General features: G+C 35.9%; 1 protein-coding gene and 1 long non-coding RNA gene across 12 annotated transcripts; both read left to right on the top strand.

Moving 5' to 3' along the window:
- Nucleotides 1-42,273: 42,273 nt before the first annotated feature.
- On the top strand, nt 42,274-217,878 carry LOC149798465 (uncharacterized). 2 transcript variants are annotated; one of them, XM_089963657.1, is made up of 30 exons: nt 42,274-42,379; nt 61,983-62,167; nt 138,106-138,264; nt 138,638-138,820; nt 144,261-144,452; nt 144,897-145,127; nt 148,346-148,546; nt 149,402-149,539; nt 159,308-159,445; nt 162,890-163,027; nt 170,875-171,012; nt 171,759-171,899; nt 176,554-176,680; nt 186,696-186,796; nt 187,388-187,614; nt 188,892-188,979; nt 189,805-189,878; nt 190,317-190,353; nt 191,003-191,100; nt 191,602-191,727; nt 200,761-200,903; nt 201,422-201,557; nt 201,990-202,139; nt 202,827-202,983; nt 203,867-203,940; nt 204,207-204,344; nt 205,712-205,831; nt 208,308-208,462; nt 209,128-209,263; nt 209,596-217,878. In XM_089963657.1, the coding sequence occupies exons 2-30, from the start codon at nt 62,107-62,109 to the stop codon at nt 209,674-209,676; spliced, it is 3,888 nt and encodes a 1,295-aa protein (XP_089819783.1). In that variant the 5' UTR covers nt 42,274-42,379; nt 61,983-62,106; the 3' UTR covers nt 209,677-217,878. The 2 variants fall into 2 exon arrangements, with proteins under 2 accessions (XP_089819783.1, XP_089819785.1); XM_089963659.1 differs by lacking the exon at nt 42,274-42,379 and adding an exon at nt 56,085-56,104.
- Nucleotides 105,658-127,264, top strand: LOC149798466 (uncharacterized). Of its 10 annotated transcripts, none has more exons than XR_016422025.1 (9): nt 105,658-106,064; nt 106,573-106,694; nt 110,975-111,044; nt 113,778-113,892; nt 124,132-124,257; nt 124,602-125,741; nt 126,242-126,399; nt 126,595-126,701; nt 127,154-127,264. It is a non-coding gene; the product is annotated as an uncharacterized LOC149798466 (long non-coding RNA). The 10 variants fall into 10 exon arrangements; XR_016422021.1 differs by having other exon boundaries at nt 110,975-111,181; XR_016422019.1 differs by having other exon boundaries at nt 110,975-111,186.
- Nucleotides 217,879-227,738: the final 9,860 nt, after the last annotated feature.

The following is a 227,738-nucleotide window of genomic DNA, read 5'->3' as shown; positions in this document are numbered from 1 at the left end:
GCTCCTTGCGTAGAAAATATATACTATAGCAAAGCCATTAGTAACGACGTTCTAGTTAGACCTACTTAGCATCTTCATAGGATTAAATGGACACGTAAGATCCGTCTTCACTTGCCGTAGTTATACATATCAAATATTTGTATAGTTTACTGCTATGGTTAATAATACTAACATGATACGTTTGATTTTAATTTAAAAGAAAGTTCAGGGTAGGCCTACTTGCTGGTCATAATAACTACTCCTCGAAACTGTATAAAAGAAGTGAGTGCACATTTAGTAACAGAGCACATAAAGCTATCATCAAAATATTGTATGGTTTTCTCTGTGCATGTACTACCGGTTTAGCCATTTTCAACTTCTTAAATAGACAGAATGTTCCGAATAGAGGATAGTTCGGAGGTTAAAGTTTTCCAGATGCAACCTTTTACTGGATTCGTGTAATCATACCTAACCGAAGGTTTGTCCCGAATTTTGTTCTGCCATTGTCACAATTTGAGTCATAGCACTATATCCTTTAAATCTGCATGGTAGTATAATTGGGTGTACAAAGGTTATGACCATCTTAAACCCCATACACCCATTGTCTTCAAAGCAGGCTTTAGGCTTCAAGACCTTTATAGCACTCTTTAAGTAGGATGAATAAAGATCAAGAAGGTCATTGATTCCGTTCACCCCTGTAAACTGAAGTTAATGAATACGCTTACCTAAATCGTACTCTTTTTACCAAAATTTCATTGTTATTCTCGTTTAAAATCTGTAAGCTGCTATTGTGGTCGGTGTTCACAATCAATAGCGACGTCTTTTTACAGTTACCTCCCTTACGATGAAAAAACTCATGTGAAATAGCGTTGTGTATTTAAATCAAGGTTTCGCTTGTGGGGGCGAGAAGAGACATTCTCACTGTTTAATACAGCACACAAAACATCGTTTCTCACATTTTGGTCATAAATTAGATATTTGCATTACAACGTTTGAAATAAGATTTGGCAATTTCGTCTATCCAAGGACATATTGCCAACCGTGTTGTAGCTGTTGCATAATCTAGTTATGACTTTAATGGAGACACTGTTTAACAGAAATACTGGACAACATAACCTGATAAATGACCAATGAATTTTCTTACATTTTGTTTGAGAGGTAATGAACAGTCTTTCTGTAAACTTTGTTATTGATCAATTACATAATTCACTTCAAATAAAATGTTCCTTGTCTTAATCTGCAATACCATAATCTTGGGGAAGTTTATTTCATATTAGGGTCTGAATATGGACATATATTTGTGCTTTAAACCCAATCCATTATTATACTGGGGCAATTTTGACTTGAATTCATACAGGTAATATTGTGAAATACTTTACAATATGTCATATCATACTATAATATAGATTAAATTATTGACACACACATGTCGTTTATATTATCTGCAATATGATTTCATTAGGAAGACCGCGGTGTCTGTCAACAATATTTACTTCAGAAATGTTATTATAAAGTTTGAAATCATTGGATAATAACAACAAAAATAATGATAGCAGTAACAATAATAACATAGATGTTATTAATAATATAAGTAGTATATTTATTTCGTTGCAGAGAAGAGCGGCAAATATATGATGATGGTGATAATAAGTGATTACACATCCTGAAGATCATTTCATTTGGTAGTTCATCTCTGTTGCATAATCTTTTTAAATGCATTAATTTAAATTGTGTAAAGATTTGACAACACTATGACAGACTCTTGTTAAAAGAGTTCATATATGTGTTGTGCAAGTTGTGCCTAAAGAAAAGTCCAATATGTTTGTTGTTCCTCTGTGTCTAAAGATGTCAATACTAGATGTGTTTCATTGCATAGGAAAGTTCATCTTAAAGAGAATTACTGCGTGACTGAATTTACAGGATATATCATGTTATATAATCTTCATGCTGTATATCTGGATAGAATTGTATCGAATAATAATAATAATAATAGTAATAATAATAATAATAATAATAGCAATAATAATAATAACAATACTAAGATAATATTATTTCAGTCCACCAACACATCAAGTACATAAAAAGCAATGGAGGTCATACAGTGCATCAGTGCAAGAATTGCTTCAACTGTCAGTTGCGTGATGACCGCATGAATAAGAAATAAAGTTTTTAATTTTGATAGTGATTTTATAATATTTCACTGAAGAAGAATTCTCGTAGACACATGCGGCTACTATTTTGTTCATTAATAGCTGTGCATCATAATGTGAGAAGTTACATATATATATATATATATATATATATATATATATATATATATATATATATATATATATATATATATATATATATATATATATATATATATGTATATGATTACTTTAATGGATGATGATCGAAAAAGTTTGTACTGCTGGTCTACCTGCAGAGCTGCAAAGGTGACCGTACGTCAAGGCTAGGTCTTAACGCTGTGTGGATTTTAAAATCATTGTACGTTCAATGATTTAGTTCTGCACGAAATTATACACATACATTGCATATGTTTCATTCTAGGTTTAGGACATTAAAATCTGAATTATTTTACCAAGGGTAGTTTATGTGACATGTATTTATTATACTCCTGTATGTACATTTTAAATATCGTTTAATTTCCCTTTCTATCAATAAATGTATATCTTCTTTATTCCTAATTCGTTTGAACTGATGTTTAACGGCACTGCAACACAAATAGGTTATTTAGTGACCGGCTTTTTTGATTAAATTCTTGACATGTCATTCGAATTAAATACATGAAACTGCTGTTGATTGTACGCACACATTTCTTTTAAAGTTGTATCAAAGATTTCGTACCTAAATATAGGGTGCAAATGAAATGATGTTTTACTGATAGAAGCCTTTATATGTAACATTTCCATTATTCAAGAAATTATTATTCAAGAAACGATATCTGCCTCTTTTACATTATACATTATATTTTAGTTTTCAAAACAGTTGAGACTGGTTTCGCAACTTATCACATATTCTATTGTTGTGACATCGAATTCAAATTACGTGGATATAACGTCAATATTTTGACAGGTAAATAGATAAAGAGATGTCACATATATTTAATTAAGAAGAGCCTTTCCCACGAAGAAACATTTTATTGCAGCACTACGTTTTTCATCATCGGAATTGCAAGACTTGCGACAATATATGCAAGACAACCATAAAATGGTGTGTGCATTCCATGTACCTTTGCAGTATATGACTTCCTCATTTAATGATTTGATTAGTTTGAAATACAGATCATGCATAAGATTGCATTGATAACGCATATTATAAACACTCCAGTCACGAACCTCCACACTCGTACATTCCTTGCCTTCCAATTTAACTAGATTTTAGTGCTAGCCCAAATGCTCATACTGTTCAAAAACAACGGCCTATGTTGCAAAGGATATTTATATTCATAATGTCATCATAAGTTAGTTTTACACAGAATGCGACCTTGGTATCAAGAAACCGTTTAAAACGTTATTCACGTTTCCGGTACAACAACACACAGTGATACAAAACATATCGACAGCATGCTTTGAATTGTCAAGAAAATAGTGCAAGCGACCTGGTAAATAGGCTGTGATAGTAGTGTAAAGCTAAAGTTTGCCTTTCCTTTTATAAGCGTCACAACATAATTACACTGCTAAACCGTTTGCAAGCATGCATAAATCTCCCCATCCAGTGGAGACCTACAGCAATTGATCCATTGATTCACTTGTATCTGGCATTTTATACACACATGTACTATCATAAATCACTATTGCCCCTTTACATTACACCTGGAACATCAGTTCATAGTGGGTGTTACACCTAACCTCACTGACGTCTGTTTACGTTAGGTGCACACAGGATGAAACCTGGGGATCAGGAAACCATTTTAAACGCTCTTCAGGTTTCCTATATCACAATACACAGCGATACAAAACACCGCAATAGCGGGCTTTGAATTGCCAAATGTATATTTTTTGAGACCTAGGAAGTAGGCTGTGATAGTAGTGTAATATTATGTTGCATGTATTTGATTTAATTTGATTTAATTTATATCTGATTTAAGTTGCGTTTGATTTTATTTGATTATTTGTGGGTTTTGGATTCTTTTTTCTCCGTTATATGTCAAAGTAATCAAATTTTGCTTTCACGTCATCCTCTATTTCGCAATTAGGCATTTCCGAAATTGCCAAATACTTAGTATTAATAGTGATGTTTAGAGAGAGAGATTTCAAAGTCCGGGCCTTTTAACACTTCATGTCAAGTTGTTTTCTTCTGTTGTGACCAGTGTTAAAGTATTGAAAATTTTGAGTTTTTGAATTATATGTTAATTGTTCTTGAAATTATTTTTACTCTGAAAGATTACTTCGTTTCTCTGGAAATATTATTGTATTCATATAGAACTTTTGAACAAGGACTTTTCTTGACAATTTTATTTGGATTTCCAAAACCGGAGGATAAATTATTGTGCTTGCACAAGGAACTGTAGACTTCAACACAGTACAGGCTACAGCATACGTCATCGCTTTCCATCTTGGATTTTTCGTCAGGACTGGAACTTGGAATCATTAGAACATTTCAATATTAGGACTTCAAAAATTGTATTCGTGGATTATTCTTGTATTATTTTTTTAATTTGATTCTGGAAACCGTAATAAATTATTTGTTATATTTTTCAAAGCTTGCTGTTTTCAATCTTTCTTGTGTTACTGTTTAGTCGAGCATAAACACGTAACATAAGAATTCAGGTGTGTCTATACCTATAAAAGCGTCACAACAATGTACAAGGATAAACTGTTTGCAAGTGCGATACTTATCCCCATCCACTGGGGATCCGCGGAACTGCTATTTTTATTAACGTTTATCTGGCCATGTATACATACATTCACTCTCATAAATCTGTATTATCTCTGTTCACCACATCTGGAAAAACAGTTGATAAGGGGTGTTACACCTGCCCTCAGAAATGTAGGTATAGATGAGGACTTCATTTCGATTAAATTAGCTATGCTTAATAGAATATACTTTTATGCTTTTCTATACTTGCATTCTTTGTATTGATATTAGGAGAGAACGTTTAAGTAAAAGTATTAAGATGGAAATTTTCTCTAAATTGTATTAAAATTAATTTTTCATTAATTTATATTGAAAGCGATTTTCCACTAAAATATATTGAGACGAATTTTATATATTTGTGTAATATTACTGTATACTATTTTATAAAGCCGCGCTTTACGAGCAGGTGCAAATCCATAAAATACATTTCGCTCGTAACTAAATGTCAAGAATTGTCTACACAAAATACATTTCACTCGTATCTAAATGTCAACAATTGTCAGCATAGAATACATTTCGCTCGTATCTAAATGTTAGCAAATTACATTTAGGGGTAAGCTGCTGAACATACAAATTATTATATCATTAATGGATGCGTTACGCAGATGGTTCACACGATCGCCATGGGAAAATTCAAGAGTCTTGTTCTGACTGGATTGAACGAAACCAAAAACTGTATAAATAGAGAAGCGGGCTTACGAAGAGTTAGTTCGTTCCTCGAGTCAGAAAGCTTTGAGTTTTCCTTACAGATAAGACTCGTCTTTGTTCCCAAACTTGTTTCCAGAATGGGCACTCTTTAATATTTGAGATTTTAACGGTAAAATTCATATTTTCCAACATTTTTGTGAGTTCTTTATATTTTATAATATAATAGAATGTTTAATTGTATCTGTGGTAGAACCCGAGGAAACACCGGTGCACAGCATATGGACATTATAACAGGCAGACCTGGGGAACACATGTATACTACTAACGGATTCGCATGGTTCGCTTTACAATAATATCATCATACATGCAAAGAAAATTACATCATTAAATATAAAAGCAAAGTCTTTTCCAAAATTGTTTACTCTTTGTTTGAGGTCAGGCTCTATTGTCTCTATTCCAGGGCTTTGAAACGAAGAGAAAAGAGAGTCTGCATCCTTTAAAAAAAGATCGAGCCCCATAGAACAAAAACGAGAGAGGACACGTAGATACTATATATGAGTATTTTTAAATCTCTCATTGACCAATGCCCTGGAAATTTTAAAGACTCCATACATCGCGCAAGGCGGCTCACAAGGCTATATCCACATATACAGAGCAGCATGACAACTGATAAATAAAAGAAATACTGCTCTTTTTATTGGGCTAGGCCTAGCGTCCCTTTGGAAATTTCATGCTGAAACGGTTATTTGAGATAAAATACAACCAAGTTATGTAAACAAAACAAAGATGCACAGGTAGGCTTTCTTTTAATTTTAGTTTATTACGTTTTGGAAATAGTACTACATGAATCTAAAAGATGTGGAAATGTTGATGGACCAGGCCATGTTACCTCGACCAGTACCAAACAAGAAAGATTAATTCTAAATTCTAAAATAGTATCTAAATCATTTTTTAAATTAAATTTATTTTTGATTTTGAATTTGAAAATGAATACCAAAGAACTTCTGGGGTGTCACGAATATATACAATCCATTATAAGTTTCGGCAACATGGGGGACACCTAAATGGGTACCAGCTGCAATTGCTGGGAGTTAACAAGGGGCCCGCATATAAAGTTCTCCTTCTAACTCTCTATCCCTAGCTAATATTAGTTATATTTTTCCGTGGTGTCTGTCCACTGTTGGCTAACTCAGAAATGTAGTGTGTCTGCCACCAAAGACGAATAAACTCTGTTGATAAATCGAGTAATGTTGGTCATACTGGAATACCATCTAAATAAGGATGTTATAAATTGCCACTTCATAGATTTTATTAAGTATCATATTCTATGCCTTTGTAATACATTTCATTTGCGTCAGTGTATGCGTTCGTATATATTCCCTTGATATTCTCAGCTTGTAGCAAATACCTAATCTACGAATACTGATAGCACACAAAGAAATGGTCAGTTTAGTATAAGTTTTCCTGGCAGGTTTGGGGCTAAAGCTATTAGCACTTGCGAATGGCATTGTTCTTATACTAGAATAAATTACAGCCATGTAGTTATCAGATGACGGTTGAGTATTTTAAAATAAAGAAAACAAATTATATTTTATCCTATGGGTAGACATAACGAATTTAACGTTAATCTGTACAAATTCTTTTGAGATGAGCATATATGACACGTCTTCCGTTTCTCCTTCTACGACGTTCTCAAATGACCCTCATTGCTAGGAAAAATCAACAGCAACCAGGTGTTGCCGAGGTGAACCGACGTGGCAACTTCAAGATATAATTATCTCGTCATCAATCTGAAATTATGCCAGTGAATCATTATGTTTATTTCTACTTCAAAATGCCACTTCATAAAATTACTTTGTGAATGGTGTGTTATATGAACTCGCGCGTAGGAGACACTCTCGCATTAGGTCGTCGTGCGAGTGTCTGCTACACACGAATGCGTATAACACCGATTAAGTAGCATCATATGTTGGTGATGTAAGCTTGTTCGTGAGGAAATATGGGCTCGTGTGTGGAGGCAAGGCGATGGGTGTCGTTTACCCGTGGACCTTCGTTAGAATCTCCATAGAGTACGAATTAAAAAATTCCTAAAGGATAGAACTATTTGTAAGATATATATATATATATATATATATATATATATATATATATATATATATATATATATATATATATATATATATATATATATATATATATATATATGCATACATAATTTATATGTTAATCAAAAGTATATTTCAAGGAAAACTCATAGTTAAATTCTTGTTTTAGGTCATCCGCGAAGGTAGTATTTCCTCTTTGTTCATTGCACTGTTGTCCACTTAGCAATGGTATTGGATGTTAAGATTTTAATATTGAATGAATGCTAAAATTAATTAAAATAGTTTGAGGATAATCTCAAAACTAGATAAAGAATTGCATTATTCAAAGAAATGACACCCCTCCTCCACCACCACCAGATAATTGTAGTATAAAGAAATCAAGCGTATAGTAGTAAACTTCATGGTCTATATACTAATTACATGTTATTAATTTAAATAAAATCTCACGCGGAAAATAAATAAGAAGATTAGGGAGAAAGTGGAAAATACCTTTGAAAATTTCATTTATTAATAAAGACAAAAAATGAAAACAGAATAATTTGACCCAAATTGACAAGATTCACATTCAAAATGTAATACAATCAAATTATATTACAGCAGCATACACCCTTACACTTAGTTCGTTGCCTCATACTGCTGTCGGGCAGTGTCTGTTTACCTTAGCCGCGTTCTCGATACACTTTTAGCATAAGAGAGAAGGCAAAAGCAATTGACATCAAACAAGATAACGCGGGTTAATGCATTTTTTTGCTGATCGCAAATGTGTATGTCTTATGTATGTGTGCAAAAGACAATGATGGACAATTATATATATAACCGAACAGCCTTATAGCTATGTTAATATACTCCAATGTTTCTACTTTGAGAGAAAGCCAATTAAATTGAATATAACATATAATTAGTAGTGTAAGTAAGCCAGTTCGACCAGGTACGCCGTACCATAGAGCTATTTGTTTAGTGCGACTAGTTCTTTTTGTGTTTATCCCAAGGAAAGAGTCGTGTCATTTTTGCCGTTTTGCCCCTCTTTGCCTGTTTGAGTCGTAATAATCGTCAAAGCCTCTATACCCCATGAATTGTACCCATATCGGCAAGCAAGCTAAACACTATGTGAAAACTGTGGATTATTAATCCATGTAAATAAGATTCGTTCAGTCGAATCCTCAACCTCACGGCTCCTTATCTGTAATCAGAGTTGTCGGTGCTTTTCCATTACAACTAGCACTGTGTTGAATTATTTTATCATCGATTGATACAGAGTACAGTTTACTGATCGAGTTGAGACTAATTTGTGCCGCTGCAGAGTTATGAATAAATGCTATTGTGTCTAAATTAATTTGTTAGAACCAACAGAACCCGGTTACTGTCGATATTTCCCAAAATTAATTCCGATTGATGCATCAAAGCTGATTGCTGTGTTTGCGACTCCTACCAGGCCAGGACCAACAAATGTAGCCGTCTCAAGACAACAAATAGCATCTACGACCAAACATGCGCGTTTGTCTTTCAAGATCAACGCGGTTCTCTTAGTGATTTCATATCAAAGCTGGTGCTCCACTTCGTATAGTCTTTCACGTCGGTAACATTGTGGGGTCATCATAGTTCTTCTATTAATAACCAAATCGCATAGCAGAACTGCGTGACAGACCTACAACGGACTCATCACGTCAAAGTGCTATACGCTCACGAACATCTAACCAATTACTCTTTTTTACGGGCACATTTTTCATACAATTATAGAAAATCTCTTCTTGTGGAATAATTAAATTTCCGGAAATTGTGCCTTCTGGTGACGCAGCACACGTCTCATTATGAACACACCAATTACGCCTGCACCTTTTACATCTATCAATCGTCTTTGCCCTATAACGGTTATTCATTAATTGCGTTCTAATTGAAGAACAGTCAATATTATTTTTTTCGCATATGAGTGAAAGTGACCGCTCTGGTGGCTTAAGTGGTTAGAGCGTCCGCTTCGGGTGCAGAAGATCACAGGTTCGAACCCAAGCCGAGTTATACCACAGACTTATAAAAATGACAATAGCAGCTTCCGCGCTTGAAACTCGGGATGAAGAGGTTAGTGATAGGACTAGTCGAGCTGGTTTCAAGATAATGTGACTGGATGGGACTAGATGATACATGACTGTGGCAAGATGCGGCTGTGCTAGACATCATTATAAACTGCCACACTGCAGACATCGAAGCGATATTACTGAAAATGATTATAGCTACGTCAAAAATACAAATCAAACACACATACACAGACACACAAAGTGAAAGTAATCGGGGTAGATACAGCGGTGAATTCCGCTTCGCCATTGTAGAAACAATCACGGAATTTTTCACACCTGGTAGAACAGTGAACGTTTGGACGTCTTCACGCGACGATTCCATGCTGATCTCGAGTTGGTATTGGTACATGAGGATGGTTCCAACGGCCTCTTTCTAATTGAAGCTTATCAAAATTATATGTCAGTTAATACGACAGTTTGGTAACAGCACTTTGAAGAAGATACCCATAGACGAATGGAACAAAATTGTTACCAATATTAGCATCGGCTGCCGGTGGGTCCAACACCCAGTCGATATAATCCGGAACATCATCACCGGGATCAAAATCCATTACGTATATAATACAACTAATATTAATCACAAACACAAAATTCGGTTAACAATCCGTCCGGATTAACTTTGAGTGCTTCGAACCGAATGCAAATGACGAAGGTAATATGGCATGTGTACAAAATTCACCAGCGTCCTTTTTGTGATCCGTGTTATTCTTGGTTCTAGACCAAGATCAATATGCCACTTATCATTTCTCAACATTAAAATTCGACCCCACGTACCATTACTTCCAGTTATTGTAAACTAGTATGACCCAGACTCGCGCACCTTTAAGATATGACTTAAGATCATATGATATGATTTAAGATCTATCAAAGCCATTTTCTGTAGAATCTAAAATAAGCAGACCATTTTCTAAGGTTGTGTCATATTGTTCCTCTCCTTCTCTGATTAATATTGTCATAATTAAGGTCCATAAAGTTATTACGCATGATGGTATGGCCACGTTAGCGAGTCGTTCATGAATTTCTTGGTTTGTTGCAGCATTAGTATCATCAACAAACTCCCTGATATCGGCAATCTACATTTCAGCATCACTGATTCCACCTTGTTCATTGACTTCAACCAGTTTGTCATGCAACAGCGCCATTTAATGGAACAATGTAATATATTGAAATATCAACATTAGACTGTTTTATTTTTTTTCAGTTTCGTCTTCAAAATCACAAACCAACACTAGCAACTGCACGACTAGTGAATTCAATCAAATAGTCTTTGCTGACATATCTGCTCAGATCCACATCAGCACTGTGGCTTCGACCTAAATAACTTGAAATGTACATTTTGTATAATATTAAAGGTTCAACAACAAAATAAAAACTGGTTGTCCTTCACTGTTCTTCGCTAAATAGTTAACAACTTCTACTGGTGGTGCAAGTCCATACAGGTATAAATACAAACAATATTGAGGTATCACCATATGTGCAGCCCAATGAGTGCTAGGTCATGTTTCACGGGTGTGTGGCAACATCGATGCAATATCATTTCGCATAAAAACACAATAAGAAGGTTTGACCGATCTCGCCATCGCAAGCACATCAAGATGGTCAATTGGCCTTTTGCGTGTTTGCCGGGTAGAACTACCCGATAGGCGGCCACTAACCGCTTTTCTCAGCGCCATTCCTGATGAAGTTTCAACAGGCCCTAACGCCGCAATTTGTGCTACAACTGGAGCCGCTGATGCTAACAACGCTTGAATTGCAGCAAGGAATGGAATATTCCACCGGTCTTTTGTATTCGTGGCAGCTCCTACTTCGATAACTTTATTGCTACTGAGGTACTGCGTTGTTTGCTCGTTTTAAACTGAGCTAGCTGTGTATGGGTCAACCACAAGGGACATTTACAGCTGATTAAAATTATATGTGACCCCACCATTGCTTTTTATCGTAGTGTTTATTTTCCCAGCTGATTTTAACCAAGATGAACCTTTATTTCGTTCTAGGACATCATTATTTAACAACGTAACATGTTCAATTATTTATTTTCTAAAGGTACATAGAGGACCCTCATTCGGTCACCAACACCCTCCAACAACATAGCCTTGTCCGATAGAATCCCATCATAACATCTGTAATTAGCATTGCGATAACAAAACCGAGTGTGGGTCAGTCATTGGCACATATAGAAGTTTTAGATGCTTTGCCGGTTATGAAAGTGATTCTTTGTTAAATATGTTCATTGGAATTTAATATTATGCCATGTGGCACCAGTGTCTGCTGAAAGCCTAAATATCTTTGTTTGCTGGCTGAGCACTGTAATAAACTCACAGCGGGGCTAGTGCGATTTCAAATGTGTTTGATTCACCAGCAGTAGCAGATGTAGAAAAAAACCACACTGAATTTCATTTTTGTTGATGGGATTTTGATCATCGACGTAACACTTTGGACTGCATTTACAACAACCTGATGCATCACAGCAAAGATTTCGCATAGGACACGCATCATAGCGATCGTTTCATTACTCACCATCGGTGTCGTAGTAATATACATTATTGATACATTACTGATATCTTCAACAAGTTCATGCATTAACGCGCAAAATGTTTTTCTGATCAAAGTATCATCGGTGAACAGTCACTTTCAAATCGATGCAGCTTCATTAATGACTTCTGGATACCGGCAAGAATTGATCTCACTGTGTTTCTAATCGATCATCAAAATTGTCAGAGTCACATAATCCATCAAGATAGTTTCTCTGTTTTCTTGTTGCTGTAACCTTTTTGTTTTTCATTTTTCGATTTGTTCTGTGTATGAAAGTTAGGTGGAGTTTGTTTCATATTTTTTTTTTGAAAAAGTATTATTCTTCTTCCTGTGTGAGTGTTTGTTTTGGTTGTTGTTTATGATTTTCTGGAGTTTTTTTTTGTTTTCCGTGTAATTGTTACTGATGGAGACAGATGTGATATTAATTTTGACTGAGATGCGGCTGCTTCATCCAAATATTTTTCTATCTCAGTTTCAGGAGTTGTTTCCTTTCTGTAAAGGGGTCTCAGAAAAGGATTCATCTCATACCTTGTTTGAGTATTTTTACCAGCTTTAGCCAAAGCAAGTTATTTATATTGCTAAAACGTCTCACAAGAGGCTTCTTTTAGAACCATAAATTTCCCTCTATTTTAAATATTATTATGAATTAAATATTGGTCTTTATCTGACCCTGACAAAATCTGAAGATATTTTACTTATACCGTCTGAAAAATATTCGGTTAGCTTCTTATGCAAATGACAGATTGCTTTCTGAATGACAAATGGATTGCTTTTGTCACCCATGTAATTTATTAGGGTTGGTGACAATTGCTCTTCAACTGTTTCTAGTTAAATAGTTTATTGTTTAAACACTGTTGGCAATGCGAATAGCTGCAAATATATGGAATAATTATTTGCATTGTCTAATAATAATTGGACGATATGTTAATTCTAGGATGAATAAGTTAATTGTTGTAGTTAAAGTTCAATGAAAACGGATATATCGAGCGAATATGTTCATTATGTTCAATATGTTAATTACTCAAGCTCTTGCATATGTCTCGCCAGACTGTGTTAATCTACGTTTTGGGGACTGCAACAAAACATGTGACACATGTCTTCGGTAGAAATGCGACAAACTGGCAGGACACTGCTTTGGGAAGCGTATTTGATACTAATTCTAGATCGCTAATTATGACTCGACATGAGACTTTTCATCGATATGAACTGAATTATGGCATCCTAGAAAACAAATTACAAAATGAATAACAACGAATATAATGATTTTTAAGAATATAATTTAAGCTATCTCAATATCGTTTCTTAAATAATGTTTTGTAAATCCTTTTCATTCTATTAATGAAATTTTCATATAATTTTAATTAGATGCTTGTTTTGTTTGTGTTTTATAACATATACATTTACAAGTAATGGAGTAAAAGTTCCAAGAATAAATAAAAAGCTAAAAAATTCGCATACAATTTATTTTTAAAAACCCCACACAAAACCAGTATGAAATTTAATGCATCGATTATTATGTTAGGGTAAAACATTTGATTTTGAATTGAGAAAATATGAAATATGATTAGTTAGTTTTAATATTGTTAAATGCAATTACGTTATTTGGAATAATAATAATTTCGACCTACGAGTTATCTCTCTTATTTTTTTTCTGACATTCTGTATTCGCACATACACACAAACAGACACACACACACTGACATACATATCGTTTGACTTTTTCTAATAAAACATCAAATTTAGGATAATGAATAGAACAATTTAACCACTTACCACAGATAAAGAACGCAGTCTCCATTGCTCTTAAATTGCTGCAATGATTTTCCAGCCATCGAAATGCATCCAGATGGACCAGACTTGGCTTGCATAATACTTAGTAATTTGACTACGTCCTCAGCTTATGATATTGGTTCTCTGTAAAATTATCATGAAATCACATTTATCGTCAGTATCTCTATGTAAATATAAAACATATTTTTTTCAAGCTTCGATTTAATGCTATGGGACTTACGGTGTTGCGTTCTAAAGCTAGCAGTGATTAATTACATTTGCTGATATTACAGTTTCGAATAATCTACATGGTATTATAGTGACACTTGAATAGCTCTGTTCACGTATATCAAACATCGAGTAATTGGCATGACTTTAGCCGCGTCCAGGGTCAGTCGGACATGACACTGACGAACTTTTACCGCCTGGATATAAACGTTCCTTTTATTGTCATGGACGTCTTTTTCTTGGGAAATCCCTTCTTGATGGAAATGAAAGCCTTTGCCACAGCGATGCGAAAATCGTGCCAGTTTTCTTCTTCACCCACAAACTTTCTAATACAAGCCACTCCTAATCCATTCGCTAAATGATGGGCTTTGTAGGAAGTGCTTGGATACCAGTTGGTCTTTTAGTAAAGAACTTCACACACACGCCCACCACTCATCTATAAGTTTTGATAGCTCTTGTTCTGTTTCTTTTTCACCGAGTACAGCTACAAAGACATTTCTTTGTCAGGTTTTTCCTTTGGTGGCACAAAAGTTTGTTCCACAGGTGCTTAGGTCCCCCACAGTTAGTGACTCAAATCCATGCCTATCCATGATGTTGCCAATTGTTTTAAGGAACAACCTCCCACATGAGGCCGTACCCACTTGGTTATCTGGTGATCTCGCGGCACAAGAGCTTCTGCCAGTTTAGAGCGTTTGGGAGACAGGCGCATGTCACCCTCCAACTGTTGTAAATCATTCTAGTTTATGGGAGGGCCTGCGGCTGATGCGGACATACAAGTATCGGGCTAAATCGGTGGCACAAGGTACTGCAAGTCGATCCAGTGAGGGAGTTAATGGGTCTCGTATCACAGTACTGGCTAGGCGCTGTGAACGAGTTCGACGAAGCGATGCAGGCATCATGTGGACCAGGCATTGTTGGGGATTCCTCTGAAGTATAGAAGAGCACCAGGTTGGGCAACAGTACATGCATAGTAGCATTGCGTCTGCTTTGAAAGGAGACGTTACCCGGCTTACTGGGAAAGGTTTGTTGACCAGATGTCCGAGATACCTGAGGAATGCCATGGAAATCCATTCAGGCTGTCACACGATGTGCGGGCCACCTTGTGGTACGTGTACGTGCCTGGAGAGCAAGTGAGGGAGACCCATCACAACATCGACCTCTTTCAATACATAAGCCCTGTTTGACACATTCAGCACCAAGAGATAGCCCAGTATTTATTACCTTAATGCACAGAGGCTTTGTCAGCGAGCAGTTGCAGGCTGCGCATCATAGCCACCTCCTGCTCAATCCAGTTTCTTGTGTCCAGCGAGGATAGACTCATCTTGTTATTCCTTAAAAACACATTACTGGTATCTGTAGCAATGATGGACATGACATGCCAAGTAACGTTTTCCTCGTAGAGTCTATTGATGTAAGTCTATTATCGAAGGACTGTCCGATCTGTGGCCCACAATATTCGCTTAGGGTCATTCTATTCTGTGACTTTCTGCAAGATCATAATTTACTGCAGGCCCATTAACTCTTAGAGCCGATATACTCTTCATTAAACTTGCAGAAGTCCTTCTTGTTTTCGGCTTTTTGGAGGTGTGATACTCAAGGTTATCACTTGTGTCGCCTTTTCAGCCATGTCCAGATAAGCGTCATCCATTTACACTGATAGTAGTCCCCATTTACCTGATTGTAGTAAAAATCGAACATCAGCAGCTGCACGAGGTCATGGTTTGCCTATGCATATCGGTCTGTTAAGCTTTAGTACGGCCCTCGTGGAGTGAACCGCATGCAGATTTACATTCGAAAGTCTTCCCGGTTACGGCTGCCATGTCGGCCATATTGCTTCAAAGCCTGTCTTCCTCGTTCTTGATCAGCACCAGGACGACAGGCCTGCACTGACGCAGTTTCTCCATAGTTTCGCATCTTACATAACTATTCATGAGCGCCGGTAGACTTTATCATACTTATTATTTTTGTTTACTCGCAGATCAGTGTTGGGTTAAATTTAAGGTGCCATCGATTGGCGCTAGTTGCTCGTAATTCTCAGAACTATGCATAGCTTTAGGTTCCGTTAGTGTATCCGGTATAAGTTTCACATGCGCAGAGTGATCACCACCTTTATGCTGCAAGTATATTTACCGCAAAGCTTGTCAGCAAGGTCACTCTGCCACTCTTCTGGAATGGTCATAGCTTATGAATTCCGCGTCTGGTCACTTTGGCGGTAAAGGAGTTCCACCTGGAATATATAGCCATTCGCAGCGTAAACAATGGCACTTAGAGAAGACCGCATATAGGTAGGATTTACATCATGGACCACTCCTACACGTTGATGGCAAAGGAACAGGTATTGCAGCTGGTAGGTCTGCAGGGGTTGTACATGTGGCACATTTATTTCGTCTTCCTGCAGGCAATTCAACAGCACTCGATGAATAGTTGCATGTCAACGTGGGTCAAGAGCTATACGTTTACGCCCGTGGTCTTATTGAGAACATCTCATTTCATCCAGGTGAAGCTGATATAATGGATGGTTCCTGGAGTATTTTCTGCGCTGAGTACTCGTAGATATAGACCCATAAGGTGAGAAGATCGCGGTTTTTCTTTGCCTATTTTCTAGTGATATGCAATCCCCTTTTGTATGTCGGCCGCCGCTTTCTCCAAGCTGCTTTGAAGGAACTGCAGATTGAGGAACTGCAGATTTTCCAGGAACTGTTACTGGCCCATGGAGAATATAATGCAGGTCTCCTTGTTGTTCTGAATGGAGCAAATAGTGATATTAAATAGATCACGATGGTCACCATGAATAGATGGCAGTCGTAGACAGGTACATCGTAGAACACGAGTTGCACCTTAATTCTCTCCAAAACGAGCCGTAGCTGAAGGACCTCCGTGCTGATTACTTGGAACTCAGGACGGTGCTGAAGATCTTGGCCGCCTGAACGATCCTTGTTACACTGGTTAGACATTATGTGCATGATCCGAATATCTCACCGCACCATAAGTAGGATTAAAATTTGTCTAGCTGCGTACCTGGCGTTTTGCGGACGGCAAGCTTTGCTCATATAGAGCTTGTCGCAATCCGCCCCCACTAAGTCTTCCTTGTTGGATAGTCGCATTTTATACCATCCAAAAAATGTCTTTGAATGCCTCTACTTTGAAAAATGAAGCAGAGGTGTAGAGCCTCTTATATAAGGGCTCAAGTTTGTCCGACGTCGGCACTCCAGACCAGGGGTTTTGTTCAACCCCTCACCATTGCATGCGCTCTCTCCTGCCTTTTCGCTCCCTAGCCACTAACGGTTATCCACAACATAATCCTAGCGCCCACTATTGTTTGCGCTTTGTGTTTTTGCTGGACTCAAACCGCCATTTCATTTCACAATCGACGATACGCTCTGTTTACTATGCTTATATAGTAATATAAAAGGCAATGATATTTCTGCAACATTACTACCTTGAGCTAAACATATCTAGGCAAGTGCTTTGACTCTAGTGGTACAGACTAACCATCATAATCAACTGAACTACTGTCACTAGGAATTAACCGTGAGTATTGCGTCTCTTGCTTTGGTGCATGTTTCTCCACATCTTGCAGCTTTTTAGTGAAGCTCTGCCTATGAAAACAAGAACATATTCTGCTAATACCGTTGATGTTTTTATTCGTTTGAATAATTTGTCTGCAAATCATTAAATAGTGTATGAAAGGTATATTGAATGTTTTAAAGCACTGTCATTTGATCATTAATGTTTTGTCGAAAATTATTTCAAATGTAGTAGGCATCACCTTATCATATTGTCTTTGCAAATACTAAATTTGTTTTAGTGTGCGGAACAGTGGATGCTATTAAACATAATTTAAATAGTTGAAACAATTAGTCATAACTAACGTTACTGTTCAACGTTTTACACTTTTTCCCAAAGCACGATCTGCTTTGCTAATATCTGAACTATTATAATGGATACAGCGTAACATGCTTTGATAATGGTAATTCTATATGATGTTTAATAGTATACAAATTCGTAGTACATGCAAATATAAATATACACAATTTCACAGTTGACAAATAATCTCCAAAATTGTATCGTACAATTTGGACCTGATCCTTCGATTCACCATAATATTCTTTTTGTCATTTCTTTTGGTCTAGAATGTGTAAGGTATTACTATGGAAGTAAATGAGACAAGTGATGTGTTAACTGCAAGACTGGAGACAGAATTACAGGCAGATGTCACTCTTGTGATGCTGGAAAACACGGTGATTTCTATCAAAAAGGTAATGTTAAGAATTCCGTCAAATTGGTAAGAAAGACAATATTTGAAGACTTTCAAATCTTACATACTTAAAATCATGCATGCGCACACAAAGAGGATATATAAACATGAAAATAGAACGATAAGTATTGTTGGATGGATAGATGCTGCATATAATATGGAACACTTTTATATATCCGCATCAAATCGCTGTACGATTAGAGTTTACAATACATGTCACCGTTAAAAGAATGCCAGTTATTCAAATCTCCCTTCGATCAAAGAAATTTTATATAAGACTAGAACCATGGGGAATTAACTGAATTATATAGCAAGGCTTGACTAATTGAAAAGAAGAAAAATCAATGAAAAATACCATGTGACCATAGTTACAAGAACGTTATCTTTTCTGGATCATCAACAATTCTCTATTGATATTGGCCAGAAAAGATAACGTTTCTTTCTATTTATGCTGATTGTGATAACAACATTAAACAATGTTTGAAATGCATACATCTATAATATGATCATGTGGCTTATTTCGACTGTTTTATGGCAATAATTGTTCCCATGAATGTGGTAAAGGTCTTAATTTAGATTAGTGTGATAAAGTTGATAGAGACTGTCCCAAGAGCCTTCAAGAATGGATGGAAGGGAACAAGATGTTTTTTGTGTCAGTTTCACTTTTATATAAATGCAAATTATTACAAAAATGTAAACTTGTAAAATCATTGTAGAGTGATTTTAGGCAACAAATAACCTTTTGTACTGTATAAACCTGGTTATCTCAAATACGGCTTGCTTGCTGGAGATGTTTAAAATGTCCTTTAATAGATAAGTCATGCGAACGCTCTTACATAATTTAATTGCAGCTTATTGAGAACGGAATTATACAAGTTGCCAAAATAAGAGACCCTTTAGCACCCTGCTTATTTACACACGTAAGTGAACGTCTTGCAATATAACTAAAACTGAACACGAATATTACATGCATTTTCTATAATGAAATGGAGTTCATATTAAGGGTGTACGCTGATGATGCTTTGTATTAGTAGACGGTTCTCCTTTGTCTTTGAAGACAACCATGAAGATATTAAACGACTTTGCTTCGGCATCAGGTCTGCGTCACAATGTTTTTAAATCTAAAGTTATTTGGTTTGGAAATTAAAAAATTCAGATGAAACAAGTGTCCTGAAATTGATATCAATTGGTCAGTTGCAAATTTTTTAGATTAATCTGAGTCGATTTCTCTTTGAATTTGGAGGAGATGGTTGAAGTTATTTATTTGAGAAAGTTGAAGGAAGTAAAGAAATTGCTTTGCTTGTTGAGTAGAAGGAATGTGTCCCTTATTGGAAAATTTATTTTGATAAAATCCTTGAGTTTGCCAGTTTATTCATCGTTTTGCTGCTCTATTAAGTCCTCCACCCGATGTAGAAAATGAAATGAATACATTATTTTTCAGGTGTATCTGGGGTGGCAAAAGCGACAGGGTAGAAACAGACACTCTTATAGGTCCCTTTAAGGAAGTGGGTTTAAATATGATTCACTTACTCTCATTTGCGTTATATAAAACTTTCCTGGATTAGGCGCCTTATACTAAATGAAGATGGTTTATGGCAAAAACTTGTTTCCGACCAAGTATTTATATAATTTACTTTTATCCATAATACAATAAACAATATTTTTAATTTCCATTTTAAAGAATGATCAAAATAGTCCTAATTGCTGAACATTCTACGATCCCTTTGAAACCGTAGAAATAGGTGTGTACATATGTATTACCGATGATAGAAGTATATCCAAAGAACTTAATACGATTTTCTATGTTTATACCGAAGAGTCAGGCATATGATGAGTCTTAGCTAAGTAGACTTTTCCGAATCGAAGAAGGTTTTTGGAATTCAAAGTTTTTACTAGACCATCCATTGAGCATTCTTAGTTGGTAAATATTGCAGAGACAACCTGTATATTTAGCATGTAACTAGTACGTTATGTGCTTTAATGCTATTGATCGCAAGATGAAATAAAGATTAATTATTATACTGTATTTGTGTGGACCGACGGAAATAATCTTTTTAATCACAGCTGACCAAAGGTTTTACCGACGTTTTCTTCCGCTTTTATTAATATTGGAGTCTTAAATTTATGTTTCTACAGTATCGGTTAACTACCTGAGCTAGGTGCAGAACTTGAAGACTACCCTGAACCTCATACACATTTCGTACTCATAGCAGACTTTATATGCTTCATATCTTTTATAATATTCCTTGCTCAAGGTGAATTGAGTTTTATACGGTCATAGCTTTCGGTTCACCCATGTTAACTAAAATGTAGTGCACCTTAGTACCTCATCAACGTTATTCTTTGTACCAAATTGTCATCGTTTGTGTGCGTTGAAGATCTATTAGCTGTTATTTTAATAGTGTTCACAGATGTTAGCGGCGCACTTGTAGTTACTGCCCTTGCACTAAAATGATCATGTCGTAATTCTGGAGAATTAGTGTTGTCTGTTTAAATCTAACCTTTATTTTTGGTTTTGGTTGGGAGGATGTAAATGTCAAATGATTAATAAAGCGCACAATATGATTGTTTCATATATTTCTATCATAAATTAAATGTTTGCATTTCCTCGTTTGAATCTATGCTTTCTCGCCATTTAGTAAAGCCAAGTGCATGTTACACAGCGTCTTTTGTCTTACTTACATGCCATTTGTACGCTGCATAATATAGTTAGGACTTTATTGGATTTTGTATACCTGCTGAGACAACGTTTAACAGAAATGCTGGATATCATAACCGCATAACTGACAAATCATAAATTTTATTTAACAGGTAATTAACAATCTTTCTCTGAACTACATGTTTCCTCAATCTCTTAATTTTGCTCCAGTACAAGTGATGCTTGTCATAATATGCAACATTATAATCTTGTGGAGGTTATTTACAAAGTTATGTCTGAATATGGACATATATTTGTCTTTTAAAGACTATCCATTATGTATTGGAATAATTTTAACTTGAAGTCACATAGTATTTTCCAATGAAATGCTTTAACATATTCTCATATGACAACAAAATATGAACTAAATGATTGTTTCTATCATTCACAGTAAGATTAAATGAGGATGGCCACCGTGTATCTCAACAATGTTTGCTACGACAATTCTATTATAAAGATTGAAATATTGGAAAATAATATAAAAAAATGACAATAATTGGAATAAGAGTATCAATTTTATCAATAATAGTTGCAATAGTTATTTCGTTGCGGAGATGATATACAAATATGTATTGATGGTGATAAGTAGTTTGAAGTATTATTGCAAGCAAACTTAACTGAAGAAAATGGAATATTTGCTTACTATTTTATTCATTAATAGCTTGCCATAAAGCAAAGGACCTAGCTATAATTCATTAATTGAAAGATTCGCATTACCTTTATGGATGATGATTTAAAATGTCACTACTGCTAGTCATTCTGGAGGGGTCACACAAGTTTCAAGACTAAGACCGTATTCTGAATGAATTTTACTCATGCGATATATTTGCTTTTTTGTGTATTTATCTTAAAAATAGTTCATGTTTTGTCATTTTCAATTATCAATAAATCTTCTGTCTTCTGCATTCATTGGAACTGCAAGAAAACAAGTTTATTTAGTGACGGGTTATTTTGAGTAAAGTGCCTTTCCAAAGATATAACCGTTTGGCTAACCCGAGCTGATGTTGTAGGATTCGCATTCTCACCCATTTTGCCGAGATTCGGGATGCTAAGATCATTATACCGCCACAGCTACTTTCTCCAACGGAAACACACCTTTGACATTTCTATCTGAAGTATGTTTTATGTGTTGACTAAATCCTTCGGCTTGATCATTAAGAGTCGCAAGTGTTGAACAATGCCAGCACATACCACATGCTTCAAGGTATAAATTAGTTGTTTGTTTTGGTGCGTGAGTCTAATAGTAATATATTTGGCGCTTGTGAGATGGTATATTGTATTTTCTACTGTTAGATACCTTACCAATTTCTTAATTTGAAATGTTGTACAACATAACTATTTTCGTTTCACTGTCTTCAATGTATAAATTACCTTCATTTTAATTAGCTGAGCTGCTCCAACATGACTATATTTTAAGTTAATGTCTACACATAAAGCCACTTACAATGAGGCATTTATAGTTCTATGTCTCTGCTATGTGTGCTAGTCATTGCCATGGTATAACTAATGTTGGACTCAGTACTTATGAAATTATCATGTCATAATGGACACTGTAATTTTAAGACTAATACTACACTATTTTTGTTTAATGTCTTAATTGTTTCGATGAATAGGTTCACATAAAGCCATCAATGTATATTGCATACACTGCATCATCAATTATGACAATAAGACCTGAATAAGTTTATCATTTGCATTATGCGTTGCCTCTATATACTACATGCCGCGAACTATTTGTTTTCTCTATGTATATTTAAAACAAAGCGGAATATTTATTCATGTCAGTTTCGGTAAATCTTTATGTTTTACGACATAACCTACCCCATTCAGAGTAAAGTGCCTTGTCAAGGATATGCCCATTTAGGCGACCCGGGACTGTTTGATGGAAGTATTTGCACCCTCGCCTCTTCAGAACCCTTTAATTCCTTATTATATGCGTAAGTACACGGTGTATTTATATATTATAAATCAACTTGCTCAATTCCCGGGACAAGCTAAAATTTCTTAAATTTAACTCAGGCAAGCTCAAATTTTCAAGTTACTTGTTCATGGGTGAGCCGAATCATTTTAGTTGGGGATTCTTGGTGTTCCGTTGTAATGCCGCAATATATGTTGCCATCATGTAGTCAATGCCAAAGTCACTCTCATCTTATCGCACATGCGTGATAATGTGATACCCGACGTTGAGGTCCCTAACTGCCTCTAACAGTTTGTTAGCTGGCCGAGTCTGAAGTTTGCTTTGATGCATGTCGCCGTCTTTAGGTGAGTTCATAATATAACTTGTGAGATTTCATTGACATGTGTGTGGAAATAAAAGGTCAGTAAGGATTAGCCACCAGGATTTCATTCAACGCATGATTGATGAACCGAAAATGTAACACCCACAATCTCTGTCTACAATTTGTTGTTTATATTGTAATTAAACGTAGACCGATACATAAATACTGCTTTGAAAACAATTCAATAATTAACAAAAATAAGTGCTATCAATCTCAAAAGTCGGTTATAAAATATTGTGATGCATGTCGGTGACAAAATGATGAATAGTGATAATTATGAAGTACATTGATAATATCAGTGTTCACAAATCTTTCATCGACTAGTATAAATTAAACAATGCAAAGTGTCTGTAGCTGATTTAATGGGTCCTTTATCCTAGTTAATCAGGAAAATCAAGCTTGATGAAGTCTCTAGATCTAAAACAAACTGTTTTACAGAAAAATGATTTCGTTCGCAGCTCAAATATAGGATCTACAATGCATTCTTTCTCAATATCTCTCTCTCTCTCTCTCACACACACACACACACACACACACATATACATACACGCAATCTAGCTATTTCGAAAGCATTTTCTATCTAGCCATCTGTGAGGCAAGCTCAATTTTCCCTAGGTAAAGTCCGCTTGTTCGGGGCAATATTGTGCAAGCCCCTGACCGATAACCTTTGGAAGTAAAGACAAATTACAAAAATCTCGATTTTCAATTGACGAGGAAAAGAGAGAGAGAGAGAGAGAGAGAGAGAGAGAGAGAGAGAGAACGAGAGAGAATACATTCGGAGAGAAAAATATTTGTAGAGTCTGAAATTGAGTTGTCACACAAATTCACTATTGCTTCAAATTCACTCATATAAAGTGCTAACTTCACCCTGTAAGGATAGTTCAATATGACAACGCCTTGCTGGTCGTCCTTGCGTCCTGACATACTAGTAAAGACAATTGTCAGCCATGGTGACTTAAATACATGATACAGGGTTTTTCTCCTTTGAAACTCAATAGAGTCAGCCTTCTTTAAGAATCAAAAGAGAGACAACATTAACAGCATAAATCACTTGCAGATAATAAATACGTAAATATAACGTTAATGAAATGGTTACCTATGCTAATGTGGTTATGAAGAATTCGTCTGTAAAGCTGGGTCATTTACTTTTTTTTTTGACGTCCTCGGTTGTAAATAGAAGTTCAGATATTGATTATATGAAGAGATTTATCCCAGAATAATGTATAAACATGATCGGTAACAAGGTCCCCATTGACACACTTATTCTGCTTTTGGAGTGGAATTTTCTCCACAAAACAAACTGGATACACACGCAGGAAGCCATCTCCTTAATTGCTCATTGCAAAACTTGTACTAATATGTTTGCTATCACAAGACAGGTTTCCAAAAACATTATATCCCATTAGATCCAAATATCAAGAACCAATAACTTAGTTAAACTAGTATAAGAAAATAGTGTGCATACAACGGTCCTTGTATTTTTATTGATAAGTCACACATGTACGTCAACAGTGATATGAAACGCAACACACAATCTTTGTGTTCCTGTCAAATGCAAGCAAACAAATCGCAACACGTCATTCGAATGACACATGAAACTGCTATTGAAAGAACGCACAAATTTCTTTGAAAGCTAGATCATATTTATCGTACTCAAATGTATGATCAAAATGCTGTGTATTTTACTCCTTTAAAGCTTTTGAATATATGCCTTTATTATGTAACATATTTACTTTTCATTAATTATATCTGCCTCTTTTACGTCTTATTTAGTGTTTAAAACAAGATAGAATGGTTTCGCATGTCCTCACAGATGTTGTTGTAGTAACAACAAATTAAAATTACGTGCATGTAACTTATATAGACTGGCAGATAGATACATAAGTCAAAGATCTATAAATAAGACCAGAACTCCGAATAAGAAACATTTAATTGAATATGTATGTAATAATCGCAATCCCAAAACTTGCGACAATATATGCAAACGAACCACGAACAAGTGTATGCATTTACTGTGCTTTGGCAGCATAGTATTTCTCAGTGATTTATGTGCTTGGAATGCAGATCATGCATTAAGATTGCATTACTAGTTCTATGGTGAAGGGGTTTCATTTAAAAACTAAACACGTTATAAACACATCAATCACTAACCTCTCTACTTGTAGTTTTTTTTGCCTTCCGATTTAAAAAGGATTTTAGTACTAGCCTAAATGCTCATATTGTTCTACGAGAACATTCTATGCTGCATAGGACATTCCTATTCATAATGAATGTTTTAGTTAGTTTTACGCCGAATGCGAACCATGGATAAGGAAGCCGTTTAAAACTTTCTTCACGTTTCCGGTTCAACAATACACCTCCGCAGCTTGCTTTGGAGCGTCAAATATATAATCTAAGCGACGTGGGAACTAGGATGTGATAGTAGCTTAACGTTAAAGTGTTTCTTTCCCATTATAAGCGGCACAACAATGTAAAAGGATAAAACGTTTTCAAGTAAAATAATTATCCCTATCCACTGGGGACCTAGAGCAACTGCTCTATTTGATTAGTTGTTATCTTATCACATACATGCACTATCATAGATCAGTATTTGCCCTGTACATCACATCAAGAAAAGAAAAAAAAAACAATTTATAAAAAGGTGACATACCTGCTCTCAGTGATGTAAGCATACATTAGGACTGTAGTTCAATTAAATGATCTATGCTTAATATATAATTTTATGCTTTTCTATACATGTGTTCTTTGTATTGAGATTAATATAAAACACCTCAAAAGAGAAAAAACAATGCTGTGTGCATCATCTATTTATTCAGCTTCGGCGGCTTGGAAAAGACAAAATCCCTAGCAGAGAGTTTGTGATGCAAAATGTTTTGCTTAAACTTTCAACATTTAATTGCAAGAGAGAGAGAGAGAGAGAGAGAGAGAGAGAGAGAGAGAGAGAGAGAGATGGGCTGATGGACGTATTATACAAAAAACACATTATTCGTTCCGGTAAAAAAGCTAAAAATTGATTATCAGGTCAGTTTCCTGCCATAAACCCTCAAATTCATCTTACTGGCATGATCTCAAGGGTGATGCACTAAATGTGTTACGTTGCACTACAATCGGTAAGTCAATAAATCAGGCACGCAATCACAATAACAAATATTTAAAGAACAATGTAACTGTCACAAAGTCCTGAGGACAGTTGCAGGTCAAACTCTTGTTGAGGTTACAGTTACATAATGCTAGTACGTATGACAAAGCGAACATATCTAAAAGTATTTAAATTCATTCGTTTTCATTAAAAAAGTTAAAACTTTATATAGTCAATGAACGTGATGTTCTTCTTCAAATCAAATTGTTATATAAAACAAATAGACCAAAATTGGTCTGAATATTTTTATAGTGGGAATGGGTTGCTATGGCACAATTAAACTCTAAAGGCTTTTATTTATTTTTAAAAACATTTTCAATTGCCAACATTATCACTAGATATTTCCAGAAGTTCAGACACCATGTTGGGGGTGGTTTTGGGTTTCATACCATGTGAATTACACCACAATGGGTAACGGAAAAAATAGGATCCAAGTTGCTCAATAAGAACCTTATCAAGGTTTAATGACTTGTCGTTATATTAAATTGGGATGCCTAGATTATCACCCCTTTCATCTTATATATCGTCTTGTCGTCACTAGTTATATCAGTGTGCCTATTTAATTATGTATAATGTTGGAAAATATTATATAGGTATAGAACTGTAGCGAACGGCCTCCTTCAATCAGTGGCTAGCGTCCTAAGGTGCGTGTTCAAATCCTTCTATTACATTATCCTGGATTGGCCACAGTAGTGTATCCTTCAGCACGGCATTCAATCTAATTACCTCGGCACTAAATATCCAAAATGAGTACTTCTGCCATAGAACATCGAACTAACATAAACCAACATCAATTTAAATAACACAGTAGCCGTATGATATATGTAAAGCAAATATGAAACATATTTACATAGATTTGGTGAGGTTTTTTTCCGATGCCTGACGCGTCTGTTAAACGACACGATGTGACGTAAAACTGATGAAACAGATCATAGTTGCTGAACGCACTTTTATTGTTATTAAGGTCTAACTGAAGTTTAATATAAACGCCTTTCATGACAAGAATTGCCCCTGGCATCATTATAAGAGCTGTTTATACTAAACTATTTGGAACGGAAGATGCACGAACAGTTTTAATCACTTTCTATTCGATATAAAACATTTTTGCTATCACCATATGTTAAAAAGGAGATAGAGGCTCCTTTAGTCTGCTTATCCTATGCGACTTTCTACCTATTCAGTCTATGGTTAACTACTACTACTACTACTACTACTACTACTACTACTAATAATAATAATAATATTCAGAAGACGAAGAATGTCATATAGTAATCAGTGAATCATAGGAAATGTTTGAAATTTGCACCCGCATCGTTGCAACTCCAACATCCATTTCCCCTTACACAGGCTGATCGAAACACGTGTCTTAGGTTTCGACATCTCAGTTTATAGAAAAGGCCAGGTATACACGATATTTATATGTATCTATAATCTAACCCAATGTTGCTTCCCCGTGTTTCGTGGTTAATGTTAACCGTAAAGGAGATCATAGTTTCAAGACATAAAACACGCTCCTTCTTGCTCTCCATCCGTAAGTAATATTATTCATATTTTGTTCCCATAATGTGTATATTCCCTTTTGGCTAAATTTAGTGTATCCTCCACCAGAGAATCGTAAACTCCATGAACGAATCGAGTACAGATGATCAGATTTAAGTACTGTCTAAATATAGATGTTGCAAATTTTATTTTGAACTACCACTCTTAATGCCACTTTTTAAAATATATTTATGATCTTACGTGCCATACCATCAAATAATCAATTATGTATCATAAACGTGTATCACCCATCTTACGGCGAACGGCGATTGACTGTGAAAACGCAATATCAGAATGCATAAGACGATATTTTATTATGTTTTTAATTTTGTTGTCAATATTGTTGTTTCGAAGTAAATGGCCGTTCCCTTTACTGTCACCCGAGCTCACATCAAAGTACTTCATTGCTGTCTATAATAAGGGGATTTTATAACTTTTCGTGGGTATCAAATTCTATGATATTGTACTACAATACATTTCCGTCAGTGTATATGTTTGTGCGTATGCCTCTGATTGTGATCGCCTGCTGTTATCTTGGATCTTTATATTCTCTTTTATGATAATCTCAGATGACCCTTTTCATAACAGCGACCATGTGTTGCCGTGGTTAACCGACGTGGCAACTTCAAAAGATATGATTAAGACTTATAAGATTTCTGTGACAACCAGAACGTAATTACCGATAACACAAGTCGCCTCTACGAAGTTTTTCTTATTCTCCAGATGTCATGCAGAAATTATTAAGGTCCTGCCAAAATGTGATTGTAGCCTACAAACCTTTGGTCATTGAGAAAGGGCACAAATGTCGTAAGACACGTATCAGCATCATTTTCCCACAATATTGACAGACTATAATTACGTCTGGAGTGACGAGCTGTATGACCATAGTTCATCGTCAGTAATTATATTGATTATCCAACGTATCTGACATGCAAGCGTCCAATCTTTTAATATGCACTCATTCGCGTGCATAATGCACATTTTACCTGATGAGAGTGACAGATTATGATGTAAATATATCATCATTAAGTTTGAAATTATGCCATTGAATCATTTTCTACTTAAACTGCACTGTCATAAATATACTTATGTGTTAGTATGTATTTACCGTGAAGAAAGCTATGTCGTCAATAGCTGAACAGAAATATAATTATGATAGTAAACCGTAGATGTAGGCCACAGTGACCTTTGATTGAAGGTGTTGTACTACCAGAGATACACCAATCTTTATAACTATGAAATAAACAGTACACGCAAAACTTTAAACACAATCTCGGCAGTCAACAAAATCAGGAAATATAGGTTAAAGAGATTTCTTTTGCATTACGAGTTAAGCATTTATGTATATGCTTATCTTCATCAAGATTCTTGAGTATAGGTAGGACAGTTTGCATATACCATGCCTAAACTCGTGTGATCAACACATACACACAGCAATGCAACTAAAAACAGTAAACGGTGAAATATAGGTCACAGTGATTTTCACCTGTCGTAAGGTTGGTACAAACATAGCTGCATGGAAACATGATTGTTTCTTGTTTTACATCTTGCTTTACCTTGTAGCAAACAAGCGGTAACAAGATAATCAGGTTGTGGTCGGATTATAACAGTGAACACTAATGATGGTAAAACATACACTGTTTATTTATGAATGACTGAATGAACAAGACTATGTTTAATTCGTGTGCCAAGAAAATCCAAATATTGGATACTTAACAAAATATGCACGATCCTGATAATCTATTGCGATATGAATAAAATGTGAATTGATATGCAAGACAAAAACCTTAACTAGTAAAAGGAAACATTGATTAACGATTCAAACTGATTCCACACAAACAATGAAAACAATGATTCACGTAAACATTGACAATTTCCACATAAATAGTAATAAATGATATAGTTCATTCAAGTAATGAAATATGACGACTATTTTAGCATGCTTCCAGTGAAACTGTGCCATAATATTTACTTGAATGACATCCTAAACAGAATTGTTGCAAAATACTAAACCGTTGTTACATATTATGCAGAAACGCAATACATATTTAACACATGATTTCAATAAACGCTATCATGTAAATATATCATGAAAAAGAATTAAGTCATGTGTCATCGTTACATTCTTTATTTTGTTCTTTAGTTTGAAATAGAGCAAATCATATTACGTTTCAGTGTTGAATGCTAAACCCAATACCAGGATCCTGGTTATATAATGCATCTGATTCGTGCAAAAGCGGTCGAATATCTTTGATATTTCAAAACTTGCTCGACTTGAGTAACATTCCTAGAATGACAACCTCACACAACAGCCTTCGACGAGAAACGCTAAATCATTGATATATATATATTTTGTACCAATGCAATACATATATGACTTACAATAACAATTCTAATTGAGGATTCGGGTTCTTATAAATATATTTTGATAAACATTATCGTCATAAAATGTAAGACATTGGTAAAGACAAATGATGCTCTGGTGAAAGAAACAAGCAAGAGAACAAAATATAAATAAAATCAAATTAATCCTTCATATTTTCGTTGGCAGCATTACAAGCAGTAGACTGATTGGTCTTGCCTCATTAAATGTCACGTTTGCAATAGTGTTGGGCCTTTTTACACATGATAGCATCTAAATTACACAAAGAAAGAATTATGTGCTGGCATGGCTTGTATTAATTATAATATATAGCTATACACCTCAGTAAAACCAATACAACGACATAATGGACACAATATTCAAAATTTGACCCGGATCGACAAGCAAGACGAAGGAACCTATGGCAATATGGTGGCAATATTCTATGTCAGATTAGCACCATTCTGGACGAACTAAATATGATGACTAAGTCTCTTTGTGAAAGTCCTATGCGGATATGATCATTAATTTAAGATGAGTTACATATAATAACATTTATAAATGGTTGCTCTGCTGGACCCTAATAGATGCCATTCAGAATCAAATAGACGGCATTAGTGACATAATAAGTCTTTTGGTGAAAATCGCATGCCAGTCTGACTTCCCTTTCAGAAGGTGTATGAAAGCAAATTTTCCACGGTGGTCTTTCTTGCTGTCATTTTGTATGCTCAAAAAGGACCATTTGTCTTTTGGGACCAATTAAACGTTGGGATGAATATGTCTGAATCGTTTTATGGCAGAGCTGCAAGTAGTTTAGAAGCATTTATAACAGACAACCGGACGGACAACATACCATATTATATGCCCTGCAATAACTTAAGTAGTCAAATTGTTACGAGCCTAATTTTAGTCTAATTCAAAATTCAACCTGATCAATAATCGTAATATTACGAAAAACAATGACTGCATTATACAGTTATATTGATTTTTATAACATAACAGACCTACATATATACGGAAAGCTTGGTTAATAACTTAGTACATTACCAAAAACATTTACCCCAATTTGCATACATATAACCCAACGGACAAGCAATTTTACTTGTGTCAAACCAATGGATAACTACATATTAGACATTTAGAAAGTATGCATGCATACATGTGCAGATATAAATATATAATATCTCAAATGAAATAAACGTGCATATATATATATATATATATATATATATATATATATATATATATATATATATACTTATTAAGAAAAGAAATTAATATCTCTTGTCATATAGGAGGATGCGTGACAATACGAATTGACACTATATACGGAGAAAGTGCATTATCTTACAGGGTCGAATGTGTTTGAATTCGTCCCCTACTGAAATCCGATTTAGCAGGATGCAGCGTTTACCGTCTTGTCTGCTGGAACCAATCTCCACACCCTTTGTCGTCGGTATAGCCATTCTAATGTAACTGACATAATCGCATCTCACCCCCTTTGATTTAATGTCATATAATACACGGATACACCGGATTCCCCTTGACAGAAATCATGCCAAACATAAGTCAGTACACGATAGCAACAAATACACACCAGATCTGAATGTGCGAATCCCTTATCATACACAAGCATACATGATAAGATCAAGCAGAAGTAGGCATCGGAAAAGTGTATTATCATGATGGTTAAATAATTTGTAATTCGTTCCCTACGGATATTCGAGACTCGGTCGGCGGGTTACTCCACACCAACCCACATGCCCACCATCTTGGCTACATCCATTTGTGCGCAGCTGAAACACTCATATATCAACCCAGTAATACATTGTCATCTAATATACAGTCACCCTTGATTCCTTTGACATAAATAGAGGCATATAGATGTTAATATAGAATTTAATATAAAAGTTAATATAGATAGTTGCAAATATACGCACGACAGAGCAGTACGTGCTAACCCCACATCCTACAAGGGGATGCTTGATCAGATATTTTGTAAAATTTGGAAGATGAAGAGTATTATCCTACAGGTTAGGGAATTAAGGAATTCAATCCCTACTGAATCCTGACTCCGGGTTATGTCATCGATTCGTTTTGCATGCAATGACCTATTAAAATACCATCCTTCGTGGTTTAGGGTCATCAGGTCCTATGTAGCTGACACAATTGCGTGCAAACATCATAATCAACTGTCATCTAATACCCAGTCACTCCCAATTCCTTTGACAGACGTAAAGGCATATAGAAGTGCAACTATACAAGTGATACACCCGGTCCCTGCAGGAGGATGTGCAATAATATGAATTATACATGGAGAAGGATACACGCTAGATCATTTGTATTTTGTTAGTGAAGAATTGTCTAACACACACACACACACACATGTGTCATTGGACCACGTGTTATCTTCAGTCGAAAATCCAATTCGCATCAAGAAGGAACGATCATGCTTTAAATAAAGAAAGTGATGTTCATAAAGTGTACAAAAATATATCACCTTTACAATATAAATGCGTATGAAAATTTGATTTCTAAATGTAAATATGAAGACCCTTCCATGACCTTATGGAACATGTAATCCAGAAAGACCTATTTAATATTTAACTTTCAGAATTACATAAATAAATGAATTATTTAAAAGATAGAACTATTTGCCTCAGAACGATACTGAATCTTAATCCAAGTTTCTAAGTTTGCAAGATGTTGTCCTACACCTACTTGATTGTCTCCTATCCAACTTGTCAACTTTCCGGTCGAACGGATTCCCAAGAACTTGCCACCGGCAAATTGTCTGTTTTCTAAATAATTTTATAAATTTGTGTTCCCATAGACGAAACGTTGTAAACACCTCGTTGTTGTTTCTCTTTAAAATACTAGCTTATTGTTTTAAAAATTTTTGAACGTTTACTAAGTTTTGTACAAGATCGGTTTAGGTTGATTTATATCTCTTGCCATTTATTGGGATTGTTATATTAAATTTTGTAAAACCATCTATAAACCTGACCTAGTTCCTCGGCTTAAATGTTGACAGAAAGAGTCCGAAGTTGTGCATTTCATTTCTATAGCCCGAGGCATAATTATACGCTAAATGCCCTGATTTTTCCGTTAATACATTAGCCATGCGTAGTGTTTATTTGATAAGGCATATTCTATCTACTGAATACATAAGTAAATTAATAACCAATTGTTAACAATGATGGTGATAACAGGATTGTAGTGGTGAAAAAACGTATTTGATTAAAACTGTGCATAGCTTTGAAAATATATAATATTTATGCATCGGGCTATAGAAAGGAAATGCACAACTTTGGACTCTTTCTGTCAGCATTTTAGCCGAGGAACTAGGTTATGTTCGTTAGAATTGATGTCATTTCATTGAAGGATTTTTATTCTTTAATTTAAGGTAGAGCAACTTTATTGCTCGTCTACATTTTGATTAGAAACACTGTTGAAAATATACTTACAAGTGAGTTTAGGGTGAAAGAATTTGAATTGGGGATGGCACAAGACAGTCAAATTGCAGCAAATGTTAGTCATTAATAGCTACATTACACAACCTAAAGCCTACTTTAGTTTTCAGAATATGTGTCTTGCTTTGTAAATAATATGGGTAACAATTAAGCATTTGAACAGTGTTCATCTGTTGTGTATCTATCTTGAGTACAAAGCAGCATCACGTGTATGCAATTCAATATAGCAATAATGGAAAAGAGTCTGTCGGAGGGACTGGCGCTCTACTGGGCGAAAATCATTTCCATGAATTCAATGTTCGACCTTTCCTTCCGTTTAATTGTTGAATGTTGAAACTACCTCTGATACTCTTCAAAAATAAAAATTTCAAATCGGCTGCGACTTGTTAAGATGATATGGATATTACCGAGTCTTTGTTGTTGTAGGGTTTAACGCCATTTTTCAGCACACGATAGGCTGTACATGGCGGCCAGTATTAATGGTGGAGGAAGAACCCGGGAAAACCCCGGAAAGAACCACCGACTCACGAGAAGCTACTGGCAAGCTTTCTCACATACCCACATTAGCCGAATCCTAGACTCGAACCCACGCAGACAGAGGTGAGATGGCAGTGATCCGTAACGGAGAGCGCTTTAGACCACTCGGTCACTCGGGGTCTTTTGTCGAACACCCCCTTGTCATAATGTTTATCCATTCAATGAGAGTGACAGGAAGAATTTTAAGACAAATTTTGTCTTGCTCTGGGTGACATTTTCGCCGAAAATTTATTGGATTGGATAATCATCGCCCTGAGATATATAAGTGACACAATGATAAAACCTTTTGATAGAAAATGCATAAAAGTTGTACTTAAGAAAAATTAAAACACGAATGCATACAAACTGAAAACTAAGATAATGTATCACCATGACAGAAATAACGCAAGGAACTGTTTAGTTACTAAAGATGAATTCAAGTGAATTTTAATCACATTCATCATATATTTAGTTAACGTTTGATAACAGAAGAGAAAATCTCAGACACATAACAAATGGTTACAGTGTCAAAATATGGCTAAGAATTGAACACAAAGTGTTTTTGTTACATGTAATTAGAACTCCATATTAGCTGAAAACAAAATATATGTTAAGGCATCATTTTGTATTGCACAAGGTGATACATAGTTCAAAACCAAAATGAGTAGCATCATAAACTGGTTGAAAAATCAGGCAAAACATGTATGTTGTTTTATGATAATGTGCAATATTTCCTTAAAAACAATCATTAATAAGCCAAACATCAAATCCAGTCAAAACATTATCAGATAAAACAATTTGTTAGGCACAGGGCGATGCACCCTTCTAACAAAAATCGGCTTCAAACAGACCAAAATATATAAAACAATGTCTTGCTCAGGGAAGACCAACTTTCTATACAAATTCATACAATTGGCTGAAAAACAAGCAATAGACACAATATCACTTTGTATAGCTTACAGCAAAACATCAAACCGAAACTAAAATTATAAGGCAAAAACAACGATTCGCATGGTAGAGGACTATACACTCTAACAATACAAAAGTTTACAAGCTAGCCAAACATCAACATGAAACCAAATAATAGACACAGCACTGATTCTTGTGGCACATGGCGATATACCCTTCTAATACAAACGCTAATAGGCTAGCCAAACATCATGAAACCGAACAATAGCCACAACACTGATTTGTATGGCACAAGGCAATACACCCTTCCAATACTAATATTGCAATTTTATGTAGGTATACTATATATAATGATAGCAACACTTCCACATATTGAGATGTGTTTACTGATGGTATGAATGGCGATATTGTACGCTAATTCGAGTATATGGAATACCTTGATAGAGACTTGAATATGGCAAAGAAGATCAATATATATTATGCCTTTTTGCCAAAAAAACCCCACATTTTTAGAAATAACGGATTAAATTGGTGCATGCTGATAGTCGAACTGATTTTGATGTGAATGCTGAATTATCGTTATATAATAATGGCTGGGGTTTATTTTGGTCAGCGTTCTATCTAATAGAAGACAAAGGTTTAGAAAATGTTTCACTATATTTACCACAAGGCTCTTTTTAGTCTCTTTTCACATAATTTTAATCAATCATCAGCTTCAATGATGTTTTTGTTTCGGGATACAAATATCTGCTCCACTAGAATTGTAGATTCCTGACAGGTAACAACATAGTATATAGGATAGAACAGGATCAATTTTCTGGAATTCATTTAATGCTGGTATAAACTCCCCATATTATAATTTAGGTTTGTCAAACGGTGCAGAAGAGTAACTTGAGATATAAGAGTAGGATTGATGTTCCCATTAATTTCAATATTTGGTTATTGTAGAGCTATATATACTATAAATACAGGTGTTAATTAGTCACTGATATTGAACAATGCCTAGAATACTAAATATGTGTTGAGGGATAATGCCACGCCGTAGAAGGTGGTTTCGAGTCAATGAGATATTATTGAAAACGTTCACTTTAGAGCAATAATTGAGCACTGTGATGGATTTAGGAAACAAATTAGACTCTAATTTTAACAATAAATTATATTTTTACTAGCAAAAATATAGTAACGACGTTTCATCAAATACACGGAGAATAACTACACATATAATCGAATAATTTCCAAAACTCGCCTTTGCTGCTTCGCACGCAGTAACTAGATCTAACAAACGCTTAGAAGATTGACCTTTTGACGTTCGATAAGTCATAAGTCAGTATATGATTTGCTCATTTCACCTTATCGTTACGTCTCAAGGCTTTAAACAGAAATCCGCCAAACAAACAAGTATATTTCCCTAGAATACAAAGTGAACATTCAAAGAAAACTTACTCTATTGCGAATTAAATCTCAAATACTCATATATATTCTATGACAAGTCCAAAAGTATATAATGTTTGAAATTAATTCTAATAATTTTGAATGTCCAAATGTACAAAGTATCGAGGTCCTGATTTATAATGATGTATAATGGTATAATGAGGAATGTCTTTGAATGACTTCTCAATAATCTGAAAAAAGTGTTTTGGTCAAAAATCTAAAGGAACGCTTTGTAATTGCAATGAATAATTTAAACAAATAATTAGTTTCCTATTATTTCTGAAAACAATTGCAAACGTTTATCATAGATTCTAAAGATGGATATGAACATGAATGAATACTTGTTTATCAATTATACTTTATATACAAATACGACTTGACATGTGTCGCATTATATTATTCTGAAAAAACAGTCCTCCTAATATAGTTACTGGGCCTAGTCTTATTGCAGTTAAGTCTAATATTGAACTCTGCTGTTTAAATATCTTGTTTACTTAAATACATGACAAAAGTCAGGTAGGCTTTAACTCTATTCATTGCCCTCGATGATGTTCATGATAAATGGCAGGGATACAATATGAATTGTAGATACGTAACACTTATACATTCTTTTATCCCGTTGACTGCACTTGAGTGGTATTTAAATCGAGTCCCAACGGTTAATTTCGAACCATAGGGTGTACTTGCATATCGTTTTGTTCAGTTTTCCAACATAAGATAGGTTAAAGAAAGCGCGTTGATCACATAAAAATTGGAACCAAATTAGCATCAATACAAGCAATCACTTATGGAGAGGAACGCAGATATTATGTTGGCATAGCAAACTCCACTAAAGAGCAATCACTTTATGTACCACTATCCTTCTTGACTTCCATCCCTGCAGTATTATTGGTATCCCACCAACGCATATCAAGTAACTAACGTCTTTAATTGACATTCACACCTCTGAGAGATAAATGGATATTGGCCATGGATGGTGTCCGACAATGAGAGAAGAGAGAGAGAGAGAGAGACAGAGACAGAGACAGAGAGGGGTAGGGGGGAGTGAGGGGAAGATAAAGAGACAAAGAGGCAGAGAGAGAGAGAGAGAGAGAGAGAGAGAGAGAGAGTTGCTATATGTTTATACGTAATATCTTACCTTTAATAATGTTGTGGGTGAGAAAGTATGCCTCCCGAATATATATTATATACATAATGAATTTTTGTCTTAAGGTGTATAAAAGTGGTTAAAGATTCTAGAAGAGATTTGATTTTACTTATTGAATAACCATCTACAGCATGTCTATATGTTCACTTCTACAGTGAATGATTTTCATGAATACATTCGTTTCTTTGTTTCTATCTCAGTTGAACCATTAAATAACCGTGTAATTCGTATTTATGAGCTCAATTTCACATTGAACAATTGTCTTAAATGCATTTCCTTTGTTGATTTTATCCACGTTGACAAAGTTATAAGTGTGCAATACACCATATTGTTTTATTTCAAAACGTATTTGGGTCGATTGCTACGTTTTTATATGTGTATAAATTGTAAAGGAGTTTATATTCTCTATACCTTTGTGAGAAAAAAGTTGTAAAACTATAACATTTCGAGGATAATTAGAAGGATGAATCACTGAGCCGCCTGTAATTTGAAAATCGTCTTATTTAAACCAGTCTAAAATTAATCATATTGTAGGCAAACATCATACTTTAAGATGTGGGTGTGTACAAGAGAGAAAGAGAGAGAGAAAACATCATTTAGGACTTTGGTATTTAGTGTATGTTTCCGGTGGGCGGCAAATTTTTACTCCGTTATATGTTTCATATAGACATTATGTTATATAGCTTTGCTTCTTGTGAACACATTTGCTGATATTGGATTAAGGGAATGCACTTTCTCTCTTTGGTGTAGAGCAGTTTGATTGATATAAAGTATCTGATTGTATTAAAATCTTTCCATAATTATTTTGCAACTGTTCAAACGGGTTTTCTTGTCTGTATAAAGGTACTTTAAGATACATGGAGGGTGAATGAATACTTGTGAATGCATACAGTAGAAGTCTTACGATTTACGATCAGTGCCTTGTTTCTTTAAATAAAACTCGTTGTTCCTGGTGGGCTTGAAGTAGTAGAAAACTTATAATTTTGGTTCACGGGTTAATTGTTGCATGTCGTATTATGCTTAAAAGGGACTGGAACGTCTACTGGAGTCATCAAAACGAATCAACCACTATGAATTTCATACCAACATGGCGGCAACAGCCGCGCTAGCAAAAGGTCATCGATCCACGTCGACCTACGTAACATATTACTAGCCACAGTGGTGTTTTTTTTTCCTCTTGGAAATGAAACGTTACTATATATAACAAGCTAACGCAATTGAATAATCAAGCTTCTTACTCAGCTGTTAGGTTTTCAATATGGTGTTTTCCATGATATTCTTGTACTTCGATTGGAAAGGAAACGCGTGTGAAAGGTTAAAACTGGTGACAAATACACAAGACATGTGTCCTTATTTACCGAGGCTATTTTCATCTAACTCGGTAGGTAAATATAACCATTAATCCGATCGCACCCATTTCGATAGTGTCGTGGTGCAAAAAATTACTCCACTACAAACACAACGAAAACATTCTTCACAGTAAACCTATGCAAACATCATTTGCGCATAGCGGCACTTTTAAAATCCCTTGCCCCGGATACCAGAGTGACAGCTGAATAAAACGGTAGGCAAACGGTTACCAATTAAGTTTCAATGTGACAACAAAAATAATATAGTGTTCACTTTTTATTAGATTGTAAATAACATAATATATATGAATACACAGCGAATAATTAGTGTGTGATTTCGACTTTTCAGTATTAATACATGTAGCACTTTTTGTTATAACCAAATCGATACAACTGTATATAACTTGAAAAATAACAAAATTGCAGGCGATGCATCTTGCTTTTTATATTCACAATTATTACTCATGTACAATATTTAGTTGTGGTGCTTTCGGTCAGCTTAATAACAGTAGTGAATATTTTATATGTCCTTTTCTAATAGCGTAATTGTTTCCTTGACATCTTTAAGTACCGCTTTAAAATGTAGACAGCCGAGAATGTAGCACACCTCCGCTGTTTTAGCAATTTGTTTCAATGATTCAGGATTTATTCAAGTTTTTCAAATCTTGCAGCTGCAACCGCTATTCGCATTTTGCCTTCACTAAAATGTCTTTGAACATCATTAAGCACAATAAATTATCAATAGGTGTATGCTGTTTGAAAGTTACATTAATATTCATCATAGGCTGTTTTACCTTCGACTATCATTTTCTTTTCTCCAGGAATGTGAGAAAAATAATTAATTTATTATGAATAGATATAGTAAATAGAAACTCCATTCTCTGGATCAGAATTCCGACCTGCTGGTGGAGGTATCCTATCGTGCATTGATGCATACAAAGGATTTTTGTTCATGTCTTGTTTAACATTGACATTTTTCTCCCTTAATGCAACCAGGGCAGGCGTGACTGTGGCTTTGAAATGATGTGTGAGTATACTTCAGCGACACTTCCCCGCTCCCTTCGACTCAGATGATGTCCGAGAAAAAAGAACACAGTACTAACGAAAACGTATTCTTTATAATGTTTATATATGCCAATTCATTTAAAAATTCTGATTCGTGTTTACTTAGCAAGACTTTGTTATGGGTGTGGGGATGGTCTACCTTCTTTTGAACTACAAGAGATAACAAGTTCAATCTTTGGACCGGGGTGGGGGTGGGCGGGGCAAAATGCATTTAGTACATGGCCCCCAAAATGTTGAATCATATATCATTACAACTGTGTGTCTGTCCTTTTTGTCTCCGATGACATTATATGTATGTATGTATGTATGTATGTATGTATGTATGTATTCATGCATGCATGATAAATAGATAGATAGATGTATGTATGTATGGGTGTGTGTGTGCTTGCGTGCGTGCGTGCGTATGTATGAATGTATGTATGCATGTATGTATGTATGTATTCATGCATGCATGATAGATAGATAGATAGATAGATATATAGATAGATAGGTAGATATATTGATTGATAGATGGATGGATGGATGGATGGATGATGGATTAACGGACGGACGGACGAACAGATAGATGGATAGATGGATAGATAGATAAATAGATTGATCTGTTGGTGGAGGAAGAGAAAGAGACATAGATATTATAATTTCATACAAAAGTACAAAATGAACCCATCAGCATTGCAATGCGAACTGAAAAAAAGAGAACTCTTCATTGCTTACGTAGCCGGAACGATCACATGGATTGTATTACATTGAACGTTTGTCTTACAATACACACGATAAAGGTAGGCACATGACTACTTTCTGCTCGGTTAAGTGACGAAGCGAGCAGTTGTGTCGTTGATATATATTGTTGTCGTTATTCAGACATATTATAATTCACACACAATTAGAGATAGTAACGCATTCTTATCTACATACACTGTTTAGGAAAAAAAAGGAAGAATAATAATTCTGCTTCTTGCAGTTATCTACGGCTTTGCCATGCATTCAAGTCAAGGTATGTGTACATATATGCATTTAATACTGGTTGTAACACATTACTACATTTGAATGGGTTTTAAGGTTCGTGTATCTATGTCCATGTTACTAGCGTAATGATTTTCCACCAAGATAAATTTTTCACGAAAATGTGACATTTTGTGTTGAACATATTTGTCACGAAGATCGTCTAGCCAATATTATTCAAATGTTCATGGCTATGTGACCACTTGTAATATGAATTACGCAAAACCTTTTGAACTACAAGAGGTAACAAGTTCAATCTTTGGACTGGGGTGGGAGTGGGCGGGGCAAAATGCATCTAGTACATGGCCCCCAAAATGTTGAATCATATATCATTACAACTGTGTGTCTGTCCTTTTTGTCTCCGTGACATTATACTTATGTATGTATGTATGTATGTATGTATGTATGTATGTATGTATGTATGTATGTGTGTGTGTGTGTGTGTGCGTGCGTGTGTGTGTCCGTGGTGCGTGCGTGCGTATGTATGTATGTATGTATTCATGCATGCATGACAAATATATAGATAGATATTTAGATAGATAGATGGATGGATGATGGATTAACGGACTGACGGACGGACGGACAGATGGATAGATAGATAGATAGATAGATAGATAGATAGATCTGTTTTTGGAGGAAGAGAAAGAGACATAGATATTATAATTTCATACAAAAGTACAAAATGAACCCATCAGCATTGCAATGCGAATTGAAAAAAAGAGAACTCTTCATTGCTTACGTAGCCGGAACGATCGCATGGATTGTGTTATATTGAACGTTTGTCTTACACTACACACGATAAAGGTAGGCGCATATTTACTTCCTGTAAGGTTAAGTGACGAAGCGAGCAGTTGTGTCGATGATATATATTGTTGTCGTTATTCAGACATATTATTCACACACAACCAGCAATAGTAACGCACTTGTATCTACATACACTGTTTAGGGGAGAAAAAAAGGAAGAATAATACTTCTGCTTCTTGCAGTTATCTACGGCTTTGCATGTGTTCGAGTCAAGGTATGTATACATATATGCATTTAATACTGGTTGTAACACATTACTACATTTGAATCGGTTTTAATGTTCGCGTATCTATGTCCATGTTACTGGCGTAATGATTTTCCACCATGATAAATTTTTCACGAAAATGTGACATTTTGTGTTGAACATATTTGTCACGACGATCTTCTAGCCAATATTATTCAAATGTTCATGGCTATGTGACCACTTGTAATATGAATTACGCAAAACCTTTTGAATTACAAGAGATAACAAGTTCAATCTTTGGACTCGGGTGGGGGTGGGCGGGGCAAAATGCTTCTAGTACATGGCCCCCAAAATGTTGAATCATATATCATTACAATTGTGTGTCTGTCCTTTTTGTCTCCGATGACATTATATGTACGTATGTATGTATGTACGTATGTATGTGTGTGTGTGTGTCTGCGTGCGTGCGTGGTGCGTGCGTGCGTGCGTGCATATGTATGTATGTATGTATGTATTCATGCATGCATGACATATATATATATATAGATAGATCGATAGATAGATGGATGGATGGATGGATGATGGATTAACGGACGGACGGACAGATAGATATATAGATGGATAGATAGATAGATAGATAGATCTGTTGGTGGAGGAAGAGAAAGAGACATAGATATTATAATTTCATACAAAAGTACAAAATGAACCCATCAGCATTGCAATGCGAATTGAAAAAAAGAGAACTCTTCATTGCTTACGTAGCCGGAACGATCACATGGATTGTAATATATTGAACGTTTGTCTTACAATACACACGATAAAGGTAGGCGCATATTTACTTCCTGTAAGGTTAAGTGACGAAGCGAGCAGTTGTGTCGATGATATATATTGTTGTCGTTATTCAGACATATTATTCACACACAACTAGAAATAGTAGCGTACTCTTATCTACATACACTGTTTAGGGGAAAAAAAAAGGAAGAATAATACTTCTGCTTCTTGCAGTTATCTACGGCTTTGCCATGCATTCGAGTCAAGGTATGTGTACATATATGCATTTAATACTGGTTGTAACACATTACTACATTTGAATGGGTTTTAATGTTCGCGTATCTATGTCCATGTTACTAGCGTAATGATTTTCCACCAAGATAAATTTTTCAAGAAAATGTGACATTTTGTGTTGAACATATTTGTCACGAAGATCGTCTAGCCAATATTATTCAAATGTTCATGGCTATGTGACCACTTGTAATATGAATTACGCAAAACCTTTTGAACTACAAGAGATAACAAGTTCAATCTTTGGACTGGGGTGGGAGTGGGCGGGGCAAAATGCATTTAGTACATGGCCCCCAAAATGTTGAATCATATATCATTACAACTGTGTGTCTGTCCTTTTTGTCTCCGATGACATTATATGTATGTATGTATGTGTGTGTGTGTGTGTGTGTGTGTGCATGCGTGCGTGCGTGCGTGCGTATGTATGTTTGTATGTATGTATGTATTCATGGTTGCATGTCAAATAGATAGATAGATAGATAGATAGATAGATGGATGGATGGATGGATGGATGGATGATGGATTAACGGACGGACGGACGGACATATAGATATATAGATGGATAAGTAGATGGATAGATAGATAGATAGATAGATAGATAGATAGATAGATAGATAGATAGATAGATCTGGTGGTGGAGGAAGAGAAAGAGACATAGATATTATAATTTCATACAAAAGTACAAAATGAATCCATCAGCATTGCAATGCGAATTGAAAGAAATAGAACTCTTCATTGCTTACGTAGCCGGAACGATCACATTGATTGTATTATATTGAACGTTTGTCTTACAATACACACGATAAAGGTAGGCGCATATTTACTTCCTGTAAGGTAAAGTGACGAAGCGAGCAGTTGTGTCGATGATATATATTGTTGTCGTTATTCAGACATATTATTCACACACAACTAGAAATAGTAACGCACTCTTATCTACATACACTGTTTAGGGGAGAAAAAGGAAGAATAATACTTCTGCTTCTTTCAGTTATCTACGGCTTTGCCATGCATTCAAGTCAATGTATGTGTACATATATGCATTTAATACTGGTTGTAACACATTACTTCATTTGAATGGGTTTTAATGTTCGCGTATCTATGTCCATGTTACTAGCGTAATGATTTTCCACCAAGATAAATTTTTCACGAAAATGTGACATTTTGTGTTGAACATATTTGTCACGACGATCTTCTAGCCAATATTATTCAAATGTTCATGGCTATGTGACCACTTGTAATATGAATTACGCAAAACCTTTTGAATTACAAGAGATAACAAGTTCAATCTTTGGACTCGGGTGGGGGTGGGCGGGGCAAAATACATCTAGTACATGGCCCCCAAAATGTTGAATCATATATCATTACAACTGTGTGTCTGTCCTTTTTGTCTCCGATGACATTATATGTATGTATGGCTGGCTGGCTGGATGGATGGATGGATGCATTCATGCATGCATGGATGTGTAAGTATGTATGCATGTATGTATGTATCGATGCATGCATGCATGCTAGATGGATGGATGGATGGATGGATGGATAGATAGATATATAGATTATAGATCTGTTGGTGGAGGAAGAGGATTAGACATTGTGGTGGATATTGTAATTTCATACAAAATTACAAAATGCCCCCATCAGCATTGCAATGCGAATTGGAAAAAAAAGAGAACTATTCAATGCTTACGTACCTGGAACGATCACATTTATTTTATTTTAATAAAGTATGCCTTACAATACACATGATAGAGGTACGCGCATGTTTAATTCCTGTTCAGTTAAGGGACGAAGCGAGCAGTTGTGTCGATGATATATAGTGTTGTTGCTATTCAGACATATTATACTTCACACACAACTAGAGATAGTAACACACCCTCGGTTTATAAAAGTCGCAAAAGAATGTTTGCTATTATTGAGTTAGACAATTATACATCCTTACCTCCGTCGGACCAATGACAGATAATCACAGGTTAGGCAGGTTACATCATTAACTGATTGATCGAAATCAGGGTTTAAGAATTATAGATTCCATTATACACATTATTTTTCTTATATAGTCCCTATATTCTCATTCCAGTAATTAACTTTCCAGTTATTTCCCAATCCCAATTATTCATATACTAACGAAAAGTATATTTTATACTCAAATTAACAGTCAGATTCTAGCTGTAGATTATGCGGTATAGCATCAATACATCATAGCTAACTAGTCACTATAGCCAAATACACAATCACATCAAACACCTCGCTTTCTAAAGAAGAATTTCCTTTAATCAATACCAAAAGGGGTTATATCAAACCAAGGTTTGCCACACCCAAAGTAAGAAGAATAGGAGAAAAATAATTGTGATCTTAGTCTGTGTGCCTCATGTATGGGTACTAAAATAGTGATGGATTATTATAGTCAAACAGTCCACGTATCTTTTGTTATTCGATATATATGGTCCTACGGTTGGAAAGTCTTTAAAAGCTAATGAGCTTAGAGAATAATCTAATAGCAAGACATTACGTGGATATAGATTGAAAAATTAAAAAGAAATGTAAGCTTAAAAAGAGAGATGATTACTTAAGTGGGCGATATCTCAAGTTTAATCGATTGAAATATATGACATGCAATTATTTCTCCGTGTTCTGTGTGTTGCATTTCTTCGTAGTTTTACTTCACATTTACGTATCTCACATAGTGAAATTTGTAAAGAAATGGTGAATTCTGCTAAATGGCCAATGGAATCGTTTGTCATTTTATATGGAGTTATATTTCAAGTATTCGGTAATACTTATTTCGGCGTCCATCAATTTTATGTTAGCATTCACAATGTACCAGATGGGACGAGTACAGTGCAGGATATAATTACCACGGGGTTAGAATGCGAATGTATACTCTCAGATTGACTTAGTAATACAAATGTACACCAACATTTTCCAATTCCATTAAAAAATGCAGCCGGTAACAATGTTTTCCTATTGTGTCCAAAGAAACAAAAATTGCATAAATTCCCATATGCTCCTTAGCAAGGGAGTAAAAACTGAAATTGAGCAGTTTGGGGCTAGTGAAAGGATTCTATTGTTGCTTAGATTTGTTTAGTAAAAGTCATATACCTAAATAGTGTAGATGTAATCTTAAAATTGGCAGGTGTCATCATTGAGGCACGGACTAAAATATTCTATGAAACATAAGATATGTGCTTTCTGCGATCTTTGATAATTTATTCTAAGAGTTCAGCAATTAATTATTTAGTTATGGGAAGCCACTGTTCAGAAAATATTTCTTGAACCGAATAATAAGTCCGTTTTGATGCGCAGACGTCACCCTATACGGTATTCAAGAAACTAAAATAAACCATCCCAAATTTCATAATATAACGAATTCTCGATGTATTTTTATGTGCACATATTTAGTAATTAGATACAGGAATGTTTTGTTTTGGTATCAGGTGATTGGGTCATGTTTGGTGGTGCATGGCGTGGAGCGTTGATATTTAGTTTGGAAAGGCTTACTGATGAATCATACAAATGTAAAGCAAGAGAAAACACTCAAATGGATTATTACAATCTAATGAATGTGAGGTTGTTTATTGCTTATATGCATGTTACTTGTAGTATCTGCACATTTAAGTAACCGTCAGTGAACAAGGTCTCTGAGATTTTTGGAAATAGGGAAACATCGATCACATGTCAGACACACGCAGTTACTGTTTGTTTCGATCCGTAGTGAGATCCCACCCCTTCTTCAATATGTAACGGGTTTACATGGGGAAAGTATAGTCATCACTTGAGGTTAGCAGTATACCAATATATCAGGGTATTTGTTTCTGGTTGTACGTAGTACAAAAATTTTTCACTGTACCGGTACCTCGGTTCTACTTGTCTGAAAGGATGTACGGAAATTGCCGATTAGTCTTGTTAGATATTTAATGATAATAACAGCATGTTTCATTTTTCATGGAAAATAATTGAAAATTATTTTTTTGTTTAAGAAAGTTGTGCTTTGTCATCCATTAATTTTTAATGCTTCAAATTTTAGTCTTGAACGTTTAATCACATGTTCGACACGTGCCACGTATGCGACTGTGATGGCCAAATGGGATATGGTGAATTACACACAGGGACATTTCTAACTTCTGTAAAATCAAACAAAAATAAATCATTTTTTTCTTTTTTACTAGTATATGTTATTGTGGTAAGGACTTTACTAGACAAACAATCATCGAACTTTTTCACGACAGTAGTTTTTTTCCGTCTGAATTCCTCAAGTCCAATAAATATTTTTCATTTCTTGAGTAAGTGCGCTTTATGTTTACATACTGATAATACAATGTCATTTCTTTTTGAAGGCCCTCTCTAATAAATATTTTGCCCCAGTGCTGGCATCCCTCTCAAAGTTTACCTGTTTATTATAATTATGGCGTAGCTAGTAAATTGTAGACTTCAGTGTCAACACTTCCTATTTATATCAACATGTTCTTTAACGCCAACAATATCTTGTACAGGATGTCAACTATTGTGAAATCTTAATCATGCCACTTTCTTACAGCTTGTTTTTTTGGTGTAACATATATCATATTTAATATATACATATCATATTCATGTTATTATTGGGTAATGACCATTAATTTTCGTAGGTGGAGGGGTAGATTTATTATTGGTATTTATTGGTAATTAATTGATTTTAAATTCTAAAATGGATTTTAATATGATGATATTTTGTTATAAATCAGAGTAATAACTTTGTCCAATTACTGAACGAAGGAATTTGCTTTTAAAAATAAGTGCCAGACCCCAACCCCAAAACATGACATTACTGGTCCCGAATATAAATGCGGAATTCTGCTCACAATGTGGACACATCATAATCCCTTCCATACAGCCACATCAACAATAGCATGGATTTGTCCATGAACAGTTACAAGTTATTCCTGAGAATACACAATTACCGCCATTATGGATTCGCTAGCAAATCAAAGCACTAGCTCAACAGAGTTATCTAGGGGTGGGGGTGGGAACTTGCACCCCGACGTCGATACTTTCAAAACCTAATTGGTTATTGTTGTTACCGTTATTGGGAATTTAAATCTATTTCTCATCGCAGCGATATCGTTTAGTATGGCTCTGCGTTAGCGATGGGAACTATACATTTTATTCTGAACAATTATCTCTGTCCGACCTCGAGAAAATCGATGATCGTCGCTCCTCGTTGTTCGTTCATCGTATCTTCAATGCAAATATCATCTTGCTTTATACTGAATGTTGACCTCACATCCGTTGCATCATCGTCGCTGAACTTCTTGACCTTACGGATATGAGTCAGTAATCGATTAGATCGATGGACCGTTTGCAGTCTCGTTATTGGGCAATATGTCGAGATCTAACCTGGGTCTCAAAGGTTTGATCGCAAATAGTCTTGCAAACTCCTTCATTATATAATTAAGGCAAACATATCTTTTAATTAAACGTCAGCCTAGATTAGTATATAATGACTTTACGAGCAAAAACTAGTTGCAAATAGTTGATGATTGGATCAACATCCCCGTGTTCGAAACCTTGTTTCTCCGATTTGTATTGGTATCATCGACATAGTGTTTAGCGCATTAGTTTAGGGCCAAAGCCGTGTGTGAAATGTGGAAGTGGTATGAGAGGCCAAACAATTTTGCGTAGCGTGCGATGGCAGAAAATACAGAGAATTGAAACGGTATTATGATACAAAATGATCTCCCGGCTACTAATGGTGAGATCGCTGGCGATCCGGCTGCTAGCAGTAGACCCATGAGAGATAGCAGTAGCACTAGTCCAATAAAGACGCTAGAAATTATCTCAATAGATTTTCTAAGAAAGGGAATGGTAAGCATTTTGTCATAGTAATAGTAAAGTATAATTTAGACAAATGATCTATACTATACAATTGGAGAAAGGAAATGACGGTAATGAATTCAGAATGCATCCCATCATTAAGAATTATGAGGCCTTGGCGAGCTGGTGTGATTAGGCACCGTTAAAGAAGAACCAGGTTAAATTAATAACGTCTGTTATCTTATGACAGGTACTGGGGGGGGGGATTATCACTAGCACATATGTATGTATGAGCATGTTAATGGCTTGATCAACGACAGTAATGTCAAACCTTGATCGTAATTTACGTAATAATTTTTTATGCAATCTTGAAGCTATTACACACAGCCAAAATTGTAGGAGGGGCTAAACATGGAGAAACAATAAAGAACCACGACCAGTTATATCTGCGAATCCAAAGACAGGTACAGAACGATTATTTCAATCAATAAATGCAGCTGGGAGATATATTTTTAATATGCCCTTCTCCAGAATGACGCGTTGCGGATTGCATAATTATGACGTATTTACGCAGTGGAAACTGTCCAACGGAGACTGATTTCGTGTGTGTGTGTGTGTGTGTGTGTGTCCTTGCGGTTTCATTAAACCAAAAAAAGAGGGTTGGACAATTGGACTGTTTACTGTCGAATCCTTAGCGATTTAGGTCTGCGTTTAAAACTAGTATGATTCGTTCGTTCCCAGTGATCTACAAGGAAGTGATATTCGTGTATCTGTTTGGCGGCTCGGAGCCCACCAATCAAAATCTCTAGTCGATCATGGTCGGCAAGAACGTTACTGGGGCAGAGTTTGTCGTGAATCTTGGAGGGATTTGTGTTTTATGAAGCTGAGATAACCAACGATTGGCAAGACCACATCCCGTTGTTTATTTTTTCCTCATTACGAGGTGTTCTAAATGGCGATTTTTCGGACGATAATAGCTTATCTCCAAGTCATGATGCTGTTTTAACTTGTTCGACTTGTTTCTCGAAAGCTTTAAATTTATTCTTATGCTCACCAGCGATTTTAATAATACCAAGGGACTTTCTAAATACAAAAGGAACAAAACATTTTCCTAAAGCAATAGCTGTGCTTGGAACTAACAGTTAATCTAGATGTGAATATCCAAATGGTGCAACCACTTTAGTTCTCTATCTAAGAAGTTAGCTATCTTCTTCGGTAAATCGGGCTGGTGGTTTTGTCAATAGCCTAAAATACTTGTGGTATTTATTCTTGTAATTGTGGTTGATCAGCAGCTATTTTAGCTGCCAGTACTCGTATAATCTTTTAAGTAGCCTTGGTTGTTTCTGCGATTTTTACCAGTAGTGGAAGAAGACCTTTAGTAACCTCCGTGACTGGTTCAAAGAACTGTTCTGAACTTTTTGAAAATCCCTCTCTGGCCTCGTGGGTTGTTGCAGTTGCTCTTTGACAGAGATATTTCTCAATTTGACAGAGATATTTCTCAATTGGCTCTGGTAGTTGTCGAGCTAATTCAGCTGTACAAGATTCCATGGTTAGCGCATAATCACTCATTATTATTATTACAACGACGATTCAATTACAGACCTGTCGCTGGCAGCTACCATTGTTTCGCTCGTGGTCCAGAACCCGGCTGAAAAAACCCACTGTAAACAGCGGCGCAGGTAATCAACGACGATCTATAACCGTTCGTGTCCTGATCATCTACATCAGCAGGGAGGAACATCATGCTGGTCTATGAGATTTCGGACACGTCAGAGACCTAGATTTATCCGTCTGGACCTTGTATTTCCACTGTTGCCTCGTTTTCTAATTGGGTTCTCTAATTCTTAGACTTAATGGTCTGTCCAGCCTCACTGCTGTTCCATTAAATTCTGTTTACAGATACATAAATATGGTGGTATATAAGCCAATCGCGGTATCATATGTACACGCACTGTAACACAGCGACCATATACATAATTTCCTTATTTTAATTACAGGATTTTCATTAGTTCCTACTTCGCTTTTTTCTTCCTATCTACCTTTTTATGTTCTTCTTTATTTTCTGTTTCCGTCTTTAAAACGTAAAGCAGGATAAACTCTTAACTAATGCAGATGACGATTACATACCTGCAGTCATGGATATACATTCAAATATGAGGCATGACATGCTCTTAATGAATGAAATTATCTTGTGTTGATTAAATAACACATAAATAAATAAACAAATAAATAATAAGAAATATAAATAATCGTACTGGGAATTTCAAGATTGTTGACATTTAACAAATGTACTAATTACAATACTGACAACCGTTACATAATCCCCAAACCAAAACATGAATGACGATACAATTGCATGATTTCAGAACATAAATATACTGCCTTTATTCCCGGAATATAATTCGATACTCAAATAAATTGATTTATACAATAAAAGATAGGTAAAAGTTAGATTCATCTTATTGACTGTATTCGACCTCCTTTTCCTTATCTATTTTGTTCACACAATGTTGTTTACGGAAAGGACCAATTCTTATATAAAACTACATCTTGAACCGACATTTGTGTGTACCGACTCCAGCTCCATCTAATGGATACAACAATATCCAAATATGTTTATTTTCTATAAACGTTTCTATTTTCAAAAAAGTAATGTAATTTACTAATTATACATGATTAGCGCTGAAATAACATTTCAGAAATCAGAACAGCGCATATACATGTAGATGCATGCACATGGGATACGCTACATTTTTCTTTTTATATTAATGCATCATGTTTAGTTAGACTAATACAAATATATTTAATGTACCAAACCAAAGCATAAACATTGATAAACACTGTATTTTGGATGAAAAGAAATGGGGGATAATAAAATGTAACTATGTCCAGATATTATTATTTTCAACATATGTACGGTATTTGAGTACTGCTCACTTAATCTTCAGAAGCTATTTTCCCTGAATGAAATAAAACATCAACGTATTAGTAGTGGTCAGAATATTAACGTAAGATGCTAAAATATGTAAAAAATAGTTTAACACTTAATAAATTCAATTTAGAAACCTCTGACTGTAAATAAGTTTTATAATGTATACACTATTCCCTTTGATTAATCTAATCAAATTTTGATATTTTACTTGCTTTCTATAGGATGAATTCATTAAAAATATGAAAAGGGATCAGTGTGAAATACGAATCTTACAAAAGCACAAACTGAATTGTCTGTCAAAGTGAATATAATGCAAAACCAGTTGGCTAGGCTAGCAAATTCTTGAATAAGAAATCACAAGTTACTCTGATTTTCAAAAGCCTTGCAGGCAACTGAAAGTGTCTTGTTCTATGAAGTAAAAAAAATAGTTGTTTAACATTTGATTGATATTGGGACAATTTTAAGGTGGTTCAAGGAGAGTAATAAAGTCACGATATTAAATAAACATAACAGATAATTTTCTGCTGATCTTTTTCAATGTTGAAAGTCAAATTAGTCTTCACAAAAATGCCTATTTCGACTACATTTTCAGGATGAAGTCATTGGGACAAATATTGCAGAAGGCACATACGTTAAGACATTTGTCAATTTTAGTGTAAGGAAACATCGCAAAGAAGGAAAAAGGAAATAGAATATTGTATAGTTTTTAATGAAGATTTTATATTGCCAGTTCCGTAAGGAAATGACAGAAATGATCAAGTGCGACTTATTTTAAAGATTAAAAATTTCCTGATTTAATGGCTTCTTGAAGATTCATTTCCATTCACAAATCTTTCATCTCTCTCACAGCTCTCAGTATGCTTGTCATTAAGTCTGATATCACCAATTGCTAATTAATTGTATATTATTATCTCATGATCCTTTCACTTTTCTACCAACCTTTGGCCATTAATTCTTGCTATCACTCTGCTTTAGCTACTTTCTTGACGTATGGGTTTGAAAGTTACGGTCCAAGGGAAAAACACAATGCATAAAAAGTGAATCGCAAGCATTTCATGTATCTTGAAATATAATACCATTTCTTTTCAATTTTCATTACTATGAGTGCATTTAAACTCTCAGTGCATGCTTAAATTAGGTATGAAATATTCATGGTTACAAATCAGAAATATGCCAAACATTTCAATATGAGGTAGGAAATCTTAAATGTTTGTCAAGACATGGGAACAAAATAGACAATGTGCATCTCGACACCGTCTATCATTGATCTAATCCTCTTTGTTGTTATAATTTTAGCGTTTCAATGTGTAGTTGAAACAAATGCATTTGGTCATGCGAACTTGTAAACATTTGCATTTCTTCTTTTCGTTGTTTAATTCCATCCATTCGTCCAAAATAGAGTAATTTATCGAACTATTGATTGCTCCAATGCATCATGTAATGTCGTATTTTCTTTTCTTCTCCCCGTGTATAAGAATAGTCATATTCATAACTCGTTAATCATGTGCTTCAGAGAGTGAAAAAATGTAAACTTCGCAGACGCGGAGCACTACATCAACGATAAAGGTAGGAATTCGATAGTTTTTATAAAATCTTTTTTTATTACAATTTCTTCCCCAGCTCTTGTATACATTACTAGGCTGTTTAAGTAGGTGTGAACACTAGATTACTTAAAAATAATAATGATTTGAAAACCATATAATTAGATAAATGGTGTCTTTGAATGAAAGTATTTGTCGATTTTTAGAGTCTAGGTTTTATATTACATGTGTACATTATCCCTATGTTTACAATGAGAATTAATATCATAATTTGGGAGGCTTTACTACGTTTATTTTCAGTTGCTTTTATGTGTGAGATCAAATGAAATGACATTCATGACACTGCATGTTTTAACGCCAGTAATCATCCATACAACTACATAAGTACATTTTACGGAGTATCACATGGTTGATACGATTTACATCCATTATTGTTGAGGCTTATTATTTTTGAAATATCAACACTTTTACATATCTCTTCCCGTAAATTTGATTGATCTTGATAAGTCCATGAGATATTTGCGTAGTATTCTAATTACTGAATGGCTACGACCTTGCGAATATTTCTTGCTCCGCCTTTGGCGATCAGTTTATTTTACCTTCAATATCAACGTTATGGCGAAAGTCCTTCCAGTTAGTAACCAAATGGATACTGGGGTAAAACACACATCAGTATCTAGGTAGGTTGGAATTTGACTCATTTGCTCTGCACATAATACTCTGATAGCCAACTAAACTAGCACATGAGTAAACGTTTGGAGTTAACAGTGACTTTGCGGGAATCTAGAAAATCCTTCATTCTGTCCTAGCGAAGATGTCACGTCTATTTAGAGACGAACAAGCCAGCATATTGTAATGCAGAATGTCACCTTTACGTTACTACTACCATACAATATTGTTCATTGACGCCATCCGCATGACAAGCGTGGTTAAAGGTTCAGACTTGAGAAGTAAAAACAAAATATCTTAAGAAGAAAAATTTAATATATACTAGTTTGAACAGTTCAAAGGTTATTTAACAAAATTGTTGTTCCAAAACCAAATATCCAACAACATTGATGCTATTTATTCTGATATATACAATACAGCATATGCGGTTAAAGAACATGGAGGGATATACACATTTATAGATGGAAGCGTTGTAAAAATTCCCATTGAAACCAATGTATTTTGTGCCACAACTACTCCACCTAACATGAGCGGATGTATTTTGTGACGACAGACAGGAATGTTGATCTGGTACTACAAAGTGATGTCCATTACACCTTTTGTAATGCTTCGATGGACAGTTGCTCTTTGAAATGCAATTTTTAACTACAAATCTCCTTCTTAAATGTTATATTCTGACTATATAATTGATGCCATGAACAAGATCATTAACGATAGCAGATGCTCATGTAATACCCATTGTGGAATCAATAAATGTTCCATCGCCATCAATCTTAAATATTGAAAAAAAACATGAGACGCACCATCGTTGATAAGTTCGTTCTTGGCAAACAGTCAAAATCTGATTTGGCGATGAGCTATGGCTCAATAGCAGATAACCTTGTAAACTCATTTTGTGTTGCTTCCTGTGATCTGATATAATATTTGATAAGATTTCAATCTGTTTTTGATTTTGTTAATGTGATTTTATTCCCGGTGAGATCTTGATACTTTTGCTGCAGTAATATATAATCGTCCCATCGGCCCATGCTATATGAAAACTTTACTTTAATGTACATAGTAATATTCCTCTAATTAGACTTTCATCTAATGTTACTATTACTAATATTACTAATACAACCAAGCACATCACATTTGCAAGTGATTGATGATGGTGTCGTCTACACCTTGTGGAAACTAATGTCACCTTGATTATTGTGCGCTTCATTTACAGACTGTTTTGACGTGTAAGTACCAGACCAAAACCTTGTTTGGTTTGTGGTGTTAGTGTTAAGGAAAATACCACAATTGTGTGTATCTTGTGGTGGGGAGAAAATATCTTTATTTGAAAAAATCATTCAAGATAGCAAATGCTTCAGATGCTGTTAAAAGCATCAAGATTACATTGGCCGCTATTAAAACAATAACACTGATCAAATTAATGAGAATCTTGTTGAACAAACTGGTGAAGAATCGTCCGTCGCCCCTTATGTTGTTCATATTCTGACTAAACATTTCAAATACAATGGCACATGAAAACATAATAATATGTCACATATAGTGTATGTTAATGCTTATTGGTTATTCAAACGGTTCGATGCATTTTTTTACGTCATTTTGTCACCCATGTCAGGTCGATCCGAGTTCTCTACTACTTAAGTAAAAAAAAAAGATTTATTTTGAAAGCCCTATTACAATCAACATATATTGTAATAATGTTTGAATATTGAATACATTTATTCAAACAGGAAACGCTGGTATTTATTTCAGATCTATCAGCTACGACAGGTATGTTCTACATTCGCAATATAATTTTCTAACTTTGTTATTACGATTAATGTGTTATGTACATTTAATTAAATTGTTTGGTAGTTAGTTGTTTTATAAATTTTGTTTTTCATTTTATGCGATTGGTAATGGATAATTGTAGTTTGTAGAATTTACATCATCCAAAATCAAGTTTATTTTCTACTTGCCCTAATATCATTGATCTTGTTCAATTCTGTAAACACCTATTGGATAGCTAAACAATTTTCTTTATGAGTAAGGATAACTGTTAGGATTATAATCTCTGCCTGAGTCAAGAACATTGTGTTCACCACATTTAATATTATAATTTTAGTGATAGACTTCGTAATTGTAACTGAGAATTTATTTAGCAAACATTATGAACCTTCCGGAAAGTTAATACTTCCTATTTGAAAAAATGCTAATAGCTACCTAAAATCAACTTGAAGTCTACAAAATATTGTTTCATATCTATAATGTGTTCGCTCGTACTATAAGCTCTAAGCATAATCAGTTGTATTAAATTGTGTCAAGAAATTCATTTTGGGGTGGAACTTTATTTATTCGAATTATTAATCAACTGGAAATAAAAGGTGCTCATCAACAATAACATTCTTGAATACAAAGACTTGAATTTATACTGACATTCCAAATAAGTATATATTCGTGGATTGTATTAATTTGATTAAAGAAAAGAATGTCAACAATAAACGGGCTACCACAGGCACATTAACACTTTCAGTGTTGAATTTAATTTGGATTTCGAATAAGGCATATTCAAACCTTGAACCATTAGGACTGTGTCCGTAATTGTGGGATTGTTTGAGTTTTAATTTGCAATGTTGTAAGTTCACTTATTATAGCTTCGCATTTGTATTTTAGGGAAATAAATTATTTGTTGAATTTGACAAACCTTTTTGCTTCTCTCTTTTCTATTACTTACTTCAAGATCATAAATTCGGAAAAGAAAATTGACGCTCGTCCTTGCGATACGAAGTTTTGTAAAATATTTCAGAAAATATTGCTTTTGATTTTTAAATTCACCTTATTTTGGTATTTTCTAAGTCCCATGTATTATTTCCTATTTTAGAAATCTTTACTGAAAACAACAAACTTTTCAAACGCCATCTAATGTGGAAAAAGTTATTTCAAAATACGACCCAGGAACGGTTAGATTCCTGAAAAAGGATAAATTGATCCATATTGTCAGAAAATATTATCTTTTCGAAGCAAATGTTTCTTTAACGAAGCAAGAAATACATGTTTTGGTTCATTACTTGGTACAAACGAATGTTTTGGATAAAAGTGCTTTAAAATGGATTAGTGCGTCTTCATCTGGTTCTAAGTTAAACGTTATGGAATTGAAATTAAAATTCAAGAATGAAATAAATTATAGACGTTTTGACTTAAGCAAGAAGAAAGACAAATGCAATCAGATATAAAGGAAAGATAGAGGAAATGCAGTTGCAGAAAGAAGAGAGAGAGAGAGAGAGAGAGAGAGAGAGAGAGAAATAAGAAACGGAATTTCAACTGAGATTAAAGGAATTAGAACCAGCAAGTGAAATGCATGTCCCCACTTTAGACAAAAATTTAAGCTTTGCTGTTACTAAAACTATTTGTGTAGTACCCTCTTTTAAATAAAAAGAACTATATACAGATTTTCCTCATTTTGAAAACATTGCTGAAAATGTGAAACGCCAAAGCGGGCATTGGACTGTTATTGCAAATGTACATTTTTTGGCTCATCTCGTGACATCTACACTTCCCTGTCAGTACTGCAAAGTGATGATTATGATCTGGATAATGTGTGTATTTTAGAGGGTTATGAAATGGTACCTGGTGATTATCAGGAATAGTTACGGAACTATAAAAAAGAATCTGGTCCCACCAATGTCGAAAGTGCAAGAGAAAAACAGCAACTATTTAAAAGGTTGTACATAGACAAAAAAGTTGGTTAAGCTAACGAAATTCATAGAGACCTCGTATTAGATGAAGTGTTTAAGAATTGCATCCATAGTGACGTTAAGAATAACATTAATGAACACAAAGTCGAAACTTTCGAAAATGCTGCTCGTGCATGAGGGCTGAAGTTACTTTTGTCCGTAAGTTTTTTATTGAGCAGTCTTGTGGTTAAAAAAGACTATTTCAGCCTAATACGAACACTTCCGATTCTCAATCTGGCACAACGTTTTGACATCAAGATTCTGATAAAACTGATCAGAATTCCTTATATCTTTCTATGTATATCAATGTCAAGAGGAAAGGATACTTTAGTTCTGATTACTACAAATTGAAAACAAAGCAACAAAATCAAGCCAGATGTATTGCCATATGCTCATATTTCGAAGAGGTCTAGACCACTGTCATGTATTGAAAGCAATGCATTTGTTAGGTCAAACAGACTCCATTCTGATTTTATTATGGTAAAGTTTGAACCATTCGTGTCAAATGGTTCTATTTCAAGCACGAATGGTTCTGCGAATCTTATCCCTATTAAACGTTTAAGGGGCACAGAACTTCTCAGATGCTTTTATTATCAGGTAATTTGCATTTTTCTGATAGGCCTTCTAATGAAAGGGAGTAGAGTACGGCTTTCTAAATATTATTCTCCAATGTGTAATTTTCGTCATCAGACTTAGTCTCAGGACCCATAAGAGTCGGAACAGTGTAATCATTACCCATTGTGGGTAATAATTTAGTTCTAGGCAATTTCTTAGCTGGAAATAAGGTTGTGGTTAATGCAGTTTAACTGACAAGCCATGTTTGGATCTGAACGTCGTTTATATTGAAAACAAAATCCCTGATTTATACACATATTGTGCATTTATTAGAGCTGTGGCAATGAAAGCTCCTGAGAATGATGTTGATCAGAACATAACATTGTTTCTTAGATGACACATGTCTTGGTCAGGCTTTTAATCAGGTACATTTTGCTCGCCGTCTGGATCAATGAAAAGATTTAATCACAGATATTCTCTTTTTACTGCTCATTCTTCTTATTATAACCAGGTGACAAACGGCAATCATATGTCGTCGAACAGGAAACGGATACTAAGGATCTGTTTAGTTCAGCAAAAAATGAGAAAAATGGGGTCCTTGTGAGAAAATGAAGACTACCTGAGGTATTTGCTGGTGACGAGTGGTCGGTGACCTATCAAACTGTATTTCCAACGTCATGCAGACAGGACATGTATGGCCTTTGCTATGAAACTCATAGCAAGTGATTTAGGTATCAGAACGACTTATTACAGATACTGAATAATGTTTACTGGCCAAAACGTAGAAGTAATTTTTTTAAATATTGTAAACCTTGTCACGCTTGTCAAATGGTGGGAAAACTCATTCAGAAGATGACAAAAGCAGTATCACTTGAATATGAGTTCTAATTTCCTAGCTGTTCCTGCACGAACAAATAAAATTTACTATGACCTTGAAATTGTAGATTCCACACCTATATGATCACACCGTTACAGGACGAACCCTTTCAAACATAATTGCTTGAAGAAAGAAACAGTATTTGCTCGAAAAATGATTCTGTAGAACCTCTTAAAAGTCAGCGAAGTTCACCATGTATACTTATACTGAATCCAGATAATACTTTCCGCATGTGCACAGACCATAGGAACGTGAACAGTGTGGCCAAAACTGATTTAATTTTATTGCCAAGAATCGATGACTGCATTGAAAGAATGGGAAATACAAAATATGTAACCAAATCTGACCGTTTGAAAGGATTTTGACAAATTCCACTGACACAAAGGGGAGTGGAATTTCGGCTTTCGGTACTCCTGGTGGACTTATAAATATAAACTGATACCGTTTATGATGAAATATTTGTCTCGTACACTTTAATGTTTAATGAACATGATTACATCTGGTCTAGATTACTGTGATGCTTACATCGATGGTGTCATCATTTAGAACGAGATCTGGAAAGATCATTTATAAACAATTCGGAAACTCTTCAGAGACTGACGGATGCAAATTTAACAATTAATTTATCCAAACGTGAGTTTTATCGTGCTTGTTTTACATTTCCAGGACATATCGTGGGACACGGACAAATTAAACATATATATGTTTAGATCGCTGTTCACTCTCTTCACTCTCTATACCCTGTTCCTGTCACACAAAAGCAACTCATACGAACTTTTGGTATGGATGGTTGCTATCGGAAAGTTTGTTTCCATGTTTCTGTAATTCCTGAACCTCTGACAAATTTATTGAGTAAGAAAACTAAGATTCATTGATCTGAAAAAATGTCACCAGCCTTTTGATAAGTTAAATACCGTACTTGAGAGTACAACAATTCTTTCAGCTCAAAATTTTAGTCAGTCATTTAAAATGTTTTGATTCAAGAAAACAAAGATGGTTGCGTTACAACTAATCAATATCTTTTCGGTAATTATGCTTTGATGATACGAAAACGTTGCTGTGATGTATGTTTGTAATAATGTAAGATACCCGAAAGTTCTGTTTCTTGATATTGAAACACAGCAATTGCATATTGCTAAACTGTGTTGAAAGAAAAATGACATCAATGCTTTATAATTTCGTGTATATAGTTGATTAAGTGTCTCCCTCCCAAGAATTGTGAAACGCAGAATTATGAGGCACCGAATTCATTATTGTTTTGACAATGTATTGCAATGTACTGTTGCAGCATTTGTAAAGTGAGAAATATTAGAAACGTTTGTGCTTAGCATGCAGAGACTGATTTGTGAGAATTATGTTCGAAGATAATGTGGCAATTACTTTGCAAGAACTAGAGTCCTTCGTCATATAATAACAAACCCCTAATCAAGATATGGTCGGTACTCATCAATACAATGATTATTATTGTATTTGTCTTAGTTTATTTTGTGTACAAGAGTGTATGTTATTTATAGTACGGTGCTATTTCTCTCTTATAACGGTACCTTTTTTAAAGTGATATTTATTCAATATTTTCTTCATAAATATTCTCAAATATATTTGTTTCTATCGCACATTTTTCAAACAGTTACTAAACATGTATTTCGTGTAAACTGTCAAGGTCTCAAAGGAATAAAAAAATGCTTGCTTGCAGTTTGATATCATAAAACAATAAGCACCAATATTAAAAATACGTTACAACTACGACGAATCTATCACTTGAAACCTTGCTTTGACAAAGTCTCTCACTTTGTGATTTAGCATTATGGAGCATAAAGTCCATTATGGGGTGTAAACTGCTCCTGTGTGCCACGTTTGTGTTTACAAGAGATCAATGGATCCTGTATTTAGTGAAAGAGACAAGAAACAGGGTATTGTTTCTAAGACTATGAGTTATCTATCCCAGCATAACCTATCCAGTTTGTTCTAGGCCGTACAACTTTCGTGGGTATGTCACTAACATTCAGTTGTTTGATATCCATAACTGCATATGAAGGACTCCATGGTCGTGTTGCAGTTCAGGTAGACAAAACACGTAAAACATATTTATAAACTGGTTTGTCAAATTGACCTATTTTTGTTCAGGTTAAAAATGTGGTCAATGTTTTGTCCGCTTATTGTAAATAGCGGGTGTAACTCATATATATAGCGGCTGTAAGAATTGAAAAATTACATTCAACATTGTCAGTTGTGGTCGTGTTCTTCAGATTAAGATGCCTATGATTTTGCATGGGAGTGAAATTTCTCACAGAGAACATTAATATTGCTTAATATTCGCATGTGTATGTATGGCTTGTCGTGTGGCTGGATGCATTCATAGGCATACATATGAATGAATGTATGAATGAATGAATGATGAAAGCGTTAATGACTATTTGCATGGATGGACACACAGTGAGTAACATACATCTTTCTGAAGAAACATATATCACCATAATACGTGCTGTATATTTTTACTTCCTAGTCGGATAACAGAGGGATCTCATATGAGCCTATACGTATTAATGTAACTATCCTGTCCTGACAAAGGATTTTAGAGTACAGCAACGTTAGGGCATGAAATTCTGAAGAGATCATCAGTGTGGAAAATGAGGAGGACAATATTATTTCTCATCTTAGGCTGCATCTTCCACATGTCCTACGCACAAGGTAAGTGCATAACTGTGCTTTCAGCGCATCTGATTGAACTTGACAAAGCATCGGAAACCGAACTGTACAGACCATTATCAGCTTTTGTATCATAAGGTCAATGTCCTTAACATGCATTTTCAAATTTATTCTATTGATAACAGCCGTAATATGTATGCAGTTTAAATTAACTCTTAATCAATGCTATAATGTATACTTATCAATCTAAACCAAGCGCACGTATATACAAAGGATAGTCACCAATGATTTTCATGCAGGTGTACACGCACCTCCATCTCTTTCTTGCTTATGTATATGTATATATATATATATATATATATATATATATATATATATATATATATATATATATATATATATATATATATATATATATATATATATATACTATTATTTAAGGTGGGTCGTGGGCAGTTTTGTCGTCCTCAGACGGTTTCGTGGGCAGATAAAAGTTCGTGGGCAGATTTCCATCTGCCCACGAAGCACGTCGTCCTTTTCTGCACTCTTGCCACAAATATCAATAAAATAAATGCATATTTACGCTGCTGAATGTTAAATATTCGATAAATATTCATCTGCAAAATAAATAATTGCCTTTTTACCTATTTATTTCCATTTTTTCATTAATGAATTGAATTGAATAGCACAACTTGAGTTACCTCCCATTATGTACTAGTATATATTGCACCTTAAAAATAGATTGACCCGGAAGTAGTATGTTTCAAATTTACTGCCCATGATGACAGGGGGTCGTTACAAAGAAAATCAAGGGATGGGGTTCTAACCTGTAACAATATAATATGTTAATAGTGTTACAGGTTAGAACCCAAATCTGTTGATTTTCTTTGTAACGAGCCAATGTGCCCGTGATTATTATTGTGAGAGATCAAAACTGCCCGGGAACCAGGATGTGGAGTGAATAATCTGCCAATGTCGCCAACAAGCACTATACATATATACTATTTATTTTGATATCTAAGAAGTTTTCAATAATGCTAATTAGTAACATTATAATGAGTGAACTGTTATATGTCTTTCGAAATACCTCTATTCACTATTGCTGGTCTTGAGCCCAAACTAAGAGGATTGTGGCTGTCATTAGAAATACAAGTGATACCATTTATTTAAATCCAGGCTTAGTAAGTTCATAACTTCACTTAAGTTCATATTATATGCTGCTGCATTTTCTTCTCTCAGTCTGCCATTAACAACGACAACAAAAGAAAAATGGTGTTTACTCAGAATTTGTTCCTATATTTATCAAAAAATTTGTTTTGGAACAGATATTTTGTTGGAAAAGCTGAAAGAAGAAAATTGGGGGAAAATCATGATGGAATAATAATACAATTGTTTACTTATAATAAAAGAATACTAGATTTAGTGTACAACATCCTTGCAATAATTAAATGGCATTGTGAATATGCAGAACCCCAATTCTTTAATGTACATGTACTGTTTAAGGTACAAAACTGTTTTGCATACTTCATAACTTATTTCTCTAATAGTGCAAATAATAGGAGACAGAAGACATTTAGAAAGAATTAATTTGTCAAAATAAGTTAAATATCAAGATTAATTTAATGGACGTTTGAAAATTTACTATTAAAGTAAAATTGCCTATTTTTGAGAGAAAAATCCTAATAGTAATACACGTAATTTTATTTAAATTAGCAGTAATGTAGAGGATGCTGATTTATTTATGAAATATACCATAAACGTGTGTTTCATGTTCATTACCCCAAAGTAAAATACCCAAGAACCACCTCAGAAAATCAGTAATGACATATTCACGTAAAACACAAAACACAATTCTAAAAAAGTGATGGAGATGCAGTTATCAGCTGTGAGTCACATAGCTAACACATGCTGAGTAGCAGACTGGATGATTGGTATGGAACGAATTGTATTTGCCTTGTCAGAATAGTTGGTAAAGATTTTAAGAGGACTTCCTGGTTGGAAAAAAGTGAATTGGAGAAATGTATTATTTTTTTCATCGTATGTGTCCTTGTTTCACTTCATTAATAATAATGATATGACTTTTGACAAATCTTTTTGTCCGAGTGACTCAATGCTGATAAGTGTAAAAAAATGTCGAGGCTGCGACAGATGTGTCCTCTGTAGAAATGGGTGTTTATTAAACTAGGTCAAAATTAGGTAGTGTAAAAATAGGAAGTGGAACAATACACAATATGGAAAACGCTCGCTGTGGAAGACATTGGGCGGACATACAGACACATCAAGATGTATTTAATAAGATTCATACACATATTATATACTGTTGTATAGCTCTCCTTGTATGCTTCAGATTTATACTATAAACATTGAAGTTTGTGATACCGAGACAAACGGCAATGGAAGATCCACGTATCAAGGTTATGAAGATTGTTAAATTCACAAGCGATACAGAGTCAAATAACCAAAACTTTCATATTGCATTTTCTTACATTTCTACTATCACAGATCGATTTAGACTGATGCGAAACCTATCAATTTATATCAAATTTGTCAAAATCGTGGTTTATTTACTATTGTTATGAGTTATTCACCTGTATGGAAAACGATCGTATAGGAAGACATTAGGCGAAATGACAGACAAAGGAAGATATACTTAATAAGATACATACACATACTATTTACAGTTGTACGGCTTTAATTATATGCTTTAGATATATAGCAATAGCATCGAAATGTGTAGTACGGCAATGGTAGATTCACGTAGCAAGGATATGCAGATCGGTAAAGTCGCACCCGATATTCAGTAAAAAGAACAAAACCTTCTATTTTGCATTTTCACACATGTCTATTGGCACAGATCGATTTAGTATGATTAGAAACATATCAGTTAAAATCAAATTTGTCATCTGATATCAAATGTGTCAAAACCGTTGTTTTTGCGATTGTTATGACTTATTCGCCCATATGAAAAACTTTCGTATAGGTCGGATCCAGGCGCACGGACAGACAAATAAAGACGTGCTTATTAAGATATATACACACATTTTATAATATTGTATAGTTTTAATTCTATACTTCAGATCTCTAATATTAGCATCGAAGTAGGTGCTACAATCACAAAACGGGAAGGGTGTATTAAAGTAGCAAGCATATGAAGATCGGTAAAGTCGCACCCGATATTCCGTAAAAAGTGGAACTTTTTTATTTTGTATTTTCACACACGTCTATTGGCACAAATCGATTTAGGCAGATGAGAACCTATATATTAATATGAAAGTTGTCAAAAGCTGTGTTTGTTTACTATTGGTATAAATTATTCACCTATATAGAAACCGTTCGGATAGGAAGGCATCGGGTGCACAAACAGACATATGAAACCGTACTTAATAAGATACATACACATATTATTTAATGTTGTACATCTTAAATTATATGCTTCAAATCTATAGTATTAGCATCCAAGTATGTGCTACTATCGCAAAACGGGAAGGGTAGATGCACATATCAAGGATATGAAGATCGGTAAAGTCGCAAGCAATAATGAGTCATAAATACCAACTTTTTTATTATTAATTTTCTCGACTTTTTTTGGCACAGATCGATTTAAACTGATGAGAAACCTAAACATTGATATTATATATGTCGAAATATATGGTTGTTTAAGATTGGTACAACTAATTTACCTATATGGAAAATCTTTGTGTTGGAAGGTATTTGGCGCACGGAAAGACAAATGAAGACGTACTTAATAATATATGTAAACATGTTATATGCTGTTGTTTAGCTTTAATTTTATGCTTGAAATCAGTAGTATTAGCATCGAAGTATGTTGTAACCCCCCTCCCCTTAGTACGCTACTGCAAGCAGACTTTGTCAAATGCTAAGAGACACTAATTGCTCGAAAATTATAATTTAAAAAATATTTATGTATTTATGGACTCGTATATTATAACCTTATAATGCGCCTTCATTTTCCATCAGGTAGGTCTCCAGGTCGAGTTGTCATGAAAAACAGGAACCAGTATCGTACATTCTTTACTAAGCGACTTCTCCGATGGTGCAATGTGTCTATAGAGCGTCCGCCTCGGATGCGAGGGGTCGCGTATTCAAACCCCGGCCGAATCATACTAAAGACATAAAAATGGTACTAGCAGCTGCCTCTTTTGGTGCCGATCATTAAGAGGTTAGTGTTCGGATTAGTCGGCCTGGTGTCAGGATAGTGTGACTGGGTGGGACAAGTTTGTCTTATGTCCGCTAAAATGCAAAAGTCTACTGAACCAAGTCGAACAGGTTACGTATTATACAACTTATTTTCGAGGTTTCAGCGCCCCCCCCCCTCCTTAAATGCGTACATATATTATCAGTATACCTCCATGCTCAAGCCTATGCATTTGGGTTACCCCCCCCCCTCACCCCTCTATGCGTACATACTAAATGGACGGCCCCTAACCATTCATGAGATGGTATTGATTCAAATTTACGAGTGCGATTGTGATGTACGCATTTCCCTACACAAACACGGGATGGTATTATTCAACCGTACATGTCCACAAAACTATATATATTTATAGATATATGTATACAACCATGGTACATCAATTAGGTATCTAATTACATAATGACAGTGTAGTGGTTAGCAAATTTGACTTTTTTATTCAGACACCATGCCAAAAGGAAAGAACTAACTTACAGTTTACGCTGAACTAAATTAAATTTACTATTTTTGTTTCCAGCATGGTCGGAATATGTTTACATGTTTCATATTAGGAAACAATTTGCATTATGGCTAAGTATATCTAAGAAGGAAATAAGATGTTCTTACAAACTCTTATTTTGTTGGTGTATTGGTTACCTCTCAACATATGAACCATTCTTTGCCATCTCACGATTATAATCCGTATGTACTTAAGCGTTGTCTCATTTGTAGTGTTAATTTTTAAATGTATACTTTGCTTGTAAAATGATCCCACTTTATATAAATGTACAAACACCGCAATCGTGATGTGCTTACAGGAATACATTCTTCTGAGTTCTACTAAAGTCAGTTATTCAGTATAATTTGTAAAACGATATGGACTGATTGATAAAAGTGACTGTTTTCTTTACTTTGGTTTGTCGCAATATTTTTCTAACACAGTACTAATATACACTGGTCACATATGACGCCCCAAAGAAGCAGTTGTAGTTAATTCTTTTTTACCTGTAGTAATGGGATTTTTACAATATATGGCTGTGGCAGATGTACGTCGATTATCAGACAATGGTCGGCTTTTGCACTATTCGCTTATTTCCCTACTTCGAGTGCGGACTGATTGACCGTTAAGCAAAATCTCAATTAATCTCTGCGATTTATGTGCAACGTACGATATTGTCCCCAGTGTTTATTTAATTCCATCATCGTTTAACAAAACTTCTTTTCTTATCCTCTCTAAATCAACTTTTGTTGACCAAAGACAATACATTTTATAAGCAAGGCAGAACGCAAAATCACATTACCCATCCACGAGTACAATAAAAATATGTAAACAAAAATAGTTAATAAAATTCCAAGGTATGTATAATATTGTAATATATTTTGGAGTATGCGCATTTGTTTACCGCTCTCCATTTTAAGGATTCCTTATATACTTGCTTGAATATGGGAAGTCGGTGCTGGGATTATAGTCTTTAGACCAAAATAATTAGCCAATTACTAGGGGCAAACGTTACGGAGTGAAGTGTAAGTGAGTTTCAAGATGACATGGTTTACTTTTGGTGAATTCAGGTAAGAGCCGCATGAGTATCCCTGTCACTCAGTAGTCCCTATTCAAATCTAATTGCGTGAATTGATCGTGTGACTCCAGGTGCAGTATTTATGACTGGAGATTGGTAAATTATACAATGGAATCAACAGAAAAGGACTGTTCCGCCGTCGGCGGGCGCCATTTATTGTTGCTGTGGTGGTAAATATGTTACAAAGTTACAGGCCAAATGAAGCTAAAAATCATGATTTAAAAGGCCTAAGGTGGCGTAGTAAAAACGGTTCCCTGTATTAGGTTGTTGAGTTGTATAGTTTCACGGCGTGAAATACTGGCGGTAAGTTACGGAAAGTTAACGAAGAGAAGCTTTGCAGTTGTGACATTGACATACAATTGGGAAGTTGGGATTTGTGGTCATGTATTAATTAGAGTAACATTACTGATAGATTGGACGCGTTGGACTTTCCAGTTTGCAGAAGTAGTTGTACAGGATTCCTTTGAATCGGGGAAACCTATGACTCGTAGCGGGATTCGCGCAAGGGCTTGACATCGCTCGGTCAAGAAACCCATTTGGTTGATACAATATTTCTTGCGTGAGCATAATGCAAATATGTATACTGGCTTGCACTGTTTTCAGCTATGATGTACGATGTTAAGATCTCAGTCGGTCAGGATATTCTTTAACAACGGTATCTTTTATCCTAACACGTCTTTCAATACGGTACCATTTACCCCTTGCAATAAAGTATATCAGTTGGAGGTTGAGGATGAACTAATCGATATTGAATTTCTCTAAGTACTGTTTGGTCAATGTTCGGATCTCATTATCTTGTTATTGCAAAAAATATATATTGGTTATAATCAATTACACCTTTAGTTTTATGATTATTTAGACATTCTATATAAATCCAGCATGGTATCAGTTAATATTTCGACGATATTGTTATATGTGACCAGTACATTTGAACATGTATGATTATAAACAGCAAAATTAGGCATTTAAACTGTAGGAAGAAAAATTCTACTGAAAAATGTTTCATCAGCATAAAAAACTAAGGATTGTCAAATCCGAGACTAGCAATATATTATAGTACCTATATTTGCTCTTTTCAGGCCAAGTTCTCACGTAATGGCTTGTTTTAGTAGATTGCTTGTTTTTGTGTGGGTTTGTTTTGTGCTCCCACACAAAATGCTCATGCGCGGAATTTATTTTCCGTTGCCATGACGTATAAAAGTTACCGGCCATGCACCAACATTTTTCTTTATACATCAGATTTGCATAACATGATTAAAAGTAGTTATACTTGAACAAAAAGAACCAAAAAAAACCTATAAAGTGTACAGAAAAAATAATTTAATTTCTCGAAATAAAAGTATACATCACTGTTGCTTAGATACGATTCTCCACCTATAGAGGACGCCAGCAGGAAATGACGTACATTTATCCCCACAAGACGAAGTACTGGGGGGGGGGGGCCGGCACCAGACAGACCCCCCACCCCACTTTTCCAAAAAATTATAGTGTTTTATGTATATTTATCCCCCCCCCGTGTTGTATGTTTTATATTATGCAAAAGAATTTAGGTCAAAAAAATTTAATTCTCCTTTTTAACGGGGTATTTCTTTTAAAACCTAGTTTTATCTATAGGGTTGTTTTTCCGAATAGGTTTCCATCTTTCCATCACCTGACTTGAAATCCCTTCCCTATACTCTTGGTTGACCTTGGCTAGAGGTCGCCTATATCCCGTGTGTGCTATATATATATATATATATATATATATATATATATATATATATATATATATATATATATATATATATATATGCTATAGTTGGTGTATGCTATATTTTGCTTCCATGTTGGGATAGCCTTTATTTTTTCCCAAATCTCCCCAGTAATCTTAGGACCTTATAATCGGATCAAGAAAAGGTTTATTTTTATTTATTTAATATATTTTTGAATTTTGGCTAAGTAAGGGTGTATTATAATTTAATTAAGAAAAAAAAACTTAATGTGTTCTGTGTGCAAATATATTGTGTCATTATTCACATATTGGATTTGTAAATTCAAATCCGCTGTACTCGAGTTGGAGTCCATACACTTTTTTATTTGTTTGTATTTCTCCCACCTAGAGTTAGGCCGTCTCAAATTATTTATTGGATTTCTGCCAAAATCTCTAAAAATGGTTGTTCTTCCCACACACACACACACACACACACAGTGGGGATTTACCGTGCAGTGTGAGAGCTGCACATTTTGAGCAAATATAATTAGAAGAGAGACTTATTAGATCCTTTGTTTTCGTGTATGTATGTAAAGTTTCCTATATGAGGTGTTTTTCCCGACTCTTTCATAGCCCCATGACGTCATTATCTCGTACTTTTCCCATATAGTTTCTCTGTCCCGATAATTAGGATTTGTGATAGTTTACGTAATATAATTAAAGTCTATTTAATTATTTAATTTTAATTGTAATGGATAATAAAAAGAAACTGAAGCTGTTTAGGAAAATTTATAAGAAATTAAAAGGGTGGCGGCTACAGCAGATTCCAATCCGGGGTGGGGGTATGAGGGCAAGGGTTCACTTTGTGATGGTCCCCTTTAAGGGGAGATTATCCATTGCCCCATCTTCCTCCCCTTCTTTTCACCCTTTGCAGCCCCGTCCCTCCCATTCACAAATCTTCCTAGAAGTTCTTTTTTCTAATTAATTTGAAAGGATTACAAAAAAATTTGCCTATTCATTTTTTTTATGTTTATGACTTGGTCACACGCCATCATGGTTTTAGTTATGTTATCTGTTATTTTTCCTATTAAAGTTTTGTTAAAGTTGCCGTCTTGATATAAAACTTGGTTTCTTCTGTATTTTTATTTCTTGGATATCTCCATAATTAATTGTATCCTGTCTTGTTTCCTAAACTCGCACTGTGCCATCGCATGATATTTTGTGAAGTTCGCACATTTGCACATGAGATATTTTACATGTATGCATATGTCGTGTAGATATTTGAATATCAAGCTTTGTATTTTTGGAGAGCCGATGTTGGTCCAGTACCTCCAAGGTCTGTCCCAATTAACCGAGATATTTCCTCCTCTACTTTATTTTTAATTTTAGAGGTTAAATTTTCCCTTATCCAATTATATGTTTCCTTAGTTTCAATTCCCCAAAGTTCCTCATTTTCCCTATATTTACATAAAAGTTCCTTTATACTTCTAAAGGTCCTTGTTGTTTCTAGTCTTTTTACCAGTTTATTATTTTTGTAGATGTCACTTATGTTTTTCATGCTAAAACCAAACCAGTAAATGTATAAAGCTTCCTAAGGGGTTTTGGGTTGGATATTTACTTCTTTTACATTATAAATTAAATACTAGAGAGGAGGCCTAACTCGAATCGGGAGAAACACAAATAAATAAAGAAAGAAAGTGCGGACCCTGACTCGAATACAGCCTACCTCATTTTGAAAATAGACTTTAATGTGAGAAACGCCACACCATAGTCAATCATATAAAACAAAAGGTTTTATTTTAATTTCAAATGGTAGTATACCGTTCATCTCGCCGGAATTCTAAATTGCAAATTAATTCAAAAGCAACTAAATTTATACCAGGACAAACAAATAAATTTGAAAAGTCCATAGAAAAGTATATATTAAGACAACAGAGACAAATTTGACATAGTATTGCTGTCCCTACACACAGACTATATAGCATACACACACCATAGCATTGATACACATAGCATACACGGAACATAGAAAATTCTTGACAAAGATCACTAAAAATCAAGGATATGAAATCTGAAAATGGGAATAAGACCCATGTTTCAGACTACTACACTTTAGAAAACACTAGGACTAATTATAAACTAAAAGTTTGATCAAAATTCCTTTTTTAAACTTTAAACAAGCACACACATCTTGGGGTATACAAGAGTACATGAAAACACTTTATTTTTTTTGGGGGGGGTCATCTGTCTGGTGCCCTCCCCCCCCCATGATACTTTCGTAACTCATACTAGCGAAAGATTATCATTTGCACTCACATTGTATGTTCTTTAAAATAATGATTTCTTTTTTTATTTGCGAGATATCGTCGTATAGTTAACCTGGATACAATATAATCTTGGTCCGTTTGCACCTTGAAACTTGTCATGCGTGAATGGTAGGCGCCTTCAAGCAATCTGGTGATATTTTCGTCTCTTTTGCGATATTTTTTTTTATCTGACATTAGCGATACACCCACAGTAAGGATGCATACGCATGTCGGCATCCGCTACATTTACGGAGTTTGTTGATATATTTTGTTCTGTAAATTTCGCATGATGAAAAAAGAAGGAATACATTATAACAATGCAAGGTTAGTTTCTTTTATTTTATTTTCAATCAAGTGTTTGTTTATTGTACCGTGCCGGGGCGGGGTGGGATGGGGGGGGGGGGCACAAATTCAACACAAAATTAGTTCCTTTCTTATCTGCATGGAATAATGGAGCAAATATGATTGACGATATTGACTAGTAATAACAAGCTTTCAATTTACGCGCGCACACACGAAGACAACTTGAAAAATAGAAACAAACAATAAAATTAACTGGTAACTTCGCACTTGCTCAAGGCTTTGTAGTTACAATGGGGGGGTCTGTGCTACTATCTGGTTAGGCATGACTATTTCGCAGAAATACAAACAAATCTTTTGAGATGAGCATAAAATACAATTATTTCTTTTCCTCCATACATTTACAATGCTCTCAAAGGACCCACATATTTAGGTAAAAGTATGACCGTTACCAGGCGTTACCGAGCTGAAAATATGCCGAGTAAACTTACGAATTACGCCACGTACAATGTATAAACAACACTTGGCAACTTTTAATGATAAAAGATGGTGTTTTTATTTATTTACTTATTTATTTAGTTATCAGAACTCTTTCAGAATAACAATGTAACTGCCGATTATACAGCTCGCCTCTAAGAAGATTTTCGTAGTTTCCAACTGCCATGCATAAAATAAGTTTATGCCAAAGTGATCGTGACCTACAAAATGTTGGCCATTGTCACAGGGCATAAAATTCATAAAACAATAAAGAACATTCCTTTTTGTTCTACCAAAGCAGCGGAACCATAATGAGTTGATAAAACACAAGGATATTTGTTGTTATTTTGCAAACCATTGCTAATAAAATCAGCTTCAGAAACTATTATTATTGTCCGCCCTAGAGGAAAGATTTTACAAGGTGGAAATCACTGACTGTCAGTATCCCTGGAATGACAACCAGTATGACAACTATAACTAGTTTGTGCATCAGTAAATAATCTTGAGTAGCCACTGCACCTGAAATGCGTGCAGTCCATTCATCGAATACCTCCTATTCATTCATTGTATAATACACATTTTACTTACTAAGAATACCCTATCACAGTATAAATGTTTAGTCATAAATCGGGAAAGTTTACAACTGTATATGCATATTTATTTCTATTTTAACCTTACTGTCATAAAAGTACTTCTGTGGAGGCTAGTGTGTATATGTCATGATGAAAGCTTATGTCATTAACAGTTTTCTTTCTTTGCTCTTTACAAAAAATCAAAATAATAAGACTTTCGTTCATCTTTTGTTAGATTTCATATTTTCTTGAGAATTTTTTTAAAAATGTATCTGTAAAGTAAACATAAAAAATACGATAATTTAAAAAATGAAATTTGGGTCTCCATCTAAAGAATTTATATATTCTTAGTTACTACTCAGTAATTTTTAATTATTCACAAATGATTGTAAGATAAATTAGTTTTACAATGTAAAAGTGCGAATTTGCTCCATTTACAGAAGGGTTTACTTGCTATTCTCTTTGTATAATTCTCCCAGCTTTAAACTACAGATACAGAACATTACATAAGACAGCGAATTTCAGTCTTAACCTAAAGCTCGAGGCTGGAGAAGAGGTCACTAAATTACCGTTTCCATAGTTACACACTGGTCAGATAGAGCAGTCTCCCGCAGGTATCATTCCCTATAGATGAATTAGAGGCCAAGTAAACTGCCTTCATTTCATGAGCTATACTAGTGTAGTATAGATGAAATAAGTTTTAAATTGCAAAAGTTGTCTCTTTTGTAACCAAAGTGCAAATCAATAAAGAAATATAATGACATGTAAAATTACATGAACAGCAATGAAGGATCTTTTCACGAGAGTCGCAAAAGATTGAAACTATTTAACGAATTTCATAAATTTCATTTTAAATAATCTTAAATGTAAGATTATGTTATGTGTATCACATGACATAAATGATATTCAATAAAAAGCATAAAAATAGGTTACATAATTGACTTTAAATTACATTCGTCATTACACCTTCAATTCATATGTCGTCATGCCGGCATTTGCTGAGTTATTGGGTGTTATTAAACGTATCATATAGTTACGTATGATACTGGAAAATATCATATGGGTATATTAATCTTAAGAGGAGCAACATTGGCTCAGTGGTTAGCGTCTCAGACCTGCGACCGAAAGGATGCAGGTTCAACCCCTGCCATCGGATCAAATCCTCGACCTTATTGGAAAATAATGAGATAACAAGTACATTCTACAAAGACATGGAACCTATTACCTCCACTGAAACGTACGAAATGATCATCTAAATTTGCAACAAGTGATCAGGAGAAGTGCGACCTGTTGAACTCGGAAGTTTGATATGTTACACGTTTAAAAAATTATGATAAACAGTTACCGCATTTTGAAGTTAGAAATGAAACTTTTATTTCTGCCATCATTATATATAAACAAGAAATTATAGATGTAGTAACTAGTCTTGACCTAAACAAAACCGCTGGAACCAATCCAATAAGTAATAAACTTGTACAAGTATAGTTGAAGAAATGTATGTTCCATTGCAAATACATTTAAATAAATCACTCCCAGCCAGCGTGTTCCTAACACAGTGCAAGCTAGCGTATGACATACCGATGTATAAGAAAGGAGATAAAACACTACCGTCTAAATGCAGACTAATTGTTGACTTCAGCTAAATTATAAACACTATTCATAAGTCCAACCTTAGAATATACTTCTGGAGTCTGGGATAATTGTTCTATTGAAGATTCGGAAAGATCAGAATAAAGGGGGGGGGGGGAATCAGATGGAAGATGCACGGATCGTTCCAGATCTATACCCATTAATTCTTCTAGATAGTCTCTTTATGCGGAAACTGCTTGGTTTGCACAACGAAGGAAAAGGAAGAGATCATGCATTATGTATTCGATTATAAATACTCATGTACCTAACTATTTAAACGAACTTCTTCCACAAAGGAGATATGAGGCATCTAATTATCGTCTACGTTACTCTCAAAGTATCACACCAATCTCAACTAAACTTTATATTTTCACACGACCTTTTACCATATACGATTCGTCTTTAGAACTCTCTGCCTGATGATATCCGAAATCCTCCAAATCTTTCTATTTTTAAGAAACGTTTCTCTAATTTAACTAACGTGTCATCACACAAGCAGAAAGACATCTTATTGTAGGTGAGTAGTCACGTCACTTTTCAATGATAAATCTAGACTTAACCAAGAAGTGTATTGAAAGGTAGAGCGAAAGAGCTGGGATCTTTGGCATTAGGTAAGGGGCAATAGACAAAGTGTTCAACTTCTTCATTATCATAAGCACATGCACACGTGAAAGAGTTAACTAAATTCACCATGTAAAGGTCGGATTTCAGGAGACTACCTGCTTGTCTAAGTTTAGTATGTAGGATATTAAGGTGACATTTGTCAGTAGCGTAATTTTAGCGTGATGACCCGTTAGTTGAATTAGAAAAACGTTTCTTAAAAACAGAAAGATTTGGAGGATGAGAAACCTATAAACTGATATCAAATGTGTTAACATCGGTGGTTCTTTACAATTGGCATGACTTATTTGGTTATATACAAACCATTAAAAAACGGCAAGGGTGGAAGCGGGTAGCAAAGATATGAAGATCGGTAAGTCGCAAGCAATACCGAGACAAAAAAGGCAACTTTCAAGGTAGCATTTTCACACATTTATATTGACACGGGTCGTTTTAGACTAATGAGAAACCAATAACTGGATATCAAATAGGTCCAAATCTTTGTAGCTTTTTTTACGATTAACATATTTAGCCTTATAGAAAACGATCATGTTGCAAGGATATAGGCGCACGGACAGAGAAATGAAGATGTACTTAATAAGATACATACACATAATTTTTACTGTTTTATTGCTTAAGTATATGCTTCATATCACTAGTATCAGCATCGAGGTATGTGATACCATCGCAAAACAGCAATACTAGAGGCACGTAACAAGGATATGAAGATTGGTAATGGTAAAGTCGCAAAGGATACTGGGTAAAATATATAAACTTTTCTAGGTTGCATTTTCACACATTTCTGTAGGCATAGATCAATTTAGACTGATGAGAAACCTACCAAATAATACCAGATTTGTCAAAATCTGTGTGTGCTTACGATTGGTATGACTTATTCGACTCTAAGATAAACGTTCGTGTTGTAAAGATCTAGGAGCACTAACATTCAAATGATTATCATCGAATTATATGGTACCATCTCAAAGCGGCAAGGGTAGAGGCACATAGGTAGAATATAGAAAATGATGATCCGTTGATGATCCGTAATATCGCAAGCGACACCAAGTAAAAAATATCAACTTTTTTTCTTGCATTTTCACACATTTATATATTTCACAGATCAATTTAGACTGATGAGAAACCTATCAATTGATATCAAATTCGTCTAAATCGCGTTTTTAAAAAATTACTAATGTTATAACTTATTTGCCTATATGGAAAACGCTCATTGAGGAAGACATTGAGCGGACATACAGACACACAAAGATGTCCTTTATAAGATGCATACACATATTATATATTGTTGTATAGCTTTCCTTATATGTTTGAGATCTATAATATTAAAATTGAAATATGTGGTACCGTGGCAAACTGCAATGGTAGAGGCACGTATCAAGGATATGAAGATCGTTAAAGTCGCAACCGATATCGAGTCAAAAATACAAACTATTTTATTTTCATTTTCACACATTTCTGTTGGCACAGATCGATTTAGACTGACGAGAAACCTAACAATTGATATCAAATTTTGCTAAATCGGTGTTTATTACTATTGTAATGACTTATTCACCTGTTTGTTAAACGATCGTATAGAAGACATTAGGAGAAAAGACAGACAAATGAAGACGTACTTAATAAGATACACACACATATTATTTACTGTTGTACAGCTTTAATTATATTCTTCAAATTTATAGTATTAGCATCGAAATATGTGGTACAATCGCAAAACGGCAATGGTAGTTTCACGTACCAAGGATATGAAGATCGGTAATGTCGCACCCGATATTCAGTAAAAAGAACAATCTTTTTTATTTTGCATTTTCACACATGTCTATTGGCAAAGATCGACTTAGAATCATGAGAAACGTATCAATTGATATCAAACTTGTCAACATCGTTGGTTGTTTGCGATTGGTATGACTTATTCGCCTATATGGAAAATATTCGGTTAGGAAGGCACTAAACGCAAGGACGTACAAATGAAGACGTACTTCATAAGACGCATACACATTATTTACCGTTGAACAGCTTTTATTATATGTGTCAGGTTTATAGAATTAGCATCGAAAAAATGTGATACGATCGCAAAACGGGAATGGCAGATGGACGTAGCAAGGATACGATGATCGGTAACGTTGCAAGCGATACTGAGTGAAAAATACCAACTTTTCTATTTTGCATTTTCACCCATTTATATTGGCACAGATCTATTTAGACTGAAAAAAATTTATCAACTGATATCAAACGTGTCAAAATCGTTCTTTGCGATTGGTATGACTTATTCGCCCATATGGAAAACTTTCGTATAGGTCAGATGTAGGCACACGGAAAGACAGATAAAGACGTGCTTAATAAGATACATACACATATTTTATAATTATGTACAGCTTTAATTCTATGCTTCAGATCTATAGTATTAGCATGGAAGTATGTGCTACCATCGCAGAACGGGAACGGTATATGAACGTAGCAAGGATATGAAGATCAGTAAGTCGAACCCAATATTCAGTAAAAAGTACACTTTTTTTGTATTCTGCATGTTCACACATGTCTGTTGGCACAGATCGAGTTAGACAGATGAGAAACCTATATATTAATATGAAATTTGTCAAAATCGGTGTTTATTTACTATTGGTATGACTTATTCGTGTATATCGAAACCGTTCGTAGAGGAAGGCATTGGGCGCACGAACATACATTATGAAGACGTACTTAATAAGAAGATACATAAACATATTATTTACTGTTGTACAGCTTTAATTATATGCTTCAAATCTATAGTATTAGCATCCAAGTAGGTTCTACCATCCCTAAACGGGAAGGATGGAAGCATCAAGGATACGAAGATCGGTAAAGTCGCAAGCGACAATGAGTCACAAATAGCAACTTTTTTATTATTCATTTTCACACATTTTTTTAAATAATTTTTTTTTTTTTTTTTTTTTGCACAGATCGATTTAAACTGATGAGAAACCTATAAATTGATATCATATATGTCGAAATCGGTGGTTGTTTACGATTGGTACAACTTATTTACCTATATGGAACATGTTCGTGTAGGAAGGCATTTTGGCGCACGGAAAGACAAATGAAGACGTATTTAATAAGATATATAAACATGTTATGCTGTTGTTTAGTTTTAATTTTATGCTTCAAATCAGTAGTCAGCATCGAAGTATGTTGTAAACTCCCCCTCCCCTTAGTATGCAACTGCAAGCACACTTTGTCAAATGCTAAAAGGCACTAACTTTCTTGAAAATTATAATAATCAAAAAAATTCCGGATTCGTATATTATAACGTTATAATGCGCTTTCATTTTCCGTCAGGTAGGTCTCCAGGTCGAGTTGTTATGAACAACAGGAAACAGTATCGTACATTCTTTGCTAAGCGATCGCTCAGGTGGTGCAGTGTCTGTACAGAGCGTCCGCCTTGGATGCGAGAGGTCGCGGATTCAAACCCCTGCCGAATCATACTAAAGACATAAAAATGGTACTAGCAGTTGCCTCTTTTGGCGCCCATCATTAAAATATTGGTGTGAGGATAATGTGATTGGGTGGGACAAAATGCTGTATGTTTGTGGCATGATGCCACATTGCTAGACATCATTATAAACTGTCACAATGCAGACATGGTAGCGATATGATTGCATTTTTTTTTAAAGCTACGTTAAAAATTACACACACACACACACACACACACACACACACACACACACACTTTGCTTGGTTATTTGCTATTTGAAGAGATGGAATATTGTTCATATTTCAACCGCTTTTTATTAATGATCATCGATGTGACCAACATATACGATAATAATACTCCCGATGATGATGATGATGGTTGTTGTTCTGATTTCTGTATTACTACTGCTCCATGGGTATATTATATATCGAACTTGAAAACAGAAGCACTACCAGCAATAAAGCAGCTTTGAAAACAAATCGCACTTAATCGATATCAATATATATTGACATCAAAATGAACGTCAAATGCTCTGTGCAACTGTATCGAAATGAACTATTACATGCTGGTTTTTTTTCTTTTTTTTTTTGGACAGTTTTAGACCGAAAAAAGTAGTACTTCAAGGCTCTGTCTATGGTATAAATATGTTCATGTACACTTTCCATTGTAACTTTAAGTGTATAGACTGTAAATACGATGAAGCACAAATCGAGGACGTCGAGTGTTAGCATTGGAACAATGTTACTACTTCGGTCGAGAAGGATAACGACCTATATATGTATTCCTGCCCACTACCATGTAGGATGTATCAAACTGTATATTACTCAAGCGCTCTTTGTCGAGCGTGCTGGTGTGTGTGTACAAAAAAAAAATGGAATATAATAACTTTAACTGAAACATATACAATTAAATTCAATATAAAAGTGATGCGGCACCTGGGAGTAAAGCAAAAATGGAAGAAACAAATTTCCAGATCGCTACTATCAACAGCAATGGAATAGACAAAGCGAAAGCAGACAAAGTAGCCAAAGAAACAAACTTTGATGTAATAATGATACAAGAAACACACTATAGAATTAAGCCAGAGTTCAAAATTTTAGTAGAAGACAAACTTAACGCAATAAAGATATGCAACAATTTTGCAAATAATGATATCAGAGTTGGTTGCAACAATAATATTTTGAAAAAGCTGGGAAAGGTTTGAGGAGGGGGGAATTTTTTAAGGGACGGTTGCTACGTGTTAAAATGTTTAATTGGCATATTATAAATGTGTACATGCCAGCTAATAGAAATAAGAAACTAATTTTAAAGAAAACTTATATACCTACCTACAACAATATTCGATGGAAAATCTAATCATAGGGGGAGATTTCAACTGGGTAACTATAAATTAAACCAGTCTAGCAGGATTGATAAATTTTACGGAAATTTTTATGATCCATTAATATATATTAACACTGCAATAACCAACCAAAAGCTATCAGACCATTTCATGCTCACTATTGACCTAAAAATGAAAAAAATAGAAAAATGTGGGCCAGGACTATGGAAACTAAATAATAAGATTTTAAATGACAAAGAATATGTCGAAATAATAATTAAAAAAAGAAATTGAAACCGTCAAAAATGAAGAAAATATTAATATAATAATTGATTGGGATGTTTTAAAAAACAAAATAAAAGGAATAAATATTCAGTACTCAAATAGAGGGCGGAAAAACCCCAGAAAAAAAAAGACAAACACGAACTCAAATTAGAACTAAGCAAAACAACAAACGACGATGGAGAAAGAAAAAAAAAAACGATTGACAGACAAAATTAAAATCGTTGAAGAAGACGAAAATCAGGGGAGAATAATAAGGGCGGGAAAATTTACAGAGATCTACAACGAGGCAAAAAACGTATATAAGCGAGAAGAATTTAGAAAAGGGGATGATACAATTTTAAACAATATCAAAATAAACAATGTAACCCATACTGTAAAAGAAGATATCCTAAATAATATTTCCAAATATTATAAAGAACTATACACCACACACCACACAGAACATATACTTCAGCACAATCGACAGCTACTTAAAAAATGTCGACTGTGAGATGACATCAGCAGTACATAGAGACCAATGTGATGATGTCATCTCAGATGAAGAAATCACAAAAAGTATATCAACACTCACAAAAGTCACCAGGGAAAGATGGACTCATCGTGAGTAGTGAAAGGGGGCACTTTACGGACAATGGGAATTAGCATTACAGGGACCCCTGGGGCACTTTACGGACAATGGAAATTTAACATGGCGAAAAATCGTGGGGCACTTTACGGACAAGGGGAATTAACATGGGAATAAATCGTGGGTCACTCTACGGACAAGGGGAATTTAACATGGGGAATAGAGTTTGGGCTTGTTTAGGGACAAGGGGAATTTAACATGGGATTTTTTTAAAAATATTTTTAAAAAAGGGGTAGGCAATTCAAAGGCTATCTCTTTTCGAGATATATGGCTGGCCCTGAAAAGGGCCTTTGGTTTATGTTAATATGCCCTTAACATAAAGGGCATTTGCGACATCTTCTTGTCCTCAAACTTCGTCTTACAGCAGGGCCATACATCAGAGTCCTCTTGAGGCAACCTTGTCTCTCTATATAGACTCTTCTTATCCACAGGCTGCTGTTGGTCCTGTGGACAACGGTCCACTTGGATCGGACATACATGAGCATGTCCGTCCTGAACATCATCGTTGACACAAGGGTTGAAGATTCAACGTCTGTCCACATGTTGAGGCTCCGACAATAGGTGAATCAATGCAGTGAACTGCGCTTATTTATAGGGACAGAAAGGATTGAAACGGATTGAGTTCATTCACCAATCCGAACACGCGTTACAGAATTCAGTCAGCCCGCATCCAATCCGAAGAGAGCAGTCTGTGACGTCACGTAGTCTATATAGATTCGCTAGCGCTTGTGTGCAGTCAATCTATGCGACAGTGATTCAACATGACGGAAACTCAGAAAACGATCCAATGGGGTGCACCAGCAGGGGAGACCGCCCAAGGGAACCCGGACTTACTTTCAGAAGAGGTGAATTGGGATTTTGTGGATTTTCTCTCCTCGCAAAAATTTGTTCCGGAACCTTCGTTACCTTCTTCATTACCGCAAGTGGAAAATTTTAGACAGAGACAGAAAGAAGAATTGGAGAAATTTATACAACGACAAAAGGAAGTGGAACAGGCTTTTCTCCTACAGCAACAGCAACAAGAAGAAGAGGTAAGAAAAAAACAACAGCAGCAACAGCAAGAAGAAGTAGCAGCAAAGAAACAAGAGGGTGAGAATCAAACGGTCACGGTACTGTTGGACATTTTAGCGGAGTTAAGAAGTCTGAAACAAATGTATCAGACTTCTTTATCACGACCGAAGAGAATACGACCTTCCCGAGCTAAACACGTCAACCCTGTGACTAAGCCTACCGTACCACCCTTAGTGATTTCAACCCAATCATTATCATCATCATCAACATTACGCAGTCCAGAAGTAGGCCTTGGCCGTGGCAAAGGCATAAGGCAGTTAAAGTTGATTGCTTAAACTCACCCCTACACCAAAAAAGGCCCTTTTCAGGGCCACCCACATTTCTCGAAAAGAAATACAATTTCAATTTGCCAATAACTCAAAAAAAACCCACCCATTTTACCTTATAGTACGTGTCTGTGTATGAGTGCGTGAGTGTAGCTTCTTATTTTAAAATCAAAACTCAAAGACACTTACCTTATATCATTCATTTATTCTTTTCTCCATTTTTTACAATCCAATTCACAATTCACAACACAACACTTTAATCAAAAGTTCATTGATCCCTTTTTCCTCCTTGTTTAGTCTCTCGGTTTTTTGAATTTCTTCACCGTCACACTCTTTTCCTCTTCTTCTTCCTCCTTGCTTTCTTCCCTTCTTCTTTTTTGCTCCTGTTTCTTTTTCTTCACCTGTCTTCTTTCTTCCTCAGAAGAATCCCTCTCTTCTTCTGAAGAATTCCTCTTTTCTTCTGACTCCTCTTGTTTCTTTTTTGGGCAATCTGGAGACCAATGTTTTTTTTCTTGACAATAATAACAGGTATCTTGACTTTTGTCTTTTTTATCCCCTGTTTTTTTTCTTTTTTGACGGTCTGGACACTCTGAAGACCAATGTCCTTTCTTCTGACAGATATAGCAAGTATCTTGACTTTTATCTCTAAAGGAAGGAGAGTAGTCCGTAGGCTGGTCTGAAGAGAATTTTCTAATGACCCCTCGCAAAGCTCTGACGAAACGTTCCATCTGGTTAGTCTCTTCCATCGTTGTGCTCGGCTTGAGAGTGAAATGAATAGTGAAAGGACAAGACACACACCCTTTTATATACGCTGGTCTGCTATGACTATAAAGTAGTTTATGGTGTTTGAACTTGAGTCATTTGACTTTTTGCTTTCAAGATGAAACGATCCCATTCATTCGAGAAGAAAGAAGAAGAAGAAAGTAAGAGGCAGAAACGTGATCTATCGCCTCGTACCAGGGCTGAAATCTTGGCACAAATTCATGCTAGTGATTTTGAAGAGGACATGAGTGAACCAGAATCCCAACCCTCTAAACCAAGTTCACCACCCTTAGTCAACCCTGAAAAGTACTATTCCATTCGAGAGACGGAAAAGCGCTCCTCTAGAAAATTTAGAACCACGGCTTACAAATACACGGTGAAGTTTAAAGATTTCAAGGCTGAAGTGCCGTTAGAGAAAGCAGAAGTGTTCATCACCGAGGTGTGGGATTCTTTGCTCACTGCACTCAAGCGACAATGTCAACCCAAAGAAGACGATCGCTTGAGACTTTCCATACAACACGACGGTTTGAAATCCCCTGTTTGGATCGAGTTTAGCACCCCTGCAGAATTGACTGCTTCCAAAGTCATGGACAAGATTCAACACGTACAACAATCTAATGATCAGTTTGACATCACCGATGGTAAAGCCACACTGGACATGACCCACGTCTCTCCTCCTCAAGGGACAGGACGCAAAAAGATGTTATTGGTGGACGACCTTCGCAACACCAAAAAGAGTCTCGTCCGAATTAACAACCCTCATGACCAGATGTGTTTAGCCCGTGCCATCGTGGTGGGACGAACCTATGCCAACAAGAACGACACGGTAGAATGGAAAAGAACCTGGGACACTATTCAACGTTCCGACCGAGCCAAACAACGAAACGAAGCAGAACTCCTGTTACAACAAGCCGGACTGCCCAAAGACACACCCTGTGGCATTCCTGAGATGCAAAAATTGCAAGATGCCCTAGCTCCACGCTACACCTTGAAAGTGCACCCTCAAGAAGTGCGCGGACCTCTTTTGTTTCGAGGCCAAGATTTTAAGGACCGAAAATACATTCACCTTTATCATCACGATGACCATTTCGATACCATTACCAGTATCACTGGATTCCTGAGATATGCTTATTATTGTGAGAAATGTGACTATGGTTATAATAATCGAGAGCAACACAAACATTGTGGATGGAAATGCTCAGGATGTTTGGCCTCTCCACCCTGTCTGAGCGAAGAACCAGTGCCTTGTTCCACTTGTCTGCGCACGTTTGTCAGCCCTACCTGTTACCAACAACATTTGAAGACGCAAGGTTCACAGAAGAAATGCGCTTGTCAACTCCTGAGATTGTGCCCTACGTGTGGACAAGGCATACGTACCAATAATACCAAGGCACACGTATGTTCAGGAAAGAAAAAATGTCACATTTGTCACCACATCGTGGACTTGGAACACGAATGTTACGTGCAAAAATACCAACCCCCACCAGAGAAAGAGGACGGTCACAAGAAGAAAGGCAATTTCATCTTTTTCGATTTCGAATGCATGCAAGAGACCGGCATTCACATTCCTAATTTTTGCGTGGCTCATCGAGCGTGCGAGAAGTGCATTCAAGAACCTATCTTCAGTCATTGCCCTCACTGTAGCAAGATTCCCGGAGGGCGTGAAAAAATCTTTCGGGGACCCAACACGTTAGCCGATTTTGCCCAATGGGTCTTAGACCCCGTCGACAAGACGTGGAGCCAAGAGGACATCGAACGTTACCGAGATTGTCATCGCCATGCCACAGTGATGGCTCACAATTTCTCCGGATACGATGGACAGTTTCTTCTCAGATACTATACGGAACAAGGCACCGAGCGTCCTAAAGTCACTTTGAACGGAGCCAAAATCATTTTCATGCAAGTGGGACAAGTGCAGTTTAAAGATTCGATGAGCTATTTGGCCATGCCTTTGAGTCGAATGCCTAAAACGTTTGGAATGACAGAAATGGCTAAAGGGTACTTTCCACACTTTTTCAATACGGAAGCCAATCAACACGCCGTTCTACCCCATTTGCCTGAGGCTCACTATTACGACCCCGACAACATGCGTACCGAACAACGAGAAGCTTTCTACGCTTGGTACCAGGCTCACGAATCGGACCCTTTCGACTTTCAGGAAGAAATGCTAAAGTATTGTCGTTCCGACGTGGACATTTTACGGCGTTGCTGTGGAAAATTTCGAGAACTGTTCATGGAACACGGAGGGGTGGATCCTTTGAAAGAAGCTTGCACCATTGCCAAAGCGTGTTCCCTAGTGTATCGACAACGATTCATGCCTGAAAACACCGTGGCTGTCATCAGCCCTCAAACGACCCACTTTGTCAAGCTTCAATACTCGGTCAAAGCCCTACGTTGGTTACATTACTTGTGCGACAAGGAAGACAAGTGGATTCAGCATGCCCGCAACGGAGGGGGCGAAAAGACCATCGGAACGTATTCGGTCGATGGCTGGGACTTAGAAAACCCCAAGATCGTGTACGAGTTTAACGGTTGCTTATTTCACGGATGTCCCGTCTGTTACCCTGACCATGGCACTAAAAATCAGTTTTTGCAACGAACCATGGAAGACTTGTACCAGGACACTTGTCAGCGACGCCTAAAGTTAGAACAGCAAGGATACCAAGTGGTGGAAATGTGGGAACACGAGTACGATCAACGTATGAAAACCGATCCCGAGTTTAAACGCCTCGTGGAAAGTTACCAGTTCATGGACCCGCTGAACCCGAGGGATAGTTTGTACGGAGGAAGGACCAATGCCACCTGTTTGCTGTACCAAGCCGACGAAGAGAAAGGAGAAGAAATCAAATACTTGGACGTGTGTTCGCTGTATCCCTACGTGTGCAAATATTGTCGCTTTCCCGTAGGGCACCCGCAATTGTTCACGGAACACATCGACCTGAAAAACATTCGACAATACGAAGGCTTGATCAAGTGTAAAGTTTTACCTCCCACGAACCTATACCATCCCGTCTTACCTCACCATTGTCAAGGCAAACTGATGTTTCCCTTGTGCCGTACTTGTGCCGAAACGTGCAACCAAGACCAAGCTTGTCAGCACAGCCAGGAAGAACGGGCCTTGACGGGAACCTGGGTCAGCGTAGAATTGTTCAAAGCTTTGGACATGGGATACCAACTGTTAGAAGTGTACGAAATTTGCCACTTTCCCAAGACACAACAATACCGCAAGGGTGACCCTACTCAGAAAGGCATTTTCGCCGACTACGTGGATGCCTTTTTGAAACTGAAGCAAGAAGCCAGCGGCTATCCTTCCTGGTGTCACACTCCCGAAGACCAAATACAATTCAAAGAGAAATATTACGAACAAGAAGGCATCACTTTAGACCACATCGAAAAAAACGAAGGTAGGAGATCGTTTGCCAAAGTGATGTTAAATTGCTTGTGGGGCAAAATGGCACAACGACCGTGTTTACCCAAGACGGAATATTTGACAGAACCTTCCCGCTACTTCCAGATGATTCACGACAAAACCAAATACATGAAACACGTGGACGTCGTTCGAGAGAATTTGATCTTGGTCAATTACGAAGAAGATCTGGACTTTGTACAAGACGACCCTTTTGGAAATGTCATCATTGCGGCTTACGTGACAGCCCATGCTCGCTTAAAATTGTACGAAGCTTTAGAACTTTTAGAAGAACGTGTCCTGTACTTTGACACGGACAGTTGCATTTACATCCATCACCCGATTCAACATCACCCTAACATCGAAGGAGACCGTTTAGGAGCCTGGACAGACGAGCATCCCGACGACAAGATTCTAAGTTTCGTCAGTGGCGGTCCCAAAAATTACGGCTACGAATACCGGGACAAACAAGGAGAAGTGCACACGACGTGCAAAGTGAAAGGACTGACTCTGAATTATCGTACCAGTCGAGTGGTCAACTTTGGGGTATTGAAAGAAGCCTTGCAATCGGGAGAGGATGGAAACTTTAAAGTGACCACCTATCAACCGAACAAGATTGTACGTTTACCCACTCACCACATCGTCAGTCGACCCTTGGAAAAAGTCTATCAAATCGTGTACCAGAAGCGAGTGCGACTTCCCAATCATTTCACCTTACCGTACGGTCACGTCGGTATTGGTCTGTATATAAAAAGGAACCCTAGGCAAGATCGATAGTTCATTGGGACTACCAAGACCGAGCGAACAAGATGAATACTTTGAAAAAGACATCGTTCCAGTTTGGGGATTGTAAAAAAGTTGTATCTTCCTCTAGTGTGACTAATATTGGATGGATAAGACCCAGGCATTGCGACGGAAAATGTCCGGAAGGAAACTGCGATTGTCCATGTGGTTACCATTGTAATTGCGTAACGGAGTTTGCAGACGAGTGCGATTGTGAGCCTTGCGATGGATACGATGCTGTACGTTGTGACCTGAGCGATGCCGTAAAGCATCATGGGAACTTTGTTCTCACTGCCCCTGTCATGGAAAGTGATGCTGTGCGTGTCAAACCTGAGGGATGCGAAAGTGATGCCGCTCGTCCTCTTAGACATTTTACCGGGTTTAAAGGGGAATGTTCACCTTCACGTCTACCCCCCTACGGATGTCATCCAGCCTTGAGCAAACTCCTACCCATGTCACTCAACCCTCATCGAAACGAACCTGTGAAAAACGAATATTCGTTTCCTGTGCGTTTGTCGGAATACTGCGACTTTGAAAATCGTCTTCAATCGTTCAAAGGAAAATGGCGAAAGTATCTGGGAGGACCGACCCCCGAAGAATTAGCCAGAGCCGGATATTTCTACTTGGGCGAAGGAGATAAAGTCAGGTGCTTCAGTTGCGATGTGACACTTCACCACTGGGAACCGCAAGATTCGGCCTACGTAGAACATGCTCGATGGTCACCGAATTGTCATTACTTACCCTTAGTGGGACCGAGACATTGAAGTAACTTCTTACCATAATAATAATCTGTTCATGGATACTTTACAAGAGAACATTCGTGCTTTGCCTGTGGAGTTGAGAGAACGCATTTACCGAGAGCTGGTCAAAATACAAGTGAAACGTAAAGAACAATTGCATCCGTTACGTCACCGGTGTTTGAACCACTGGTACCTGAAGGCTATACAAGGATTGATTCAATTGAAAGTGTTCCATCGGACAGACATTGATCAACGATCCTCTAGTTTTAAAAAGGATTGGTTTGGTATGGACGATTGCAGTTACATCATTGTAAACGTACTGCATCGAATTCCAGAGGAAGAGTTAACGAATTACCAACATCTTGAACACAATGTCAACTTAGTGAAAGAGGAAACTTCTGAACGAATTGTAATGTGTAGATTAGTGACTCAACGATTTAAATTCGACACTGAAGTGAAACCATGTTTGTGCAAAGAGTACATTTCTTGTGTCAGACCAAAGAGGATTTAGTATGACCTATTCATGGATACTTTACAAGAGAACATTCGTGCTTTGCCTGTGGAGTTGAGAGAACGCATTTACCGAGAGCTGGTGAAAATACAAGTCAAACGTAAAGAACAATTGCATCCGTTACGTCACCAGATCTTTAACCACTGGTACCTGAATGGTATAAGAGAACTGATTCGTCAGAAATTGTTTCAGTGGTCAGACCTTGTTCAACACTTTGAGTTAGTGAATGATCGAAATGTTCATTATTTTGGTTACTTCGAGATTCACCTACAGCAATACATTGAGGAAGACAAGTTAAAGGATTATCAACATATTTTACGTGGAATCTACTTAGAGGAAGAGGAAACTTCTAAACGAACTCTGAAGTTTCGGTTACAGTATGCAAGATTTAGATTCCCTACTGGAGAACGAAGATCTCTGGCTAGAAAGTACGTGTATTGTTTCCGAAACAAAGAGACTATAAAAACAGGCTGCCATGCCACGACTTATGTCACATGTCATCCAACAGATTCCGTGGAAGGAACTCAATGACCATATTCAAACCGTGGATCATTACCATCGATTATTACAAGAACTGTATCCATTCAATTTGGGACGACAAGTGGTGTGTGTCTTAGTGACTTGTTTTTTGGGATTTCGTTTACCAGCCGATTCTTTGTGGACTCTTTACGATCAGTACTTACCACCTCCATGGCCTTAAATGGTCACGAAAAACTCCTTTTGCTCAAAGCCTTGCGGTTTCATCTGGATACTTCTCGACCTCAACAGGAAAAAAAGATTCGTCAACTTTTAGCTACCCAAGACGTGTATGACGATGTGTGTGTAGCTTGTGACTTACACCCTCATTGGACAGATGTTCGTGACTGGAAAAAGGGGGGTTTTGAGGCTTGGACCCAAGAAGTGGCCCAGTATGCACAAGAGTTGTTCAAGGAAAAAAGTTACTTTTCAACCTGTGTTAGTGACGGTGCCAGAAGAACCCGTCACCGAGAACAACCACTCGCTTCAGGACAGGACTGTCATGGACATTCCTGAAAGGTCATTCCGGGAGGACACTTGTGTGACAATACCTCATGTAGAGACTGTAAGAACATTACACACTGTCCCTAGGACATCTTGGTTACCCAAAACATGTTGTACAGACACTTGTTTATATTCCACTTTGATCGCTTTGCTGTGTTTTATATTCCTGTACATCACTATTTGGGTTGTATGTATTTTTGTCTTTCGCGTTCATATTTGAAACATTCAATAAACGTGTTCTGAAAAAGTATATAAACTCTTGTCTTGTTTGTTTTTCGTGTCACAAGTGACATTCCTCACACCATGGCTACCTCTGCTGTCTCTGCTCCCTCTTCCTCTACTGTCAAAGTCATCGACGAACACTTAGATCGTGCCAGTTGGGAGGCTTTGTATCTTCGCCATCCCTTTAACATGCTCATTGCTGGACCTAGCGGTTCAGGCAAAACCGAATTCGTCAAACGTTTGATCGAACATAAACATCATTTGATCGATCGGCCCCCTCAACGGATCGTGTGGTGTTACAAAGAGTGGCAATCGGCGTACAGCCTCTTGCGAGAAAGTCAAGGCGATTCCATCGTGTTTGTGGAAGGCATTCCTAAAGAAGACGACGGCATCGTCTCTGACTCCCGTCAAACCCATTTGGTCATTTTCGACGACATGTTAGGAGAAGACGAAGAAGAAATTAAATTGTGGTTCACGCGCAAAGGGCATCACCGTAATGCCAGTGTCGTTTACATCACCCAAAATTTGTTTCAACAAAGTAAAGCCCATCGCACCATCAGTCTCAATGCGCATTACGTGGTCTTGTTTAAAAGCCCTCGAGATAAATCGCAAGTGCAAGTCTTAGCCAAACAGTTAGGAACGCCTTGGCTGACTCAGGCGTACGACGATGCCACTCAAACGCCACACGCCTATTTGCTCGTCGATTTGAAACCTACGACCCCCGAGGATTTGCGATTTCGTACCCACTTGTTTCACCACTGGTGCCAAGACGGAGGGCCTGTCCTGTACACGTCTCCGTCCTCGACTTCATTTCACTCCCCATGAAAAAAATCTATAAAAACCTCAGGCCCTTTTTCGTCTGTCTCACACAGTGCGAACATGACGTCCCTTCAGTCGCATCTTCCCGTCAAATTGATTCGTGCCTTGTATGGCATCAGTCGAGAAAAAGATCCACAAACACGAGCCCGTGTCTTAGAAGCTAGTCTCAAAGAAGTCTTACGATGGTTCACGGTGACGGCACGTCAATTACTCCAAGGAATCATTCAGATTCCTCATCAAACCCAACGCTTTTTCGATCGAAACAAAGTCGCTTTGGTCCAACTGGCCGATCCCCGCATCGACACTCAAACCAAAAAACAAATCATTTTGAAACCTGGAGGGAGCGGTACTCTTGGAGGGGTCATCATTCGCTCACTCTTAAGATGGGATCCTAATGCCCCCAAAGTTATCCCCAAGACAAAAGTCCAACGAAGCCCCAAGGAGAAAAAGACCAGGTCCCCAAAGAGAAGAACTTCTCCAGTGGCGGGACCCTCCTCTTACCAGACACCACCCCGAAAAAAGAAAAGAAGCCCCCAGAAAAAGAAACAGAGAAAAAGTCCCCAGAAAAAGAAAAGTCCAGAGAAGAAAACTAGTCGCAAGAGAGGCACTGCGGCCAGGACGCAACCTTACACTCGCAAACCACGACCTGCCACAGCAGTGACTGCGTCTCCGGCATCCTCACGTTCATCCACTTCTCCGTTAATGTCACCAGGAACTGAAGAGTACTTGGAGACGTTGATCACACCAAGAACATCTCCGTTGATGACCCCCAAAAGAACTTCCCCAGTGGCAGGACCCTCCAATTTAGTGGCGGTGGCTGCTGCTCACAAAGTACCTTCTCCCAAAATCAAAGTCCAAGAAAGATCGGGCATGTTACAAAGTTTACTGGATTTGTCCAAGCAAGAACTGGCTCGATTTAGTCCGTTGCGTACCCCTGCACGACGTGTCATGCCTGTCCTCAAACTGATAAAACGTAAAGACAATCAGTGGCGACGCGTTCCAGTATAAAAAAGGCCTGTGACCAAGTAGGGTATCAGTGTTCTTTTGGTGCTCCTAAAGACTCAAAGATGTCACCCTCCAGAAAACCCCAAGGAAAGAAAAGGAAAGGACTGCCACCACGTTTAGCCAAACATGGGGACATGTTATCTGTCCTGTCCAAAGCTTCTCCACCCCTACGAAAAAAACTCATTCAAACGGCCTCCAAAGAGGTCATCGATACCGTGTGCGAATGTTGTTTGAACGTTTTGAAAGGCACGATCCCTTTGTCCAAACACCAGAAACAATGCTTAGGCAAACATCGTCACGTTCTTCGCCAAATGGTTCAAAAGAAAATTCCCATTCGTCAAAAAAAGAAGATGTTGGTTCAACGTGGAGGTATTTTGCCTCTCTTGTTAGGCCCCATACTGAAAGGAGTCTTGGGAACCATGTTGGGAGGACTGATGGGAGCAAGATAAAAAGGCCTTCGAAAGTCCCAAGATCTCAGAATCGACCCCTGACAACCCCATGGAAGGACGAAAACTAGCTTTAGTGCCTTACAAACGATGGATGGAATACCATCGGTGGCAAGAACAACGCACCCCGCATTTACCTCCCAATCCCAATTTGAGCGAGATGTCCCAGTTACAACACGAATTGCAGTCCTTGATGGATCGCCAAGATTTGTCCGAAACAGAAAAATCGCAAAAGTACGGTCAACTCTTGCAACGACTGCAACTCTTTCACCAGAAAGCTTTAGACGAAACAGCTTTACCCACTCTGAAAGATTTTAAGACCTTGATGAAAAGTCCAGCACCATCATCATCATTACCACCACCACTACCATCCCCAAGGGTCACCAGAGATGCTACCCCACAAAGACCTGAGGAAGAAGAGATGCGCGAAGTGTTTCAAACACCGTCAGCAGCTCCCATTTCGAGTAAGATTGCAGCATCCTTGTTGACCCCGTCCCCCACACCCCAACGAGAAGAAATGAAAGCTTGGGTTAAAAAGATGATGTCCACGCCTCCTTCGACAGAAGTGAAAAAGAAAGAAGGGAAACCAGAAGTGAAAAAAGAAAAGAAAACCAAAGCCATTCCATTGCCACCTCCACCACCACCACTACCTTCGACTTCTACTCCCGTAGCCCATCGGACACGTAAATCTGTTTCCAAACCACCCTTTCGTCCCACCCAAAGTAGCATCACCGAAGAGTGGGTGACTTATTAACACACCAACACAAAATAAAAAAATGGAAAAAGTCTTAGCCAGCATTTACTACGATCCCTCGCATCCTGCAGGTTACGCAGGAGTTCAAAAATTGTATCGTGCTGCCAAAACGCGACTGAAAAGTCTCCGTTTACCTCAAGTGCATCGATGGTTACAAGAACAAGCTACCTACACTTTACACAAACCCATTCGACGCAAGTTTGCCAGAAGTCGCACCCGAGTGGAAGGCATCGATCATCAATGGCAAGCCGATTTAGCCGATGTCTCTCATTTGGCCAACTACAATCGTGGCTACAAATATCTGTTTTGTGTCATCGACGTCTTTTCCAATTTTGCCTGGGTCGTGCCCTTGACTTCCAAATCCAGCAGCGAGTTAGTGCGAGCCCTGCAACGAGTGTTGAAACAAAGTGGCCGTCACCCTCTTCGATGGCAAACGGACAAAGGCACCGAATTTCTGAACCAAGCTTTCCAAAAAGAATTAAAGAAACGTGACATTCATTTTTTTACCACCGAGAATCCCGAAACCAAAGCCAGCATCGTGGAACGTTTTCAACGCACTTTGAAAGAACGCATGTGGAAATAGTTTACGCATCACCACACTCTGAAGTACATCGACATCTTACCGCATCTGGTGCAAGCGTACAACCAATCTTACCATCGAAGCAGCGGACGTGCCCCGCAAGACGTGACTCCCGACAACGAAGTGCTGGTGTTCGAGCGCCTGTTCGGTACGTCCCCGACGAGGGCTGTCCCCAAGAAAAGTGGAGAATTGGCCGTAGGAGATTGGGTGCGCATTGGCAAAATCAAACGCACTTTCGACAAAGGTTACTTACCTAACTGGACGACCGAATTGTTTCGTGTCACTGGACGAGTGCATGGCCGTCATCCTGCCGTCTATAAATTGGAAGACATGAACGGAGAAGTACTCAAAGGAACGTTTTATTTGCCCGAGTTACAACGTGTCACCAAAAAAGAAGACGACGTGTACGACATCGAAAGCATTCTCGAACGCAGAACCCGTAAAGTGGGCAAACGACGTGTCAAAGAAGTCAAAGTACGTTGGAAAGGATATCCACCCAGTTTCGATTCTTGGATCGACGCTTCGCAAGTCATCGACTATAAAAAGAAGAAGTGACCATCATGCCCTTTCACACAGCTGACGCAGCTACGTCGACCACTCCTCCTTCTTCACCTAGTTCTTCTGTGCAAGATTTACAAAAACAACCCTTGTGGGTGTGGTGTGGAGAACGTGTGCCTAAAACGCAAATCGTCTTTTTCTGCCAAATCTTCGTGGTGTATTGTGTCATCGGGGCAGCCATCGCCAATTTGAGTTTGCAACAAGGAGACAAACAATTGTGGACCATTTTATTGAGCAGTTGCATCGGTTACCTGCTTCCCAATCCCTCCCTGAAATTCTCCTCGAACGGGAACGTTGTGTCTAGTGCCAGTGCCAGTCACCACTCCAACAACAACCACAACCAGAACCCCATTTTGGGCGGAGACACGCCTCTGACGTCCAGTAACCCCTCGGACAACCACAGAACTCTGGAATTATGAGTCACCAAAACCAATTTTACTTAACCTTACCCAGTGACAGTTCCATGGAGGTGTTTCCCAAGAACACGTTGTGCTGTTACACGGCCAAATTACCTCAGGCCATCCCCTTAGATCACGAAGCCCATTGGGAAGTGGCTTTAGTGGAAATGATTCACCCGACCCAAGTCCTCAATGTCCTTCCCAATCAAAATACATTTGATGTGGAAGTTCATGACGAGCAATTGAAAAAGCACTTGAATAATGTCAAATATGACAATAAAACCTATAATGAAAAAACTCAAACGTGGACCTACCACTTGTTGATTAACCCAGGCTATTATTTTAGTGGTCAACATTTGGTCAGCACCATAAGCTCCAGGTTTAATGTCGTGTTTCTGAAAGCTTTGGAGCTTGCCCAAAAAAAGGTCACCATGGAGTACCACAAAGCAGCTCGTCGCTTCTTGATGAAAATTGAGCCGAGTAAAATCGTGTCCATTATATTTTGTCCTGAATTGTTTGACATGTTGGGCGGGAACATGGAGATGAGGAAGAAAGTAGAAGAAAAAAACGAATTACCAGTCATTTCTGACAACGATTCTTTTGCCAGGTATTTTCGTTCCCCGGTAGAACTGAACCAAGGACTGAATTTGATGTTTGTGTACTCCGATGTGGTGGAGTACAACGTGGTGGGACACACCTCCGTACCGTTACTGCGTGTCATTCCTTTCAAAGTGGATTCTGCCACAAACGCTGACGAGGAAGGTGGAAACACTTATCACGTCCACCGCGAATTTGTCCATCCTCACTATTTGCCTGTCAGCAAGTCGTATTTGGACACGGTCAACATTACTATAAAAGGAGATTTGGGACAAAATATTCCATTCACCAAAGGAAAAGTCACGGTGAAACTCCATTTTCGAAAACGGTTCTCTCACGACTCGTAAGTAAGTCATGTATCCAGTGTACCGAGGAGTTGCTCGACAGCGAGGACACGGTTTAGGAGATATGTTAAAATCGGCCTTTCGTTCGGTGGCCCCGGTGTTGAAACCGATGGTGACACGCGGATTGCACGCTTTGAAAGATGCGGCACTGACACAAGGCAAAGAATTTCTCCAAAATGTCATCATCGACAAACAAAACCCTAAAGAAGCTTTCATGAGGGCAGGCAAAAATGTCTTGCTGCAAACGGGCAAACACATTTTGGGTCGCCGAGACACACCTATAAATGCCCTGCACGCTACCGAGTCAGGCATTCAGCAAGGACAAGGCAGAAAGAGACGACGAAGAAAACACCCTTTCACCAGACTTCAAGCTAGAAAAGCCAAAAAAAGAAGAACCGTTCGAGACTTAGACGTTTTCGATTATTGAGACACAGAAAAAAAATGATGCACCGAGAGTCATGTGCTTGTTCCAAGACGGAACTGGATATGTTTGCCATGCCCCCCACCATGATGACGATGCAAGAATCCCAGTGGGTGGAATTTCATCCCGTCTCCTCTTTGACGGATTCCGCTCCCATCGAGTTCGAAATCAAAGGACAACCCGAAGATTACATCGATCTGAATAGCAGTTACCTGTATTTGAAAGTCAAAGTGATCAAAACTGACAACACCAATCCTGGAGCCAATGATAGGGTAGCGCCCGTCAACAATTTCATGCATTCCTTGTTCAGCGAAGTGGACTTGTACTTGAATAACAAACTGGTCAGCAGCAGCATGGATACTTACCCATATCGTGCCTACTTGGAAAATCTCTTGACGTACGGAAAAGAAGCCAAGAATACTCATCTGGATGCTTGCGTGGTATGGAAACCTGACACGGCAGGTGCAGGCACGTTTAGCGACACAGCCCTGACAGAAGATGAGAATCCTCACAACGTGGGGTTTAACACACGTAGAACTAAAATTCTGCAAGGACGTAGTTTAGAACTGATGGATCGTTTGCATTTGGACATGTGGTTACAAGAAAAGTATTTGCTGAACGGAGTGGATATCCGCCTGAGACTGAATCGCAGTAGTGCTGCTTTCCATTTGATGGCTAATGATGCCACTTACAAAACCATCATTCAAGAAGCCAGGCTCTACGTGCGTCGCGTAGAAGTGTTACCTAAAGTAGGTAACGACATCAGTCAGACGTTGAGCAGAACAACCGCCAAGTATCCGATACGACGCGTAGAAGTGAAAACGTTCACCATTCCTGTTGGACAGCGATCCATGATCGAAGATCATCTGTTCCAAGGGCAGTTACCCAAGCGTTTGATCGTTGGTATCGTCAGGAATTCAGCTTTCAATGGACTTCACAACGAAAATCCTTTTGAGTTTCGACACTCTAGCGTGTCCAAAATCGAAGTCAGTCGCGACGGCAAGACCTTGTGTACACGACCCTTTGAGCCTAACTTTGCCCAGAACAATTACTTGAGATCGTACTTGTCCCTATACGAAGCCACGGAACAGTTAGGGACCAACACCAGTCACGGGATTACGTACGACGATTATGCAGGAGGCTATGCTTTGTGGGCTTTCGATTTCACTCCAGACCAAGGCAGCGACGAGGGACATTTCCACCCTATAAAATCAGGCCAGATTCGTGTGGAAATTCAGTTTGCAAACCGAGACCCTGCTGATCCAACGTTGAACGTCATCCTGTATGCAGAATTTGACAATACGATAGAAATCAACAGTTTGAGAGAAGTCATTCTAGACTATTAGAAAGCCATGGAAGACTGTTATCCCTCTTTACCTAGTGGAGAAACTTTGGACATGAAATGTAAGGAGACTGTGGAAGAAGAAGTGATCATGATGAAGTCAAGATGGCCAGAACAAGAAGCCCATTTAGTCTCCTGTTTTGCCAAACACTTGGTCGACAAAATGACGGAATTGATCAAGAAAAATTGCTATGGATGTCAAAACGATCATCCCAGTCAAATTCAACACGATAAATGCCTGATGTTAAGTCAAGAAGAAAAATTGGACGAGTATCTGGACGAAGCTTGGAGTCTCATCTCGAACAAAGACGTGTTGCACCAGTGGTATAAAGACTTGCGTGAACATTCTTGTCCACCATTAACCACTCAAGAGATCCATCGTATCGAAGCTCTCCTGAATCAGAGTGAGGAAACAGAACGAATAACCGTTTATTCGTCAGACATTTTCAAGCAAAAAGTCAGAATCGAATTGACGACTTATTATTACCTGTGAAGAAGAAAAAAACACAAATCAATGGATACCTGGGAACTTTATTACCTTTTGAACCACAGTTCGTATACGGCTTCTTGGAATCCTGTCGTCTGTGCTAAAGATGAACTCCCTCATCGCAAACCTAAAGACCATCAAGCTTACGTGATCAACACGGACGACAGTCATCTCCCAGGAACCCACTGGGTAGCCGTCTACTTTCCTCAAGAAGGATGTGTGGAATATTTCGATTCGTACGGATTGCCCCCTTTGGAAGACGATATCATCGACTTTATGAGAAGAAATGCTCAAACCACCCGATTCAATAATGTGAAATTACAAGGCACAGATTCCTTGGTGTGTGGACAGTACTGTGTGTATTTTCTGCATCATCGCAGCCTGGGCTATTCCTTAGAACATTTAGTGACTCATTTCGATCCTCGTTCTTCTGCTAGAAACGATGTGAAAGTAGATCGATGGTTTTGTGACCATTATGCTTATCTTTTGTCTCAAGCTAGGAAACGTAGTGTCCATCAATGGCCTAATGATTTCCAACAGTGGAAATCACAATTTCATTCACAACGTTGTCAGCCCTGTTCAAAGTAGATGGTCTATTGAGAAAAAAATGTTTGTGTTTTGAAAAAAATTGTTTGATGTTATAGTGTTGGATTATTGTTAAAAAATGTTAGAAATGTTATTGTTTAGTGTTAAGTGATTTTTGAATAAAAAATGTTGTGTTTTGAAAAAATGCTTTTGTGGTTTGTTTAGCTATAAGAATGTTGGATTGATGCTCTTTCATTTCTTACTATCCCTCTCATGAACGTTGCGGCTCGAAAAAACCGTGTGGGGGATGTTTTCCTTCACGTCCGCGCTTTGACTTTAAGAACCGGTTTGTTCCCAGTCTAACCATCCATTGTCGACTCATCCTCCTAAGAAGATGTGCTCCAAACTAGCTAAGCTCAACGAAGCCTACGTGAATTTGCATAGGGTCAGACACAGTCTGATACCGAAGCCAGAAGAAATAGAGAATGTGAGAATGTTAAAAGTCACTGAAGACCTGATAGAAGAGCTCTTCAGAGAAGAAATGAACAGGGAAAAAGAAGAATGGACAGAGAAGTACAGACTTCAGAGACAGCAGCAACAGCAGCAACAACAACAACAGCAGCAGCAGCAACCTGAACCTGACAGAGGCTTTGTCGATTGTCGTATCGACACCAAAGAGTTCTTCTTCTCTTTCCGAAGAAGCAGACCTATCGCCAGAAAGTCTATCCTCAGAGGACATCGCATTCTTAGAAACTAAAAAAAGAATGCCATAGCAAAACAAAAAAACAGCCCTTTTCAGGGCTACCCAATACTCTAGAAAAGAAATAACGATCAATTTGCCAATGAGTGTAGGTAGAGTAGTGTGAAAATAAACACTAACTCTTTATTAAAAAATGTGAGGGAATGTGTTTGTGTATAGGATTGTGTGTTTGTGTGTTAGTAAGTAATCAAGTAAGTTGGTATGCATAGTAGATTAAAATGATGTTTGTTTTTTTGGCTGTTAGAGGTGTATATTTGGGGTTAGATTGGATTGATTTTGGTATGTGGATAGTCTATTGAAGTGATTTATAAAACATTTTACAATAGTGATGGGTAGCATAAAAAAGTGAGTGAGTGTTTCTTTTAGGTCCGCGCGTTGTTGTTTTTTGGTCATGATCTAGGTAAGATGAATTTTATGTTATTAGGGGGATGTTTTCCATCACGTCCGCGCTTTCAGTATAAATTGAAACTCGTTCGGCAGCCCAGCTACCCTTGTTGATTGATCAACACCAAAAAATGAACACGAGACTTGAGAAACTGTTGGAGCTTCATGTGCATCTGGAATATGCCAGGCGCATATTAAATGAACTGGCCGCGGAAGCCATTGTCGAGGAGGGAAGGATAAGAGAGGAGGAAAGAAGAAACAAAGAAGAGGAGGAGAGAAGATATAAAGAAGAAGAAGAGGAAAGAAGATACAAAGAAGAGGAGAAGGAAAAGGAGAGAAGAAATTTCAAAATCCCAGAGAGCGAAAATTGGGATTCTGAAGCGACATATCCTGCCTCTGCTCTCTCCCCCCAAAAGGTAAAAAGTAACTGGGGGATAAGATGCGTATGTGGCGCCAGGCCTGGAAGGTGCCACCATTAACCAGGTGCCCATGAAGTTCCAAACAAAACAGCCCTTTTCAGGGCTACCCAATACTCTAGAAAAGAAATAACGATCGATTTGCCAATGTGTGTAGGTAGAGTAGTGTGACAATAAACACTAACTCTTTATTAGTAGTGGAAGTGTAAGTGTTTGTGTGTTTGTGTTAGTAAATGTTGAAGTAAGTTTGTGTGTTTGTGTTTGTAAATGTTGAAGTAAGTTTGTGTGTTTGTGTTTGTAAATGTTGAAGTAAGTTTGTGTGTTTGTGTTTGTGTTTGTAAGAGCTCAGGTATGTTTGTGTGAATAGTAGATTATGGGTTTCTTTATTGTTTCTTAGAGTATGTGGAGAGTATAGTTTGGGTTTGATTATATGAAATGAGAAAAGTGGGGATGTTTTCCTTCACGTCCGCACGTTGTTTGGTTATGATCTAGGTAAGATCAATTTTATGTTTTTAGGGGGATGTTTTCCATCACGTCCGTGCTTTTTGTATAAGAACCCACAGTATTCGTGGTTCAAACCATTCTGCAAAGAATAAAAAAGAAGATGGCTTCAAACCACCTTAACAAAATGGAAAAATTGCAAAACGTGATGGACAATTTAGGAATGTTTGAGCAAATGTTGGTTAACCTAAACGAGGATCACTATTCATATAGTCCCCATAGAGTGAAGATGGAGATAAACAATTTACGAAAAATGAAGGTAATCATCAGTGATCTGTTGAAAGAAATAAAGGAGGAGAAGGAGGATGAAGAGGAAAGGATAAGGATGAGAGAATGGAATGAAAAAATTGAAAAAGAAGAAGAAAATGAAAAGAGGAAGAAAGAAGAGGAGGAAGAGAAGAAAGAAGAGGAGGAGAAGAAAAAAAAGAAAGAGAAGAAGAGTGTAGGAGATAAGATAAGAACTTGGTGGAGGAAAAGAAGAAATTAGAAGAAGAAAACCCAAAGGCCCTTTTCAGGGCCAGCCATATTTCTCGAAAAGAGATAGTCTTTGAATTGCCTACCCCTTTTTTTTAAATTTAAATTTAAATTTTTAAATTTAAAAAATTTTTAAAAAAAAAAATCCCATGTTAAATTCCCCTTGTCCCTAAACAAGCCCAAACTCTATTCCCCATGTTAAATTCCCCTTGTCCGTAGAGTGACCCACGATTTATTCCCATGTTAATTCCCCTTGTCCGTAAAGTGCCCCACGATTTTTCGCCATGTTAAATTTCCATTGTCCGTAAAGTGCCCCAGGGGTCCCTGTAATGCTAATTCCCATTGTCCGTAAAGTGCCCCCTTTCACTACTATCGTGGAATTCTACCAAAAGTTCCACGGTGAACTGACGCCGATCTTAAACGCTTTGTATAATAATATAGTTTTAAGTAAAAATAAAATGACTAAATCTATGAGGGAGGGAGTTATCACAATTATATACAAAGGGAAAAGGAATAGAGACGAGATTAAAAACTGGAGGCCTATATCACTTTTAAACACGGACTATAAGATTTTAAGTAGGATTTTAACAAATACAGTAAAGGGTAGGATAAACAAGATAATTAATGTAAATCAAACTTGTGGGGGAGGGATATACAAAACAATATTTTAAACATTAAAACTACAATTAACTACATAAATGAAACTGGTATGATGAGTGCTATGGTACTCTTCGACCAGGAGAAAGCTTTCGACTGATTTGAACAAAACTGTATAAAGAATGTTTTTAAAAAATTTGGTTTCGGACCCAATTTCCAAAATGGACCAAAATCCTACACACTGGGATAATTAAACGGGAAATGCACGAAAGAATTTGTAATACAACGATCAGTGATACAAGGATGTCCACTATCAATGCTAGAATACGTAATGGCAATATAAATCCTACGTCACACGATAAGAAACAACCCAGATATACAAGCAGGGGCGTATTAACCATTAAGCAGACTAAGCACGTGCATAGGACACCAGGGCCAAAGGGGGCACCACAAAGTTGAGAAAAGGGTGAAAAGAAAGAAAGAAAAAATAATGAAGATTTGTAAAAAAAACTGATACAACTAGTGCAAATTGATCATGATGTTCTGTTTCTTGATCATGGTACACCCTAGGGTTATCTTCTCAGGTGTACGTGGAAAAGAGGGGGGCACCAAGATTTGTCAGTGCTTAGGGCACCAGTGAGCCTTAATCCGCCCCTGATTATACAAGGCATACAAATACCAAACCTAAAAAAGAATTAAAAAATGCTCTAACATGCATATGATTGCAACATCTTTATAAGAGAGGGGAAATGCTATAAGCGTCGGGTTCCAAAATAAACCACAACAAGCACGAAATCTTAAAAATAGTTAACTGGAGGGGCAACCACCCTGGATTATCGCCCCCCCACACACACACACACTTACTGAGAGACACTGTAAAGGCTCTAGGGGTTTACTTTGGTAATAAAAAAATGAAGCTGTAGAAAATTATGAACATATTATCAATAAAATAAGAGAAAATGTGAAAATCTGGCCATGGCCCCATTACCTATCATGGAGCGGGCCCAAGTGGCCAAGACTTATTTATACTCAGATATTAACTACATAATTAAATCCATAGATATGGATAATACAATTTTAAACAAAGCAGACAACGAAATAATAGATTATATATGGAATCATAAAATGCATCATGTAAAAAAAGAGACATTATATAGGGCCAAAAGTAGAGGGGGCTTGGGGTTGCCGAGCCCTCTACTACTATAATTAACTAACATAATCAATAGATTAAAAAAAAAAATGCACTCAGACCCGGCTACAGCGTGAGAAGCACCGTACATCTACTGGTTCGGCTTCACCTTGAGAAACCGACCAGAGATATACAAAAATAACAAATTAATATAAAAAAATCGAAGTGCCACGCAAACATATGAGAACTAATTTTAAAATATAGAGACAAAACAGATTTATGCAAAATTTAATAAGTAAAAGTCACGCTTGGATTAGGGAGGAGGTAACCAAAAATATAAAATGTAGAGTAGAGCAGGACAACTGAGGGGGTAAATTGGACAAAAAATTGGAAAAATTGGGGAAAATAAGATCTGTCAAAACACAAAGTATAATTTTTAAATACCTGCACAACACCTGGCTAACAGGCGAAGAAACAATCAAACATCGTATGCTGAGGATAATGCCGAAATGCCCTTTATGTAAAACAGCGAACTTCACCAAACTACATACGATTGTCCAATGTGATAAAACTAAACATAATAGGATAAAGTTAATAATGAAAATTTGCAAAAAATATAAGTATAACAAAAATAACATTTTATTCATAGATTTAGACTACGAAAACAAAATCGTTCTAAAATGTATAGACTATATAGTAACTACGATGATATCCTGTGGACAGGTGATAAAGATTTTTAAATAAGATACGTGGTAAAAATAAGAATATTAACCACAACAAGAACTCAATACGTCTTACGACGAATAGATACTTACCGTCAGGTTGATATAACGCAATTGATTTTGGAATTGGGGGAGAGAGGGGGAGGGAGGAATAGGTATTACAGACCGAAGGGTCGCGTAGCGCAATTGCGAGCTGATGCCATACCCATACCCCCTCCTCGCACCCCACAACAGCCATATTTCAAAGAAAATTTCAAATTCTATTTCAAATATTTCAAAGAAACCCATATAACTTTTTTTTTTAAAAGAGAAAAGGGAAGAAAGGAAGAAAGAAAAAAACAAAAGAATTTTGTAATTTAATTTTTTTTCTTCTTTCTCTGAAAGAAAATTCTAAAGACATATATAGGAAGGGATACAGGGAAAATATAAGGGGGAAGTAAATGGCGATGACATCATGGGGCTAAGTCACAGGGCTCAGTGAAGTGCACAGGCCCATCATGAGTCTTTGAAAACACCCAATGTAGAACATAAACAGACAAAATAAAGACACAAATACATACTGTATAACACTTAGTTTAAAACCCTACTAACTTCTCCCGCACTGCATGGTTGACCACTATAGAATAATGTGGTCTCATAAATACGTTTGGATCTTTCAATAAAGCATAATCAGATAAACTAAATAAAGGAGGCCTAACGCGACCCAGGAAAAACACATAGAGAATAAAGAAGCGTGAACCTTGGATCGAGCGTAACCTACCTATCAACATCTTTAAAGACTATTATGAGGAACGACACATATTATCACTCGAATAATAAAATAGGAAATTGTTTTTTTTAAACAAAATTTAAATAGTACACCATTCCATCGTCAAAATTAGAAAACCATAAAACAAATTAAAAGATACAATATAACATCATAAAGGAAGAAATACAACTGGGAAAGATATTTGATCTATACTTGCTGTCTCAAACATAAAGAAAATATAGCATACACACAATATAACACCATTACATATAGCAAACACTGAGACCTAGGCGACATATAGCAAAGGTTACAAAACATTTCAAGGGAAGGAACTTCGAGCAAGGTGAGGGAAACCAGACTCGGACGAACAACCCTTTAGATAACACTATGGAAACATAAATACCCCATCAAAAATTCTAAAAACTAAATTTTTTATATAAAATTTTGTTTTAATAAAACGTAGAACACATCTGAGGGGGAAATACACAAATATAAAATACTTTTTATTTTTTTTGGGAAATGGGGGCATCTGTCCGTTGCCCCTACCCCACTCCCAAAAAAGTGTGTGTGTGTGTGTGTGTGTTATTATACCCATTACATTACTTGCAAAATATATACAGTGCTGACATTTTCGGCAAGAGGGAGACCTACCGATATTCTGCATATAATTATTTTAATGTTTTTCAGAGCGAGAGTATTGGGGCCTGATCTGTTCAATATATTTCTCAACTGATACAGCAGGTATAATCAGAGGCGTAGCTTGGGGGGGGGGGGGAAGGGGAGTACATATGTCCCCGGGCGCCAAGGTACAGGGGCGCCAAAATGAGGCTTACAACGTTACATTATAATAAGTAAACAAGGGTAATATTCAAAAATGTGATTAAACGGCGAGGGGGCTGGGGCGCCAATTTTATAGTTCGTCCCCGGGCGCAAAATATCATAGCTACGCCTCTGGGCATAATAGAGACCCCCCCCCCCCCCCCCCGAGTTTGCCACAGAGCGCTCGTGTAATATACGGTTTAATACAAAATACATGATTGTGGGCAGGAATATACAAATTTTCGTCGATATACATGATCGTTGGTATCTATTCAAACGAGGGCCATGAAATACATTAGCAAATTCCTACAGTATTTTAAGGCAGGCGATTACGAATTATTTAAACCACGTTTTTCATCTGTCACAGATTTTATAATCATTTTGAAGTGGCTGCTTTATCTCGAGGAAAACGAGCGGTAAGTGTTATACAAAACAAAATCTTAATAGCAATTTGATCACTTTTGCGTCATTTGACAGTAAGAGTAGTAATAAATAGAGGATAATTTCTTTTCCTACGTTAGGCCTAATACCTGGTATGTTTTTTAGTGTGGTACACACACAAAAAACAACCCCAAAACAACACTAACAACATTTTAAAAAACCCACAAAAACGAGTGCCGTGCCGAAGCCACGGGCTAAAATGCTTTATTATCATTTTTTTTTATTTATAGCATCAATCACAAATTGAAATATATACAGTATTAGCGTTGGAAAAGAAAGTTTTCTTTTTGTTATATTTTTTTTTCTCACCCTAGCGAAACACTTTCTGCAAATGACCTTAATAAAGAAAAATAATAAATTAACCTAAACCACTTTGAATGTCGACCGTATCTTTTATTTACACGGCATCATGCGCGGAAGAAAATATCAACTGAACCGGGATTTCAGACAGCAGATGAATTGAAGTTGATTCATTGAACATCATTAGCAATTGTACAATCAAACAGATGCAACAATGAAAAGTGGAACTATGAAAAATCGAGAATGTTAGATTTGCGAAGGATTTATTCCGAATCATTGTCTGCTAATAGAGAATTCATGTCAGTTGCTGTGTCGGCGATGCTCAGACAGCGCGCCGTCCAAATGTGAAGTTGCGTTTTGCTGACAGACATAACACTGTGCCATAATTTATCTGATGGCATGTAAAGAAGCTGCTTAAATTATAGTATTTAAAAGTTTCTTCATTTTGTAAGAGCTCAAGAAATTAATTCTGGTTTGAAAGACAAGATGACGGTAAAACTCAGAAGACGTAGCTGTACAGTACCGTTGGTGTTGGAGACATCATAATAAAGGTAACTGCGTTAACTTCGCTTTTTGTTTGGTAATTTGTTGGATATTATCTTTTGCTGATCTTCTTTGAGCTTGGAGTAAATTTTACATTCTGAACATTTTTATTTGCACTTATCTGCTTAATATGTATTGCTGGGATATCATATAGAATATGAAGTCAGTATAATGGTACTATATTTTACATATTTGAATGATAAAAGACTGGTAAATGATATAATGATAAACTACAAAATAAATAATTTGCCCATTATCCCAAATATGTTAATTAAAACAAACATTGAATGTAAATTCAGATATAATGAGCAGTTGTAAGAAGTAAGAAATAACATTTTATCCATTGAACCTGTTATGTGTTATCATCATCAGTTTTAAAATAAACACATGGAGACAAGTTTGCTTAAATTCTAAAATTAACACACACACACACACACACACACATATGGTATTTTAATCAAATACAGAAATGGTGACATTGATATATGCAGACCAATAGTTTTTTTTCTTCTACAGATATAAATTAAAAAGCCTAATTCTGAGAGTTTCACCTACAACATTCATGATGGGAAAGGGCCACTAATTAAGAGCTGACATATGTGGAAGAAAAATACCATCCATGTTGAAAAGGGCTAGAGGTAATGTGAGAAAACATAATTTATCAATCTTATTTAACATATTGTTGATATTTTATCTCAACTGGTCAAAAGGCTAAGTGGGTTTATGTAATGGTCCAGAGTGTGTTATTTATTTCACATCCCCTTCTGTCTTTCAACAGTAAGAAATTAGCTACTTTGAAGTCCATAGTTCTGATCAATTTGTTTATATAAAACTTGGTTTTGGGCTTAAATCAACATCTTGGATAAATCTAATAATGAGCAAAATCCAAGTATATACATGTGATCATGTATAAGATTAGTTGAGTTTTTTAACCAGCCTAAAAGCCATACTTCCACAATATAGGCTAAAATCATTAAGTTGTCCTTGAAGTTTGATGAGTGTTAACCATTATTAATAATAAGGTGATCTTTCATCTGAGTATGTTACCACCGCATGCAATATTTATACATGTAGTGCAGTTTTTGCTAAACTTAGAATACATGCTTATATAAATGAGATCTAGATTGAAGAAGTGAAGATGCATACAAATACATGAGGTTATAACCACTACTGCTGATTCAAGTTTGATCATGCTTGGCCATTGGGCTTATATAGTCAAGTTTCACAATGATGCTTATTATGAGTGTGATAAAGGTATGGTAGTGAAGTGACCTTGCATCTGATTGGCAGAGTTTCTTATGATTTGCACAAGAGTGTTTATGATCCAATTTAGATCTGACTTGTTTAATTATTTGCCTGTATGTCTGAGGCTATAAGCAAAATCTATGCATATAATGTGGTGGTTCTACATCTCGCTAGCCATTCTTGCTACTGCTCTTAAAACTATTTCTCATTAATTTTATCAGACTTGGTGAATAGATTTATCTCATCAAGATATAGCAAAAGAGCAATTTTGTAAAAAAAAAATATTCATTCATATTAAACTCAAATTCTGCATCTGATTGGTTGACCATGCAAATACTATAAGGGCTCTATTTCTGACAAAAAGATTATTTTGATCTAATGTAGCAGAAATGCTTATATGATCAAAACATTGAACATATTTGATGACAAATAAGAAATAGTTTTTCATGCAAATTTGATAAACATTGATAAATCGGTTCATATCATTAAAAGCTTGGAAGAGTTTGATTACATGCGAGACCATCACATATTAATCATTCTTTATTTAGAGAATTATTTTTGTCAGGATTTAGTAAAATATGTAAAATCAATATGGACTGGTTTTGTTATGTACAGCAACACTAGTTGTTTACTGAGTACTGAGGGAATTGGAGTAAGGCAAGGGTACATTGCAGTAGGTAACCTGGTTGACTTGATAACAGGATTTTAACACAAACATTTTTATCAGGAGTCTAGCATACTAACCATTGATTCACTGCAGATCCTGCCCCCATTAGTTACCTTTTAATACATAAAGCATTTGGGTTTTTTATGTCACAAATCCCATAGGGATTAAAATTAACATCATAGGTCTCACTGGATAGTTTCGTATTTTGACATCCCTCTAATTTTTAAGGTAGAAGGCATGAACCTAATTATCACAAGCCTAGCATTTATAAATTTACACATAAGCTAAATCTATAATGTGGTTCAGATTTACTTTGAGTTAGGCATGGAAATAGGTTGGCTTGTTGGTGACTGCCTGTCACAGTTAGATGAGCACTGGAGATCATATGCGTAACTTAGTCTGCAAATGAGCTGCCGACTTTTATTTGTGTCTGCTACAGAGGTAAATATAAAAAAATCTTGATGGTAGAGGGGTGATGAAAAGTATGCTAATTTGTTATAGTACTAGTGAACTTTATTCATGCATAAGGCACATACTGATTCTTTTAGTTGCCTTGTCACAGAAAAATATTGAAAATAGCTATTTCTAGTAAAAAATGAATGTAAAATGTACCTGCATCCTTTGACCCTACCAGAACCAAACTAAAAGCTCAAATTTGTGCAGCTGCTTTTGCTCATCACAAACATAATTGGGAGTATAACTGCTAACCCTACCCTCTAGCACACATTTAAGATCTTTAGAGTTTTTAAATACAGCCAGGAATTACATCACAATTAATACTTCCAGTTCAGTACCCACGAATGTAGTTCTAGTCTATTTTTAGAACATTTTTTCCTCTCTCATTTTGGTGGTGATAGAAGAGTTTTATTTATGCATTTTTGGTAGGGATTTAAAGGTAACTGTTTATTCTTGATAATATGAGCTCAGGGTGTTGTTGTCTGTATGTATTTTGGCGACAGTGCACAGTGAGTAATAAGGCCTTGGTGATGATCCGGAAGTGAAATACGTGTTCTGGTTACATGCTGTTATGTTGACAGTCAATGATCTAAAAAAAGAGCACGTCAACCTTTGACAAGAACTTCACCGTGAAGTCATCTTTGAAGGTATTTAAGATTAACATATGATTTGCATTGATTGTCACACAGTGGAAAGGTCAGTACTGAGAAACAAGTGTAGAGAAAATATAGTAAAATTAATTGTGTACTATGTCCTGTCAGGGCAGTATTGGAGCAAAGTTTAAATTGGTATAAAATCTTTATTATTAACGATAGACACATGAAATTTTAATATGTCATGTATATTGACTTTTAAAATATAAAAATGAAATTAAAAGTAAAAATTAATTTTTATTTTAAAAATTTTAATAAAATTTAAAAAAAAATAAAAAAAATAATTAAAAAATCCCTCAAATGCACATATATAATATTTTGGGGAATCATATTAAATGTTATCAGCATGTATGTATTCCTACACCATATAAAAGCTCCAATGTTGGATTTTTGTCACATTTTGTCAGAGAAAATATCTTTGTAGTCAAAATGAGACCTTCATTAAAAATACATGAAGACAAAATTATAATTTGTATTGGCCATTCAGACTATTTATTAGGGGTCCAATCAGTTAATTTATGTGTTTACGATGGGGTCACTTCCTGAGTAATAAACATCTGCTTGTATAGCCTTCAGTAATTCTTTATAAACATAGTTATAAGGTATTTAGTGAGAGGACAGCGATGAAAACTTTATACTAGAACCTACTCAAGTTCTGTACTAAATCATTTTAAGCTGTCTGAGAATGAAATACAGGTCAAAGGGATAAAATATGCTTCCCCCAGGTATATTTACCCTTGGATGTAAGAAAAAAGCAAAATGATGTAAGTTGAATACAAAATGCATTCCATTTCATTGTTCAGTTAGGTTAAGATATTATTGGTGTAGTGCGGCATTGTGGCCTATATCATGTTATGGGAATTCTAATGATCCATCTTGCTTTATGCATTATTAATTACTAATACTATTTGTTAACTGACACTCTAAAGATTACATAAGAAGCATTCAAACAAATTATTTGAATTTAACTTTGTACATGGTTACATATCCCACATGTACAAATATCCATCCATTTTAGAATGTTTGGGATCAAAAGTTCACATTCAGTACATCATATAGGCTGACATTGTACGTATAGTGAACCTGTAAAGCACATTTATGGCTATGTGCACTGAAAATATCCCAAAATGTTATTTTCATCATGAATATGCCTATGTATGGTAACATATTTCAATTTAGTACTTTGACAGAGTGCGGTATTGAAACATCAGCTGATATCTGATTCCACTCAATCAATGAGCTTAATAATTGGTAACCAACACTCTTCAAAATACCATATAAATGTTCAAATAGATCATTTGAATTATGTTTGCACATTTGATCTTAACAAGTACATTGTATATGTCCCACATATGCAAATTTCCATCCTTGTTTACAAGTTTTGGGGATGAGAATTTCACATTTAGCTGATGATATAGGATTTATTGGTGCTTATAGTTGATTTGTATGACCACATTTGGCTGTATTCACTTGCAATATCCAAAATTGTTATTTCCCTCATGAATAAGAATGCTTATAGTAACACATTCTAATTTAGTACATTGTCACTTGACTTTCCTGTATACTGGTATGTAATAATGTTTACACCAATGATCAAACCTCACCACCCCAACATTGCCTTAAACTTTATGATACATAGTCTACCTGATTAGTTATTTAACTTGTAAATGGCTAAATGTGCTTCTAGAAACCTCATATACTTTTAGGATGAATTTAACACTTTAATACATGGCCATTGCTTCACATTTCTGAGTGTCACTCTGTCAAGTTAAATATTTTCCCCCATGCTTGCAACCTTAATGTTAATTTGAAATCACCATATCTAACACATTTTAACTTCATTTACATAGATCTTACTGTTTTCTAGAATTAAGTGAAACATATTGTATCTTTTCAGGTCTAGCCTGGTATCTGGAACAAAGTGTTAGAGTTGGATCAGCTTGGAAGCTCTCCTGAGTAGTCTGGTGGTAATAGCATGGTTTCATAAGGGCATGTGCAGTGTACTGCCATAAGTGACCAAGATTAGTTCATATCACCACACTGATATATGGCACCTCAAAGACATGGCTTAGGTTTTCATGAGAGAGATCAGCACCATTTTTCAGTAAGGTAGAACCTCCCTAGAAACTATTTTCCTATCCCATTGCCACCTTTTGTTGTTATCGACATTGAAATGGAATGCATTTTTGCTATAAAACATGGTAGTGGTCCCATTAGAACTTTAAATCTGAATGTGCTATTAGTTATGGAAACAACTGCCTAAGTACCTGACACAATAAATGTGGAACATAGCACCTGTCAGTGTTTCTTTAGCGTGTACACCTATATGCATCTGGACAGGCATATTGCGGTTTGCTGCCAAAATCACTATGAGCTATGATACTTCACTACCCCTGGGGAAAATGTTATCAGTTATACAGACCCAAACTACCATTTGTTTTAAATATCATTCATTAGTCAACTTTTCTGTCTAAAATTTGTCAAACTGTGTTTTAAAACTTGTATGAAAATTTAAGTTTTCAATAAAATTTAGTTTTTAAAATTTAAATGTTTATTTAATTTGCCATTAAAACTGAATTTATCAACATTTGTAACTTTCAAACATATTTTCAGACAGGGCTTATCTTGTATCACAATTAGGTTTTTACTGCATTGAAAAATTCCTATAATTAAGGAAGATATAGCAAATTTAGTTTTGGTTTCTCAAGAGCACTTGGACCAGAACTTGCACCCTGTGGAACACCAGCACTACATACTTTCTGACAGGTGTCACATGTTTTCCTTGCAAGGAAATTCAAAAAGACTTCATGTATAAAGCTGAAATAGGTATAGCATGCAAATATAAAAGTTTGACTAAAATTGGCGTAAAACATGGAGCCTGTCAGGAATTACATCACAATTAATACTTCCAGTTCAGTACCCACGAATGTAGTTCTAGTCTATTTTTAGAACATTTTTTTCCTCTCTCATTTTGGTGGTGATAGAAGAGTTTTATTTATGCATTTTTGGTAGGGATTTAAAGGTAACTGTTTGTTCTTGATAATATGAGCTCAGGGTGTTGTTGTCTGTATGTATTTTGGCGACAGTGCACAGTGAGTAATAAGGCCTTGGTGATGATCCGGAAGTGAAATACGTGTTCTGGTTACATGCTGTTATGTTGACAGTCAATGATCTAAAAAAAGAGCACGTCAACCTTTGACAAGAACTTCACCGTGAAGTCATCTTTGAAGGTATTTTAGATTAACATATGATTTGCATTGATTGTCACACAGTGGAAAGGTCAGTACTGAGAAACAAATGTAGAGAACATATAGTAAAATTAATTGTGTACTATGTCCAGCCTTCTAATTATACAAGTTTCATTACATTGGTCAATAATTAGTCACATGTGATGACACTTGTAACTAATCAAACCACAGCAACAGAGAGCAGACTAAGCACTGATATTTATATGGTACAGTGGCAATATACAGTCTGTCTGCTGCAATACATGAAACAAACTGGACAAATCTGAAAGCCTTGAATTTGACTTTATTTATCTGTATGGTAGAACAGAACCTGAGTTGAAAAGCTTTTAAAGAAAGACCTTGATATCAAACCTAATAATAACTGCAGGAGTTATATTATGGATAATTAACCATTCTCTCAGTTTCAAACTGGGCATTCTATCCCATGGGGTTCTAAATGTAAACCAAGTGTAACTGATATCCTAATGAACTGTAAAGACCATAGCAGCACAACAGCAGGGGACCAGATATGTCCAGATCCAGAAATCATAGACCAGTTTCAAACTGATGATGAACCACATAAAAATTACACATCTGCTAGAACTTATGTTATGAAGATAACTTAAATTGCATTATTATTAATCCTCCTCCTCACATTCATCATAATTGAGATGCATCATATATGTTTTATTGTAAAATAGTTTATGCAACATAATTCAGTGAAGACCTTTGCTGCCAATTTACCAGTGAACCATTTGTTTCAGTGAACATATTTTATGTTGTAACAAGGAGCATCATTTAAACATTATGATACATTTATCATACCTGTATATGAAATCTTAATACTAACACTTATACTTGCAATACTACTACTAATAAAAACACCTGCATTGATAATTTGATTATGTTCAATTGGACTTGTATCTAAATGATCACCAGCTGTATGAAAAGACATATTTTAATATATAGATATTGGATGGAATACTAGTTACCACAATTGAATAGTCATATGATAAATGATATATTATTTTAAACAATTTATATTTGCAGTGAAACATACTTTTACATAATTTTCCCTTAAATTTCATTTATAGAGCAGTATACTCTGCATTCATTAAATTACTGAAATGGTTAATAATACAACAACAAATACTGCAACTTCCAGAATCACAAAAATCAAAAGATATAAACAGAAACTTCCCTACATGTATCAACAGTTGTCACTTAATAGACAGAACTATGAAGATTTAGAATAGGATGTTAACAAATTAGGTATTCAAGTTAAAAAGAAAAAAATACCAAGTAAGCTTACTACCAAAAAATCAAACAATAACAGTGAATTCTAGTACATTCCCAGGAAACAGAATATATGATTTTTCTTAACTTGATCTGATACATCTTAAATCTATAGAAAATGATTCATATTGTATGACTAAAATATTATGTAAACAAAAATTCCATCACTTTTTTCAGATGCAACATGCATACCCCAACCCATCCTTCTTGATCATAAAGTATACCAGCATTCCACTATAAGATGGGGAGCTGTAGTGGCTCAGTGGTTAGCTTTCTGGACCTGTGAAATAAGGTAGGTTCAAATTCTACCATCAGACCAACCTGGGTTAGCTATCATGGTGTGTCCTTGGGCAAGGCACTATACTTAAAGTGCCTTGGCACTAAATAACTTACTTGTGTTGGTTTACCATAAAAGGCCAAACCAAACACAAAAAAACAACAACTTTAAAATATGAGTTTTGTCAATACTAAGTAAAGGAAAATCATACTGAAGAAATGTTTTTGTTAATACAGTTTAATGGATCTAAAAAATCTCTTTCTTCTGCAGGAGTTTAAAATGTTAAATTAAAAAGGTCATGGTACACATTGCTTTGTTCGTACACATCAGGCTCCGTAACCCATATCCAACTAAAAATTTTAGTAGAGTCTGAATAAAACATATTTTAATCTGGATGATAATATTCTTTCTCCATTCATATATTACACCACCAAGATTGATCCAAATAAGATTACATTTTACTATAACACTGAGGATGAGTATGCCTCTTAACAACTGACAAATGTGGAGAGAATGGAGTTAAACTGAACTTTGATTTCTTTTCAACCATAGCACAAGATGATCATTTATTATGAAAAAACCTGAATAAAGTTGGAGTTCATAACCATGACAGTCTTGATATAATATAAATTCAATATATTATTGTTGTCTTGAGGTATAGTTCTGTATATTACAATCTCACACAAGATCAGGGTATATTTTAGTACCATACAGTTAATTCGGGATTGTATTAATACCTATTCTGGTGAATGAACATTAAATAAGATTTACTATTTTGGAACCAGTTGCAATAAAGTTTACTAAACAAGAGAAAATATGACTTTACTATAATATCTAAAATGTAAAATCTGCAAACAGAATACTTGCTTGACTTTACACTTCAATTATTTATTTGAAATGAATTTATACAAAGGGCATTAAATTGGGTTTCAGGCTGGTAATGACAATGGTAGTAGTGAATAGGGACAGTCTAGGGACTAGGGAACTTCCATGTTAAAAAGGGTATATCCACTCTGGGGACTATGTAATTTAACATGGGAGAAAAAAAAATATCCATTCTAGGGACAAGGGGAATTTAACATGGGAGAAAGAAAAAATACTATTCACTCTAGGGACAAGGGAAATTGAACATGGGGAATAAATCGTGGGACTGTCTTGGGACTAGGGGAAATGGAACAGGGTCGGGACCCTATTTTAATAAGGTCCTGACCTGATGGGTCTATGAAAATGGAACAGGCGAAAATTGAAACAGGGAGGGGTCTCTATTTTTTTATTATTTTTTTAAACAAAAAAGTAAAAAAAGGGGTAGGCAATTGAAAGTCAAGATCTTTTCGAGAGATAGGAATGGCCCTGAAAAGGGCCTTTGGTTTTATGTTAATATACCCCTAACATAAAGGGCATCTGTGACATCTTCTTCTTGACCTGAGGCTGCGTCTGACTGCAAGACCATAGATTAAGACTCTTTTGAGGCATCCTTGATGCTCCACATAAGATTCTTCGCATCCACAGGCTGGTGTCTGTCCTGTGGATAACTGTCCAGTTGGATCGGACATACATTGGTATGTCCATCCGGAACATCATCGAAGACACAAGCGTTGAAGATTGTACGTCGGTCCACATGTTGGGGTGCTGAGTAACAGGTGAAGGAATGCAGTGAACTGTACTTATTTATAGGGAGAGGAAGGATTGAAACGGATTGAGTTTGTTGACCAATCCAAACACGCGTTACAAAATTCAGTCAGCCCACGTCCAATCCGAAGAGAGCAGTCTGTGACGTCACATAGTCTATATAGATTCGCTAGCGCCTGTGCGCAGTCAATCTAAGCGACAGTTTTTTAACATGACGGAAACTCAGAAAACGATCAATTGGGGTGCACTGATGGTGGAGACTACCCAAGGGAACCCAGACTTACTTTCAGAAGAGGTGAATTGGGATTTTGTGGATTTTTTTACCTTGCAAGAATTTGTTCCTGAACCTTCGTCACCTTCTCCTTCATTACCGCACATGGAAAATTTTAGACAGAGACAGAAAGAAGAATTGGAGAAATTTATACAACAGCAAAAGGAAGCGGAACAAGCTTTTCTCCTACAGCAACAGCAGCAAGAAGAAGAGGTAAGAAAAAAACAACAACAAGAAGAAGCAGCAGCAAAGAAACAAGGGTGTCAAAATCAAACGGTCACGGTACTGTTAGACATTTTAGCGGAGTTAAGAAGTCTGAAACAAATGTATCAGACTTCTTTATTACGGCTGAAGAGAATACGACCTTCCCAAGCTAAACACTCCAACCCTGTGACTATGCCTACCGCACCACCCTTAGTGATTTCAACGAAATCATCATCAACAGTACGCAGTTCAGAATTAGGCCTTGGCCGTGGCAAAGGCTTAAGACAGTTAAAGTTGATTGTTTAAACTCACCCCTTACACCAAAAAAGGCCCTTTTCAGGGCCATCCACGTCTCTCGAAAAGAGATAGACTTTCAATTGCCAATAACTAAAAAAAATCATTTTACCCAATAGTACCTGTCTGTGTATGAGTGTGCGTGAGTGTAGGTTCTTATTTTAAAATCAAAACCCAAAGACACTTACCTTTTATAATTAATTTATTCTTTTATAAATATTCACAATTCACAACAGAGCACTTTAAAAAGTTCATAGACTTATTCTGTCTCATTGTTCACTCTCTGTTTTTTTTAATTTCTTCACCGTCATAGTCTTTTCCTCCTCTTCCTCCTCACTTTCTTCCCTTCTTTTCTTCTTCTGTTTCTTTTTCTTCACCTGTCTGTTTTCTTCCTCTTCTTCTTCCTCTTCCTCTGAAGAATCCCTCTCTTCTTCTGACTCCTCTTGTTTCTTTTTTGGGCAGTCTGGTGACCAATGTCCTTTTTCTTGACAATAATAACAGGTATCTTGACTTTTGTCTCTTCTAACCCCTTTTTTTTCTTTTTTGACGGTCTGGACACTCTGAAGACCAATGCCCTTTCTTCTGACAGATATAGCAAGTATCTTGACTTTTATCTTGAAAGGAAGGAGAGTAGTCCCTCGGCTGGTCTGAAGAGAATTTTCTAATGACCCCTCGCAAAGCTCTGATGAAACGTTCGATCTTGGTAGTCTCTTCCATCGTTGTGCTCAGTTTGAGAGTGAAATGAATAGTGAAAGGACAAGACACATACCCTTTATATACGCTGGTCTGCTATGACTATAAAGTAGTCCATGGTGTTTAAACTTTAGTCATTTGACTTTTTGCTATCGAGATGAAATGATCCAATTCATTTGAGAAGAAAGAAGAAGAAAGTAAGAGGCAGAAACGTGATCTATCGCCTCGTACCAGGGCTGAAGTCTTGGCACAAATTCATGCCAGTGATTTTGAAGAGGACATGAGTGAACCAGAATCCAAACCCTCTAAACAAAGTTTACCACCCTTAGTCAACCCTGAATAGTACTATGACATTCGAGAGACGGAAAAGCGTCCCTCTAGAAAATTTAGAACTACGGCTTACAAATACACAGTGAAGTTTAAAGATTTCAAGTCTGAAGTACTGTTAGAGAAAGCAGAAGGGTTCATCACCGACATGTGGGATTCTTTGCTCACCACACTCAAGCGACAATGTCAACCCAAAGAAGATGATCGCTTGAGACTTTCCATACAACATGACGGCTTGAAATCCCCTGTTTGGATCGAGTTTAGCAGCCCTGCAGAATTGACCACTTCCAAAGTCATGGACAAGATTCAACACGTGCAACAATCTAATGACCAGTTTGACATCACTGATGGAAAAGCCACACTGGACATGACCCACGTCGCTCCTCCTCAAGGGACCGGACAATGCAGAAAGACCTTATTGGTCAACAACCTTCGCATTACCAAAGCAAGTCTTGTCCAAATTAACAATTTTCAAGACCACATGTGTTTAGCCCGAGCCATCGTGGTGGGATGAACCTATGCCGACAAGAACGACACAGTAGAATGGAAAAGAGCCTGGGAGAACATTCGAAAATCGAACCGAGCCAAACAACGAAATGAAGCAGAACTTCTGTTACAACAAGCATGCCTGTCCAAAGACACATCCTGTGGCATTCCTGAGATGCAAAAATTGCAAGATGCCCTAGCGCCACGATACACCTTGAAAGTGCACCCTCAAGAAGTGCGCGGGTCTCTGTTGTTTCGAGGGAAAGACTTTAAGGATGGAAAATACATTCATCTCTATCATCACAATGACCATTTCGATACCATTACCACTATCACTGGATTCCTGGGATACAAATATTACTGTGAGAAATGTGACTTATGATGGTTATAATAATCGAGAGCAACACAAACATTGTGGATCGAAATGCTCAGGATGTTTGGCCTCTCAACCCTGTCTGAGCGAAGGGCAAGAACCAGTGCATTGTCCTGCTTGTCTGCGCACATTTGTCAGCCCTGCCTGTTACCAACAACATCTGAAGATGCAAGGTTCACAGAAGAAATGTGCTTGTCAGCTCCTGAGATTGTGCCCAATGTGTGGACAAGGTCTATGTATCAACAGTACCAAGGCACACGTATGTTCAGGAAAGAAAAAAATGTCACATTTGTCACTGCATCGTGGACTTGGAACACCAATGCTACATGCAAAAATACCAATCCCAACCAGGGAAAGAGGATGGTCACAAGAAGAAGAAAGGCAATTTCATCTTTTTCGATTTCGAATGCATGCAAGAGACCGGTATTCACATTCCTAATTTCTGCGTGGCTCATCGAGCGTGCGAGAAGTGATTCAAGAACCTATCTTGAGTTATTGCCCTCACTGCAGTAAGATTCCTGGAGGGCGTGAAAAAATCTTTCAAGGACCGAACACACTAGCCGATTTCACACAATGGGTCTTAGACCCCATCGACAAGACGTGGAGCCAAGAGGACATTGAACATTATTATGGAGAATGTCATCACCATGCCACGGTGATGACTCATAATTTCTCCGGATATGATGGACAGTTTCTTTTGAGATGCTATACGGAACGTGGCACCGAGCGTCCTAAAGTCACTTTGAACGGAGCCAAAATCATTTTCTTGCAAGTGGGACAAGTGCAGTTTAAAGATTCGATGAGCTACTTAGCCATGCCTTTGAGTCGAATGCCTAAAATGTTTGGAATGACAGAAATGGCTAAAGGGTACTTTCCACACTTTTTCAATACAGAAGCCAATCAACACGCTGTTCTACCCCATTTGCCTCAGGCTCACTATTACGACCCTGACAACATGCGTACCGAACGAGAAACTTTCTACGCTTGGTACCAGGCTCACGCCTCGGACCCTTTCGACTTTCAGGAAGAAATGCTAAAGTATCGTCATTCCGACGTGGACATTTTACGGCGATGCTGTGGAAAATTTCGAGAACTGTTCATGGAACACGGAGGAGTTGATCCTTTGAAAGAAGCTACCACCATTGCCAAAGCGTGTTCCTTAGTCTACCGACAACGATTCATGCTTGAAAACACTGTGGCTGTCATCAGTCCTCAAACGACCAACTATGTCAAACGTCAATACTCGGTCAAAGCCCCATGCTGGTTGCATTACTTGTGCGACAAGGAAGACAAATGGATTCAGCATACCCGCAACGGACACGGCGAAAAGATCATCGGAATGCATTCGGTCGATGGCTGGGACTTAGAAAACCCCAAGATCATGTACGAGTTTAACGGTTGCTTATTTCACGGATGTCCCGTCTGTTACCCTGACCGCGGCACTAAAAATCAGTTCTTACAACGAACCATGGAAGACTTGTACCAGGCCATTTGTCAGCGACGCCTAAAGTTAGAACAGGAAGGATACCAAGTGGTGGAAATGTGGGAACACAAATACGATCACCGTTTGAACACCGATCCCGAGTTTAAACGCCTCATGGAAAGTTACCAGTTCATGGACCCCCTGAACCCGAGGGATAGTTTGTACGGAGGAAGGACCAATGCCACCTGTTTGCTGTACCAAGCTGATGAAGAGAAAGGAGAAGAAATCAAATACTTGGACGTGTGTTCACTGTATCCCTACGTGTGCAAATATTGTTGCTTTCCTGCAGGGCACCCACAATTGTTCACCGAACACATCAGCCTAAAAAACATTCGACACTACGAAGGCTTGATCAAGTGCAAAGTTTTGCCTCCCACGAACCTATACCATCCCGTCTTACCTCGCCATTGCCAAGGCAAACTTATGTTTCCTTTGTGCCGTACTTGTGCTGAAACGTGCAACCAAGATCAACCTTGTCATCACACCCAGGAAGAATGGGCCTTGACGGGGACATGGGTCAGCGTAGAATTGTTCAAAGCTCTGAACATGGGATACCAACTGTTAGAAGTGTACGAAATTTGCCACTTTCCCAAGACACAATAATTCCACAAGGGTGACCCCACGCAGAAAGGCATTTTCGCAGACTACGTGGATGCCTTTTTGAAACTGAAGCAAGAAGCCAGTGGCTATCTGTCCTGGTGTCACACTCCCGAAGACCAAAAGACATTCAGAAAGAAATTCTGGGCACAAGAAGGCATTACTTTAGATCACATTGAGAAAAACGAAGGCAGGCGATCGTTTGCCAAAGTGATGTTAAATTGCTTGTGGGGTAAAATGGCACAATGACCGTGTTTACCCAAGACGGAGTATTTGACCGAACCTTCCCGCTACTTTCAGATGATTCACAACAAAGCCAAATTCATGAAACATGGACGTCGTTCGTGAGGATTTGATCTTGGTGAATTACGAAGAAGATCTGAACTTTGTAGAAGATGACCCCTTTGGAAATGTCATCATTGCAGCTTACATGACAGCTCATGCTCGCTTAAAATTGCACGAAGCTTTAGAACTGTTAGGAGAACGTGTCTTGTACTTTGACGTGGACAGTTGCATTTATTTCGATCACCCGAGTCAACAGCACCCTGACATCGAAGGAGACCGTTTAGGAGCCTGGACAGACGAGCACCCCAATGACAAGATTCTAAGTTTCGTCAGTGGTGGTCCCAAAAATTACGGCTACGAATACTGGGACAAACAAGAAGTGCACACGAAGTGTAAAGTGAAAGGACTTACTCTGAATTATCGTACCAGTCGAGTGGTCAACTTTGGCGTATTGAAAGAAGCCTTGCAGTCTAGAGAAAGTGACCACCTATCAACCCAACAAGATTGTACGTTTACCCACACACCACATCGTCAGTCGACCCTTGGAAAAAGTCTATCAAATCGTGTAGCAGAAGCGAGTGCGGCTTCCCACCCACTTTACTTTGCCGTATGGACATGTCGGTATAAAACATTGGTTGTAAGAGGATAGCCACCCACCAGAAGGATGACTTCGCCACAGCAAGAATCGAGTGAGAAATCCAGCAAGAACTCCAAGTTCAAACCCTACCATTTTCCAGTCTTCTTACCTGACTATTGTGATTGTGCCCGTCGATTGGACATGTTTCAAAAATGGCCTACGGATAGGGAAGGATTACCTTCTTCGTATGTTTTAGCTAGAACAGGATTTGTCTACTTCGGACCTGAGTCAGGATTGGGATACGAAGTACAGTGTTTCGCTTGCGGACTGAAGTTACGAATTGATCTATGTATCTACAAAGATTCAGCTATTCTGGAACATACTCGATGGTCTCCGCACTGCCCTTACCTTTCAATGGCCTTTCCACCCATTAAACTACGGTACAATTATGACGGTACCTTAGAGACGGTACCTTCCAAAACTAGACGTAAACACATTGCGTCCTATTTCATTGTTGTTTCTTTTCCACATAATAGCTTATTTTTTATAAAATGTTAAACTTTACTAATCTTTTTTCAAGATCACTTTAGTTTGCAAAAATATATCTTGTCATTTATTGGCATTCTACATTGAATTTTGTAAACTAGCTATAAACCTGAACTAATTACTCAACTGCTGACAGAAACAGTCTACAGTAAATGTATTTCATTTCTATAGCTCGATGGATAAACATTACATCTTTTAAAGCTGTGCACAGAATAGGCCGACATATCACGAGTCAGGAAAACATGGGGGTGGTATCCCCTGTGTCCAAAATTAATATCATTTTCAATAGAATATTCTAGTGACAATTGCCTTTTTTCAAATGGTAAGCATTGCTTTTTTTTATTTTCGTCAATCTGTCAAATTTGGTATGCATTTTGCTTTAATATTTGAGATGGAAACCTTAGGTGCATAGAAATGTCAGACAGCATTGTACATCATGGATGGTGTCCAACATACTTTTATGATCATAAAACAAAATCCCATTGTTTTAGTTATGGCCACTGATTTAAAAAATATTCATCCAAGCTAAATATAATAATAATAATAATGAGGACTTTGTATAGCGCCTAATCTTTAGAAGCTCTAAGCGCTTTGCAACATTAGACAACATAAAAACATACACAATGATATGATTACAAAAACAAACACCATGAAATTAGAAAACATAAAAAACATGCTGAGAATATATAAGGTAGTTAACATTATTAAGTCATTAAGTTTGTTTTTGCAGTCAGAATAAGTAGTTTTGAGAGCACTCTTGAATGGGATCACTGCGTCTTTGTGTCTAAGTTCAGTGGGCAATTCATTCCATGTTGCTGGGCCCTGGTATGCAAAAGAATGCTGTCCATGTGACTCTGTTTTCATAGTGAGAATAATGAGTATATGATTGTCGGAAGAGGAGTGTAAGTATCTTGCTTGTGTGTACACATAGGTGAGGTCGGATAGGTATGTTGGACTAGAGTCTGTCAGTGAAACGTAGCACAGAGAACTAATGTTGTGTTTGATTCTGGATCGAATGGATAGCCAGTGTTGGGTACAGAGCAGCGGGGAGGTGTGCTCTGATTGTGGTACTCTAAGTATGATCCAAGCAGCTATGTTTTGAACTTTTTGAAGTCTCTGCAGTAGATATTAAGATGAACCAGACAGAATTGAGTTACCATAGTCCAGTCTTGAAAGTAGTAATGAACACACAAGTGTTTTAGTGGCATCAACTGAAAGATATCTGAGAATGGAGCTGATGCGTCTCAGCTCAAGATATGCAGCCTTGCATATGTTCATGACATGTTGGTGCAATGTGAGAGTACTGTCCAGAGTAACACCTAGGTTTTGTACTGATTGTGTGAATTTAATGTTGGTGTTGCTGATATTTATTGTGTGAGGTAAAGGATGTGAATGAGAAAGTCTTTGTGTTGTAATCAGAATGGCCTCAGTTTTATCATCATTCATCTGCAGCTTGTTACAAGTCATCCATGATTTCACATCAGAAATGCACATCTCTGCACCTTGGATGGTAGCATCAACTTCAGTTGGGTGGCTAGATTTGTATATTTGGGTGTCATCAGTGTACAATTGGTGAGACACTGGATGATGATCTATGACACTTGAGAGCAGCTGAGTGTATAGAGTGTAGAGAACAGGTCCAAGAACAGACCCCTGTGCAACACCACAACATAGATCAACTGGGCTGGAGTGTAATCTATTTGCAGACACAATTTGTGTCCTGTGGCAAGGGCGATATGCAGATTGTACATTGCTAAAAAGACTGTTTGAATTCAGACAAGATGCAAGCTGGGATTGAACAACCTTTTGTAAGATTTTTTATATGAATTGGAGATTAGAAACCGGGCAGTAGTTCTTTAAATCCTTATGGTGTAGTGTTAGTTTCTTCAGCAGAGGTTTTACAATGGGAGTTTTGAAAAATGATGGAAATTATGCTGATGAGAGAGAGGTATTAATAACATCAGTTAGTGAAGGCAATACTGGATCTAAGCACTCAAGCAGCAGTAATGTTGGAATTGGATCAAGTTCACATGACTTTGGTGCACTCTAGGATGATTACTTAAAAATGCATTTATTGGTGGTGAGAGACTAAATACATGACTTGATACTTGTGTTTAGCATTAATTGGAAAGCTGAAGATTAGTAATCTTTTGACATACATATCTTAATTGTACCATTTAATTTACAAAATTCAATGTAATTTGCATTGGTAAAATGTGTAGCACAAGAAAAGTCATTATGAATCAGAGATAAATCATATCTTTGTTTTGTCTGGAGCTTGACTAATTTATTGCACATTTCTGTACACTATTTTGTGTTTAATCCAGGATTATTCACTGCATTCGGATGCATTTCATGGTGAAAATTCACCAGCTGGATTTAAAAGTGATGAATATTGCTAGCAATTGTTCTGCAAACCCTGTATGTCACAAGGAGTCAGTGTATTCAAGGACTCATACAGTATTTACAAGTTCTCATTGACATTTCAGATGAAAATGAAGAACTGAAAAAAGATGAAAATCTCAAGTGGAAACCTTTCTGGTCAGCCATCTCATCCAAAACCTCCTGAAATGGAGAGTATTTTGCAGACTCCAAGATTTCCTCTTATCCTGCTGGTATGTTCTATTTAGTTTATCTGGTCTCTTTTTATTTTTATCAATTGCTTTTATACCATGCCACAATTGGAAATTCTTTATCAAAAGTATGTATAAATTTCATCATTTTTCTTTCTGTTTAATAAGATGTGTTTAAGAGTACTTACTTACTCTTGATGCTGTATATATGAGATTAGATGTTTTGTTAAAAAAGAATGCATTTTGTGATATATTGTATCACTGCTTTATATACAGTGGTCATTGCAACCAGTATGCATTTTGTTTACATGCCAAAAAATCCAGTCTGATTTCTTTGTTTCTTTTTTACTGCAATTAAGGAGTAGTGATAATCTTTATACTCTTAGCTGCATCCAGAAGGACAACACCATCACCATCCCCATCCACTCTGGAGTGGAGAATATAAAGATTTCTCTCTGCCAGTTCCTCTGCAAGTAGTAAGTATTGAGGATGGAAAAAAAATGTACATTATAGAATAATGAAACAAATACTACAGGTGTTGACTTTTATATAATCTCTTATTTCATTTACAGCTCTCTAAATACGAGTAGGTCAATTATACACTGTATTTATGAATTTAATTCTCATCTAAGGTAGTAGAACTGTTTTATGTTTGACAAAATGTTGGGTAATTTGTGGCCATACACTAAAAACACATTTTGTAGCATTTAAAAATGCTTATGTTCAATGCACGTAAAACTCATTGGTTTGTTGTCACTTCAGTTGATAATAGTCTTGTCATCTTGTAGACATTTTGAATGTTAGTGTTCAATGCTAAGGTCATATACATTGATTCAACATCAAAATTTGTTTGCAAAATGGAAGATTATGACATGAAAGCACAAGCTCTTGTAGCTTAGATACTGTTATTTCAGAACGTTGTGAGATGTTAATTAATTAAATTATAGGTCATAAAACATACTGTTCAAGACTTATTTGTGCAAATAAACAATGAATTGTTTTTCATTGATGTGTCGACTGTTCATCATTCCATTGTTTTTTTTTTATTTTTCTTTCTGATGTATACCATTGTCTTGTGTAAGTCAGACGCCTAAACCATCTACATTGAATGCAGACTTTACAGACACCAGCAGTGAAACAACATATCCAGGGAATAAAAAAATAAAGGATTATGGGAAACGTTTTCATATAAACTGTACAAAAACCATGTATTTCATTCCATAAATATATTTCATTGTTAAACCCATGTTCACTGTACAGATCTTTTTAAGGAGTTTATAATAATGATCTTGATCTTTCAAAACTAATTTCATCACAAATCTGTTACAGATTTCCAGTTCAATGTACTTATGAAACTGGACGCAAATATTGAGAATTTGTTGGAGCAGCTGGCCCTCCAAGTTCATACACAAGGCCCAGACACAGAATATAGAGAAGAAATTCTTGCAATGCCATGTGATTCAGTGGAGGAACTAGAGGGCCTTTGCCAGAGGTTGGAGGAGAATCCCAAACTCTTCAAGAAGATGGTAAATTGGGGCTTTATTTTCTATTTAAAAAAACTGTTATAACCTTTATTTGCTGTTGTGAACCTCAATATGCATTATGCAAGTTCTGCAGTGCCTGTATAATTATTTTTGGGGGTGGGGTGAACATGTAGTGGTCAGCTGTTTTGTCTTACGGATGTAGGCCAAAACATGTTTAGAGATGAACATGTAACAGGTATTTTACTACATATACACTATTACATATTATGTGGCTACTTTAATTCAATCCTTGAGTGAATGTCATTTATGAAGTTAATAGATTCACGGTGGTTAATTTGGTTTATAATTGCTATTAGTACATTGTGTTGCATAGTTAATGTTATCAAATTTTTTTCAAGTTAGAGAAATTAAATTTGCTTGCAAAACCATGGCAAAAAATAACTATATACAAGCATATTTTGTCACATCGATCATGAAATACTACTACTAATAATAATATCAAAATCAAAAAATAGTAATATTATTATTATTATTATTTTCAGATATGCTACTTGAGCTCCCTTGGCAGGTTTACAATTGGGGATAGTGTCTGCAGGATGATGAAAAAGCTTAAAACAAAAAGACTGGCCAGAGTATAGTCCAAAGGGACGTAAAGGGAAAAAAGCATTTCAAGAGCTTGTGATATGTCAGGTTTTGATAAGTAAGTATGGCTTGATTTAAATTGTGTTTTTCATGTGACTTGCCAGAGATTTTTAAATGAATTGATAAAGTAACTTGAGACCACATTTCAAAGTACATGTTTTAAAAATATTCCATTGATTATTGCTGGCATTTAGAAAAATGCAATGCATCCTTTGTTGTGAAACTTTTTTAAAACATTGTATTACTCTTGCAGAAGCCTGCTTGAAAACTAATGGCAAAGCAAAGGCAAATGGAATGGAAGAGACCATATCAGAGACCCTCAAATATGCACCCAACCAACGCAGAATGATAAAAAACGAGGTAATCCAAATGACTCTTATTTCATCAATATTGGATTCAGTTTCGTCTTTTAAAGCATAGTATTTGCAAAGCGGATGCATTTCTAAACTGATAACAAAATCAGCTTATCCTATTGCCCAGGACTATCAAAGCTAGAGTCCAGCTAACTACAATATGCATATATCTTGTCTGATCGGACAAGTGCCTCCATTTGGAATTTTTATTCACATGAAATATTTGGATGAAATAAATTCATCTTTGTGCAAATTGATTGCACCATCCACTTGCCAGAAATGATAAGTAAGTGCAAAGTTATCTTGTATCATGGCTTAACGATAGTAAGGGAAGCACAAGTGCAGTGAAGAAAATTTCATACATTTTTATAATGCTGATTAACATGACTTCTGCATATGTAACTAGTGCTGAGATGATATGACTTTATTTAAGCATTACAATTTTGTTTTAATTTGCAGGTGCCTGAGCAGAAGAAGTAATAGATAAACTTTACAGTGGAGTTGGAGACTGATTCTGATTCATAATCTTAATTAAATCTAGAAAATAAACATTAAAGTCATATTAAAATATCTGTTGTATTGTTTCCTTCTTTCATTTTTCTCTTAAAAACAAATGTCTGAACCTTTTGTCTGTAAATTCAATGGATTCCTTATCAGCCCATCTACTTTTACTTTACACCATGCTACTTTAAAAAAAAAATGAATTATCCCCATTGGGGTAGGTCCCCCCAACCCCCCACCCTACTTTGTCAACTTACCTGCCACATTTAAATCTAATGGAAGGCCCTGTTGTAAAGCCTGTTAGTAAAACTACCCAACAAGAGGATTTCATACATTTGCAACTCCTAGGTGGATGGTAATGTTTTCATTTTTGTAATGTAGATTTGGACATTCTTGCCACCAGTATGGAATATGTGTTTCAGAAACACAAGCAGCTTTCATCAGATTTGCATATAGGTTTTATATGTTGTGAGTATGTTGTAGGAAGTTTTTTTAAATAACATCATATGAGATGATGCCAGTGGAAATGGCAGAAAAGTGTCTGTATTGTTCACCAACTACACCTTGTTCTTACAAAATGTGGCTGTTACACATTCCCATGATGATGTCACTGACAGCCATCAGTGAGGAATGCCCCAACAAGCATAATACAAATTGCTTCCATTGTAATTGTTACAATTCCATTCTGACCACTCCGGTGTCCTAGTGGTTAGAGCGTCCGCCTCAGAAGCGGGAGGTCATGGGTTCAAACCCCAGCCAAGTCATACCAAAGACTTACAAAAATGGTATTAACAGCTACCTTGCTAGACGCTCAGCATTAAGAGGTTAGTATTAGGACTGATTGGCCTGGTGTCAGGATAATGTGACTGGGTGCAACATCATACTACATGTTTGCAGCATGATGCCCCAGTGCTATACATCACTATAAACTGCCACACTGCAGACATCGTAGCAATATGACTGAAAAATTATTCAAGCTACGTTAAAAATCCAATCACACACACACAATTCCATTCTACGATCCAGAACCAACACTAATTCCGTACTACAGTTCTTGCATTTCAATCCAATTTTGCTTTTGAAATGTAGTGCCACTCAATTCATAATGAACCCATTCATTTCAAACACTCGCAAATACATATTATTCCTGTCTACAACTGAAAAATATCTACATAAAAAAACGTGTAACTGTGTTTTATGCAAGGGCATGGAGATGCACAAAAACTTGCACCTGAAGCTTGAATAAATCCCCGACTGTGGATAAGACTTTACCCATCGATTACCCCACCTTGGGGATAAATTCCGACCGTGGCGATTTATTATATATCCTATGACTGCTCCAGCTTGAGGGCAAAATCCAAGTACATCCCTAAAAAGATAACAAGTATAGCGGCTCTTTACCTTCTGTAAATGCCACTTGAGCTTCCTGATGCTGTTGTATCTGCCATTTGACAGAATCACGAATGTGGATATATTTCTTAATTGCCTCTAGTTGTTGAGTTAGTTTAGCTGTATGAAATTCCTTTGTGCAGACTCACTCATTATTAATATTACAACAGTGATTTAATTACACATTACCTGTCAGCACACCGATGATAAGTCAGTTATTTTATAACACACCAACAAGCTTGCCCCTTGCACCCACCCCCCTTTTTTTTAATTTGGGCACCTGTGGACATGAATCTGCAAGGCTCAAATTGTCATTTTTAATATAAGATCTCAACATTTTTAAGGCCTTAATTTTAAAGACATCCTTAAAACCCCCAAAAGGTTATCAACTGGATCACCAGCCTTCATTTAGAGTAACAGCAAGTATATATATATATTTAGGTCTAAGGAAACACAATAAAAATGTTTGATTTAACAATGACATATTTGCCTCAGGTCTGTGATCCTGAAGTGAATATTAACTGTCCATTTATTTTCTTGGCTTTTCTTTACTAGGAAATTGATTATAGAGATTTCTGCGATGGTGAAGGCAATGTAAAAATTGGTTACTATAACATACTTTTTACGCCATGTTTGAAAAAAAAAATCCAATGGAAAGGTTATAGTCTGAAAATCTTCATTAAATTAAGTTAATATAGGGGAAAAAAACTTTCAGAGTTCATAAATATTTTTCAGTGCTGAATAAAGATATAACAACACTTTCTGCTGTGATTTTAATAGTTTCTGAGAGCATGAAAAATTTCTAGAACTATAATGTATAAATGTTTTCAAAAGATTATATTAATATGAGGGAAAAATCTGTTATGAAATAAACCGACAAGATCTTGTATGAATTCATGTTATCTTTAAATATGATATTTGTGTGAAAATATCTGGAAGAAAAAACAAGATGGTGCCACTCACACATACAATGTGGTTGCCACAGTAGCCATATTAAGAAACTTTTTATCGCTACTTCTGAATGGATAATTGTGTCAGCGTGTCAACATGTGTACAAAATACTTATGTTGATGTCTAGCAGGTCCTGAATGAGAATTATGGTGCTGTACAGACATCCTATAAGGCCACCAATGTGGCCATCCTGAAAATCTTGTTATAACTACTTCTCCTGAATGAATCGTCATATCAATGAAAGACTTCTTATGTCTAGTTGGACGTAAATGAAAATAGTGCCAATCTAACCTCCAATATGGCTGTTTTAATGGGCATCTGGAAAACCCCTTCCTTGCTACTTCTCCTAGATGGCTGGTCATTTTGACATTGTGCTTTCACTAGATGACCTATTTGATGTCTGGTTGGCCGTAAATGGAACTATGCATATGGTTTTGATGTCTAGTTGGTCCTAAATGTGGTTTTTGCTGCTCATAAACTTCTAATGGTATTATAGTTGGTTCCTTAATGAAACTGCTGTACAAAATTAAAAGGCCTTCTGACTTTCTATCAAGTTGGATACAATTATCTTTACCAGCTAGGATTTCTTGATCCTCTTTTTTATACATCAACCCTTCGCATATGTAGTTAGCTAAAACAGTATTTTGAACAATTAATTGCCCTCTTGCAAATAAAATCCCAATTGCATGCTTTTACCAGTGTGAGAGCTCCTTATATAAGTAGCTAAGTATTCAGTAACTGAATTTCCACATCCACATGCATCAACTCAGAATTAAAAGTTGCAAAACATATACAAATTTGAAAATCTTGAGACGTGTCACTTTGCATGGTGGGTGTTATGATTTAAATGCAACAAGGAAATTGAATTAGGGTTAATTTCTTTAAGCTGTATTCAATCATGGGGCCCTGGATTATAGAATGGTCTAGGCATACACATCACTAATCAACTCTCTCTAGTCCAACCAATGTGTGTATATGGGAAAGCTTGCCAGTAGCGTTATGTGTGTTGATTTCCTCCAATAAATATGTTGGCTGCCATGTAAAGTCTATGATGTCCTGAAAAATGGTGTTAAGCTCCATACAAGCAAGCTAAACAATCAATGATATAATGGAACAGTAGACACCATTTTAGCTAAATATGCCAAGAATTGATTTAGAGACTTGGTTAGTGATGATGACTTAAAATTGGCAAGGGATTAAAAAGATAAAAGAAATGACCTTTCATGGCACTGTAATATAACAAATGAGGAAAAACAAAAGTTTATTGCATTTGAACCTTTTGTTTTTTCACAGTTTCAATTTAAGTCATAAGGCCCCTTATTTTGCCTTACCAAACATATAGCAAGTTATTACCTCAAACCCTAGCACTAATAATGCCTCACAAGTAAGCAGTCTTTTATGAAGTCTCAGGTCTGAGTATATGTCTAGCAATACTTATGTCCAGTTTGTTTATAAAATTCTTTCTCACATGGTACAGTTTTCAGAGAGACACGATAAATTCAACAAGTGTGGTAATGAAGGGACAGGCATTCTTTATTTATGCACACATCCCAAAGGGACATTGCTATGTTTGAATCAACACTGAACTGAAGAATGGAGCATCAGTTGCATCAATTAAAATATTGTGGCCCACACAAAATACTGCAAGGACTATAATCAATTTATGAGTGCAATGGGCATGAATTACTGTAGCAGACTGGAGGAAGTAATCCGAATTTATTAATATCTTGAAGCTAAATATAGTAAAGTTTTCATCTATAATCTGTGGAATCGTTTTTGCACACAGTTTGCAGGATTTGTCTTTGGGTCATCGTTTTTCTTTTTCTTCGTCTTTCTAGCTTATGGTATCTTGATAAGTCTTATGGTGCCGTGCAACTGCACTTGATGATTACCACAACCAGTGACATTGTATCAAATCTTCTGGGATCAGATGATTCAATGCAAATTCCACATAACCTATCACCATCCTCATGTTTGCCATCTGACTTACTAAGTTATTTTGCCTAAATAATAATAAAAACAATCTGGTCTGATGTATTGATAGCGTTCTGAATGACCATAATATATTCTCTGTATCTACCCTAGAAAATCCTGAGTGGATCGCTGTTTGGTTTTAATAAACCAAAGTAATCCAATGAAAGGCATTTTACAGACACAAGTGTCTGTTTCCTGTATGCAGTGATTAAATGATAGTATTATGTCTTTATTTTTTTAAAACTGATGATACATATGATCACCTTCAATGTGCAATATTAGTTATGTTAATTAACGAGTGGGCAATATTTGAATTTCAAAGATAAAAGTGTATGCCATGATCACTTTAGTAGGATGATTTGTCAAGTGAGGTTATCTTTTCTGTTTGAATAAATATTGTTAACTAAACTATTTTCGCAAGTTATGACATAAGAATGATTCAAAGAAAGAAAATTCATTAAATTGAACATATAAAATGTAATACTGCAACAGAGTCTAGATGAACTATTTCTTCAGAGACACAATCCAGACTCTGTGGCAGCAAAATTATCAAATAGGACACAACTAAGAGACAATCACATTTTCAGTCACAATGGTTTGACAATTATCAATGGCTTGAATTCATTGACTGTGAAGGCAAAGTGATTTGCAGTTACTGCAAAAAAAGTTCCCAAACTGTCACAGATTTTAAATTCTACCAGTGGACTTGTAAGTGTAACTGACAAATTCAGGATTTAATCAAGCAAGTCTCATGATAGTATTATACCTAATAAAGCAAAATGTAGCACAGTATATTCATGACACTTAGGCCAGCATGTACAAAATATTCCTCAAGTTACAGTTGCTAGCACTCCACTAAGAAATGTCATTTTATAATAAATAAAAATGTAATGGAAAAAAAAATCGATAAAGTGATTGCACTCTTTAACATAGCCTACTACCTAACTCAATAATGAAAATGATTTGGTTCATTATATCTTTGTGTTTTATGGAATAAATGCATACATCTGATTGAAATTTAGGCAAGAGACTGAACTTTTGGGTTAAGTTAAAATGTATGTGGAACAAATGCATTTTCTAAAACTACTTGTATCAGTGTGCATTGTGACTTTTCTTTAAGATAACTCTAAATGGTACTGGGTATATATCATTTTCTTCAACTGCACACTGTTGTCTTCCATTTGATTTGATGACTTACAGCTATACTGTCTACACAGTAGGCCTCAGTATCAGGAAAAATTCTGTATACTTAAGTTACAGCTGAAATAAGTTTTGCATTAGTGCCTGAATCAGACAAAAAAGGTTGTGTTCTGGTGTGTGAATAGAAATGGCTAAAAGTAATATAGACAAAAGCCATAAGAGTACACAAGTTACATATGAAAACCACCAATTCACTTGCATGTGTGGCATACAAGTTCAAAGATTTGCTTCATGTTTATTTGTGTACACACATTGTTCAACTCCTAAGATATTTTAAGAGCTATTTCTCTATTGTATGCATAATTCATTTACAAATGTGATTAGTGGGCCACACCGAAGGCCATACTATTAGTTCACTTGGCAATATGGTAACGTCAGCTGAAAAGCATAATCATCCATTAAAAGAGCATTATGATATGAACATTAGGTATTTAGAACATATAGATTTTTCTTTTCCAAATGGAGTCCAAGTAATTATTGCCCAATCCAGGTATAATTTTGTACACAAGTAAAGAACAAAATAAGATAAATCTTCATTTATTTGCAATTGACAATACACTTCTTAATGAATATACACTTTTACATTTATTTTGTATCACTTGAATAAACAATATTTCTTTCAGTTCATTTTAAACTTTTATTTTATATCACTTGAGTAAACAATATCTCTTTCGTTTCATTTAACACTTAGAAACAGGTTCTTCAAGTTACAATAATCAACTCTGGAAACAATAAACAAACTGGGACTTTTGACCTAATTATATTACATTTACTAGGGTTAAAACAATAAATTCCTTAACATAATAAATTAACAGTTCCAGTTAATCAAACACAAAATCATCTTTTATACAGGGTGTGAACTGTTAATATTTACAGGATAAAGCTTATAGTTTCCAAATTGATTGAAGCTTACATGTTGCAGTTGCTGGCACATATCTATTTCCAGCATGGTTTGCATACATTCCACCTTTAATAATTTTGTTACTTCCCTACCCCACCCCATTCAGTAACAAGTATCAAAAATCAGGCTCATTCTAAGGCAAAGTCTGTAACTTGTGTACCACAGTCATCAGAGTGACAAAGATGCAAAACTTTATGATGCCTGTCAAAGGAAGAAAACAGTTTGTTGTTTACCCAAGTTTTGAACCAGTTAACTTGAATTCTCAGACCATCACTTGCTACAGCCCCACTAATTACAATTGTTAGGGAATAATGAGAACTCACCTTCAGTTATCTGTGTATATATATATAATTTTAATAACCAAGAATACCGGATGTCTGGGAACATTTTAGCATTCAATGGTAACGTCAGAACTGAGATGAGAGAATTAAACAAGCATAGTACATGACATAATATATCCATAAACTATTGACTGGGAAAAATACTACAGAACACCATTTCTGCTGGCAGTAAGATGTTGAACCTATATGTCATAAATATCAGGTTGGACATCTAGGACCAGTAATATTCATAATGGGCAGTACCCACCCCCCACCCCCCAAGTGAGAAGGGCCTGATTTGTAATCTAAGCCACCCAACCTATCACAGCCTTTATAGTACTTGAAACAAATATTGAGTAATAGTAAAACAAACTCTGAAAGTTATTAAAACCAATTTGTTATATTTCCATAACTCTGCATAGTTAACTGTGCAAGCAGACTTAAACATATCAGTGTATGACAGTTAAATTGAGCTATAGCATCGATTAACAGAAGCTACGAATCCATCAACAAGCAGTGAACAATCATCTTCACAATAAATGTCAAACATTAGCATCCATAAGCTGTCAAGACAAGTTGTTACACTGGATATATAATCATCCATTTATTTCAAACAAGCTGTGAAAACGAACCTCACGTCCGCTATATGTACGCTGGCCATTGCAAAGGATGCTTTAATAGATTAATGTTTATCGTCGTGTCTTGACAACCATTTTGCGCGCGCACACCGGAAAGTCATGCTATATATTTGTTACTTGTGAACGTATTCGTGGGCAGTACGCTATATATTGTTCCCGGGGCCGTATTCACGGGCAGAATGCTATATGTTTGTTCTTCGTGAACGTATTTTTGGGCAGTTACTTTGTCATCTTCAACCTAAAGGTCAAAACTGCCCATGAAATTTATATATCTGCCCACGAACCGAAAACATGAATAGGACTATAACATAAGTGTATATACTTATTTTCAACATATACATAATTACTATGTAAGAAATACAACCTATGTATATGTATTTTGATTTGAAATGTAAACTATATCATGTCCTTCCCGTAAACCCACTTTCGGGATGACTGCCCACAACGCACCTAAAACGTGTATATATATATGTATATATATATATATATATATATATATATATATATATATATATATATATATATATATATATATATATATATATAACCTGGATACATATTTATCACATAGAAGGCCCAGCAACCTAAAGTACCCACCTTTACTGATCACTGTAATCTCACCAACATCTGCGTGGGTTCGAGTCAAGGGTACGGCCTGTGTGTGTCTGTGAGAAAACTTGATTTGAGCTTCCCTCGACTTGGTGGTTCTTACTAGGGTTTCCATAGTTTGCCCTCCACGAGCTATACTGAACAACATGTATAGCTTTACCTGCTCTGATCATTGGCGTTAAACCCCATATATGTATGTATGTATGTATGTATGTATGTATGTATGTATGTATGTATGTATGTATGTATGTATGTATGTATGTATGCATGCATGCATGCATGCATGCATGTATGTATGTATGTATGTATCTATTTATGTATGTTTGTATCTATATATGTATGCATGCATGCATGTATATATGTATGTATGTATGTATGTATGTGTGCGTGCGTGCGTGCGTGTGTGTGTGTGTATGTATGTATGTATTTATGTATGCATGTATGTATATATGTATGTATCTCTCTATTATGTATATATATATATATATATATATATATATATATATATATATATATATATATATATATATATATATATATATATCCTAGAGTGAGGGATTATGAAGATTCGAGGTTACAAACAGCGCATTGCTTTCAGTAATTACTTTGGTTGGTCTCTAAAAATTAATTGCGCCGAAGAACTAACACATCATTATTTATTGATTCAATACTATCATTTATCTGGTTGTTGATGGATGGGATGGTAAGTGGCTGAGATGTCATTTGTGCATGGACAATTGTCATGTGACGGTGAGTTAATAACAATGTATCATAAATAATGGATGCAGTTTGACATTAGAGTAAAATGTAAGGTCTTCGTTTCCTTCTTTCGTTCATTCATGCAATATTCCGTGGATCTATGCAAATGCTCCTCTTTAACTGAGGTTGATCCTTGAAGCATCTTTTGGTGCAGGTACAAACCTAATTATCGATCCAACACGTATCTAATTTAAAGTACACCTGTTTTGCACCTGATAGATGTCAAGTCTTGTGCAAAGATGTAACTATAAGGTGAAATAGACGATAAGTACCCAAAACAAAGGGATACGCTCTAGATGAATCGGAGATCGTCGGACATGTAATTCATGTGTATGGTTCGATATCGCCCAGGCCAGTGGTGGTTGGCTACTTTGGAAAAGGCATTTGAATCCTATCTCCTTAGCATTATCTTATGTTAAGTTCTTCGGCCCTAATAAACAATAACAAAAGAAGTGAAAACATCAAGCTTTGACAAATGTGACAAATAATTTATTTACCTGGAAAGAATCCAAGAATAATCCACGAACTAAATTTTAGAAGTCCTGGAAATGAAATGTTCAAAATTAATTTATGTTCGAGTCCCGATGAAATATCCAAAATGGAAGGTGATGATATATACTGTAGTCACTATAGTTCTGATGTGTTTACAGTTGTTTTGTAAACCACAGACAATGATATTTCTGTTTCTGAGTTCCGAATAAAACACGTATTGTATTCCAACATTTCTTGGAGAAAAAAATACCTATTAAAACTGAACCACGATTTGGGCTTTTTTTTCTCAGAACTTTAAAATCTGACCAAAAGCAAATCCTATGAGGTAAACTATTCTGGCCTGATTAACTTTCTTACTAAGACAAGTATGGTACTGTGAATTCTTAAACAGCATATGCTTTAATAATACACAAACGTATCTTCGGTTCTTAATATATGAATCTAAAACATTGATAAGAGATAATTACGTTTACATAGATCTGATCAAAAATGTAATTGAAATCTTAGTTTTGTTTTTTCTTTAAACTATCTTCATTGTTTGTTTTTCTATACCCTTATGTTCCATGCGACCATGGAAGACGTTTAAAGATATATATTTAGTATTGAAGCCGTTGTCGATTGTGCATCTATATGCTGTTATTTTATATATTTTTCTTGAAACAGGTATTTTGTTCATAACTCACATAATACCAGTTTTAGCTACAGGTTGCATACAGCTCTAGTTCTGATCTCTGATAACTCATCGATTTTCCTTTTTAACTGTAAACTCTCATCACCAAAACCACCATGTTTCAAAAGTAAGAGCTTTTTACAGTAGTACAATTGTACATTGCCCTTCATATTCTGTACGCAACAATGAAATTATGGTATATTTTAATGTGCGATATGTATAATGATTTCAAATAAAACCTTATCCAGTCACTGACAAAATATTACCTTTCTGATACATTAACCTTTCGGAAGTTATTCACCATTATTTTCAACATGATGTTTGTTGCACTGGCATATAGTCTAACCCAGCTTTTTGCAAACTTATGCTGCATCACAAAGGTTACTAAATGACGGATTTCGTGCAGTGAATGTGTTGATTTTATCAGCTGAGGTTGCTTATGGATTGTTAGTAGACGCGGTGGGTGGAACTCGTGCATGTCATTACTTTGTAGTCGGTTCGTAGATGACAGCAGGGTATCAGTACTGAAGTCGGCTCTCTATTTTTCTATCATTGTTATAACAAGCAAGTAAACAATGCGCATTCACTTGTACGTTTAATGTGAATTTGTCTCTAAGTCCTTTTAAACGTTATGTGATCATCTTCAGGGACAATATTCTCACTGCTTGTAATAGAGAATTCTTTATCTCGTCACAACGCAAGATAAACAGAGAATTCATTTCACTTTTCAGATGTTTATGACAACTGTTTTCAATTACATTTTCCATGCATTATTGCATAAGTTGGTTAAATGTATTCCTCTTGTAGAAATCACCTTGCAAGGAATTAAGTTGTGAATCATAATGTATGCAATCCAGTTTGGCTTGATTATCTGTTGATATTAAAGTTCTATAATAGCATTTTATAGTAGAAATACCTTGCAGTATTCAAGAATTTTCAGTCGAATATCTCCGTATGGCCATTTATTGCCATTTGTTTACTTGTTAACATGCACGTACACTTTTCAGCTCATACTTGTTTAAGAGGGCCTCATAGTCTTGCCCGTTTTGGTTCCTCTTGTGAATACCTATGTCATTGTAGCGGACAACAATGTGACATAAATACTGGTGAATGTCCTAATAACATGGAATGTGATCCTGGTTGGATGGGATCCGGTTGCCAGTATGGTAAGTGTGAATTTTGTTTTGTTCTGGTAATTATGAGAGCAATGTGCAACCAACATGGGGACACCAAGCGAAATATGATTAAATATTAGTATGATTTTAAGTCTGGCGTGGATTTCGCATTCACTCAATGGATAAATCCTTTTTTAATTGCCGCCTGCAGAAACTATAATTTTTCATCGTTTTTTTGTTAGACAAAATCATTATTTTCCTTTAGCATTTGCACAAATATCTTTTAACTATTAAATCGCATCTTAGTCCTTGTGCTCGTGAATCTAAGTGTAGAGTATAAAAGAAAATTTGTGATGCAACTGACCTCACGGAAGTCACACTATAGCTTTCACTGAGTACGATTTTGTCTGTTGTGCCTTTTCAGTTAACATCGCTTACAATGCATCGGTTAAAAGCAATCACTGGGGTGATGGACATACCATTGTAGACGGCAAAAACTCTACCTGTGCTAATTCCACCAGTATAAACAGAGATGTTGCATATTTTGTACTTGATTTGGAACGAGAAATGCGAATTACAGAGGTTCATCTTGTATTTATTAAGACAGGTACATTCATAAAATTACTTTCATTTATCACATGTCGTAAATTTCAAGTATTGATTCGCATGTGCTTATACTATATTCATTAGAATATGACTTTCAGTTCCGAATGTTTATGCAAACATTCAATATTGCGTTAGCATTTTTTCACGAGAATAAGCAAATATTATTCTGCTTGTAATATGTTTTGCATCCAAAAAAGGTCACATCATACTCAAATGTGTTTCTCTAATGGACTGAAGTCCCTTACAAAGAAATAACTTAAGAACAGGATTTCATTAATACTAGTATTTATGTCTGTTCGCCAATCACTTACGCTTACCTGTGATCTTTATAAATGACTCCTTCCATACAGTTACGAGTTTAACATTTATGAAGATTAACATTTGCCATCTTCAACACGTACACATTTAATTAATAATGTTCGAGTAAAACGGTGCAAAATCAATGTTGACTAGTTCTCTCACTCAGGGACCAATACTATTGCTCACATGCTCCATTTAGTAGGATTCCTCCCCGTACACGATGTTTGTGGGCAAGAACTGTGAAGACCACGATTGTGCACACAAAGTATGATGCATTACGATGTGCATGTATTAAAGTGTCCAATACTAATATACATTATATATTATATTAATCTGTATCCCTCTGCAGTGTTTTAACCTTTAGTTCGTATGGCTATGATCTAAGGGATAAATATATTTTTTGAGCTGATAACAGTTCATGGAACGTCACGATTATAATTTTTCAGTTACATAAAATCATTAGGCTTTTTCGTTAATAAGCAAGGATAACTAATCCTTTCTTATTTTCTTTTCCTGTAATTGCTTTAAAGTTTTCTCCGATTTTCCGATCAATTTTAATTCACTACATTACTCCTTTCTGAACACCGTTTGCTGAAGAACGTATACTTACCTACACTTGTACTGGTTTGAGATCATTGATATTAGAACAACAAAGAATTGTGTAAATGTTCTAAATAATGTGTGTGCGCGTTAATGTGATGTGATTATAAATAGCTCAAATGCAAGTTACGTTCTTATAATTCAAATGCAAATTATGTATTGTTTACTCTTATTATTAGTATTATATATATATATATATATATATATATATATATATATATATATATATATATATATATATATATATATATATATATATATATATACAAAGTGAATTGTTCGGCCCTACATGTGGTTTAGGAGAATTCACTTTTTGGAATAAACAGAGGAGAACTGTAAAATGGAAAGGTTATTTATTTTTATTAGATACAACGTCTGCAATTCGTTCATTCTGCTTCCACCTCGTATATATTTTCGTCATCATTCAACTTTACATTTATGAACGCCAGTTATATATAACATATTTTAATTAATTTCAACATTGAGGGAGATTAAAAATGTGTTAGTTTTTTGGCCACGACAAATCAGTGATGAATACGATTACATGCCTGTTCAATCGACAATTAGTTCTTGAAGAAATTCCATACCAAGATAGTTTCACAACCATCTTCTTCTTATTGATAAAACCTTTTCTTCAGTTTGAGAAATAATCTGTCAGGATAGTGACATTACGAACCAAGAAAATCGTTATCTAATATCGTGGAAAACTCTGTGCGCTTCAGGAACAGATCAACTGGTCGGCAAATTGTAGGAATTAAGTGGTCCTGAATTACTTAATGAACTGAATGCAAAAATTAACCATGTCAAAATATTTCATCCGCTGAAACATATGATGTATTTTTTCTAATACAGAAAGGGTCGTACAGTCCGTTTGTCAAATGTGTTTTAAATAATAATGATTTGGCTGTCTAAGTTATACGCATACCTAGACACAATTACTATACTGATCACTCTAGACAACATTTTGGCAGAGAGGCTAAATAAACTCACGATCGTTGAGTAGAATTCTTAGAGGGTTGAACTCTCAATGAAGGATGGTAGACAATATTGGAACGTTTTTTGGGCGACATCGGAAACAAATACAGGATACAATACATACTCTCCGTTTTTCTCGCATGCAGAAAATGCGGTATTCCACTTTGTTACAGTTTTTTGGGGAAAGGGTAATTTTGTTGACTGCTTTTAGGAAGTGCAGAAGACTGACACTGCTGTAATAATAATTTAATTATCTTCAGTAGCCATGCAAATGACTCAAAATGTTCAAATTTCCCACTTTTTGGACAAACTTGGTAATTTTTACGTTCTCCAAAATAAAACCGCTACAAAGCAGTATAAATTGGCATTATCTACTTCGTTTAGAAGGCTACTACATTCCTATCGTCTACTACATTGATATCGTCTGTAAACTTCAGGAACGTTTGTAGAGTAAATGCCTTGTTAGTTTGAAGCTAAATGCAAAGTGTGTACTTATGCTTTAATTATGAAAAGGAAATTCGTCTGAAAAATATATTTACTTGGCTTATGGTACATGAAATGCATGGTCATTAAAGATGCAAAGATCGTAAAAGACGAGAAAAATGTTCCGAAAAGTAACGTTAATGAATAATTGTAGATTTGAAGATGTACTATTACAGCTGAAAATATGTCACACATTGTTTTGTGAATAATCTACTTAAATTACCTGTTTCTAAGGATGCTTTTGGACAATTGGTTACAACTGATAGAAATATATGAATTTCGTCCCTTAAAAGTTCTCATATGGCTTCATTGTTTGTCCATTACACTCGTCTCACAAAGCTGACCTCTCCTGTTCTTGGCGTGCTGATCAAATAACTTATCTATTCATTTCAATAACGCAAACGAAGGATGGTGTTTATGTTTCTGTCGGTGATGATTTCATTTATAGGATTAAATAAAGCAAGCATGACTAGTAATCTTGCGTGGACCGTACATTTAGGTGAGAACAACATACAACAATAATTGTGCTTTTATTCTCCTCTGCATATACAACAATCTTGCTAATAATAATTCTAATACTTTTACAGATAATAATAAAGATCATGATGGTAGTTGTTCAAAACCCATTTTTGAAAGGTGAATCTGTGTACAACGCCACCTATGTACAAACCCCAATTTGCTTTTCCCCGTGAATGACCGCTAACGACAGGTTTAGTTGTATACGCAATTTATATTTCAGTTATAGGTACCATGTTTTATTTCACTCAATATACAACCGTGAAAGTTATTTTTTTACAAGACTTCCTTGCAATAAGTGGATTAATATTAACAAAGGGTTACAACTCTGACTCAAAATTTGGTAACCGTGGCTTGCCACTACGTGGAAGATGGTGATTATAACATTCTCTAAAATTCATAGGAAACAATTAAATATTCTAAAAGAAGTTGAATTAACAAGATTTTGTGACAGTCGGATGGACAGGAGGAATTGAGGATAGGGTACACAACATATTTATATTATATGAGAAAGTAGAAAATGGAATAAATACACTCTAAAAGACCTTGAAATAATGTCAATTTTGTTCATTTCCATAACGTTTTACCAGATGAAATCGATCTGTAAATAACCAAGGTATGCACATGCACATGCACATGCAGTCTAAAACTTAGAAAGATGTTTATTCACTTTAATAACAATAGCATATAGATATGACATTGTAAAATAAAAAGAACTAGAGTAAAATTAGGAAGACATTGATAATCTGTATTAAGTCACCAACGTTTTGAGAATGATATAATATCAAAATGAAAATTATGTCAAGATTATGAAAAGAAACTAATCAGATTAAATGACCCAATGCATGAATGGTGTATGCTAGATTGACTACTGCGATATATAGGAAGTATGTAAAACATAATAACGTTCATAGTAATCTAGTCAGCTGAATAAATGTTCTTAAATTTTCTGAAGTTCAGAACTAATATATATATATATATATATATATATATATATATATATATATATATATATATATATATATATATATATATATAATTTTACGAAGCCTAAAAATGGCAACACGATTAAGCACTATAGTATACTGATCTAGTGACCCATTATATCCAGTCCCTCAACTTACAGATCGAACATGTAAAAAAGAATGTTGGCATTATAATTGTGTGTCAGTCAAAACGACAGTGTGAAAATGTATTGTTTATTTTCAAGCATAAGGATTGAAAAAATATATCATATTTTGTCCTTTTTTAAAAAACTTGAACTGGGCTGATGGTCCTGACCACCCCACACAAACGTACGGTAGAATGGTTGTACTCTTTCTATCTTCTTGTAGATAATTATCTCGTTGACTTTGAATGTATGTGGTTGTTTATCAAGAAACACGCGGAGTTCTTGCATGAGGGCTATGTATGTATGTATCTATGTACCTGTCTGCCTGTCTATATTCGTGTATGCATGCATGTATATCTTCCTGCTGTCTGTCTGTCTTTCAGTCTTATTATATGTATGTATGTATTTATGTATGTATGTATGTATGTATGTATGTATGTATGTACGCAAGCACGCGCGCACGTACGTATGTATGTATGTAGGTATGTAGGTATATATGTATGTATGTAGGCATGCTGTTGGGTAGGTAGGTAAGTAGGTAGGTAGTTCTGTCTCTGGAAATCAAAGTGATTTCAAATTTATCAAACAGTATTTGATAAGAAAATGAAACGTTGACCAGTAAGTTGTATAAATGCATGCTATGGTATATTCGCTTCAGCCAATGTACAATTTTATGTAATATATGACTTTTAATGATACTATCGTTTTCCTGTACACTATATTTACTTCGTTCGGGAATAGGTTCTCGTTCTGAATAGAGTACTGTGTTCTAACCGCATATGCTTAACTGTTTTATATCTTTTTTGGTTACTATATCGTAAGAGGAATTATCAACAGAAATTTTCATGACATCAATACAGAATCAAAATCTAAGTCTCTTTACATAATATCTGCTTGATAGTTTTATTCAACGACTCAGTGGTCTGTGACTTTGCTATATCTATGTTTTTATTGAATAATTAAAGCCAATACAAGGTGAACAGGACTGACTGCACGTAGGATAGGCCATGGTTACATAAGATATATGTCATGTATATATTTTAACGAATAACCTACGTAACTTTGACACATGAAAGTTACAGGGAAAATACGCATTCAAATATTTAGTATTGGGAGTTTCGTTAGTTGTTTTGTTACCAGTGCTTATCTTAGTCTTTTCTTTTTCTTATTGTGATAAATAAAGTAAATGTTACGAACGGCTTCATTATGACTAAGTAATTAAAGTATATTAAAGTTTATATTTAGTAACATTTTAATCGATTTTGAAAACCAATATTCTGAGTGCACTAAAATGACAAGATTATTACAATGTGTTTTAGAGTAGACACCAAAGACTTGCAATGGAAATGGACGCACTTTGGAACAATTTTAGAACATGAACATATTTTCCATTTACCCCTTGGATGCAGCAATTATTTGTCAGCAATTGTACTTACAATGCTTTCTTTAAATTTAGTATCAGAGCCATCCTTTAATGTCAGCGTCATCGGTCGCAATGACACAAAGCCATGTAGTTCAGTTTCCGATGCACATGTAAATGAAGAATATATTGTGGTGTGTGGACTTCCACTTTATGCACAGAAAATTAACATTACATTTCAAGGACCAGATACAGGATCAGCTCTGTGTGAAGTACAAGTAGCAGCGGGTAATAAATTTAGAACATCCGATTCAACGGCGTAGGCTTACATTTGTAAATGTAAAGATTATACAGTTACATTCTTAATCATTGCTTTCCTCATTATTAAATATTTGTATATTTTAAGTTTGTAACTTGAGCTACGGTATTAAAAATGAGAAAAGTATGGCCAAATGTATGCAATTCAAAGATAAGTCAGGGAACGTAGCTATTGAAAAAGTATGAAACGCAAACATATACTGAGTTTTGAGAAGCAGATTAATAAAAAACTACAGCTTTAAATGTGAGCCATCTAATATATTTATTTCTGCCTGGACATCACTGTTACACTTGCTGCTGACGCTAAAGTTGACGCCATGAATGGATAAATTTATAATAAACAATACTGAAACACTATTCTTCTCCTTCTCCTGTCTCGTCTTATTTCGGTTATTATTATTATTATTATTAAAGGAAGAAATCTGGCATATGGCAAACCCACTAATCAGTCAACCACACATGAAACATACTACTCATATCGAGCCGTTGACGGTGACTGGAAGTCTGGCAACTATACATTGGCCTTGAGTACCTGTACCCATACAAATGTGTCCATCGATCCCTGGTGGATACTGGACCTTGAAACATCAGTGATGATACAGTGGTTTCGTATTTACGACAGAGACAATGAGGGAAACATAGACCGTAAGGATGTATTTCTTGATAATAGCTTTTTATTATATTATAGTAGGTTTAATATATCTCAGTCATGAATGAAGACAAGCTGTAATATGGCGATCTTCATTAAGATAGTTGTATTATTATATTCGCATCTAGAAATCACGTCAGGGATCAAACTAGAGTTCATTATGGCTAACCTGATGTCGAATAATAAAAAAAATAGCTGTAGTATGACAAGAAAGGAGAAATGGCTGGTGCCTCCATAAGCAATCCCTTTGTGATAAGGGTCGTCCACAGCCTCGTGTGTGCAATAATTTCCCGCAACACGAGGACGAACTTTGAATACAAGGCGGTAAACTCTTCCCCAGCGCTCAGTTAAGATTTTTGTAAGCAAGAAATATCGTTTTACTGTTTTTTTTTATTTATGAATCATTGAATAGATACGCACTATCTATCATATACTACATGTTTACCGTATAGAGTTTTCACACAGGAAAATATTCCTCAAGCAGCGGCTGAAATTTTGATTATTAGTATGGCTTAAAGTTGTAATGCGTCTAGGTAAATTTACTGACACAGATATCACAGAATCTCAGAGGTTTGGAGAACTCTAAAACTATTAGCATTTTACGCAATTTTTTAACCGTTCTTCCTTAGTTCTCTGCCTGATTCTCTGCAACTATGAAACATATCATAAATATTGTAAGGCCGATGCTATATATTACTCCATAAACTCCAATTGTTTATACGAAACAGACACAATAGTACATATAACAGTGACATGAAAATGCATGATAAAACAATGTTTTTGTTTTTAATTTTGAAAAGCCTTGAAACGAAAAATATTTAACGTTTCAATCATGAAAAATATTGAATTCACTTTGATCATCTATTAGATGGAGTGCAGATCTATAATAAATGTTTAAATACTCTTCGGAGAGATATCGATGGAGAGAGACACAGAGAGACACAAACACATATACTTAAACATAATAACCCCAAAATAATGTAAGTTGGTAGAACTGTTAAAGATTCTTCTAAAAATAGGCATTCATGTCAAATATACTGATATCCTAAAAATGATCTAGACGAGCATAACAGTATTTCCGTGTTGTGCACTGTTGATCAATGAGAGTAGAAAAGCATTTAGAACATTTATGCAATGTAATTGAACTAAAACACTCAACTTAAAGTAAGTACCAGTTCAAAAGCAAAATATGCAAAAAATGTGTTGATCACAAGCCCCTACCCCTACCTACACCCCGTACAAAACTTCTAAAGGAATTGTTTATAATAGTAGGCAGTGAATATTACAAAACATGATAATGAGCTTTCATAATCACTTTGTAGAGTGTATGCACCAATAAGCATCGTATTTGGTATTTATGGTTTATGCTAAATTTGCGTAGATTATTAACCATACTGTTGGTTTAAATGGTGTGATTTCCCTACCTCATTTTCACATGTAACGTTTGTTTTTTAGCTTTATTCAGTCTCTTTCTAAAAGAGAATATAAACATGATAGTGTAGTTAGTCATTTTAATAACCGATCTAAGTAACTTATTTATATTCGTTCATTATAAAGCAGACATTCCAATTTCTTCGCTTTATGGAAATACATTCCGTAAACAGCTTTATCGTCCATTTGATTGCTAAATGTCTTATGCACTTCTTTCGTTGATTATTATTGTCATTGTAAGAAAAGAAGGGGTGTGAAGGAACAACGTCTTTGCATTTTAACAAGGAACTATTTTATTTTCAAACCTTACAGAGAAGGGAGCAGTGAGTAGCAAGATTCAAAGCTGCAGAGTATAGCACAAGTGATATACATTAAATGTATATATATATATATATATATATATATATATATATATATATATATATATATATATATATATATATATATATATATATGTTTAATGTATATCAATGTATATATATATATGTATATGTATATGTATGTATATATATATATATATATATATATATATATATATATATATATATATATATATATATATATATGTGTGTGTGTGTGTGTGTGTGTGTGTGTGTGTGTGTGTGTGTGTTAATAATAATAATAATAATAAATCAGGCACATGCACTCCAAACACTTAGATACAAATAATAAAATATCAAAATAAACTGTTCACTGTGGTACAAATGTTTTTGATAATTGTGTTAGCGTCTCTTTGACATTATATTCCTTTATGCAATAAAAGAATAAATTGCAAATGCTCGCAGTTTGAATTCTAAATAATTAAATCGAGCATAAAATAGATCCCGCAAATTTGTGTTCATTGTTATAACCAAATAAATGTGTTTCTATCACTTTATTTGTAATCTTCAACTATTATGCAAGTTTTCAATATCCATCAGGTTTTCTTATATGTGTGCATACTCAGACTGTCAAATGTAGGGTCTATGTTGTATTTGCTGAACTATACAGTTGCGAATACTTAAGCCGTTCTTTTACAACAAGTATTAACACTGATGTACAGCATCTGAAGCAAATAGGAGTTATCATAGCCGCTTCTGCGAGAAATTTATAAACAACAACACCATTACAGTTTCTCATTAATATATATACAGTAATAAAGAAATATTCCCTCAAAACAAAGCTGCCAGTAGCTGTCGACCCTGTTCCAATATGATCATCCACTGTAATGGCCATACCTCCACGCTGCTTTTCGACTCCTGTGTTTGAAGCTACTATAATTTACCCTCTGAATCTAAATTGAGAACATTTGTACAACATGACATTATCTTATGACTGACATGTAATTTCCGTTAATCTCCATTTGAAAAAACGAAAAAGAAGACAACATTAGCCCCTTTTCCACCCATCAGTATTTGGAGACAATTTTTGAAGAAAAAAGAACTTTCACATAATTTAATCTTTACATTATGTACTTTCGTACGTTTATATATTTTAAAGATGTTGTGACTTTCAGTCTTAATAATTTAACCACCAAATTAAGCAAAAACCCGCAGGAAGGTGTTATTCCATGAGATTATCAAATGAACCCAATTATGATGCGAAATGTCTTAGTTTTGGGTCCGTCGACATGCAAAGGGGATGCAACAAACATATACATAAGTACAATTTTGCATTTTGCTTTAACGTACATTGTCACTACTTTAAGAAAAGAGGTAAATGAAGTTTAAAGATTTATTGTCTGACAGTTTCAGCACATCACGTTAAAATGTTATCTTTAATCTATTTATCTATTATCTTTCAGTAATATATAGATTACAGAATTTCCGGATTTTTCTCAGCGAAGACAATACAAATTTCAATTTAGTCTACCAGGATCAGAACGTCCAACCCCTCCTGGTCACGGAGCCAAACCTAAATCAAGAACAGTTGGCTCGATTTGTTAAGATCGACCTGAATGGGACAGCTCGAATACTGACTCTTTGTGAAGTACAAGTATTTGGTGGTTAGTGTTTTTTAAAAAATCCATTTCATACTTCTTTATGTTTTGCGGGTGGGGCCTACTTATTTGTGTTCTCTTTTAGATCAAACTATCATGCTGCATGCTGAATGCTGTTTTAGTGATGCTAAGGTATCTACCTAATTTTAGTTAATATGTGGACATTGAAAGAACTTGCATTGATTTCATATATATAGCTTCTACCTTTCTTCAAGAAATTGCATTGAACTGCACTTCTTAAGAAACCTAATATATTTTATAATGGTAACAAAACGCACAAGATTTAGTATGATATTTGTTTTGACTAATAATGGCTCCTTTCCTACCATTAAAGCTATTACAATGATAATAAGGATAATGTTGGCCATTTCGATGATGTTATTAATCATATCAAACTATTTATACAAATACGCCTGTATAATATTTGAAAATATAGAGATTAGCTTGAGATAAAATGATTTAATGTATACTGTGAGGAAGAATCTCATTTGAATTTCATTTACGTGTACCGTGTATAAAGAATTAACAATTAGCGGCAAGAAATGTTGATTTTAAATCAACTGTCACCCATTGGACATTGCGTTTCATTTCATACTTTATTAAAATAAATACTACACGCAAGCCATTGTCTGATAATGTGTTCATACATATAACAATCACTATAACCATGAACACCCACATGACCATAAAGGATTAAACATTATTTTAACTACACGTATTTGGTCAAAACAATATGCTTTCGGGGGAGAAAGATGACGACAAAGTTCAGTTTAATACTGAATTGTGATTTCAAAACGCGCGAACTTGTGAATTGAGCAAATATGAATTTATACTGATTTTGTTTGGATTTTCTTCGTTTAGAGTGTAAGACTCCCTTCTACGGTAACTGCTCTAAAACATGCGGTCACTGTGCCAATGGACGGCAGTGCAACAAAGTATCTGGGTATTGTGACATGGGTGGCTGTGCAGACGGCTGGCAGACAATCATGTGCGACACGCGTAAGCGAATTTCTTACATCATAAAATTACCTTTATGTACACCATTTATTTGATACCACTGGAATATATATCGATATGTGCACTTTCTGGATATGTAAGCAATTGAATCAGAAAACAATTGCGCATATATTCACATATACATTCACATTGTCCGTATATATATATATATATATATATATATATATATATATATATATATATATATATATATATAATTCTTTTAGCACCGCGCCGGTGGCATAGTGGTTAGGTCGTTCGCCTCGGATGAGGGAAGTCACGGGTTCGAACCCAAGTCGAGTCATACTAAACAATTATAAAACTGGTAGTAAATCATGCCCCGCTAGGTGCTCCGCATTAAGAGCTTACTGTCAGGAATGGTTGGTCTTGTATCAGGGGAATGTTACTGGGTGGGACATGATGCGACGTGTCTGCGGCATGATGCCCCAGTGCTAGACATAACTGTAAAATGTTACACTGCAGACATCGTAGCGAAATGACGTTAAAAAGCCAGTTAACACACACACACACACTCGTTTAAATGGTAATTTTGGTTTACTTTTTCTGTAACTTCCACATGCTCTTATGCCCATCTACACCTAGAACTATTTAACTGTTATATTTTTAAATTAACCTGAAAAATGAAGATTATTATTCAATTAAATAAAAGACTTCCTCGGTCTTTCATGACATTCTAATGTTTTCAATTCCTTCTACGAACTACACATGTTTATGGAAACATATGGAACTATTAAATAGTTGCCAAGGTTATACATCATCGTAACTATTTGTATATGAGAGAAAACGTAATACAATTGGCCAGAACTGTATCCTATCTATAACAACAATGGAAAGCTAATGTCTATTCAGAGGGATCCCATGGTATCTGGTTAGCATTCGCCGGGGCTTGAGTGGGCCTGGTGCAGGTCTATTTGAAATAAAACTTGAAACGGCAAGGAACGGTGAGTGGGTCGATCCACGTTTTTCGTTCCTTACCCTTCTCTCAATTGATCTAGAAACAGAGATAGGCCCTCTAAAGGGATATAGTGTCCTTCAAAATGCAATGCGAATCAAACTTATCTTGCAGTGTAGCAGTGCGTTTTTCTCTTTGATATTTCATTCAACATCGAGGTCAGCATTAAACTAATGGCTCGCATAGGCTCTGGAGGTGTATTCAAAACCGGAAATATCGTGATTTCTTACCCGTGTAAGGGATGTAAATACAGAGTAATATTTAATAATGCCAAAGATCTCAGTTCACTAAAGTAAAAGACAAGCAATGCAACTCGAATATGTGTTGCAAAATAATCGTGACTGACAGTTAAGTTCAAATTTGAAGCTGGAATCAAGGAGCTTTACAGAAAGCTACAAAGTTGTCTATACCATGTTGGATATGTGAGGTGGGGTGCAATGTAAGGTCATTGTGTAATCGATGTGGAGTAAATTGTGGGTGGCATGATGGTAGAGATATATGCTAGGAAGCAACTTAAGCTATTGTTGGCAGAAATAAACGGCTTTCAAGTTTCAAATCACACATAAATAATGTTAACAACCAGCTCAGACTTCACATACTAACATTTTAGAAAACATGCTCGTCCTGGTCAGCCTCCTCCTGTTGCCGACGAGAGAGTTGTGCTGGAGTTTTGACTACGTAAGTTCCGGCTGTCATGTATTTCTATTGACAGTCACTGGAACATGTTCTAAAACTTTAGACTGAGAGATGATATATCACTATGAACAGACTAATGTTTGTAATTCTGTATAAAGGTCACGTTTAGGTTGAGGAAAGGGACGTCTAGGTCTTTGATCATTTATATGCCAATGAATTTGCCCAGGTAGAGGGGTCGCAACTTGAAACCACTCATACCGCAAGCGAGAATAGGCCTTGTGACAGGAACATAGAAGCGACGTTAATCCCAGTCGACGTTACCAACGAGTATGAAACCCACTCGGCGCCTGTTTAGCAAACATATGACTAAATTGATTTCGATTAGGTAAAATCACTACACGCTATGTACGTCAATTAAATGTTTATGGTAATAAAGTATGATTGGATCTATGAAACCAAATACGAATAGAACAATAAAATGGAAATTATAATGAAAAACAATTACAAAATCACTAACATACACAAAACGTTATTGTTTTATAACGAGCTCAAATCAGCTTGCTATGGAAAGACAACGAGACGCAGTTCACTTCCCGGCCATGTGGAGCTCTGATGAAAACCACGTACATTAACCACAAAGTTTCGGAAATTAATTATTATTGCCGATTCGCTTTCTCCTTAATCTCCAAACAATGCATGAAGGATGACTTTCAGACCTCAGAAAAACTGACTGGGTGGACATTCTCGGGAAACTAGTCTTTGAATATAAAGGCTATTGGCACCGAGCCATCGGGTTGACGCCTACCAACGTTGTCGGTAAAGACATGAAGGGATATGAGTAAACTAACGGGCATGTGAATTGTGTGTGCTGTTTCATATTGAGAAGGTTTCTTATTACGCTGGCGTCATCAGCATGACAAGCATTTACTGACACTCTACACATCAATCTGGGTAGGGTTTACAAAAGTAAATACCCAACGATGGTCGGTTGACTTTTATGAGATCGCAGTCAATATGGGCTCTTTCATTTTGAAAGGCGTGTCAACTACCATTAAGGATTACGAACTGCAAGCTGTGCCCGCGATAGCAGTACAAGAACAATCATCACGCGTCTAGAGGACAAGAACAAAGCCAGAGGAAAAATAAGCAAAATCGACGTGGCAAAAGCTGACGTCTTGAAAGCCTTCCTTGTGACGTTTTCTCAATAGCATAAACAATAATATCCTCTACACAAACAGGCAAAATGTTTATAATTTTGCTCTAAACTCACGGTTGAAAGAATTGGTATATTTGAAGACAGCGTAGATGAGATCGGCGAGTCCCTATGGTAAAGATCATATTATATTAGCTGTTTAACTGTGGTCGTGTACAAGTCAGAATGTTTGAGGACTTTGCAAATCTGAGGCTCTTCCTCTGTTGGAACGTCGGTCACCAGCTAGTTCTCTCGCATTTCGGCATCGATATCCTTTTTAAATCTATACGGCATGATTCTACTTGCACTGCCTCTCATGTTTATAACATAAACATTCTGTGTGATTGACGAAGAACGTAGCCTGTGCAGATTTCAAGTCGTCCATAGATCTATCGTGGTGAGTTAATTCTGTACCTGCATTTTTTCAAGCTTAGTACAAAAAGAAACATTCGCTTGATCCATTGATTACACATGTTTTGACGACTACCTTTACTATATATATATGAATGAAATAAACGTTTTCAGTCAACGTATTCTGCATTTGGAGACTCAGCACTCAATACTATGACCATTACCATTTTACTATGTTCAGGTTTGAATCGGTCCAAGATGTCCGGTTGATCTAGATTGTTTTAGTAATCGTAGAGTACCCACTACTTATCCGATTACGGCTTCGTGGTAAATAAAGATTCATTGATCGCTAATGCACGATGATAGAGTGATCTTGCATCCTTTCTAAATGTTCAGTGATAGTTGTACTAGCTCGCGCACACACTGATATTCAATCTGAAATGAGTCAGGATTATGTCTAATAGATGTTGCGTGTATTTGTGGTATTAGTCGTTGCGTCGGATTCAAAAACGTTACTGTATGTGCTGCTCGTACATGTAGTTACATTACTGCTACATGCGCGCCACATGAGATGTAAATGAGACCGTCTATCAAGGTCATATCGCTCCAGAGAATATAAGATAGCATCACCTCCTGCTGCTTCACGGGAGATATTGTTTGAGGTTTTCATCTCAGTCCATCGTTGTTTCATTATGCCGGGAAGTAATGTACCAAAAAGTCCACTAAGGGTTTTAATATGTGTGACTTGTCTCACTTCCTGTGTTTGTTGCACAGTAGAATGTGCTGTCACTTTCTATTGTCCGCTCTTTAAGGTATTGTTGTTTTTCTTAACATTATTACGCCTATATGAAAACCATGTCAGATGTAATGGATTCTAATATATCTCCGTACTGATGATATTCGAGAATGAAGTCTACATAAATGGATCCTTCTCCAGATCACTCGCAACACATGTGGGGTTATATATGCGCTAAAAGTGGCATAAACTGGGTGGGAGTGGACGTCGATGCGCCTGTCGCTACCGACAACCTGTTCGTTTCGTGTTCTAGAGTTGTAATCCTATATAGTGTCGCTCCAAAATTCATGTCACTAACATCAACAACTATGGTTCTCGCAAAATTTGTGAGATTTTTCGTTGAGTGCTTAACTCTTATAAACTTAAAGATAGGGTAGACTAAGGTCCCCCATTTAAGATGCGACTAGTATATTACAACATATGAAGCTGCATTACACTAACGCATAAGTGGGGATGACAAACCGGTGAAACACCGATGGGTCCATTTGTCCGTGCGCATGAGTGTTTTGCCAACATTCTCCTCTCTAAGAAATTCATAGGCCTCTGGTCACCTAGCTGGTTTGTCGATGTTGTCTGCATCCACCGATTCCCTAAATCCATGTAAATGAGAGGTTACTAACGAATCTGCTCGTGAAAAACAACGCTGTCATGCTGAGATATTACCAATAAACGTATACCAAAACATGTGCTGACGAGTAGACACGAAATGACCATGTTGTACTGTGCCGGCACGAAGACTTATGTGTATGCACTTTAACACTCATGTCTCCATCACCATTTTCAATGTCTCCAGTGTTGTCTTAAGCGTTTTCCCTGCGACATCCTGGTTCGTTCATTGTGTGCTCTTCCTTCGCATACATTTCAAGGATGTGGGCAAATATGTTTTAGTAAAACGTTCGTGTCTTAGGGCTTTCTCCCAGTGCTGGCAAAACATATGCCACAAGGCATAGCTCTTGTTTCAGATGCCCTCGATTGTCATCAGTACCTTGTAAATATGGCTTGCGAACATGCATTACGGCGTGACTCAGCTATCTATCTTTGTCTCATCCGAGAAGAGCCAACGTAATCGTTCATGCTTTACCTCCGTCCTTATGTTAATGTTCCATACAGGGTGCTGCTCTTTTCAACACCATCTGGGGAAGGCGAAACACAATATGTACTGCTGTCAGATCCATTTGTGAGTTCGAGCTCTAGAGAAATGCAAATATTATAGCTGCCTCCTTATTTCTGTTCTGGATAAACCTTACTATTATACTATAAAAAGCAAATAAACGTAAGAGGCCGTGTGAAAGGCCGAACTGGTATTATAGCATATGATAATTTAGCAGCTCAAATTGAAGCCGCACATATAAGTTGTTTCTAAATGCGACATCCGAAAATGGATTGAGTTGGGTATCGATGGTCAGTGCATACTAGTATTGCAGCAGCGTTTTTCATACTCTGATGGGATATGTTTGCTCGCACTTTGAGAGTGAAATATGGGCATCTTCGAGACACTCTTTATCCCCTCGAGCTTTCTTCAGATTTTGCGAAGACGGTTCGAGTTTTATCATGATGGTACTTTTACCGTCTGACAGTGTTGCGAATGCCAAACTAGTTGTGTATAGCACAATCACACTGTTGCCAATGATGGTTCGAACTTCCGACAAGCAGCTGGCTTTGCTCTATGGTGCTCGAGTAATTATTTACCTTATCCCTAACATTCAGAAAAGAGGTCCACATGGGTCACCTTTGTTCCTGTATTACAAAATGCTCAAAAGTGGTGCAATCAGCAGTCGAGTGTCCTTCTGTTAACATGTTCAAATGTTTTATTGTGTGGCATTATTACTTATTAAAATATAGCTGATGACTTTGAAATGACCAGCCTTGGTGGTGCTGAAGGCAATGTGTTGCCAGAAGAGAAAACCGCTTTGACACCGAAACTAGTGACGCAGAAAAATTGTGGACGAAACACCGTCTTTGTTCGCACAATCAATGGTAGCCCAAGGGTTCACGTAACCATTGCCAAGAGGAGAGACCTAGCATGGCTGACAAAATCGTTGACACTGGTATCGCGTTAAAAGTTGTGTAGATGATGGTATGTAGTGTCAGGTCGGCACACGGAATTACCGCAACAAATGCATCTGGTTACTATCATTTTGTTTAAAGGCTTTTATTTTATAATGTTGGTGGCCTTATCATCAACCAACAAAATGACACTTTCACCGTCCCTGGTGAAGGTTAACGTTTAATTAGCTTCTATGTTAATCATATTAAAGAAACATGGGCAATTCATTCAATTCATGTACTCTGTCTCGTACAGGCTCATGAGGATACCAGTTATTAGATTATCGTTCCCGCGGAACCACTAGTGTCTCATACGAAAGCTTCACACATAGTCTGCGTCTATGTTTGCCTCTGAAGACACGATCCAGTGTGATGGCGTTACCAAGAGCTCTCACGAATTAGAAATTTAAGCCACTCTGATCATCTTCGTATTTCACAATTTAAATTAGCATTTTAGTTACATTAGAGGCGATAAAAGAAATCCATTCATCGATCAGACATAAGCAAGTAGGACGAATGAGTGACATGTTATGTGATCCACCAGCAATACGGAGTGTTGGTGCAGCTCGCTGACAATGTGTAAGATATAGGCGAAGAATATACAGCACTGTTGTTAGAGTATGTATTGAACATTGTGGTTGATGCTTACCGGTTCAGATTTGAATTGAATGATGATTAAAAGAAATGGACATCAAGCAATGGGGATCACCGAATATCCAAAGCAGATCTGCAAACGGATGAGTTTAATTGCGATTTTGTAATCACAATATCGGGCGAACAGACTATCATCAGGGAGTCTGGGAACCAACTGCCTCCACAATAAAACCCCTTGGCAATAAACTTTCATTCTAGGTAAGAGAATACCTCGATCACTGATAGCATCAGCAGAGAAACTTTGTTTGAAAATGACGTGATGTGTCCAATCAAAATGATTGGGAGTAAACCATCAACATACTTTCAAACAGAGAGTATGCTATTATTGACACTAGGTTAGAAGACTTATAGAGAATTATAATGTCGATATAATGAAACATTTAAAACGCACAAGATATTTGTTTGAAAAAAAGATACCCTATGGTCAGAGACTAAACAGCGATGCGCTCAGTACAATAGCAGGGATGTTTCTGTTAGTTTTGTTGATACCACACTGACAACTGTGTCTCTGAGACCCGGTGTGGCAGTGATTGAAACATTATCATCTATCATTCCGTCCCACATCATGATGCTCTTGGAGATCTCAGTTTGAAGCTGTGGTCTGGTATATATACCTCTGGATTTTATTAGCAGTCGACTATCGACTAAAGCTAAAATTACACGATGAAATCCACTTCTTGACATAAACAGCTTAACGCAAACTCAAACCACTTATCATAGGTTCTACAAGACAACTCTGTCAACAAAAAGTTTGAACACGTCCTAAACGAAGTCGAATAATATAAAACCATAATAATGAAATGCAGTCTTCATTACACAAGGTATACATTTTGTAATTGAGGAAGTGGAGAAGCAATAGTCAATAAAAGGGCAAACGCTAGCGAAGAAATAGCAAAATCGATCGCTGGAAATTTATTATACCTTTATGTTTTCACTAAAACAGCAGGAAAAATGGAATCAAATTATCAGACAATATGCCTTTTCTCAGCGCACCTCCGGCATATGATGCGTTTCCCAGTGTAAAGACCAAATTCTAACGCGGCCTTAACTTTGAGCCATATCCTTTTGTCATTAATGACACTACATACACATCACTGCCTCTCTCATACGCGCTACATTGCTTGCATTTACTGTGCTTACTAAACGAAATAAGTGACACGATACATCGATGGCTAAATATTGGTGCTGTGCTTTGCAACTTCTGTGGCAGCAGTTAATTGAAACGTTACCCTAGAATGGCTCAAGAAATGTTGTAACAGTTTTGTGTGCGCTGTACAAGCTATTGATTTTTCAGGAATCAACGGTGTGAGGTAAGTAAGGAACATTATACATTTCAACTTTTTAATCAAATGTTACAAATTAAAAGTGTTCCGTGTCCGTGGTAGGAATTCGTGAAAGGTCATTATCTCTGTCAATATTACCTATCAGATTTAATGCAGAAAATAAACACTCAAATACAAAAAGGCTACCTGGAGGTTCAGTGCCATGTCTCTTTGTTCATGAAAGCTTTATACAGTCCTGATATCCCAAGCTAAAATTTAGATAATTAGTGTATGGTCTATATACGACGAGTATACTTGAATGTAATGTTGCAGCATACAGTTTTATAAAGATATTATCTAAAATCCTTTTCCTTGCTACGACGTGTTATTAAATATTTAGTATATAGTTGCGTAACATAAATGAAGCAACCTTTGTCTTTGTCACTAACGTAATTCATTAATTAATCAGCAACAAATCGTGTGTTTCATGTCCATCTTCATCCAAAACCTAATGTTGGAGTTCAGTCTAGACTGAGCGGTGTCATGTTTACAAATTATATTTTACATCTCGCTATGTTACTTGTTCGATAATTATTTGATATATTCTTTTCTCGATGCACAGGCACAATGTACTGATCAGATCTTAACATATTGTAAACATCACTTTTTTACAAGAGATGTCAGACTGCACGAAATGTCAATCGAGCAGCAACAGGTGGATTTAGAATTTGTAATAGAGGTGAAGGGCACTGAAAGCAGGTATAAGTATTCATTGCTCAAATGTTTACAAATGATGGCAGTTAAAGATTTCCAACAAAAGTTATGCCAGGGGAAATCGCTAATGTCTGTGGGCTATGAAGCAAATGTTACGACATAGATAAGACAGCTTACGGACAAAAACAAATAGTATGTACCCGCAATAGTATCCATAAAGAGAGTTTATGCCTAGCTGCATAATTATGGTTCAGATATTGAGTTCAAAAGACACCCAGGGTACCTGCTAATAACATACACATTTGCCTACGGTTTTGCAAGGAAAAGAGAATTTCCTGGCTGCAATATAACACCGTATTATTCTCCGATAAACTCAGTTGATAAACACTGATGAAACTGTCTGTACTTGCGTAGAACCGGCGATGAAACTCAAGTTCTTAGTTCTAAATGAACAAATGTCGTCATGGTAGGTTTCAAGGTTTGAGACTTTTTTACATGTTATGATGTAGGTACTTTCTTTAAAACTCATGGAAATATTGGCAGTGAGAACTTACAAAAAACTCGTTTCATATTTTAAGTTGACAAAGCATGTTGGTACTGTTCTGTGTGGTATTGCTCCTGGAAACGTAAAACAAATATTAACTATTATGAATGGCCATTCAAATTTCCCGACATGAACATAATTTAAAATGTCTAGCATCTTCTTCAAAACAGACTTTGAACATATATTCATGCAATGGTTATATTTCTCTGAGATCTGTTGAAGGAGTTGCAGACGATTTAGTGATCAATCAGAACACATTATGTCAAAACTTCACCCAACGCCATTCCCAAGAGAACCAATACTTTAACCAGCAGAGGCCATGTGAGAAAATATTGGAAACCCCATCTTACTGCCATGCTTAGTTTCCAAGCTAATCTGTGTTAACATTGCACTTTTAGTGTTCATAACGGTCGACGTGGGTAACGTGGACTGAGTCATTGGAGGTACGGTACTGCCGTTTTAGATGCATATCTTCTAAGTTTCCCAACTTAGAACAATGACTAGTACAATTATCACCAACTCTATGGATCCTGCACTTAGTGCTGCTAAAAATACATGCCATTAATTTCAGATTTAATACAAAAAAAATTCCCTCTTTTTAAGCCTGCAATGATATGTATTATGGAGATTGCATGACCAAATGTGGAAACTGCAGACTCAGCGCAATTTGTGACAAAACTAACGGTTCCTGTCCATCGGGTTTGTGTTCCGAGGGATGGGATGGAGATAACTGTGATAAAGGTAGGTTATCCATACCATCATATAGTTTTCAATGATTGTTATAATTTCAGGCTAAGTCAAACCACCAGTGACTGCTGATGTAACGATGGGAATATCATAGTAACTTCTAGATAGATAAACATTCTCCTTCATGGTGTTATGTGGGAAAGGAATATTATAACGTAAGACAACATGCAGCATAATTACGTTGATAGCACTTGTTTATTTTGTCGTCTACCGGCATCCTATAATGAGTTTGCACGTACTTATCTCTTTTATGATAACACGTACTTATCTCCTTTATGGGGCAATTTAAGTAGCTCCAGAAACGTCTGATATTGTATAAATCTAACCAATACTCCTACTATTCACAAACCCTAGGAACATATTGATATTAGACGTATGACGGCAAAATCTGCACAAATGAAACTATCATTGACCAGCGTCTGAACGTTTTAGCTATATTAACGTCGACGGCAATCCCGTGACATTTATACATGCAAATACTCACCAAAGTACTCGTGCACCAAATGTTGGGGATCCAAGAGGTTCAGTCCATATGGTTTACAGTACATGTCCCTCTCTACATGAAAACACGGGCGTCGAAAGTAATGTTTGGTCTGAAAGCTAGGCTATTTAAAGTTGATGCAATAGTACCTGATTTGAGGTTTCAATCATCAAAAAGGTGGTTAAAGTTTTCATTTGATAATATAATGAAATTGACTCGATTGTCAAATGTTTGATATGAACCAGAATATCAGTCCGAATCTTTGATTTCAGATTCTTAGTTCTACTAATAATTCAAACTTCCTTGATTGGAATTAAAATCTGTTGTACTTATTGACTGATCTCTTTTAGTAAATGTTTGAAATTCACCTCTGATCTGGTTCAGCGATAACCATTTATCATCAGGTACAAATATTTTAGACCTATCTGGATTTGTTTCTAGATGTTGTGTCATACTATGGCTTTTTCATTTTACTACTTCCCTGTTGAATAATGTTTCAAAGAAAAAGGCATTCTCATTCTTTTATATTTGGCAGACCATTGGGGATCCTTTAATGCTCATTCTTGTTTTTACTCAGATTTTGCTCTATTATGAGAGAAAGCGAAATCATAATTTGTATTAATCAATCCAAGTATAACAAACTTAATCCTGCAATTGAGCGACTCTCTCAGTTCATATTTTCTTGGAAATTGAATGTTTTCACACACCAAAATGCCATTCCACATCGTACAGAGTCACCTATTGAATCGGTAGACAAATATTGAAGGAACTTGATATTAGGTAATTTATGGGGAAACACATTTTTATTATTTCCTTTTCGATCACAACATTACTTATATTGTAGTGTCTTATATGATGTATGGTTATAGTAATGTCCGAAGAAAATATATTCATGGCATAGTGCTGTTTTCTCGCGAGCGTTCTTTAAACGTGCTTTTGTCTTGTTTGAAGTCACCCCTTTTATGAGAAAATTTAAGTGTTACGCGCCACACTATACCCTGTTTGTTAGAAAGGGTTTTGCTATATACTTCACCGGAAACTCTATGATAATGTTTTGCACTCTATGTGAAAAGATGTTGATTCTTGATAGCAAATCGATGCCCTAAATGCACCTGTTGAGTATTGCCACATTGTAAGAATTAATCATTTGCATATTTAGAAAAAATGGGCGTATTTAAATAAGGATATCAATCCGTCATAAAGAAAGCTGGTAGCAACACTAAAATGCACTCTTTTGTCATGGTTCTTTTACTATGAATTTGCAGAAAGTATCAGGGTATTACACCGTGTGTGTATCTGAAAAAGGTATTGTTAACATTCATGCTGTTGTTCATAGGTGTTAAATTATTGAATATATAGTGCATATGTGAAATCTACCAAATATTTTTATACGCAAATGTGTAACATAGTATGTATTCATACTGTGCGGATGCATTTCACATTTTATAGAAGATTACGATATATAGACCATTGTTAAATAAAATGTCATAATAATATATGTTTCATACAACTTTCTTTATAAGTCACGGCCTTTTCGGTACAAAGTGTTAAATTGTAAAAAACACATCCCAACGGCAACATGAGCACATACGCACACATCCACACATCTTGTTGCGACGAGAAAGCTGTGGATGATTGATGCTGGGCGAATATAAAAATCACCTTGTACAGTTGATATGCTACAGAAGCCTAACCATTCTGTTCCACACAGGACTAATTCGAACTCTTTTATAACTTGTTGAGTCTAAGCTATTACATCAAAACTGTAGAGGCAGGAGATATCAGTCCAATTTATTTGTTATGAGGTTGGATTGGTCACTATTAATATGAACATTGATGTACATATAAAATAGATAAAGATAAATATGATGCATTAAACAAATGGGTAAACATAAGAAAGGTTACTAAAACATGTGCACCAGGTCATACTAACATGGTTTTGAAATGGTTGAGTTAATCTTCTTGAGGGGTATCTTTACACCACTTTTCAATAATGTATTTAATTTTTTGAAATAGCGTCCATTGGATATTAGGGTTCAACTTCAATCAGCAGATAGCTGAACATACAATTGTTGACAAATTACCACACTGAACAACATTATTTATTTGTGTCATGCTCTTTGAAGTGGAATAAAACAATAATTTCATAAGTGCAGGTGAAATAGGATCAACTTAATTCACTCCAGCATGAACATCATATCACAGTGATCTACGTTTAGTACGGCTGAGTTACTTGAGATACATCCATATACTAATTACGTGAGACCGGCCTGAACATGATCCAAGATACAGAGGAAGTTACAATTAAGGAACACACACACTTTTAAACGAATGTACATATGAACGAATTGGTAAAACGCTATGTCTCAGTATTAGAGTTTTATGGCGACTGGAAACTAAGCTATGATTCAACATTTGTAATAAAGTATTATAATAAATACAGGAATACACCTACATATATGTCCTATATATTTATCGTTCTATTCAACTATCTCTCTCATTTACTATGTCTGTCTGCCCTCCCCCCTCTCTCTGTACATACATATATATCAAATTCAATTCGATTCGAGTGAGTCAGATAGGTAAAAGCAAATATTATTAGGAGTAAGGTTTTAGGCATAGGTAGAGGTTGCGACCCGACGAGACGGGCAGGTCGGTTATGTTGGCTCCACTGTTTGTTTTGCGTTTACATAAGTTTTTCCTACAAAAATAGTCTATACAATTTGCGTAAGCAGTGGGATCGCAGGCGAAATATGCAAACTCAGGTATATTAGTTCAGCTATGAGTGTCTAATTGCTCGTGTTTGCACTTTGCAATTTGAATATTTAGTACCACTTAAATTGTTAAAGCTAAGTTAACAATCTTAATTACACACACATACACCACTTATTTATAAAATGTCATGTTTCTTATATAATTCAGATATATTAATTGCAATGACTGTTTCTGATTTTCAGAGTGCAATGGGACATATGGTCAGAATTGTGCATTTAAGTGTGGAAATTGTCGGAATGGAACATGCGACAGATTCATGGGAAATTGTTCAAAGGAATATGGTTGTCATCCTGGCTGGCAGGGATCGAGATGTGATATTGGTATGTAACTCTTTAACTTGTTGAAGATGCTTCTGTAGTTATCTGTCACAAAATGACAAAACAGACGTGTTTTATGAAAAAAGTTGTTGCATGTATATTAATCATACTATACCGACCATGATCTTAAAGTCCTTAGAGAAACCTGTCCATGCTCTAACTTATATAATTTTTTTATACCAAATATTCTTTTCTTTACAAGACAAGTATCGGATCAGAGGGATCCCATGGTATCCGGTTCTCTTAGCACCATTAAAATTAGCATTCGCAGCGGCTTGCGTGGGCCAGGTGCAGGACAATTTGAGATAAAATTTGAAACGGGAAGGAACGGTGAGTGGGTCGTTCAACGTTGTTCGTCCCCACCCCTTCTATCAATTGATTGAGAGAAAGAGTGAGAGAGAGGCTGTACAGGGTTATAGTGTCGTTCAAAATGCAATGCAAATCAAACTTATCTTGCAGTGTAGCAGTGCGTTTTTCTTTTTGATATTCACTCAAAAACGCGTTCAGCATTAAACGAATGGCTTGCATTGACTCTGGAGGTGACATGCACCACAGGAAATATCGCGATTTCTTACCCGTGTAAGGTATGCAAATACGGAGTAATGTTTAATAATGCCAGATACTTCAGTTCGAGAAAGAAAAGACAAACAATGCAGGTGGAATATATATTGCAAAGAAATCGTGACTGGCTGTTAAGTTACAATTTGAAGCTGGCATGCATGAGCTTTACAGAAAGCTACAAAGGTGTCACAACCATGTTGGATATGTGAGGTGGGGTGCGATATTAGGTCGCTGTGTAATATATGTGGAGTAAGTGTGGTGGCATGATGGTAGAGATACATGCTAGGAAGCAACCTGAAACCAGTCATACTGCCAGCGGAAAAAGGCATTGCCACAGGAACGCAGAAGCCACCTTAATCCCAATCAAAGTTAACGACAATTATGAGACCCGAACGGTGTCTCTTTAGCAAAAGTATGACTTAATTGATATCGATTAGGTAAAATCACTACACGCTATGTAGGTCAATGAAAGGTTTATGGTTTAAAGCATGATTGTATCTATGAAACTAAATACTAATACAACAATATAATGGAAATTATAATGAAAAACAAAAATGCAAAGAAAAACGAACACTGTTTGGTGTTTAAATTGGGACACCATATTCACTAACTTACACAAAACGTTAGTGTTCTGTGTGTGATGCAATTAAGTTGGACTGGTATATCGATAAGATTTCAATAAGACATTAAAACGAACGCTGTAGCTAGAGACTCCCATAAATTAATGTAAAAGATCACCTTGTGATAATATGATATGATAAATGGTATGGACGTTGTCATCTATAGCTCTTGTAGTTTAGTATCAATAATCCTGCGAACATAATTTCCATAAAAATATGGATGTGGTTCATGTAACCAGAAGTATTATTTAAAATTAACAAATTCAAAGTTCAATATTAACATTCCCACAACAAAAGCATCATCCGTCTCCTCCACATTCTTTCAGTCCATGCCACTACATTACCAACCACAATGCCATGTTGCCAATTATGTTGTTTTGCTGACGAATATGTTTCATTGATGCCAAGCATGTTGCTCTTTTGTGAAGTAATTTGCTCCTTTACCAACAATGTGGCAACTATGAGGCGCTAGCGCATAGTATGTCGTCCAGGTACTACTATTTTGCCAGATGTACTGTCAATCATATTACCGTGTTCTGCTATGTTGCTCGTTAGGCAGCTACGTTCACAGATTAAAACAAATCAAAACGGCTCCGGAAATCTATAGAATAATCGTCAATACTTGATTATTACGTGACGTCATAGACAGTACACTGATGGGTAATAGCAACTTCACGCTCCTTTCATGGCCGTGGTATCATTTGCACGTAAGACAGGATATAACTAACATCCTCCACTCGCTGGCACCACACCATAATCACTAAGTGTCGCACGAGAAAAGTCATCACATTAGTTTACAGCGTCCCCCATGTGCCATTCCGTCCCACACATCACGAAGCATATCTTGCAGCACAAGAAGACACGCCATGCAGTCAACGTCGGTACAAATTTACATGCAGATACTGTCATAACACCAGTGTATATAGTCCTAAGGCAAAATACACATTCAAGAGAGCACAAGGGCTGCTGTTTGCTTGGGTTAAAGAAAATAGCCCTTTTCATATTTACAACATCTACCTACATTTAAGCCGAGTATGTGCTCTTTGCAACTAAAGACAAAAATCCGGCTTTGTGGCAGCAAACCCGGCTGCCCGTGCAATATATGAACTCTCACCCATCAGGGTCCTCTTTGTACATACCAAGCATACATTGTGGTCTTAGACAAGATGTGCCGGATCGTTCACAGCCAGAAGAGCATTTTCATGGCAATGCACTTGCATACGCTATGTGTACGAAAGGCCTATGAAAGGCACGAGATACACACATGTTACAATGACACCTGATTTTGACTTAACATGTCCAACAAACTCAAGTCAGCTTGCTATGCAATGACAACGATACTGATCAATTCCCACCCATATGGAGCTCTGATGAAAACCACGTGCAATAACCACAACGTTTTAGAACTAAATAATTATTGCCGATTTGCTTTCACCTTAATCCCCAAACAATCCATGAAGGATGACTTCAGACCTCAGGAAAATTGACTTGGTGGACATTCTCGGGAAACTAGTTTGACAATATACAGGCCATTGGCACCAAACCATCGGATAGACGCCTACCAACATTGTCACTAAAGACATGAAAGGGGTATAAGTAAACTAATGGGCAGGTGAATTGTGTGTGTCGTTTCATATTGAGAAGGTCTCTTATTACTCTGGCGTTATCAGCATGACAAGCATGTGCGATTACTCCACATATCAGTCTGGATAGGGTTTATAAAACAAAATGCCCATTTGCGTTCGGTGGACTTTTACCCGAATGAGATCGCAGACAATATGGGCTCTTTCATATTGAAATGTGTGTCTGCTATCTTTAAGGTTTACGAACTGCAAGCTGTGCCCGCGATAACAGTACAAGAACAATCGTCACGCGTCTAGAGGACAAGAACAAAGCCGGAGGAAAAATGAGCAAAATCGACTCGGCAAAATTTGACGTCTTGAAAATCTTCCCTGCGACGTTTTCGCAATAGGATAATCAATAATATCCTCTACACAAACACAGTCAAAATGTGTATAGTTTTGCTCTAACCTCGTGGCTTAAAGACTTGGTATATTTGAAGACAGCTTAGATGTGAGCGACGAGTCCCTGTGGTAAACATCATGCTGTATTAGATGTTTAACTGAGGTCGTGTAAAAGTCAGAATGTTTGAGGTCGTCACAAATCTGAGGCTCTTCGTCTGTTGAAACGTCAGTCACAAGCTAGTACTCTCGCATTTCGGCATCGATAGTCTTCTTAAATCTATACGGCATGATACTACTTGCACTGCCTCTCATTTTTATCACATAAACTTTATGTGTTATTGAGGAAGAACCTAACCTGTGCAAATTACAAGTCGTCCATAGAGCTATCATGGCGATTTCATTCGGTACCTGTATTTTTCAAGCTTAGTACAAAATGAAACATTCGCCTGAGCCATTGAATGCGTAGGTTTTGATGAATACCTTATCGATCATCATCATAACGGATAACTGATTATATATATATATATATATATATATATATATATATATATATATATATATATATATATATATATATATATATATATATATATATATATATATATATTCATGGATGTATCTTTTTCAGTCAGCATATCCTGTGTCTAGAGGCTCAGAACTCTATAATATGCCTATTACCATTTTATTATTTTCAAGTTTGACTCGGTCCAGGATGTCTGGTTTATCTAGTTCGTTTTAGCAATCATGGAGTACCCCGTAGGCATCCAATTACGGCTTCAAGGTAAATATACATTGATCCCAAATGGACTGTGATAGACAGATCTTCCATCCTTCCCAAATATTTAGTGATATTTGTACTAGCTCGCACACACACTGATATTCAATATGAAATGTGTCAGGATTATATCTAATAGATGTTGCGTGTATTTGTGGTATTAGTAATATGTACTGCTGCCAGATCAGTATGTGAGTTCTGCGTGTGGTACACCATCAAACTCCAGCGAAATGCAAATAAAATAGCTGCCTCCTTATTTCTGTTCTGGATAAACTTTGCATTATACTATAAAATACAAACGAACGTGGGGGCCCCGAGTGGCCGAGTGGTCTAAAGCGCTCTCCGTTACGGATCACTGCCTTCTCACCTCTGTCTGCGTAGGTTCGAGTCTGGGTATGTGAGAAAGCTTGCCAGTAGCTTCTCGAGGGTCGGTGGTTCTTTCCGGTGTTTTCCCGGGTTCTTCCTCCACCATTAATACTGGCCGCCATGTATAGCCTATCGAGTGCTGAAAAATGGCGTTAAACCCTACAACAACAACAAACGAACGTAAGAGTCCGTCTGAAAGGCCAAACTGGTATTATGGTATGTGATAATTCCGCACCTCAAACTGAAGCCGCACTTAGAAGTTGTTTCCAAATGCGACATACGAAAATGCATTGAGATGGGTATCGATGGTCATTGCATAGACGTATAGCATCAGCGTTTGTCATACTCTGATGGGATATGTTTTCCCGCTCTTTGTCTGTGAGTGAAATATGGGCATATTCGAGACACTTTCGCATTCTCCTCGAGCTTTCTTCTGATCTTTTCGAAGATGGTGCGAGTTTATCATGATGGTAGTTTTGCCGTCTGACAGGGTTGTGAATGCAAAACTAGTTGTATATAGCACATTCGCACTGTTGCTATTGAGGGTTTGACCTTCCGACAAGCAGCTGGTTTTGTTCGATGGTGATCGAGTCATTGTTTACCTTATCCCTAACACTCAGCAAAGAGGTCCACATGGGTCGTCTTTGTTTTTATATTAAGAAATGCTCAAAAATGGTGCTATCAGCGTCGAGTGTCCTTCTTTTAACATGTTCAAATGTTTTATTGTGTGGCACTATTGCTTATTACAATATAGTTGATGACTTTGAAATGACCAAATTTGGTGTTGGTAAAGGCAATGTATTGCTAAAAGAAGACAAAGCCACTTTGACCACCGAAACTACTGAGGCAGAATAATTGCGGACGAAACACCGTCTTTGTTCGCACAGCTCACCATGAATCAAAGTGGTCAATACTTCCTTCGTGACTTCAATTGCCCTTATGACCAACCACTCGTCTATAATTCCACTCCTAGAAGAGTCCATATATGCCTGTACCGTCGTTTGCGTTAAAGTTTGTGTACATGATTGTATATAGTGTCAGGTCGGTACACGGAATAACTGCAACAGAGGCGTATGGTTACTATCATTGGGTTTAAAGACAATTATTTTATAATGTTGGTGGCCTTATCATCAGCCAACAAAATGACAATTTCACTATCCCTGGCGAAGGTTTACGTTTAATTAGCTTCGTTGTCAGTCATGTTAAAGAAATACTGACAATTCATCAAATGTATTAAAGACGTCTCATACAGGCTCATAATGATACCAATTATCAGATTATCGTTCCCGCCTAACCGATAGTGTGTCATAAGTAAGCTTCACACATAGTCTGTGTCTACGTTTGCCTCTGAAGACACGATCCGGTGTGATGGCTTTAACAAGAACTCTCACGAATTGGGATTTTAAGCCACAATGATCATCTTCGCCTTTCGAAATTTAAATGGTCATTTTAGTTAGATTAGAGGCGATAAAACAAATCCATTCAGCGATCAGACCAAAACAAGGCGTAAACAGACATAAACAAGGATCACGAACGAATGACATATCATATGATCGACCATACATACCGAGTATTGGTGCAGCTCGCAGAAAATGTGTATGATATAGACAAAGAATATACAGCACTGGTGTTAGAGTATGTATTCCACAATGAGGTTGATGCTTTAAAATAAATGGACATCAAGCAATGGGGTTCTCAGATTATCCGAAGCAGATCTGCAAACGGTTGAGTTTAATTGCGATTTCGTAATCACAATAACGGCCAAAAAGATTATCATCAGAGAGTCTGGCACTCGACCGCCACTACAGTAAAACATCTTGGCAATAAACTTTCCTTCAATATATGAAATGTCATCGATCAGTAGTAGCATCAGCAGAGATGCTTTGTTCGAGAAAGACGTGCTGTGTCCAATCAACATCATTGTGAGAAAACAGACAGCATACCTTGAAACAGAGAGCATGATATTATTAACACTAGGCTAGAAGACTTATAAAGTATTATACTGTCAATATAATCAAATATTCAAGACTCACAAGATTTTGGTTTGGAAAAAAGATATCCTATGGTCAAAGACTAAACAGCGATGCGCTCGGTATAATAGCAGATAAGATTCAGTTGATTTTGATGATACCACACTGACAACTGTGTCTCTGAGACCCGGTGTGGCAGTGGTTGGAATATTATCATTAACCATTCCGTCCCACGTTATTATGCTCCTTGAGATCTCAGTTTTAAGCTGTGGCCTGGTGTATATACCTCTGAATTTTATTAGCAGTCGATTATCGACTAAAGCTAAAAATACACGATGAAATCCACCTCTTGACCTAAACAGCTTAACGCAAACTCAGATCCCTTATATAAAGCTCTGCAAGACAACTATGTCACCGAAGAGATTGAACACGTCCTAAACGAAGTCGAATAAAATAAAACCATAATAATGAAATACAGGCTTCATTACACAAGGTATACACTTTGAATGTAATTGCCAGTTAAAGTTCAGAACAAAATATATTTAAAACAAACGGTGGCTGTGGATGGCGAAAGCTTATTATACCAGGGGAATTTGGTAACATCTGTGGGCTATGAAGCAAAAGAGAAGACTTGTTAAGAGAGTTTACGGATAAATACAAATAGTACGAAAACGTATCCATGAAAATAGCAACATAATTATGGTTCACATACCGAGTTTAAAAGACACTGAGGGTACCTGCTAATAACATACACATCTGACTACGGTTTTCAAGGAAAAGAGATATATCACGGCTGAAATATAACACCGTAATAATCTCCGATATAATCCAGTTTATAATCACTGATGAAACTGTCTCTAAGTGTGTAGAACCTGCAACTAAACTCAAGTGCTTAATTCTAAATGGACAAATGTCGTCACGGTAGGTTTCATAGTTTGGGACTGCTTTACATATTATTCTGTGGGTACTTGGTTTAAAACTGATGGGAATATTGGTAGTGAGATGTTACAAAACACTAGTATCATATTTTACGTTGACAAATCATGTTGGTACAGTTCTGTGTGGTCTCGCTCCTGGAAATGTACGTAAAATAAATATTAACAATCTTGAATGGCCGTTAAAAATTCCCGATATGAGTATACTTTTAAGTGTCTAGCATCGGCTCCAAAGTGGACTTTGAACATATATGCATGCAGTGGTTATATGTAGAAGGAGTTACATACTATTTAGAGATTAATGACAACAAATGATGTCAACACCTTACCGAACGCCATTCCCTAGAGAACCGATACGTTTTCTCCTAGAGGCCATGCTATATAATATAAGAAACCCCATCTTACTGGTATGCCTAGTCTAAGCTAATCTGTGTTGAGATTTCAAATTAAGTGTTCAAAAGGTCGACATCGGTAACGTGGACTGAGTCATCTCTGAGGTACGATAATGCAATTTTAGATGCAGAGCATCTACGTTTCCCAGCTGAGAACAATGACTAGTGTAATTGTTACCAATTCTGTTGAGCCTGCGTTGAATGCAGTTAAACATAAACATCATTAATTTCAGTTTTATTACAAAACAAACTTTCTCTCTTTTTAAGCCTGCAATGATACGTATTATGGAGATTGCATTACCAAATGTGGAAACTGCAGACTCAACGCTATGTGTGACAAAGCTAACGGTTCCTGTCCATCGGATTTGTGTTCCGAGGGATGGAATGGAGAGACTTGTGATAAAGGTAGGCTATACATATCATCATGTAGTTACACATGGACGAAGTAGTTAAAAGCTATGTCTCATTATCACGTTTTGTTTGCGAGTGGACACTAATAATTGCTTCGACTTTTGGAATAATGTAAGATATCAAATACAGGAATAAAGTTACGGTTATGTGCTATATATTTATCGATCTATTCAACTCTCTCACTCTCACTTTCTCTGTCTGTCTGCCTCTCTCACTTTTTCTCTATCTTTCTAAGTACATACATACACACACACACACACACACACACACACACACATATATATATATATATATATATATATATATATATATATATATATATATATATATATATATTCAATTCAATTCGATTCGAGTGAGTCCGATAAGTAAAAGCCGATAGTATTAGGAGAAAGGATTTAGGTAGAGGTAGAGGTTGTGACCCAACGAGACGGTCAGGTCGGTAATGTTGGCTCCACTGTTTGTTTTGCGTTTACATAAATTGTTCCTATGAAAATGGTCCACACACTATGCGTTAGCTATGGGATCGCAGGCAAAATGTGCAAACTCAGGTATATTAGCTCAGTATGACTATCAAGTTGTTCGTATTTGCACTTTGCAATTTGAATATTTAGTATCACTTAAATTGTTAAAGCTACGTTACAAATCCTAATTACACACACACCACTTATTTGTAAATTTTCATCTGTTTTTTATATGCTTCAGATATATTAATTACAATGACTGTTCCTGATTTTCAGAGTGCAGTGAGTCTTATTATGGTCAGAATTGTGCATTTAAGTGTGGACATTGTCGGAATGGAACATGCGACAGATTCACGGGTAATTGTTCAAAGGACGCTGGTTGTGGTCCTGGATGGCAAGGATCTAGATGTGATATTGGTATGTAACTCTTTAACTTGTTGAAGTTCCTCCCGTATTTTACTGTCGCAAAATAACGCAACAGACCCGTTTTATGAACAAAAGTTGTTTCCTGTACATTGACTACACTATACCAGCTCTAAAAGTAAAGTCCTATATTAGCAGAAAATCAGTTACCCATAGTTACTGATGATTTCTCATTGGAAGTAAATATAATGTTATCGATAAGACGTGATATTTGTGTACAATATTTGGTACATAATCTCGCCATACTATTATCCAGAGGTTATTTATACTTGAATTCATTCATTAAATATTTCACGCAAGTGTATTAAACTCTAAATCTGTTGACATAATCGGATGAAATATGGTATCATGTATCTAAATCTGATGACATAATCAGAAGAACATATGGTGTCAGCTGCGAGTTTTTCAGTGATGTGATTATCATAATTTGCCCAAGGTCTTCCGACGTTTCTTGCGTTACTTCCTCTAGTTAGTATTAAACCAACAGCACGTACATATTATTATAGCTTTCAATGTAAAATATATCACTGCGAGAATGAGGAAATTATGGGAATCTTTTAGGCATTGTTAGAATCTTTTATCGAAACAATGAGGGTAACATGGCTAAAATCTGATGTGGTCCATGTTTAATGTAGTTTTCAAATAAGAGACTTAACATATATCATTTGCACGATGTTGCAAAAGTCTCTTATGTTTAGCATGTTGTGATAAATATTATGGTAATTGTACAAATCGGTGTGGTAACTGCAGAGACTCCGCTATCTATAATAAAGTCGACGGCGATTTTGTGCTCCGAAGGATGGCATGGAGTGAATTGTGATATAAGCACGAAAAATCACAGTCTGCACCAATGTCTCTAACGTCGTTTTTTGTATGGTTAGTGTAATCGGATTAGATGGGTCTTACACTACACTACAAATCAGTATTAGATGTTATCTCAGGTATATTTATATAGTCGATATGTCTGAAATTGCATTTTGCATAACTCATTGAGTGTCATTACTGTAATAGTTGTATCAATATGATATAATTTCAAAACTGTTCAAAGTTCTTTCATGGCAAGACAGTCGCAAGCAAATGACATTTTATTTCGGTAGCTGAAGAGAAACATTCTGTTATATTCTTCAGATCTATAAGTAATGATTTTCAGTTATATGTTAGAGCCTCAATGTGGTTTCGTTTTGTAATTTTCACACGATATATACCTAGTGAATATAATCGTTCAGCCTCAGCTATGAAGTCTTAGTTTTTCTAATATCTGCCAATATTTAAAATATTATCGGTCCAACGTACAACAAACGTATCAATGCTTTTGACTATATGTCGTTAGAGGTTCGGAGCAATATATTTTTCAATGTTTATGTTGGTTTTCAGTGTGCGATTCAAAGCATTACGGGCATAATTCCTATTGTTCTGTTTTTGCATGACAGAAGTATTACTAGCTGTTCAGCACATACGATACATTCCAAATGTGTTCTACACGTATAATGAATTACTTTACTCATCATTTAATAACGACTTTTACGCGAAGTTTCTATATTCATTGATATCATATCTACTTTGGTCGATTTCAAAGCTACGCTACCGGCGTGTCGCACGGTGAAATATGTTACATTGAACTCTCACTGGTGGTTAATGTTTGTTCCGGTCCAGGTTAAACATTAACGACCAATCAAATATTACAGTAGCTGATTTTCTGCATGACAAACAGAAAGTACTGGCAAAGCAACAAAGAAAGTTCGCGCAGAAATCATTAATTGATAAGTAAAGTAATTAAACAGAGATGTCAGTGTCTACAATTGAATGAATTACGGAAGATATGTATTTAAGAATAGTGATATGAGAGAACTCGCGCAAATTAGTTGAATGTATCTCATATGGAAATGTGCTCCGCGTGGTATAGAATTTGTATTTAACCGTTATTGTAGCGACATCTGTTTTTCGGGTAGGCAACTGTTGATTCATCTGGGTTCTTCAAGCATGTAATGAATGGTTGTTAAACTAAATTTGATTGCAACTGTGACCAGTAATAAGCATTATTATGGCATAGGTTGAACCTTCTATGAAGGAAATGTTACACATGTGTATTGAATATACGGGCTGCCTAGAAGGCCCAAAATATTCGATTCCCGGCGGTGTTCATTACTGGCTGATGGTAGTAATGATGAAAATGATTTTTGGATTATTCGAGCTGGGGATGTGTTACTGGAGACACCAGAGAATGATTTCGAGCTCGAAAATGGTGTTAAATACGAGTTAGATGTGCATGCTGGATAGACAATACTAGATGGAATGACGATCAATCCTCCTTTCAGCAATACTTCTAAATTAAATGTAGAAATGGTAGTATACTGAGCATAATTACACTACAGACAATTTAAAACTTTAACGCAATTTTCATTGTTTTCTGAGTCATTTTAACCCTGCGGATCATATACTACAAAACCATATATCCGTAACATGGTTAAGATAAAGCGAATAAACAAAGGTAAAAAAACAAGAAATAAAGATATTTATTTGAGTACCTCTTTCTGCACAAACATACTATGTCACTGAATAATTAGAAACCCTAATACTGCATTATGGAACATACAAGAAATCTGACATAATAGTCAGTAAACCACTGACTAAACAAAGTTTATTCTAGTGAAAAAATCCTATTTTGGTGTAGTTGTACCCAACATATAATATATGTGAGCCATGGACTATTGTGTATAACGGTCATAAAGGCCAGTTTCCCAACATATTCAAGCTGACAAAGATAGGTATGTGTATACCCCTTCAGAAGGAAGCACAGAACATTATTCATACACAGATAAGAAAACAGAGTATGCTCAGACATAATTAACCGATTATTGCTTTTACCATTAGAAGTGATATTTTTAAAGATGGTGATTTCAGTACAGCTCTAAGAAAGTGGAGAGGAAGAAAGAGAGACAGATATTGAAGTGTTAGGAAAATACAGAACTATAGCCGTTTCTTCCTCTTCCTCCTTTGATTCCACACCACTTTTTTATTTGACAACAAGAGTGGTCCCCTTTTGGATAACATCCTGGTAGTATCTCTCTCGTTAAATTGTACATAGGAAACAAACTTCTCTTTTTATGCAGACAGATTTAGCCAGTGAATGAAAGTGCCGATGAATAAATAAAATTAGCCCAGAATCAGTAAGAGGATAAATTTCAATCCGCTCAGTTGTATCAACTTGTGTAAGTTTAACAAAAATATTTTATGATTTGGTGTTGTCAATAGGTTTCCTTCTTCACAAAGAAACATTTTCTTTCAAAACATTTTGTGCCCGAAGAAACATAAATTTAATGTGAATCTAGTTGCACAGAATATTCGGCGTTTGTGATTTTGTATCCCAATTCCTTTTTCACTAACTAACACAAGTACCCATGGCTGCAGCAGTCTTTAGCTTCTGCAGAAGTATAATGCCATTGATTTTGTTAGTATTGATTTCCATCCCCATGCCCGGGTTTGTTCTAGATGAGAGTTTATTTGCGTTACAATATTTCTTTATTTTTTTCTGTTTTGAAAATAACATCATAATGTCGTCCACATTTAAGAGTGACATGAAATTAGTAATAAGATGTTTTCAAACCATTCGTGTGGTGCAAAACAAAGGCCATGGTGTTTAAAGCAAGTTGAATGGCTCCACCATTAAATGACCTTAAATGGCATAAAACTCACTGACAAACAACAGGTAGTCTGTTTGAAGGTATTTTTGCTTTATCTTGTCATCGATGAGAATATATCATATGCATATATTATAACTCTATTTATATTTGTAATGCACATACTGGAAGGGCACCACTTAACTTTCAAAGATGCGAGGACCATCAAGCTCATATACATACATATATATATATATATATATGTGTGTGTGTGTGTGTGTGTGTGTCTGTGTGTGTGTGTATCGTGTCGCAGGCTATGTATCGTGAATCGTGTCGATACGCGGCACAGATGTATCGTCCCCTCCTCCAGGTATTACAATGTTTTAATTTATCGTAAAGCTTGTTTTGTAAGAAAAGGCTGAGTGTGGGACATTGTCGCAACAGTTTCAATTTGCACAGACATTCGGTTAGCTTACTAAATGTTTGCTGTTACGAGACAAGTTGGGGCAATGGTAGGAGGGAAGGGGAGGGGGATGGACGGTTAACTGGTTACCAAGTTTTGTGAACATTTAGCGCTATTACTTGAAGGGTCAGTGGTTTACTGGTCAATCGTTACAGCTTTGTACTGAATGTGTTCTGCTGATCACTTGACATCTCTCGATGGAGCTTACAATTTATTCCAATAACAATTTTATTGGAAAACGACCACCAAACTGAACATCAGGCTATTTAAAATTTGACTTAAACTGCAGTCATTTGAAAGCTGATATGCAGTTGTATGAAGATCTGATGTGCAAAGTAAATCCCAAGATATTTTGGAGAAACAAAAGGGGTACGAAAAAATATATACATTCCTGGTAAATTGATATTTATCTCCAAGCCTATTTTGTATCACGTTTTCTTAATTTCTCTTTCTATTATGGTTAATGTATCCGATTATCCATAAAGCAAAAATGATATTTTTAAACGCCGGAATAATTTTCATATAAATGCATTTATACATCTTTCTGGTGTTTTCTTCACTGATCTAGGTTCTGCAGAAAACCAGATAGCTTATAATTCAATAGAACCAAGCATTCTAGGCGGATCTATTGGTGCAGCTGTTGCCGTTATTGGAATCATCATCGCCGTAGTCATTATCATAATTGTGAAAAGAAGGTTAGTGGCTTTAGGAAAATATATTCGGTTAATAAGCATGATACAAATGTGGTCTACTAATACGTGCTATTTTAATACATAGTAAATATTTGCTGATAGAAGGTAATTCTATATCTAAAGCTTACACGATTATAAGAACAAAACAGCAAACTGGACAACATATATTCCTTGTTCCATCCTTGAGGTACAGCCTTCAAACTCACAAAGCGAATGCATATATCCTAAGACTCTGAATCAGGCCGCTCTTGTATAGTCTCTAAGCTTCATGTTTAAGTGAAGAAAACTATCTTCGGTACGTTTTGCATACTGAAATAAACCCTGAGTATGTGTTTTTGTACTTGTTTATATGACTTACATTTTTGTGATTATTTCTTAATTATGGGGGGACGGTGAAGGAGCAGGCGTCATTATTTACAGTATTCATGAGACATTATGGCAACATGAATTAGATTCGTAAAATGGACCCGCCCTAATTTCTTAGCATTAAGAATTTTAGGGATATTGTATGTATACCTGTTAGCATATTTGAAATACAAATATTTATTTGTATTAAGTGTCTGGGTCGTGTTTTTGTATTGCACGGCGTAAAGTACTAATATTTGGTTTCAAAAGGATTACTGGTCAGACATATAAGCGGGGAACAAGAGAAAAACCACACAATTATGAACTATACTTTTGCGGTATGTTGCCATTAGGTGAATAGTGTCAAATTAATGTACCAATTGTGCGTTTAAGATCATTTCATTTGACAACAACCGTTTTCTTAGGGTCCTTGCAAATGGTCAAAACATGAACTATCTAGTCACGCTCACGCAGGTGCTTCATTCGCTCGACATGACATCACATGCGCGTAGCAATATTAATTCCGTCTCAGACATCTGCTCTAACTTTCGCCACACATGTTTTATATGTGTATCCGTATCGCACACACAGAGCAGAACTAATTCGGTAGTTTTATACCTCCCACTTTCAGACAAATGTACTTTACCAATCTTAATTTGTTTCAATTTAATGAATGAATCTAAACAAATACTGAAAGCTTTAAGTAATGGACATGAAAGAAATATAAAACGGTATTCGTGTTTTGCTCTGAGAGGCAAGGAAGGTGTCGTTTAGTATGACGTGAGAATACGTCTGGACACGATGTTTCCGGCGCAGCATTGTCATTTCACTGCTTCCTTTCTCGACTCTGAACAAAATACCTTTATAGTTTTGTCTGAAGATACATAGTGAGGTTCATAAATAAGTCATCATTCCATCAGTACAATATTTTAAAGTAGAGGAATATGTTACAGTTCATTCTGCTAAGTGTTGAATGATAAGCAGGGTGAGCCAACGAGTACAGATTAGTTTTGATTTATTTAAAATTTTAATCTACGCACGTGGTACACATCTTCAACAAGGGTCTTTTACTTTCATATTACGCCTGTTGGACTGCCACGTGATAGTCGATATGTTATGGATTCTGGATCAAGTGAGACACCTTTAAGCTCTATGTTAACTTTTCCCTTAATGATACTTTCAACATACGATTTGCATACCAGCTAATTTGAATGTCAATGGAGTCACAAAATTACATCATTAATTTTAAATATTGGGGATCATCAATAAGGTGCATCTTGTGGAGATGAGTTTGCCATGTTACCATGGAGACTGGGCCTAGTGGAATGTACCCTATATACTTTACTCTTTTTTTCATCCGTCTCATGTAATAATTAAAGTTGTGTGAACACCAGAAGATATAACACCAATCTAAATGTATAAATATACACGAGGTTCTTTCGTCAAACAACTGAAAAAGATGTTTCTAGCTTGTTAAATATTTAATATACAACATGCATATATCTCATAAATAACAACGAACATAACTAAAATTCCTTCATATATTAATGTAACACTGCATAACTCTTGACCAAATTGTATGGCCAATTAACATCTGATCAAAGGCGGAATCTACATAGACTTGTATTTACTAGGCAATTGCAAAGAGAACATTCATCATCCAGTGTGGCAGGTATACATTTTGAGATGTGAGCTATAGGATTTCTAAATTCTTATGGTGTATACCATTTCCATATTTTGCAATGCTCAAAACTTCATTTGCCTGGTGGGGATCTAGTTTAATGGCCATGTCTTGCTAATTTTCTATGACTGTGTTTACTCACCATGTCACTTGAATCAGAATCAACCATTGTTGCATACGAAATAGCTGTGCATTCATCTGTCAGATCTGCGAGCATGCTATTAAAACAAGACCAAATAGGAATAAATTTGATTTTTGTCGATGTCTACTAACCTGGCAGAGGCAAAGCCTTTTGAGAAACGTATATGTAAGCTAGAGGTAATGTATGAGGTCGTATATGCATGCCACATGGGAGACTTTAATCAACTACGTGTAGCACGATCTCATTCAATTATATGAATAAACTTATTTGCTGCGTTTAATAACTGATTGAATGACAAAAAAAAGCAATTATCAAGCGACTTCAAACAATTTAATGGCTCGTAGCGGTGACATATGGGACAACGAAAAGTGCTTTATATTTGTAAAATAGTGGTAGCAGATGCAATGATTAGTTGTTGGAAATAACGTATGTTTGGGTGAAGAATGAAAGAACAAAGTATCCCAGACATTCAATTCCATCATGAGCTGATTAAAAGTGTCCCGGTTGCAGAAACTTGGTAACGCTATCCAAATTGCCAAGCATGCGGCATTATTGGTCTATTTAATCGCCTCTCAGCGAGCTTTGTTACGTATATACATTTATGCAGTTTAATGCAATGCAGCATACATTTGGCAACTGATTACTTAAGGCACATTAAGCTGGAAAATCCAGTTTTGTGACTGACAAATCTTGTGCAGTTTAATGCAGCACTATATTTATTTCACAATCAGTTATGCTGTCTACATGGATCAAAGTAGCATTGGGTATCTGCAGCACCATTCGCAATATTTGCCTCAATATTAAACGAAATACTACCATTTCAAGCTGTACCATATTTAATTAATCAACATTAGGAAAGTGACATTTATACGAGCTGCTTTGTTATTAACACGCTTTTTCCTTTAACACAATTGACTATATATGTTTGATTTTTATGTAACTTTGATGTCTGGCAATGACTAGGAATGACGCTACTAATACAATTGCTGATAGTGCAAGATCTACTGTTTCAGGAACAAAAACCCTACTACTGCACGTATGACTGTCATTGGAAAAAAAAAACATACGAAGGAAGCTGATGCGTGCAACCAACAGTAATAATGTACTTCAGAAATTTACATAAATGTAGGAGCTCGTCGCCAAATAGCTGATTTCATATACTTTATGCCAAGTGTATACCGCCAGCGAGTATTTTGCGTTGTGAATTAGCACGTCAAGGTGGCCTCAGTGCATCATATGATGGCGATGCATTGGGACGATACCCCATGTGCTCTTGAGCATAGAGCAGAACGAGAAAGGAAGAAAACTGTCATTTCAGTTGTTTCGGCTCTCCTATTAATCCAGTTCATTTTGTTGTTCCTGACATTTCGATGGTTGCAGCAAATCAAACACAGTTTACTTTGAATTTGCCGCCATACTTTTCATGATTTCTTTGCGGCTTCTTCTGTTTCGTTGTTTATTAGTTATTTTTCTGCTGCCTCCTTGATGACAATTGAATCCCATATCGTGTGCAACGCAACACGTATCTCATTTTTCATATATTTGTTGACTTCATTGATGATTAGCTTCAATGTTTCCCAGGAAATAACGTTACCTTGTAAGTCCTTTGATATGCGGTTCGATATTGCACTGAGATTTTTCTGGACAGGAGCAACGATTTGTTCGTTTTCGCCCTCGGGTAGAGATTCCATATATTGAACGTTCCGGGCATGGTAACTAAACCGCATTTCGAGATTGTGTTCTCAGGCGCCAATTTGTTGAGAATATACTACACATGTACCCACATACACAACCGTAATTGTTGCGTCAATGTCATCATATATGATTACACATTGGCAAATTGAACCTCTGTTCAGATTCTATATGTATAATAGTTTCAACTTCGCAGATATTTTCAATTTTTACTATTGTACTAAAACACTGAAATCTTGGAGTTAAGGTTGCATCTACGTTATAGCTCATCTACGAGGAGCGTGATATGAGATTGAAATTGCTTCGGAATAGGTAGGGATTACCTTCCCTGCGGACTAGCACCTATGACCTGTCGTCTTGGTTTAATGGCAAGACGAGGTGATGTCAAAGAACATGTTAGTGTTCTCAGTATCTTTACATTGAGTAATGGCATGCTTATTAATACGCTTACAACGGACGCTTGCCAATGATACCAACTATTCTTCATTCAGTCCTTACATTAAGAGACTGCTTATTTTTCTTATTAATTAATGTAGTGTGACAAAACTTATCTTTTTCGAAGTTTGCATGGAAGGTTAGTTTATTGAGCCGTGTCAATACCCCGTAAGGAAAGATTATCGGCATTATAACAGCAATCGTGATTTTTTTCTGAGTGGCAATAGTGCTACATGTCGCTCTGTCTTCATCCTCACATGAATCAGGACGTGTCAAGCACATGCTGGCACATATACTGTTCAATCAGGGATTAGTATAACCTGTAATAATCAGCATATTTTACGAGTTTTTCGAAATTCCATTGTCACCCGCAATTGCGTCGTCGTCAGATGGCACCAGTGATTCGTGTTGGTTTAGGTTTGACTACTCAGCCATGACTTCAATTTACCTTTATAGCTACTTCTAAATATTTGGCAGCATTCATGGAAAATATCAGGCCAAATATGGTTATAGTAGTTGAGAATCCCATCAGTTGTGGGTTGAAGTTAGGAATCTCACTCATAATAGTTTATCCAGCGGCGAACGTATATGCAGAGATACTTGCAAGGATTTTGTGTGCGTCTTTAGCCGGAACATATGTACTTTCATCATGTGCTATTAAGGTCCATTTCCATGAATTTCAGTCTAGGCACACAGTCCGTAACCCCAACACCCGTGAAAGTGAATGAAATGCAAATCTACGACAGAGACGATGGTAGTGTGGCTATCGTTGCTGTGTTTAAAGTCAAAACAGATGTGATAGTTTTATGTTGAATCTCAGCGATACAGGCCGGACATGCATCGCCGTAGCCCAGAAACTGACGATATATTGTTCGTAAGTACAAAACGTCCTACTTTAGCGAGAAGAGGTCTTTTCGACCCAAGCAATCGATGATGCGGCCAATTCATCATACAAGGAAAGATCTGCCTTTGGAATATATGCCAACGTATTGTTTGAACAGTGATTTTCGCTACTAAATGGAAGGAATGACCAGGAAACAGCGAAAAGCGAAAAGCACAGCAGTATTGCCACCAAAGAAGCATAAACATATAGACTCTTATTGTGCTAGCGGAACATCTACTGGTACACAATTATAGGAGTTAGAGTGTCTATTAACTGGTGTGTTTTTTGTGTGCCTTTATCCACAATATGTGCCTTGAACTCATGCACGCAGCATTTACGAACTATGTACCAATATACTTTTCAATAGAAGATAAAGCTCGTGTTCAGAAAGGAATAACAATCAAGAATATAGTATGTTGTATTTATCAGGTAGAAGTGGACATAAATTCGTCTGCTGTTCACAAATGCTGGGATATTAGACGTTACCGCGTTTACTACGAAAACCGAGACGTTCACGAACACACAAGATGCGGGCTAGAGGCAGACTACTATGTAGCGCGTTATTTTGAATATGGTTTTGATTCTCACCCACCCTGCCGTCTTGTTGTAATCCGGAGTCTTTCCAGGAATAGTAATTTTGTTTTAGATCGTGTTTTATATTAGAATACCCTGCCTAATATGGCGATGATATTAATACGTTGTTCGGGATGTACTGTTTTAAGCACGACACAAATATTGAACATTCATAGTTTGGGCATATTTCCCCAAATCTGAGTCCGTACATATCACTTGTGTAAAGTCACTGACCAACTAGATGATATGTCAGTACAATAGACAGTATTAGCATTGGATGCGATGGTATTTTATCTCAGGCACTTCAATGTAATAGTGCTGCAAAGTTTAGCGGATAACGGTGGCTAATTGTGTTCGACCCAACATGTCATATGTTTCAGAAACGTTTAGGTGTGTGTATGATTTGGATTTTTAACGTAGCTAACAATTGTCCAGTCATATCGCTACGATTTCTGCTGTGTGGCTGTTTATAGTTTTGTCTAGCACTGGGGTATCATGCTGCAGATATGTAGCATCATGTCCGACCCAATCGCGATATCTTGACACCAGGCTGACTAGTCCTAACACTAAACTCTAAATGTTGAGCACCTAGCGAGGCAGCTACTAATATCATTTTGGAAGTCTTTGGTATGACTCGACCAGCGTTCGAACCCGCGACCTCTCGCATCCGAGGCCGACAATCTAACCACTTAGGCCACTGGAGAGGTCTGGACACTGCAGATAGAAATAAGCATGTTGCCTATTTAGCTAAAGTAGATGGAATGTCAGCATCAACAATCCCAAGAAATACATCAAAGCAATAGTCATACACTTAGTGGAGTAAACACCAGATCTTATTTCACACACGATATTGAGCAGATTTATAGGACCCTTATCAAAAATGTGTTGGTGGCAATAGAGGATATTCCAATACATCATATCTCATGGACTGGAACGATACTAGCGGTGGGAAGAGGCCTTACAAATAATGCAATCAAATCTATCAAGGACGCAGAGCTGTCGACAATAGAAAGTGGTCAAATATACTAAGGCACGTTTCTTTTCTCATTGACATAAGGTCACCGGGGCCCACACTTTCCATCAATTAGAGATATAAGCAAACATACGTGAGAGAAGGAGTAACGCTAAACGCTAAAAAGCGAACACATAAGGCCTATTTTGAATGAGTGCATGAATATCATATCGGACGTGCATTTTCAACATTCAAAATGTCCAGTTTGTATCAATTATATAGAAACACCGATTTCTTGTTTTCTTTTTTGATAACTTTCGGCCACACTGTGTCATGATTGATGGCACGAAGTATGTGCAAAGAGCTTGTTTGCATGTGAACATCTATACTGGGTATTTAAAGACCACGTCAACTGCATTATCATTATCTGTCTTACTATACGCCTCTGCAACATTACAACAGACTGTTCGCCCGAGGCCAAACAGTCGTTGAAGTGATTTAGTCAACCATGAGGGATACATTATTCATACCCTGTTTCGTGCGCTCGCTAAAATGTGTGACAAAACACCTGAACTGACACACCTTTTCTACTTGACGGTCGCTTTTTTCTTTCCGGTGTTAGGAATAAGGTAAGATTCCTTATTAAGCTCTCCTCTCTTAGCCGCCATGCCTGCATTGGCGTGAAGGTCATTATACAAAAACAAAATGATGTACTCAACAATTTCTGATAGCATTCGGTGTGATTGCCAACTTCTACAATGAAAATAAGTTTCATTGAGATACAAGCCGAGGGAAAATGGTATCATTTAGACCACACGTCGAGTGGAGGGCTACGAGTTTTTTAATAAGAACGTTCTGGCAAATTTTGTTCTACACCCAGAGTGACTTTCTCTCGTTCCGACCTGCTTGAGAGCAATACTTGTATCACCTGCTCAAAAGCTAAAATTTGCACTATATGATAGGGTGGCTTTATATTACACATTGCGCATGCGCTTGCAGCTACGCCATAACACTTGAGGCCTTTGACTAAATAGTATTTATAGTCAGGCAATCAGTGAAGCAGATCGAAAACTTAACATAAGTATTGCCAGAAGTTATCAGTTTCAGAGATCTTTATGACACACTCACTTGGCTTGATACCAAGCGAAGATGTGCGCTGGGACCGATTGGAACGTCATGCAGAAATTCTACACCTGAAACAGCTAAAACGGTGACAACGACTTCAGCTGGTGGAACGACTGCACATCAGAGTGACAGCCTGTGTGAGCTAGTGACGAGCGACAAAGAGGTTTCAAAACGCTCTGTCATATACGACGGTAAACTGAGGGCTAAAATCAGTTTCGCTTGGGTTATATCTACTTAACATGTATTCAGCGGTAGTGAGTCAGTTTCTGCCCATATATAGTATTCAGAGCCTTGCAACCGATTCAATATATGATCTCCACATGTAGGCAAGCATTATCAGCCACCTCTTCTTTAGCTAAGTTCCAGTACTAGCGTCAATCGTATCTGTCTAAACAATATACCGGCGTGCTAAATCTACAGTCTCGATTAATATTTTTTCTTTTTCTGAAGATGATGAGTGTGACTTCGGAATCAATACGTGTACATTGGCAGAATGTGGAAGTACCGATGTAATAACTAGATTCGAAAGTGATAGCAGTACAACCGCAGAACGCATATCAGAGATAGTTTCAGGTCAATTCCTTCCCATACAATCTTGATGCTATGACGAAAGAATGCCGATCATAACAAAACGCCGACACTTAAGTATATCCAGTAGAGACAGTTATGGATGCACGAGTGCAAAATACCTTGAGATCATCGTATGTTGCATCGATCAGTCTAGTTTCATCTATCCATCGCCACCAAAGCGGCAGCAAAAAGCAAATGGCTTGTCAAAACAATATACACGCATTTGCACCAGCCTCCATTAGACACAAGCCCAAATGTTTTCATATTGATTATTTATGCACACGCCAACAACCTAGGAAGAAGTCCCCTTTACCATTAAATAGCATTCTGCGGTATTCGAATCTGATATTCGATGATTCTTATGTACAATTTGGTCTTATGTAGTACACCATGGTAAAAGTCACAGAGACAGGCTCAATTTCTTACTTCTCCCAATCCACATTGCGGGAGGTCGCTTCTCCCGCTGCAGGCACATGCATGTGGATCCTGATTCGTCTCCGCTCAACATCTACAATCCCATCAAAAGGTATATTGCAGCGAGTAAGTGGATGACAATCAAAGGCAGCATTTTTAATAAAATCAATTTTGCGCTCTCTACCTGGAGCTTCCAAAGCAATAAAGTACAAAAAACATGTTTGCTTGCTACGCCAGGAATAATTTGGATACATACACGCTGACGATATACTACAGACCGCGTTGTAAGTGCAAGCGCGAGGTAGATAAACAAAATGTTGCCAGAAACCTCCAAAGTCTCACAAGATTTCTCAATGGTGTAGCTCAAGTAGTAGGACATGTAATAAATTTACCTGCCGGTAACGCAGAATGTCCCGTTCGTAAGTTGATGTTTCAATCAGGTCAGGCATGTCATATATATATATATATATATATATATATATATATATATATATATATATATATATATATATATATATATATATATATATATATATATATATATCTGTGTGTGTGTGTGTGTGTGTGTGTGTGTGATTCAATAACTCATTAGGTTGGGTGATAACGATAAGCTAAGCATGCTAGCGAAAAACGACTAGCTCTAATGTGAGGAAGAAGTGAGTTCACTTAGTTTAGATAGCAATTTCATGACCCATTAACTCTACAACAGGCCAAATAGTAGAAATACCAATCTCTTACATGAAATCTGTCGTAGGAAGGAAAATGGTGGGTATAAAATAGAGTTAAGTAATCAAGCTTGATGAAGTGTCATGAGATGGACATAAGCTAAAACCAGCGACGAAACAATGAAATATAATTTAATTAATGAAACATTTTTGACTTAGTTGTAAAGTGCAGATTCGCCTTGCTTAAAGTTAACAATTAGGATAATTATTGCTAAGCAATACAATAAATTCTGGGAAGATACATACATAAGTGTCCCTTACCGTTGATGTATTTTCATGACATTGCCTCCACAGAAAATAAAACTGTGAAGTTGGTGTACTAGATTGTTCAGTTAATTATTGAACAGTTGTGTGACGAGTGATTTAATAAAAATGTATCAAACTGTATCTTCGACACGCACTCGGTATCTATATTTCTGGAGTTATAACTCTATCGTCTTGGGCAACTAATATTAACCTACAATGATAATTCATTTTGCAGAAGGCGCGAACGCTCATCGTCAAACACTGAGAGAACACGATATTTGTCCAGAAAGAGGAATGATGGCCTCGTTTACGAGAATTCAGCGTTCGTCAATACGAGTTAGTATATGGATTCTTAACTAATGATGTGAACATTCTATAAAATGAAATCAAAAGTGTAAGTTAAGAATACGAATGGAAGGAACAATAAGTACTTCAAAAGATGACTATGATTACATCGTCATTTGTAGAAGACTTTTGCATTTAGTAGAATTACAGTCAACAAAGGCGGTAATCCTGCCAACTGCTGTGTCATATGGGGAAAAAATCGGCATTATCATTGAAAGTGTTTATATTTGAAAGACTTCCAAATACACCTTCTTCAAGTATTCTTAAATAAATAATTTTTTTTAATTGCCAACATTGTTATTCCTTGTGACTTTTCTGTCTTACACAAGATATAAAATTGTATCCATTATTGTTCGTTATGTGTCTCAATTCGTTATGTGTCTCAAAAATACTTTGTTTTAAAAAATTATTACAGTAGGTGTTTGCCATTTGTGCTTATGTAAGTAGCTATAAAACAATCTTATTTAACCTGGCTAAATGGAAAAGTGCACATACTCCGTGAGCTAAACGGTGAAAGACAAGAGTTGGATGACATATTTCGTTGTAACAAGACTATAAATGTGGATTATTATTATACTGTAGGCGATGATATCCAGTTAAACCAAGGAATGAGAAAAGAATCGAATAAAAGTATTAGCTCAAAAATGCCGAAGCAAGAGGAAACACCGACTAAACTAACAATAGACGATCCCGAAACATACTACAATGTAGGGCATGCGTTACCGGCGGGAGCTGTACTACTCTCAATGTTTTGGGATTATGTCCAAGAGAAATTTCTTGATGAGAGATTCTTTCCGAAGGAATTTGAGGTATTGATTTCCTCTATAGGATATACATTTCACTCCAGAACCATGTATGAATTCAATACATTTGAATACATATATACTTACTTGATTTGCCATTCGATTTGATCAAATTAGTCAATTTTAAAAATTAGAAATTGCATCGGCGATCAAAGATTCTACAAACTAAAACGTGTGTAACTGTGTAGCTGCATCAGTACATATTCACACACTGTATATTACATACGTGTGTGTATATTTAATGTGCATTGTTTATTGGCTTTTTTCCTTCATTATGTAAAAAAAAATTGTATTGTGTAATTGACCTTAGTTCAAAATCATGCACATTATGTACCTGACTTTGGACATTTTGCATTGTAAACAGCATAATACATAGCTGATATTTCTCTATCAATGGAGATAATTATGTTCAGCTTCAAGTAAATCTATGGGAAATCATGTGTACCTGACGTTCGTCATGTTCTTTATTATAATTTTAGTAAACGTTCTGCCTTGTTGACAACATAAGTACTTGAAATGAACTTTTGATCTCCATCTTGGTTATATTGATGTGTCTTACCCTTTTATATAATTTTGTTTACTTGACAAATTTCTCATTCTTGGCTTGATATTTCGAATTAGAAGCAGTGCTATTGTTGTGTTGAGGTTTTCATCTGTGTGGAATTATTTATTCAAATTATTATTCACTGGAAATATAAGGTGATCATGAATAATAGTTATGGACAGAAACATTAAATTGGAATTCGACAAGGACAAATTGGACTAAATTAATGTGTTGCATCAAAATACATTCAGTACATCATCATACTCCAGACCCTTGTCACATTTGGATGTTTGAGACTACATGCACATCATGTGCGTTCAGTATTGCAATTTATTTTATACCACCGGAATTCAACTGGAAATGTATCCATTTGGATACGTGATAAAAGGTTTTAGGCTTATGTGGATTTAATATTCACTTGGCATTATAGCGAATTAAATTATTTGTTGAACTTTATAAAGCATCTTGGTTTTTTCTCTTTTCTGTTCTTTAGTATCAGACCATATTGTAGCAACTTTCCGTCGTGTCGTCGAAATTTCAAGTTAAATATTCGGTAAAAATACCATATTATAGTCTTTTCTTTAACATGACATCGAAGTGGTACGTATATATCATCTAAATATTTTTTCTGATATGATTATTTGTTAAATAAGTTGTAACAATCAAGACTAATTATTGCATAATATAATGACAAAAAATCCAAATTCAGAAATCAATCTTGCTTCTATCATTTGTCTAGAAATTGCCGTCCGGTCCACAGTTCCCGACAACTATTGCTCTTCGCCCTGAAAATAAGAACAAAAATAGATATAAGCAACTTTATGCATGTAAGTTTGAGTTGCTGCATTTCTTCTGTTTATTGTCAGATTAATTAATCTAAGTTTACATTTGATATATAGAATTGTAAACAGAACTGTTCCTCAGTTAAGTCTGAGTAAATCGAAATTGCATTTTCATTTTATTTTTTAAGAAAGGACGATAATTTGGATTAAGAGATTTTTAATACACTCTTGTTTATATAATTTGGAGAGTACCTTATAGTTCCGTTTATTGGCTTTTTAACCTTTAAATGAATCTTAAGGATGTTTTGATGTAAGCATCAACCAACGACCAGAAAATGTACAATCTTCTGTTTGAAGTTTGTCACAACAAATTATATTTATCATGCAAAGACTTAAACGTTAAGGTCATTTGCACCGTAAAAAAGTTATACATTGCAGTATGTAAAACTGTTGATAGTGGATTTACTATACATTTTATTCTGCATTTTAACCTTTTCTTTATGGAGACACTATAGGAAACGTCCCTTATACAGTTATGAATAATTTCCTTAACTACTTTTCATTGACCTCATTATTGCTAAGCAATGTACAGATCTATCTTTGCTGAATGTACATCATTTTATCGTTTATCAGAGTTACAGGTATTATGGTTACTTTTCCAAGATATAACAAGAATATATAATAGTTGTAAGAAGTTTGTTTTATTTGATTGATGTCACTTTTGTTATGTACTGCACAATTATATCTAGTCTATCATTTCATCATTGTTTTTGTGCGACAAATGTATCAAACGTCGTCCAAATTTAAATACTAAAGAGTGATCTGAACAAAACTGACAATTGAGCCTCGTTGTTTTCTTATATCTGTTAGATGACGTAAACAGAGTTATATTGAAGCCTCTGGGTGACGACCAAAACGACTACATCAATGCATCCATTATTCACGTAAGTTTCCTTGAGGGTATGCAATTTCGTGTTTAGAAACTGGCATGCCATTAGAACTTACTTTTTGAAAGTATTGTAAGAAATACTGGACCGAAACGATAGACTCATAATCTACAATTTGTGGAACCGACAAACTGATCGTACGCAAATACGCACAGATACAAAATGAAAAGTAGATTGTGTTCTCGTTGATCCATACTGATCGTATTCGTTTTTGTTCTTCAAATGTATCTAACCTAGATCATTAATTTGGATTATCATATCCAAAGTTTTAAAAAAGATTTGTATATGCATTGCTTGGATAGTTTGTTACAAATTTGGTGCAAGTACGGAGCTAAACATGACGCTTATATTAACAATAACTAACGAGATAATCTCACTTCCTCATTCTCATGTTGTCTCCCTCAAAACTATCCATACTATTGTTCTATCTTTCAGGGTTATTCTCATCAAAAGATGTACATTGCTTCTCAAGGTAACAATTTATTTCTCACTACAATTTTGCTGAAAACGATTAATGTTTTATTATTTATGTTTAACAACACTGAACTATCAAAAAAAAAAAGCTTTAGAATCTTATCTTCATGGAGAACTTATTGCATTTCAGTGGACACTGTTTATATAATAATAAACTTAGCGATACATTACAGCTTATCTGTTTTATTCAGTTTAATTTTGCTGAATGTCTTGAACAAGTTCAGTCCAAAGGTCTGCCTGTTCCGATCTAGACTGAGCAATACGGATCGACCGTGGAATTATAGCAGTTTGTTTCATCCTTATATGTAATGCCATTTGGTAGAATGTGCCAGCTAACATTCAGCTTTACTTAAATATCAAGCATTGCAGCTCTAAATTTACATTAACGCTGCACAGATCAGCAAAATATATACGACCAATACGACAAAAGAGTCGACTTCCTCCAACTAATAAAGCTAGCATCACTTTTTAAAGCAGCAAGATCTAGGTTTGACGACAATGGTTCCATTTAAATCGTATATTTCGTATTTCATTTCTTTAATACATAGGTAAATAATACGTAATTATGAAATTATGGACTTCTTTAATTAATGTAATATGCTTTCTAGGCTACCTTTACGTTTACATTCATAAGAATTTTACTTCAGGTACCACCAAAGACAATCTCAATGATTTTTGGCGGATGCTGTGGCAATATCACGTAGAAAAGATAGTGATGCTAACTGAACTGTTTGAAGGTGGAAGAGTACGTAAACTAAATTATTTAACTACTATAGAGTGCATCAATATTTACAAGTTTTATATATGAGAAATGGCCTCTTGCCAGTACAAATGAATGATTTATTCTACTGTTAGAAGACATTAGCGAACTCTTTTGCTATTTGACTATTGAATACTACAAAAATGTTCTTTTCATTGTTGAGATAACAAAGATTTCCCATAATATTTATTATTTGTTTATTTATTTTAATTTGTTTTCCTGTTCCTGTTTTGTTATTGGTATTTTGGTGTATTTGTGTGGAGTGACATATGGAACTATCTGCATTAGCATTACTTTTTGTTGCCGTTGAATATGATATCTGTCCTCTGGCGTTGTCTATGATGATTCCACGAGTTTTAATGTTTATATTAAGCATTGACAACAACGAGAAAGCCAGATAATGGTACCGTTTTCTCGAAATACTAGCTTCCATCGAACAATGCAAATATCTGGGCAGAAAACCGTTTATGTTTTATACATTTACAGCATAAATGTGAACTGTATTGGCCAGAGGATGAAGGACAAACACAAACTTTTGGGAGTGTTGTCGTGAGACTACTTACTACAGAAGTGTTTGCTGACTACAAAATTCGAAGACTAGAAATGTCTGCGGTAAGAGCAAATATAAAATCATATTCTAACACTGGTTCAAGATTAGTAAGGCATAATTACAATAACTAGTTGGCATATATACTGTCTCCATTTTTCAACATTTTATAGTTGCACCAAGACTTTCTTACTCATTCAGAACACTTGCTTCACTTGCTTGGGATCTAACTAACCATAATATAGCATGCCAGTGCATTTTGTAACTTTTGCATATTAATGAAAGTATTGTCATTTTCTTGATTCTAGTTATCCTTCCAGAACCGGTTCATGTGGCAATGAGACGAAACAGATTGATGCTGTTTAGAATACCTATTCGAAACATGTTGATAAATAACAAGACTTATGAATAATATTGTAAGTGAAAGGACATAGATTTGGACAATCTTGTGAGAAAAAGGTGACAAAATCTTTATAAGAAACACTGCATGGAAATTGAAGTTGAATGTGAATGATTAAGCGAGCGAATAATCGAGTGATAATAATAACAGAGAGGTAATTAGCGAATATAGTAACAATGATACATTAGTTCGAATGATGTCTTTGATATTGTAATATATGAATGAATTGCAAAAGCGTTTTGCAAGAATATATTCTTTTCAGAAAGTGAAGATGCTAATTGATATATCTAGTGTGCAAAATGATTTACATATCAATACAAATAAACTATGGAGTCAATATACAGGCAGTTTAATACATTTGGAGTCTTTGGACTACATTGTCCATGATCTGGTCTTTTGTGCGGTGGTATACTACTTAATAATGCGTAGAGTGCAGTGATTTGGAAAAATATTGCTCGGAAGACAAGTCTATTCAACATAAAATATTTGTTTGATGGGAATTGATAGCGTATAAGGTCTGGTAAAAAGGTTTGGTTACAACTTAATATCTAAAGTTTGTAATTTATTATCGCAGGTGATACTTGTGATCCGAGACCTCATTAACATATATGCTACATGCATATATCCAAATAAATTCAGCAAACGTACGGTTCAATTGTTGCACAATAACCTGTTATATATTGATATGTCCAGCATGAACGAAAACCGTTTGTTTTGTTATCAGCGCAGCAGAGTAATTATGTACCTAGATCAACTTGCAATAGCTGTGACCATGATGGATGTGAACATGTATATATCTATTTATTGCATCAGCGACGCCTTTTATATCTTCTAGGTGTCAAAGACTCAGCTTTTTTATCTACGGGTGAAAACGTCCATCGGTGTACGTCCACGAGTAGAATCATGTGGTAAAAACAAAAGTTCAGTCTAATGTACTTCGTTGGGTATTCTCACACTCTCAAACCATGCAAGAGAAATTGAGTGGGTCATTTTGCCAGAAGGCTTGTTTAGCCAGTTCTGCTCAGTCATTAACATTGATTACGTTTGCCTTGATTTTGTCCTACAGCAGCTTCACCTGTCCAGTAACCGCGAGAACTGTCGTATACTTTGCATAGGATCAGTTTAGGAACTATGCACTTTTATATACGTTTCCTTGTTAATTAAATTAATAGATCTTGCATCCAATGAGAGTCGTATTCGTAATGCCTTTTTCATCTTGCCGTTTGATTTCCGAGTATATTATTAATTTCATTCAAGTCATTGATGAGATTTATATCGGCTCGTCGATGTGCATGTATGTCGTCTGACTCTTTATAATCATTGTGATGACCGTAACATCCATAATTAACTCGGTTTGCAAGGCCGTATCCAGGTTTTGATTGTTTTTCAAATCAATTTGATTATGGAATATCATTCAGAGATGCGCTTTTCACCAGAGTATTTGATCCGTGATATTCCAGTTAGCTTCGTTAAAGCATCAGGAACACAACCGCTGGGGACGTTATTTATTGAATGAGATCTTCTTTGCTCCATGCCAAACACGGGTTTCAGAGATCCCGCCGATGAAGAGTTCTGAATCACTTTCCATTGAAACACTTCATGTTTAAGGCGAATTCATTAGTGGGATGCATCGTGTTGTTGTAAGTACAACTCAGAGCGTCAAAATGATCGTTAGTCTTATCAACGAATCCAGAATTATTTATCATTTTCTTTACACGTCAAACGGAAGGGAAACCACGCAAACTCGAGATTGCACTATCGTATTTGTGCGTGTTTTACATTTAGTATCAAATCATACTCGTCTTTACGTGAACAACTCGCTGGTGCTCTCGCCAGACAAGAGCTCAACTTCAAGTATCTTATAACATACACAAGCTTGTATGACATTGAATAAATTAATGATTAGTTCAGAAGAATGATTTCGTTGGTTACTGGCAAAGACATACATTCTCATATTTGAATACGAGCTCAAACACATCCTCATTATCTCCATTGAATTTCCACATTGTATGGTTAACGTTAAACAATCGTTGTTGATCCCCCTATATTTCTGAAAATAAGCAAATTATGCGTGCAGGACCTAAATTGTCCAGATACTATATAAAGCTAGAAATTGTACTAAGGTCCTTAGTGATGCAGATTAATTTAAAATGTGAAGCCATCAGTGGCAGTTATGAAAGAAGAACTTCCATAAACGTCGCTGCTCAAGGTTACATGTTCTTTGGGTTTTCACATACTATTGAATACCATAGAATTTGATGTCTATTACACCCTGTGGCACCTTAGTATATTCTATGTCACAAAGTCACCCTTGTAGACCAGGTCGGGCATATGGTCGATCTCTTCTTAGAAAAAAAATGTTATTATAAATCTACATTACATGTACAATAGTGTATTCCAATTGCGTGCTATTTACATGACACATTGCGACAATCACCTCAGGAATGTTGTCAAATAATGTTTTACACCCACACCAAGTATCCATTCGGTTCGCTCCAGCTGCATCGACCAATAAACAAGTTGCAACGAGTGTCACTGGTAGCATCAATCACCTGGATGTGGATTATGTGAATTACTAGATGTTGAAGTTATTCATCGAATACGACGATTAGTGACTTGGCAGCCAATGAATGAACTTGGGTCACTTTAATGTCCCCGAAGTGTTATAATGCTTTGTCGCACTAAGCTATTCAAGTGATTTCGGGGTAACACATACTGAGTCATTTCCAGTTAACTGTGCTGGAGAAAGCTTCAATGTGACCACTCAATCCTTTCGTATAGCTCTTTATATCTTTGTAATCTGTTTTGGTTTAACACTAACTTCAACATAGTGATAAGACATTCTTATTTAAATACGTGACATGCTTAGGTAATAGTTTTGCAAATAGTATTAGTTTTCCTCTGGTGCATCAGTATCCCGCAATCAACCACAGACACTCTCCCTCAACCTCAGCTTATTAGAGAGAGTCCCATCAATGCATTCGTACATATTATCAGCAAGCCGATTAGTTGCACTTCATGAAAGCTCAAATCTACCACAGAATGCACCGGACTTTCCACATGTGTCAGTGAAACTTTCTAAATCGTGTATAACTGAGTGAATTCCTTGATAAGTCTCAGACCTTTATGTTGTTCGCAAAGTCATCAAAATGTAAGGTTGCAATCCATGTGTTTACTTTGTAAACGTTTATCAACAAAGCGACGGGGTTGCGGGTCAAGGACATCAGGTTATGCACATTGAATTATTCGATATGATCTACAGTTTCGATGGCGTCCTTTTAAAATATAATAGATGGGCTGATGTATCTGTTACAACTGTCACTTTATCTAGCGAGTCAGGTAATTGTCCTGGCAATGTCACCTTTGCTTAAATATACCTCGATGTTCTTTCCATCGATGAAAAAAAGTACTTTGCTGATGAGAGTCACGATGAGATTGTTAGCAAATCCATCACTGGCATCAGGGTCGATATTAATATTAGTGTAATGTACCAGTTTTCAGTAGATTTTCTAGAAAGCCTCCTCACAAGAAAGATAAAAGAAAGGCTACGATTAACGCACTTGTAATTTGTTTCGATCTGTTCCATTATAATCTTTGGTCGGATATTAGAATCTGTCTTGTTTCAATCTATCTTCAAAGACTCGTCCATGAAAAGCGGGATCAGCTATTTATTCAGAATTGACTGTTATTTATGCATCATCGCCTTCGTCCAATTCCTTTCTGGTGTTTTCACCACTCTTCCATAACCAGTATGATTCCGATTACTTCAACTTCAAGCAATGGATCCGTTAGACGTTGTTTAGTGGATTGACTGATGATTTTACTGACGGTTCAGGCACTGATTCTGCGAATGGAAGCATAATTTCCATTGGTTCAACCGTCGGTATTCAAGTCACTAATAGTCATAGTTGGTCTTGAATCTATTAAACCGCTCACGATCACAAATTTGTCAACTGAACGGCAGACACGTTTTTGGTGCTATCAATGACTTGATGACATTGCAACCTGTTTAGTGATGCTCACAGCTAAGAAATTATAAAATTAACGTATACCTAATCACACAATTAAGTACGGAAGTTTACTTCGTAAAACGCATTAAAGCGTTAAAGCAAACGATTACATTTCACCTTAGGCCCTCCTTAATAAGCCAATATCAACCAAACTAACTCTCGGAATTCGCTGCAATTTAACTGTCAGCGTATTGATTTTGCCGGGTTGGTTTGTTATAGGCGTCCTGAGTTGCATAACTTATTACCCAGTAGCACAAACCCTAAAAGTAGCAAAATCATGCAGTATGGAATAAGCTGGTCTTTTCAACTATTAGAATATACAAGCTTTATTGTAATACGACTGACCCCATGAATCAACCATGTTTCTAACTCACTGTGGCAGTACCCCAACATTAGAGTAGAAACTTTACAATCATGTTTTCGATGAATTCATTCAAAGTTTCAATAGTACCCAAACCTATGCAACCATAACCAAAATAATATAACTAGTAATCTGGCCAAAATTCCAGGTCCCCCCTAAAACAAGATAAACCCATATATTGCAGTAATACATATTCTAAATATACAACAAAATGCTAAACTATTTATTTATTTCATTTACATGTGTGTGTTCCTTAGTATATTTAAGACGACTGGATTATTGTCAATCACTTCTGTCTGGTTGGTCTCAGTATCTACTACAGCTGTTGCAAAAACGTCAAAACACGACTGCTGGAATCAAAACTATGCGAACCGTTTTTCATCAAAACAGAAGAAAGTAGATTTCATCCGTTTTGATGAAAAGAAGTTCATTACTTTATAAATATAGATCTACCCAAACTATCTCTCTTTTCAAATACAGTAATATCGACACAATTCGACCCCCAATAGAACAGCCTTGATAGTATTGCATTTTCAGCAAATAGTTGACATATTTGGAGTGTTTATTTCAAGTCATATTCCTGAATCGGTCGAATTGTCTTCTAAACGTATTCTTTCACTTCATAGCAACGATGAAATCATTGCAATTTGTAAAAACAAAGTCGGATCTTAATGCTGCTTTCTACGGAATATAAATAGCATTATTCACTGGTTAGTAAGTCTTGTGGACAATTTAGAGAAACAAACTGTAAATAATACTCACTTGGACTACAGCACTATGCAATAACAATTGATTGGTTCAGTTAGTTGCTTCTGGAATCGTGTTGCAGTATTTGCTTTCATGTTTTATCTAATATTGTAAAACGCTTGGGGCTTCTGAATCTTAATCGTTTTTCCACGTCCACATTTTTACTATTTTATTATTATTGGTATTATTATTATTATTATTATTATTATTATTATTTTATTATTATTATTATTATTATTATTATTATTATTATTTTCTTCGTATTAGTATTATTAATATTAATATTAGTAGTAGTAGTAGTAGTAGTATCATTATTGTACATCCAACCATTGACTTTTTAACAAACCAAGGCTGCTTGATGATCTAAAAGAAGGAAACATTGTTCGCCGTCTTTTGTTCATTCTCTGTGGTACATGATATCATTATATTTCATGTCTCGATCAACATTACTGCCTCATTACTCACAGTGTGCCCTCGCCAAAACACAGACAACGGCAAAATCTTCATGTTGTAAAGAATATGCAGGTATCTTTAAATCAATAGCAAAATTGGCAAAATCTAATTCTTGTATTACCACCAAAAGGATAGAAGACATCATGCTCTAAAAATATAGTAGAGCTGAATTCACGGGTACTGAACAAGAGGTACTAATTTTGACCCGAGTCCTTTAGGCCAAATTACTTACGGTCAATTTTAATCAAACTTATATATAGTTGCATGCCACACCCATTTTAACTCTGCATATGAAGTATTTTTTTATTTCACAGCAAACAGAGTGTGTGACCGCTGTCATGATGTGTGTTGTGTTAGTGTCGCACAGGGTGATCGTTTTGGGCAAAGTGCTCTTAGATGTCAAATCTAAATGTTCTAGATTTTCCTTAATTATGTTAGTGTTTCAGTGCAATAAAACTCAAATAATACAATATAAACTAAATCTTAATGTACAATTACACTCTCATACATATTTTATTATTCAAACTGGTTTTCGCTAGAATAGTTAAATAATGAAATGGTATCTAACATAAAAGGTAGTTTGAGCTTGGAAAACGTATAACATTTTGTACAACGGTAGTAAAGCAGGGCAGTTCACTTTGACTTTTGTGGGAAATTATAATAAGCATGTTCAAATGCATAAAGGTTTCCACACTGAATAAAAAAGGTAAGTTCTATGTTTCACGTCTTTTGTGTCAGTTACGAAATCAGTTGTAAGGGTAAATATTAGCGCACTCAAAGTCCTTCTTTTGTTAGAACCATGGGCCATGTTGAATATCATAAATGCATTGTGATTAAATATGAATAACCATACGAGGGGACAATATGATAGGAAAATACTGCCCAAGAGAGAGGCTCTTCCTTACCGTACAATAAGACTGATCCCTCTCATGAAGATTTAAGCTATGTCTTTGAGGCGCTGTATATCGTTGTGGCAGTATGAACTAATCATAGTAACGTATGGCGGATACGTTGGTCCAGTCGTTTTGAGATATTGTTATCACCACCAGACTACTGGAGTTTCCAAACTAATACACTTTTTCCGTCTTGTTCAAGATACCACGCTAGAACTGAAAAGATATACCATGTTTCACTTAATCTTATATATCAGTAGGTAAATGAAGATCAAAATGTGTCTGATATGAAGCGCACAAGCGTTGCAAACACATTAAATGTGACATATTGACATACTTAATGTGAAGCAGTGTGCTTGTATTAAAGTCGTCATTCATCCCAAAATATAACTGAGGATTATATAAGTATGTTCATCAAATTATTTTTAGCCTTTCTCAGGTTAAATAACGGAACACTCCTAAAGTGTAAGACAATATATTGATAGTAAGGTTTGGTCATTGGTACAACAATTAGTACATAATCAGTATACATGAAAATTAGGTACCAATGTAAAAAAAGAAAGAAGTTAATATATGTAAGCTAATTTGTGACGAAACTGACATGAATACTGTCAATTAGTCTCCTCACCTAAATATATAGGGACCAAGAGATCCTATATCGTCAACTAAATGTGAGCTAATGCCCCCAAAATTGTAAACTAGAATTGACATTTGCCTATGTGGAACATGTTCAATGTACTTATTATTAATTGTAAAACCTTAACTAAATTGATCTCTTTGAAAACTTCTAGTATGATTATAAGAAGGTAGGTTATCAATTATCAAGTATAATTATTCATTGGAATATGGTATTAGCCGATGCTAATTTGAAAGTACTAAATTGCTATATATTACCATATATAAGAAAATACGTGATTGGATTTACAATTTGGGACATTCAAATATCTGTCTAAAATATCAACATTAGAAACACTAAGGTCCATATGATGTACTGAAATTAAAATTCTGATCCCAAACATTAAACAATATGTACCTTTGCTCATGTTGGATATGTAAACATGTTAAGATGATCATATGTACATAGTTAATTCAAATATCTGTTTAGAAGTTTCCCGACGTAATTGTTTAGAGTGTCATTTGACAATTATAATTAGTAATTGATAATGCATAACGTAAAATAGTTCAACCTAAACTGATATCAGCTTATGACAAAATGCCAGAAAGTGTCAATCAATGTCGTACCTAAAATCAACAACGAAAAGGAATGCATGTTATGCTAAACTTACCTTTCGTCCTGTTTTCTTACATCTGAGGCAACAAGACTTGGGGAAAGTTTATTTTATTCCTTTGCCCCTAACTTTTGACACTTTTCATTCTCTGATATGTTAAAATGGATTAGTAGACAATTCGAGGACGAGCTAAGATTGAACTTTCACTTTCATCCTCTATTTAAGTAACGAATAATTATGTTGTTAAAGAATTACTGAAACTAATACAAGCAGATAATTGTTCCAGATATACTCATCCAGTCAAAACATATGAATTAACTACATGGACCCGTAACAACTTGTATAGATGACATAAAGGCACTACATGAACTAGAAATATGTTTTCATGTGTTTTGTATAAAGTGCTCATTTGTATAAAATCCTCTTTCCGACCTTGAAATATTATTTTTCTCTCACATAATTTCAAATATATGCACTATTCCAAACTGCATTAGGAGTAGAAAAACTTAAGTATCAGCGCATGTCAGACTTAGCATGAAATGAGACCAACATAGTAATGCCCTAAATTTATACAGATGCTACATATGGTTGAGACTAATAAACAAATTGCAATCCTTTCACTTACACATGATACACATTGAGAGTTCAAACAATAAGACTTCAGAAACATAAATCATAAATCATATTGTTCCTATATATAGTTTTAGACCTTCCCCACCTCCACTGAGCCATATGCGAGCACAAATTACAAGATCGTACTTTAGTCATAAAGAATCGAATTAGTTTTCATCTTTTATTCACTTTTTGTGCTATGAAAACTCATCGGCGCAAGAACTTTTTGACTGGAATGAAGAGATGTATCAGAAAGTGAAGATGAATATTTAGCTTTGCTTTTGAAACAAGCTGGTTATTGTTGACATAACAAATTCCTCCTGTAGCAGATTTGGTAAACTAAATGCTATATTTGTGGTAGACATAAGACAGTTAGTCGCTAATTTGTTTCAGGGTAACAAATCTAAACAACTGACTCAGTTCCACTTCACGGCGTGGCCAGACAAGGGTGTACCGAAGGCCGCCTGTTCCATTGTGCAGTTTTGGAATACAGTGAACAAGGTGCCTACAAAGGAACCCGTCGTTGTCCATTGCAGGTACAAAGCGGTTTTAACTACTCATAACTTCATAAATAAGAACTGAGATTTATATGGTTGTTAAAATGGCAGCTATTTTCGAAAACCAGATGATGTAAATATTGGTCTTACACTTAACGACAAATACTTGTGTTTAAATAAATATATTAAACATAAAGTAAACAGGTTAATTTTCTCTGTTATTCCAAATATAGCAATGCATTGAAAACTAATGTTTCTACTCAGTGCGGTTATTGACTTGTAATTAATTGTCAACTTATATTTTTCATAATATATATTTGAACTCGGAACACTCTACATTAGGCATGATGGTTTTAAAACATTGTGCGCAGTGATTATATGTTAGAACGAGTCTTTTATGAACTAATGGTCCCCGTTATGTCTTTTGTTAATGGTGACGTCATCGTCAACATAAAACAAATCCATGTTAATTACTTAACTACTGGCATGATTTGTGAAATAAATGTGTGTTTAATCACTCATTACATGATCATTATTTTTTTAATCAATGAATGTAGTGCGGGAATCGGTCGGACAGGAACATATATAGCTTTAGACTACTTGGTTAGTCAAGGGAAAACAGAGGGACAGGTGAATGTGTCTGCATGCGTCTCAAACCTAAGACGTCAAAGAGTGAACTTAGTGCAAACACAGGTCAGCATTACACTGTATTCATCATCTGTTTTATTACTTAAAATATTATTTTCGAGCCGCACTTGCCTGTTGCATCAGAAAACGGCAATTAAATACCTGGTAAGTGTCCTCATTAAAAGCCCCCAGAAGAAATAACTAATAAAGCATTTGTTGCACATACTGATATTTTATTAACGTAATAAAAGCAGCTATATCTAAATCAGAAGGACACAAATCAATATGACCATGGATAAATACAACATATAACTTTAAGGCATTGCGAACAACAATGAAGATATATGATGTACAACCTCCACTAAGCCCATCTCTGCCACAGTGAGTAAATATTGTTTTGATATACTTGAAGTTAGAAAGTACTGATTAATCCTTATGAATTATCTTTTCATATAACAGTTTAAATTCCGGTAAGAAGTTACGTTACTTTGATTCCAGGAGCAGTACCTATTCTTGCATGAGGCCTTGATGGAGGCTTTGATGCTGTCTGGGACGGCGACTACATCAGATAACTTTCCTAAAGTTTACAGTGAGCTATTGGAATTTGATCCTGAGAACCGGAAATTTAAGTTGCAACTTGAATACGAGGTTGAGGCTTTGTACTGGTTTCTGTTTGATTAAGGATTATTTCAATGTTATTAAAAATCCGCCTCCAATATTTTGTTTTAAAGATTAAATCTAAATCTCAAAATTGAAAACATTAATGATAAATATCAAAATTGTTCAAGTGTATTTTGGATGTTATCGATGTTACCTGAGACAGAAAGATTATCGAACACTATATAAAAATACGGCTATAAAAATATGGTAATCTTATCTGTATCTTTATAATTAACATCTTACTCATCATATTTTGCTTCTTGACAGCTGTAAGACATTACAATGCAGATTAGGAATATGCGTTATTAGATCATTGTCATCATTTCAATTTGATTCCTAGAAAATTAAAAAATTTCGTAGAAAATATGAAAATTATTATACATAGCCGGTTACAAAACGAATATGAAGATACGTTTATCAAGCATTAATGATATGTTTGCGTGCATGAACATGTTGCAAAGTAGAATATTCAGGTTTTGCAGCAGCAGATAGAACATCTTGTAAATTTTAACTTTATAATTTCTTATTTAAATAATATTTTAACCAATGAACTAAAGAAAATAAACACGTTTGAACAAATCAGACCATAACCAGTGAAATATATTTGTGACAATTGTTCTTATCATAGTTGAGAGTTCGCATAATAAGGAGACCGTAACTTTCCTTGTCTTACAGAGGTTGCAAAATGAAGTTGCAAACCACGAGGCAGTGTACGCTACTATCAAAAGGGATGACAAAGAAGGAGAGGAAAGGAATTCAAATGAAGACGAGTTCACTGCTGCCAAGCATATCGAAAATAGAACCAAAAATAGACATGACAATATTTTACCCGGTAATTTGTTACATTCCACTGACATACCGTTATATTCCAAAATCATTTTATTTAGCTAGATTTACAGAATAATCATGTAAGTTGTATTAAAACTGGCCATATCACAAATTCAAATACATCCACACACCATTTGAGTGTCTACACTTTTTAGAAACCAGAAAGCAACAAAAAAGGCAAATTATCTACATAAATTTAAATTAGAAAAAAAAAACTAAATGAATCACAAAAAGATATTATCCGTTAAGAACTGAAACCTCTTGGTCACGCGATTGTGATCTATTAGTTACAAGCGTTTCACTAAACAAACATCTCGTATAAGACAAGGATACAAGGGGAAAAAAGAGATACATCCCAAACACAAGCAAATCTGTTGACTATGACTACCTGTGACTTTTACTATAATTCATTGACATTCCAAAAATTCTTTCGAATCTCGAGAACAGAAAAGGACACACTTAACTTTATAAAAGATGATTTTGCAAAGTGTAACTTGGGATGATCTTTCTATTTTGCTACTACCTAATTTTTGTTTTGTTCCAGAAATACATTGTTTAATCAAGGCATCATAACTTACTGACAAGGGAACTATTTTGTTCTCATGAACATTTTATATGCCTAAACTGTGTCTACTAATATGTTTCGTCTGTGGTGTTGTAAGCATATTTTGAATGAATCTTTAACCGCAAATAAACATAATGTTGTAACAATACGATGTATGGGCTAAATTGAAATTCACTCTGTTCCATTCCATATCTTAATCTTTTAATAATATTTTGTGTGTACCATTCACATTGTCATTCTGTAATTAAATTTAATCTGAAAACAGAGAATAAATTGGAACAATATGACTTGAGTTTAAATATATCGAAAATTTACTTTTCAGCTGACCGACACAGAATTTATCTCAATACACCAGTCTCGGGAAGAAATGATTACATCAACGCGGTTGCACTACCAGTGAGTATGTCATTACATGTATTCAAAATAAATAATTAATTTTACAAACTTTGCCTTCTTAATGCTGTAGCTTAAGCTATTCCACTAGTTATACTGATATAAACGCTCTTATATCTGTCTGCAGCAAGGCTTTCTGTGTCTAAAAAAGTATTGCTTTAAGAAATTATATCTGTACACATACACAATAACTAATATCGTATCAATATAGAGCATTAGGCGACCGACGTTTTCTGTTTGCATTATTAAAAATCCGTTTATCATTCTAGAGTCACAAACAAAGAAATGCATTCATTATGACCCAGATGCCTCTCACCGACACCGTTATTGACTTCTGGAGGATGATCAACGATTTTGCAATAAAGACGATCATCATGTTCAACTCAGAGAGTTCCAAGACAGACAATGTACGGTGATACCATTTCATAGTACACAAGCAAGGTTTATGAACATGACATTTTAATACAGTCACATAAGGCAGCTCATAGTAAAAAAGTGAAAATTAACTTGGATTTGGGTGACGTTTCTAAGCCGGTGTATGTTATTATGAGGTAAACCATCAACCTGGATACTTACCTCAGGGTATAGTTCATTATTATCTGCCAGAAAGACACAACTTATTAATGAACAATGATGTTTAAATAAATAATCCCAGGATGAATTTGACTGCGTTGATTACAGTTCATTCAGATGAACTTTGACGGCAAAATGTCTTAAATTAGTTAGTATTATTATGTACTGATCTTAATACGCAACATAAAGTTATATATACTCGCATTCCAATAACCATATGATTTAAAATGACACACCATAGAAGGATTATATTATATTGTTTTGTCACATGCCAATAATAGTAGTGCAAAAACTTACTTCATAGCTTATTTCCATATTTATAAACTCCCACAAGAACTATTGCAGAATAAAAAAACGTATTAAGACATATATACATGGTCATGCATGACAATAAGTGCATAAAGTGCAAGATGTTTTGAAGTTTAATTTTCCAAATGTGATGATAGTGCAATTCAGGTATTGTCAGATATACTTCTACCTAGGAACGATTTCAGGATAAAATATAATTTTGTTTGTAGAAAAGTGTATAATACACCAAACACATTGTCTTCACTTATAACGGACCTAAAATTCACTGAATTCGAACAAAACGTATTCAGCAACAAATGTGTTCATGGAAAGAGCTACATTGCACATCAATAAATCATTATTCATATACATCAACCTTATTAGATGATGACATAATACAATATTAGATATGACAAGAACGTTTAAGCATTATCATGAACTAATCTTCCTTACTTGGTCGGTTAGGACTGGATTTTTGTTGTTTAAATATGTTCTCAAATTCAGTAAATCACATTTCCGATAAAGTAGAGAAGTATGCGATTCGATCTTTCTTATATCATGTTGCAAAATTAGTGAAACATTTAACTGTCTTGGTGAGCATCTAATAATATTACTTGCTTGATTCTTTTCAATCACGATCACGCATCTGTAATGTACTACAATTAGTTGAATTCGAACTATTCTAAGACATTTGGGGCTTATTTACATTCAAGGATTTTCTTAAAAAATGTTATATTATGTATTTAAAGGATAAATACAACTTGAAACTTATAAACGGCTGGTAATACTATAAGTACTTTTTCGATTCTTTGAAGCGAATGACGAATGATGGACAATTTTGCCTTTTGATTTAACAAATGATTTTTTTTGTTATGGTTTAATTAACTTGAAGAAAGAATTTGAATTTTTTCAGATTGGAATCTATTGGCCGAGAGAAGGTGAAGCGAAGCATGGACCTTTCTCTGTAAGACTAAGAAGTCAAGAAAAATGCAAGGACTACATTGAGCGTACTCTGTCATTCTCCCTTATCGGGGTAAGACCATTTTAAAAATTGTCGGGTACATACATGATATCGCTGTCGATATTATGTCTGTCTTAGTTAATTTGCTGCATGTTTACGCCTTCGCTCCAATCAGTGGTTTCGGAGTAACTTGATAAAGGTATCTGTTCTCAGCCCAGTGGAATTTGTTAAAGAAAACACCTTTTGTAATATATGATCGTGTTTAAAATCGTAAGTGAATTAGTCTCATTAAGATTTTACTTCGGAAATCATATTTCATCATTCAAGAGACTTGCAATTTCTATCACACATACAGGGATGGTCTTAAAGTGTACAGTTGTTATGATTGTGTTCTTCTTCCAATTTAGTTTATATTTTATTCTTATTCCTTAGGAAAAATATATAGCTGGTTCAGGAAAGCATTTGCATTTTATAATTTTATATAAAAATAAACAATCATCCAACTTCATGTTGTTTGCATGTCCATCGTTATCGTTAGAGCGAAAAATATGAAAGCTTGAAATAATATCGATGTGGCGTGGAAATGTGGAGAAAATTTGTGAATTGTTATCTTATTTCTGTTAGCGGAGATTGGGGATTGCGAAAATTGTTGCATCTATATAATTGCAATTAAACCCTTTCATAATAAAGGAAGTAGATGAACAGTTGAGAAACTAAATATTTGCTCATATTCTACTATAGAGACTCAGAACATACGGAATTTGAAACAAAGTCGAATTGTTTGCATGCTCAGTTGCAAAATATTTGATAATTATGACATACACCTTTGACAGTATACCTTTATTTTTGCCTTCATATTGACGTAGGATATGTATTAGGGGCGTTGAAGGAGTTTTGTTTCCTGAACGCTGAAACACTTTCGACCTTCTTATGAATCAAATCATCAGCAGCCGACACTTTGAACTAAATCGAATATAATTTAATGTAATTACTTAAGTTTCTTTAGTGTCAACACTTTGTAGTTCATTTGGCCTGGAATATCTTTCTTCAGATTAATTAATTCAAGTGATTTGTCTCAGGAAATACAGAGTGCCCATAAAATACAATTCTTGGACAAAGACATTCACTGGGACCTTTAGTAAATTCACACATGGAATTATATTACTGTTTCAACAAAGGACTGCTAGTAGAATGCCACGTTACAGGGCACAACACAAAACACACACATCAATTCTTTCAGCCTTGAATTTAATATAGTTTCTAACTAAAGTTTATTCAGAACTTATATTTTTAGGGCTTGTGTCTGTAATTCTATACTTCTTTGGGATTTAGTTCACAATACCCAAAGTTCTCTTTTTGATGTTCACTTTGTATTTTAGATAGATTATTTGTGGAATTTTACTAAGTTTGTTGCTTGTCACTCTTTTCTGTTACTTATTTTAAGATGCTAAGCTAGTATGAGTTGAACGAAGGCAGAAGTGTTTTACAGTCATATAATTTAGAATAATATTACGCAAGGGAGAAAAAACTAAAATGTCGATTTTGTGACTAAACCCTGATTCGAATGTATTGCAGTCAGGTTCAAATATCACTAAAAAAGATTCAATCCATCTAGGCATGTTGTGTATGTGTGTGTGATTTGGATTTTTAACCTAACCTTAAACAATTTTCATTCATATCACTAATATGTCTGCCGTGTGGCAGTTATTAGTGATGTGTAGAAGTTGGGCATCATGCCGTAGATATGTAGCATGATGTTCCACCCAGTCACACTATCCCGACCCCAGGCTGACTAATTTTAATAATCACCTCTTAATACTGAGCGCATAGATCCATTTTTATAAGTCTTTGGAATGACTTGGCCGGGTTCGACCCAGCCACCTCCCGCATCCGAGGAGTACGCCCTAACCACTAGGCCAAAGGAGCGGTCCATGGTCTCGGATACCTGGACCGGAACACTCTTACCTTGACATTCGTTCTCTAATATCAACCGTATTCGCTTTTTTAATTTGTCTGAATCCATATTAACAGAGTCACGATTTGTTTAACTGGACATACCAGCTGACTAGAAATTCAGGTCCAGCTAGGCGCGTTAGTATGTCGTCTCAGGTACCATGTCCAAAACAGGATCCTTATCCTCATCATCGTCATTATTATTATTATTATTATTATCATTATTATTATTATTATTATTATTATTATTATTATTATTAATATTATTATTATTATTATTATTAGTAGTAGTAGTAGTATTAATTACTTGAAACTAGATATATACATAGACTTTATACGTCTTGTATATTTTATTACACTTGAAAATTAGTTAGCTGTAAAACCTGTTTCAAATCATTTTATCTTTTTCAGTAATTATGAATGTACGAAGCGAGATCGTGGCTTATTATGTGATTCAAACATGTATTTACTAAACATATCATGTAGCTATGTCCCATGAAAACATTGGTGTACTATGACATTATTACATGGTTCAGGCCTAGGCATAAGGTTATTATATCTGAAAATAAACTACCTTACGTATACATACTTTCAGGAAGAGCATGACAGGCTCGTGAAACAATTCCAATTTACAAACTGGGCTGAAAATTCGAATGTCCCCGGAAGCACTGACTCATTCCTACAGCTTTTGTGTGACGTTGAAACATGGCAAAAGGAAACGGAAGCCAAACCTGTTGTTGTACACTGCCTGTACGTTCCATCAAGCCATGAATCTAACACGTTATTAAAATCTAAAACTATATGCATTTTGCGTCATGACTAAATGAAAAATTTGTGAAAGATTGATCCAGGTATAATTTCATCTGAATCAATAACTTTAATAATCTTGCTGCATTGCAAACTATCTGAACTGATTTGCTTCATATATATATATTGCGTCTTGATGCTACCAACTAACATGTCTAAAAGTACCATATAAATATAAAGGATCACTCTTTCCCACCGTATGATTTATATGATTTATTTTCTCTAAAATCGATGCTTAAAGTCCTGGAGTATACATAATGTAACAATTAAATATTGGACCGATTTACTTGTATATCTGCATTATCAATGTTATGTACCACTTCATATTGCGATATAGACTGATATATGTTTATACATACAATATGTAATTGGCTTACTGAAATTAAGAACGCCATTCGTGGTATCTTTATAATTTTCCTCTAACATGCACAATTAATTTAATATCATTTTTTTTTGTTTTTATCTTATAATGTAAACGTCATTTTTTTCGCTATTAATAAGTATATAATTTATCAGTAAAAGCCCGGAAATCGGTGCAGGATCATTCCATTTACCATCATCATGGTCCAATGTTAGTGGTGTTAAAATATGTACATGTCTGTCTATAGAAACGGTGTACAGAGAAGCGGATTGTACTGTGTGATATCCACGGTTATAGAGAGACTAAAAGTAGAGAGAGACGTGGCAATTACCCAAACCATCAAAAGGTCGAGGGCGATACGTCAACAAATCATACCAAACTACGTAAGAATCAGTCCTTACTTATCCGTACATTTACGCAAATGCCGGGTAGTCACTTTCTATTGTGTTATGCGCGGAATCGTTTTGATAGATGATATTCAATCAATAGTTAACGTTGCAATTTAATGTTTTGTTCAAGTGAGGCTAAATAGTGTATTAGAAGCAGGTTGAATACGAACTATTTTTAATGATACATGTTTGGGGACACTGTGATTATATATTATTCAATGATCCAAACGAGCCATCGAGTCTGTGAAATAACGCCAACTGGTTTGCTCCTGCTTCACTTCTTTATATGTACGCATTAATTCATTTTCTTTTCTTTCTTTATGTAGGAACAATTCCAGTTTTGCTACGAGTGCATACTGCATTACATGAAGACTCTGGAAACATACTCCAACTTTTCCACAACATGACACTATTTATTACTTCACTTTACGCTCTATTTTAGTTATTGCAATATTTTTGTGATGGTATATAACGTTCAGTAGCCTCCTATAGGTTAAACAGACCCGTAGTGTTTGCTTAGGTTGCGCTTTTAGAAGACTCAGCAACAAATGTAAATATACTGCAATATGACACTGCCGAAAAATTAAATTCCCACGTTTTAAACATTTATAATTTTTTTACAAACATGTTGAACTAATCACGACGTAAAGCTTTTGTATGAAGCCAGACTTTTTTTTGGAATATATATTCTTGTCCTTCCTTACGGGAACTGTGCATACCCTAGACATTATGTCATGCGTCTAACTCTAATACCAGCCGGTGCGGACTCTTTTACTCTAGTAAAGCTGTCATTCATGATTGATTATGTCCCCAAGGAGTTAAACGATGATTAGAAAAGGAGTTCACTTTTGTTATCAGGGCATTGTTAACTTTTTATATTATTTTACTTTCAATTACTTTCATAACTTAATGACAAAAAAGTGTTATGATGAGGGTACAGTAATGTGGGCCATAACAAGTATATTTTGAAAAAGTGGCTGGCCTGTGGGTATTGTCCAATTAGTTAAATATGTTGTGAATTGTGGAAAATTACGTATTCGCTGGATTTTTATTTTAATACTGTAAAACCCACCCACAAATAGCTTGGTTATTACGAAAAACTATTATTACGAGCAACACCTATCCCAGGACATTTCGTCTAGTATGTCTCGTAATGTTAGAGTAATACAATGAGCTGGATAGAACAAACATTAGATTATGCACGTGACCTAATTCAGTTAGAGAGTCTTCCATCTTTATTATAATACATTTATGTTTAAATGCTTAAAGATTACAATGCAAGTAATTCAACTATACTCTGTTGAATTTTTTTAGCTTTAAATACTCCATTTCTAGTGAAAGCGTTAAAATCATATAAGAAATTAATGTAGTGCAGATAATTGACCTGAATTACAAACAATATCTGCTTCTCTGAGAAAAGTAACAGACATTGTGTAGATTTCATCATTAGCAGATAATATTTTCTTTTACAGAATAGTTTGTGCTTTATAAGGAAACCTTCATTATGATGTTCCAATTCTTGAGTAGAGACTACATTTAAAAAGAAAAAAGTACTAACTGGGGCATGTTCATGCTCACCCATTATCGTATAAACTTAACAAAATAGTCCTGCATGAAAGGAACATTTTATCTCAACACTGGCTTATGAAGTAGAGTATGGTAATATCGACCTAACGCATTTGCACTGGGCCTATTACTATATCTTGTCTTCTCTTTGAAAGCAATACGTGGCATAAATACAAAATGAGGTAACCAGAAGCGAGCTTTCATCATGCGTGTGTCTATGGATCTCATATTGGCAATATGTCGTTATTTTATTTCTCCAAATTGTTGTTGAGAAATTAATTTCGTTACAAGACAATAGCCTCAATCTTGTTACCCGCAGCAAGTATCGTCGATTCTCGCATGAATGAGTCGAGGTTACTCTGATTGATCAATCCAGGGGTACGTTTCTCAGGAATCCCATGTTAAAGATATAAACAGATGCTAGCTAAAAATGTCTTCCAATAAGAAAAGGTCGGGACTATAGCCAGAATTGCCTTGGAACATTTTCATTTCGCATTTAGTTCAATATCGTTGTGATATCAATTATTGTAATTCTAGAAAATAATATTAGTAAATCAAACGTCTTCAGTATTCTGCGTCTCTTTAATTCAACAATAAAGACGCTAAATCCATGAAAAATCAATAGGTGCTGCTTGAATATTGTGTCATAGAAAATTGTACTATGCATGTTTTAGTATCATAGTCGTAACATTCGCTTTCAGCTATAGTACGTCACTATCTACACGCTGTTATTGATTCAATGACGCTTTAATTGCTTGTCAATGAGGGTGTTTGGGGTGATTAGGTCAACATAAATATGTCTAGTAATCATTTGATGACAGTGACATAAAATATTTATCGTAAAGTAAGTTGATTACTTTTATTTTCTTTCCGTTTTTGAAAACAGTGGGTTTTGAAACTTGAACCTATCAGTAAATACGCAGTTCTATTTGAAAGTAAAAAATCAGTTCGCATTGCAATATTGCAACTCAGAATCATGCTAATGTTGAACAGTCTTCGAATACGTCGTTTCAGATGATTTGCACTTTTATCAATATATAGGCAAGTAATTTTGTCCCATCTGCAGTTGTCAGTAAACCTCTCATAATTATATCTACGCATGATAACATGTATCGGTGCCATTGTTATTTGAGACGGGCACCGTGGTATTAATTAGGCAGTTAATAACCCAAAATAATGCTTAAAGGCTTGACAAAAGGCTGTTTCCACCCATTTGATATGTGACCTAAGCTGTATACCTTAATAGGCACGACGGAGGGTATTATACGCCCGTTATCGATCATGCATGGATGTACGCATCTACTAAAGAAATGCCATTAAAAATAAATTCAAGGTCATGCCCGACTTGTTGTTTATTTAGTGCTTTCGCCTATGACTTGTATTTTATTTATTTTTCTACTTTGTATCATCGTGTGCTGAACGCTGATAGATTTAATACTAGTTAAATGTCTGAGTAAAATTACATGATTCGAAATTACTAGAGATTTATTACACCGTCGTTTCACACGTTACACTCCTTAAAATGGACACAAATATGCAGGCTAATTGTATATCAAAACATAATTTTATTTCTTATTGTACACTTTAGAAGTCCGATTTTGTTTAACCTGAATGTTTATATGGAAAAGAAATTGTAATGCTCACAAAGTTCATAATAAATCAAAATTATACAACATCCTGCAAACTTTTATAGAAGTTGAAATCAGCTATAATAATCTCTCATTTTCACTTTTCAATTTCAATATAGTTTAACTCTGCCGTTTATTTCTCTTTCATGCTAACTTGTGTTTAAATGAAAACCACTGACTTTTATTGAAAAGTCGAAAGCAAAGTTAAATACTGTCGAGACCTTGTATTTATTTATAGATTATTACATTCATAATTACCTATATTACATACCGTCAAGGAGGTATACTTATTTATAGATTATTATATTCACAATTAGCTATCATTTTATATCAGTTTAAAATGTTTGTGTACATTGTATTATATTTTAGAACACATACAAAGTTCTTTTCTTTATCGTGTTCCACCATATATGGAAGAATGGAAATAGTGTGATGATACTATCAGGCTTTTAAAGTAGGAATGAAATAAATGATATTTCTTTACTGAAGTACCCAATCATTGATGACTTGTATTTTCTTACACTTGACTTGAGATATAGATACTAGAGGGACACGAAGATATATTGAGTAAAATAGTTATTTTGGTTACAAATGTTATCATTTTTACATTTTTGTAAATAAAATTTTCCGTTCATGATTTGGTAAAGTAAAATTAATTTCCATCCATTGATAATCAATGTTGCTAGAGGGCTTTCGTCTTTTTTTAACGATTTAATACGAATAAACATAATCTCTTGTATGGCATATTTAATGTCTGATATACAAATGCAGCGTTCGCCAATGGTCACTGTCTGCATAAACTACATGAGATATCATAATATTGAAATGTGACAAAGTCACATAATATTTGTATTCTAATGTGTTGTATGTGCTCTGCAAATTAATATTTCTGTTTAGCCTCTCTGTAGATCCTGCATTAAAAACATTCATGTTTCTCTTAAAACCACTATACCTGATTATTTATTAAAAAGTCAACCATACGCACTTACTTGCAAAATCAAGATGTTAACGGTATTTAATATATTTAATGTTAATCATTTATTCACTGCCACACTTCAGGATACGAGCATTTGTAAATACTGGAATTAGATTCATTTCAAGTCAGCATGTATATACTTCTTATTGAGGCTTCTTTTAATCAATTATATTTTTGTGCTTCCTGTTTGAAATTACTTAATACAATGACCCATATCATTTCAAGTACTGTTGGAATCATAAGTGCCTTTATTAGCAATACTTCATTTAAGATGAGAATTAAACTAAGATTATGTTAAAGACATGTATCGTGTATGTTAGAATATAGTGTGATTATAATTTATTTTTTTTGGAGGGTGCTCTCCCTGGTTGATCCTCGCAGACCATTTTGGGAGGCCCTCCTGCCCTACTTGTGGCTGTATGTGCTATATTTTTTTTTTATTTATAGTTTTCTATCTTTAAATGATTTTTAAATATATCTGTATATATTTTTGTATAGTATTGTTTAAATTTTGTTTTTAATTCTTTTATTTTATTTTTTTGAGCATAAGGTGAATATTCTATTCAATACATTCGTCATCTTTCAGAAGGTAGGTTTGATTCAGTTTTGCTTCTTCTTCCCTTTTTTGTCTCTTAAATGCCCTCCTTTTGCATCTGTCACTGTTTATTTCCTGTTCTAGCGATGTTGTTGGGTTGGGTTCTTTGGATGTTTCTGCTACTGGTTTTCCTGTTACTTGTTGTGCTTTCTGTTGTTGTTGATGAGTTTGTTTTTGTGCTAATTATTGTTGTTGTTTCAAGCTCTTATTTACTTGCTTTTCGTGTCGATTTGTGCGTTGTAGCTCTTGTTTTTCTTGCTGTTGTTGGAGTTTATTTTGTCCATTTTTTTCATTTTGTTGTCTTTGTTATTGCCATTGTTGTTGTATTTTCCCTTTTTGTTGTTTTGGTTCTTGTTGTTGTCGTGATTGTGATGTTATTTTTCCTTGTTCTATTTGATGCTGTCGTTCCTGATCCCCTTGTTGTTGTTGTTGTTGTTGTTGTGTTTTCCCTTGCTGTTGTTGTTGTTTGTTTCCTTGTTGCCTCATAGTTGGGACGATTTCCAATGTAGATGTGTAGACTTGTTCTGTGTTCGTTGACTGGTTTTCTGGGTTTTAGGGCATCTGTGTGGAGTGTGTCCTGTCTCTCCACATCTGTTGCACTTTTTGTGGTATATACAACCCTTATACCAAGCTTCTGTCAGAAAGCCATGTAGGCAGAAGGCCCTTTTGATCTCTCTTAGCTTTGTTTTTTCAACGTCAAATATTCTGGTACCGTTGTAGATATTGAAACCTGGAACTGTCGCCAGCCTTGATTTCTCTGCTCTTATACCGAATTTTTTCTCGAATCGGTCAAACGTTTCTTCTAGGTGTATTTCCATAGGGATATCCGATAGATATAATTCTCCTGTCTGTTTCTTGATCTTTTTTAATATGGGTGTTGGTTCTTTAACTATTACAGTTTCTCCAGAAATACTTATTTCTCCAAACTGTAAAGCCGGTGATTTCCCTCTTGGGCGTATTATGTATCCCTCGTATCCTTTTCTGTTGATGGAGTAGATTTTTTCTAGAATGTCCGGGTTCGTGATTTTGAGGGCTATTATTACTGTAGATGTATTCGGAACTCTTTCCCTCGGTATATGTCTCATGTCTAATTCCTGAGTACCTTCCTGAATTTGCATTCAATAAAGGACCCTTCTTCAGTTTGAATTCTTCTTGTTTTGAAGAACAGTTCTAGTTTCCTTAATGCATTGTGAGCCTCCGCCATGTTTTCTCGTTTTTTTTTCCTTTTGCCCTAATAGTGTTCACTCTATATTTTCTCCTCTTGTATATCTGTGTAATTTCTTGTTTATGGTCATATATTAACACATTTCGATTCTGTATTTTTGAAAATTATAGTTTTAACATTCCGCTTTTTGACGCTCCATATTTCAATGCTCTTACGAGCTGTCTTGGTTGCCAACCCTTCAAGCCTTGTTCCCACTTGCTCCAAACTCACGCTGTATAGTCGAATTAGAATGATTTTTACTATAGAAATTTAATGTCCTTTGTATCTTATGAATATTCTGATCCAAAATATGACTTTTTGCAGTATACATTTGTTGGTGTTGGTGGTGATATTATTATTATAATTATTATTAATATTATTATTATTGGCTTTAGCTAAGGATTAGACTAGTAAAGTTATAAATCAAATTAAGGTGGTATGAAATCATTAATAATTTATATACATGTTCTTAAGCTCTACATCTACTTGTAGTATGTACTTAATTTTGAGTGGAAAATAAATGTCTGACATTAGCGATAGGTTCAAGAGATTTCATCCGGGATGCGGCATGAGCTAAAGTTTATTAACCCGTATGAATCCACATTGATATACGAAAGCGCAATGCAGCAAAAGTCCTAATTCATTTATACTTTATAGTTTATGAAAATGTTTTGAAATTCTGACGGGAAAATATGATGACGTAGTCTACATAAAAGGTAAGGGAAATAACATTTACCTATTGTGGGAACAAGTTTGATCTCTTGTTGTTTTGCATAATAACTACTATAGGCTAATCGAGCCCCTGATTATGAAGTTGCCTTGAGAAGCACGATTCTGGCTTGAAAGATTTCGCACAAAGCAAGAATTCCGACCCCAAAATATCTGTATCGGCAATATAATTTAAAAAGAATATACATGTTATAGTCTTTTTTGTTTTGCTAATATGTCATTAAAATGATAGGCAGTGTACAGAACTAATTGAATAACATGATAATGAAAGCAAAAACAAACATATATTACTCTTTTGAATGTAATTTATAGTTATGCCAGCCATCATGATTTGGATATGGTTTCGCGAAGTCAAGTTAACTTCAGTGGAACTCAATTGTCAAGTGTTAGAGTATTATAGTTGTGCTTGTTAAGCTGTTTTTTTTTCTTCATAGAAACTTGGATACCTTTGCTTCAGATGACGCATTTGATTTGCGAATGCAATATCACAATCATAATCATGGCGTCCAAATAAATCGACAGTATTATTTTATAAGGCTGATGTCGGTGAGTTTGGGCAGGGTAGTTAATAAGAAAGAGCAGATAAACTCCGTGGAAGCACTTCGCCTGGTTAATGAATAACGTGTGAAATAAGAAACAAAGAATAACATGTAGCTCATACACAATTGAGATTAAATGTATATGGATCAAATTTTCATCTATAAGGACAACTTTGATTGCCTCTAGAGTTAAACAGGCAATTGATACATATGAGGTCTTACATTACTGAATGTGTGCCAATTTCGAGTTCAATAATTAACCTCCACATAAGGCTATGCAATGTATATTTTTTATTAGATGGACACCATTCATTGTATGTTAAATTATTTGTGGATACTGCAAGTTGATGACAGGTAATATATAAATATAGATGCAAACATAAACTAAGCTTATCTGATTTAGATATTAATAAACACAATGTATGACCTTATTTATTATGACTTTCGCATGCTCTTTAACTAGCATTATCTACCATGAAATCAAACCTATATGATGTCTCTCCCGCGGATTCACACGCAATTCATGTTAAATATATTTATCTGGGTGCTATGCTATTTAGGACGAAGTAAGTTACATCATGTCTCCAGATAAACTCGACTCGTCCTAGAGAACTACAGTTTCATTGATTTTTGCGGGGGAATGGGTGGCTCGAAGAAAGAATTATCTCCGTTGTAGTAAGTATAACCTAAACTTGAGGCTCTTTTATAGATGGTAATTACTTGACATCAGCAGCAAAACTATAAACGGTAATATATATTCACCTTGAGAAAATGCGAATCAGGTCTAGGTATGTAACGATGCATGCTACATAAATTTGGTTTATCTGACGTAACGGTATATTGCCTCAATGTTTATACATTTACTTGCCATATGGAGACTTCTTTTTTTTGACTCGGACATTTTGTCGTCTATCTTGTCCAAAGGTCACTATAAAGATATGACGCCATGTTTGTTGCGAGTTAAGATACTGTCTAAAAGAATATACATTCATGGTCGTAGTTATATAGATATATTTGGAGAAAAAGAACGACAAACTGTAGAGGAGGTATAGGTTAAGAACCATATTAAATATTGACACTTAAAGGAAATTCTTTCCAGCATAAAGTTGTTCCTAGTTGTAGGTGAGTATACAGCATAACTAGACAAGGAAGATCAATGTAGCATGGCTAAAAAAGCGACTGGTCCCTTCCCCACACTAATAATATGCGGTTTCAAAGTTACAATTTCTTGTATGGTTTGAGGGTAAGATTTGCCGAAATAAGACGTATTGTCATTGTTTCTGTAACATTTTAAAATCTAGCTGAAGCAAAATGCTCAAAAGCTCTGATGAGGAAATGTTACATCTGCTGTAAATAAAGAGTTGATGCATTATGAGGAATGTTTTTTTTCTCACAATTATCAGTATTTTATCCCCGTGTTTCATACGAGGATAACATATACATTCATTGTAAATATAATACGGCACACGTGAATGAACATTGCTTGTATTTGCAGCTTGTAGGTTTTAAAATCCCAGATTCATGTACGTTAGCAATCATATTAAATGATACTGTGTCATTAGTCGATTCCTTCGTTTTTAAGTTTAAAATATTGTTTTACAGCACCTGACATAAATTTTGAAAAATATATTGGGTGAAAATAATTTTAAATATGTGTGTCAGTACTCATATGGCCCTTTATATAAGACTTATATCTTACTAATTGTCTACATATCTATTTAATACTAAAATTGCTGGATATAAAGTTAAAGGTTGACTTACTAAAATGTATCATCTTTCCTTTTCATTATAATAATAATAATACATACTGAGAATTTACTTCAGTTTGTGTACTTTATATATTATATTAAACGTTAATTTAGCACATTATCTTGAATCAGTGGTTCTCATTATTGTTTGTCCTCGGCCGTAAAAATCTATTTCTGGAGCCTCACAACCTCCTTTGACATTTCGATAACATTTTGTAGCGTAAAACAGATCATGGCGACTGTTCGCGACCCTCCAGAAAGTGTTTTCCACCCGACTCGGGTCGCTACCCGAGGGCTGGGAACCACTTTCCTAAATGTTTATCTCTACACATGCTATAGTAATAGCTATATGGACAGCATTAGTCAGCTTGGAGTATTCAGATTCCAAATCGAAGTGTCTCTTATGGAAAATATGGGTTTGATTAGCTTCAAATATCCACAATTTAGCGATGTTTGTTCCCATCTACCGACCTCCCGTCAGTCTGTACATTTTCAAATTCGGAGCACCTTTATAAATTAACTGTTTTAGCGAGCACATTGGAACGAAAACGAAAGAAACTAAGAGAAAAATATAAAGAGCTGGAAAAACGCCACTTTATGCCTTTGTGCAAGGCACATTCAGGCATATGACGTTAATTGAGTCGCCGGTGAATGACGACATTTAAATTCCCAACAAAGACATCGAAGACAGTGTAACGACCGACGAAGAAAGCGAAGACAGTGAAGACATTTGGCGTATCCAGTAGACTGCTATTTCTGATTTTGATAAAGTTAAAATGAAAATACACTAATAAATTGCTGATCGAGGCGCGCGTAATGAGCAAATCAATGCTATAAATACCTTTATCATATGATATACAGATGACTTCCAAACACATATACGCACACGCATGCAGACTAAGCTTGAAAACATACACGAATAAATGTAAAACTCCGCGAAGAACGGCAGCAGGATACTAGCTTGACGAATGTTTGTATACGATCAGAGACATCACATATTTTATTACGATTTGGAGGATAGTGAACCTGTTTACTTAGTAAAGTTCTGACGTGACCTTACATATCACTGTCTTGTGTATAATGTATAGTACGAGTTGTGGCTGTAATATCACAGGTTATCATCTGGATTATATTGCGTTCTCTCGGATACTAGAAAATAAAGAACAAATAACTAAAGAACAACCAGAAGCACGAAACTTTCTTTTCTTGTATGAATATATAAAATTCGATGGCATTTGGAAGAAGTAGATGCAAGTGTGTTTGCCCTTAGACAACGTGAAATGTGCGGCAGAATATGCCAATATAAATATAGCAAATCTCACTTTCTTGCATGTTGCACTTAATGATCGATCACCTATAATGTGATATTGGAGACAAATCAGGTCATGGGATCCGTAGTTGAGTATCATCCTGAGCTGCGGCCTAAGGTTCACCAACACAAACCTGGAATAAACAAACAATTCAATAAAATGATATCTAGGATCAAAGCGATTACTGGTTCCGATACTTATAATGTAAAAATGATAGAACACAAACACATTTCTGAAACAAGCAATTATACAATTGTATTATTTAGGTTCGCCGGCTGTGAATCAACTCAAGTGATTTGCCTGATACCACGGACCAAAGATACCAAGAGGCATAAGGATGGTAGACGTCCTCCAGATGTGCGATGGCTAATAAAAGACAGCTTTCTGAGAATGCAGCCCAGTAAACTATCAAGATTGCTTCAGGGTCTACGTGGACTGGCATTGCACGTATGGTCGCTGATAGGTGACCTCCGCGGTATCGATGTCAGCTACAATTGCCTCTGGTTGTAGCATAGGTTCGTCATCGAGTCCAAGCTCCAGAGTTTAAGTTGCAAATGCGCTTTTGTGATTCCGCTGTTTACCGGTAATTAACCCCAAAAGAAAATAAGTCAATCCGACACGCTAAAAACTTCTCTCACATTTTGCGTCCTGGAATCACATTAACATTGCTGAAGGCGTTTGTCTTGAATGAAACGGCTTTGCCTTTCGGATATATTGGAACATTATTCTAATTGCAGACTTCTTCGTGCCAATTTGCTTTTCAGAAGGCATAAAATGAGTTAATATCTCACGCAGGTGCATAGCAAGTTATGCCTTTGTAGTCGTGTACTATACAGACACTGAGTATCCTAATGATAAAATAAAAAAAGGTTTTTGCTTCAGTTCTCAGAAAGATTGACATCCAGGAAAGTTCAGGATGCATTTTTTCAAGATGCGCAGAAATTCGCGTTTGTACTTGCCCGCTCAACCCTTTTTGAAGGAATCGATACTTTCTAGCTCCAGCGTGTATGGGCTATCTTATCTGCGTCATATCTTGAGCGAGACAATACAGATCATCATCGAAACAACCAACAATAGATGGTAAATTATAATGTGTCAGGATGGTATTCCCTGCACATGCTTCTGACATCGGCAAGTATAAACACTGGCATTGGCACTAATACATTCACTTGGAAAAGCGTCGAAACATCAAACTACCCATAAGAAACTCTCCTAGATCCGGTTAAATTAATCTGCCATATCACTTGTTTGGTCAGCCAGTCTCTGATGACGCTCTGGTTAGCTGTTGCACCGTACATTACCTTTCCAACGGCTGCTTGACACGCCCGATAACCGCGGCGACTGTAAAATATTGTGTTCAGTTTCGACTCCATGTTTGTAATATCAAGACTTCGCGTCTACATCACGACAACTCAGCTTTCTCCAAGATAGGACTTATGATCACCAGGTGCAGTTCTGATCTTCAAGCCTCCGTTGGCAATCTAGCTGGCGCTTCTTACTCTAGGTTTAGGATTGAAAATCGCAATCAAGTCATTGATGAGGTACACGTCTGCTTCTTGACGAACACATATATAGTTTAATTTTGTATATGCAGTTAGTTTATTTAGCGTATTCCTTGATCGCAGTATTTGCACTGAATCCCGGAGGGATAAAATATGCCTTTGATCATGATCCTTAATCCTCGTTACAACAAGCTGGTTAGTTTTCAGATCCGCCCATGGATGTAGAAGGTTTAAAAAAATAAAATCCCTTGCTCCATACATAATATGGCAGTATATTCATGTTATACACAGGAACCGACATTCAACATTGTGTGCGATCGAAAGTGAGCAGATTTTTCTGTCATTGACTTAACTGCGTCGGCGAAACCCGAGCACTCAAGCAAAGTTTCATATTTCCGAACTCAATTTGTTTGTCAATTATTTGCAAGGCCGTGTTAGGGAAAAATCAACTGTTGCTGAACCTGATTATGCGATGGGTAAAGTGAAATCGACTATACTTGACTACACCATCCACGGAAGATGTACCATATTATAACCTACTAGGAAAATCTCAAATCACCGATGATCCAAATATACGAAATATCCTTTGAACCCTTTCAGTTCCGTCATACGATTGATACAACCCCTACCGTTGACATTACTGACACACAACATAATAGTAATCTCGTGCACAATGATTCAATGTTTGGGTGCCATGACAACCCCGTCAAAGTTTAGTCCGCAAGCGACGTTATCGTATCTGATACTGACCGACACCACAAATCTAGACTACAACTTATTCGCCATTACATAGTTGTCAATGATATATTTCGATCGCAACAAGCCATAAGAGAAGACCTCGCAGCGGCTTTTGAAAAAAATGAGTCTACGGCCCACACGATAAAACACGAAACTAATGATAAAGATGATAGGCACAGAAGCCCGACTTAGTCAAGTTATCAAGAAAGCCACGAGAGAAAGGACGGCGAGTATTGATTGCTTTGCCAGAGCCGATCAAGATAATTCAAGAAACTGTATATAATACGAGAGACTTAGTTGAGGATTCGCTGGAGGTCGTTGAAAAGGTAGCTATCGGTAGCTATCGACTAGCAGGCATGTTATATTATCTTGGAACATCCGTTAGAGGTTTTTTTATATAAAAAAAACATAATTCGGAACGAAGTACCGAAGGAAAAGCGTTGATGTGATATGGGTAGTGAAATGAAATTCTCAAACCATACAGTGATGATTCTATGTGGACTGAGTTTATTATAAATATCGTTAGCATCGTTATATATCTATCTATCTATCTATCTATCTATCTATCTATCTATATATATATATATATATATATATATATATATATATATATATATATATATATATATATATATATATATATATATACATACGCTGCGCCAAACAGCAGCTATCAATGCTTGTTTACGACCCTTAATAATATAAATCATATACTTATTTACACGTTTGCTGCTGTGCTTGGAAGAAGTATGATATTTATCGTTGGATGGTAAGTTAGGTGGGTTCTTTAACTCACGTAGCGAATAGGAAAAAATTTATTGTTAGGACTATATGGGTGAATATATATATATATATATATATCTATATATATATATATATATATATATATATATATATATATATATATATATATATATATATATATATATATATATATGGATAGAGTTTGACAATTATTTCATTCTTATTGCCTTTAGTCTTGTTTTAGCATCAGTTTGCACATGTATTTGATGTTGTTCTTAGATATAATTTAAGATGAAACATTTGTGTGGATTATTCATTGGAATTACAAAGTGCTCATTGGACTAAAATATCATTCTGGGACTGAAATTATTCAAAGGAGTTCTGGACAATGCTATCGTAATACATCAGGACTGTTGGCTGACCAGAGCATCTGAGCATGTGAAATTCATTCGGAACATTCGATTCCTTTGTACTTGTGTATGCCTATTATGACTATTTTTGGATTTAATTCACAATACTAAATTTATCTTATATTTTCATTTTATAACTTAATAATTACATTTCTTGTAATGTTTTACAAAACTTGTTGGTTTTATTTCTTTCTGATACTTGCTTTATATCCATAGAGTTGTAACAGCATGTACAAGAATGTAGAATGAATTAAGTCATAATGGAAACTATTTCACTGGACATAGAAAGGCTAACATGGGGATGAGACGATGAGGCATTTTCACCAGAAAAGTGTCTCCCTCACGAAGAAAAAAAAATATTCTTGACCAGAGGAGTAAGACCACAAGGAAACACCCAGAGATATAAAAAAAAAAACAGTAGCAATATATTGAAAGGTCTATACATTTCGCATTTAGTTGGACCAAATAATCCTTAGTGTTGCATTGATTGGAATATGTAAAACAAAATGTCAACTATTTCAAGCTGCCAAGCCCAACATTGATGTGTAACACACAAATCCATATGCATATATCTTGCTATCTCGATAATAATAATAATAATAATAATAATAATAATAATAATAAGAAGAAGAAGAAGAAGAAGAAGAAGAAGAATCTCGACTATGTCATATCACAAATTATCATATTCATTCATTCCTTATTTGTATATTGATGAAATAATGTGCATGTATGTATGTATGCATGCATGTATTTCGCTCATAGAAGTACATACTTCATCACTCCTTCATTCATCTATTGTTTATTTTACGGTTGAAAACAGTTATCTCCTAAAGTACGGATCGTTAAGATAAACCACTTAACCCTTATTAATGTATCTCCCTTTTCAGTCCCCGAAATTTATTTCAAATCAACCCAAGTCCTAGATTAGGCTCAGCGTGCATCCCACGATCTAATTCAAACCGTAATATTTGTCACTAAGGGTCTAGTAATTTCAAACGTGAAACGAAGTACGTAAATGTCTTTGAACTGCGCCTCTACTGCCACCCAAATGTACAGGCTATCTAATATTAAGCACACCGAACCACATTATACGAGTCATTGAAACATCATTAGAAATGTATTTAATGTCTGGGTCTTCTCACACCTCATTCATTTGTTGAATTGCCAAACAAAAATGTTGCATTTAATCTGATTTTTTTGTTAGTTCGACAAATAAGTGTTGAATACTATGCCCACAAATGGAGATATTTCTTATATTGGAACCACCCACGGAACATTCTTTGAATCACGAGCCTTAGGGTAAGTAAATCCATGAAATACCTATATTAGCAAGAACGCAGAGCCGTACATGTCTGTCTCTTTTTATGGTCCGCTATGTTACCACCAAAACACATCTCAATCGTGCTAAAATCGACATCAACCAGAGGGGAGACCGAGTCTTTATAATATCTACCTTGGTCAATTGGCTATATGTTCAATAGCTGCATGAATATAAACAATAGCTTTTTATTGACTTGTCTGTTAATTCCGCGTTTATTTAAAGCAACCACTCCAAATTATGTGGGTATGTAAGTATTTGTAAATTAATGTATCTTGGTTGCATATAATGTTTCGTAAAAGTGCAAGGTGCACAAAATCTTAATTCTTTCAAACTTTACATATTGTTGTATTTCTCATACATTACAGTTAGAACAAATCCAACAGAACAGTATATACAATAACATATTCTATACAGGAATATAAAACACATGAACGGAATAACCAATGTAGGTAGGTAGCATATATAGGACATCGATCTTTTCGTAAAAATGCAAGGAACACAAAATCTTAAATAATTCAATCTATGCAGATTGCTTTATTCTTTCTAGCACATGCATATATATAACAACTAATATAAAACATTATATAAATCAATATATTATATAATCGCTTTGAAAATATACTGACCTTCTGTCAAAGCTAGGAATGTATAGATGTATGCGACATGCTTTTGTGGCAAAAGATGGAAGCTGCGATCCCTAAAAGTAACCCACTCTACATATAAAATGCAAGTCGAAGCACCGAGGGATGAATTGAAGATACATGAGTAGTACTCTAATCGGTGAACAAAACTGCATGTCATAAATCACAATTGCACAGTATCGTCCTAGCGTATGTGTCGCATTTGTTTTATAGAAAAACATTGTGTGATTGTCATGCAGAAAAACATTGAATACAATGCTTTACATCTTTACAAACGTGGTAACATGGAATATCCTCACTTTGCACATTGATCTGCTCTTACAAGAACCGTTTATTATGCGTGCTTTAATACATGATTCATTTTACAAATCACCCGTTCTGATATGGGCCAATTGTTTCTGCAAGAAGGCGGCATTTGTTTCTTAAAGATACGTTTAAAACAACCTTGTATGCCTGTCTATACGACCAAAACTGCACGATGCCTGACGAGCTAATGCAGCTGTATGTTCCACAAGACTCATGTCTTCTAAGAAATTACCATGTGGCCCTCTCGTGCATTGTTGTAATGGTATATTAAACACTACTTTGGACGCTGACATATCCTGCTCATTTAAATAGTTGCGATAATGCTAACTGCTTTAAATATATCGTCGGTGGCACAAGGCTATCGTTGAAACCCAACTCATGCACCTATTCGGCCTGAATTGTTTTCCTCTTAGTAATACAATGTTTCCCTTCTCTACGAGCAAATATGCATTATGCATACCTACAGCTTTAGTGATGGACTAGGCGCCTATACTCCTCCTCCTCCTCCTCCTACTACTACTATTGCTAATAATAATAATAATATAGGTAGGTAGATATGTAAACATGTGTCCTTTTTATTTATTCTTGGTTATAAAAGTTTATACAAATATTTACTCCTTGTAAATATGCGTATGCTTGACATAGGTCTGTTTCCTAAACATGCAAGATGCACCAAATCTAGAATCGTTAAAACTACCGATATTGTTTTATTCTTTTTCTCACGCCAGAAAATAGAGAATAAATTGCACAACACGGTGTACAAAAAGATATTCCAAAGAGTCAATCAAAATATATTATCCTCTGAGGAATGTAGGGAGGTGTGCATGTGTGCAACATTGGTCCCTTCGTACAAAAAATTTAAGAGACGACAAATCTCAGATCACTAAAACTATATGTATCGCTTTATTCATTTTCTAATCTGCTTAATTAAAGTTTAGTAGTTCCGCTTCATTTATTAAACTTATTAAATAAGACAATCATTTTTCCAGGGTACAGTAACTCTAGTCATGTTGTAGTGAAAACATTTTATTTTTGCAAACATATACTGCTTTTTAAGTTATTCAAACACGAAAACAGATTGAAGCGATAACCACACATTTATGTGATATTTGCTATAACAATCACACATGTCTTATAAATAAGCACCCACATTTTCCGTTATTTCTGTGTTAAAAGCTTGCCAAACAAGAGGTCACGAGTTCGAAACTTTCTTTTAACCTTGTTCATCCCAATTAGTATCATTGTTTTAACTTTTGTAAATTCCCGTCCTATGACAGGCAATTAATATATTATTCAATAAAACCGGTTCTCAACTGAATACCAAAAGCACATTGGAAACACTAGTGCAAATTTCCAAGCTTTCATATGAGCATGTCATACGTAACATTGACTGGCAATGAAAACATGTCTGCTGTATACTGTTATCATGGGGCTGTAGCAAAACAATTAGTATTATTTATTCGTATTAGACAAGCACTATCAATACCAATGGTGAATATTCGGAGTTCCGAGCAAGGTAGTTTTCAATAGATTCAGTAATTATTATTACTCAGTTCGTCATAGTTTTCTCAAACAGAGAAACCGACAACGTTGTGACTAAATTATTGAAAATAAAGATGAAGATGCTGATAATTATTTTCGATGCTATAGTCATTTATTGCTCAGAATTACTTCTGGATTTGCCATATGTTTTCATAAGTTTGAAATTCTATTTAGGAAACAAAAATCACGACCACACTCCTAAAATTTTTCGCGAACTTTCATTGCACGGTTACAAATGAAACATTTAAAAGCAAAATATATATTTCGTATAATTTTTGGAACATAAATATCAAACAAAACAACTAATATATGGTTGAATGTTCAGAGAGAGAGAGAGAGAGAGAGAGAGAGTCTGAGAGAAGCGATAACTTTCCAAACAACCTTGTAACAATAAACGAAACCACGCAAGCACAGTCAGCTGTCCATCACAGGGGAAAGTTAATGTGAGATACACAAGCCGTTAGTGATATTTTCCTCTGTTATATGCTGACAAAGACAGCAGACAGGGTGTGCAGCAATGCTTCATGGCTATGTCTTCCATACTTTATACCAGGTTGATTAATTCGTCTCTAAAAGGTGGTATTTCATATAGGATAGGTTATATTAGATTAGAATAGATTATATTACCTTAGATTAAATTAGATTAGATTAGGCAAAAAGAATTTATATTCTAGATTATATAGTTTAGCTTGATATATATATATATATATATATATATATATATATATATATATATATATATATATATATATATATATTCTGACATATAATACCACCAAAAGTAATCAAAACTATTCGTTCATAATGTCTCAGAGTGTCAAGAGGCCTCTGGTAGCTGAGTGGTCTACCAATCTTACGCTTTTTACCTCTGTCCTCGTAACAGTGTCAAGAGGCCTCTGGTAGCTGAGTGGTCTACCTATCTTACGCGTTTTACCTCTGTCCTCGTCGGATCCAGTCGCATCTCAATCAA

This window comes from Sinohyriopsis cumingii, chromosome 6, assembly GCF_028554795.1.
Source record: "Sinohyriopsis cumingii isolate HCF-2022 chromosome 6, ASM2855479v2, whole genome shotgun sequence".
Classification (NCBI taxonomy): Eukaryota; Metazoa; Mollusca; class Bivalvia; order Unionida; family Unionidae; genus Sinohyriopsis; species Sinohyriopsis cumingii.
Note: the sequence above shows the minus strand (reverse complement) of the source record. Positions and strands in the feature narration are given on the sequence as shown.

Coding starts and splice junctions, on each gene's coding strand:
- LOC149798465 (XM_089963657.1), top strand. CDS start 62,107: ATGAGGAGGACAATATTATTTCTCATCTTAGGCTGCATCTTCCACATG. Junction 163,028..170,874: donor GGGATCGAGATGTGATATTG/GTATGTAACTCT, acceptor TCTCTTTTTAAG/CCTGCAATGATACGTATTAT. Junction 187,615..188,891: donor TCTTTCCGAAGGAATTTGAG/GTATTGATTTCC, acceptor TCATTTGTCTAG/AAATTGCCGTCCGGTCCACA.